Source organism: Pristis pectinata, chromosome 11 (genome assembly GCF_009764475.1).
Source record: "Pristis pectinata isolate sPriPec2 chromosome 11, sPriPec2.1.pri, whole genome shotgun sequence".
NCBI classification, from domain to species: domain Eukaryota; kingdom Metazoa; phylum Chordata; class Chondrichthyes; order Rhinopristiformes; family Pristidae; genus Pristis; species Pristis pectinata.
The window spans coordinates 83,575-371,932 of record NC_067415.1 but is presented as its reverse complement, the minus strand read 5'-3'; the positions used below and the strand labels follow the sequence as shown (position 1 = coordinate 371,932).

General features: G+C 47.5%; 1 protein-coding gene across 1 annotated transcript; it reads right to left on the bottom strand.

Annotated features, from left to right (window-relative positions):
• Positions 1 to 45,610: 45,610 nt before the first annotated feature.
• On the bottom strand, positions 45,611 to 287,019 carry dchs1a (dachsous cadherin-related 1a). The gene is made up of 21 exons (XM_052026374.1): positions 286,968 to 287,019; positions 278,703 to 280,519; positions 138,919 to 139,107; positions 136,794 to 137,025; positions 130,778 to 131,014; positions 127,865 to 128,872; positions 126,677 to 126,864; positions 118,056 to 118,152; positions 108,106 to 108,263; positions 105,507 to 106,350; positions 105,099 to 105,338; positions 104,680 to 104,805; positions 104,097 to 104,306; positions 93,535 to 94,395; positions 74,620 to 74,733; positions 65,343 to 65,554; positions 61,812 to 61,963; positions 61,143 to 61,273; positions 54,635 to 54,912; positions 53,691 to 53,832; positions 45,611 to 51,717 (listed from the first exon to the last, which is right to left on the bottom strand). Exons 2-21 carry the CDS (start codon positions 280,464 to 280,466, stop codon positions 49,136 to 49,138), a joined length of 9,765 nt encoding a protein of 3,254 aa, XP_051882334.1. The 5' UTR covers positions 280,467 to 280,519; positions 286,968 to 287,019; the 3' UTR covers positions 45,611 to 49,135.
• Positions 287,020 to 288,358: the final 1,339 nt, after the last annotated feature.

Below are 288,358 nucleotides of genomic sequence, written 5' to 3'. Positions count from 1 at the left end.
CACCTGCGCTCTGTCAGTAACTGCGACCTGCATCTCTCCGTTGCCAGTCACTTCAACTTCCCCTCCCACACTATCACTGATATGTCAGTCCTCTGCTGGGAGAAGTCCAAGTGCAAACTGGAGGAACAGCACCTCACTTTCTGTCTTGGAACCTTGCAGCCTAAGGGCAGGAACATTGAATTCTCCCACATTAAGTAACCACCGCACTCCCCCCCCCCCACCCCACCCACACACACCTCTTCTTCCCTTTCCCAGCCTCTCTCTCTTTTTTCTATCCCCCTTTTTTCCTCTCCTTACCTTTGACCCATCTCCCAGTGGATCTGCTCGCCCCTCGTCCCCCGCACCTACCTATCACTATCTCTGACTTGCATCTCCCTTTCACCACCCTGTGCCCACCCCGCCTCCCCTCTCCTGTCCACCTATCACTGCTCTGCTTTTCCCTCCTATATATTGGGCTTCCCCTTTTCCTATCTTCAGTCCTGAAGAAGGGTCCTGACCCGAAACGTTGACCGCCTGCTTTTCTCCATGGATGCAGTCTGGCCTGCTGAGTTCCTCCAGCATCATTGTGTTTTTTTATCTAGATTCCAGCATCTGCAGTCCTTTGTTTCTCTAGTACATAGGAGGTACGAGTGGTAAGTTTGCAGATGACATGGAAGGTGGAAATGTTGGTGGTGATGAGGGTGGTCAGTCTGCTGAGCTGGCCTGGGCCGTGCAGATGAAGTTTCATTCTGTTAAGTGTCAGGTGATGCATTTTGGGAAGTCTAATAATAGCGTCATGCAGCACGGAAACAGGCCCTTCAGCCCAACTCATCTGCGCCGACCAAGATTCCCACCTAAGCCAGACCCATTTGCCCATGTTTGGCCCATGTCCCTCTAACCTTTGCCATCCATGGACCTGTCCGAGTGCCTTTTAAATGTGGTTACTGTACCTGCCTCACCCACTTCCTCTGGCAGCTCATTCCATGTACTGACCACTCTCTGGGAAAAAGTTGCCCCTCAGGTTCCTATTATATCTTTTCCCTCTCACCTTAAACCTATGCCCTCTAGTTCTTGATTCCCCAAGCCTGGGAAACAGGCTGTGTGCATTCACCCTGTCAACGCCTCTGATGATTTAATACCTCTATTGGATCACCTCTCAGTCTCCTACACTCCAAGGAAAAAAGTCCTAAACTGTCCACCCTCTCCCTCTAACTCACTCCATCAAGTCCTAGCAACCTACTTGTAAATTTTTTTCTGCACTCTTTCCGGTTTAATAATGTCTTTCCCATAGCTGGGTGACAAAACCTGAACACATTCAATACCATGACTGGCAGGATGTACTGAGGAACTGAGAGACCTTGGTGTACAAGTACAGAGATCCCTGGAAGCGGCAGCACAGGTACAAAGGCACTTGGGATTCTTTGGACACTGTTGGCTGAAGTGGCATCTCAGAGGAAAGTAGCAGTCAGATCAGTGGCACCACGATTAGCTTTGTTGCAACATTTGGGGGCCTCCTGGATAGGTGCATGGATGGGAGATGCTGAGAGGTCTATGGGCCAAACGTGGACTAGCTTGTTGGCAATGCAGACAGCATGGACGAGTTGGGCTGAAGGGCCTGCTGTCATGCTGTATGAGTCTACGACAAGCGGTAGCGATGGAGGACTCATAGTTAGGGGCTCTCATAGTTTCTGTGGCCATGAGTGAGACTCCGGTTGGTGTGTTGCCTCCCTGTTGTCAGGGTTGAGGATGTCTCTGACCAGGCATAGGGCATTCTGAAAGGGGAAGGTGAGTAGCTGGAGGTTGTGGTCCATATTAGTAGCAACAACTTAGAGAGATGAGGTCCTGTAGAGAGAATTTAGGGACAGGTAGAAAATTAAACATCAGGATTATTCCCTGTGCCATGTGTGAGTGGGCCAAGAAACAGGAAGCTGGTCCAATTAAATATGTGGCTGAGGAGCTGGTGCAGGAGGGAGGGCTTCAGGTATGTTGCCTCTCTTCCAGGGCAGGTGGGAGCTGTACAAGAAGGACAGGTTGCACCTAAACTGGAGAGGCACCAATATCCTCGCAGGGAGGTTCACCAGTGCTACTTGGCAGGGTTTAAAGAATCGAGGGAGGGGGTGGGAAGTGGAGCAGCAGGTGGAGGGATTGAGGGGAAGGTTGAAGTTTAGGTCAATTGTCTGACAGGAAGAACAGGCAGGGGTAGGAAACTGAGCGCAGTGGGACTGATGGTCTGCAGTGTGTTTAGTTCAATGTAGGGAGCATTACAGGTAAAGTGGATGAGCTTAGATGTGGATCAGTATAGAGACTTGGCTGAGAGAAGGGCAGGACTGGCAGCTCAATGTTCCAGGTTTCAGGTATTTCAGATGTGATAGAGAGGGATGTGAAAGTAGGGGAGTTGCACTCCTGATCAGGGAGAATGTCCCAGCGGCCTTAGAGAGGACATCCTGGAGGGCTCATCCGGTGAGGCGGTGTGGGTAGAAGTGCGGTCACAATGTTGGGTTGTAGCCAGCAGGGGAGAGAGGAACAGATGTGTGGGCAGATTATGGAAAGAGGTAGAAGCAATAAGGTGGTTGTACTGGCTGATTTTAAATTCCCCAAGTTCCCTACTCTTCATCTTCATCCTCACGGTATAAACAGCTACAGATGCATCTAACAAATTCTGCCCCATCTCAGCCCTTGGTACTAAGGAGTCCTAGTCAATACTGGGGATAGTCCACATTACAGCAGAGGTGCTGGACATCTTAAAACATATGAAGGTAGATAAATCTCCAGGACCTAATCAGGTATGTCCAAGAACATTGCAGGAGCCCTGGCTGAGATATTTGTATCATTGTTAGTGTAAGTGAAGTGCCAGGAGACTGGAGGGTGGTGAATGTCGTGCCTTTATTTAAGAAGGGCTGCAAGAAAAACCTAGGAACTATAGACTAGTAAGTCTAACATCTGTGGTAGGTAAGTTGCTGGGGAGGATTCTGAGGGATAAGGTATAAGTACATCTGGAAAGACGGGTTGATTAGAGGTGGTCAGCATGGCTTTGTGCGTGGAGGGTCATGTCTTATGAATTTGAGAGTTTTTTGAAAAAATAACCAAGAAGGCTAAAGACGTGTGGGTAGGTTAATTTGGGGTTTAAAATGGGTGGCACGGACTTGTTGGGCCGGAAGAGCCTGTTACCGTGCTGCAAATCAAATTTTAAAAATTTAATATTTAAAGGTCGATGAGGGCAGGGCGGTAGACGTAGTCTATACGGACTTCAGTAAGGCCTTTGATAAGGTTCCACATGGTGGGCTGCTATGGAAGGTTAGATTGCCTGGGATCCAGGGAGAGCTGGCTAATTGGATCCACAACTGACTTGATGGTAGGAAGCAGAGGGTGATGTTGTTTCTCGGACTGGAGGCCCGTGACGAGTGGCGTTCCCCGGGCTCGGTGCTGAGCCCGTTGTTTGATTTTCATCAATGATTTGGATGAGAACGTACAAGGCGTGGTTAGTAAGTTTGTAGATGACACTAAAATAGTTGGAATCGTTGACAGTGAAGCTGGTTCTCAGGGTTTATGGAGGGATCTCAATCAGCTGGGTCAGTGGGCTGAGGAATGGCAAATGGAGTTTAATTCGGATAAGTGCGAGGTGTTACATTTTGGAAAGTCAAATCCAGGCAGGACTTTCACAGTGAACGGTTGGGCCCTGGGGAGTGTTGTAGAACAGAGGGACTGAGAAGTATGGGTACATGGTTCCCTGAAAGTGGGAACAAAGGTAGACAGGGTGGTGAAGAAGGCACTTGGCATGTCAGCCTTCATCAGTCAAGGCACTGAGTACAGGATTTGGGATGTTATGTTGTAGTTGTACAGGACGTTTCTGAGGCCGCACTTGGAATATTGTGTTCAGTTTTAGTTACCCTGCTATAGGAAAGATATCATTAAACTGGAAAGAGTGCAGAAAAGATTCTCGAGGATGTTGCCGGGACTTGAGGGAGTGAGTTGGAGGGAGAGGTTGGGCAGGATGGGACATTATTCCTTGTTGCGCAAGAGACTATGGGTGACCTTATAGAGGTGTATAAGATCATGAGGGACTTCGATAGGCTGAATGCACACAATCTTTTTTCCAGAGATTGGGGAATCGAGAACTAGAGGGCACAGGTTTAAGGTGAGAAGGGAGAGATTTAATAGGAACCTGAGGGGCAACATTTTCACCCAGAGAGTAGTCAGTATATGGAACAAGCTGCCAGAGGAAGTGGTTGAGGCAGGTACATTAACAACACTTAAAGGTGCTTGGACAGGTACATGGATAAATAAAAGTGGAAAGATCATGACGAGGTAAATTGAGAAATCAAGAGTTCATCTTTATCGTACAAGAGGTCCATTCAAAAGTCTTATAACAGCGGGATAGAAGCTGTCCTTGAGCCTGGTGACAGTTTCTTGCCGTCTCGGGCAGAGCAGTTGCCGTACTGAACCGTGATACATCTGGATAGGATGCTTTCTATGGTGCATCTATGAAAATTGGTGAAGGCCAATGTGCACAACAACACCTGGCTGTTCACCCTCCCCCTTGAGAAGCAGCTGTTCAGAGACATCCTTGACCCTATAGTCACCACACTATCTACATGTGCCGCCAAGCTTGGACACACACCAAAGTCCCTGTTCCTCAACATTCCCCAGGGCCCTTCCATTCATTGTGTCCTACACATCAGTCCTCCCAAACTGTTTCACCTCGCCCTTATCAGGATTAAATTCCATCTGCCATAGCTTTGCCCATTTTACCAGCTGATCGGCATTGTTCTGTAGACCTGATGGAAGGTCTCTTAGACCTGACAAGTTTATCAGATTATGAGAAGCATAGATAGGACATACACAGTGAATGGTGCTGAGGAGTGTTGATGAACGGAAGTCTATCATTCCCTGAAAGTGACAACACAGGCGGAGAGGAAGTGAAGGAGGTGTCTGGCATACTTGCAGTCAGAGGTTGGGACACAGACTATAAAGGTTGATATTTTGCAACTTGACAAAACACTGGTTAGACCACATTGGAGTTTGTGAGCAGTTCTGGTCACCAGACTATGGGAAGGATGTGGTTGTGATGGAGGGAGTGCAGAGGGGATTCATCAGGATGTTTCTGGAATTGGAGGACCATAGTTACGGGGAGAGATTGGACAGGCTGGGCTTGTTTTCCCTGGAGTGAAGGAGGAGTAGAGGTAAATATAAGAGTCGTAGATACAGTAGAAGGTCAGAATATTTTCCCCAGGGTGGGTGTGTCTAAAACACAAGGGCATAGGTTTAAGGTGAGAGGAAGGAAGGGGGTCTGAGGGATAAATTTTTTTACACAGTGAGTGAGTGGTTGATATTTGGAACGCGCTGCCAGAGAGGGGGTGGAATTGGATACGGTCACTAAAAAGGCATTTAGACAGGGATGAACAATAACGTACAGAGGGATTCAGATGTAATGCAGGCAAATGAGATTAGTGTAAATAGGCAGAAAAGTGGGCATGGACATGGTGGGCCGAAAGGCCTGTTTCTGTGCTGTAGGACTCTGACTCTACAATATTCTCTTTTAAATGGCAAAATGTTCTTGAATGTCACTCCCTCCTCACTGAATACCCCAAGTACAATGAAGGAAACATTGTAACAGTGGATGGGCAGTGGGATACAGTGGGCAGTGGGATACAGTGGGCAGTGGGATACATTGTAACAGTGGGCAGTGGGCTACATTGTAACAGTGGGCAGTGGGATACATTGTCATGCAGGGATTTGACCCAGAGGTTGATTTCCTGCAGCTGGAGACTGTCAGTCTACACTACCTCGATGACCCACATGAGGGCAGCAGGCTCCCATGGATTGTGGTGCTGGGATCTTGCCCTGGTGGATGCAGTGTGAGACATCCCACATCCTTGCAGCTAATCCAGCATTTGGAAGCAGCTGAAATCTGCTTGTGCCTGCAGACAGCTGTAGTTTTTGGGATGTGGGCAGCTGGCTGATTCTGGGGTTGATGAAGGAGACCCTCTATCATTGCTGGGAGTCCCTCATCCATTGCTTCACCTTCCACCACTCCCTTTCATTGCCTTTTAAACCTTCTCTTTGTTCTCCGTGGGTTCTGTCAAAAGCTGCCCCATTGAATTCCTGAGTTCACACCCTCCCCCGAGGCAGCACAGTGGTGCAGCGAGTGGTGCTACAGCCTCACGACTCCAGAGACCTGGGTTCGATCCCGAACTCTGGTGCTGTTTGTGTGGAGTTTGCACGTTCTCCTCGTGACTGCGTGGGTTTCCCCCGGGTGCTCCAGTTTCCTCCCACATCCTGACGATGCATAGGGTTGGTGGGTTAATTGATCCTGTATTTTATCCTGTACTTTTTCCATGCCAACCAGGATGTACATTCAAGCTGATCCCATTTCCCAGCACTTGGCCCATCTCCCTCTGAACTCCTGTCACCTACGGACCTGTCCACAGACTTCTTCAATGTGCCTGATGTACCTGCCTCACCCACTCCCTCTGGCAGCTGGGTCCAGACATCTACCACCTGCTGGGTAAAAAATTTCCCTTCAGGCTGTTATTGAACCTCTCACCTCTCCCCTTAAAACTATATCCTTGAGTTTTCAATTCCCCACCCCTGGGAAAAAGACCACTTACCCGATCTCTGCCCCTCATGATTTTATACACCTCCATGAGATCACCCCTCAGTCTCCTATGCTCCAAGGAATAAAGGTCCTTCCTATCTAACCTCCCCCTGTAACTCAGTCCCTCGTCCTTGCAACATCCTCCTGAACCTTCTCTGCACTCCTTCCAGTTTAATCACATCCTTCCTATGACAGGGCGACCAAAACTGGACACAACGCTCCCAGTGCGGCCACACCACCTGTACAACCGCACCAGGACCCAGCTTCTATACTCACTGCCCTGACCGATGAAGGCCAGCGCGCCAAAAGCCTTCTTCACCACCCTGCCTACCTGTGACTCCACTTTAAGGGAACTATGCACCTGTACTCCAAAGTCCCCTGTTCTACAACAGTACCCAGGGCCCTTCTGTTCAATGTAAAAGTCCTACCTTGATTTGGTTTTCCAAAATGTAACATTTCACACTTACCTGAATTAAGTTCCATCTGCCATTCCTTGGCTCACCTCCCCAGCCGATCAGGGTGCTGCAGCTCTCTCCACACTTCACTGCCTGCGACACTGCCTATTTTAGTGTCATTGGCCCAGTGAAGTGGGGAAGGACTCGGGGAGACGTGGGCGTGAGAAAGAATGTTGCAGGTTAGAGGTAAATATGGAGAGGGCCTGATGGGATTGCCCTGAGTGCTGGCATGGACTCAATGGGCAGATTGACCTCCTGCTCTGCAGTGTGATTAATTGTTCTCCTTGGCTTGGTGAGCAAGAAACTCTGATCCTTCACCCCAGTGACAGTCCGAGTGAATTTTCCCCGAACTCAGCCGGGGAATGTTCCAGGGAAACGACTGTTCAGCTGATTCTGTGGAATCTTCATTGAGGAGCAGAGGTGTCTGCAGGAGGAAGTCTGTGAGAGGCTGGACACAGGCTCAGCAACTGGGTAGGCAGCCCAACTGGAGCAGGAAACACAAATCCTCAGCACCTGAGTGAAGAATTCACCAGTGAGGAAGAATTCATTTACCATAGTCCAGCTCGTCACACACTCCCGGGGTCAGTCACAGGGTGAAGCTCCCTCCGCACCGTCCCACCACACACTCCCGGGGTCAGACACAGGGTGAAGCTCCCTCCGCACCGTCCCGTCACACACTCCCGGGGTCAGACACAGGGTGAAGCTCCCTCCGCACCGTCCCGTCACACACTCCCGGGGTCAGACACAGGGTGAAGCTCCCTCCGCACCGTCCCACCACACACTCCCGGGGTCAGTCACAGAGTGAAGCTCCCTCCGCACCGTCCCGTCACACACTCCCGGGGTCAGTCACAGAGTGAAGCTCCCTCCGCACTGTCCCGTCACACACTCCCGGGGTCAGTCACAGAGTGAAGCTCCCTCCACACCGTCCCGTCACACACTTGGCGCACTGATTGACTGGGGGATTGACAACACCTGTGTTCAATCAGTGAATTGGCTGCAGTGTCACTTAGTTACAGACAAGAACTGAGAGAGGCAGAGGAGGTTGTTTTTCAGCAACTTTTGTTGGTGGGAGGGGGGAGAGGAAGGGAGAACATCTTGCTCACATTAACGGTTGGTGGCTGTGAAGAGGCTGGAAGATCACTGGGGTGGGTCTGCGACTTCTGTAGTTTCACAAGTAAACTCCCTCCTCACCCCAGCTCAGCAGGAGTGCCTGTGTGACATTCATTCTGTTAAACCTTGCACTTTGCTAAGCTTGGGGCAGCTTTCAGCTGATCTGTGTGAAGATGGCTCGCGAGACAAAGCACTGTGACGAACGGTGGATTTACATCGGTATCTGGGCCACCAGGTTGTCCATTCTCCCTTCCCCACAGCCTGACTCCATGCCACCATTTTGTCTCTGCGTAGGTCTGTTGACAAACGCACAGTCAGTCCATCGTTGACAGAGGTGTGACCCTCCCGCAGCTGTGCTCAGGGAAACATGGGGTCAGGGCTGACGTTTGTCCCAGGGTGACCATTCAGGTCTGTGAAAGGGCAAAGGATGAGGTTGTCACAGTCTCAGAGATGCTCAGTGTGGCCGTGTCCTTCAAGTGGTCTCCTGAGCCCTGGGTCAGGGGGTCGCTGTGGGTGGGTCCCGGGGGTACCTGGCCATCTCCATGGTCCTGCCCTTCATTCCTGCCGAGCTCCTTCTCTTCCACAGGCACCTTTGGTGAGTTTGGTGACACCACCCCCACCCCAGTGCTGCTCGATGGGGAGAGCAGACCCTTCCCCTGACACCAGCTGGGAGACATTCGGATGACACACAAGCCAAAGCTCTCCACTGTCTCGGTACCCGTGACAATAATTAACCAGTAACCTGTTCCAGGAACCGCTCGTCCTCAGACAGAGCACGGTGCCACACCTAGACACAGCTGGGGTGAGGAAAGAACTCCCCACCCCCAGGGTTCAGGGTGGTCCTGCCACCTCTCCCCCTGCCCTGTGCCCAGTGGGTGCTGGGGTCCAGTCAGAGGGTGGGTGGGAGGCTCTCTGGACAGTCGACGTTTCGGGTTGGACAGAGTAGAGGGGAGCTCTCCACAGATGCTGCTGACCCGCGGGGGTCCTCCCTCCCTCCCACGCTGAGTTGCCCCCAGTTCCAGCAGCCGCAGTCTCCTGCGTCTCCCAACAAGAATCAGTGTTGCAGAGTTGGGAGTGAGCCGGAGTCTGTGTTACTGGACAGGCCTCTTGTGGGGGAGACCAGAACTGAGTGACAGCTGCAGGAGTGGAGGGTGTCTGAGGCCGGTGTTGGGAAGCTCCTGACTGGAAGAGCAGGGCTGGGGGAGAGCCTGTGCATGAGGACCCTCCCTCCCTCCTCCCCATCTCAGCCTGGGGCAAATCCCATCAACCAACTTTGTATGGGGTTATTCTAGACGTGTGGAGCTTGGGCAGGGTGAAGACATCTCCCCCCACAGAAGGAGACAGATGCTTGAGGATATAGCAGCTGTTTTAAGGCACCTGGAGAATACAAACGACCTTGTGTGAACAGAGCACCAGAGGTCTGTGTAAGAGGGCCAGAGGGAAGTGAGGTCAAGGGTCACCTCAATGGGGTGACCTGCTGCCCTGGTCACACCACTGGGTTGGTGCAGGAGGATGCTGGTCACATGTTCTGGCCCTTGGACCAGGCACGGTGCCACACTTACAGGTGACCCAGGGAGGAACTGTCCCTCCCTCTGGCCCCGTTCTGGAACCAGTGGGATGGGGGGAGGTGTCAGAGGTTGACTAGGGGGGTGGGACAGTCCAGGGATCAGGGTGAGCAGGAGAGAGCCAGGTGTGGGGGGCAGAGATCTGGTTCTGAGGGAGGGACCAGATCTCCATGGGCCCCTGGGGTGCAGGTTCCTGAATGGGGGCCTTGGGCTGGGGAGAAGCTGACTCCTGGCACAAGACCACAGCCCCCAACATCACAACTAACGGGTCAGGAGCTGAGGGATGGGCCATTCCCTCCCCACCCCCACACCCCCTCCCAAGGGAGGGCAGACAACATTTAGTGACGTGTGTGGATTGGGGAGTGAAAGATCAGGGAGGGGACGTGAATGCTCCACGGGCAAAATCCCCATTCACCCATCCACCAGTGAGGGTCAGTGTGTGTGTGTGTGTGTGGGACCCGCCCCCCGGTGAGGGTCCGTGTGTGTGTGGGACCCGCCTCCCGGTGAGGGTCCGTGTGTGTGTGGGACCCGTCCCCCGGTGAGGGTCCGTGTGTGTGTGGGACCCGTCCCCCGGTGAGGGTCAGTGTGTGTGTGGGACCTGTCCCCCGGTGAGGGTGCGTGTGTGTGGGACCCGGTGAATTGATTCATGTTGAACCTTTATGATGTCTGTCAGCTTTGAATAAAATGCTGAATGTTTCATCTCCTGGTGACGGGGTCCTGAGCTGTGGACCCGTTCACTCCAGGAGTTGAGAGATTGATGATGACTCTGCCTCTGTTCTGGAACGTTCTCAGGGTTGGATGTGTGAGGTTTTTAAGTTGGAGGTACTCCGATCCTCAGTGAGGCAGAGAACTTTGTGAATGTCACAAATCTCTGTGAGTGTGTTCCTTGTTCGTCTCTCCGGGCTGCTTGTTGTCAGTGTGAGGGTGTGACACCAACCCAGAGCCCTCCTCTCTGCATTCCCAACAGTGCTTTCTAATCAACCGCAGCCCCATTACTGGCGTCAACTCTATTTTGGTGACAGCTCTGATCTGGCTCAAATGTTTTCCATCATGTTTTGGGGATTCTGGAACATTTCAATGATGGGCTCCTGTAATGAGCGGGAAATGAAACCACAGCAAACAGGGGGCTGTAATGGAAGCCAGTTGCTTTGTGGCCTCCGCCGTCCTCTGCAAAGCCTGTCACTGTACCCCAGTTCCCAGACTGCTCTGTCACCACCCACCTCTGGTCTCACTGCCCAGGGGCGACCTATTCCTGTGTCATTTGTGACTCTATCGCTTTGGAAAAGTGCCTATGGTGATTTAAAGTTTGTATCCAAATATGGCATCAGAAGAAGACCAGGACTTATTGTCCACCCCTAATTGCCCCTCGTGAGAGTGTGGTGAGGGGCTCTCTTAGGCTGCAAGTCTGTGTGGTGAAGGTGCTCCTATAGTGCTGTGTGTGGGCAGTCATAGTTATACAGCACGGAAACAGGCCCTTTGGCCCAACTCATCCGTGCCGACCAAGTTGTCTACCTGAGCCAGTCCCATTTGCCTGTGTTTGGCTTGATGCTGGGTTTCAACCTGAAACATCAACAATTCCTTCCCACAGACTCTGCTCGACTTACTGATTTCCTCCAGCAGATTGTTGCTCCACCTTATCTGTGTCCCTCTTGGTTTTATAAACCTCTATAAAGTCATCCCTCCAACTCCTTCGCTCCAGACAAACAGTCCCAGCCCATCCAGTCTCTCCTTGTAACTCACACCCTCCAGTCCTGGTAACATCCTTGTAAATCTTTTCTGCAGCCTTTCCAGCTTAAAGCATAGAACACAGAACAGTACAGCACAGGAACAGGCCCTTTGGCCCACCATGTCTGTGCTGAACACGATGCCAAATTAAACTAAATCTCTTCAGCCTGCACATTATCCACGTCCCTCCATTCCTGCCTATATAAACGCCTCTATCATGTCTGCCTCCACCAGCAGCCCATTCCAGGCCCCCACCACTCTGTGTGTAAAAAAAAACCTACCCCACACATCTCCTTTAAACTTCCCCCTCGCACCTTAAATTCATGTCCTCTAGGATTTGACATTTCTACCCTGGGGAGAAGGCTCTGACTGTCTACTCCATCTGTGCCTCTCATAATCTTATAAACTTCTATCAGGTCTCCCCCCAGCCTCTGCTGCTCCAGAGAAAACAACTCAAGTTTGTCCAACCTCTCCTTATAGCTCATGTCATCTAATCCAGGCAGCATCCTGGTGAACCTCTTCTGCACCTTCCCCAAAGCCTCCACATCCTTCCTGTAACGGGGGCGACCAGAACTGCTCACAATACTCCAGATGTGGCCTAACCAACGATTTGTACAATTGTAATATCACGTCCCAACTCCTATGCTCAATGCCTCGGCCGATGAACGCAATTGTACCAAACACCTCCTTCACCACCTTGTCCACCTGTGTGGCCACTTTCAGGGAACCATGTACCAGGAACCCTGGGTCTCTCTGTTCAACAACACTCCCCAGGGCCCTGCCATTCACTGGGTAATTCCTGCCCTGGTTTAACTTCCCAAAATGAATCACTTCGCACTTGTCAGAGTTAAATTCCATCTGCCGTTCCCTTGCCCACTTCCCCAGGTGATCCAGATCCTGTTGTAGCCTTAGACACTGCTCTTCACTGTCCCCCACACCACCTGGTGTCTTCTGTAAACTTACTGACCATGCCACCTACATTCTCAACCAAATCATTAATACAAGTATAATGAACAATAAAGGAGCCAGTACCAATCCCTGTGGCACACCACTGGCTGCCAGTGATGGCAGATTCTGATGGCAGATCCAGTGCCTGAGGATCCAGTGATGGCAAATCCATGATGGCAGATCCAGTGACGGCAGATCCAGTGACGGCAGATCCTGTGACTGAGGATCTTGTTGGGGTGGATGAAGAATAAGAGCTCATTGTAAGTTTTCTTGACGCCTGAAGGGAAGGAGTTACCAATCTCTACATTAAGATGACTAACATCAGGTGGTAAGTGAGTGTTATCCAGGGTCTGTGACTGAGCCTGGATTCTGTGCCACTTTAGGGAGAGTTTGGGGGCAGTTGGCACAGTCTCTCCTGGTCTCCTGCAATTTCCAGCTCTCTGGCTGAGAGAAAGCAGAGCTCACCACATCCAACATTTGCCAGGATTCACCCCATCCCATCTCCAGCCCAATCCCACAGCCCACACTCCCAGATTTCCTTCCCAAATCTTGAAACAGGTCACTGATGGAATCAGTCAGGTGCTGAAGGAGCTACAGCATGAGCCAATGATGGTCACCCTGTACGCTCTGCACAGGTCTCTGCCTGACACGAGGGCTGACGATGCCTGGATAGTGCCTGGTGGCTACATTTTCACAGAGTCATATGGCACAGAAACAGGCCCTTTGGCCCATCACGTCCTTGCTGACCATTGGGCACCCATGTATCCATACAGATAACTCAATCCATTCCGTGGGACAGGGGATTTGAAGGGAAGGTATGACCGATGGGAAGTTAAGGCACATCGCTCCCACCATTGGTAGTATCTACAGGAGGCGCTGCCTCGAGAAGGCAACATCAAAGATCCCCACCATCCGGGCTGTGCCACCTTCTCCCATCTCCCATCAGGCAGGAGGTACAGAAGCCTGAAGTCCCACACCACCAGGTTCAGGAACAGCTACTTCCCTTCAACCGTTCGGTTCTTGAACCAACCGGCACAACCCTAATCACTACCTCAGTATAGGAATACTATGACCATGTTGATCACTTTGCACTACAATGGACTTTTTTTGTTCTACTTGTGTTCTTTCTTGTAAAAATTGTGTATAATTTATGTTTAATTTATGTTTTTCTTGTGAATGCTGCTTATCTGATGCTGTGTGCCTGTGATGCTGCTGCAGGGAAGTTTTTCATTGCACCTGTACACACATGGACTTGAGTTTAATGTCATATGCACAACTTTGACTTTAGAAGGGGGCCTTGATTATTGCATTTCCCGAGCCCTCTCTGTAATGCTGGCAACTTGCACTGAAGGTTCTGAATGTGATGCTTTCCCCCACAAGGTGCGTTGGCCTGGAACGCATCTTGAAGCATTTATCCTGATGCGTGTTGATGTGACGAGGCCACATGTGGGCTCATCCTGCTCCATCCTCGGTTGGGATGTGGCTCTCTGCTTCCTCCCCGGAAATCTCTCCCTCTTGAGTCACAACTTTGTGTGTGGCCCATTCCACCATAGTTATAGATGTCCCTAAGGAAGCTCCCCTTACTCTGAAGTCAGGAATCCTGGAGCAGCCAGGGAGAAGGGACAGAGAAGGGACAAGAAGGAATGCACCAGCAAGGATACTGCGGGCGGCCTTCACGGAGAAGGGGGTCAGGTTGTGGGTGGGATGATGGAGGAACTCTCACATCTGGAGGGATTTGGGACGGTTGCCGTAGCAAAGATGTCGGGAGATCTCCAGCATCAGCCCGTCCCCGAGAAATCCAACGGGAGAAGCAGCAGAATGGTGAGAATGAGGGATTCACTCCCACAGGGGGAGGAGGAGACTAAGGAGGGGGAGGAGACTGGGGAGGGGGAGGGGGTGGGGGTTCCTTGGACGTACACCAGGGTCCCGCTGCTCTTCAGTCCTTCCCAGGACCCCACCATCACTGCATTTGCCCTCATCTTATTAGTTCTCCCTGTGCATCACCTCACACTTATCACAGTTAATTTTCCATTTGCCGTTGCTGTGGCCATTTAACCAATTGATCACTATCTTCTTGTGAGATGACTTCTCTCCACACCCAACAGCACCAATCGTGGGGTCATCTGTAAACTTCCTCATTCTATCCTCCTCATCGAATGCCACTTTCTCCTCTCTCTTCCCTCCACTCACTCCCTGTAATATCCCACCCAGTCTGATCCCCCCTCCCCTTGATTACTGCATACTCAATGCCCCACTAGTTTAATACTACTCTTCCTTCAGTCCTGCCAATATTCCACCCAGCCAGACCCCATTCTCCCCTCACTCCCTGCCCCCACCTGGTCTCATCCCACATCACCACATGAAAGGAAGTGGGGAGTGAGGGGAGAGTGAGATTGGTCCGGCTGGGATATAACAGGGGTCAGTAATTGATGGGAAAGTGGGATTGGTTGAGGTGGATAATACGTGGGGAGATGGAGCCTGGGATTAGACAGGGTGGGATATTAATGAGAGACCAAGATTAGACCAGGTAGAATATTATTGTGAGCTGGTCCAAGGGGATTTCAGGATTACATGGGGTGGATTGTTCCACTGGGGATGATTAGCTACCCTGGGCTGGTGTTCAAAATCAACCTGGCTGCACTTTGTCCCCACTCTGACCCCGTGGCTACTCTTATTTTGAATTGAAACTTCCTGTCCTTGAGTGACCATTAGGTCAGGCATGTTCTCTCTGGAGCTGGGACTGACAGAAGCCTGGGCAGGGCTGGAACAATGGAAGTGTGGATGGAGGGCAGTGTGTTGCCTGGTGAGACACAAGGACTGGGCACCAGGCCAAAGCTGACATCCAACTGAGGAACACAGCAGAGGTCCAAGTGTACAGATTTATTTCTTCATCGGGTCTCCAGAGGATGTTTTATGGGAAATTCACAGTTCATGAGCTAATAGTTCCTGCCAAAGGTTTATTGGAGGAGAGAGATCTGGCAGGAACTCAGTAAAAACTCCATCAAATTGGAAACAAATCCTTTGTGACAGCCAATCAGAACTACTCACTCCATCCAGTCTAATCCACTCTGGTGTGGACTTACCCAGCCCATTCAGGCCTACCCAGTCTAGTCCAGGCTGCATCAGGCTGATCTAGCCCAGTGTGTCCAAATATGGTGCATGTCTCCATCTCCACTTCAAACAAAAAATTCTGGACCCACCTCAGGGCCAGGAGTCCGCCAGTCAAACTTTGAACCTGCTTCATCTCACAATAAGATCACTACTGATCCAATCTTGATCTCAACACCACCCTCCCACTCTCTCCCCATCCCCTCGACTCCCTTCTCAGTCTTGGCCTTGTAGATAGAACAGGCCCTTTGGCCCACTGTCTCTCCAAATGCCTCTTAAACACTGCTCTCATATCTGCTCCCACCCCCTCCCCTGGCAGCCCGTTCCAGGCACCCACCACTCTCTGTGTAAAAACAATAGCCTTGTAAATCTCCTTTAATCTTACCCCCTCACCTCAGACCTCTGGCCTCTAATATTTGACATTTCAACACTGACAAAGAGACTGATTGTCGACTCTACCTACACCTCTCATAGTTTGATAAACTTCTATCAGGTCGCCCCTCAGCCTCTGATACCCCAGAGAAAACAATCCAAGTATCTCCCTATAGCTGATCCAGGCAACATCCCGGTGAACCTCTTCTGCACCCTCTCCAAAGCCTCCACATTCTTCCTGTAACGGGGCGACCAGAACTGCACACAGTTCTCCAAGTGTCTAACCAAAGTTTTATACAACTGCAACAACACGCCTTCCCGACTCTTGTACTCAACACCCTGATGGAGAGAAGTATGAGGTGAAAAGGAAAATTATTGTTCAATGGAGTGCAGCTGCAAAATGTTGCGTTAGGACGGGATCTGGGAGTTAGTGCATGAAAACCCAAGGGCCAGTCACTGGGATGGGATCTGGGAGTTAGTGCATGAAATCCCAAGGGCCAGTCACTGGGACGGGATCTGGGAGTTAGTGCATGAAATCCCAAGGGCGGGCCTGCGGCTGCAGCCGGTCACTGGGATGGACGATTAGCCGTGATTACAGGGCTGTAAAAATAGGGAGCAGCAACTTGCTGGAGGAACTCAGTGGGTCAAGCAGTGTCTGGGGGGAGAGGAACTGTTGCTGTTTTGGGTCGAGACCCTGCATCAGAAGTTGGGAAGCATTGATGCAGATTTATAGAGCGCTGGGGAGACTTGTTCAGGGCTGAAGTTTCTCACCCTCAGACTGAATGGTGATGACTCTTTCCCAGAAGGTCACTTCTTCATCTCACTCATTCCATGGATCAGCCTCATCTGGTCAGTACAAGGAGACCACCTCTGTCCCCCACCCACCCACTCCTGCCTCCCATCCCCCACCCCTGCCCCCGTGTCCACAACCCCACCCCTGCCCCTGCCCACACACCCCACCCCCCACCCCTGCCCTGTCCCCACATCCCCACCACTGCCCCGTCCCCCATCCTCACCCCTGCGCCCACACCCCCACCCCTGCTCCCTGCCCCCACATCAACACCCCTACCCCAACACTCCCTATCCTCCTGCCCCACATCACCAACTCCACCCCTCTACCCCTGCCATGCCCCCACACTCCCTATCCCCATCCCCCGCCCCCACATCAACCCCCTCCCACTCCCCCTGACCCCACATCCCCACCCTCCTGCCCCCCCCTGCTCCCCCGCCCCCACACCTCCTCCACTGCCTCACACTTCCCTGGAATAAATTCTACTTCTCTGCCAACTAGCTGGACCGTTTATATCCCAGTTGGACTGGCCTGAACAAGGCCGTAGTGACTGAAGTGTCAGAAATAGCCCAGGTTCGTTTTCTTTCGATTCCTCCCACTTTCTGTAGGGAGGACGTCATTGAGCTGGAGAGGCGGCAGAAAAGGTTCATGAGGATGTTGCCGGGACTGGAGGGCTTGAGTTATAAGGAGAGGCCGGTCAGGCTGGGACTGTTTTCCCTGGAGCGAAGGAGGCTGAGGGGAGGTTTATAGAATCATGAGGAGCACAGATGTGGATGGCTCTTTCCCCATGATAGGGGAGTCTAAAACTAGAGGGCAGAGGTTTAGGGTGAGAGGGGAAAAGTTTAGAGGGGACCTGAGGGGCAGGTTTTTCACAGAGAGTGGTGGGTACATGGAACGAGCTGCCAGAGGAAGATAGGGAAGGAATTGCTGGGTTCCTGGCAGCCACAGATGAGGTCCTGGAAGACTGGAGGGTGGCTAAGGTTGTGCCTTTATTTAAGAAGGGCTGCAAGGACAAGCCAGGGAACTACAGGCCGGTGAACCTAACATCAGTGGTGGGAACGTTACTGGAGGGGATTCTGAGGGACAGGATCCATCTGCATTTGGAAAGGCGAGGACTGATTAGGGATATTCAGCATGGCTTTGTGTGTGGGAAATAATATCTCATGAATTTGATTGAGGTGACCAAGAGCAATGATGAGGGCAGGGCTGTGGACGTTGTCTACACGGACTTTAGCAAGACCTTTGACAAAGTCCCACATGGTAGGCTGGTCCAGAAGGTTAGGTCACAGGGGATCCAGATGAGCTAGCCAATTGGATACAAAATTGGCTTGACGGTAGGAGACAGAGGGTGGTGGTAGAGGGTTGTTTCTCAGACTGGAAGCCTGTGACCAGTGGTGTGCCGCAGGGATCGGTGCTGCGTCCACTGTTGTTTGTCATTTATACCAACAGTTTGGATGAGAATGTAGGTGGCGTGGTTAGCAAGATTGTGGATGACACAAAAAAGTGGTGATAAAGTGGACACTGAAGAAGATTGTCTAAGGTTACAACGGGATCTCGATCACTAGGCCGAGGAATGGCAGATGAAGTGTAATTCAGGTAAATGCGAGCTGTTGCATTGTGGAAAGACAAACCAGAGCAGGAGTTACACAGTGAATGGCAGGGCCCTGGGGACAATGCTAGAACAGAGACCCAGGGGTACAGGTACATGGTTCCTTGAAAGTGGTGACATAGGTCGACAGAGTGGTGAAGAATGTGTTTGGCACACTGGCCTTCATCGGTCAGCGTAGGGAGTAGAGGAGTTGTGATGTCGTGTTACAGCTGTAAAGGATGTTGGTGGGGCCACATTTGGAGGACTGTACGGTTCTGGTCATCCAGCTATGGGAAGGATGTCATTAAACTGGGGGGTGCAATAAAGATTTACAAGGATGTTGCTGGGACCAGAGGGCTTGAGCTACAAGGAGGGACCGGACAGGCTGGGACTGTTTTCCCTGGAGTGAAGGAGGCCGAGGGGTGACCTGATAGAGGTTTATAGAATCATGAGGGGCACAGATAAGGTGGATGGTCACAGTGTTTCCCCAGGGGAGGGGAGTCTAAACTAGAGGGCACAGGTTTAAGGTGATAGGGGAAAGATTTAAAGAGGACCTGAGGGGCAAGTTTTTCACCCAGAGGGTGGAGGGTGTGTGGAACGAGCCACCAGCGGAGGTGGGAGAGGTGGGAACAGTAACAACGTTTAAAAGACACCTGGACAGGTAGGTATGGGCTCAGGTCAGCACCTTGGTCGGCAGAGACCAGTTGGGCCGAAGGGCCTGTTTACTGCACTGTGACTCAATGAGTGCAAGGGGAGTAGTGCGAGGGGGAGAAAGAGGGGAGTGTGAGGGGGGAATGTGAGGGTGAAAGGGAAGATTGAGGGGGAGGGGAGGAAGGGAGGGGAAGGGGGATGAGGACGGTGATGGTGAGTGATTGAGGAGGGTGGGGGGAGGAGAGTTGGAGGGAGTGAGGGTGGGGAGGAGGGTAAGGGTGAGGTGTAGGGGAGGGGAGAAGGGTGGGGGGAAAGGTGAGGGAGGAGGGTGAGGCTGAGGGGGTAGGGGCAGGTCAGCGGAAGGATGGGCAGGGGTGAGGAGGGGGGGATGGTGAGAGGGAGGGGCAGGAGTGAAGGGGACCGAGAGGAGGAGGGGGGAGGAGGAGGATGAGGGGGTGAGGAGGAGGAGGGGGTGAGGGGAAGGGGAGGTGGAGGGGGGAGGAAGGGGAGGGGGAGGAGGGCCTCACCGAAGGGTCAGGCTGGACCCTGCCCAGGAGCCGTTTGCAGCCCCACAGCACCCCACACAGCCCCTCCCCACAGCCCCCCAACAGCCCCAGACCCCTCCCCACAGCCCCCAACACAGCCCCCAGACCCCCCCACAGCCCCCCCACACAGCCCCCAGACCCCTCCCCACAGCCCCCCCACAGCCCCCACACAGTCCCCAGACCCCTCCCCACAGCCCCCAACACAGTCCCCAGACCCTCCCCACAGCCCCCCAACACTCCCCCCAGACCCGTCCCCACAGACCCCTCCCCACAGCCCCCCAACACAGTCCCCAGACGCCTCCCCACAGCACCCCCCAACAGAACCCCAAACACAGCCCCCCACACACAGCCCCCAGACCCCTCCCCACAGCCCCCCCACAGAACCCCTCCCCACAGAACCCCCCCACAGAACCCTCCACAGACCCCTCCCCACAGACCCCTCCCTACAGCACCCCCCACAGCACCCCCCCCACAGCACCCCCCCCACAGCACCCCCCCACAGCACCCCCCCACAGACCCCTCCACAGACCCCTCCACAGACCCCTCCACAGACCCCTCCACAGACCCCTCCCCACAGACCACCCACAGCACCCCCACACAGCCCCTCCCCACAGCCCCCCAACACAGCCCCCAGACACTCCCCACAGCCCCCCCACACAGCCCCCAGACCCCTCTCCACAGCCCCCCCACACAGTCCCCAGACCCTCCCCACAGCCCCCCCCACACAGCTCCCCACACAGCCCCCCAACACAGCCCCCAGACCCCTCCCCATAGCCCCCCCAACACAGCCACCCCCCACACAGCCTCCCCCCACACAGCACCCAGACCCCTCCCCACACAGCCCCCCCACCACAGCCCCGACACCCCCAGACTCCCTCCACAGAGCCCCCCACATTCTGGGCAATAACTCTGCTGTCAGCCGGCTCGGCAAATTGGAACCAGATCCCATTCCCTGGGAACTGCAGCAGGATCTGCAGCCGGAATCTGCAGTCACGCAACTCTCAGCCTGGGAGGGGCCCCCAGCCCCACCATCGACCAGCACTGCTCTGTCGGGCCACACAGGACATGCACTGACCCCCACAGCACCGCAGTGACCACCGCCACACCCTCAAGACCCCTGGAACCACCCACTTCACTTCCATCCAAAGCTTACTCCAGTTCCACACTAAACCTGGGCCCCACAAGTCCAACTTCCACCCTGCTGGAGGGTCCCAGAGCACCTACTGCGTCAGTAACAGGCCAGGTCAAATTGTAGCCAGGGTCAGACACAGGGTGAAGCTCCCTCCACACCGTCCCGTCACACACTCCCGGGGTCAGACACAGAGTGAAGCTCCCTCTACACTGTCCCGTCACACACTCCCGGGGTCAGACACAGGGTGAAGCTTCCTCTACACTGTCCCATCACACACTCCTGGGGTCAGACACAGGGTGAAGCTCCCTCCACACTCTCCCATCACACACTCCCGGGGTCAGACACGGTGAAGCTCCCTCCGCACTGTCCTGTCACACACCCCTGGTTGGAACAGCACTTATTGACTGGGGAATGGGAAGATAGGAAACCTGTGCTCAGTCAGTGGTTTGGCAACTCAGTCTGCTGGAGGCTGGGTCGAAATACGAGAAAGGAAAAGTTGTGTTTCCTCTGCTGGAGGAGAGGAGAGGAACTTCTGTTTCCCAGGGTTGGCAGACCACCCTGTCCAGTGGAAGGACCATCCTGTGGTTATGTGTCAGCTACAGTTGCAGCCAATCCTTGGCCCCATCACCTGGTGTCAGGGGTTACCTAGCTCCAGTGTGACCATCGAGGTCTGTGTATCATCAGAGACCGAGGATATGAGCCCTTCAAACGTCACAACACTCCCTCAGCACTGCACCTCCAGGGTACAGAGCTACCTCCAGGGTACAGAGCTACCTCAGCACCTCTGACCCTCGTGGAACAGATCTCCCTCAGTGCCTCCCTCCCTTCGAGGGGCAGCTCCCTCAGTACCTCCCTCCCTTCGAGGGGCAGGTCCCTCTGAACATGGCCAGCTGTTGTGGTCAGTCTGCCTGGCTGTCTCCAGTGTCATGGATTCCAGGCCTGAGCTGTAACATTCACACAGGATCCAACTCCAGCAGGGGTGACACTTCAGGGACTGTATCAGGAATCCCCTGCCAGCTCTGCATAGTCACCCCACCTTCCTGCACAGTGATGCCTCTGCCACACAGAATGAGCTGCAACATCACCCTGGCCCTTTCACTCCAGCTCTTTGTTGGGACATGGGGATAACGATCAGTGGAATGGCTGCCCACAGGAGATGGCAGTCAACACAGCTGGGGATTCAGCCCAGGCCTTGTCTGCTCTGATTGGTCACAGGCTGGGGATGTTTCTGGGAGTTACCTGCTCTGATTGGTCACAGGCTGGGGATGTATCTGTGTTTTACCTACTCTGATTGGTCACAAGCTGGGTCCTACCTGCTCTGATTGGTCACAAATTGGGGATGGGATGTGGCCTGAGCCATTCCTTCTGTGTGAGATGGGCTGACTCAGCAGTGGGCACCTTAGTTTAAAGCTGCTAATGTCTGAGGCCAGAACTCAAGCTCCTTCTAAAATGGTTAAAAACAATGAAATATGCAAACATTTGCCAAGAGTGCAGGGTTTCTGAGGTGCTGCCAAGCTCTTGATGAAATGGGATGGAGGTGCTGCTGTTAGAAGGCGGATCACTGGCTACGTTGCTTGCAATGTTGTTTAATCCTAACCTACCCAGATCAAGAAAAGCAACAATTACTTTAGCCTGGAAACAGGGCGATGGTAGACATGCCTTTGAAACTTGCAGCAGATTAAAGAGGAAGGAAAACAGACTGCCCCATTGTTTCACTCTCCTGTAGGCAGCTGTTCAGAGACCAGGATAAGAATCAGCTCAGGCTCAGTTTACACTGGGACACCATGAAAATCATTCCACATCTGCAGCTCACCAGTGTGAATGTTGATGGAGCCTGACCCTTCGCTTCTACCAGCAGGAATCAGCCTCTGGGTTTATTCTGACCTGCCCTCTGGAATAGTCCAACAGCTCCGAGCTTAAACCCAAACAGAACAGCCCCAGATTTGGCAGCCCAAAGGCTCACGCAGACTTCTAAAGTCCTCCACAAGGACAGCTGGGACTGTGGCTAATTGGGAAGAGAGTAGTCAAAGCAATTGAAGAGGACGGATGGGAGTCTCAGTGACAGAGGTTGTGTGCACTGGGCTGTGATAAATATCTGCCGGGGTGTGAACTCAGAACATTCTGAACTTGCTGCAAAGTTTATTGCAAGGAATACAGACAGGTATATGTGGACCAGGCGCAGCTTGAACGTGCTGTGTGTAGTAACTTCCACACTGTCTCTGCAACTGGCTACACACCTGCTCACAGCCCAGAGGACAGGTAATCACAGGATTCAATCCTTCAAGGTGTTGCAGCTTCCAGGGACCAATCAATATTCCAGATTCCGCACTGCTTCTCTCTCCTAAAATACAAATGGATCTGACATACTTAAAAATTTGCAGCGTCAACTGATCTTCACAGCTGTGTGTGTTACTTTGGGTGAACTTTCAGATTCACCAGATGTTGGAAGATTGTCCACCTCTGGACCCAGTGATGTCTCCTCAGGATGCACTTCAGAGACAGCATGTGTCTCCTGATCATTTGTACCATTCACTACTGTGATCTCTTCCTCACCCCGCACTCCACGTCACACACTAGGACTTTCTTCACCAATCTTCACGAGATAATTCCCAGACCCTCCATCGTTTTCCCAGTGTTAACTGTCTCCTGATCTACCAGTACACGAGTTCTGTCACAGCCTGAACCTCACCTTGCACCTTGTACTGTGATGTTTGCTCTGTCCTCCCCTCCCTTCACTGTGTCTGCTATCGACCGTGCATCCGCCTTTCCACAGCAGTGTGCCCTGATGTGGCAGGCGGTGACCTACAGCTCAGGGGAAGTGCTGTGTTGATGTTTCATGGGGATGTTCATTTGGCTGCCTGTAACCTGTTTCTTCAATGCTTTTGTGTTTCAAACTGGAAGGAAGTGAAATGATGCTTCTCCCCTTGTCAAACGGACACGACCAGAACCAGTGTCTGTGGTAGAATAGATCGATCTTCAGTTCTCTGATGTGCCCTCTGGGATGGTGCATGTCCCACATGTTGACTTCAGCCTTTGAGTGGTCGTTGATTGATACTCAGTTCTCCACTCCTTTGCTGCAGTCAATGTGGACCTGCTGCAACAATTTTGTTGGCACTTCTGCACTTGTGATGGTGCTGTGGGAGGTTTGTACGATTCAACACTGTCCTGTATGGCCACAGGCGGGGACGTCTTGGGCCATTGGACATTCTCTAGTAGTTTCACATGGAGTTCTGGGAAAATGGGATTCATACAGATGGTTAGCATGGAGATGTGGGCCGAAGGGCCTGTTTCTATGCTGTTTGACTCTATGACTCTCTAACATTGTTTTGTAATTCCTTCAGTATTGCCTGCTCTGAGCTCACTTTGTACAGTCTGACACTCCATGTTGCTTTAATGAAATGGCTTCAGTCTTTATGAGACCCAAGTCTGAATCAGTCTGTCCACTTTCTGTCTGCTGGAGAGCCATCTGTCTGTAGCTCTGTCTGCCCAGAAATCTTTTTGTATAGGGTTGATGTAGTTGTCTCAACACTGCAAGCTTCTGAGGTTCCTTTCCTCAGCGGCTGTTGCCTTTGGAATGACACCTGACAGACGGATAATCCTGGACCCCGCACAGCATCGTGCCCATTGTTCCCTGCAATACTCTAGCTGAAGAGTTCTCCCTGTCTGGTAGTTAGGTGGACGATACATGTTCCTGTGGCTGGGCAGGGTACTTACCATTGTCTCTGTGTTAACATTAAGCAGAGCAGAGTGTGGGATAGATCCAGTTTGTGAAGATTTCTGTCTTGCCAGTTTGGTGCACAGACCTTTATGTGTGGGTAGGGCTTTAGTTGTCATCATCTGGTCTGCAAGGGTTACTTTACAATCTGTGCAGAGCTGCTCTGTCTCTTTACTTGGGATCCATCAGGGTGTGTGTTGCCCAGTCAGTCTCTGCTATAGAACTCTAGGTTCCACTGGGACTTTTGATAAGGTATCTTTATTAGTCACATGGACATTGAAACACACAGTGAAATACATCTTTTGTTTGTGTTCTGGGAGCAGCCCACAAGTGTCGCCACGCTTCCGGCGCCAAAATAGCATGCCCACAACTTCCTAATCCGTACATCTTTGGAATGTGGGAGGAAACCAGAGCACCCGGAGGAAACCCACGCAGACATGGGGAGCACGTACAAACTCCTTGCAGACAGCAGCTGGAATTGAACCCAGGTTGCTGGCGCTGTAATAGTGTTATGCTAACCACTACTCTACTGTGGTGCTGTTGTCTGGACTTGCAACACCAACTGCTGAACCCTTGGTTTTGCGCCTTCTGGTTCTGCGGGTAAGTGTGGTTGGGCAGGGTTTACACTCTGCTCTGGACAACGTGGGTAAACTCCCCAAATGTCCAGCGAGGAAATGCCCCAGTAGCTGTGGCAATTACTGGGCTCTGCCTTCACACCAGAAGCACAAGCCCTCCCTCACACTGAGACAGGATCGTTCCTTCGGGAGGGTCAACCAGCTCCTGAGCTTGATGAGTCAGTGGTTGAACGGTGCCTTGCTTGGGTCCATGCACAGGTCAGAGTGGTGGCTTTCATGGAGCTGGTTTACTGTGGGATTGGAATTGAGCTCCTCCCCTACCAGCAGCTCTCTCTGAGGCCCAGAACATCCTTGGTGATGGTGCTGTTTTTGGGGTAGTTTTCCCCACCTCTCTGCCCCTCATACGATCGGCGATGTCCTCTCCTGCCTTTGCTTTCAGTGGTGATCTTTCTCCAGAACTAACAGAGTGTGGCTGGCCTGACACGGTAACTCTGTTTCTCTCCCCACAGATGCCGCCTGACCTGCTGAGTGTTTCTGGCATTTTTTTCTGCACTGGTGGTTTGCTGGATTTTACTCCGAACATACTTAATGCCTTCACTCTTCTCCTTTGGGTCTCCCCTTTGATTGATCACTAATGTATGTTACACACAGCAAGGGACTGAGTCCTGAGCCTAGGAACCCACTATAACACCCCTCCAGCTGCAGAAACATAATTTATATTACCCTTTGCTGCCTGCCACACAACAGTGTTGGATCCAATTGACCCTTCCACCTGAGATCCAGAGGCTTTTACTGTACTGGTAGTCTGCCATGTGGGACCTTGTCAAAAGCCTTGCTGAAACCCTTGTAGACAATATCAAACACACTCCCCTCATCAATCCTCCTTTCCACCAAAAGAAGATCCACCGTCAGCAAGAAATGAGCTTCTATTAATAAATCCATGCTGACTGTTCCTGAATAATCTGTTGGTTTCTAAATGGAGCTCATCTCTGTCCTGTACAACTGGTTCCATTAGAGTTAAACTTACTGGCCTGTATGTACTGAGTTTATTGCCTTCTGCCTTTCTAAACAAGGGTAGAAGGGTAACAGTTTTCCAGGGCCACTTCTGTAGGAAGAATCTCTGCAGCTCCCTGCCTTGCTTCTTTCGACAGCTGGGATCCACTTCACCTGCACCTGGCAATTTATCTATTTTCAAAGATGATGAACCTCCCAAACAGTTCTTGTCCACTCCAAAACTCCACAACAGTGACACCTTCCCCCATTTCTATGAATGCATCCATAACGTAATCATGAGGAACCCTGTTCACATCCTCTGCCTCCACACACAGTGTTTACATCTCTGATTGGCCAAACTCTGTTTTAGTTTCCCTTTTCTCTTTATGTACTTTACTTCATGGGCTGAACGCAGGAAATTGGGACCAACAGGGTGCAACGTGGTTGGCATGGACTGGTTGGGCTGAAGGGTCTGTTCAGGAGTTCTGCTCTGTTACGTCTTGGTGTCTTGCTCATTCTTTTGCTCCCCCTCTTTCTCTCACTCACTGTCTCCGTCTCTCCCACTGGCTATTTTGCTCTCTTTCTCTCTCTTTTGTTCTCTCTGGTTCTCTCTCTCTCTCTCTCTCTCTCTCTCCCCCCTTTTCTCTCTCTCTCCCTCTCTCTCACTTTGTCTCTCTCTCTTCCCCCTCTCTCTCTCTCTCCCACTCTCTCCCTCCCTCTCCCCTCCCTCTCTCTCCCCCTCTCCTCCCCCTCTCTCTCTCCCTCTCTCTCCCCCTCTCCTCCCCCTCTCTCACTCTCCCTCCCTCTCTCTCCCCCTCTCCTCTCCCTCTCCCTCTCTCCCTCCCTCTCCCCTCCCTCTCTCTCCCTCTCTCTCCCCTCTCTCTCTCTCCCTCTCTCTCCCCCTCTCCTCTCCCTCTCCCTCTCTCCCTCTCTCTCCCCCTCCTCCCCCCTCTTTCTCCCTCTCTCTCCCCCCTCTCCTACCCCCCTCTCTCTCTCCCTCTCCTCCCCCCTCTCTCTCTCCCTCTCTCTCCCCCTTTCCTCCCCCCCTCTCTCTCTCTCCCTCTCTCTCACTGTCTCTCTCTCTCCTCCCCCTCTTGCTCCCTGCTCCTGCTCTCGAGAGAGTCACTGGAGCCAAGGCTGGGGTTTGGCCTGCAGCCTTGAGCTGAACATCCTGTTAGGCAGTGTGCAGGGTTCTGTGATGTGCAGCTTTCCGTGAGACTGCAATGTGGTCTCCTCTGTGGGATCAGCGAATCTCAGCCGAGACATGTGTTTCCATTTACTGCAGCCTCAACCTTCCCGAAGCAACAGCCTCAGACTGCAGAGCAACAATACTGAGCAGCAGGAACCATGGGAGTAACAGGAGCCATGGGAGCAGAATCCCAGTGGAACAGAGGGAATGTGGGAGCAGAGGGGAATCACACTGCAGTCAGACCATAATTCACGAAACAGAATCTGTGATACAAAGGGAGTGGGGTACTGAGGGAGGGTCACACTGTGGGAGGGGCAGTACTGATGCCGGCAGGCGGCGGGTGGGGTGGTCCCCGGTGGTGGTGTCTCTACGCGGGAGTCCTCCTGCTGTACATCGGGGACCTGGGGTGGAGGGTGTTGCACCGGGCGGTGCCGTACAACCGTTTTCTGAGTCGGTTCACCGACACCCCGGCCACCTGTCACTTCTGCGGCTGGGAGGAGACGGTGTACCACGCTTACTCGGAGTGCGAGAGGTTGCAGCCCCTCTTCGAGTATCTGCGGGGGCTGCTGCTTAAGTTCTGGTTACACTTCAGCCCGGCACTGTTGGTTTACGGGCACCCGGTGCGGCGTGGGGAGGGGCGCGCGGCGGATCTCCTGGTGGGTCTCCTGCTGGGCCTGGCCAAGCTGGCCATCCACGGGACGCGTCGGCCGGCGGCTGAGGGTTCCGGCAGGTCGGCCTGCCTGCCCGTCTTCCGCGCTTACGTGTGCACGCGGGTGTCATTGGAACGGGATCACGCGGTCTCCTCGGGCGCCCTGGCCGAGTTCTGCGCTTGGTGGGCCCCTCAGGGGATCGCGTGTGTGGTGGACGAGACGGACGCGATTCTGGTGTGAAGTGTCGTGCGTTTTGCGGTTGCGGGCGTAGCGTTGCGCGGGTATTGGTTTCGGCCGGGTTGTTTCTTTCTGTACTCGACGCAGCGTTTGCTGTTGGTTGTTTTGTAGTGTTTTTTAACGAATAAACGTTTTATAATAAAAAAAAGGGGCGGTACTGATGCCGGCAGGCGGCGGGTGGGGTGGTCCCCGGTGGTGGTCTCTCTACGCGGGAGTCCTCCCACTGTTCATCAGGGACCTGGGGTGGAAGGTGTTGCACCGGGCGGTGCCGTACAACCATTTTCTGAGTCGGTTCACCGACACCCCGGCCGCCTGTCACTTCTGCGGCCAGGAGGAGATGGTGTACCACGCTTACTCGGAGTGTGAGAGGTTGCAGCCCCTCTTCGAGTATCTGCGGGGGCTGCTGCTTAAATTCTGGTTGCACTTCAGCCCGGCGCTGTTGGTTTATGGGCACCTGGTGCGGCGTGGGGAGGGGCGCGAGGTGGATCTCCTGGTGGGTCTCCTGCTGGGCCTGGCCAAGCTGGCCATCCATGGAATGCGGCGACGGGCGGCCGAGAGTTCCGGCAGGTCGGCCTGCCTGCCCGTCTTCCGCGCTTACATGCGCGCGCGGGTGTCATTGGAACGGGAGCACGCGGTTTCCGTGGGCGCCCTGGTCGAGTTCCGCGCTTGGTGGGCCCCTCAGGGGATCGTGCGTGTCGTGGACGAGACGGATGCGATTTTGGTATGAAGTGTGTGTTGCAGTAGCGGGCGTAGTGTTGCGCGGGTATTGGTTTTGCCTAGTAGTGCCTTTCTGTACTAGCTGTAGTGTATTTGCTGTTGGTTGTTTTTTGTAGTGTTTTTAACCGAATAAACGTTTGTACAAAAAAAAGGGGTGGTGAGGGAGGGTCACACTGTGGGAGGGGTGGTGAGGGAGTGTTGCACTGCGGGAGGGGTGGTGAGGGAGGGTCACACTGTTGTTGATGTTGTTATCCAGTTGAGATGTTAAACCAATCTCTGCCGATTGCCTGTGCTGGATATAAGAGAGGTGTGTGTTGTGTTGAGTGAGTGACCCGGCTTAGAAATACAACAGTACAGCACAGGAACAGGCCCTTTGGCCCACCGTGTTGTGCTGAACATGGTGTCAAATTAAACTAATCGCATCTGTCTGCACACAGTCCGTATCCCTCCATTCCCGGCCTGTTCATGTTCCTGTCTGAATGCCTCTCAAACATTGCTATTGTATCTGCCTCCACCACCTCCCCTGGCAGCACGTTCCAGGCACTCACACCTGTGTAAAAATCTTGCCCCACACATCTACTTTAAACTATCCCCCTCTCACTTTAAACCTATGTCCTTTCGTATTTGACATTTCCTCCCTGGGAGCTTCAAGTTTACACAGGTGTGGGTGCCTGGAATGAGCTGCCAGGGGAGGTGCTGAAGGCAGATACAATAGCAATGTTTAAGAGGCATTTAGACATGAACAGGCACATACCCTCCATAACAAGCATACCGCTTTGGATACTGTTGGGCAGGATGACCTAAGGGTGGAAAGCCACAGTGGACAGGTCTCTGGCACTGAGTCTGACTCTGTGGCTCAGAAGGGAAGGGGGAGAAGAGAACGTTTTACAAGAGGGACGGGTTGCATCTAAACTGGAGGGGAACCCACATCCTGGCAGGGAGGTTTGCTAATGCTACTGGGGAAGGTTTAAACTAGCTTCGCAAGGGGATAGGAACCAGAAAAACAGGTCAGTAAGTGAGGGAACGGGCAGGATATCAGGGAATGTATATCAGGCAGATTCCTGATAATAGATGTGATGGGACGAATGGGTTGAAGCGTTTGTACTTTAATGCTCAGAGTATTATGGGCAAGAGTGATGGACTTTTAGAGCATGGATCAGTACAGAAGTCTCCATTACAGAGACTTGGTTGAGGAAAGGACAGGAATGGGTGATCGATGTACCAGGGTTTCAAAGTTTTAGGAAGAATAGAGAGGAATTTCTGTGATGTGCTGAGCTGTGTTCACAACTCTGCAGTTTCTTGTGGTCCTGGGGAGAGCAGATGCCGTACCAAACCGTGATGCATCCAGATAGGATGCTTTCTACGGTGCATCGATAAAAGTTGGTGAGTGTCAAGGGGGACATGCCAAATTTCTTTAGCTTCCTGAGGAAGTAGAGGCACTGGTGAGAAACCTTTGACTGCAGATGCTGGAATCTAGATGAAAAACACAATGATGCTGGAGGAACTCAGCAGGCCAGGCAGCATCTGTGGAGAAAAACTGGGGGTGCTGGTGAGCTTTCTTGGCTCCATGGAACTTGAAGCTCTCAACCTTCTCGACCTCAGCACCATTGATGTAGACAGGTGCAGGTACACCGCCCCCTTCCTGAAGACAATGACCAGCTCTTTTGTTTTGCTGACATTGAGGGAAAGGTTGTTGTCATGACACCATGTCACTAGGCTCTTGGACTATGGATTTGCACCCCAAGATCCCTCTGTACATCAATGCTCCTGCGGGCCCTGCCATTTACTGTGTACCTTCCTCTAGCATTTGACCTCCCAACGTGCAACACCTCACAGATTAAACTCTATCTGTCACTTCTCTGCCCATATCTGCAACTGATCTATATCCTGCTGTGTCCCTTGACAACCTTCTTCACTATCCACAACCCCACCAATTTTAGTGTCGTCTGAAAACTTGTTATTCAGACCACCTACACTTTCGTTTATATATACACCACTGACAACAGAGGTCCCAGCACTGAACCCCATGGCACACCACTGGGCCAGTCAGAGAAACACCCTCCACCACCACCACCCTCTGCCTTCCATAGCCGTCAATTCTGAATACAATCTAACAAGTCACTCATGTGTCCTAATCTTCTGGATCAGCCTACTATGAGGGACCTTGTCAAATGCCTTACTAAAATCCAGATAAACAACGTGCAGTGCCCTAACCTCATCTTCATCACCTCAAAAAACTCAGTCAAGTTTGTAAGACATGGCTACCCCGCACAAAGCTGTGCTGACTGTCCCGAACAACACCATGCTTCTCCAAATCCCTTAAGACCATCAGACATAGGAGCAGAATTAGGCCATTCAGCCCATCAACTCTGCTTCACCATTTGATCATGACTGATTTATTTTTCCCTCTCAACCCCATTCTCCTGCCTTCTCCCTGTAACCTTTGACACTCTTACTAATTAAGAATCTATCAACCTCAGCTTTACAGACCAGTGAGCCTTACGTCTGTAGTGGGCAAGCTGTTGGAAAGGATTCTTAGGGATAGGATCTATGAGCATTTAGAGAATCATGGACTGATTAGGGACAGCCAGCATGGATTTGTGAAGGGAAGATCTTGCCTCACTAGCCTGATAGGGTTCTTTGAGAAGGTGACCAGGACGATTGATGAGGGTAGTGCAGCAGATGTGGTCTACATGGATTTTAGTAAGGCGTTTGACAAGGTTCCGCATGGTAGGCTTCTTCAGAAGGTCAGAGGCCAAGGGATCCAGGGAGGCTTGGCCGTGTGGATTCAGAATTGGCTTGCCTGTAGAAAGCAGAGGGTTGTGGTGGAGGGAGTGCATTCGGATTGGAGGGCTGTGACTAGTGGTGTCCCACAGGGATCGGTTCTGGGACCTCTACTTTTTGTGATATTCATTAATGACTTGGATGAGGGGGTGGAAGGGTGCGTTAGCAAGTTTTCAGATGACACAAAGATTGGTGGTGCCGTGGATAGTGTGGAGGGCTGTCGAAGCTTACAGAGGGATATTGATAGGATGCAGAGCTGGACTGACAATTGGCAGATGGAGTTCAATCCAGAGAAGTGTGAGGTGGTACACTTCGGAAGGACGAACTCCAAGGCGGAATACAAGGTAAATGGCAGGATTCTGGGCAGTGTAGAGGAACAAAGAGATCTGGGGGTTCATATCCACAGATCACTGAAAGTTGCCTCACAGGTAGATAGGGTAGTTAAGAAAGCTTATGGGATGTTAGCTTTCATAAGTCGTAGGATTGAGTTTAACAGCTGCGAGGTAATGATGCAGCTTTACAAAACTCTAGTTAGACCACACTTAGAGTACTGTGTCCAGTTCTGGTCGCCTCATTATAGGAAGGATGTGGAGGCGTTGGAAAGGGTGCAGAGGAGATTTACCAGGATGCTGTCTGGATTAGAGAGTATGGAATATGACGAGAGACTAAGGGATGTAGGGCTTTACTCTTTGGAGAGGAGGAGGATGAGAGGAGACATGATGGAGGTGTACAAAATATTAAGAGGAATAGATAGAGTGGACAGCCAGCGCCTCTTTCCCAGGGCACCAATGTTCAATACAAGAGGACATGGCTTTAAGGTAATGGGTGGGAAGTTCAAGGGAGATGTCAGAGGGAGGTTTTTCACCCAGAGAGTGGTTGGTGCATGGAATGCGCTGCCAGGGGTGGTGGTGGAGGCTGATACGTTGGTCAAGTTCAAGAGATTGTTAGATAAGGATATGGAGGAATTTAAAATAGAGGGATATGTGGGAGGAAGGGGTTAGATAGTCTTAGGAGTGATTTGAAGGTCAGCACAACATGGTGGGCCAAAAGGCCTGTATTGTGCTGTATTGTTCTATGGTTCTATGGTTCTAAATATATCCAACGTCTGGGCCTCCACAGCCATCTGTGGTAATGAATTCCACAGATTCACCACCCTCTGGCTAAAGAAATTCCTCCTCATCTCTGTTCTAAAGGGATGTCCTTCTATTCTGAGGCTGTGCCCTCTGGTCCTAGACTCTCCCATCAATGGAAGCATCCTCTCCATGTCCACTCTATCCAGGCCTTTCAATATTCAGTAGGTTTCAATGAGATCCCCCCCCCCACCACCCACCCCCACCCATCCTTCTGAACGCCAGAGTGTACAGGTCCAGAGACATGAAACACTCCTCATATGTTAACCCTTTCATTCTTGGTATCATTCTTGTAAACCTCCTCTGGACCCTCTCCAATGCCAGCACATCCTTCCTTAGATATGGGTCCCAAAACTGCTCACAAAACTCCAAATGTGATCTGACCAATGCCTTATAAAGCCTCAGCATTACATGCTTGCTTTTATATTCTAGTCCTCTTGAAATGAATGCTGACATTGCATTTGCCTTCCTTACTACCAACTCAACCTGCAAGTTAACCTTTGGGGAGTCCTGCATTAGGACTCCCAAGTCCCTTTGCACCTCTGATTTCTGAATTCTCTCCCCATTTAGAAACTAGTCTATGCCTTTATTCTTTCTATTCCTTCTACCAAAGTGCACTTCCCTACGCTGTATTCCATCTGCCGCTTCTTTGCCCATTCTCCCATCCTGTCCAAGTCCTCCTGCAGACTCACTGCTTTCTCAGCACTACCTGCGTCTCCACCTATCTTTGTATCATCCACAAACTTGGCCACAAAGCCATCAATTCTGTCATCCAGATCATTAACATATAACATGAAAAGTAGCAGACCCAACATTGACCCCTGCGGAACACCACTAGCCACCGGCAGCCAACCAGAAAAGGCCCCTTTTATTCCCAGTCTGCCTTCTGCCAGTCACCCAATCTTCTGTCCATGTTAGTACCTTTCCTGTAATACCATGGACTCCCATCTTGTTTCGCAGCCTCATGTGCAGCACCTTCTGAAAATCCAAGTAAACAACATACCCTGACTCTCCTTTGTCTATCCTGCCTTTTACTTCCTCAAGGAATTCTAACAGCTTTGTTAGGCAAGATCTCCCCTTCAGGAAACCATGCTGACCTCAGCATATTTTATCACGAGCTTCTAAGTACCCCAAAACCTTGTCCTAAATAGTGGACTTTAACATCTTACCAACCACTGAAGTCAGGCTAACTGGCCTATAATTTCCTCTTTTGCCTCCCTCCCTTCTTAAAGAGTGGAGTGACATTTGCAGTTTTCCAGTCCTCCGGAACCATTCCTGACTCTTGTGATTCTTGAAAGATCACTACTAATACCTCCATAATCTCTTCAGCTGCCTCTTTCAGAACACTGAGGTGTAGTCCATCCAGTCCAGATGACTTATCCACCTTCAGACCTTTCAGCTTCCCAAGTACCTTCTCCTCAGTAATAGTGACAACACACACTTCTGCCCCCTGACTCTCTCGAATTTCTGGCATGTTACTGGTGTCTTCCACAATGAAGACTGTTGCAAAAAACTTATTCAGTCTTTCTGCCATTTCTTTGTTCCCCATTACTACGTCTCCAGCGTCATTTTCCAGCAGTACAATGTCCACTCTTGCCTCTCTTTTATTCTTCATATATCTGAAAAAAACTTCTGGTATCCTCTTTTATATTATTGGCTTGCTTACCTTCATATTTCATCTTTTCTCCCCTTATTGCTTTTTTAGTTGCTTTCTGTTGGTTTTTAAAAGCTTCCCAATCGTCTAGTTTCCCACTAATTTTTGCAATATTGTATGCCTTTCTTTTGCTTTTGTGCTGTCTTTGACTTCCCTTGTCAGCCATGGTTGCTTCATCCTCCCTTTAGAATGCTTCTTTTTCTTTGGGATGAACTGATCCTGTGTCTTCTGAATTACTCCCAGAAAGTCCTGCCATTGCTGCTCTACCACCATCCCTGCTAGGGTCCCCTTCCAATCAACTTAGGCCAGCTCCTCTCTCATGCCTCTATCATTACCCTTACTCAACTGTAATACCGATACATCTGATTTTAGCTTCTCCTTCTCAAACTGCAGGGCAAATTCTATCATATTATGATCACTGCCTCTTGAAAGTTCCTTTACCTTAAGCTCCCAAATCAAATCTGGTTCATTGCTCAAGACCAAATCTCCTCCCAACCCTCCAAGGCAGGGACAATTTTCCCATGATGCTCAGACTGGCAGCCTCTGACCAGTGCTTTCTGAAGACCCAACATCTCTTCCCCGGTTCTGAGCTCTGTGCTTCAAACCCCAGAGAGGTGGAAAATTACCAGACAGGGATGAGAGAACGTTGAATGTGCTGGAGCAGAACGTCACATTACTGTCAGGGTCTAGGAATTTGCTGCTTGTAAACTTGGTTATAAATCAGCATTTCCAAAAAAACAGCTTGAGGCAGCACTCAGTGGCCAACAATGACAGAGACCATCATCCAAGTAAACACTGTGACAGGGACGTAAACATCGAAGTCAGAGTGGCCCAAACTGTTGGCCTGGTGCTGGTGCTGTGTAAACTATCTCCTCACAGACTTGGCAGGGGAGACAAGGAGCTGCTGCTGAGGACAGAAGGTTGTGGTCTATTTACTGCGACACAGAAGAGACTGTTCTGCCCACTGTGTCCATGCTGGCTTCAGAGAGCAGTCCCATGCCCCTCTCCTTATTTCTCTTGTAGTCCTGCACCTCACTGTCTCATCACAAGCCCACCAATGCCCCAGTTCTCACTACTGAGTCCACCACAGACCTGATCCCTGTGCAAACTGGGTTCAAGTAAGGCTATATCACTGCTACACCGTCTTCTCACTCCTCCTCGCTCCAACACTGCACTTCCAACAAGTTTCTACTGGAGTCAGTGTGCAGAATGTCTGGAGTCAGTCTGCCCTGGGGAGTGTTGTAGAACAGAGGGACTGAGGGGAACTAGTACATGGTTCCCTGAAAGTGGTGACACAGGGTGGTGAAGAAGGCTTTTGGCTCGCTGGCCTTCATCAGTCAGGGCACTGAGTACAGGACTTGGGATGTTACGTTACAGTTGTTCAAGATATTGGTGAGGCCACATTTGGAATATTGTGTTCAGTTTTGGTCACTCTGCTACAGGAAAGATGCCATTAAGCTCATGATCATTCAGGATGCTGAGCGGTTGATAGATAGGAGTTACAGGGAAGCAGTCACAACCAAGTTGCAGGAGGCAGGTAGCTGGGTGACCGGTGCAGGGTACCCCTGTGGTCATTCCCCTCAACAACAAGTATATTGTTTTAGATACTGCTGGGGGGGATGACCTACCAGGGGAAAGCTATAGTGGTCAGGTCTCAGGCACTGAGTCTGGTCCTTGCGCTCAGAAGGGAAAGGGGGAGAAGAGGCAAACGGTAGTGATAGGGGAGTCATTAGTCAGGGGAGCAGACAGGAGGTTCTGTGGACAAGAACGAGACTCTCAGATAGTATATTGCCTCCCAGGTGCCAGGGTCAGAGATGTCTGTACAAATGGGATGGTTTGCACCTGAACTGGAGGGGGACCAATATCCTTGCGGGAAGGTTTGCTTAAGCTGCTCGAGGGGGTTTAAAGTAGAGTTGCAGGGGGGTGGGAACCAGAGTGGCAGGGCAGCAAGTGGACAGGCTGTGGGGAAAGTAGCTGCTAAGACTACAAGCAAAGATGGAAACCGAAAGGCTGAGTGTGGTGGGACTAATGTCCTGAGTTGTGTCTATTTCAATGCAAGGAGCATTGTAGGTAAGGCAGATGAACTTAGAGCGTGGATCCATACGTGGAATTATGATGTTGTAGCCATCAGTGAGACTTGGTTGCAGGAGGGGCAGGACTGGCAGCTCAATGTTCCGGGTTCCGTTGCTTTAGACATGATAGAGGGGGAGGTATTAAAGGGGGAGGGGTGGCATTACTCATCAGGGAAAATGTCACAGCAGTGCTCACAGAGGACATACTGGAGGGCTCCACTACCGAGGAAATTTGGGTGGAACTGAGGAATAATAAAGGGACAACCACGTTAATGGGACAATATTATAGACCTCCCAATAGTCAGTGGGATTTAGAGGAGCAAATTTGTAGACAGATAGCAGACAGTTGCAGGAAATATAAAGTTGTGATAGTCAGTGATTTTAACTTTCCACATATTGACTGGGACTCCCAGACTGTAAAAGGACTGGATGGGATTGAGTTTGTCAAATGTGTTCAGGAAAGTTTCCTTAATCAATATGTACAGTTCCCAACAAGAGAGAATGCAATATTGGATCTCCTCTTAGGGACTGAGACAGGGCAGGTGACAGGAGTGTGTGCAGGGGAACGCTTTGGATCTGGTGATCATAATTCCATTAGTTTCAAGAAAATTATGAAGAAGGATAGGACTGGTCCCAGGGTTAAGACTCTAAACTGGAGGAAGGCCAATTTTGATAGCATCAAAAGGGATCTGGTAGGTGTGGATTGGGATAGGTTGTTTTCTGGCAAAGAGATGCTTGGTAAATGAGAGGCCTTCAAAAGTGAAATATTGAGGACAGAGTCTATATGTTCCTGTTAGAATAAAGGCAAGGCTAACAGGTTTAGGGAACCTTGGTTATCGAGGGATATTGGGGCCCAGATAAAGAAAAAGGAGGCGCATATCAGGTATAAGCAGTTAGGATCAAATGAGGCGCTTGAGGAGTACAAGAAATGCAAGAGAACACTTAAGAGAGAAATCAGGAGGGCAAAAAGAGGACACGAGTTGCTCTGGCAGACAGGGTGAAAGAGAATCCCAAAGGTTTCTATAGCTATATTAAGAGCAAAAGGATAGCAAAGGACAAAATTGGTCCTCTTGAAGATCAGCGTGGTCATCTATGCATGGAGCTGAAAGAAAAGGGGGATATTTTAAATGGACTTTTTGCATCTGTATTTACTCTGGAGACAGACACAGAGACTATAGAACTGAGGAAAAAGAGCAGGGAGGTCATGGACTGCATCGGAAGAGGAAGTGCTTACTGCCTCGAGGCGAGTTGGGGAGGATAAATCCCTAGGGCCTGACAAGGTGTCCCCTTGGACCTTGTGGGAGGCTGGTGCAGAAATTGCAGGGGTCCTGGCAGATATTTAAAATGTCCTTAGCCACTGATGAGGTGACAGAGGACTGGAGGATAGTTAATGTTCTGTTGTTTAAGAAAGGCTCTAAGAATAAGCTGGGAAATTATAGGCCGGTGAGCCTAATGATGTTTGCTGTGGTTAAGTTATTGGAAGGTATTCTGGGGGACAGGATATATAAGTATTTGGATAGACAGGGCCTGATTAGGGATAATCAACATGGCTTTGTGTGTGGGGCAGGTCATGTCTAACCAATATTATAGAGATCTTCGAGGAGGTTACCAAGAAGGTCGATGAAGTAAAGGCCGTGGACATTGTCTATATGGACATTAGCAAGGTCCTGCATGGGAGGCTGGTCCAGAAGGTTAAGTCACTTGGCATTCAGGATGAAGTAGTCAATTGGATTCAGTGTTGCCTTAGCGGGAGAAGCCAGAGAGTGGTAGTAGATGGTTGTTTCTCTGACTGGAGGCCTGTGACTAGTGGTGTGCCGCAGGGATCGGTGCTGGGTCCGTTGTTGTTTATCATCTATATTAATGATTTAGCTGATAATGTGGTCAACTGGATCAGCAAATTTGTGGATGACACTCAAGATTGGGGGCGTAGTGGACAGCGAGGAAGGTTATCAAAGCCTGCAGCGTGATCTGGACCAGCTGGGAAAATGGGCTGAAAAATGGCAGATGGAATTTAATGCAGACAAGTGTGAGGTGTTGCACTTCGGGAGGACAAACCAGGTTAAGACTTACACAGTGAATGGTAGGGCACTGAGGTGCGCAGTAGAACAAAGGGACCTGGGAATACAGATCCGTAGTTCCTTGAAAGTGGCATCACAGGTAGATGGGGTGGTAAAGAGAGCTTTTGGCACATTGGCCTTCATAAATCAGGGCACTGAGTACAGGAGTTGGGATGTTATGTTGAAGTTGTACAAGACGTTGGTGAGGCCAAATTTGGAGTATTGTGTGCAGTTCTGGTCACCTAATTATAGGAAGGATATCAGTAAGATTGAAAGAGTGCAGAGGAGATTTACTAGAATGTTGCCGGGTCTTCAGGAGTTGAGTTACAGGGAAAGATTGAACAGGTTAGGACTTTATTCCTTGGAGCGCAGAAGAATGAGGGGAGATTTGATAGAGGTTTACAAAATTATGAGGGGTATAGACAGAGTAAATGCGAGTAGGCTCTTTCCACCTAGATTAGGAGAGATAAGTACGAGAGGACATGGCTTTAGGGTGAAAGGGGAAAGGTTTAGGGGGAACATTAGGGGGAACTTCTTCACTCAAAGAGTGGTGACAGTGTGGAACGGGCTGCCATCTGATGTAGTAAATGCAGGCTCAGTCTTAAGATTTAAGAATAAATTGGATAGATACATGGACGGGAGAGGTATGAAGGATTATGGACTGGATGCAGGTAAATGGGGCTAGCGGAATAACGTTTTGGCAGAGACTAGAAGGGCCGAATGGCCTGTTTTCTGCGCTGTAGTGTTCTATGGTTCTATGGTTCTATCAATAAGCTTGAAAGAGTGCAGAGAAAATTTACACGGATATTGCCGGGACTTGAGGACCTGAGTTACAGGGAAAGGTTGAATAGGTTAGGAATTTAGTCCCTGGAGCACAGGAGAATGAGGGGAAATCTTATAGAGGTATACAAAATTATGAGGGATATAGATAGGGAGAATGCACGCAGGCTTTTTCCCCTCAGGTTGGGTGAGAATAGAACTAGAGGTCATAGGTTTAGGGTGAAAGGTGAAATATTTAAGGGGAATCTGAGGGGGAATTTCTTCCCTCAGAGGGTGGTGCGACTGTGGAACAAGCTGCCAGTGGAAGTGGTGGATGTAGGTTCAATTGTAACATTTAAGAGAAGTTTGGATGGGAGGGGTTGGGAAGGATATGGTCCAGGTGCAAGTATGTGGGACCAGGCAAAAAACCAGGCTAGCATGGACCAGATGTGCCGAAGGGCCTGTTTCTGTGCTGTAGTACTCTGTGGCTCTTTGACTGTAAACTGGAAAGCATGAAGAGGAGATTTTTGAGGATGTTTCTGGGACTTGGAGGATTGAGTTATGGAGAGAGGTTGAGCAGGCTAGGACTTTATTCCTTGGAGTGTAGGAGAATGAGGGGTGATCTTATAGAGGTGTATAAAATCATGAGGGGCATAGATAGGGTGAATGTGCTCAGTTTTTAATAGGGTTGTAATTTAAAAGGGTTAGTGTTTTTATAAGGTACTTTTATAAGGGTTGTAAAAGTTTTAAGTGGTAGATTTGGGGCTGGACTGCGCAGGCGCGGCACGAGCAGTGGGTCTCTAGCAGGTAGGGGCTGATTATTTAAAATTAAGTGTTGGTTGGTTAATTAGAGGGAGTGAGTACTTGGGATAATCAACAGGGACAAATATAAGGAGGGGTATCTGAAGAGGAGCAGCCAGTGAGGAGTGGTCAGTGTGTGAGTGGCTCAGGTTAGGAGTGGAGCTCTTGAGGCTTTGGCTCGAGAGGCTTCGGAAGAGCTTGCACCCAGAGAGGTAAGGCCGGGTAAGTTCCTTTATTTTAAATACTTAGAACTAGGTAGTGATGGCAGCAGTTAGGGCAGTCCTGTGCTCTGTATGTGGGAAGTCAGGGACAGCACACTTGTCCCTGATGACTACACCTGTAAAAGGTGCATCCAGCTGCAGCTCCTGACAAACCGAGTTAGGGAGCTGGAGCTGGAGCTGGAGCTGGATGAACTTCGGATCATTCGTGATGCAGAGGCAGACATAGACAGGAGTTTCAGGGAGATAGTCACCCCTAAAAGTCAAGTGGCAGGTAGCTGGGTGACTGTCAGGAAAGGGAAGGGGTATAGACAGAAAGAGCAGAACACCCCCGTGGCCGTTCCTATCAAACAGTAAGTATACCTTTTTGGATACTGCTGGTGGGGACGACCTACCAGGGACAAGTTGTAGTGGTCACGTCTCTGGCACCGAGGTGGTACCCTCAGCTCAGAAAGAGGGAAAAAAGGAGAGCAGTAGTGATAGGGGATTCGATAGTCAGGGGGACAGATAGGAGGTTCTGTGGGAGAGATTGAGAATCCTGGATGGTCTGTTGCCTCCCTGGGAAACAAGCAGTAGTGTCATGGAACATATAGAGATTAAAGAGGAGGAGGTGCTTGCTGCCTTACAGTGAATAAAGGTAGATAAATCCCCCGGGCCTGACAAGATATTTCCTCGGACCTTGAAAGAGACTAGTGTAGAAATTGCAGGGGCCCTGGAAGATGTATTTAAAATGTCCTTAGCCATGGGTGCGGTGCCAGAGGACTGGAGGATAGCTCATGTCGTTCCATTGTTTAAGAAAGGCTCGAAGAGTAAACCGGGTAAATACAGGCCAGTGAGCCTGACATCAGTAGTGGGTAAATTATTGGAAGGTGTTGTGAGAGATAGGACATATAAGTATTTGGACAGCCAAGGGCTGATTAAGGATAGTCAGCACGGCTTTGTGCGTGGTAGATCGTGTTTAACGAATCTTGTGGAGCTTTTTGAGGAGGTCACTAAGAAAGTAGATGAAGGAAAGGCTGTGGATGTTGTCTATATGGACTTTAGTAAGGCTTTTGACAAGGTCCCACATGGGAGATTAGTTCAGAAGGTTCAGTCAATGGGTATCCATGGAAAGGTTGTAAACTGGATTCGAAATTGGCTGAGTGGGAGAAGACAGAGAGTGGTTGTGGATGGTTGTTTCTCAGATTGGAGGCCTGTGACTAGTGGTGTGCCTCAGGGATCTGTGTTGGGGCCATTGTTGTTTGTTGTATATATCAATAATCTAGACGATAATGTGGTAAATTGGATTAGTAAATTTGCGGATGACACTAAGATTGGAGGTGTAGTGGACAGTGAGGAAGGCTTTCAAAGCTTGCAGAAGGATCTGGACCAAATGGAAGCAGAGGGTTGTGGTGGAAGGAGTGCCCTCGGATTGGAGGGCAGTGATTAGTGGTGACCCGCAGGGATTGGTTCTGGGACCTCTACTTTTTGTAATATTTATAGATGACTTAGATGAGGGGGTGGAAGGCTGGGTTCATACGTTTGCGGATGACACTAAGATCGGCGGTGTTGTGGATAGTGTGGAGGGCTGTCGGAACTTACAGAGGGATATTGATAGGATGCAGAGCTGGGCTGACAAGTGGCAGATGGAGTTCAATCCAGAGAAGTGTGAGGTGGTACACTTTGGAAGGACAAACTCCAGGGCGGAGTACAGGGTAAATGGCAAGGTACTTGGCAGTGTAGAGGAGCAGAGGGATCGGGGGGTTCATATTCACAGTTCACTGAAAGTTGCCTCACAGGTGGATAGAGCAGTTAAGAAGGCCTATGGGATGTTAGCTTTCATAAATCGTGGGATTGAGTTTAAGAGCAGCGAAGTGATGATGCAGCTTTACAAAACTCTAGTTAGACCACACTTAGAGTACTGTGTTCAGTTTTGGTCGCCTCATTATAGGAAGGATGTGGAGGCATTGGAGAGGGTGCAGAGGAGATTTACCAGGATGCTGCCTGGATTAGAGCGTATGGAATATGAGGAGAGGCTTAAGGTGCTAGGGCTTTATTCACTGGAAAGGAGGAGGATGAGAGGAGACATGATGGAGGTATATAAAATATTGAGAGGAATAGATAGAGTAGACAGCCAGCGCCTCCTTCCCAGGGCACCAATGCTCAAGACGAGGGGGCATGGCTTTAAGGTTATGGGTGGGAGGTTCAGGGGAGATGTCAGGGGGAGGTTTTTCACCCAGAGCGTGGTTGGTGCATGGAATGCACTGCCTGGGGTGGTGGTGGAGGCAGATACATTGGACAGGTTCAAGAGTTTGTTGGATAGGCACATGGAGGAATGTGAGGTAGAGGGATATGCGGGAGGAAAGAGTTAGATAGTGTGAGGGTGGTTTGATGGACGGCACAACTTGGTGGGCCGAAGGGCCTGTTTTGTGCTGTATGGTTCTATGGTTCTATGGAAAAATGGTCCAGAAAATGGCAGATGGAATTTAATAGACAAGTGTGAGGTGTTGCATTTTGGAAGGCCAAATCAAGAGAGGACATACACAGTAAATGGTAGGGCACTGAGGAGTGCGGAGGAAGAAAGGGATCTGGGAGTTCAGATACATAATTCCTTGAAAGTGACATCACAGGTAGACAGGGTTGTAAAAAAGGCTTTTGGCATCCTGGCATTTATAAATCAAAGTATTGAGTATAGGAGTTGGAATGTTTTGGTGAGGTTGTATAAGTCATTGGTGAGACCAAATTTAGAATATTGTGTGCAGTTCTGGTCGCCGAACTACAGGAAGGATGTCAGTAAGATTGAAAGAGTGCAGAGGAGATTTACAAGAATGTTGCCGGGTCTTCAGGAGTTGAGTTATAAGGAAAGATTGAGCATGTTAGGACTTTATTCCTTGGAGCGGAGAAGAATGAGGGGAGATATGATAGAGGTTTATAAAATGATGAGGGGCATAGACAGGGTTAATGCAAGTAGGCTCTTTCCACCTAGATTAGGAGAGATAAGTACGAGAGGTCATGGCTTTAGGGTGAAAGGTGAAAGGTTTAGGGGGAACATTAGAGGGAACTTCTTCACTCAAAGAGTGGTGGGAGTGTGGAATGGGCTGCCATCTGATCTGGTAAATGCAGGCTCGCTCTTAACTTTTAAGAATAAATTGGATAGATACATGGACGAGAGAGGTCTGGAGGGGTATGGGCTGGGGGGCAGGTAAATGGGACCAGCTGAATAATGTTTCGGCACAGACTAGAAGGGCCGAATGGCCTGTTTTCCGTGCTGTAGTTTTTCTATGGTTTCTATGGTTTCTAGGTGGTAAAGAAGGAATATGGCATGCTTGCCTTTATTCGTCGAGGCATTGAGTTCAAGAGTCAGGAAGTTGTGCTGCAGCTTTATAAAACTTTAGTTAGGCCGCATCTGGAGTATTGCATTCAGTTCTGGCTGCCCCATTACAGAAATGATGTGGAGGCTCTGGTGAGGGTGCAGAAGAGGTTTACCAGGATGCTGCCTGGATTAGAGGGCATGTGCTATGAGGAGAGGTTGGACAAACCAACTGGAAGAATGGGCTAGAAAATGGCAGATGGAATTTAATGCAGACAAGTGTGAGGCGTTGCATTTTGGAAGGACAAGTCAAGGTAGGACACACACAGTAAATGGTAGGGCACTGAGGAGTGTGGAGGAACAAAGGGATCTGGGAGTTCAGATACATAATTCCCTGAAAGTGACGTCACAGGTAGACAGGGTTGTAAAGAAGGCTTTTGGCATCCTGGCATTCATAAACCAAAGTATTGAGTATAGGAGCTGGGATGTTATGGTAAGGTTGTATAAGTCACTGGTGAGGCCAAATTTGGAGTATTGTGTGCAGTTCTGGTCACCTAACTACAGGAAGGATATCAGTAAGATTGAAAGAGTGCAGAGGAGATTTACTAGAATGTTGCCGGGTCTTCAGGAGTTGAGTTACAGGGAAAGATTGAACAGGTTAGGACTTTATTCCTTGGAGCGTAGAAGAATGAGGGGAGATTTGATAGAGGTTTACATAATTATGAGGGGCATAAACAGAGTTAATGCGACTAGGCTCTTTCCACCTAGATTAGGAGAGATAAGTACGAGAGGACATGGCTTTAGGGTGAAAGGGGAAAGGTTTAGGGGGAACATTAGGGGGAACTTCTTCACTCAGAGTGGTGGGAGTGTGGAATGGGCTGCCATCTGATGTAGTAAATGTGGACTCGCTCTTAAGCTTCAAGAATAAATTGGCTAGATATATGGATGGGAGAGGTCTGGAGGGTTATGGACTGGGTGCTGGGAAGTGGGACTAGCGGAATAATGTTTCAGCACAGACTAGAAGGGTTGAATGCCCTGTTTTCTGTGCTGTATTGTTCTATGGTTCTATGGTTCATTTTCCCAGGGTTGGGGAATCAAGAACTAGAGGGCACAGGTTTAAGGTGAGAGGGGAGAGATTTAATAGGAACCTGAGGGGCAACTTTTTTACCTCGAAAGTGGTCAGTATATGGAACGAGCTGCCAGAGGAAGTGGGTGAGGCAGGTACATTAACAACATTTCAAAGGCACTTGGACAGGTACATGGATAGGAAAGGTTTAGAGGGACATGGGCCAAATGTGGGCAAATGGGACTGGCTCAGATGGGAATCTTGGTCCGCATGAGCCGCTTGGGCCAAAGGGCCAGTTTCTGTGCTGTGTGACTCTGATGAGCAGAACATGGTTTGATCTTCTTCATCTCCGCTCCAGAACCCCAATCTCAATGAAGCTACAGCACATGGACCCCGAAGCCTAGGTCTAACTTATCATAGGTTCCTTCACACACACCTATGTGAGGATGGACCTCATTCTTTATTCAGTTAAGTTGTGGCAGAGCTGGTAGAACCATTCACAGCACCAGAGAACTGGGTTCAATCCTGACCTCCGGCGCTGTCTGTGTGGAGTTTGTATGTTCTCACTGTGACCGCATGAATTCTCCCGGGTGCTCTGGTTTCCTCCCACATCCCAAAGTAAATCGACTCCCAGTGTGTAGGTGAGGGGTAGAATCTGCACGGAGTTGGTGGGAAGGTGGGGAGAATCACCACAGAGAAACAAGTGTGGAAGTGGGATAGCTCTGAGAGGCAGCATAGACTTGATTGGCTGAATGGCCTCCCGTCTCATGTGAAATGTTGGAAACTGAAAGGGAAATTAGGAAAGCAAAGGATGGTATGAAAAATGCAAATCAAAGAACGTAAACTGTATAAGTTCGTAAAGAGTGAAATAATAAGGAAGGAAAGTGTTAGGAGTTGTGGAGAGGGTGGGAAGGGACAGATTGGGAGACAATTGCTGAACACTCAGCCCTGGGTTGTCTGCATCTGCCCACTGTAAACCAGCCTGCAGCTCCACACCTCCCCAGCAGTTACTGTGGGAACGCCCCATCCAATCCAGGACAGAGTTGTAACAGATGTGCCGAAGGAGGTGGTCGTGTTGCCCAAAACTGAAGCACACAGGAAAAGGTTTTGTACAAACGTGGATTTAATGAAAGTTCCGCGTATAATAGCTGGTCCGAGCCGCTCCGGAGACAGACCAAAGCCTGTGTCCCTGCAGGTGCCCGTGAACAGCTGCTCCCTCCAGTATAGAGTCATGCACTTCTATTACATCAGAATACAAAACACAGCTCTTATATTACAAAGTGTAAAAATAAATATTGCCGTTGAATCTTCTGCTCACTGCTGAAACATTCGCCAGGTAAAAACTGTCCACTACATCAACCTTCCACTGGAATCCATTCCCTGCTTCCTCCCACTGGGTTTACCCCCCGACTCCACTGGGGTTAGTCCCACCTGCCCTGGAGTTAGCCTCTCCTCCACTGGGGTCAGGCAGGAACTCTGGGGAAATCTCTCATTACCACTGGTTCAGTTTCCTCAGGCTCTGCCAGTGGTGCGGGCTGCCAGTGATGTAGTCTGCCAGTGGTGCGCTATGCCAGAACTGTTGTCTGCCAATGATGTGGTCTGCTCAGTGGTGTGATCCACCAGTGGTGTGATCTGACCAGTGGTATGGTCTGCCAGTGGTGTGATCTGCCCAGCGGTGTGGTCTGCCAGTGCTGTGCTCATACAGTGGTGTGGTCTGCCAGTGCAGTGATCTTCCCAGTGATGTGGTCTGCCAGTGCAGTGATCTGCCCAGTGCTGTGGTATGCCAGTGCTGTGGTATGCCAGTGGGGTGGCCACAGACAGCCATCCTCAGCTGCCCTCACCACCCACTCATACACTGCATTGTGTTATCACAGAGACAGAGCAACAAAGCAGGGCATTCAGCCCGCCAGTTCACGACTTTAGAACAGAATGCACAGGACAATGTCGTGCTCCAAAGGATCCCAGTGTTCAGTACACTACCCACAGGGAATCAACTCCTGGATACGGATCGCCTGCCCAGCAGAAATTGGATGGGAGAGACAGTGGGGGATATCAGCCAGGGTTCCTGCTCCCCATCACTGACCAGTGACCTCTGGGTTGGGGGGGGGGAGGTTTCAGCCCAGGTTCCTGCTTCCAATTACTGTACATTGACTCATGTGTTACTAGTGAGAAAAATATCCGGGGTTCCTGTCCCTGATTACAGTACAGTCTTCCCTGGATTATATAAAGGGGGTTTGACCTGGGTTCCTGCCCCTGATCATTGCCCCGTAAATCCCGGTGATGAGCTCTAATGCTCGGTTAAGGATTACACAAGAAGATTTATCAACTTGCATGAATTCACTGATGCCAACGGAAATCTAAAAACATCGGGGGAAATATCTATGGCACTGAGTGTGGTATCATCCCCCAGTGAGGGTCAGTGTGTGAGGGACCCGTCCCCCAGTGAGGGTCAGTGTGTGAGGGACCCGTCCCTCAGTGAGGGTCAGTGTGTGAGGGACCCGTCCCCCAGTGAGGGTCAGTGTGTGAGGGACCCGTCCCCCAGTGAGGGTCAGTGTGTGTGTGTGGGACCCGTCCCCCAGTGAGGGCCAGTGTGTGTATGGGACCTGATCCCCAGTGAGGGTCAGTTTTAGGGGGCAATGCCGGGTCTGCTCTGGTACACTGTGCACTGTGTCCTGTTGTCCAGTGAATATCCCTGCTGACCCTGCACTGGTGCATGTCTCTGACCATCTTCCCACTTCCCCTGTACCTGAGCCTCGGGAACAGTTGGATGGGGAGTGTGGAAGCTCTGGGAAAAGCATTGACTCTGGCTTCGCTGCAGGAGCTGCTTGTCTCCGGGGTGGTTGCTGTGGAATTGCAGTTGTCTGACCAATCATCATCCAGCATTTAGAAACAATAAAAAATTAAACAAACACGTAATTGGCGGTAGTGACATCAACCGCTGCTGAAATTTGCCTCCTTCCTGGGGTGTTTGTCCTTCGTCAGTTATCAGCTAATTTGCAAGCACTATTTACACAAAACTTGTGCAAATTAACCATAACAATAGGAAAATGAGAGTTTACATCCTTAAAGATAGAAACCTAATCTGCATTGACCTCAGGTTGTCCTGAAGTGACCTTGAGGCTTGTTTGTACCCAGGGCAGTGCCACATTGTCTGCAGTGGATGCCACAGTCACTCTGCTGCTTCTCCCGGTTCCTGGAGAGGTGTCTGCCACATAAACACCCTGTCACTGATTGACCCAAACATCGTCACTGTCACGGATTGTCTGTGAGCACAATCACACTGTCAGGTAACGATGCCCCACTGATACTGAATGTTACATAACATGGGAGCTCTCACACACAACCAACATGTGTGCAAAGTTCCCAACCCCGCCAGTGTCCGCGGCTCAAGCCCAGATGGAACGCCAGACATATTTACACATTCATGATTTCACCAAATGTAAAACTGTTTTTCTTTAGCAAAGTAATTCCATTCAGTCTGGGGTGTGTTAGAGCTGAGGCAGAGCTCACAAGGTGAGAGTTCAAAGAGGATAGGACAAGAAGGTACTCTAATCGTCTCATTCTCCAGAAACAGGGAAGAGATGTCCAATTGCAAATTAATTATATTTCCCCTCATAGTTAAATTGGAGCCAATTCAAGGCGACAGATCACTCTAATCCAAACTAAAGGAGATGCTCACCCCAACCAACATGTATTTCACCATTGGGGGCATTGTGACAGTATCCTCAGACTTGACCTTGGAGACCTCCAGATCCCAAAACTTTGCCAAGGTCCACTTTGACTTCCTCAGACTGTTTTACTTAAACCCAGCTCACATCAAAAGCTTTGTGCTGCCCCATCACTAACAGGCCCATCAAATCCTCCCACCACACACTCACTCCACACCGTCCCATCACATGCACCCGGGGTCAGACACAGGGTGAAGCTCCCTCCGCACTGTCCCGTCACACACTCCTGGGGTCAGACACAGAGTGAAGCTCCCTCTACACCGTCCCATCACACACTCCTGGGGTCAGACACTGAATGAAATTCCCTCCGCACCGTCCCATCACACACTCCTGGGGTCAGACACAGAGTGAAGCTCCCTCTACACCGTCCCATCACACACTCCTGGGGTCAGACACAGAGTGAAGCTCCCTCTACACCGTCCCATCACACACTCCCGGGGTCAGACACAGAGTGAAGCTCCCTCTACACCGTCCCATCACACACTCCCGGGGTCAGACACAGAGTGAAGCTCCCTCTACACTGTCCCATCACACACTCCTGGGGTCAGACACAGAGTGAAGCTCCCTCTACACCGTCCCATCACACACTCCTGGGGTCAGACACAGAGTGAAGCTCCCTCTACACTGTCAATAATCTATTTTTGCCCCATTCTTTGATTCAAGGGCACTATTCACATTGCCTGACTACATCTTCCTCTCTCTTGGTCTCCGAGTTCCAGGATTTGCTTGTGTCTGATCTTCACATGCTGGTGAACTATTAAGAAATTTTATTCGATGGATCTTAACCCATGGAGATTTGTTCTGGATTTGTTTCTTGGAATGACACGTACTGCTATTTCTTTCCCCAGTTCCCAGTTTTGAGGTCTGCTCCTCAGATCTCAGCTCAAGCTCCACACCTGGTGAATGTGAGTCGGTTTGTGACAGTGGGCCATGTCGAATCAAATGCGCAGTTCTGGTTCCTCAGGGTTGTCCAGGGAGTGTTCAGTGCTAATGACAGAGGCTGATGGTGCTTGGGAGACGTCAAAGGGAGAAACGGCTGGAGAACGTGCAGCCAGGGGAGAGAGGGATGGCGAGAAGCTGGGCGACATGGCTGCTGAGGCGATAGAGGCATCGCTGGTGATGGGTGAACGAGGCATCGCTGGCACGTGACTGTGGTTACGTCCCACTGCTAGTCGAGGCGGCACAGACATGGCGTTAGGGTGAGCCACGGAGGTGATGAGTGGTGGAGGATCGATGCATGGCTTGGGGTCCACGTTCGGTTTGGCCTGCAGGTGTTTGCGAGGAGCACTCTCATCCTTGAGGCGGGCGATCTCAGTGAAGACATTGGCCAATGGCTGGAACTGTGGGCACCAGTTGAGGAGGTAGTCCCAGTTGTAGCTGCCTCTCAGCTCCTCGTCACTGGCCACAATGGCCGTTAGTGATCCCTGTGCTGATGGGCGCCCATCTTCTGCAAAGACATAGTCCTTGGCGTGACAGACCCCCAGCCCCACTCCTGCCATGGTGTACCCTCCTCCATTGTCCCGAAACACTTGCTGCTGCCCTGGCATCAGTACATTGGTCCCTTTCTTCTGCTTCAGCCAGTCCATGCCTGGGTCAGTGGAGATGTCCGACATCTGGTCAGCATCTTGCTGGATGCCAGAGTCGGGGCCACGTGTGGACACGTGTTCCTGCATGGAGGAGGTGATGCTGCCAACCCGCGGGTACTCGTTGATCATCCGAATTTCATCATCCTCGGCTGCCTCAGCCTCTGCCGAGCCACGGCCGCTGGAGTGTGAGGGGTCGATGGAATCGCCACGGCTGTAGGGGGCCCCCACCATGGTGGGCCCAGAGGAGTAGCCCGGCAGGGCCTGGTGGTAGATGCGGTCACTGGCGGGCAGCGTGTCGTCTGCTGCCAGCTTCTGCAGCGTCTTGTCCTGCAGGCTGCTGATGTGGGAGCTGCTCTCCTCCAGGCTCCTCTTCCTCTTGGCTCGCAGGATGACCAGCGCCAGGCCGATGACCGCCAGCATCCCCCCGATGCCCAGCGAAGCTGCCAGGGCACCAATCAGCAGCGGGTTCACCACCGGAGCCAGTCCGAACGAGGTGTAGGTGACATCGATGCTGGCCTGGGTGTGTGCTGAGCGGGACTCAGCCAGGGGACCCCTGGCCTGGATGTTCAGGGTCATCGTACGTGTTTCCCTCTTGGCCCGCTTCCCCGGGTGCCTCTGGCTGTCCACCTTCAGCACAATGTCACCGGTGCTCCTGTTCACAGCAAAGTACTGGGACGGTGTCAGCAGGGAGTAGAGCACCACCCCATCCAGCCCATGGTCCTCGTCTGTGGCCACCACCCGCCCGATGCTCCAGCCCCTCTGGGCGTTCTCTGGCACGACGAAGCTGTAGCCCAGCTCGGTAAAGACCGGGTCGTACTCGTCCTCGCCGGTGACCAGCACTTGCACCGTGACGGTGGCTGAGGCGTTGCCCGAGTCCACGGCCTTGGCCACCACCTGCAGGGCGTTGAGTCTCTCGAAGTCGAAGGGCAGGTTGGTGCGCAGCTCCCCGGAGCTGGGGTGGATGGTGAAGGGTTCGGTGCCCTGGCCTGATCCCAGTCGGCTGACCAGCGAGTACCGCAGCTGACCGAAGGAGCCGCAGTCCAGGTCTATGGCACGGAGTGTGGTGACCAGTGAACGGGGCGGCAGGTTCTCACGGATGCTGGCGCTCAGGCTGCTCAGCGGGAAGACGGGCCAGTTATCATTGACGTCGGTGACGCGGACGGACAGCAGGACCAGGGCGAAGTGGGAGTCGGCAGCCCGACTGTCGCTGGCCTGGATGATCAGCTCGTGGCGCTGCTGCACCTCCCTGTCCAGGGCTTTAGCCAGCCTGATTATTCCGGTCAGCTCACTAACCACAAAGTGCCCCCCGGCGTCTCCAGAGCTGATGGAGTACCGCAGCATGCTGTCGGAGTCTGTGTCGCTTGCAGACACCCGGGCAATCTCGCTGCCCACCGCTGCAGCCTCGCTCACTGTCACCTCGTAGCGAGCACGGCTGAACACTGGCGCGTTATCGTTCACGTCACGGACACTGATGACCGCCGAGGCTGTGGAACTACGGCGAGGGATCCCGCGGTCCGATGCCGCGATGGTTAAATTGTAGATGGACACCGCCTCAAAGTCCAGGGTCTCCGCCAGCACGATGCTGCCCAGCGTCCACCACCTGGTGCCCTGGCGCCGTAACCAGCTCTCCATCTGGAAGACGTTGGCTGTGTTGCCGCTGATGATGGTGTAGTCCAGACCACTGTTGTCCAGCGAGCTGTCCAGGTCAGTGGCCTCGAAGGTCAGGATGGTGCTTCCTGGCTGCAGGTCTTCTGAGACCTGGGCCCGGTACTCAGGTTGGCTGAAGGACGGCCAGTGGTCATTGATGTCCAGGATCTGGATCCGCACCGTGCTGTGGGAGGAAAGTTCCGGAGACCCCTGGTCTCGGGCCTCAACCACCAGGTCCATGGACTCCGACACTCCGAGGTTCAGCTCCTGCACCGTGAACAGTGTCCCTGAAACACAACATGGGCACGTGAGCAGCACATATGTGTTCCCCCCACACCACCCCCTGTCATCATCAACACCCACCATCTCACACCCACCACCCCCCTCCCGCGGGTCAGCTACAGGGACAGAACCCCCCATCTCTCACCCCCACTCTCCCCTGAGGTCATCTACAGCAACACCCCCCATCTCACACCCACCACTCCCATCCCAGTGTGTCAGCTATAGGGGCCAAACCCCCCATCTCTCACCACACCCACCCCCCCACGTGTCAATGCCAGCCCCTGCACCAGGGTCGAGGGGCTGGAACCCCACCCTGGTTCAACAGGAAGTCAGGACCAGAACCTGACTTAAAAGGCCCTTGGAGCACTGCATGGACAGGAAAGGGTTAGACGGATATCAGCCAATGGGACTGACTTGGGTGGGAATTTTGGTCAGCATGGACCAGTTGGGCCGAAGGGCCTGTTTCATGCTGTGTGACTCTATGACCCTTCAACAGGTCAACTGCAGGGCAAAGAGGGGCATGAAATACCACTGCTGTCAAGGATCCTGGGGAGTCTGAAAGTATCGGATGGTTACTGAGGACAGTGGCTGGTTACAGAACAACGCCGATCAGATGGGCGCAGCAATGGCAGGTGGCATTTAATCCTGACAACTGAGAGGTGATGCACTCTGGGACATAGGTAATGATTGGTTGGGCCTGAAGATCCTCAGACGTGACAGGACAGGTCATAGACTCGTAGAGTCATACAGCATGAAACAGGCCCTTTGGCCCAACAGGTCCATGCTGACCAAGATTCCCATCCAAGCCAGTCCCATTTGCCCACATTTGGCCCATATCCCTCTAAACCTTTCCTATCCATGTACCTTTTAAATGTTGTTAACGCACCTGCCGTAACCACTTCCTCTGGCAGCTCGCTCCATACACCCACCACTTTCTGGGTGAAAAAGTTGCCGCTCAGGTTCCTATTAAATCTTTCCCCTCTCACCTTAAACCTATGCCCTCTAGTTCTTGATTCCCAACCCTGGGAAAAAGACTGTGTGTATTCACCCTGTCTATGCCCCTCATGATTTTATACACCTCCATAAGGTCACTCATTCTCCTATGTTCCAATGAAAAAAGTTTCAACCTGCTCAACCTCTCTTCATAACTCTGTCCCTCAAGTCCCGGCAACATCCTCGTAAATCTCCTCTGCACCCTTTCCAGCTTAATGGCACCTTCCCTATAGCAGGGCGACCAAAACCCAACACAATATTCCAAGTGCGGCCTCACCAATGTCTTGTACAACTTCTAGTAGGTAGGGTGGTGAAGAAGGCAAATGGGATACTTCCCTTCTTTAGGCGGGGCAAAGAATATGAGCAGAGAGATCCTACAACTTTCTAAACCACTGGATAGACCACAGTTGGAGTACTGTGTGTAGTTGTAGTTATCACACTATCGGAAGGATATGAGGGCACTGGAGAGGGTGCAGAGGAGATTCACCAGGAGAGGTTCAGGAATGAGAAGAGACCAGAAAAGTTGGGATTGCTTTCCTTGGGGCTGAGACTGAGGGGATCCTGTTTGAGGAATACAAAGTTATGTGGGGCATCAATGTAGTTAGTAAGAAACTTTTCTCCATTGCAGAGGTGTTTAAAATAAGAGGGCATGGATTTTGGCTGGGGGTAAGAGGACTAGAGGGGATCTGAGGTAGAATGTTTTCCCCGGGGGGGAGGGGGGTTGGAGTCTGAAACACGCTGAGAGGGGGCGGTGCAGGCAGAGGCTCACACAGGGATTAGTGTAGATGGGTACTGGATGGTGGGTATCAACACGGTGGGCCAAAGGGCCTAATTCCATGCTAGATCACTCTATGGTTTTGTGACTCTGTGACTCCCCTCAAGACCCCAACCTCTATTCACCATCCCCTTCCCGAGTACCACGTGGCCAGCCCCACCCTCCCCGACTCACGGACACCCCTCTCTGTTCCTGCACTAGATCACTCACCGTTGTGAGGGTCAATGTTAAACAGCCCCCTCTCTGAGGTCATCAGATGGTAGAGGATCTGTCCATTTGCTCCGGAGTCCCTGTCTGTAGCTGTGACAGTTAGAATGCTGGTCCCAGGGGGGGTGAACTCTGATATTGACACCTGGCAAAAGAATCAAGTGTTTGACTTTTAGGTAAAGTAGCAGAAGCTGGTCACCAGCAACAAGGAACAAAGGAACACACTGATGGTCCAGTACACTAGGGCTGCCTCTCATTATCATCTACTGTACAAACCTGCATGTCCCAGTATCAGCTCCACTACACCCCGAGAGCGTGTTCAGAGCTGACACTGACAAACCCCTGTGTGTCAGTGTCAGGCCCTGTACACCGTGTGTGTGTGTGTGTGTGTGTGTGTGTGTGTGTGTGTGTGTGTGTGTGTGTGTGTGTGTGTGGCCCTGTACCCTGTCTGTGTGTCAGTGTCAGGCCCTGTACACCCCCTGTGTGTGTGTCAGTGTCAGTCCCCGTACCCTCTGTGTGTGTGTTAATGTCAGTGTGTGTGTGTGTGTGTGTGTGTGTGTGTGTGTGTGTGTGAGAGAGAGAGAGGGAGAGAGAGAGAGAGGGGGAGAGAGAGAGCGAGCGTGTGCGTCAGTGTCGGGTCCTGTGTGTGTGTGTGTGTGTGTGTGTGTGTGTATGTGTGTGTGTGTGTGTGTGTGTATGTGTGTGTGTGTGGCCCTGTACCCTGTCTGTGTGTCAGTGTCAGGCCCTGTACACCCCCTGTGTGTGTGTCAGTGTCAGTCCCCGTACCCTGTGTGTGTGTGTTAATGTCAGTGTGTGTGTGTGTGTGTGTGTGTGTGTGTGTGTGTGTGTGTGTGTGTGTGTGTGTGTGTGTGTGTGAGAGAGAGAGAGAGAGAGAGAGAGAGAGAGAGAGAGAGAGAGTGCATCAGTGTCAGGGTCTGTGCACTCACCTGGTACAGATCTTGCACAAAGACCGGAGTGTTGTCATTGACATCTTCCACGCGGACGGTGATGTTTGCCTCAGTGCTGTGCTTGGAATCAGAGGAGCGAACAGTCAACAGGTACCAGGTGCGCTGCTCAAAGTCCAAGCCAGCTGCCAGTGAGATGATTCCATGGTAACGGTTGATGCTGAACACGGTGCTTTCAGTTGCCAGAGTGTAGGTGAGCACTGGGCCAGAATCCACATCGTTGCCTGTCACTTTGGTGATCTCTGAGCCGATCACAGCGTCTGTGGCCAAAGCAGGGACATGTCAGTCACAATCAGCACAGAAGCAGCTCCAGCACTAAGGTCAGCTCCCACTGCAGGGCAACAACGGGTCAGGCCCCAGCAGAGGTGTTGGATCTTCCTGTGCCAACCGGGTCACTGACCCCTAGAGTTTGGGGCTACAGCTCTGACAGTACTTTAAACTCACATCACCCTCCTCAACCATCCCTTGCGGTGGTACCGGATGTGAGGCTCATCCCAAGCCGGGGGACGGGGCTTGGTCACAATTCACAGGATCAAGGTTAACCTCGGTGGGCAATTAATGGGAAGGAATGTTACATTGTGGGAGGGTCACACTGTGGGATGGGTGGTACTGAGGGAGGGTCACACTGTGGGACGGGCGGTATTGAGTGTGCTCTCCGTTGGACTGTTGATTTCTTGGTGAAGGATCTGCAAGTGTGAATTCGGAGTGCATTGGAAGTTGTGGGAGTGTGTCCTTCGTCTGGAGCGGGGGCTGAGGCAGCTTCTCTTCGAGAGAGGTGCTTTTTTCCTGCTTATGGAGCTGACCTCCAGGTGCTGTGGGAGCGGCAGTCGCTGGCGAGTTGCCAGGGTTCATTTCGAACTTTGAGGGAGCCGGACCTGGAGTTCATCTGGTCTGTGTTATCGGCCGGCTTCCTCCCACTGGAGAACTCGGCCCAGGGTGCCTGGGTGAAGAGTTTCTCGGCGACTCCTGGACTTTCGTGCGGCCGGGGAAACGTCGGGCCGGGCTGCCGGCAGACGCTTCGCTGCTTGCGGGAGGGACGGCGCTGGAGTTCGGCTCACAGACTGCTTATCTGGAGACGTCTCCCACCTTTTTGTGCTCTGAACTGCTCCTGTGGACCTAATTACTGTGCTGCTGCTTATCGGGCAGGCAGTGTGTGTGTTGTTTTGTTTTGGATTTCTGACTGCGTAGGGACTTATCATGGCTGCCTGTGCCTCGGGCGTGACGCAACCTCGGTCCTACGCGGCCGTCGCTGCTCCTGGAGGCGTGGCTACTGGGAAGCCGTCACCCTTCAGACTGTTGACTTTGAACAATGCTGTGTGCTGCTCTGTGCCTCCGTCGATCGGACTGGGGGGTGGCCTGCGGGCCATGTCTGAGGCGGTGGGGGGCAGGGGTGGGCGTCATCGCGGTCACAAGGATGTACAGGGGTCTGGTGTTTGTATTGCACTCGGAGAAGGAGGTGTCCTTGGCCTTGGGCAGGGGGCTGACGTCGGGGGATGTCTTTATGCCGGTGGAGCCGGTGGGGGCCCCCGTGCAGTGGGTCGTCCTGTCCGACGTTTTTCCCCATATCCCTGATGAGGTCCTCCTCCCTCACTTACGGTCTCTGGGTGAGGTGCGGTCGAGCATCACCCCGATGCTACTCAAGCCGGCCGTACCTGGCTTTGAGGACGTGTACTCCTTCAAGCGCTTGCTGTTCATGCAGCTGGCGCGGGGAGGGGATGCGGAGGGGCGTTTCCGGATCACGTACGAGGGGCAGCATTACCAGGTTTTCTGGGCCACCGGCTGTCCGTGGTGCCACGTGTGCAAGGTGTTCGGGCATGTCCGTCGGCATTGTTCCGGCCGCCAGGTTGCTGGCTCCGCCTCGGTGGCACGGGCGGATGCCGTTGCCGCTCCGGCCGTGGCCCCTGCCCCCGCTGCCCCTCCTGTGCCGGTGGGGGAGGGGGGTGGGGGTGAGCGTGGCGCGGGCAGTGGGGAAGGGTGGGCGACTGTTCGGAGTTGGAAAGTGCTGCGGAAGCAGAAGCACCTCCAGGCCTCACCCCTGGAGGGGCAGGTGCCGGAGGCCTCCTCCGGTCCGGACATGGGGGTCCCTGTGGTCCCTGAGGGCTCACGGGTGCCGGGGGAGGTCGAGGGGGAGGTGCCAGAGGCCTCTGGTCCAGACATGGGGGTCCCTGTGGTCTCTGGGGGCCCACGGGTGCCGGGGGAGGTTGAAGGGGAGGGTGAGGTGCCGGAGGCCGAGGTACCCTCCGAGATGGAGGTCACCGTGCCTCCGCACCCCAGCGGGATGAAGCGGCGCCGGCACGTGTCTGAGGGGTCGGAGGGAGCGAAGTCGCCTGAGGGGGGGGATCTGCTCCTGGTGAAGGCCGTGTGTGCGGCCGGTGACCCCCCGGAGCCGGTGGGCGTCGCTGAGGGGGCCGACTTGGTTTCTGTCGGGGTCGCGCCCCCCGTGTCGGTGGGCAGTCCTGCGGTGCAGGGGGGACCGGCGGAGGGTGAGGGCCCACCCTTGGTCGAGGCTGCGTGCCTGGAGTGCGCACCTGCCGGGGAGGGGGTCGGCCCCGATGAGGGCCCCACAGATCCGGGGTTTCCTGAGGGGCGGGCAGTGGGCGGGGTCGTGGTCTCTCAGCTCGTGGCTGCCATCGAGGCCAGGAGTCCCGAGAGGGTGCGTTCTGCCCCCGTGTCTAAGGGGAGGCGGAGTGCCCCTGGGTCGCCTGCCCGCTCAGTTCCGCCGTGCGGAGGTGCCCCTGTGAGTGGGGAGGGTGGGGACCCTCCCGGTGCTGCTGGAGGGGGGGAAGAGCGGGGTGCGTCTGCGGACGTGGCCCCGTCGACTCGCGTCCTCCGGTTTGAGCTCCGCGAGGGCCTGTGAGCCGCCCGCCCTGGGGGCGGCTCGTGCGGGGGAGGGCGGTGTTGGTGTGTGAGGGTCCGGCCCTGCCCCGCCTCGGGACCAGGGTCCAGGTGGGCCCCTGGACCCGAGGGTGGTGGGGTCTCCTCCCGTCACTGATCCTGGGAGGGGGGTCGTCCCTGGGGCGGGATCGTCCGAGGGGGCTGTTCCCCGTCTTCGGGCGGGCGCGTCGACTGATGGCGGCACCTGCCCAGAGGTCGATGAGAGCCTGGGGACCGGTGATGAGGGAGAGGGTGCCTCCGATGACAAGCTGGAGGACTACCTCGTCCCCGGCGCCCTGTCGCAGCCCGTCACCATGGAGGGGATCCGGGAGTTCCTGGAGGACAGCTGGAGGAAGCAGAACAAGGCCAAACTGGCCGCCACCCGATGGGGGAATCTGCCGGCCGTCGTGCAGTTCCTCCGGGGCATCCTCAACCAGGGGAAGGGATTGGGCCTGGATCGGCCGGAGAAGCGCCAGTTCAGAGATCTGAAGCTGCTCCTGGAGGCGGAGTGCAGGGTGCAGGGGTGCTCGGTGGGGAGCCCTGCTCCTTCCGCCTGTAGCACCGGGGAGGGGAATGCACTGTAGCTGTCATGACGGTCACCGTCGCCAACCTGAACATCAATGGCGGCAGGGGGTCTCTCCGCAGGTTCCACCACCTCTCGGTCCTGCGGGACGGGAGGTACACGGTGAGCTTCCTGCAGGAGACCCTCACTGTTCCGGGAAACGAGTCCGCCTGGCTCCTGGAATGGCGCGGGGGGGTCTACATGAGTCACCTCAGCTCCATTTCGAGCGGGGTGGCGATCTTGTTGGCCCCAACCTTTCAGCCGGAGATATTGCGGTTTCGGGAGCTGGTGCCGGGCCGTCTGCTTCATCTGGCCGTGCGCGTGTACGGTGTGCCGTTGCACTTGGTCAATGTGTACACCCCCGAGCTCGGCCCGACGCAAGCACGCTTCTTTCGGGAGGTGTCTGCTTTGGCAGGCTCCTTCGAAAGGGGCGAATGCGTCATCCTTGGGGGCGATTTCAATTGCACCCTCGAGGAGAGGGATCGCTCCGGGCCCCAAAGTAGCCGTGCGTCCGTGCGGCTGCTGCGGGACCTGGTCGAGTCTTTTGCCCTAGTCGACGTCTGGCGGAACCTTCACCCGGACTCCCGCGCCTTCTTGCAGAGGTGCGGGAGGGGTGGGGGTTCGCGGATCGATCGGCTATATATGTCCGAGACGCATGTCTCCTGCGTGTCGGCAGCCTCCATGTGGCTGGTGGCGTGCTCGGACCACCGCCCGGTGTGGGTGGCGCTCAGTCCGCGGGCCGCGAGGGCGGGGTCCGCACACTGGCACTTCAACAACCGGCTGCTGGACGACCGGCGATTCCGGGACTTGTTCCGCCTATTTTGGACAGCTTGGCGTGAGGAGTCGCGGGGCTTCCCCTCCCTCCGGCTCTGGTGGGACGTGGGCAAGGCCCACGTCCGGGCTTTCTGCAAAAAGTACACGAGGGGGGCGACCAGGGGGCGGGTGTCCGAGATCGAGTGGCTCGAGAGGGAGCTGCTCGACTTGGAGTCTCGGCTGGAGCCATCTGCCGAGGACTCGCCCCTTTGACACAGGTACCAGGGGGTGAAGGAGAAGCTGTGAGGCCTGCAGTTCGAAGGGTCCCGTGGCACGTACGTGCGATCGCGGGTCCAGATGCTGATGATCTGGACCACGCCTCGCCTTTCTTCTACTCTCTGGAGCGCTGGTGGGGTGTCCGCAGGCGGCTCGTGGAGCTGCTGGTGGCGGACGGATCCTCGGTCACGGATCAGGCGGGTACCGTCTGGGAGGTCTGCGCGTTTTACGCGGCCCTATTCTCGCCCGATCCGTCCAGTGAGGAGGCGTGCGCGATTCTGTGGGAGGGTCTGCCGCGAGTCGGCCCCAAGGCTGTTGAGCGGCTGGAGGCTCCCTTGAGTCTGGAGGAGCTGACCGGCGCCCTGGACCAGCTGCAGCGGGGCAAGGCCCCGGGGCTGGATGGGCTGACGGTCGAGTTCCTCCGTGCCTTCTGGGACATCCTGGGGGAGGACTACGCGAGGGTGCTGGGGGAGAGCCTGGCGACGGGCGAGATGCCCCTCTCTTGGCGCAGGGCAGTCATGGTCCTGCTGTCCAAGAAGGGGGATCTCCGCAGTCTGCGGAACTGGCGCCCGGTGTCCCTCCTCTGCGCCGAGTATAAGGTGTTCGCCCGGGCAATGGCCAATCGTCTGGGCTCCGTGCTGGCCCAGGTGATCCACCCCGACCAGTCGTACACGGTCCCGGGCCGGTCCATCCAGGACAATGTCCACCTCGTCCGGGACCTGCTGTACCTGTGTCGGGAGGCCGGGGTGTTGGCCGCCTTCCTCTCCCTCGATCAGGAGAAGGCGTTCGACAGGGTGGATCATGGGTACCTGTTCGGGACCCTGCGCGCGTTAGGGCTCGGGCCGCACTTCGCGCTGGCCACCTACTTCCTCCGCCGGGGATGCTGCCTCCGGGAGGGGGCGCGTCTCCCGGCAGCGAGTGTCGGCCGTGCCGCCGTGCGGGGGCTGCCCGGGTTCTACTGGGATCTGATGTGGGTGTGGGGTGCGGTGTCGTGCGGCAAGCGCGCGGCTGCTCCCCCTCTGGTCGCGGTGGGCGCCGGGGGGGTACGCCGGGCGGGTCCCGGCCGCGCCGGCCCCTGCCCCGCCAGAGTTGCTGGTGGGGCCCAGGGCCCAGCGTCTCTTGCGGGAGGCGGCCCGGCACAACATGAGCCGCCTGGAGGCCACGCCGACGGTGCCGACTTGTACGGGCTGCTCCTGCACACCTTTCACTTCCTTGCCCTGGTCTGCCGGCCAGACACGCCGTGGCGGGCCGTCTTGCCGGCGGGCGGCGGGGGAGGGGGGGTCCCCGGTGGAGGTCTCTCTACGCGGGAGTCCTCCCGCTGTACATCAGGGACCTGGGGTGGAGGGTATTGCACTGGGCTGTGCCGTGCAACCGATTCTTGAGCCGGTTCACCAACACCCCGGCCACCTGTCACTTCTGCGGCCGGGAGGAGACGGTGTACCACGCGTACGCGGAGTGCGAGAGGTTGCAGCCCCTCTTCGAGTATCTGCGGGGCCTGCTGCTGAAGTTCTGGTTACACTTCAGCCCAGCGCTGTTGGTTTACGGGCACCCGGTGCGGCGCGGGGAGGGGCGCGTGACGGATCTCCTGGTGGGTCTCCTGCTGGGCCTGGCCAAGCTGGCCATCCACGGGACGTGGCGGCGGGCGGCCGAGGGTTCCGGCAGGTCGGCCTGCCTGCCCATCTTCTGCGCTTACGTGCGCGCACGGGTGTCGTTGGAACGGGAGCACGCAGTCTCCTCGGGCGCCCTGGCCGAGTTCCGCGCTCGCTGGGCCCCTCAGGGGATCGCGTGTGTGGTGGACGAGACGGGTGTGACTCTGGTGTGAAGTGTTGTGCGTTTTGCAGTTGCGGGCGTAGTGTTGCGCGGGTATTGGTTTCGGCCGGGTTGTTTCTTTCTGTACTAGATGTAGCGTGTTTGCTGTTGGTTGTTTTTGTAGTGTTTTTTTTCATGAATAAACGTTTTGTACCAAAAAAAAGGGGCAGTACTGAGGGAGGGTCGCACTGTGAGGTAGGTGCTATGGTCACTTACTCTCTGATACCCGGACCTCATGAGGTAAGGGGATGGTGGGGCTGTTGTCGTTCAGGTCCAGAATGATGATGGTGAGAGTGGCTGTGCCCACAAGCCTCGGTGTACCCCGGTCAGTGGCTGTTAGACGCAACCTGGAACCACAGGAGCAGACTCAGTGAGACAATCCACCATTGACCTGTCTTTGTGTTCTTCTTGGTCTGGTTAGTGTCTGGTCAGAGTCTGGTCTGGTCAGTGTCTGGTCTGGTCAGAGTTTGGTCTGTGCATGTGTCTAGTGTGGTCAGTGTGTGGTGTGCTAAGTGCCCAGTGTGGTCAGTGTGTGTGTGGTCAGTGTGTGGTCAGCTACCGGTATGGACAGTGTGTGGTGTGGTCACTGTTTGGTGTGGTCTATGCCCAGTGTGGTCAGTGTGTGGTGTGGACAGTGTGTGGTGTGGACAGTGTGTGGTGTGGTCAGTGCCCAGTGTGGTCAGTGTGTGGTATGGACAGGCCTGGTATGGACAGTGCCTGGTGTGGTCAGTGCCCAGTGTGGTCAGTGTCCGGTGTGGTCAGCACCCAGTGTGGACAGTGTGTGGTGTGGTGTGGTGAATGGGTGGTGGCAGATGCTAGGAGTATGGGCAGCATGCATTGTGTTCAATGCTCAGGGTGGGTACAGCCTGGATGTTCGATACTCACCGGGTCTGAGGCCAGATCTCTCTGTCCATGATGGCAGCGGTGCTGATGTCTCCAGTCAGTGGATTGATGTGGAAGAGTTCACTTTGAGGTGAAGCTGCGATGGAATAGGTCACCTGGCCATTCTGGCCCTGGTCCAAGTCATTTGCCATAACCTAAGGCACATAAAGCATGGATACAGGTACAGCAACATGACAGATACAGCCGCCCAGATAGACAGGATTGTCAACCATACACAGCCACAGGCAAATGCAGACACAATCACACTGGGAGACACAACCAGAGACAGGGACACAAACACAGTGACAGGGACAGACAGGCAGTGATATGACATGGGTATATTCACACAGACAGAGACACTGGGACAAAGGGACATGTATACACAGGTAGACAGGCACAGGGGCACAAGAACAGTTGCAAAAGCAGGCAAATTGGCACAAAGAAAGAATCACAGCTACAGTCAGCAGACATCCTGATTCAGAGACAGACACAGGCACAGACACTCAGAACAGTGTCACACACCGACACAGGCGGTACCTCGCACTGACACAGGCGGTACCACACGCCAACACAGGCGGTACCACACGCCAACACAGCCGGTACCACACACCGACACAGGTGATGTCACACACCGACACAGGTGATGTCACACACCGACACAGGTGGTACCACACATAATCAAAGCATAATCATAATCAAATCAGCAGAATCAAAGACCCCACCCACCCGGGACATTCTCTCTTCTCTCCTCTTCCATCGGGTAGAAGATACAGGAGCCTGAGGGCACGTACCACCAGACTTAAGGACAGCTTCTACCCCACTGTGATAAGACTATTGAACGGTTCCCTTATGTGATGAGATGGACTCTTGACCTCACGATCTACCTTGTTGTGACCTTGCACCTTATTGCACTGCACTTTCTCTGTAGCTGTGACACTTTACTCTGTACCGTTATTGTTTTTACCTGTACTACATCAATGCACTCTGTACTGATTCAATGTAACTGCACTGTGTAATGAATTGACCTGTATGATTGGTTTATAAGACAAGTTTTTCACTGTACCTCGGTACAAGTGACAATAATAAACCAATACCAATACACACTGACACAGGGGGTGCCACACCGACGCAGGCAATTAGAATCTGGAACGCACTGTCTGAGGGGATGTTGGAGGCAGAGACTCTCCACGTTTAAGGTGCATTCGATGCGCGTGTGAATTGCCAAGGTGTAGAAGGTCATGGAAAACGTAGACTTGTCTACCACTCTGCAGAGCACCTGCATCTGTCCGCAATGGCCGTCTTGAGCTTATTTTAACTCCCTTTCCCACTCCCACACTGGCCTGTCCAGCCTTGGCCTTCTTCATTGCTACGGAGAGGCCAAACACAAATTGGAAGAACAACATTTCGCATTCCACTTGGGAGCTTATGAACATTGATCCCACACCCCCCTGTTCTCCTCCCACACAAACTTTTGCCCACCTAATTTTCTTCTCTTTTTGTTCGTCCCCATCGGCTCCCCCACCTGGTTCCATCTGTCCATCATCCCCTCCCCATCTGGTCCTGCCTATCACCTCCGGCCTCTGTCCCGCTCCTTTGTACTGCTATACACTGGCAACCTCCCCTGTTCCCTCTCAGTCTTGACGCAGGGTCTTGACCTGAAATGTCGGCTCACACATTGTGCCTCCACAGATGACCCACTGAATTCTTCCAGTGTTATGTCTTGTTCAGTGCACAGATATCCCCCCACCGAGAGAGAGGGACTGAGAGACACCGGTCAGTGTATGGATATCCCCCCTAGAGAGGGACTGAGAGACACTGGTCAGTGTACAGATGTCCCCCTTAGAAAGGGGAACTGAGAGACACCGGTCAGGGCACAGATCTCCCTCTGAGAGAGAGAGAGAGAGAGGGACTGAGAGACAGCAGTCAGTGTATGGATATCCCCCTGAGAGAGAGGGACCGAGAGACAGCAGTCAGTGTACAGATACAATGTACACTGCTTCAAGAGGCTGGTCATGGCACGCATTAACTCCAGCCTCCCAGACAACCTCGACCCACTGCAATTCGCCTACCGCCGAAACAGGTCTACAGTGGACGACATCTCCCCGGCTTTACACTCATCTCTAGAGCATCTGGACAGTAAAGGCACCTACGTTAGACTATTGTTTAATGACCACAGCTCCACCTTCAATACCATAATTTCAAGCAAACTCATCACCAAACTCCGACACCTGGGACTCAACACCTCCCTCTGCAACTGGATTATTCTCAACACTGGTGCTTCACAAGGCTGCGTCCTCAGCCCCCTACTCCCTATATACTCATGACTGCATGGCCAGATTCTGCTCTAACTTCATCTACAAGTTTGCAGATGATACCACCGTAGTAGGCTGTATCTCAAACAATAATGAGTCCAAGTACAGGAAGGAGATGGAGAGCTTAGTGACATGGTGTCATGACAACCTTTCCCTCAATGTCAGCAAAACAAAAGAGCTGGTCATTGACTTCAGAAAGGGGGCAGTGTACATGCATCTGCCTACATCAATGGTACTGAGGTCGAGAGAGTTGAGAGCTTCAAGTTCCTAGGATTGAACATCACCAATAGCCTGTCCTGATCCAACCACGAAGACGCCACAGCCAAGAAAGCTGACCAGCGCCTCTACTTCCTCAGGAGGCTAAAGAAATTTGGCATGTCCCCTTTGACACTCACCAACTTTTATTGATGCACCATAAAAGCATCCTATCTGGATGGATCACAGCTTGGTATGGCAACTGCTCTGCCCGGGACTGCAAGAAACTGCAGAGACTTGTGGACACAGCTCAGCACATCACGGAAATCAGCCTCCCCTCCATGGACTCTGTCTATACCTCTTGCTGCCTTGGTGAAGCAGCCAGCATAATCAAAGACCCCACCCACCCAGGTCATTCTCTCTTCTCCCCTCTTCCATCAGGCAGAAGATACAGGAACCTGAGGGCACGTACCACCAGGCTCAAGGACAGCTTCTATCCCACTGTGATAAGACTATTGAACGGTTCCCTTATATGATGAGATGGTGTCTTGACCTCACAATCTACCTTGCTGTGATCTTGCACCTTATTGTCTACCTGCACTGCACTTCCTCTGTAGCTGTGACACTTTACTCTGTACTCAGTTATTGTTTTTACCCTGTACTAGCTCAATGCACTCTGTACTAACTCAATGTATCTGTACTGTGTAATGAATTGACCTGTACAAATGGTATGCAAGCCAAGTTTTTCACTGTACCTCGGTACAAGTGACAATAATAAATCAATACCAATACCAATCCCCCTGAGAGAGAGGGGAACTGAGAGACACTGGTCAGTGTACAGATATCCCCCCCCACCCCGGAGAGACATGGGTCAGTGTGAGAGAGGAGGGGGGGCACTCCTGCAGCCGACATTGTGATTAGAAGGTCCTGTCAAGGTTTTCCAGATACCCCTGTGTTGGGCAGTACTCCCTTGCCTGGTGGGAGGTGTTTATTTCCTGTTGTGGAAGTACGATCACCAGTTGCCTACCTGCATTATAGGTGTGCTGTAGCCCTGAGCCTCCCAGATAAAGGCCACGTAATTCTGCTGCTGGAAGTGGGGCAGGTTATCATTGACATCCTGGAGAACCAGCGTGACGGAGGTGAAGACGGCTGAAGATGATGATTCGGCCTTAATAACAAGGCGTAAGCGGGGTGCTTCCTCAAAGTCCAGTCCAGCCGAACTCTTAATGGAGATGTCACCTGGGATAAAAACAGAAGCGGGTAAGAAATGGGAGAAAGAACAGGCCATTCTGTTCCACCATTCACCAGGACCATCTCTACCTCCACACATTCTCGTCACTTCACCCAATTCCTGCGAAATAGAAAAATCTTCTGATCTCACTGTTGAATACGATCAGTCACTGCAGAGAAGTCCAAAGGTTCAGCAGCCTCCGAGTGAAGAAATGTTTCTCATCTCAGTCCTAAACAGTCAGTCTCTTCAATCTGAAACTGTGATCCCTAGTTCCAGACTCACCCAGGGAAACACCCCCCGCACCTATGCCATTCCACCTTCCCTCCCATACCGATGTGCCCATCCTCAGCATTCTCCACTGCCGAGGGAGGCCAGGCATGGACTAGAACAACACCTGGTATTCCACCTGGCTAGTCTGTAACCAATGGATGAACACTGAACTTTCCAGTTCCAGGTAACCCACTCACCCTGTGTTCCTTTCCCACTCCCACCTGTCCACCCAGGGTCTCTCTCCCTTTGTTCACCTTTTCCATCCCTCCCACCCCCCCACCATTACCCAGACATCATCCTGCCCCACCTCGTTCCATCTGCTCATCACCCACATACCTATCTACCTGGGATTCCCCCCTTGGTTCACCTTTCCTATCCCCTTCCCCACCTCGTTTCATCTGCTCATCACCCACCCTTATCTGGTTCCACCTATCACCTCCCAGCCCTGTCTCACCCCTTCCCCCCTCCTCTTTATACTGGCTATCTTCTCTCTACACTCTCAGTGTAGATGCAGGGTCTCAACCCAAAACATCAACCATCCCTTTGCCTCCACAGATGCTGCTTGACCGGCTGAGTTCTGCCAGCAGTTTGTTTTTTGCTCCCACATCCACCCCACTGAGTCCTGTCAGAATTTTGTGCATTTGAATATAGTCACCATGCATTCTTCTAAACTTGAAAGAACAGAGTTCTGGTCTCCTCCTTGTATGATAGACCTGCCATCCCGGAAATGAAAGTGACAAAACTGCAGATGCTGGAAATCTGAAATGTTGGAGTCATTGGAGAAACCAAGTGCAGACTGGGCGATTGTTAGCGCTAGAAGCGTGGTGACATCGCCACACAACGATCCAAGTGGGGTCTCACCAAGGGTCTATGAAATTCCAGTAAGACCTTCTCACCTACTCAAATCCTGGTGTGATTGGGGCCAACGTACCATTTACCCCGCCAATTGTATGTTGCTGCATCTACATGGTAGGCTTTGTGCCTGTGTAAAGGACACTGAGGTCCTTTTGAACAGCAGCACTACCCAACCTCTGACCATATAAAAATATTCAGCATTTCTCAACATCGTTCTTCTGTGGTTGACAAAGCAGGTCAAAGGTACCAGTAATGTACACATAGTGACACAGGCTAGTGGAAGGTCACAGGAATGGGAAATTTTCAGGATCCAGAAGACTAAAAAGCTCATTAGAAGGAAGAGAATTATTTTTGAACTAGGTTGACGAATTAATAACAGCAAAGAAAGAAATGGCAGATATGTTGAATACATGTTTTGCATCAGTCTTCACCATGGAGGACATTGCTAATATCCTTCAGATATCAAATGGAATAATTTCAAATAACATGCTGAAACTAACAAAAATCCCAATTACAGGGGGTAAAATATTGCAGAAGTTCAGGGGGCTAAAGTCAGACAAGTCACCAGGACCCAATGCACTGTGCAAGGGGATTTAAAGGAAGTGATCGTCAAGTAACCCATTGGTTGAAATTTTTCATAACTCTCTAAACACCAGGAGGTACCAGAAGATCAGAAAACAACCAAGGTGACTCCCTTCCAATGCGAAAAGAGAGAAAACTACAGGCCAAGTTAGTTTAACAGCCGTTATTGGCAGATTCTAGAGTCAATAGTTAAAGATGAAATAACTAATCATTTAGGAGAGTTGAATGTAATCAAACTTGGTCAACATTGATTTAGGAAAATCTCGGGTTCTTGGGTTGAGATTCTAAACTGGAGGAAGGCCAATTTTGATGACATCAGAAGGGATCTGGCAGGTGTGGATTGGGATCGGCTGTTTTCCGGCAAAGAGATGCTTGGTAAGTGGGAGGCTTTCAAAAGTGAAATATTGAGAGTACAGAATCTATCGAGGGATGTTGGGGCCCTGGTAAAGAAAGAGAAGGAGGCGCATATCAGGTATAGGCAGTTAGGATCAAATGAGGTGCTTGAGAAGTATAAGAAATGCAAGAGAACACTTGAGAAAGAAATCAGGAGGGCAAAAAGAGGACATGAGCTTGCTCTGGCAGACAAGGTGAAAGAGAATCCCAAGGGGTTCTATAGCTATATTAAGAGCAAAAGGATAGCAAGGGACAAAACTGGGGAGATCTAAAGTGAATTTTTTGCATCTATATTTACTCTGGAGACAGACGCAGAGTCTACAGAACTGAGGAAAAGGAGTAGTGAGGTCATGGACCGTATCTGGATTACGGAAGAGGAGGTGCTGGCTGTCTTGAGGCAAATGAAGGTGGATAAGTCCCCAGGACCTGACGAGGTGTCCCCTCGGACCTTGTGGGAGGTTAGTGCAGAAGTTTCAGGGGCCCTGGCAGAGATATTTAGAATGTCGCTAGCCACTGGTGAGGTGCCGGAGGACTGGAGAATACTGGAGGCACGGTGGTGAGGCAGGCACGGTATTGTAGCAGTTAGTGTAACACTATCACAGCGCCATCGACCCGGGTTTAATTCCAGCCACTGTCTGTAAGGAGTTTGTACGTTCTCCCTGTGTCTATGTGGGTTTCCTCCGGGTGCTCTGGTTTCCTCCCACATTCCAAAGGGTTAGGAAGTTGTGGGCATGCTATATTGGCACTGGAAGCATGGTGACACTTGCAGGCTGCCCCCAGAACACTCTACACAAAACATGCATTTCACTGTGTGTTTCAATGTACATGTGATGAATAAAGTTACTGTATCTTACCTGGGTGGCACAACATGGTGGGCCGAAGGGCCTGTATTGTGCTGTATTGTTCTATTGTTCTATGGTTATCGTCTCTTATCTTAATGTTGTTCTGTTGTTCAAGAAAGGCTCTAAGAATGAGCCGGGAAATTATAGGCCGGTGAGCCTGACATCAGTCATGGGTAATTGATTGGAAAGTATTCTAAGGGACAGGAGATATAATTATTTGGATAGACAGGGCTTGATTAGAGATAGTCAACATTGCTCTGTGCATGGTAGGTCATGTCTAACTAATCTTATAGAGTTCTTCGAGGAGGTTACCAAGAAGGTCGATGATGGAAAGGTGGTGGATGTTGTCTACCTGCACTTTAGCAAGGCCTTTAACCAAGTCTCACATGGGAGGCTGGTCCAGAAGGTTAAGTCACTTGGCATTAAGGATGAAGTAGTCAACTGGATTCAACATTGGCTTAGCGGGAGAAGCCAGAGAGTGGTAGTAGATGGTCTCTCTGACTGGAGGCCTGTGACTAGTGGTGTGTCGCAGGGAGTGGTGTTGGGACCATTGTTGTTTATCATCTATATTAATGATTTAGATGATAAAGTGGTAAACTGGATCAGCAAATTTGCGGATGACACCAAAATGGGGGGGTGGGGGGGAGCGTAGTGGACAGTGAGGAAGGCTGTCAAAATTTGCAGCGTGATCTTGACCAGCTGGGAAAATGGGCTGAAAAATGGCAGATGGAATTTAATGCAGACAAGTGTGAGGTGATGCACTTTGGGAGGACAAACCGGGGTAAGACTTACACAGTGAATGGTAGGGCACTGAGGTGTGTGGTAGAACTAAGGGACCTGACAATACAGGTCTGTAGTTCCTTGAAAGTGGTGTCACAGGTAGATAGGTCGTGAAAAGAGCTTTTGGCACATTGCTTTCATAAATCAGGGCACTGAGTACAGGAGTTGGAATGTTATGTTGAAGTTGTACAATATGTTGTTGAGGCTGAATTTAGAATACTGTGTGCAGTTCTGGTCACCTACCTACAGGAAAGATATCAATAAGCTTGAAAGAGTGGAGAGAAAATTTACACAGATGTTGCCGGGACTTGAAGACCTGAGTTACAGGGAAAGGTTGAAGAGGTTAGGGCTTTATTCCCTGGAGTACAGGAGAATGAGGGGAGATCTTATAGAGGTATACAAAATTATGAGGGGTATATATTAGGGTGAATGAATGCAGGCTTTTTCCCCAAGGGTTGGGTGAAACTAGAGTCATAGAACGTAGAACATAGAACACTACAGCACAGTACAGGCCCTTTGGCCCACAATGTTGTGCCGACATTTTATCCTGCTCTAAGATCTATCTAACCCTTCCCTCCCACATAGCCCCCTATCTTTCTATCATTCATGTGCCTATCTAACAATCTCTTAAATATCCCTAATGTGTCTGCCCCCACAACCTCTGCCAGTTCCACACACCAACCACTCTCTGTGTAAAAAACTTACCCCGACGTCTCCCTTACACCTTTCTCCAATCACATTAAAATTATGTCCCGTCCTGTTAGCCATTGTCGCCCTGGGAAAAGGTCTCTGACTGTCCACTTGATCCATGCCTCTTATCATTTTGTACACCTCTAGCAAGTCACCTCTCATCTTCCTTCTCTCCAAAGAGGAAAGTCCTTGCTCACTCAACCTATCCTCATAAGACATGTTCTCCAATCCAGGCAACATCCTGGTAAATCTGCTCTGCACCCTCTCTAAAGTTTCCACATCCTTCCTATAAAGTAACACAGCATGGAACCAGACCCTTCGGCCAAACCGGTCCATGCCGATCAAGATGCCCACCCAAGCTCATCCCATTTGCCTGTGTTTGGCCCATATCCCTCTCAACTTTTCCTATCCACGTACTGTCCAAATGTCTTTTAAACATTGTTATTGCATCTACTTCAATCACTTTCTCTGGCAGAAGTGGTAAATGTGGGATCAAATGTAACACTTTAGAGAGGTTTGGATAGGTACGCGGATGGGAGGGATTTGGAGGGCTATGGTCCGGGTGCAGGTTAATGGGACTAGGCAGAGGATCAGGTTAGCATGGACTAGATGGGCCAAAGGGCCTTTTTCTGTGCTGTAGTGCTCTATGAAAGGTAACTCGTGTTTGACAAATTTGCTGAATTTCTTAGAGGATGTGACAGGGAGAGTTGATACAGCAGAACCTGTAGAGATTGTGTATTTAGATTTCCAAAAGGCATTTGACAAGGTGTCACATAAGAGGCTGATGTATAAACTAAGAGCTCATGGTATCAGAGGAAATGTGTTGGAATGGATTGAAAACTGACTGTCTGATAGAAATCAGGGGAGTTGGGATAAATTGGTCCTTTTCAGGCTGGAAGGAGGTAATTCGTGGGATACCCCAGGGATCAGTTCTTGGTCCACTATTTACATTAATTACCTGGAGGAAGGAACAGTGTGTAAGGTTTTTATGTTTGCTGATGATTCAAAAATAGGTGGAAGGGTAAGTTGTGATAAGGATACTGTGATTCTGCAGAGGAATATGGACAGATTGAGTGAGTGGGCAAAAGACTGGCAAATGGAGTTCAATGTGGGGAAGTGTGAGGCCATACACTGCGGTAAGGGAAATCAAAGGGCAGACTATTGTCTAAATGGACAGAAAGACTACAGACGAATGAAGTACAGAGGGATTAGGTGTTCTAGTGCATGAATCACAAAAAGCTAGCAGGCATGTCCAACAAGTAGATAAAGCAAATGACATGTTGGACTTTATTGCAAAGAGGTTGGAGTTGAAAAATAGGGAGGCTTTGCTCCTGTTGTACAGGGTGTTGGTGAGAACTCACCTGGAATATTGCAAACTGTTTTGGTCCCATTATTGCATACTGTTTTGGAATACTGCGTAGTGTTTCTAGGTCTCACCTGGAATACTGTGTACTGTTTTGGTCCCCTTACCTAAAGATCGATACAGTAACACTGGAGGCACCGGAAGGAGATTCACAGGGTAGTTCTGGGGTTGGGGGGGGGGGGTTATCCTGTCGAGAGAGGCTGGACAATTTGGGTATGTTCCTTGGAGTTTAGAGGAACGAGAGGTGACCTTATTCACCCATATAAGATCCTAAGGGAGCTCGACAGGGGAGATGTTGGGATGTTTTCACCACTAGGGCAGTCTCAAACAAGGGAACATAACTAAAGATAAGGGGCTGGTCATTTAAAACTGAGGTGTATAGAAATGTCTTCTCACAGAGGGTAGTGAATCTCTGGAACTTTCTGCCCTGGTGGGTGGTGGAAGCTGGATCATCAGACATACTTAAAGTGGAGGTGGATAATGATTTGATAGGAATGGAGGGATATGGGGAAATGGCACAGAAGAGGCCAGCATTGATCAGACATGCACATTGAATGGTGGGGTAGGTTTGAGGGGCCGAGTGGCCTATTCCTGCTCCTATTTTCTTGTGTTCCACTGTCTACATTGTGGCTGTCCACTCCGTGGTGCTTCTCTGACAGACAGGGGATCATTGTATCTCATGGATAGCACGGGTCTGCAGGACCTCATTGTTGGCCTTTTGTAAAACTTCACCACCCAGCTGCCTGACAACTGCGCCTTCCCCTTCCCGAACCGTGACCTCCTCTGGTCTGATAAAGGGTAAAAAGGGAAGGGGGCATGAACATTGAATTCTCCCACTTTAAGTAATCCTCACCCCCCCCACAACCCTCCCCTCCACCACCCCCCCACCATGCTTCTCTTCTTCCCTCTCCATCTCTCTCTCTTTTTTCTACCCTTTTTTCCTCTTTCTCTCCACACCCTTGACCCATCCCCCGGTGGATCTGCTCTCCCCTCCTCCCCTGCACCTGCCCATCACTATCTCTTACCTGCATCTACCTATCACCACCCTGGGCCCACCCCACCTCCCCACTGTCCACCTATCACTGTTTTGCTTTTCCTTCCTATATATTCATCCTGACCCGAAACATTGACCACCTGCTTTTCTCCACGGATGCTGCCTGGCCTGCTGAGTTCTTCCAGCATCATCGTGTTTTTCATCCAGATTCCAGCATCTGCCGTCCTTTGTTTCCCCTGTTTCACTACGTTTAAGAGACATTTAGATAGACACTTGACTAGGCAAAGCATCAAAGGCAAATGGGATTGGTGTAGTTGGGCAAAAGAGGTGGTCATGGATATGATGGGCCGAAGGGCCCATTCCTCTTTGCCACCTTGACAGTGCAGCACTCCCTCAGTACCACCCCTCCCACAGTGTGACCCTCCCTCAGTACCACCCCTCCCACAGTGTGACCCTCCCTCATTACTGCCCCTCCCACAGGGTGACCCTCCCTCAGTACCCCCCTCCCATAGTACCGCCCCTTCTTTTTACAAACAGTACGTGTTTATTACATATTACACACGCACTACAAATCAACTACCATCACAGACAACAAAATTAATACAATTCTACTGAACATCCAGGCAACGCAACAACACTTGCCTGGCTCCCCTCCCCCCCCCCCCCCCCCCCCCCCCAGTCTCAGACATGGCCTGGAAATGGAGGCACAGAACTGTGCACAGCAATTCACAAAGACAACAGACTGAAAGGTGACGATTTTGCTGCAACTGCTGCGTAGGACCGAGGCCCCGCCATCTTAGAGCCTTTACAGCCGCCATGACAAGGCACAACACAGTCAGTAATCACAAAACACCGCTGGTGCGATAAACAGTGACACAACCAGCAGGGCACACCAGCAATTAGTCCTGTAAAGGAGCAGTGCGGAGAAAGGAGAGGTCAGAGCCCCCCGCAGACAAGCAGACAGTCCGCAAGACGAAATTCCAGCACCGTCCCTCCACAGTGCGAGGAACACAAACTCAACACCCAGCAACACAGAGTCCCCCCAAGAAGAAAACCACTCCAGCCCACCGCCCGAGACGAAAACCACGCTCCTCCACTGCCCAACACTCCCTACAACTGCACCCCCGGACCCACGCAATCACATCCTCAGTTCCACGGGAGAGCGCACTCAGTACCACCCCTCCCACAGTGTGACCCTCCCTCAGTACTGCCCCTCCCACAGTGTGACCCTCCCTCAGTACTGCCCCTCTCACAGTGTGATTCTCCCTCAGTACCACCCCCCCCACAGTATGGTGCTCCCTCAGTACCGCACCCCCCCCCCCCCCCCCCCCACAGTACGGTGCTCCCTCAGTATCCTGCTGGTGTGTAGATGCAATATTCCCTTATTTTTATATTACAATCAGTCACAGTTTGAGCATTGTGGTTAGTTATAACAAACTCTTTGCATGCTATTGACGGCAGAATGTGGTGATGGAGGAGACACAGCAGCTCGTGACGTGCTGTTTACCATTCCAAATCCTGGAGCCTACTGTGAGCCACAGACTGGGAGCCAAACCTCAGAACCCGGGCTGTGCTCCATACAGTGTCTCGGGAGTTGTGACTCACTGCTGCCTGACCCTCGTTGGGGGAAGACAGTCACGGAATGCGTGAAGCAGCCCTTGACTTTAAAAGAGGTGTTAGAGGAACCTGCTGTGGCGAGGGATGGGACTGATTAGAAATGACCGTCACACCATGTAGCACAGCACTTCCACACGCAAACACTTGTCACACACACATCGCAAATGGAGTGCAGCAGAGCAGCTTGGATTCCCACAGTTGTTTGGCTCAGTCCCTGCTCAGCTTGTAATAGCCCAAAGAAGTGAGTCAAATATAAAAACAACCATGTCAGAACCAAAGGGGATTAACAGCTTCACACAAAGTTCTGGGCTGCACACTTCACACAGCAGTCTCAACTGTTGGGTCCGTAGATGTGACCCCAGGCCAGAACTCAAAACCTCCACTAACTGGCTAACCTAATCCCTTCTCTCCCTCTGCTACTCCTCACAATTCCCTATCTCTATCGTCACCCCCCACTCTAAATCCTCCCCTGCCCCTCTCCCCCACTCCCAGCCCTCTCTCAGCTTGTCAACCCCCATCCTGTCTATCCACCCAGCCCTCCCTACACTCCCCACCCTCTCCCTCTGCCCTACCATCAGCTCCTCCCATCCTCCCTCACAAACCCACTCTGCCACACATCCCATCTCCATCTCCCTCCTCTACCCTGGCCCCTTGTCCTCCTCTCTTCCTCCCCTTCCCTCCACTTACCAGTGTGAGAGCGGATGGTGAAGGCATCTCTCTCATTCCCACTGAAGATGCTGTAGAGGATTCCTCTGTTGGAGCCATTCTGATGCTGGGCTTGAACCTTGACCACAGATGTGCCTGTGGAAAGAGTAACACTGCATTCACACAGCTGTGGCTCAGTGCCCGAGGCAGCTCGCGAGAACCCTGATTACATCCAGTCTGCAGACAAGCTGGAGGGATCTCTGCCCCTGTTCCAAAGGGGGATGTAAGGACAAAGATATTTACCAGGGAGAATGTGAACACAGAGTCATAGAATCATAGAGTACTACAGCACAGAGGGTGAGAGAGGGAGAGGGGGAGAGGGGGGGGGGGGGAGAGAGAGAGAGAGAGAGAGAGAGAGAGAGAGAGAGAGAGAGAGAGAGAGAGAGGGAGAGGGAGAGGGAGAGAGAGAGAGAGAGAGAGAGAGAGAGAGAGACAGACTGACTACACTTAAATAATAATTTGCCTTTTCATTCTTCCTTCCAAAGTGGAGAATTTTCCCACATTATACGCCATTTGTACCTTGTGTACGGTTTTGCTCACCCTGTTGTGGAAAGATATAACTAACTGGAAAGAGTGCAGAGAAGATTTACGAGGATCTTGCCAGGACTTGAGTAACTGAGTTATAGGGGAGGTTGGGCAGGCTGGGACTTTATTCCTTGGAACGTAGGAGATTGAGGGGTGACCTTGTAGAGGTGTATAAAATCATGAGGGGTGCAGATAGGGTGAATGCACACAGTCTCTTTCCCAGGGAAGGGGAACTAAAAACTAGAGGGCACAGGTTTAAGGTGAGAGGTGAAAGATTGAAAAGGTACTTGAAGGACAACTTCTTTACACAGAGGGTGGTCCGTATATGGAACAAGCCGCCAGAGAAAGTGGTTGAAGCAGGTACATTAACATCATTTAAAAGACATTCAGACAAGTACATGGATAGGAGGGGTTAGAACATAGAACAGTACAGCACAGGAACAGGCCCTTCAGCCCACCATGTTGTGCCAAACTAATTAAACTAGTAATTAAATGCCTAATTTAACTAATCCCTTCTACCTACACAATGTCCATATCCCTCCATTCTCTGCATATTCATGTGCCTATCTAAGAGCCTCTTAAACCCCTCTATCATACCTGCCTCCGCCATCACCCCAGGCAGCACATTCCAGGCACCCACCACTCTCTGTGTAAAAAACTTGCCCTGCATATCTCCTTTGAACTTTGCCCCTTTCACCTTAAATGTATGCCCTCTAGTATTAGACACTTCGTTCCTGGGAAAAAGATACCAACTGTCTGTTCTATCTATGCCTCTCCCTTTTGAGGGATATGGGCCAAATGCAGGCAAATGGGACAAGCTTGCTGGGCACCATGGCTGCCATGGACGAGCTGGGCCATGGCCCTGTTTCCATGCTGAACTACATTATGACTGTCTGCTAATTTACTGCCCACTCACTTAACCTGTCTACATCCTTTGGAGGCTCATTTTATTCTTGTCACAACTTGCTAACCCACCCAACTTTGTATGATTGGTAAATTTGACTATGGTACACTCAGACCTTACATTGTCATGTATATCGATTAGAAATAATTCAGGCCCCATCAGTGATCCCTGTGGTCCCCCACTAGTTACTGAGTACAAATCCAAAACTGTGCCTCCAGATGGGATTGGCATCATGGTTGGCACAACGCCATGGGCAGAAGGGCCTGTTCCTGAGCTGTACTGTTATATGTTCTAGCTGTATGGTCTTTAAGTGACTCCCACATGTCAGATGTGGACTTGCCCAATAATATCTGCTCCTAATCTGCTCTCCCCAGCTCCTGACTAATCATGTTGTAAATTGCCTTCCCTCAATTTAGCACTTTCCCCTGAGTTCCAGACCTATCCTTATCCATAACTGTCTATAAACTTAAAGAGGAACAAACAATCTGCTGGAGGAACTCAGTGGATCGAGCAGCAATTGTTGACAATTCATTTCCCCCACAGATGCTGCTCGACCCGCTGAGCTCCTCCAGCAGATTGTTTGTTGTTCCAGATTCCAGCATCCATAGTCTCATAGAAACATAGAAAACCTACAGCACAATACAGGCCCTTCGGCCCACAAAGTTGTGCCGAACATGTCCCTACCCTAGAAATTACTAGGCTTACCCATAGCCCTCTATTTTACTCAGCTCCATGTACCTATCCGAAAGTCTCTTAAAAGACCCTATTGTATCAGCCTCCACCACTGTTGCCTGCAGCCCATTCCACACACTCACCACTCTCTGAGTAAAAAACTTACCCCTGACATCTCTTCTGTACTTACTCCCTAGCACCTTAAACCTATGGAAAAAGCCTCTGACTATCCACACGATCAATGCCTCTTATCATCTTGTACACCTCTGTCAGGTCCCCCCTCATCCTCCATCGCTCCAAGGAGAAAGGGCCAGGTTCACTCAACCTGTTTTCATAAGGCATGCTCCCCAATCCAGGCAACATCCTTGTCTGAAGACTTAAGGATTTGTTCCCGAAATGTTCTCCCACTGAAACTGCAATCACCTGGCCAGGATAATTTCCCAGTACAGGATCTAGTATGGCCTCTTCCCTGGTTGGACTATCTACATACTGTTTCAAGAAACCCTCTTGGATGCACCGAGCAAATTCTGCCCTGGCTCAGCCTCTTGCACTAAGGAAGTCCCAGTCAATATTGGGAAATTAAGGTCACCACTGCAAAAACCATGTTGCTTAGGAAAGGAATAGGGGGAGATGGGCCAAATGCAGGAAAATGGGATTAGTGCAGATGGGTAACTCGATCGGCATGGATGTCGGGGCGAAGGATCTGTTTCCGTGCTCTATGACTCTGATTCTAAAATCCCACAGGCCTTCTTCACCACCTTAGCTACCTGTGCTGCTACCTTGAGGGTCCTAGCACCTGTACACCGAGCTCCCTCTGTTCTTCAGTGCTCCCCGGGGACCAACATTCATTGTGTATGTCCTACCCTTATGAGTCCTCCCAAAGTGCATCACCTCAGGATCATTCATCTGTCATTGCTCTGCCCAAGGACAACCTCCCTCACTGTCCATCACACCAGCAACCTTCCTGACATCTGCAACCTTAGTAATCATACCTCCTACATCATTCATATCCGTACTGTTAGTGCAGACAGCAGACTGGAAGAATCCCAGCAATGATCCCTGTGGTACACCACTGGTCACAGGCTTCCAATCCAACTCTCCACCATCACCCTCTGCCTCCCATCAGCAAGCCAACTTCGGGCAGGTGGGACCATGTCAAAGGCCTTACTAAAGTCCATGTAGGTTATCTGAAGTTTGTATCGGCAGCACGATGCTCTGTTGGGTTTCCCAGGACCACTCAGCAGCAGATTTCATCACAGCCTTCAAGGCATCAAGGCTGAATGTGAATCAGGGTGCCCTGGTAAATCTGATGTCAAAGACCATCAAAGTGATAATACACAGTGGTTGGAGCCAGACCTCACACAAGGCTGTTTGGAGGTCACATAGCCATGACTCAGGATATTACACAGAGCAGTGCCCTGGGCCCAACCACCTCCAGCTGTTACATCATGACCCTCCTTCCATCAGAAGGTAACTAGGGAAACGGTAGGCCCCCTTAAGGACTAGTGTGGTTGTCTACATTTGGAGTCACAGGAGATGGATGAATATTTCTCATCTGTATTTACTGTGGAGAAGAACGTGGAAGCTGAGGAGTTCAGGGGAGGGAAGGGTGATATCCTGAAGCATGTCAACATTATGAAAAAGGGGTTGGTGGTCTTGAAGCACATAAAGGTGGATAAATCCCGAGTCTGACCAGGTGTCACAGAATCATAGAGCACTACAGCACAGAAACAGGCCCTTCGGCCCATCTAGTCCATGCCACCTGACGTTCTGTCTAGTCCCATCCACTTGCACCCGGACCATATCCCTCCAAACCTCTCCCATCCACGTACCTATCCAAACTTCTCTTAAATGTTACAATGAAACCACATCCACCACTTCCGCTGGCAGCTCGTTCCACACTCGCACCACCCTCTGAGTGAAGAAGTTTCCCCTCAGATTCCCCTTAAATATTTCACATTTCACCCTAAACCTATGACCTCCAGTTCTAGTCTCACCCAACTTGAGGGGAAAAAGCCTGCATGCATTCACCCTATCTGTACCCCTCATAATTTTGTATTCCTCTATAGTTTTCCCCATCATTCTCCTGCGCTCCAGGGAATAAAGTCCTAACCTATTCAACTTTTCCCTATAACTCAGGTCCTCAAGTCCTGGCAACATCTGTGTAAATTTTCTCTCCACTCTTTCAAGCTTATTGATATCTTTCCTGTAGGTAGGTGACCAGAACTGCACACAGTACTCTAAATTCAGCCTCACCAACGTCTTGCACAACTTCAACATAACATCCCAACTCCTGTACTCAATGCCCTGATTTATGAAGGCAAAAGTGCAAAAAGTTCTCTTTATGACCCTATCTACCTGTGATGCACCTTTCAAAGAATTATGGAACTGTATTCCCAGGTCATAGAATCATAGAAAGTACAGACCTAGGACTCAACACCTCCCCCTGTAACTGGATCCTTGACTTTCTAACAAACAGACCGCAATCAGTGAGGACAGGCAGCAATACCTCCGGCACGATTATTCTCAACACTGGTGCTCCACATGGCTGCGTCCTCAGCCCTCTACTCTACTCCCTATACACTCATGGCTGTGTGGCCAGATTCTGCTCTAACTCCATCTACAAGTTTGCAGATGATACCACCGTTGTAGGCCATATCTCAAACAGTGATGAGTTGGAGTACAGGAAGGAGATAGAGAGCTTAGTGGAATGGTGTCATGACAACAACCTTTCCTTCAATGTCAACAAAAGAGCTGGTCATTGACTTCAGGAAAGGGGGTGGTGTACATGCACCTGTCTACATCAATGGTGCTGAGGTCGAGAGGGCTGAGAGCTTCAAGCTCCTGGGAATGAACATCACCAACAGCCTGTCCTGGTCAAATCATGTAGAAGCCACGGCCAAGAAAGCTCACCAGCGCCTCTACTTCCTCAGGAGGCTAAAGAAATTTGGTTTGTCCCCTTTGACTCTCACCAACTTTTACAGATGCACCATAGAACGCATCCTATCTGGATGTATCACGGCTTGGTACGGCAACTGCTCTGCCCAGGACTGCAAGAAACTGCAGAAAGTTGTGGACACAGCCCAGCGCATTACGGACGCCAGCCTCCCCTCCTTGGGACTCTGTCTTTACCTCTCGTTGTCTTGGTGAAGCAGCCAGCATAATCAAAGACCCCACCCACCCGGGACATTCTCTCTTCTCTCCTCTTCCATTGAGTAGAAGATACAGGAGCCTGAAGGCACGTAACACCAGACTTAAGGACAGCTTCTACCCCACTGTGATAAGACTATTGAACAGTTCCTTTATACAATGAGATGGACTATGACCCCATGATCTACCTTGTTGTGACCTCGCACCTTATTGCACTGCACTTTCTCTGTAGCTGTGACACTTTGTACCGTTATTGTTTTTACCTGTACTACATTAATGCACTCTGTACTAACTCAATGTAACTGCACTGTGTAATGAATTAACCTGTACGATCGGTTTGTAAGACAAGTTTTTCGCTGTACCTTGGTACAAGTGACAATAATAAACCAATACCAATACCAGTACCTTTCGGCCCACAATGTTGTGCCGACCTTTAAACCTCACCTAAGAACTATCTAACCGTTTCCACCCACATGTCCCTCTATATTAAATTCCTCCACATGCTTATCTAACAATCTCTTGAATTTGAATGTACCTGCCTCCACCACCGCCCCAGGCAGTGCATTCCATGCCCCAAACACTCTCTGGATAAAAAACCTCCCTCTGATATCTCCCTTGAACTTCCCACCCATTACTTTAAAGCCATGTCCTCTTGTATTGAGCATTGGTGCCCTGGGAAAGAGGTGCTGGCTGTCCACTCTGTCTATTCCTCTTAATATTTTATACACCTCTATCATGTCTCCCCTCATCCTCCTTCTCTCCAAACAGTAAAACCCTAGCTCCTGTAGTCTTCTCCTCATAATCCATACTCTGCAAACCTGGCAGCATCCTGGCAAACCTCCTCTGTACCCTTTCCAACGCTTCCACATCCTACCTATAATGAGGTGACCAGAACTGGACAAAGTACTCTAAGTGGGGTCCAACCAGAGTTTTGTAGAGCTGCATCATTACCTCGCGGCTCTTAAATTCAATCCCACGACTTATGCATGCTAACAGCCCATAAGCTTTCTTAACTACCCTATCCACCTGTGATGCAACTTTCAAGGATCTGTGGATATGAACCCCCAGATCCCTCTGCTCCTCCACACTATCAAGAATCCTGCCATTAACTTTGTACTTCGCCTTGGAGTTTGTCCTTCCATAGTGTACCACCTGACACTTCTTCATATTGAACTCCATCTGCCACTTGTCAACCCAGCTCTGCATCCTATCAATATCCCTCAGTAAGCTTCGACAGCCCTCCACACTATCCACAACACCACCTGCACCACCAACATCGTCTGCAAACTTGCCAACCCACCCTTCTGCACCCTCATCCAGGTCATTAATAAAAATCAAGAAAAGTAGAGGTCACAGAACCGATCCTTGTGGGACTCCACTAGTCACAGCCCTCCAATCTGAATGCACTCCCTCCACCACAACCCTCTGCTTTCTGCAGGCAAGCCAAGCCTGAATCCACACGGCCAAGCCTCCCTGGATCCCTTGCCCTCTGACCTTCTGAAGAAGCCTACCATGTGGAACCTTGTCAAATTCCTTACTAAAATCCACGTAGACCACATCTGCTGCACTACCTTCATCAATCTTCCTGGTCACCTCATCAGGCTTGTGAGACATGATCTTCCCTTCACAAAGCCATGCTGGTTGTCCCTGATCAGACCATGATTCTCTAAATGCTCATAGATCCTACCTCTAAGGATCTTTTCCAACAGCTTGCCCACCACAGACGTAAGGCTCACTGGTCTATAATTCCCTGGACTATCCCTACTACCTTTTTTGAATAAGGGGACAACACTTGCTACCCTCCAATCCTCCGGTACCATTTCCGTGGACAAGAGGACTCAAAGATCCTAGCCAATGGTTCAGCAATCTCCTCCCTCGCCTCTTGAAGCAGCCTGGGGAATATTCCGTCAGGCCCTGGGGACTTATCTGTCCCAATATTTTCTAACAGCTCCAACACATCCTCTCTCTTGATATCTACATGCTCCAGAACATTACCCTTACCAATACTGTCCTGAGAGTCATCAAGGGCCCTCTGCTGAAGAGAAGTATTCATTAAGGACCTCACCCACTTCCACAACTTCCAGGCACATCTTCCCACCTTTGTCTCTAATCGGACCTACCTTTACTCCCGTCATCCTTCTGTTCTTCACATAAGTGAAAAAAGCCTTGGGAATTTCCTTAACCCTACTCACCAAGGCCTTTTCATGTCCCCTTCTTGCTCTCCTCAGCCCCTTCTTAAGTTCCTTCCTCGCTACTCTATATTCCTCATGAGCCCTTTCTGACCCTTGCTGCCTACACCTTACGTATGCTGCCTTCTTCCTCCTAACTCGATGTTCCACCTCTTTTGTCACCCATGGTTCCTTCACCCAGCCATTCCTTCTCTGCCTCACCAGGACAAATTTATCCCTAACCTCCTGCAAGAGATCCCCGAACAACGACCGCATCTCCATGGTACATTTCCCTTCAAAAATATAATCCCAATTTACACGTGCAAGTTCTAGCCTTATAGCCTTATAATTTGCCCTTCCCCAATTAAATATCTTCCCGTCCTCTTTGCTCCTATCCTTGTCCATGACAATGCTAAAGGTTAGGGAACGGTGGTCACTGTCCCCCAAATGCTCACCCACTGAGAGATCTGTCACCTGACCTGGTTCAGTACCTAATACTAGATCTAATATGGCATTCCCTCTAGTTGGCCAGTCAACATACTGTGACAGGAATCCGTCCTGAACACACTTTACAAACTCTGCCCCATCTAAACCTTTGGTACTAAGCAAGTGCCAATCAATATCTGGGAAGTTGAAGTCTCCCATGATAACAACCCTGTTATTTTTGCACCTTTCCAAAATCTGCCCCCCAATCTGCTCTTCAGTATCTTTGCTGCTACCTGGGGGCCTATAGAATACTCCCAGTAGAGTAACTGCTCCTTTCTTGTTCCAAACTTCCACCCATACTGACTCTAGAGAGGATCCCGCTACATTATCCACCTTTTCTACTGCACACCTCAGTGCCCTACCATTCACTGTAGAAGTCTTACCCTGGTTTGTCCTCCCAAAGTGCATCACGTCACACTTATCTGCATTAAATTCCATCTGCCATTTTTCAGCCCATTTTCCTAGCTGGTCCAGACCAGCTGCAAGCTTTGATAGCCTTCCTCGCTGTCCACTATGCCCCTAATCTTGGTGTCATCCACAAATTTGCTGATCCAGTTTACCACATTATCATCTAAATCATTAATATAGATGATAAACAACAACGGATCCAGCACTGATCCCTGCGGCACACCACTAGTCACAGGCCTCCAGTCAGAGAAACAACCATCTACTACCACTTTCTGGCTTCTCTTGCTAAGCTAATGTTGAATCCAATTGGCTAGTTCATCCTGAATGCCAAGCAACTTAACCTTCTGGATCATCCTCCCATGTGGGACTTTGTTAACGGCTTTGCTAAAGTCAACGTAGACAACGTCCACTGCCCTTCCCTCATCGACCTACTTGGTAACCCCCTCGAAGAACTCTATAAGATTGGTTAGACATGACCTACCATGCCCAAAGCTACTACTCAGGCCCTGTCTATCCAAATATATATCCTGTCCCTTAGAATACCTTCCAATAATTTACTAAGGATGTTATAAATATCTCTGCCAGGGCCCCTGCAATTTCTGCACTAGCTTCCCCCAAGGGCCTGGGGATTTATCCACCTTAATTTGCCTCGAGACAGCCAACAACTCTTCTTCCTTAATCCGGATATGGTCCATGACCTCACTAGTCTTTTGCGTCAGTTCTATAGTCTCTGCGTCTGTCTTCAGAGTAAATACGAAGCACAAAATTCATTTAAGATCTCCTCGATCTCTTTTGGCTCCATGCATAGATAACCACGCTGATTTTCAAGAGGACCAATTTTGTCCCTTGCTATCCATTTGCTCTTAATATTGCTATAGAAACCCTTGGGATTCTCTTTCACCCTGTCTGCCAGAGCAACCTCATGTCCTCTTTTAGCCCTCCTGATTTCTCTCTTCTCTTGCATTTCTTATACTCCTCAAGTGCCTCACTTGATCCTAACTGCCTATACCTGATAGGCACCTCCTTCTTTTTCTTTACCAGGGTTCCAATGTCCCTCAATAACCAAGGTTCCCTAAACTTGTTAGCCTTGCCTTTTATTCTAACAGAAACATATGGATTCTGTACTCTCAATATCTCACTTTTGAAAGCCTCCCACTTACCAAGCATCCCTTTGCCAGAAAACAACCTATCCCAATCCACGCCTGCCAGATCCCTTCTGATGCCATCAAAATTGGCCTTCTTCCAATTTAGAATCTCAAGCCGACGACCAGTCCTATGCTTCTCCATAATTGTCTTGAAACTAATGGAATTATGAGCACTAGATCCAAAGTGTTCCCTTGCACACACTTCCGTCACCTGCCCTGTCTTGTTCCCCAAGAGTATCCTTGGAGAGTCCAAGTGTGTACTTGGACATTGTGGGAAGCAAGGAAAGAAATTGCTAGTGCTCTTGCAGAGATTTTTGTATCTTCTTTAGCCATGGGTTAGGTACCAGAGGAGTGGAAGATGGCTAACGTTGTGTGTTTATTTACGAAAGGCAGCAGGGATAAGCCAGTGAACGACAGGCCAGTGAGCCTTACATCAGCGGTGGGAAAGCTACTGGAAGGGATTCTGAGGGAGAGAATTTACTTGTATTTGGAAAGGCAAGGGCTGATTAGGGACAGTCAGCATGGCTTTGTGTGTGGGAGATCACGTCTCATGAATTTGATTCATTTTTTGAGGAGGTGACCGAAAGGATTGACAAGGGCAGGGCGGTAGATGCTGTCTACATTAGCAAGGCTTTTGGCAAGGTCCTGTAGGGCTGGCTGGTCTAGGGGGTTAGAACACATGGGATCCAGGGTGAGACAGAAAACTGGATACAGAATTGCCTCACTGGTAGGAGAGAAGGTGGTAGTGGAGGGTTGTTTTTCAGACGGGAGGCCTGTGAGCAGTGGTGTGTTGCAGGGATCAGTGCTGGTCCTTTATTGTTCATCATGTATATCAATGATTTAGAAAGAATGCAGGTGGTGTGATCGGTAAGTTTGTGGAAGTCACCAAAATTGGTGGTGTGGTGGACAGTGAAGAAGGTTGTCTGCGGTTACAACAGGATCTGGATCACCTGGGGAGGGGGGTAAGGGAACGGCAGATGGAAGTTAACTCAGATGTGCAAAGTGACGCATTTTGGGAAGATAAACCAGGCCAGGACACACAGCGAATGGCAAGGCCTGGGGGTGTTATTGAACAGCGAGAGGTTGGGGTAAAGGTACATAGTCCCCTGAAAGAGGCGACACAGGTAGACAGGGTGGTGAAAAAGGTGGATGTATGCCTTCATCGACTGAGACACTGAGTGCAAGAGTTGGGACCTCATGTTACAATTGTACAGATGTTGGTTTGGCTGCACCAAGAACTGTGTGCTGTTCTGGTCACCATGCTATAGGAAGGATGTGATTAAGCTGGTGAGGGTGCAGAAACGATTCACAAGGAAGTTGCCTGGACTGGAGGGCTGGAGTTAAGGTGACATTGAATAGGCCGATTTGTTTTCCCTGGAGTGAAGGAGGCTGAGAGGTGATGAGAAAGATTATGAGAGGCACAGACAGGATAGACAGTCAAAGTGTTATTTCTGTGGTGGGGGTATCAAAAAGAAGAGGGCAGAGGTGAGAGGAAAGAGATTTAAAGGGGGTCTGAGGGGTAAATGTTTTACACAGAGAGGGGTTGATATCTGGAACTCTCTGCCAGAGGAGGTGGTGGAGTCAGGTACAATCACTACATTTAGGAGGCATTTAGACAGGCTCTTAGATAGGCAAGGCATAGATGCATATGGTCCTAATGTGGGCAAATAGGATTAGAGTACATAGACAAAAAAAGCTGGCATGGATATGGTAGGCTGAAGGGACTATTTCTGTGCTGTATAATTCTGTGGGTCTAAATCACAGAATTCCCTCCCCAGCAGCACTGTGGGAACATCTTTTCCAGAACGACCACAGTGGTTCAAGAAGGCACACAAACCAGGGTAGGACTTGCACGGTGAGTGGTAGGGCACTGAGCTGTGTGGTAGAACAGAGGGACCTGGGAATATAGATCCATAGTTCCTTGAAAGTGGCATCACAGGTAGATAGAGTTGTAAAGAGAGCTTTTGTCACATTGGCCTTCATAAATCAGGGCACTCAGTACAGGAGTTGGGATGTTATGTTGAAGTTGTGTAAGATGTTGGTGAGGCTGAATTTAGGGTACCGTGTGCAATTCTGGTCACCTACCTACAGGAAAGATATCAATAAGCTTGAAAGAGTGCAGAGAAAATTTACACGGATGTTGCCAGGACTTGAGGACCTGAGTTATAGAGAAAGGTTGAATAGGTTAGGACTTTATTCCCTGGAGTGCAGGAGAATGAGGGAAGATCTTATAGAGATATACAAAATTATGAGGGGTACAGATAGGGTGAATGGCTGCAGGCTTTAAACCCCTAGGTTGGGTGTGACTAGAACTGGAGGACATAGGTTTAGGGTGAAAAGTGAAATATTTAAGGGGAATCTGAGGGGGAACTACTTCACTCAGAGGGTGGTGCGAGTGTGGAACGAGCCGCCAACGGAAGTGGGAGATGCAATTGTAACACTTACATAGAACACTACAGCACAGAACAGGCCCTTCGGCCCACAATGTTGTGCCAACAAAGCTATTCTCTCCTACCTACAGAATGCCCATATCCCTCTACTTTCCTCTCATTCATGTGCTCATCCAAGCCCCTCTTAAAAGCCCACACTGAATTTGCTTCCACAACCCCATCAGGCAATGCATTCCAGGCATCCACCACTCTCTCAGCAAAAAATCTACCCCTCACGTCTGTTCTGAGAGAGGTTTGGATAGGTACATGGATGGGAGGTGTTTGGAGGGATATTGTCTGGCTGCAGGTAGATGGGAATAGGCAGAAGATCAGGTTGGCATGGACTAGATGGGCCAAAAGGCCTGTTTCTGTACTGTAGTTCTCTATGACTCTTAAGGCAGCTCACCTCCACCTTCTCAAGGGCAAGTGGGGATAGGCAATAAATGTTGGCCCCGTAGTGATCCCCAGATCCCATGAATGAACTAACAGGAATATATGTCTATTCCTTATGCTGGTCACTCACTACCCAGTCTGGCAACTCTGTCCTGAAGGACTCAGCCAGCTCAGTCATTGGTGGTGTTATTGACCACTCAGTGATGGACATTGAAGTCCCCACCACAGGACATCCTGTGCTCTTGTGCTGTTCAACCCTGAGGACTGATTCATCATCTGAGGGAGGACAGTTGGTGGCAATCACGAGGCTTCCTCATTTGTGTCTGACCTGATGCCCTGAGCCCTCACTGTTACACCACCTGTACACCATCTGCCCTGAGCCCTCACTGTTACACCACCTGTACACCACTGTACACCTGTACACCACATGCCCTGAGCCCTCACTGTTACACCACCTGTACACCATCTGCCCTGAGCCCTCACTGTTACACCACCTGTACACCATCTGCCCTGAGCCCTCACTGTTACACCACCTGTACACCACTGTACACCCGTACACCACCTGTACACCCGTACATCAGTGCACTCACCAGCGTCTCTACTTCCTCAGGAGGCTAAAGAAATTTGGTTTGTCCCCTTTGACTCTCACCAACTTTTACCGATGCACCATAGAAAGCATCGTACCTGGATGTATCACGGCTTGGTACGGCAACTGCTCTGCCCAAGACCGCAAGAAGCTGCAGAGGGTTGTGGACACAGCCCAGCGCATCATGGACACCAGCCTCCCCTCCTTGGACTCTGTCTTTACCTCTCGTTGTCTTGGTGTAGCAGCCAGCATAATCAAAGACCCCACCCACCTGGGACATTCTCTCTTCTCTCCTCTCCTATTGGGTAGAAGATACAGGAGCCTGAGGGCATGTACCACCAGACTTAAGGACAGCTTCTACCCCACTGTGATAAGACTATTGAACAGTTCCCTTATAGAACCATAGGACCATAGAACAATACAGCACAATACAGGCTCTTCGGCCCACCATGTTGTGCCGCCCTTCAAACCACACCTAAGACTATCCCAAGACACTCCTAAGACTAATCTTCCTCCCACATATCCCTCTATCTTAAATTCCTCCATATGCTTATCTAACAATCTCTTGAACTTGACCAACATATCAGCCTCCACCACCACCCCAGGCAGCGCATTCCATGCACCAACCACTCTCTGGGTGAAAAACCTCCCTCTGACATCTCCCCTGAACTTACCACCCATTACCTTAAAGCCATGTCCTCTTGTTTTGAGCACTGGTGCCCTGGGGAAGAGGCACTGGCTGTCCGCTCTATCTATTCCTCTTAATATCTTGTATACCTCTATCATGTCTCCCCTCATCCTCCTTCTCTCTAATGAGTAAAGCCCTAGCTCCTTTAGTCTCTCCTCATAATCCATACTCTCTAATCCAGGCAGCAGCCTGGTAAATCTCCTCTGCACCCTTTCCAATGGCTCCACGTCCTTCCTATAATGAGGCGACCAGAACTGGACACAGTACTCCAAGTGTGGCCTAACCAGAGTTTTGTAAAGCTGCATCATTACTTTGCGGCTCTTAAACTCGATCCCACGACTTATGAAAGCGAACATCCCATAAGCTTTCTTAACTACCCTATCTACCTGTGAGGCGACTTTGAGTGATCTGTGGATATGAAGCCCCAGATTCCTCTGCTCCTCTACACTGCCCAGAATCATGCCATTTACCTTGTACTCTGCTTTGGAGTTTGTCCTTCCAAAGTGTACCACCCCACACTTCTCCAGATTGAACTCCATCTGCCACTTGTCAGCCCAGCTCTGCATCCTATCAATATCCCTCTGTAAGCTTCAACAGCCCTCCACACTATCCACAACACCACCGATCTTTGTGTCATCTGCAAACTTGCTAACCCACCCTTCCACCCCCTCATCTAAGTCATCTATAAATATCACAAAAAGTAAAGGTCCCAGAACCAATCCCTGTGGGACACCACTAGTCACAGCCCTCCAATCCAAATGCACTCCCTCCACCACAACCCTCTGCTTTCTACAGGCAAGCCAATTCTGAATCCACACTGCCAAGCCTCCCTGAATCCCTTGGCCTCTGACCTTCTGAAGAAGCCTACCATGCGGAACCTTATCAAACACCTTACTAAGATCCATGTAGACCACATCCACTGCACTACCCTCATCAATCTTCCTTGTCACGTCCTCAAAGAACCCTATCAGGCTTGTGAGGCAAGATCTTCCCTTCACAAAGGCTGGCTGTCCCTGATCAGTCCATGATTCTCTAAATGCTCATAGATCCTATCAGTAAGAATCCTTTCTAACAGCTTACCCACCACAGACATAAGGCTCACTGGTATGTAATTCCCTGGACTATCCCTACTACCTTTTTTGAATAAGGGGACAATATTTGCCACCGTCCAATCCTCCAGTACCATTCCCGTTGACAATGAGGACTCAAAGATCCTAACCAACGGTTCAGCAATCTCGTCCCCTGCCTCATGAAGCAGCCTGGGGAATATTCCGTCAGGCCCCAGGTACTTATCTGCCCTAATATTTTCTAACAGCTCCAACACATCCTCTCTCTTGATATCGACATACTCTAGAATATTACCATTACCAACACTATCCTCAGCATCATCAAGACCCCTCTCCTTGGTGAATACTGAAGAGAAGTATTCATTGACAACCTCACCCACTTCCACAGCTTCCAGGCACATCCTCCTACCTTTGTCTTTAATCGGACCTAACCTTTACTCTAGCCATCCTTCTGCTCTTCACATACGAGAAAAAAGCCTTGGGATTCTCCTTAACCCTACTCGCCAAAGCCTTTTCATGTCCCCTTCTCGCTCTCCTCAGCCCTTTCTTAAGTTTCTTCCTTGCTACTCTATATTCCTCACGAACCCCGTCCGATCCTTGCTGCTTACACCTTATGTATGCTGCCCTCTTCTTCCTAACTAGTTGTTCCACCTCTCTTGTCACCCATGGTTCCTTCACCCTACCATTCCTTCTCTGCCTCACCGGGAGAAATTTATCCCTAACATCCTGCAAAAGACCCCTGAACATCGACCACATCTCCATAGTACATTTCCCTTCAAAAATGTCACACCAATTCACACTCCCAAGTTCTCGCCTTATAGCCTCATAATTCGCCTTTCCCCAATTAAATATCTTCCCGTCCTCTTTGCTCCTATCCCTGTCCATGACAATGCTAAAGGTTATGGAACAATGGTCACTGTCCCCCAAATGCTGACCCACCGATAGATCTGTCACCTGACCTGGTTCATTATCTAAAACTAGATCTAATATGGCATTCCCTCTAGTCGGCCTGTCAACATACTGCGTCAGGAATCCGTCCTGGACACACTTAACAAACTCCGCCTCGTCTAAACCTTTGGCACTAAGTAGGTGCCAATCAATATTTGGAAAGTTGAAGTCTCCCATTATAATAACCCTGTTATTTTCGCATCTTTCCAAAAACTGCCTCCTAATCTGCTCCTCAGTATCCCTACTGCTACCAGGGGGCCTATAGAACACTCCCAGGAGGGTAACTGCTCCTTTCTTGTTCCTAACTTCCACCCATATTGACTCTAGAGAGGATCCTTCTACATTATCTACCATTTTGGCAGCTGTAACAGTGTCCCTGACCCGCATCGCCCCCCCTCCCCCACCCCATCCCTTTTAAAACACTGAAAACCAGGAATATTCAATATCCATTCCTGCCCTGATGTCAGCCATGTCTCCGTAATAGCCACAGTATCATAGTCCCATGTACTTATTCAAGCTCTCAGTTCATCTCCCTTATTCCTGGTGCTTCTTGCATTAAGTGAATGCACTTTAGCCCATCCACCTTACTACTTTTGTAGCCTGTACTCTGCTTCTCCTTCCTCAAAGCCTCTCTACCTGTCAGATCTGACTTTCCCCATCCCCTTCTTCCTCTGACCTACTCCTCTGGTTCCCTTCCCCCTGGCAATCTAGTTTAAACCCTCCTGAACCACCCCAGCAAACCTGGCTGCAAGGATATTGGCCCCCCCTCAGGTTCGGGTAACCCGTCCTCTCTGTACAGGTCCCACCTTCCCCAGAAGAGATCCCAATGATCCAAAAATCTAAAACCCTCCCTCCTGCACCAACTTCTCAGCCACGCATTTATCTGCCATCTCCTCCTATTCCTACCTTCACTATCGCGTGGCACTGGCAGCAATCCCGAGATCGCTACCCTTGAGGTCCTGTTCTTCAGCCTTCTGCCTAGCTCCCTAAACTCACTTTTCAGGACCTCATCCCTCTTCCCACCTATGTCATTGGTACCAACATGAACCACGACTTCTGGCTGTTCTCCCTCCCGCTCTAGAACCCTGTGGACCCGTTCAGTGACATCCCAGACCCTGGCACCTGGGAGGCAACATACCATCTGGGATTCATGCTCACTGCTACAGAACCTCCTATCTATTTCCCTGACTATCGAGTCCCCTATCACTACTGCCTTCCTCTTCTCCCTTCCCTTCTGAGCAGCAGGACCAGTCCCAGTGCCACAGACCTGGCTACTGCTGCTAGGCCCCAGCAGGTCATCTCCCTCAACAGCCTCCAAAGTGGAAAACCTGTTACTGAGGGGAACAGCCTCCGGGGTCCTCTGCTCTATCTGCCTGTTCGTTTTCTTTTTCCTTTTCCCTCCCCTGACAGTCACCCTTCTATCTACTTCCTGGACTCCAGTAGTACCGGCTCTAAGGGGGGGTGACCGTCTCCTGATGTACAGTATCTACATAACTCTCTCCCTCCCTGATGCTGCGCAGTGTTTGAAGCTGCAACTGCAGCACATCAATTCTGAGCTGAAGTTCCTCCAGCCTCAAGCACTTACTGCAGATGTGGCCATCGTTGACCACAGCAAGGTCCACGAGTTCCGACATCAAGCAGCTGCAGCACATCACCATGTCCTCCATCTGAACTAATTCTTTTGTTTTCCCCCTAGTTTTTCCTACTTAAAAATTTACACAATTTTTATACTTATACAATGAGATGGACTGTGACCTCACGATCTACCTTGTTGTGACCTTGCACCTTATCGCACTGCACTTTCTCTGTAGCTATGACACTTTACTCTGTACTGTTATTGTTTTTACCTGTACTACTTCAATGCACTTTGTACTAACTCAATGTAACTGCACTGTGTAATGAATTGACCTGTACGATCGGTTTGTAAGACAAGCTTTTCACTGTTCCTCGGTACAAGTGACAATAATAAACCAATACCAATACACCTGTACACCACTGTGCTGCCCTTCAGGTGGGTCTGCCCTGCTGGCAGAACCAGATGTAGCCAGGGATTGTCAATGAGGAGTGATTATGGGGTCAGACTCTGTAGTTATGAATCTCTCAGGCTCCCATTTGACTTTTCCTCAAGACATCTGTGAGCTTCACTGGGCTGGAACGAGTTTGCCATGTCTGAACTTGCCAGTGATCAGCTGGTTTTATTCTCCCTCGGTTTGAACACAGCAGCAAGGGCACAACTGAGTCGGTTTTGGGCCATTTTGTGGGGATTTTAGAGCTAAAATCAGCACAACATTGTGGGCTGAATGGCCTGTCCAGGTCTGTACTGTTCTGTGTTCTATGTAACCTTATGGGTGGGACTGGGGTCACACACAGACCAGACCAAGTGAGGACATCAGTGAAACTGATGGGTGTTCACAACAATCTGGAGTTTTGCTACCACCGTTTACCACAACCCTTTCCTTGTTCTTCATGTCAAAGTGGATCACAACACTCAGAGATCCACAGCACGGAAACAGGCCCTTTGACCCAACTAGTCCATGCACGTCCACTTCTCTGCACTAACTGTGGCCTTCCCTGTTGACCATTCACCACCCCACCACACCACCTCTAGCTCTCAAACTCTGTCAGGTTTCATTTGCTGCCAAGGCTGTTTTGTGATCCAGAGACCAAGACGGACAGTGAGGGCTCAGGGCATGTGGTGTACAGGTGTACAGGTGGTGTAAGAGTAAAGGCTCAAAGCATCAGGTCAAACATGAAACAGACAGACCAAGCAGCTCCTTGGACAGCTCCAGTTTTCAATGAAAAGGCTGAATCTGTCTTATCCCATTCCTCCTGATCCCCCAATTCCCTGTGTCCCTGACCTATCATCCGCAGCCTTGGATATGCTCATTGACTGAGCAGCCACTGCCCCTGAATAAATCTTCACTGTCTGCCTAAAGAACAACAACTCCTTGCTTTAGTCCAAAGTGTCTGGCTCCTTATCCAGAACCTGCCCCTTACTTCCCAACCCTCCACCGAGCAAAGAGCCTTTCAGTACCTCTGCTGTCTATCGCCCCCAAAAATACAGCATCGGCCAAGTTCACTCCCATGTGCATGTGAGATGTGAGTGTGTGTGTGTGTGCATGTGTGTGCATGCATGCGTGATGTGTGTCATGTGAATGTGTGTGGGATGGGAGTGTGTGTGTGTGTGTGATGTGTGAGTGTGTGTGTGAGATGTGAGTGTGTGATGTAAGTGAGTGTGTGTGTGATGTGTGTGCGATGTGTGTGTGTGATGTGAGAGATGTGGGTGTGCACATTTGTGACGGTGCGCGGGCAGAGCCTGCTCTGTTACCTGGAGCGGAATTCTCAGCCAGAGCCACATCGCTGATGCTGCGCCTGAAACGGATGCCATGGTAACGCTCCTCCTTGAGGTAAACCATCACAACACCAGTGGAGGAGCGAGCTGGTGAACCTTGGTCTGTGGCCACCACAAACAACGTGCGCTCACTCAGACTCATTGAGCTCACCGAGTTCATCAGGCGAATCTCTCCAGTGAAGGAATTGATGCTGAACCCTGCAACCACACTGGAGAAACGATAGAATATGGAGGCATTGGCACCAAAATCCTTGTCCTCTGCCTTCATGGTGGCCACCACCTGGTTGACTGGAGTGTGTTTGGAGATGTTTACGATGAGTGGGTCAATGAGGAAGTGCGGAGAATTGTCATTAACGTCCTTCACAACAACTTCTACCCGAGTGGTGGAACTCCTAGGATGAGAGGGTGCAGAGTCCACAGCTTGGACCAGGAATGTATAAGATGTTTGCTTCTCCCGATCCAGGGGCATGGCCGTGCTGACCTTTCCCATCTTGTCGATGCCAAACATACCTAGTGACTCGCTGCTCAGGTAGTAGAACACCTCTCCATTGGAACCTGCATCGGCGTCAGTTGCAAGGACTTGGACAACCACAGTGCCAACCGCACTGTCCTCTTGGACCTCGGCCATGTAGGTCGACTCCTTGAAGGTGGGAGAATTGTCATTGATGTCCAACACGTGTACAAAGACAGAGACTGAGCTGCTGCGTTGGGGCTTTCCCTGATCCCATGCCACAATGGTCAAAGTATAGAGTGACATTGATTCCCTGTCCAGACCTGTGTTTGTGGACAAGACTCCACTGCTCCTGTCGATGCTAAAGTGCCCACTTGGATCACCCTCTGTGGAAGGAGACAAAGTAAACATCAAAGTAAAGTCTTTCATCATAAGGGAACTGCATAATTTAAAATTCTCATTTCTCTTTCAATCCCTCTGACTTGTTCCCCACCCCACCTTCCCAATCCAATTGCCATGATCTCCTACAAACTCATATGAAATTCAACGACCGGCTTCATACCTAATTTCCATCACTCCACCATTATTCTGAAAATCTGCTCTCTAGGTTCCCACACAAAGGGAAAGTCTCCTCAGTATCCATCCTTCCAATCCTCCTCGGAATCTTATAAGTTTCAAAGCATATAAAGGTCTACTTTATCTGGGATAAAGCAGACAAAGTGTGAGGACTTTGTACGTTCCCCCCCGTGTCTGCGTGGGTTTCCTCCGGGTGCTCCAGTTTCCCCCCACATTCTAAAGATGTACAGGTTAGGAAGTTGTGGGCATGCTATGTTGGCGCCGGAAGCGTGGCAACACTTGCGGGCTGCCCCCAGAACACTCTACACAAAACATGCATTTCACTGTGTGTTTTGATGTACATGTGACTAATAAAGATATCTTATCTTCAGTGCAAGCACATCCTTCCTTACCAATGGGGAGAGAACTCTATACATTCAGTACTCCAGGTGTGGTCTCACCTGCGGCCCTGCACTTAATGAAGTACTGCAGGTGTGGTCTCACCCGTGGCCCTGCACTTAATGCAGTACTCCAGGTGTGGTCTCACCTGTGCTCTGCACTTCCCTACTTTTATACTTCACTTTTTGCAGTCATGGCCACATTATATTTGCCTTCCTAATTACTGGCAGTGCCTGTGTGCTGACTCTGTGCTCAAGCCCATGAACTCCCAGTACAGCAGTCTGCCCGTGCTCTCCATTCAAACATACAGCACGGGAACAGGCCATTCTGCCCACGATGTCGTGCTGAACTAATTAAACTTGTAGCTATATAGGTCCCTGGTCAAACCCCACTTGGAGTATTGTGCTCAGTTCTGGTCACCTCACTACAGGAAAGATGTGGAAGCCATAGAGAGGGTACAGAGGAGATTTACAAGGATGCTGCCTGGAATGCGGAGCATGCCTTATGAAAGCAGGTTGAGGGAACTCGTCCTTTTCTCCTTGGAGAGACGGAGGATGAGGGGGGACGTGATAGAGGTGTATAAGATGATGAGAGGTATTGATCGGGTAGATAGTCAGAGGCTTTTCCCCAGGGCTGAAATGGTGGCCACAAGAGGACATAGGTTTAAGGTGCTGGGGAGTAGATATAGAGGAGATATCAGGGGTAAGTTTTTTACTCAGAGAGTGGTGGGTGCATGGAATGGGCTGCCGGCAACGGTGGTGGAGGCGGATACAATAGGGTCTTTCAAGATACTGTTAGATAGGTACATGGAGCTGAGAAAAATAGAGGGCTATGGGTAAGCCTAGTAATTTCTAGTCTAGGGACATGTTTGGCACAGCTTTGTGGGCCGAAGGCCCTGAATTGTGCTGTAGTTTTTCTATGTTTTCTATGTTTGTAATTAGAAGTCTACTAAACTAATCCCTTCTGCCTACTCAAGGTCCATATTCCTGTATTCTCTGCACATTCATGTATCTATCTAAGAGCCCCTTAAACCCCTCTATCATACCTGCCTCCACCACCACCCCTGGCAGCACATTCCAGGCACCCGCCACTCTCTGTGTAAAAAACCTGCCCCACACATCTCCTTTGAACTTTCCCCTCTCACCTTAAATGCATACCTACTGGTACTAGACATTTCGACCCTGAGAAAAAGATATCAACTTTCTAAAATTTTATAATAATTTATAACTATAATTTTATAAATCTCTACCAGGTCTCCCCTCAGCCTCTGCTGCTCCAGAGAAAACAACCCAAGTTTGTCCAACCTCTCCTTTTAGCTCATATCCTCTAATCCAAGCAGCATCCTGGTGAACCTCTTCTGCATCCTCTCCAAAGCCTCCACATCCTTCCTGCAATGTGGCGACCAGAACTGAATGCAATACTCCAGATGTGGCTTAACCAGAGTTTTATAAAGCTGCAATATAACTTCCCGACTCTTGAACACAGAGCCTCTTATAGGAGGTTTCCAGCCGTGGATAAACTCATGTTGGCTCACACTTTAGACCACTGTGAAATATTGCTTTTACTCAACTCATCTACATTTCTTTGCAGACAGTGTCCTCTTCCCACTTATCCTTGCATTAATGTGGACACAACATATCTGCGTCCTTCCTCCGAGTCAGGATAATGAATGTAAACAGATGAGTCCTCGGCACTGATCCTTGAGGCACTGATTACAGTTTCACAACCTGAAAATGACGGTTTATCCCCACCCACCGTTTTCTGTTAGTTAACCAATCCCCTATCCCTGCTAGTACATTACTTCCAAAACCAGAGCTCTTGTTTATTTTCCTTTTCTCCCTTTTCTGCCTAGTTTGTATGAGACATTAGTTGGGTCACAACTGGAGTACTGCGTCCAATTCTGGTCACTTCTCATTGGAAAGATTGTGAAGGTGCCAGAGGGTGCAGACAGATTTACTGGAATGGTTCCAGGGATGAGGGATTTCAGCCCCGACATTCAGTTACAAGTGGTCTGTCAGGATTTTAGAAGATTCTTGACAAGATCCCACAGAGTAAGCTGATCAAAAATGTAAAAGCCCATGAGATCGAAGTGAAAGAGGAAAATTAAAACCGGGTCAGTGGGAGGAAGCAAAGTGGAAGTGTTGATGGGGTTTTGTGACTGGGGTTCCACAGGGCTCCAGACAGTCTCTTGCTTTGTGTAATACAATATTTATTAATGATTTAGACCTACATGTTGGTGGCATGATAAAGAAGTCTGCAGATGATTGCGTGCTTCGTGGTGAAGAGAAATGCCTTAGACTACAGGAAGATGTAGATGACCAAGTACAATTTGGGAAGGAAAGTGGCAAATGGGATAGTCCTGAGAAGTGGAGCAAGATAGGAATGTGCAATAACTGGGAGAGTGCTGAGTGGGGTGGAGAAAGGACAGAGGCACCGTGAAGACTAGATCCACAGATCCTTAAAGACAACAGGGTAGGTCAATAAATGGTGAAGATGATTGTGGGATGCTTTCCTTTATGAGAGAACAGTGAAATATAAGACCAGGGAGGTTTTTCAAGAAATGTACAGAACACAACTTGGCCACAACTGGAGAACTGCATGTGGTTCTGGTCACCACATTACAGGAGAGATGTGAGCGCACTGGAGAGGGGCAGAGATTATTTATGAAGAGGTTGCCAGGACTGGAATATTTTAGTTGTGAGGAAAGTTTGGACAGTTGGGGTTGTTTACTATTGAATAAGGGAGGCTGAGGAGAGTCCATATTTTCTCCTGACATAGAAGCAGACCACTTGGCTCAGGGACAACCTGATAGAAGTTAGTAAAATTATGAGAAGAATAGATAAAGTGGACAGCCGGTATCTTTTTCTGAGGGTTGAAATGTTCAGAGGCCATGCACTGAAGGTGAGGGAGTAAGTTTAACGGAGATGTGTGGGGCAAATGTTTTACACAGAGAGTGGTGGGTGCCTGGAACAGGCTGCTAGGGGAGATGGTGGAGGCAGATATGATAGAAGTGTTTAAGAGGATGTTGGACAGACATGTGGACATTCAGGGAATGGAGGGATATGAAACATGTGCAGGCAGATGTGCAGTTTAAATTGACATCATGATCGGCACAGACATTGTGGGCTGAAGGGCCTTTTCATTTCCCTTCTCATCCTTCTCCTAATTACTTCAAATCTCTGTACAAGGCAGATCAGAAAAACATAGCCCATACTCTGTGATTTCAACCCTCACTTCCCTCAGCAGGCTGGGACACATCCCAATTGGACTGGGTGATGTCCTCCTGAAGTACAGCCAACCTTTCCACTCACTTCCTTTATCAACTTTTATCTCAGCGGTTTCTCAACCACCTCCTGTCTACCCCGACCATGGCAGCTTCTCCCTTGGTCAACAGCTGTAAGGAGCTCAGTTAGTACCTCGGTCATGCCTCTGGATCCATGAGCAGTTCTAATCCCCAACATGAACCGGCTTCCTCATTCTAATCATTCAGTATTTATAAACATTCATTATTTATATGCTTGTGGAAGATGTGTTGATTCCCATTAGCATTCAGTTTACATGAACAGTCTCTCTGGCTCTTGTTTCTCTTTCTACAAGTTCTTTCTTTGGTCTGATTTTTACTTTTGCTTCCAGTGCATCAAGCACCCCTCATTCTGCATTACCTTCCCATCTCTTTAGGCTTCAAAAGGATATAAAACAAAACTTTGTCAGTGTCTCACTAAAGGAGAGAGAAAAAATCTCCCAGAAACACTGAAGAACCACAGGTCCAGAGCAAGTGAGGAAACACAATCGATATTTGTGAAAAATACCTCTTCCCCCAAACTCACTAGCTTCCATGTCCTTCTCCTCGAGAGGTCTCGTTGGGCTGAAGGACCTGTATTGCTCTGTGACTCCAAGTATTTGTTTATGATCTTTTCTATTTCCCATGGCTCCACACATAGATTACCACGTTGATCCTTAAGGGGACCTAGCATCTCCCTAGTTACCCCTTTATTCTTCATGTATTTACAGAATCAATATCCATGCTGATCTTTTGCATTTTTTTGATCATCTGTATTAATCCAGTTTGCCCATGTTAGGAACGTATTTATCTAGGCATTAACTAGTTAGGTACTTGTCTAAATGTCTCTTAAGTGTTCCAGATATCAACCACTCCCTGTGTAAAAAACGTTCCCTGTAAAACTCTTTCCCCTCACCTGAAACCTAAGCCCCTTGTATTGGGAAAAAAGATTCTATCTACCATATTGATGCAGCTTATAATTTTATACATCTTCTATCATAGAACCATAGAACACTACAGCACAGAAAACAGGCCATTCGGCCCTTCTAGTCTGTGCTGAAACTTCATTCCGCAAGTCCCATTGACCTGCATCCAGTCCATAACCCTCCAGACCTCTCCCATCCATGTAGCTATCTAATTTATTCTTAAAACTTAAGAGTGAGCCCGCATTTACCACGTCAGATGGCAGCTCGTTCCACACTCCCACCACTCTCTGAGTGAAGAAGTTCCCCCTAATGTTTCCCCTAAATCTTTCCCCTTTCACCCTAAAGCCATGTCCTCTCATATTTATCTCTCCTAATCTAGGTAGAAAGAGCCTACTCACATTTACTCTGTCTATACCCCTCATAATTTTGTAAACCTCTATCAAATCTCCCCTCATTCTTCTGCGCTGCAAGGAATAAAGTCCTAACCTGTTCAATCTTTCCCTGTAACTCAACTCCTGAAGACACGGGAACATTCTAGTAAATCTTCCCTGCACTCTTTCAATCTTACACATAGCCTTCCTATAGTTAGGTGACCAGAACTGCACACAATACTCCAAATTTGGCCTCACCAATGTCTTACACAACCTCACCATAACATCCCAACTCCTGTACTCAATACTTTGATTTATGAATGCCAGGATGCCAAAAGCCTTCTTTACAACCCTGTCTACCTGTGACACCACTTTCAGGGAATTATGTATCTGAACTCCCAGATCCCTTTGTTCCTCTGTACTCCCCAGTGCCCTACCATTTACTGTGTATGTCCTACCTTGATGTGTCCTTCCAAAATTCAACACCTCACACTTGTCTGCATTAAATTCCATCTGCCATTTTCTGGCCCATTTTTCCAGTTGGTTCAGATCCCTCTGCAAGCTTTGAAAGCCTTCCTCGCTGTCCACAATGCCTCCAATCTTAGAGTCATCAGCAAACTTACTGATCCAATTTACCACATTATCATCTAGATCATTGATATAGACAACAAACAATCTTCTCCCACACAGCCAATTTCGAATCTGGTTTACAACCTCTTCATGGATACCTCATGTCTGAACCTTCTGAACTAACCTCCCATGTGGGACCTTGTCAAAGGCCTTACTGAAGTCCATGTAGACATCGTCCACAGCCTTTCCTTCATCTACTTTCTTGGTAACCTCCTTGAAAAACTCTACAGATTTGTTAAACACTATCTACCATGCACAAGGCCATGCTGACTATCCTTAATCAGCCCTTGGCTGTCCAAATACTTGTATACCCGATCTCTCAGAACACCTTCCAATAATTTACCTACCACGGATGTCAAGCTCACCTGGTTTACTTTTAGAGCCTTTTTTAAACAACGGAACAACATGAGCTACCCTCCAGTCCTCCGGCACCACACCCGTGGCTAAGGACATTTTAAATATATCTGTCAGGGCCCCTGCAATTTCTACACCAGTCTCTCTCAAGGTCCAAGGAAATAGCATGTCAGGCCGAGGGGATTTATCGACCTTTATTCGCTGTAAGGCAGCAAGCACCACCTCCTCTTTAATCTCTATATTTTCCATGACACTACTGCTTGTTTCCCTTCCTTCCATATACCCTGTGCCAGTTTCCTGAGTAAATACTGATGCAAAAAAACTGTTTAAGATCTCCCCCATCTCCAAGGTTGCAATCTCAGGACTGCTACCCATGCCACGTGCTAGTGAGGCTAGAAATCGGAAGATCATGCAGCTAAATACGTGGCTAAGGAGGTGGTGCAGGAGGGAGGGCTTCATGTTTCTGGACAATTGAGCTTTGTTCCAGGGAAGGTGGGACCTGTTGCAACAGGACAGTTTGCACCTGAACTGGAGGGGAACTAACATACTTGCGGGTAGGTTTACTAGTGCTGCTCCGGGGGCTTTAAACTAGATTTGCAGGGGGAGGGGAACCGGAGTGTTAGAGCAGATAGTGAGGTGGAGGAGATTAAAGGTCATGCGAGGACTGCAGGTATCGACAGAAATCAAAGGTTTGTACGTGATAGAAATGTTCTCAGGTGCATCTATTTCAATGCAAGGAGTATTGTAGGTAAGGCAGATAAGTTTAGGGCACAGATTGACACGTGGGATTACGACATTATTGCTATTAGTGAGACCTGGTTGCAGGAGGGGCAGGACTGGCAGCTTAATGTTCCGGGCTTCCGTTGTTTCAGACGTGATAGAGGGGGAGGGATGAAAGGGGGAGGAGCGGCATTACTGGTCAGGGAAAATATCACAGCTGTGCATAGACAGGACAGCCCAGAGGGCTCGTCTACAGAGGCCACATGGGTGGAGCTGAGGAACAGGAAAGGTGTGGCTACACTAATAGGGTTGTATTATAGACCGCCCAATAGTCAGAGAGAATTGGAGGAACAAATCTGTAGAGAGATAGCAGACTGATGTAAGAAACAGGAAGTTGTAATAGTTGCGGATTTTAACTTTCCACATATTGACTGGGACTCCCACACTGTGAAAGGCTGGATGGCTTGGAATTTGTCAAATGCGTTCAGGAAAGTTTTCTAAATCAATATATAGAGGTACCAATGAGAGAGAATGCAATACTTGATCTCCTATTAGGGAACCAAACAGGTCAGGTGACAGAAGTATGTGTAGGTGAATATTTTGGGTCCAGTGACCACAATGTCATTAGTTTCAAGTTAATTATGGATAAGGATAGGTCTGGTCCTCGAGTGGAGGTTCTAAATTGGAGAAAGGCCAATTTTATGGAAATGAGAAAGGATCTAGGTAGGGTGGATTGGGATAAGTTGTTCTCTGGCAAGGATGTGTTCAGTAAGTGGAAGGCCTTCAAAGGCGAAATTTTGAGAGTGCAGAGTTTGCATGTTCCTGCCAGGATTAAAGGCAAAGTTAACAAGCATAGGCAACCTTGGTTTTCAAGGGATATTAGTGATCTTGTTAAGAAAAAGAGAGAGGTGTATAGCAGGTATAGGCAACTAGGAACAAATGAGGTTCTTGAAGAGTATAGAAAATGTAAGAAAATACTAAAGAAGGAAATCAGGAAGGCAAAAAGAAGACATGAGGTTGCTCTGGCAGATAATGTGAAGGTAAACCCGAAGGGTTTCTACAAGTATATTAAGAGTAAAAGGATAGTAAGGGACAAAATTGGTCCCCTAGAAGATCAGAGTGGTCGTCTATGTGTGGAGCCTCAGGAGATGGGGGGGATCTCTGTCTTCTCCCACACAGCCGATTTCAACTTTGCACCTAACTCTCCATACTCTCTTTGCATGACCTCCTCCTCCTTCCTATCCACGTCATTGGTCCCTACATGTCACTCCTCAGCTTCCTTCGCTCCAGGGAAAACAAGCCCAGCCTGTCCAATCTACCCCCTTAACTAGAGCCCTCCAATCCAGGCAACATCCTGGTGAATCTCCTCTGCACTCTCTCCAGCACAACCACATCCTTCCTATAGTGTGGTGACCAGAACTGCTCACACTTCTCCAAGTGCGGTCTAACCAGTGATTTGTAAAGTTGCAACATAATGTCCCGACTTTTATGTTCTATACTCAAATCTATGAAGGCAAGCATGCCATATGCCTTTTTCACCATCCTATTGACCTGTGCTGCCAATTTCAGGGAACTATGGACCTAGTCCCCAAACTCCCCAACATTCCATTGTGCCCTACCATTCACTGTATATGTCTGACCAGTATTTGACTTCCCAAAATGCATCATCTCACATTAGTCAGGATAAAATTCCATCTGGTGACGCTCCACCCACTTTCCATCTGATCTGTATCCAGCTGTAGCCCTAGACACCCTTCCTCGCTATCCACAACACCACCAACCTTTGTGTCATCCGCAGACTTACTAATTATACCTCCTACATTCACATCAAGTCGCTGATGTATATCACAAACAATCTGTGCATACACCACTGGTCACAGACTTGAATTGAAAAGCATATTTCCACCATCACCCTCTGTCTCCTATCACAAAGTCAGTTTTGGATCCAGTTGCCTTGGATCCCCTGTGCTTTAACCTTCTGGACCAGTCTACTATGCAGGACCATGTCCATTGCCTTACTGAAGTCCATGAAGACTGTGTCTTCATCATTAATCTTCTTAATTACCTCCTCAAAAACTCAATGAATGAAACAGGATATCCCCCACACAAAGCCATGCCGACTGTTGCTGATCAGCTCCTGGCTTTCCAAGTGTACACAAACCCTATCCCTCAGAGTTTTCTCCAATAATTTCCCCGCCTGTGGTTCCCTGGCTTATCCTTGCTGCCCTTTATTTAAGGAACAGCATTAGCTATCCTTCAGTCTGATGCTACCTGATCTGTGGCCAACTTGGTATTGGAATTAGTTTATTATTGTCACTTGTACCGAGGTACAGTGAAAAACTTGTCTTGCACACCGATCGTACAGATCAATCCTTCATTGCTGCTCTCTAATCCTCACACACCCTTGCACTATTTGCTACTCTAGCACCCAAGCCATTGCACACATTCTCTCTCTTTCCCAGTCCTCTGCCTTGACTGTGTAGGGGTAACACCTCCCGAAATGTGGTGTTGACACAATAACCGGAGTAGCAGTGTAACTGACACCAGCTGGTGACCAGGTGCCATCACTTAGTGCTCGAGCTCCTCCGACTGACCACACTTCCTACACCTGTGGTGTCCAGGACGTGAGGGCAGTGAGATCTCACATGCCACTGGATGCACTGGTGTCCTCTGCAGGGTTTTCTTCACTGCAATTAGGACTAAAATTCCACCAACTGTCTCCAAGGAAACTTCAAATCTTCATTACATTGATCATGAACTTCTGATAGCCATTCACCAAGTAAATACCCATTCACCACACATTCCCTTGCACACCCAAACACACTTGGCCACTGGTAGTCACACTTGCTCACCAACGATCCCATATTCCACACGACCATTTTCACCAGAATCTTTGTCCGTGGCCTTAATTGTGAACAGCATCACACGGTGCTGGTTCTCTGGCACCTGCAGCTGATATACGTCCTTGTCAAACTGTGGGATGTTGTCATTTTCATCCTCAACCCTGATGCAAACTGTCACCGTGGCAAAGTTTGGAGGAATTCCACCGTCTTTGGCATACACTGGAATGTAAATGTATGGAATCAGTGGGGTGGAGAGCAGCAGGTGAGCGAGATCACAGCGGAGACAGGGAGAGTGCTCAGAGAAGGCAGAGTGGAGAAAAGGAGACAGATAGACAAGAGGCTGGGGAGAAAGAGATGGAGATGACTGGGGAGGGGGTGGAGGAGAAAGAGAGAGAGAGAGAGAGATTGAGGGTGGGGGAAGGAGAGAAATAGGGAGCAAGAAGGGGGAGAGGGAGTGAAACGGAGAGATAGAGGGGAAGGAAGAGGGGGGAGAAAGAAAAAAAGAGATGTAGTAAGAGGGAGGGAGAGAGAGGGAGGGAGGGACGATGAGAAGATGCCCAACCTCTCTCCCCATTCAGTAGAAAGTCCTTACCTGTGACTAGGTGGAGATCCTGCTCCTCGCTGTCCAATGTCCGGCTGGTGCTGATAACTCCTGAGACTGGGTCAATGGAGAAGCTCCCATCCACCACCCCACCATACCTCAGGAGCCCGTTGGAACCTGCAGCAGTTGAAAACACATTACCCTGCTGCTGCCATCAGTACAGCTGAGGATTCACCCAAGGCCCTGGACACTGTTCCCCGTCACTGAGTGCATTAAATAGTATGAAGGTGCAAAGCTGCATCACACAGGCCACACCAGTTATTTTATCCAATCACAGTTAGAGCTTGGGCTGCTCCTCCTGTGCACACCGTTGTTACGGACTGTGCTTGGAGTGAGCGTCGCTGCCTTCCCTCACACACGTTACCCGCAGTCCCTGCACCAGCTTGTTAGGTTGTTGAGTGGATACTTACCTTGGTCTCTGTCAGTAGCCTGTAGTTGGATAACCAGGGTGCCTGGAGGTTGGTTCTCAGTGACTCGAGCCTCATATGCTGTCTGGTCAAACTTCGGCACCTCGTCGTTGATGTCAATCACCTGGATGTGGAGAGGCTGACTGGCAGTGCGGCTCACGGGGCCGTGATCAGATGCCTCCACTGTTAGGTTGAACCAACACTGTTCTTCACAATCCAGAGCCTTGACAATGGACAGCGCTCCTGCAATCAAACACACGGAGCTGTTACTCTTCAACCTGCCAACATCCCTACATTACTGACAAGGGGGGAGGAAAAGGGACGAGACCAAGCAGCCAGGTGTTGGGGGGGAATCAGACCAATGGGAAGACTGGGCGATCGGGGGGGACCTGGTTACTCCCGGCTCCTCACCTGTGTCTGGGCTGAGGTGGAAGTGTGTGTGTCCGTGCCCTGACTTGATGCGATAGGTAACCCGGCCATTCTCTCCCAGGTCGACATCCTGAGCAATGACGTGACAGAGCACTGATCCGACTGGCCGGTTTTCCAGCACGCTGACCATCGTGGGTGACAGGAACTGCGGGCTGTTGTCATTCTTGTCGGCTACGAGGACCCGGACGGTGGCCGCCGAGGACTTGCGTTGGCTGCTGTTGACGGCCTGGTCTGTGGCCTGGACTACAAGGAGGAAGGAGGCAGTGAGCTCCCGGTCAATGGGCACTGCAGCCGTCAGCACCCCTGAGACCGGATCCAGCCGCAGCTGGGGTTCTGGGGGTGTCTGGTGGAGCAGTGAGTATTGCACCTCACTGTTGGGACCGCTCCCGTCCTTATCGATAGCGTGGAAGCTGTAAATGGAGGCGCCGATGTCGACATTCTCACTGATGACGATGGTGATGGGATCCTCGGCAAAATGGGGAGGGTATTCATTCAAGTCCTGGATGTCGATGTCCACTAGGACGATGGTGCGGTGAGGGAAGCCACTTCTCAGATCATCAATGGCGACCTCCAGCTGGTAGTGGGAGCCCGACTCATAGTCCAGTTGTTGGGCCACATAGATCTCCCCTCCCAGCCTGTCGACCAGGAAATGGCCATCCCGATCTGTGCCCCCGACCACCGTGTAGGTCACCTCGCCGGCACCACGCACCGGTTGTTCACTGGAGGCCACCGACCCAATGATGGAGCCCGGTGCTGTTCCCTCAATGGACTGCAAGGTGATGGCACTGCTGTCAACCTGTGGTAAATTACTGGGGGAAGACAGCACCTGAAGGGTTAAACAAAGGCAGGTTAACAGTGGAGTGAGTGCGGGTAACTGGATCTACAGCAGGGGCAGCAGAGACTGAGGGGCAGGTGGGCGACAGTTGTCCCTACTCTGCAGAGAACATTGCAGAAAACATCCTCCACTCCCCCGTGCAACAACAACCTACAGTTACACAGCCCCTTCCACAGAGACAAAAGGATGATTGCAGCATGTTTACTATTGTCATGCAAGGTTATTTACACACAGCAAGATCCCACAAACAGCAATGGGGCAATGATCAGAAAGCCTGCAGAGCACCCAGGAGGCAGAGAGTGTCATGGATGAGAGCTTGAGGAAGGTGTCCACACCATAGGTTCAGCCAGGCAGTAGATGGGAGACCACCAGGAGGGGCAGAGAGTGCAGGAGTCCCCTGTCTCTAACAGGTATACCGCTTTGGATACTTTTGGGGAGGACAGTCTTTGAAGGGAAAGCAGCAGGGCAGCCAGATTAGTGGCACCATGACTAGCTCTGTTGTACACCAGGGAAGGTCACAGGCCAGTGATAGTGATGGGGACTCTTTAGTCAGGGGCGCAGACAGGGGTTTCTGTGGCCATGAGTGAGACTCCAGGATGGTCCCAGCAACATCCCTGTAGATGTTTTCTGCACCCTCTCTAGCACATGAGGGTAGAAAATCTCCAGGGCCTGATGACATCTATCCCGGGGTGTTCTGGGAAGGGAGGAGATTGCTGGGGCTCTGATAGAGATTTTTAGACAAGGGTGAGGTACCAGAAGACTGGAGAGCAGCTAATTTAGTTCCCATATTCAAGGTTGTCAGGAAACTACAGGCCAGTGAGCTTTACATCAGCAGTAGGGAAACAAATGGAAAACATTGTTAGGGATTGGGTTTGTGATCACTTGGAAAGGTAGGGACTGAGTGGGGGAGCCAGCAAGGTTTTGTGCAGGGGAAATCCTGCCACAAATCTGATTGAGTTTTTGAGGAGGTAACTAAGAAAATTGATGAAGATAGAGCAGTAGAGGTTGTTTACAGGGAATAGCAAGGCTCTTGACTAAGTCTTTTCTCTGTTCATATTGTGGCTAGGGGCTGGAATTCTTGTGGACTCCACGGTTAGTCCATCCTCTCTGTGGCCGCTCTCCAGCCATGTGGCAGCTGCAGCCACTCCTTGAGGGTCAAGGGCTGCATCTACTCCAGTCTGACGAGAGAGCAGGGTTGAAGGCAAAGGGCGGTTGTCAGACATTGGAACAGCCCTTGGAATGTGTGGAAAGACTGTCTTCTCCCTGAGGATTGAACAAGGGGCTCACTGTGGGCAGGGCCTTCCTCAGGTAGCACCCCCCCACCCCCCGGAGCCACTAGGTCGAGGGGTCCCTGGAGAGGGAGCAGACAACATCTGTGCTCACTGGAAGTTTCAAGTACATCCTGGACAGTGAGAGAAACGTTTTTATTTAAAATATTGTAAATAAAATGATTTTAAAAACAAAACAACAAACAAAAATACACAAAATGGGGGTCAGGGCTAAAAACCATAAAAATCATGGTTAGATATAGAACGATGCGGCCTCCACACTGCCCTGTCCATTACCCTAAATGATTCATTGTATTAATGAGCAAAGATAAACCAGTCCCATTTCATAGACCAACTCCTGGGTGAATAACCCTCTTTGTCTGGAGAAGGTGCATGTCTGTATCGGTTTGGGAGTGCTGGCTGACGACACACAGCCTGTTTTTGGGAACTGGTCACAAAACCCAGTGGGAACACGTACCTGGACACGGACAGTGAGAGGGGTGGTCTGAGGAGGATGACCACGGTCCTGTGCCAATACCATCAACTCGTACTCTGGCCTGTCACGCTGACGGAGTGTAGTGGCTGTTCGAAGCTCACCAGTTGTAGGGTGGAGAGAGAATCGCTGGGCCCAGGATCCTGCAGTGAGAGAGAAAGAGGTACGTAGGTCAGATACCCAATAACCCACAATCAGACCCAAATAACCCATCATCAGACCCAGATAACTCACCATCAGGACCAGGTAACCCAACATCAGGACCAGGTAATCCACCATCAGACCCAAATAACTCACCATCAGACCTAGATAATCCACCATCAGACCCAAATAACCCACCATCCGACCCAGGTAACCCACATCAGGACCAGGTAACCCACCACCACACCCAGATAACCCACTATCAGACCGAGGTAATCCACCAACAGACCCAAATAATCCACCATCAGACCCAGGTAACCCACCATCAGACCCAGGTAACACATCACCAGCCCAGTGAATTCACCACTTACACTTGGGAACTGTTCTACAAACACAAGGACGGAGAAGGCCACTCAGCGCCTCAAGTCCATTGCATAGGGACAGGAGGAGGAAGTATGTCCTACTGGATAATCCATTTCTTAATTTGATCTATTTGCATTGATTCTTTAACCTTTAAAATGCTTACCAAAAAATTCCAATCTCACTTTTGGAATTTTAAATGGATCCCCCATATCCTCACCCAGAGGGAGGTATACCTTTGGAATTCTCTACCCACGTACCAGTGCTAGAGATGCCAGAGCGATAGTTTAAGTTGAATGCTTGGCTAAAGAACCAGTGTGGTGGGGGAAGGGGGAGGGAGGGGAGTTGCTGGAGGCTTCAGACACCTGGATTTCAGGGCAGGTGGGACATGTACAAGAAGGAGGGGCACCAATATCCTTGCAGGGAGGGTTGTTAATGCTAGTCATCAGGGTCTAAACTAGTGTGGGAGGGGTGGGAACCAGAGCAATAGGTCAACAGGTGGAGTGATTGAGAAGTAGAGGTTGAGTCAAGGACAGGCAGGGCCAGGATAATGAACACGGCAGGACTGATGGTCTGAAGTGTGTACATTTTAATGCAAAGGATATAATGGGTAAGGCAGATGAGTTTATAGCCTGGAACTATGATGTTGTAGCCATTACAGAGACTTGGTTGAGAGAAGGGCAGGACTGGTATCTCAACATTCCAGGAATCAGATGTTTCAGACACGATAGCGAGGGATGTGAAAGAGGTGGGGGAGAATGTCACAGCTGCATTTAAAGAGGACATCTTGAAGGACTCATCCGGTGAGGCCATATGGGTAGAATGCAGGATTAAGAAAGGTGCAGTCTCTGTAATGAGGTTGTACAATTGGCCTCCCAGTAGCCAACGGGAGATAGAGGAACAGATGTGTGAGCAGATTGTGGAAAGATGTAAAAACAACAGAGTTGTTGTATAGGGTGATTTTAACTTCCCCAAATGTTGACTGGAACTCCCAAGGGACTAGATTGAGCAGAATCTGTTAGGTGCATCCTGGAGGGTTTCTTGTAACAATATTTACATCGTGCGTGGAATGGGCTGCCGGCAACGGTGGTGGAGGCAGATACGATAGGGTCTTTTAAGGGACTGTTGAATAGGTACATGGAGCTGAGAAAAATAGAGGGCTATGGGTAAGCCTAGTAATTTCTAGGGTAGGGACATGTTCGGCACAGCTTTGTGGGCTGAAGGGCCTGAATTGTGCTGTAGTCTTTCTATGTTCTATGTTCTAACTAAGGAAGGGGCTGTACTAGACCTTGTATTGGGGAATAAGCCTGGCCAGGTGATCGCAGTTTCAGTAGGGAACCATTTTTGGAACTGTTCTGTAAGTTTTAAGATAGTTATGGAACGAGGATAAGACTCAAGTCAAAGTTGCTAAACTTGGGGAAGGCTAATTACAACAGTACTAGGTTGGAACTGGAGAGTGTAGATTGAAGGTGGCTGTTTGAAGGTAAATCCACACCTGACTGATGGGAGCTGTTTAAACTCTGGTTGAGTTCAGGACCAGAATGTTCCTGCGAGGGGGGGAAAGGACAAGAACAGCAAGGTCTAGGAACCTTGGATGACAAGAGAAATTGTAAGTTTAGTTAAAAAGAAAAAGGAAGCACATGTAATGTTCAGAAAACTGAAATCAGACAAGGCCCTCGAGAAATATAAAGGAAGCTGGAAAGAACTTGAACAAGGAATCAGGAGGACTGTAGGGGCCACGAAAAGTCCTTGGCAAATAGGATTAAGGATAATCCCAAGGCAATGTAAACATATAGAGTCATAGAGCACTGCAGCACAGAATCAGGCTATTTGGCCCATCTAGTCAACGCCGGCCTGGTTTTCTGTCCAATCACATCTAACTGAACCCGGACCATAGTCCTCCAAACCTCTCTCATCCATGCACCTATCCAAACTACTCTTAAATGTTACAATTGAACCCACATCCACCACTTCCACTGGCAGCTTGTTCCACACTCGCACCACCCTCTGAGTGAAGTAGTTGCCCTCGGATTCCCCTTAAATATTTCACCTTTCACCCTGAGGAATTGGAATGAGATTTGGAGTGGAGGCTTTGAAAAAAGGTGAGTCTCTGTGCTTGTGCTTGTGAGTTTCACCTTGCAGGAGTCTAAAAGAGGCATATTTGCAAATTGTTAATATTTGCAAAAATAACAGGGTTGTTGTCATGGGTGATTTCAACTTCCTGAATATTGATTGGCACCTCCTCAGTGTAAAGGGGATATATGGGGCAGAGTTTGTTAGGAGTGTCCAGGAAGGATTCCTGACACAGTATGTGGACAGACCGACTAGAGGAGAGGCCATTCTGGACCTGTTACTAGGCAATGAGCCTGATCAGGTTTCAGATCTCTCGGTGGGAGAGCATTTTGGAGACAGTGACCATAACTCCTTGACCTTTACCATAGCCTTGGAGAGGGATGGGACCAGACAACATGGGAAAGTATTTAATTTGGGGAGGGAGAATTATCATAGAATCATAGAAAGTACAGCACAAAACAGATCCTTCGGACCACAATGTTGTGCCGACTTTTAAACCTCGCCTAAGACTATCTAACCCCTTCCTCCCACATATCCCTCTATTTTAAATTCCTCTATATTGTGATTCCATTAGGCAGGAACTTGGGAGCATAAATTTGGAACAGATGTTCTTGGGGAAGTGCACAATGGAAATGTGGAGGCTGTTTAGGGAGTACTTTCATGGGGTTCTGGATAGGATTGTCCCTTTGAGGCAGGGTAAGGATGGCAGAGTGAAGGAACCATGGTTGACGAGAGACGTAGAATATCTTGTCAAGAGGAAGAAAGAAGCTTACCTAAGGTTTACAAAGCACGGATCAGACAGGGCTCTGAGAATTACAAGGTAGCCAGGAGGGAGCTTAAGAATGGACTTAGGAGAGCTAGAAAGGGGCATGAGAAGGCCTTGGCAAGTAGGATTAAGGAAAACCCCAAGGTGATCTACATGGGTGTGAAAAATAGGAGGATGACTAGAGTGAGGGTAGGACAGATCAGGGATAAAAGGGGAAACTTGTGCCTGGCAGCGGAAGAGGTAGGAGAGGTCCTTAATGAATACTTTGCTTCAGTATTCACCAATGAGAGAGACCTAGATGTTTGTGAGGATGACTTACCACAGGCTGATATGCTAGGACATATCGAGGTGAAGAAAATGGATGTGCTGGAACTTTTGAAAAACATTAGGATAGATAAGTCATCGGGGCCGGACGGGATATATCCAAGGTTATTATGGGAAGCTAGGGAAGAGATTACTGCACCTTGGCGATGATCTTTGCGTCCTCACTGGCCACAGGAGTAGTACCAGATGATTGGAGGGTGGCAAATCTTGTTCCTTTGTTTAAGAAAGGGAGTAGGGATAACCCTGGGAATTACAGACAAGTGAGTCTTACTTCAGTGGTGCGCAGATTACTGGAGAAGAATCTTAGAGGTGGGATTTATGAGCATTTGGAGAAGCATAGGCTGATTAGGGACAGTCAGCATGGCTTTGTGAGGGGCAGGTCGTGCCTCACGAGCCAGAATAAATTTTTTGAGGATGTGACAAAGCACATGGATGAAGGTCGAGCAGTGGATGTGGCGTACATGAATTTTAGTAAGGCGTTTGATAAGGTTCCTCATGGAAGGCTTATTCAGAAAGTCAGGAGGAATGGGATCCAGGGAAACTTGGCTGTGTGGATTCAGAATTGGCTCACCCATAGAAGACAGAGGGTGGTGGTAGATGGAACACATTCTGCCTGGAGGTCGGTGACCAGTGATGTTGTGCAGGGATCTGTTCTGGGACCCCTACTCTTTGTGATTTTTATAAATGACTTGGATGAGGATGTGGAAGGGTGGGTTGGTAAGTTTGCAGGTGACACAAAGGTTGGTGATGTTGTGGATAGTGTAGAAGGTTGCTGTAGATTACAACAGGATATCGATAGAATGCAGAGCTGGGCTGAGCAGTGGCAGATGGAGTTCAAGCCGGACAATTGTGAAGTGATACACTTCAGGAGATCGAGTTTGAAGGCAGAATACAAGGTTAATGGCAGGACCCTTAGCAGTATGGAGGAAGAGAGGGATCTTGGCCGTGCATGTTGATAGGGTTGTTAAGAAGGCGTATGGTGTGTTGGCCTTCATTAGTCGGGGTATTGAGTTCAAGAGTGCAAGGTACTGTTGCAGCTCTATAGAACTCTGGTTAGACCACACTTGGAGTATTGTGTTCAGTTCTGGTTGCCTCATTGTCAGAAGGACGTGGAAGCTTCAGAAAGCGTGCAGAGGAGATTTACCAGGATGCTGCCTGGATTGGAGAGCATGTCTTATGAGGATAGGTTGAGTGAGCTGGGGCTTTTCTCTTTGGAGCGAAGGAGGATGAGGTGACCTAATAGAGGTGTACAAGATGATAAGAGGCATAGATCGAGTGAACAGTTGGAGATTTTTTCCCAGGGCAACAATGGCTAACATGAGGGGGCATAATTTTAAGGTGATTGGAGGAAGGTATGGGGGGATGTCAGAGGTAAATTTTTTACACAGAGGGTGGTGGGTGCGTGGAACGCACTGTCTGCAGAGGTTGCGGGAGCAGATACATTAGGGACAATTAAGATCTCTTAGAACAAGATAAAATGCCAGCACAACATCATGGGCCAAAGGGCCTGTACTGCACTGTAGTGTTCTATGTTCTATATTCTAAACCGATGACCTCTAGTTGTAGTCTCACCCGACCTGAGGGGAAAAAGCCCGCACGCATTCACCCTATCTGTGTCTGCCTGGGTTCCAGGTGCTCTGGTTTCCTCCCACATTCCAAAGACGTACAGGTTAGGAAGTTGTGGGCATGCTATGTTGGCGCCGGAAGCGTGGCGACACTTGCGGGCTGCCTCCAGAACACTCTACGCAAAAGATTTATTTCACTGTGTGTTTTGATGTACGTGTAACTAATAAAGATATCTTATCTATACCCCTCAACATTTTGTATACCTCTCTAAGATCTCCCCTTATTCTCCTGTGCTCCACGAATAAAATCCTAACCTATTCAACCTTTCCCTATTACTCAGGTCCTCAAGTCCCAGCAACATCCATGTAAATTTTCTCTGCATTCATTCAAGCTTATTGATAGCTTTCCTGTGGGTAGGTGACCAGAACTGCAATACTCACAATACTCTAAATTCAGCCTCACCAATGTCTTGCACAACTTCAACATAACATCCCAACTCCTGTACTCAATACAGTACAATACAGGCCCTTTGGCCCACCATGTTGTGCTGCCCTTCAAACCACACCTAAGACTATCTAACCCCTTCCTCCCACATATCCCTCTATCTTAAATTCCTCCATATGTTTATCTAACAACCTCTTGAACTTGTCCAACGTATCAGCCTTCACCACCACCCCAGTCAGCGCATTCCATGCACCAACCACTCTCTGGTTGTTTCCCTTCCTTCCATATCCACGATGCCAGTTTCCTGAGTAAATACTGATGCAAAATAACTGTTTAAGACCTCCCCTATCTCCTGAGGCTCCATGCATATACGACCACTCTGATCTTCTAGGGGACCAATTCTGTCTCTTACTATCCTTTTGCTCTTAATATACCTGTAGAAACCCTTTGGGTTTACCTTCACATTATCTGCCAAAGCAGCCTCATGTCTTCTTTTTGCCTTCCTGATTTCCTTTTTTAGTATTTTCTTACATTTCCTATACTCTTCAAGTACCTCATTCATTCCTAGTTGCCTATACCTGCTATACACCTCTTTCTTTTTCTTAACCAGCTCACCAATATCCCTTGAAAACCAAGGTTCCCTATGCTTGCTACCCTTGCCTTTAATCCTGACAGGAACATACAAGCTCTGCACTCTCAAAATTTTGTCTTTGAAGGTTTTCCATTTACTGAGCACATCCTTGCCAGAAAATAACTTATCCCAATCCACCCTACCTAGATCCTTTCTCATTTCCACAAAATTGGCCTTTTTCCAATTTAGAACCTCAACTCAAGGACCAGACCTATCCTCATCCATAATTATCTTGAAACTAATTGCATTGTGGTCACTGGACCCAAAATGCTCACCTACACATACTTCTGTCACCTGACCTGCCTGGTTCCCTAATAGGAGATCAAGTATTGCATTCTCTTTCGTTGGTACCTCTATATATTGATTTAGAAAACTTTCCTGAACACATTTGACAAATTCCAAGCCATCCAACCCTTTCACAGTGTGGGAGTCCCAGTCAATATGTGGAAAGTTAAAATCCTCAACTATTACAACTTTCTGTTTCTTACATCGGTCTGCTATCTCCCTACAGATTTGTTCCTCCAATTCTCTCTGACTATTGGGCGGTCTATAATGCAACCCTATTAGTGTAGCCACACCCTTCCTGTTCCTCAGCTCCACCCATATGGCCTCTGTAGACGAGCCCTCTGGGCTGTCCTGTCTACGCACAGCCGTGATCTGTTCCCTGACCAGTAATGCCACTCCTCCCCCTTTCATCCCTCCCCCTCTATCACGTCTGAAACAACGGAAGCCTGGAACATTAAGCTGCCAGTCCTGCCCCTCCTGCAACCATGTCTCACTAATAGCAATAAGATCGTAATCCCATGTGCCAATCCATGCCCTAAACTCATCCGCCTTACCTACAATACTCCTTACATTGAAATAGATGCACCTGAGAAAATTTCTATCATGTACAAACCTTTGATTTCTGTCCATACCTGCAGACCTCACACGATCATTTTCCTCCTCACTTTCTTCTCCAACACTCTGGTTCCCCTCCCCCTGCAAAGCTGGTTTAAACCCACCGGAGCAGCACTAGCAAACCTACCCGCAAGTATATTAGTCCCCTTCCAGTTCAGGTGTAAACCGTCCCTTAGGAACAAAGCCCAATTATCCAGAAACCTGAAGCCCTCCCTCCTGCAGAATGGTCCAGAAAATGGCAGATGGAATTTAATAGACAAATGTGAGGTGTTGCATTTTGGAAGGCCAAATCAAGGAAGGACATACACAGTAAATGGTAGGGCACTGAGAAGTGCGGAGCAAGAAAGGGATCTGGGAGTTCAGATACATAATTCCCTGAAAGTGACATCACAGGTAGACAGGGTTGTAAAAAAGGCTTTTGGCATCCTGGCATTTATAAATCAAAGTACTGAGTATAGGAGTTGGAATGTTTTGGTGAGGTTGTATAAGTCATTGGTGAGACCAAATTTAGAATATTGTGTGCAGTTCTGGTCGCCGAACTACAGGAAGGATGTCAGTAAGATTGAAAGAGTGCAGAGGAGATTTAGAAGAACGTTGCCGGGTCTTCAGGAGTTGAGTTATAAGGAAAGATTGAGCATGTTAGGACTTTATTCCTTGGAGCGGAGAAGAATGAGGGGAGATATGATAGAGGTTTATAAAATGATGAGGGGCATAGACAGAGTTAATGCAAGTAGGCTCTTTCCACCTAGATTAGGAGAGATAAGTACGAGAGGTCATGGCTTTAGAGTGAAAGGGGAAAGGTTTAGGGGGAACATTAGAGGGAACTTCTTCACTCAAAGAGTGGTGGGAGTGTGGAATGGGCTGCCATCTGATATGGTAAATGCAGGCTCGCTCTTAACTTTTAAGAGTAAATTGGATAGATACATGGATGAGAGAGGTCTGGAGGGGTATGGGCTGGGGGCAGGTAAATGGGACTAGCCGAATAATGTTTTGGCACAGACTAGAAGGGCTGAATGGCCTGTTTTCTGTGCTGTAGTTTTTCTATGGTTTCTAGGTGGTAAAGAAGGAATATGGCATGCTTGCCTTTATTCATCGAGGCATTGAGTTCAAGAGTCAGGAAGTTATGCTGCAGCTTTATAAAACTTTAGTTAGGCTGCATCTGGGGTATTGCATTCAGTTCTGGTTGCCCCATTACAGAAATGATGTGGAGGCTCTGGACAGGGTGCAGAAGAGGTTTACCAGGATGCTGCCTGGATTAGAGGGCATGAGCTATGAGGAGAGGTTGGACAAACTTGGGTTGTTTTCTCTGGAGCGGCGGAGGGTGAGGGTTGAAATGTCTAATACCAGAGGGCATGCATTTAAGGTGAGAGGGGATAAGGTCAAAGGAGATGTGTGGTGCAAGTTTTTTTTACATGGTAATTGGTGGGTGCCTGGAATGCACTGGTGGTGGTGGAGGCAAATGTGATAGGGGTTCAAGAGCTCTTAGATAGGCACATGTATGTGAGGGAAATGGTAGGATATGGACATTGTGTAGGCGGAATGGATTAGCTTAGTTGGGCATTTTTTTACTGATGTAATAGGTTCAGTAAAACTTGGTGGGCCGAAGGGCCTGTTCTTGTGCTGTACTGTTCTATGTAAGATAGTAAACAGTAAATGGAATGGCTCTTAGGAGCACTGATGTACAGAGGAATCTTGAGGTGCAAGTCAACAGCTCCCTGAAAGTGGCAACATGATAGGTTGGTAAGGAAGGCCCACAGCATACTTGACTTCATCGGTCAAAGCATTGAGTATAAAAGTTGGGAAGTCATGCTTCTGCTGTATAAAACTTTGGTGAGGCCACATTGCAGTATTGTGTGCAGTTCTGGTCACCACACCATTGGAAGGATGTGGAGGCATTAGAGAGGATGCAGAAGTGGTTCACCAGGATGTTTCCTGGATTAGAGGGCATGAGCTATAAGGGGAGGTTGGACAAACATGGATTGTTTTCTCTGGAGCGGCAGAGGCTGAGGGACAACCTGACAGAAGTTTATAAAATTTTGAAAAGCATAGTTCGTCAGAGTCTTCATCTCAGATTGGAAATGTCAAATTTTAGAGGGTGTGGGTTTGAGGTGAGAGGGGGAAAATTTAAAGGAGATTTGCGGGGTAAATTTTTTACACAGAGAGTGATGGGTGTCTGGAACACCGCCAGGGCAGGTGGTGGAAGCAGATATGATAGCAAGGTAGACTAAGGTATGAACAGACAGGGAATAGAGGGATATGAACCATGTGCAGGCAGTTGGGATTCAGTTAGGTTGTCATCATGGTTGGTGCAGACATGGTGGGTTGAAGGGCCTGTTCCTGTGCTGGACTGTTCTGTGTCTTGAAGAACTAGAGCTGATCTTATTAACAGAAACAAGATTCTGAGGGGGACTGAGAGGGCGGATGCTCAGAGAATGATTCCTTTAGTCAGTGTACCTGCAACTAGGAGCATAGTTTCAGGATTAGGGGAGTCCATTTCAGACAGATGAGGAGAAATTTCTTCCCTTAAAGGGTCGTGAATCTTTAGAATTCTCTACAACAAACAAGTGGAGTAAATGAAGATAAACAAGGCAGAGATTGCCAGGGAAGTCGAGAGGTGTAGGGGACAGATGGGAAAGTGCAGGCCAACCACTCTCCGCTCACTGATAATCTTATTGAATGGTGGAGAGGGCTGTTCCCGATTCTTGCAATCTCACATTCAGGAAATCTTACCTGAGAGAGAGAACACCACAGTCCCATTCTCTCCTTCATCTGGATCCTTGGCCTGGAGGGTAGTCACTAGATTTCCAGATAAGTTTCCTTCAAAAATCTGCAAGAAGATGAGGTGAGGATGAGGTCAGCCAGCACTGGAGATTCTGTAAACAACTTGAGGGTGTCTGTGTCAATGTGCCTTGGATTCTGACAAAGCACGAATTAAAACAAAGACTCCAACCTCAATATTTACCAGGGACAGCAGGCATAGAGATCAAAGTAAATCCTGGCTTGGAATGCGTCCACAGATGTTGGAACAAGTTGGGGAAAAGATAGCAGAGGAACTAATGGCACAGACCCAGACCAAAAATCCAGGGCTCTGGATTAATGAACTAGATGCAAGAGTTCAAATCGCTCCTCAGCACCTGGGGAATTTAAAATCAATTAATTAATTAAATCTGGAATAAAAAGTGAGTGTTGGCAAAAATGATCATGAAACAGCTCGACTGCTGCAAAAAAATCTATCTGGTTCAGTTCAGAGAAAGAAATCTGCTGTTGTTAAGTTTGGTGAAACCACAGGAAGGTGTACTGTAAAAATACTCAAAGGGCTCATGAAGCTAAATCTCTGGCAATTTTTCCATCTGCAAACTGTAATGGTGCAGCCTATTGCAGCAATGATATTATCAACATCATCAAACACTTTAGGACCACAGAATGGTTACAGCACAGTTTAAGACCATTCAGCCCATCAGGTCTATACTGGCACTAAAACCAATCCAGTTAGTTCCTCTTTCAACACGATCTCTCCCCATAACCCTGCAAATTCTTCCAGATTCCTTCCTGGAGGAGAGGCAGAATGCAAGGTTTCCAAGTTTGTGGTTGACATGTGGTAGAAAGGCATGTTTCCATGAGGACATTCAGACTCTGCAACCGAATAGGTTGAAGGAGTGGGAGAAAACTTGGCAAATGGAGATTAATGTGGAAAAGTGTCAGGTCATGCCTTTGGTATGAGGAATCAAAATTCAGGCATCTAAATGGAGAAAGATTGCTGATGAGCGAACGACAGAGGATCTGAGTGTTCCAGTGCACAAATCACGAGAAGTTGGCAGGAAGGTGCAGCAACTGGTTAGGAAGGTGAATGACGCATTGGCCTTTATTTCAAGGGGATTGGAGTTTAGAAATAGGGAAGTATCATTAAATTGTACCAGGTGCTGGTGAGGCCACACCTAGAAGACTGTAAACAGGTTTGGTCACCTCATCTAACAAAGGATACACTTGTGTTGGAGGCAGTCCAGAAGAGATTCACCGAGCTAATTCCTGGGATCAGATGACTGTTGAATTACGAGTTGCTGAAGGAGCTTGGTCTGTATAGTGGAGTTTAGAGGAGTGAAGGGTGATCTTATTGAAACATAAAAAATCCTGAGAGGACAAGACAGGATGGATGTTCAGATGTTTCCACTAGTGGGAGAGTCTCAAATGAGGGGATGTATTTACAAGATAAGGGGGCGGTCACTTACATCTGAGGTACATAGGAACTTCTCACAGAGGATGGTGAATCTCTGGACGTTGGATCATTGGGAGTATTTAAAGAAAAGTTATTGAAAGATCAGGGCATTGAGGGCTCTGGACCACTGGCACACAAGAGGAATTGAAGCTTGGGGCAGATTAAGCATGATCATATTGAACAGTGAATCAGGTGAGAGGGGCTGAGGGGCCGACTGTTGCTCCGACGTTGCAATACCTACTCAGCTGCCTTCTGAACACTGTAATTGAATCTGCCCCCACTACAGCCTCCAGCAATGCATTCCAGACACAACCACTCATTGTGTTCAGAAGAATAATCCTCACACCATTTTTGACTCTTTTCTCAATCACCAACACCAAATGTCCTTGGGTTCTTGACCCCTTCAACAATGGTCACAGTCTCCCTCTATCAACTCTGTATCTACCCATTATGGTTTTAAACACCCAGAGTCAGAGAACATAGAACATAAAACAGTAGAACACAGTACGGGGCCTTCGGCCCACAATGTTGTGCTGACCTATATAAACCTACTCCATGATCAATCGAACTCTTCCCTCCTACACGGCCCATAACCCTCCATTTTTCTTACATCCATCTGCCTAAGAGTCTCTTAAATGTCCCTATTGTGGTCTACCACCACTCCCGGCAGTGCGTTCCAGGCACCCACCACTCTCTGTGTAAAGAGCCTCCCTCTGACATCTCCCCTAAACTTTCCTCCACTCACATTAAACTGATGTCCTCTGGTATTGGCCATCGCCACCCTGGGGAAAAGGTGCTGGCTGTCCACTCTATCTATGCCCCTCATATTCTTGTACACCTCTATCAAGTCACCTCTCATCCTCCTCCTCTCCGAAGAGAAAAGCCCTAGCTCACTCAACCTTTCCTCATAAAGCATGTTCTCTAATCCAGGCAGATGCTTGGTAAATGCTGCCTGGATTAGAGAACATGTCCTATGAGGAAAGTCAGAGAGTTATACAGCACAAAAACAAGCCCTTGGCCCAACTCATCCGTGCTGACCATGATGCCTATCCAAGCTAATCCTATTTGCCTGAAAGTGGTCCATATCCCTCTGAACATTTCTCATCTATGAACTTGCCCAGATGTCCTTAAAATGTTGTAATTATACCCACCTCTACCACTTCTTCTGGCAGCTCGTTCCATATACCCACCACCCTCTGTGTGAAAAACTTGCCCCTTGAGTCCCCTTTAAATATTTTCCCTCTCACTTTAAACTTGTGCCCTCTAGTTTTAGACTCCCTGCTCTGGGGAGTAGACTGCGACCATCCACCTTATCTGTGCCCCTCATGATTTTATAAACCTCTATAAGGTCACCCCTCAGCCTCCTTCACTCCAGGGAAAACTGTCCTAGCCTGTCCAGTCTCTCCTTAGAACTCAAGCCCTCCGGTCCCAGCAACATTGTTGTGAATCTATTCTGCAACCTTCCTATAGCGTGGCGACCAGAACTGTACACAATATTCCAGGTGTGGCCTCACCAACATCTTGTACAGCTGTAACTTGACATCCCAACTCTTGTAGTCAGCGCCTAGTCCAGCAAAGGTGCACCTTCTTCACCACTTTATCCACCTCTTTTGCCACTTTCAGAAAAATTATGTACCTGCACTGCTTGGTCTCTCTGTTCTACAACACTTTCCAGGGCCCTGCCATTCACTGTGCAAGTCCTGCCCTAGTTTAAATACCCAAATTGCAACTTGTCTGAGTTAAATTCCATCTGCCATACCTTTGCCCCCTTTCCCAGCTGATCAAGATCCTGTTGTAACCATTCACAACTTTCTTCACTGCCAACCAGAAACTTACTAACCATGCCACCTGCACTCTCATCCAAATCATTAACATATATAACAAACAGTGGAGCTAGCACTGATCCCTGCGGCACACCACTGGTCACAGGCCTCCAATCTTATCCTCCACTACCACCCTCTGACTCCTACCACCAAGCCAATTTTGTATCCAATTGGCTAGCTCATCCTACATCCCCTGAGATCTTACTTTCCGGATGAGCCTACTATGTTGGACCTTGCCAAAGTCCACTCGACAATGTCTACTGCCCCACCCTTGTCAATGATTTCCCCACACAAAGCTGGTAGTTTCGTGATTGCTACTTGGGAGGGTTTAAACTAGTTTGGCAGGGGATGGGAACCACAGCACCAGGTCAGAAAGTGGAGGGATTGAGAGGAAGGTAGATGTCAGGACCAGTAAAAACATGCAGGAGCAAAGTAATAGACACGATGGGATGGATGGGTTGAAGTATGTGTATTTGAATGCCAGGAGTATTATGGCTAAGGGTGATGAACTTAGAGCATGGATCAGTGCTTGGAACTCTGATGTTGTGGCCATAACAGAGAACTTGGTTGAGAGAGGGACAGGAACGGATGCTTATGTTCCATGGTTTTGATGTTTTAGAAAAGATAGAGAGGGAAATAAAAGTGTGTGTGGGGGGGGGAGTTGCTCCACTAATCAGGGAAATAACACAGCTGCACTCAGAGGGCTCGTTCACTGAGTCTATATGGGTAGAACTCAAAAATAAGACAGGTGTAATCACTCTGATGGGATTATACTACAGATCTCCCAAAAGCCATGGGGACATTGAGGAACAGATATGCAGGCAGATTAGGGGGAGGTGCAAAAACAACAGGGTTATTGTAGTGGGCGACTTCAACTTCTCGAAAAAGGATTGGAACCTCCTTAGTGTAAGAGGTTTAGGTGGGACAGAATTTGTTAGGTGCATCCAGGAGGGTTTCTTAAACCAATATGTCAATAGTCCAACAAGAGGAGGGGCTGTACTGGACCTGGTGATTGTTAATGAGCCTGGCTAGGTGACTGACCTTTCAGTGGGAGAACGGTTAGGGAGCAGTGACCACAACTCCTTCAGTTTTAAGATCGCTATAGATAAGGATAAGTATGGACCTTGTGGGAGAGTATTAAATTGGAGCAGGGAAAATTATTAGAGCATTAGGCAGGAACTTGGGAGAGTTAATTGGGAACAGCTGTTTTTGGGCAAGTCCCCATCTGACATGTGGAGGGTGTTTAAAGACCAACTGCACAGAGCACAGGACAGGGATGTTCCAGTAAGGAGGAAGGACAAGGATGGTAGGGGAAGGGAACCTTGGATGTTGAGAGACATGGTGAATTTAGTCAAGAAGTAAAAGGAAATGTATGTAAAGCTCAGGAAGCTAAAATCAAACCGAGCCCTTAGGGATTATAAAGAAGCCAGAAAAGAATTTAAGAAAGGGATTAGGAGAGCCAGGAAGGGCCATGAAAAGTCCTTGGCAAGTAGGATTAAAGAGAATCCCATTCTCTACATACATCAGGAGCAAGAGGATAACTCGAGAGAGGGTAGGACCACTCATGGATAAAGGAGGGAACATGTGCTTGGAGGCAGAAGATGTGGGAGAGGATCTAAATGAGTACATCAGTATTTACCAAGGAGCAGGATATAGAGGATAGGGAGATCAGTGTGAAGCATACTAATATGCTCCGGCATTTAGAGATAAAGAAGGAGGCCATGTTGGGTCTCTTAAAGAGCATTAAGGTGGATAAGTCCCCAGGGCCTGATAGGATATACCCCAGGTTATTGTGAGAGGCAAGAGATAAGATTGCTGGGGCCTTGACCAATATCTTCATGTCCTCTCTAGCCATAGACAAGGTCCCAGAGGACTGGCAAGTAGCTATTTTGCTCCATTATTCAAGAAGGGAAACAGGGATAATCCTGGTAACCATAGACCGGTGAGTCTCACGTCAGTGGTAGGGAAGTTACTGGAGAGGATACTTAGGGATAGGATTTATGAGCATTTGGAAAACCATAACCTAATTAGAGTCAGTCGGCATGGCTTTATGCAGGGCAAGATGTGTCTTACTAACTTGATTGAGCTTTTTTTTAAGGAGCTGACGAAGGTGATTGATGAAGGTAGATCTGTGGATGTTGTCTACATGGATTTCAGTGGCGTTTGACAAGGTGTCTCATGGGAGGCTCATCCAGAAGATTAAGATGCATGGGATCCATGGTGAATTGGCCGTTTGGATTCAGAATTGGCTTGCCCTGAGAGGACAAAGGGTAGTGGTCAATGGGACTTATTCTAGCTGGAGATCTATGACTAGTGGTGTTCCACAGGGATCCACACTGGGACATTTGCTGTTTGTGATATAGATAAATGACGTGGACAATAATGTAGATTGATGGGTTAGTAAGTTAGCAGATGATACGAAGATTGGTGGTGTTGTGGATAGTGTAGAAGGCTGGCAAAGGATACAGCGTGATAGATCAGTTGCAGACATGGATGGAGAAATGGCAGATGGAGTTCAACCTGGCCAAATGTGAAGTGTTGCACCTTGGGAGATCAAATGTAAAGAGACAGTACAATGTTAATGGCAAGACCTTTGATAGTGATGATGAACAGAGGGATCTTTGGGTCTAAGTCCATAGCTATAGTGGCTATACAGGTTGTTATATTGGGAAAGAAGGCATGTGGCATGCTTGTCTTCATTAGTCGAGGCACTGAGTTCAAGAGTTGGGAAGTTATGTTGCAGTTTTATAAAACGTTAGTTAGGCCGCATCTGGAATATTGCATTCAATTATGGTCGCCTATTACAGGAAGGCTATGGAGGCTCTGGAGAAGGTGCAGAAGAGGTTCACCAGGATGCTGCCTGGATTAGAGGGCATGTGCTATCAGGAGAGGTTCTATAAACTTGGGTTGTTTTCTCTGGAGCAGCGGAGGCTAAGGGGAGATCTGATAGAGGTTTATAAGATTATGAGAGGCATAGATATAGTAGACAGCCGGTATCTTTTTCTCAGGTTTGACATGTATAATACTAGAGGGCATGCATTTAAGGTGAGAGGGGGCAAGTCCAAAGGAGATATGCAAGACAGGTTTTTTTACACAGAGAGTAGTGGGTGCCTGGAATGTGGTGGTGGAGGCAGATACAACAGGTGTTCAAGAGGCTCTTAGATAGTCACATGGATGTGCAGAGAATAGAAGGATATGGACATTTTGTAGGTAGAAGGGATTAGTTTAGTTGGGCATTTGATTACTAATTTAATTAGTTTGGCACAACATTGTGGGCTGAAGGGCCTGATCCTGTTCTATGTTCGACAAAGCCACACTGACTCTCCCTAATCAGTCTTTACCTCCCCCAATGATAGTACATCCTGTCTCTCAGAATCCCCTCCAGTAATCTTCCCAACACTGATGTTAGGCTCACTGCCCTGTCATTCCCTGGCTTGTCCCAGCTGTCCTTCTTAAATAAATGCACAACATTAGCCACCCTCCTCTTCCAGTGCCTTGTCTGTGGCTAAGGAAAATACAAGTATCTCTGCCAGGGCCCTAGCAATTTCTTCCCCTGATTCCCACAACATCCTAGGGTACATGGTCAGGCACTGGCAATTTATCCACCTTTATGTGCCTCAAGACCATCAACACCGATCTTGTAAAGTTGATATGTTTCAGGGCATCTCTTCCCTGAAATCCCTAGCTTCCATGACCATTTCCATGTAAATACAGATGAGAAATATTCATTTAAGACCTCACCCATCTCCTGCGGCTTCACACACTGACGACCACACTGGTCCTTAAGGGGACCTCTTCTCTCCCTAGTTAACCTTTCGCTCTTAATACACTTAAAGAATCTCTGTTAGATCCCATCACAACTCCTCTGTTCCAAGGAAAACAACTCCAGCTTCTCTAGTTTGTCCAAAAAATTAAAGTCCCTCATCCCTGGAATCACATTGGGAAATCATACCGAACCCTCTCCGAAGCATCACATCTTTCCCACAGAGCTCCACCTAGAACTGGACACATTCTCCAGTGGTGGGCAGACCAGTGATTGTAAAGGTCCATTGTGACTTCTTTGCTCTTGTACTCTGTGTGTCTATTTGTAAAGCCCAAAGTCCACTTCTCAACCTCTCCTTTTCCTTTCAACAAACCCTGCACAGGTACGCCTATCTCTTTGTTTTAAAACTGTGCCCTCTAATTTATGTTGTCTTCTTATTCTTGCTATCAAAATGTAACACTCCACATTTCTTTGTGTTAAGTTTCATTAGCCATGTATTATCTACACTACAGACTCTTCAGCCAGTTTGGCTTTTATGCAATATAATTGAATTTTAACCTTTAATGTCACACTCATTTATACTCTCAGTTTTAGTGACAGTTCACACTGTGTCACGCTCACAGTGTTACAGTTAACTGTCACAAATGGTGCCACACCAGCATCACAGTCAGACTGTCCCGTGCCTTGCTCAGTGTCACACCCATTCTCACTCACTGTGTCCTGTTCAGACCCACATTCACTGTGTCCTGTTCACACCCATGCTCACTGTATCACACTGACACCTGAGAAAGAAAAAAGCCAGCAGACTTTGAGACCAAGTCTTCGAAAAACCTAATTAAAATCCTGGAGAACAAAATTATTCTGGTGAAGTGAGAGAGTTAACCTCAAGGAAGCAAATGAGGATTGACATGACCAATCTTGCACAGTTTATTTCTGCAAAAGTTCCCAGGTCAAGGATCAGATGACCAAATAAATATGTGCCAAGCTGGCTGGTTTTACTGCAGTTTTTACTTTTAAGTCCCAGAGATGGAATCTTGGCAACTGCCATGTTTATCAGGACCCAGCTGTGTTGATTGCAGAGGATCCCGAGATTTTGTGTGCTGAAATATGTTTGTCTCCCAATGATGTAGCGACTTTAGAAAGCATCGAATGAAACTTCCCTCTCTTCTTTGGTCAGCTCAAAATCCTCCACAGTGTAAAATAGGAACTGCTTATGGGGTCTTCGTCCAAAATTACACATCTGGACCCCCACAAATGTTGGGTCCCCTCACCCCCAAATCCAGAATTCCCTCAACCATAAACAGTGGAATCATTTTACCCCCAAACCCTGGGAAGCCTCATCCCCAAATGGCGGGACTGTGTAACCCAAAAACAGTCTGAGCTCACACCTCAATCTGTAGGATTCAGCTCTCTCCTGGTTGTGAAGCCTTAACATCTGGCCCAGGGTCAACATTTCTGATTTTGCCTGGGACATTTACCAACCAAGGTGCTCAGAACCTCATGAACTGGGCAGAGTGCCTGACGTTCTGAAGGTTGGAGTGACTGGCTTTACCTGAAGAACAAGCTCCTCTCCCACTGGCATGTTGGTGAAGATGGGGGCATTGTCATTCTCATCCAAGACCATCACATAGACAGATCCGGTGACGCTGCGTGGGGGTGAACCGCCATCCTGAACTACCACCGTCAGCTGGTAGCTGGCCTGAACCTCCCGGTCAAAGGTCACCACAGAACTCATCTCACCTGGAAGAAGAGTGAAAGGAGAAGACATCTACTTCAAAAATGACCTGAATCTGACAGAATTCCATCACTGGGTCGAGGGCTCACAACACCTGGGGCCAAGCACCAACCCCAGTCCCACTCCAGTCCCATCTTCAGCTTTACCATTCCAGGATTCACCACTCTCAGTGAGAAGAAATTCCTATCTGACTCAGTTTTACAAGATCACACCTGATCTTATAATTATATCCCTGACTCTCCCACACTGGAAACATCTCAACATCTCCCCTGTTGCCACCGCAGGATCTTAGAAGTTTCGATATATCACCCCTCATTCTTCTAATGTAGATGTAACTTTTTTAGTCATTCATGATAGGACATCCCTTTCATCCCAAGAATCAGCCTTGTGAATCTGCTTCCAACACTAGAATATTGTTTCTAAAAAGACCGAAGCTGGTCTCACCAGCACCCTGTACTTTGTAACAATACTTCTCTATTTCTAAACTCCAACACTCCTTAATTCCCACCTGCTAACCTTTTGTGTTTCATGCACAAGAACCTTGATTCCTCTGTACTCATAGAAGCATGGAGTCACACAGCACAGAAGTAGGCCCTTCGGTCCACCCTGTCCATGTGAACCATCAGGTACCCATCTACACCAATCCCATTTACCAGCAGTTGGTCTGTAGCCTTCTCTGCCTTGACGATTCAGGTGTTCAACTAGATATTTCTTCAATGTTGTGAGAGTCTCTGCCTCCACCACGCCCTCTGACAGTGCATTCCAGATTCCAACCCCTCCCTCTCTGGCTGAAAAAAACTCTTCCTCAAATCCCTCTAAAGCTCTTCCACCTTACTCTAAATGTCTGCCCTCTATGACCTCTGTATGGGGAAACGCCTCCCACTATCTATGCTGTCTATGCCCCACTCATTTGCTTGCTGTGCTGTTGGGCTCAGTATCAGCACAGGTAGTAAATGATGTAATGGCTGAGGGGTGAGCCCGTGAGTGTGTGGGTGCGATGATTACCAGTCTGTGAATTGATGCGGAAGCTTGTGTGTGCTGGCTGCAGTCTGTAGGTCAGCTTGCTGTTGAGTCCATGATCACGATCTGTGGCCAAGATGCGTCCAATGGTTGATGCTGGTGCCATGTTCTCCTGCACAGTGAAGAAGTACCTGTCCTCACTGAGTTTCGGTGCATTGTCATTCTCGTCGGTGATGCAGATTCTGACCATCGTGGTCCCTGTTTTTGTCTGTTCACCCTCACTGCTGGAAGCCACGACAGTGAGGCTGAAGAGGTCCTTGTTCTCCCGGTCTAGAGCGCTCTTCACAAACAACCATCCACTTTCAGAGACTATTCCAAAATTGGCAGAGTCTTCATCAGGGTGCAAGTGGTAAGTGATATGGCCACCTCTGGTGTCCTGACTTAATGCACGCACCTGGAGAAACCGGCGATTGATAGGAGTCCCTTCCTTGACCTCAACCCGATAGGTCAAAGTGTCAAAGATCGGGGCAGTATCGCTCTCATCCTGCACGTGAAGGACAAGAGTGAATGTTGAGCTGAGCTGTGGAGCACCACTGTCCTTGGCCACAATCTTCAAGTCATAGCGAGGTACCATCTCGTAGCTCAAGGATCCAATCAGACGGAGCTTTCCAGAAGTTCGATCGATGCTGAAGGTTCTCTCTGAGCCTGAGATGAGATCAAACTGTACTTGGCCATTGGCTCCACTGTCCTGGTCCTCTGCACTGGCCGTGTAGATGACAGAACCAATCTCCGTGTTTTCTGGCACAAGAATAGACTCGGAGGAGGTTGGAAATGTTGGCGTGTTGTCATTGACGTCAGAGACAGTGATCTTGACCTTGGTGCCACTGTAGGCAGGCGGAGAGCCACTGTGAGCCTGGACATCCAATATTACAACTGGATGAGACTCATGATCCAGTGGGGTGTTGGCCCTAATCACTCCTGAGCTGAGATCGATCGCAAAGTAGCCATTGGGGTCTCCAGATGAAATCGTGTAAAAGACGGAGTCAGAATGACCTGCACTCACAGAGAGAAATGGCAGTCAGTTTAAAACAGGCTAAGGAGGCTGAAAGTCTTCACCTCTGTACCACTGTCTCCTTACACTGTACTCAATGTCACCAGCTCCTCTGGAACCCCAGCCTCTCCACATTCCAGTAAATTTGTCCACACCCATGCCCAGGGCTTCACATCCTTCTTAAGGACAGGGGCAAAGTTGGACACAATCCCTCACTAGGGCCCAACTCATAGTTTATTGAGAGATAGGGATCACTTCACAGATTTTGTGGGGTCTTTTGTTACATACCACAGAACATAGAACCATAGAACACTACAGCACAGAAAACAGGCCATTCAGCCCTTCTAGTCTGTGCCAAAACATTATTCCACTAGTCCCATTTACCTGCACCCAGTCCATAACCCTCCAGACCTCTCCCGTCCATGTATCTATCCAATTTATTCTAAAAACTTAAGAGTGAGCCCGCATTTACTACATCAGATGGCAGCTCATTCCACACTCCCACCACTCTCTGAGTGAAGAAGTTCCCCCTAATGTTCCCCCTAAACCTTTCCCCTTTCACCCTAAAGCCATGTCCTCTCGTACTTATCTCTCCTAATCTAGGTGGAAAGAGCCTACTCACATTTACTCTGTCTATACCCCTCATAACTTTGTAAACCTCTATCAAATCTCCCCTCATTCTTCTACGCTCCAAGGAATAAAGTCCTAACCTGTTCAATTTTTCCCTGTAACTCAACTCCTAAGACCTGGCAACATTCCAGTAAATCTTCTCTGCACTCTTTCAATCTTACACATATCCTTCCTATAGTTAGGTGACCAGAACTGCACACAATACTCCAAATTTGGCCTCACCAATGTCTTATACAACCTCACCATAACATCCCAACTCCTATACTCAATACTTTGATTTATGAATGCCAGGATGCCAAAAGCTTTCTTTACAACCCTGTCTACCTGTGACGCCACTTTCAGGGAATTATGTATCTGAACTCCCAGATCCCTTTGTTCCTCTGCACTCCTCAGTACCCTACCATTTACTGTGTATGTCCTACCTTGATTTGACCTTCCAAAATGCAACACCTCACACTTGTCTGCATTAAATTCCATCTGCCATTTTCTGGCCCATTTTTCCAGTTGGTTCAGATCCCTCTGCAAGCTTTGAAAGCCTTCCTCGCTGTCCACTATGTCTCCAATCTTAGTGTCATCAGCAAACTTGCTGATCCAATTTACCACATTATCATCTAGATCATTGATATAGACAACAAACAACAATGGTCCCAGCACAGATCCCTGAGGCACACTACTAGTCACAGGCCTCCAGTCTGAGAAACAATCATCCACTACCACTCTGTCTTCTCCCACACAGCCAATTTCGAATCCGGTTTACAACCTCTTCATGGATACCTCATGTCTGAACCTTCTGAACTAACCTCGTCAAAGGCCTTACTAAAGTCCATGCAGACAACATCCACTGCCTTTCCTTCATCTACTTTCTTAGTAACCTCCTCAAAAAACTCTACAAGATTCATTAAACATGATCTACCACGCACAAAGCTAAGCTGACTATCCTTAATCAGCCCTTGGCTGTCCAAATACTTGTATATCTGATCTCTCAGACCACCTTCCAATAATGTACCTGCTACTGATACCTCTCTGCCTTTCCCTTATTACACATTCCCATTCCTTTTTGTTACTTTTCCTTGGTTGCAGGTTTATCTGCTTAAGATGTAATATTATTAAGTCTCTGAGAAGCCAACCCTTTCAACCTTCTGAACATTTCTAGTAGAACTAATTTTACTTCAGATTTCCAGAATCCACTATTGTTTCTATCAGGGTTTCGGTCTGTGTATGAACCCAGCTCCCAGTAACGGTTCACCCCAGGGTCCGGTTTCAAAGCTGTGGCTCACCTGGAGAGTTTAAAGCCCGAACACGGCCAATTGGGGAGCCACTCCTCGTGTCCTCCAGCACTGTAAAGAAGTACTGAGCTTGCTCAAAGAGCGGTGGTGAGATCGAACCTGATACGATGCTGATGTTCACAACAGCGTTGACCAGAGACGAGAGACCACCTGCATCCTGGGCGGAGATGACCAAATGCTGCACTGAGTCCCCTCCAGAGCGCAGTGAAGATGCAAGTGAAACAACTCCTGTGAGAGAAATTCACGGCACAGAGCAGATAGTGAGCAGTGCATGAGCAACTCATCATCCTTGACCAGGTGAGCAGCTTTGAGACGAGCCCAAACCCCTCACCTCACCCGAGACCAGTGGTGACCAGGGCCCAAGTCAGTGGCAACTAGAGGTTGCAGAAGAGGTTTACCAGGATGCTGCCTGGAACAGAGGGTATGAACTATAAGGAGAGGTTGGACAAACTTGGGTTGTTTTCTCTGAAGCGTTGGAGACTGAGGGGAGACCTGACAGAAGTTTATAAAATTATAAGAGGTGTTGATAGGGTAGATAGAATCTTTTTCCCAGGGTAAAAATGTCTACTACTAGAGGAGATGCATTTAAGGTGAGAGAGGGAAAGTTTAAAGGAGATGTGCGGGGCAGGTTTTTTTTTTACACAGAGTGCTGGGTGCCTGGAATGTGCTGCTGTGGGAAGTGGTAGAAGCAGATGATACTGGCATTTAAAAAACTTTTAGATTCATGAACAAGCAGGGAATGGATATGGATCATGTGCAGGCAGAAGAGATTTAGTTTAATTTGGCATTGTGTTTGGCACAGACATTGTGGGCTGAAGGGCCTGTTCCTGTGCTGTAACATTTTATACGATTGTCTTTTAAATGTTGTTATTGTATCTGCCTCAACCACTTTTTCTGGCAGCTTGTTCCATGTACACATCACCTTCTGCATGAAGAAGTTGCCCCTCGGGTCCCTTTTAAATCTTTCCCCTCTCACCTTAAACCGATGCCTTTTAGTTTTTGGTTCTCTTTCCCTGGGAAAGAGACTGCGGGCATTCACCCTGTCTATGGTCCTCATGATTTTATACATCTCAATAAGGTCACCCCTCAGTCTCCTACATTCCAAGGAATAAAGTCCCAGCCTGCCCAACCTCTCCCTATTACTCAGGTCCTCAAGTCCTGGCAACATTCTCGTAAATTCCTTTGTACTCCTTCCAGCTTTAACTCCTTCCAGTTGGTAAGGTTAATGTTCTAGACCATGTTGATATCAAGAGGGAGGATGTGTCGGAGCTGTTAGAGAATATTAGGGCAGATAAGTCCCCAGGGCCTGAGGGAATATTCCCCAGGCTGCTCCGCGAGGAAAGGGAGGAGATTGCTGAACCTTTGGTTAGGATCTTTGAGTCCTCGTTGTCCACAGGAATGGTACCGGAGGATTGGAGGGTGGCAAATGTTGTCCCCTTATTCAAAAAACGTAGTAGGGATAGTCCAGGAAATTATAGACCATTGAGCCTAATGTCTGTGGTGGGCAAGCTGTTAGAAAGGATTCTTAGGGATAGGATCTATGGGCATTGGGAGAATCAAGGTCTGATCAGGGACAGCCAGCATGGCTTTGTGAAGGGCAGATCATGTCTCACAAGCCTGATAGTGTTCTTTGAGGAGGTGACCAGGAAGATTGATGAGGGTAGTGCAGTAGATGTGGTCTACATGGATTTTAGTAAGGCATTTGACAAGGTTCAACAGGTGGGAGCTGGTCCCATAGAATATCAATATCCCAGTGAAGAGATTAAGATGACAATGAGGAAATCCATTCGCCCAGTAATGGTAGTGGTCCAGAGCTCAGGATCTCAACAGACGTAGAGACACAATTGCTCACAGCTTTAAAAAAATACTTCCAGAGTCTCTGCTGGCTGTTGATGGAGTAACAGCTATTTGCTGCTGCTCTCACTGTATCTAACCTTTTCAACCTGACTTGAAATTCTTCCTTTTCACCTTTGGTAGTAAATTTAAATGTGATTTTATTTTACTATGAATACAAGGGGTGCTAAGGCCATGAAAACCACTAAGGAAGATGTTCCTCCTGTAACTTTAGAAGCTATTTTCGAGCAGCTTCAACATGGTAGGCTTCTTCAGAAGGTCAGTGACACGACCATTCTATGTTTCTGTGAGTCTCAGCCTCTGCACTGCCTCCAATGAGGCTGTGCAGAGAAACTTTACTGAATTGATTCCTGAGATTAGAGGATTGTCACGAGGAACAATTGGGTAGTTTTGACCTGTATCATCTGGAGCTTAGAAAAATGACGGGACATCTTATTGGAAGGTATATACTCTGAGGATGATTGACAGGATGTTTCCATTGCGACAATTCAGGAATGGGAGCAGTATCTTAGGAAAAAGTATTTTCTAAAGTATTATACAAATTTTAGCATCGGGACATCACTGGCATGACCAGCATTTATTGCCCATCTCTAATTTCCCTTAAGGAAATGATGGTGAGCCACTTTCTTGAACTGCTGCAGTCCTTCTGGTGAAAGTGCTCCCACAGTGCTGTTGGGGAGGGATTTTCAGGGTTTAGACCTAGTGACGATGAAGAACCACTGATATATTTCCAAGTTAAGGGACAAGGAATTACAGGCATGTTTAGCAAATTGAATCCAAAACCATCTTGGTTATAGGAGGCAGAGGGTAATAGCGGATGGGTACTTTCCTGACTGGAGGGCTATAACCAGTGGTGTACCATAGGGATTGGTGCTGAGACCTTTGTTTACAATACATATAAATTACTTGCTTGAAAATGTAGGTGGACAGATTAGTAAGTTTGCAGATGCCACAAAAATTGGTAGAGTCATAGATAGCAAAGAAGGTTGTCCAAGGATACCAAGGGACATAGATCAGCTGCAAAGTTGGGTGGAGCAGTGGCATTGGAATTTAATCCGGATGTGTGAGTTAATGCGTTTTGAGTTAAATTCTTATAGGACATGGAGAGTGAACGGCAGGGACTTTGGGGTGCAAGTTAATAGCTCCCTGGAAGTGATGACACAGGTGGATAGGGTAGTGAAAAAGGCATCTGGTATGCTTGCTTTATAGGCTGAGGCATTGAGTATGAAAGATGGAACATTATGTTGTAGTTGTACAAAACATTGGTTAGACCATGCTTAAGAGTACTGTGGACAGTTCTGGTCACCACACGAGAGGATGTGGTAGCAATAGAGACAGTGCAGAAGATATTCACCAGAATGTTGCCTAGAATGGAGGGTTGGAGTTATAAAGGATAGATGAGGTTTATTCTCAGTGGAATGTAGGAGACTGAGGGATCACCACCTCTCATTCTTCTAAATTTCGTCAGATAAAAACTGCTGGAAGAACTCAGCAGGCTGAGCAGCATCAGTGGAGGCAAAGTGAGAGTCGATGTTTCGGGTCTGCACTTTGCTCCAGATTCCAGCATCTGCAGTCTTTTGTGTCTTCCTTCTAAAGTCCATATACTGGCCCACCTTACTCAACCTTTCTTCATACTTCAACCTTTCACCCCAGGAATCACCAGAGCACTTTCTTTCCACAGCCTCCTGTGCAAGCTCATCCTCCCCCAAATATACATCATCAGCATACTTGGTGACAGGACACTTGGTCTCTTCATCAAGTCATGAACATAGATTATAAATAGCTGAGTCCCCAGCACTGATCTGTGGTTCCTCACTAGATACTGACTACCTCTCTGAAAATGACCTGTTTACCACAACTGGCAGGACTCTTGGCAGTGTGGAGGATCAGAGGGATCTTGGGGTCCAAGTCCATAGGACACTCAAAGCGGCTGCGCAGGTTGACTCTGTGGTTAAGAAGGCATATGGTGTATTGTCCTTCATCAATCGGGGAATTGAATTTAAGAGCCGTGAGGTATTGTTGCAGCTATATAGGTCCCTGGTCAGACCCCACTTGGAGTATTGTGCTCAGTTCTGGTCGCCTCACTACAGGAAAGATATGGAAGCCATAGAGAGGGTACAGAGGAGATTTACAAAGATGCTACCTGGAATGCGGAGCATGCCTTATGAAAGCAGGTTGAGGGAACTCAGCCTTTTCTCCTTGGAGAGACAGAGGATGAGGGGGGACCTGATAGAGGTGTATAAGATGATGAGAGGTATTGATCGTGTAGATAGTCAGAGGCTTTTCCCCAGGGCTGAATTGGTGGCCACAAGAGGACATAGGTTTAAGGTGCTGGGGAGTAGATATAGAGGAGATGTCAAGGGTAAGTTTTTTACTCAGAGAGTGGTGAGTGCGTGGAATGGGCTGCCGGCAATGGTGGTGGAGGCAGATACGATAGGGTCTTTCAAGAGACTGTTAGATAGGTAAATGGAGCTGAGTAAAATAGAGGGCTATGGGTAAGCCTAGTAATTTCTAGTGTAGGGACATGTTCGGCACAGCTTTGTGGGCCAAAGGGTCTGAATTGTGCTGTAATATGTTCTAACTTTCTGCTTTTGGTTAATAAGCCAACCCCCAATTCCATGTCAAAATATTACCCCAACCTTGTGGTATTATCCTGGATGGTATTACAGCTTTGTGGGAGCCTCACCTACCAAGGCAGGTGGAGAGCATTGCATCATGTAGTCCTGACTGGCCCTTTTAAGAAGACAATGAGGAGAAATGTCTTCTCTCGGGGGTTATGAACCTTTGGAATTGTCTACCTCACAGAGCTGCAGGTGGTGAATCATTGAATCTAATCAAGGCTGAGTTAGACTTTGAGCAGAATCAAAGATTATGGGGATCAGCCAGGACGGTGGAACTGTAGCCAATGATCGGAAGAACTGTGATCTAATGGAACAGTAGATGATGTTGGAGGGGCTGAATGACTGACTCTTGCTCCTCCTACATTCTAACATATCCTGGTCCATTCAGGCAGATTGGTGGAGTTTGTGACCAGGGATCTCAACTAATAGTGGTTACAAGCTCATACTTCCTGATATATTTTTAAAAGCTTTAATCTGCTACAGGAAGAGGAAGAGGAAGAGGGAGATGTGACCAACAATTAACTGTATGTACAGCATGCACTCTCAGTTGTGTGTGTCTGACCCACAACTCAGCTCCTCTGCCCTAGACCACAGCCAAGACATTGCGGAACTTCACTCAACTGCTTTGTAACCGAGTTAAATGCCTTTTATGGACAGAGTCGCAGCAGCAAGAGACAAAGTGCTGCTGTCCACTACTACTGCCTCTGGGTAGGGTAGGATGCACTGAGTTACCCAGCTACCTGATGTCCCTGGCTGGGAGGAGCAGTGGGTGCAAGGGTTACCTTTACCTGCTTTCCTTTGGTCTCTGGGAAAAGTGGCCATCCATAATCCTGAATGATCCAAAGTTAAACTTTCCTGACGCACCCTAACAGTTCATTGGAGATCCAGGAGTTCTGGCTCTCTGGGAAGCAGAGGCCTGGATAAATTTTCTAAGACACAGTCTTCAGCTGTGTGAGGCAATGATTCCACCTGGTATCTCTGCACTCTCTACTGATGTCAGGAAGTGAACTGCAATAGCACTGCATCAGATTCCCAGGCTGGAGACTATCGTCAACATCTTGTTCACAATAGACTGGGAACTTTCCTGAATTCTGAGCAAAACAATGAGCTGGTCGCAGCTGCCCTAAGGAGGCCGGGATTTTAGGCAGGAAATTCTCACAGTGCAGGAAACTACTCGATGAACACAATGAAATTTGTCAAGGGAACTCCTGAGAAAGAATCACTCTGAGCTCACACCAATGGAGCATGCCAAGTGAGCTGCAATTTATAGACCAGGCAGCAAATGGCACAACTCCCAATTCCAGTCTGTGATCCTTGTGTTAGGTACCCCAGGGATCAGCTGTGGACCGGATCATGGGGGATATCCCTGGATTTACCAATTAGCTGAAGGAAGGGGGACTGCAGGCAGGGGGCAGCACACTGTCGTTGTCAGAACGCCAGGCTGACTAGGCCAAATGACCCAGTCTTGCAACAAACCTATTGACCAGCAGATCCGATCCTGGTTCAGGGACACACATCGCACAAACACTTACCCGTGTCTCTGTTGAGGGTGAACAGGGGAGGCAAGTTGCCTGCGATGATGCGATAGGTCAGCTTCCCATTTCTCCCTCCATCCTTGTCGTAAGCAAAGACCCTGAGCACCACTGTTCCAGGTAGACTCTGCGTGCTCAGACTGGCTGCATATTGCACAGGGTAGAACACTGGCCTGTTGTCATTGATATCATCCAGATAAACTTTCACATAGGCCATGGAGTTCAGTCCACCCTAGAGAGAGTGAGAAGCACAGTGAACATCCAATGTGATGAACTCAACAATCCCCGAGAAACCTCTCCTTCCTCTGACCACTCAGCATCGCCAGGGACTGGACAGACTGGAGGAACGTAGGAGGCTGATAACATTCCCTCCTGGATGTTGCCAAGGCAAAACCCCAGCATTTCTGTGGAGAGCAGAGCAGTCTGCATGGATTCAGGGGCACCGTGTGGAAAGGTCTGACCTGGTGAGTGGAGCATCCCGAGGTAACGAGTTAAGCCCCTCTTCACACCTCACCGGACCTGTCTAGCAGGCCTTTTCCTTTGAGTTAGCAGAGGGCCAATCCCGAGGTCCCAGCAACTTGAAACTGCTGGATCTGGTTGTCAGTCAGGATTTAAGGGTACTGAGCACTTGGAGGCATATCTGGAACTTGCTGCCAGAGAGGGTGTAGAATCAAACACAATCACTGTGTTTCAGGGACATTTTGATTGACACCTAAATAGGCAGGGCATAGAAGGAGACAGACCAAATGCTGGCAGATGGGATTAGTGTGGATGGGCAAAGAGGACGGCATGGAGACAGTGGGCTGAAGGGCCTGTTTCTGTGCTGTACCATTCTGTCACTCCAGGCCTCAGATACCTGACTGGATCGGTTGCCCTGGATTATTGGAGATTAATTCCTACCAGCTGCAGTTTTAAAAATGAAAAAATGGAATGGAATAAAGAGCTGGTATAAAAGCCTCCTGGTGACCATAATCATGGAGTAGGTTTATATAGGTCAGCACAACATCAAGGGCTGAAGGGCCTGTGCTGTGCTGTACTGTTCTATGTTCTATTGGATTGGGGTTAAATGCCATCTAGTTCAATACTGTCACTGAGGGAAGGAAACCAGTTCCTACCTGCTCTGGCTTTGCACAGTTTCAGACCATCAACATGGTCAGATAGAACATAGAACATAGAAAAACTACAGCACAATTCAGGCCCTTTGGCCCACAAAGCTGTGCCAAACATGTCCCTACACTAGAAATTACTAGGCTTACCCATAACCCTCCATTTTACTCAGCTCCATATACCGATCCTTGTAATCAGCATCCTCGTAAATCTCCCCTGCACCCTCTCTATAGTTTCCACATCTTTCCTGTAAATACCTTCCAAATTGTCCCCTGCACCCTCTCTATAGTTTCCACATCTTTCCTCTTAAATACCTTCCAAATTGTCGCTCCCTATTGGTCACAGCTCAAGGGCAGTGTGGGACGGCAGCAGTATCCACATCCAATCAATGCATGAAAAAAAATTTCAGTTACAGCTCCCTCTGCACTGTCCTATTTACAAGGTAGGAACAGCACAGAATCATAGACCTGCTACAGCACAGAAGAAGGTGATTTAGTCTGTCACGTCCATATCAGCTCCATGTAAGGGTAATCCCAGTCCCACTCCCGCACCCTCTCCCCTCAGTCCTGCAAGTTCTCTCCTTTCTGATTCTTATCCAGTGCACATGCATGGGTGTTAGGAAACATGGCTGAGAATTAGAGCAGAAAAGGTTCAGATAAAGAGCAAGGTCTTGTCACCAGTAATCTGTTTGGTACAGGTTAAAGTATCATCCAACATAGGGAGAGAAAGTACCATTGCATCCTTTACATCTATAGAAGAGAACAGATAGATCTTTTGTCTGGAATCCCCTTAAAAGTTGTACCAACCAACAATGTAATGCACCCTTGGTACTGCCTTTCTCTCTGTGTTGTCCATCCCACAGCGCAGTATTCCCTCAGCACTTTGGGAATATATATCACAAATTTTGAACCCATGACCTTCTGATTCAGGAGTGAGTGGGTGCTGTCCACAGCCAGATCTGCGATCACTATATCTACATCATTGTATGGTCTGAGGCTCAGAGGTTGAAGTTTCTTACCCCATCGACTGCAGTCACCGTAAATTCATAGTGGTCGGGCTCCTCGTCCCTGTCCAAGGTTCCTGAGGTGCAAATTTGACCTGTGTGTTGGTCAATGGTGAACTGAGTGGGTGGTAAGCTGCCAATCCCAGATCCAATGGAATAAGTAATGCTTCCAAAACTTCCACTGTCAGCATCTGTGGCAGAGATCTGTGGAGAGGAAATGATTGAGAATGTGAGGGTCTCAAATGTACAATAGGAAATTGATTGGACCTCAACCCTTGGGCTCTTGCTTCGTAAGCAGAAGTATGTCCACCATCTGGTGGTACTGTAGGATTTAGCCCAACAGTTGCTGTGCACCATCTTACATAATCTTACACCAGTTTTTGAAAAGATGACACTTTATGGTAAGCTAACCCTAACTCTAAGGCCTAAAGAACAAGATCAGAGGATGCATAGTCAGGGTTTGTTCTTTGGCTTCAGGGTAGAAAACAGAGTAGGTGTAAAGGGCAGTTGTTGTCAGTGTGGGAATGATTCCCCAAGGATCAGCGCTGGGACCACTGCTCCCACTGGGAATGGTTTCCCAAGGATCAGCACTGGGACCACTGCTCCCACTGGGAGTGGTTCCCCGAGGATCAGCCCTGGGACCATTGCTCCCACTGGGAATGGTTCCCCAAAGATCAACACTGGGACCACTGTTCCCACTGTGAATGGTTCCCCAAGGATCAGCGCTGGGACCACTGTTCACACCGTGTGGTGTCACCAAAGCCCTTGTATACTGATGTGCTGGATGTAGAGCCCTTTCACCCCACCAGCCTCCACATCCAGCACATCATTCAGCAGTCACATCTTCCCCTCTCCACCTCTTTCTACTTTCTGCAGGGATCCCTGTTCTGCTGATCTCTCCCCACCCACCCCTCCCTGATCCCCGGCACTTTCCCTTGCAACTATAGGAGGCTTAACATCTGTCCCTACACCTCCTCCCTCACCACCATCAAGGGACCTGAACAGCCCTTCCAGGTGAGGAAGAGATTCACATTCACCTCCTCCAACCTTGTCTACTTCATTCAATGCTTCCAATGTGGCCTCCTCTATATCGGCGAGACCATGTGGACTAGGCGACCATTTTGCCGAGCACCCACGCTTTGTCCGCAATGGCTACCCTGAGCTCTCTGTTGCCAGCCATTTCAACTCTCCTTCCTCGTCCCACACCGACCTGTCCGTCCTCAGCCTTTCCCACTGCCAGGGTGAGGCCAAACCCAAACTAGAAGAACAGCACCTCATATTCCACCTGGGGAGTCTACAACCCAATGGTATGAACATTGAATTTTCCAATTTCAGGTAACCCACTCCCGCTGTGTTCTTTTCCCACTCCAACTGGTCCACCCACTTCCAGCTGCCCACCATCCTCCCTTATCTGGTCACATTTTATCACCTTCCTTACTTATCAGATTCCGGTATCTGCAGCCCCTTGTGTCTCCAGTCATCACCTTCCAGCCTCCATCTCCACCTCCATCCATCATCCCTCCTTCACCTGGCCTCATCTATCACCTGCCAGCCCTTGCTTCACCCCTCCCTCTCACCTCTCTATACTGGCCATCTCCCATCTACACTCTCGGTCCTGACGCAGGGTCTCAACCCGAAACATCAGCTATCCCACTGCCTCCACAGATGCTTCTTGACCCACTAAGTTCCTCCAGCAGTTTCTTGTTTGGTCCTGTATAACTGTAGTAAGAAACCCTTGCTCCTGTACTCAAAACCTCTTGCTCTGAAGGTCAACATACGATCTGCTTGCTGCACCTACAGGTTAGCTTTCAGTGACTGGTATACAAGATCGTCCAATCCCTTGATAGGGTGGTAAAGAAGGCATATGGCTTGCTTGCCTTTATTAGTTGAGGCACTGAGTTCAAGAGTCAAGAAGTTATGTTGCAGCTTTATAAAACTCTGGTTAGGCCGCATCTGGAGTATTGCATTCAATTCTGGTCGCCCCGTTATGGGAAGGTTGTGGAGGCTTTGGAGAGGGTGCAGAAGAGGTTTACCAGGATGTTGCCTGGATTAGAGGAGAGGTTGGGCAACCTTGGGTGTTTTCTCTGGAGTGGCAGAGGCTGAGGGGAGACTTGATAGAAGTTTATAAGATTACAAGAGGCATAGATAGAGTTGACAGCCAGTATCTTTTTCCCAGGGTCAAAATGTCTAATACCAGAGAGCATGCATTTAAGGTGAGAGGGGGTAAGTTCAAAGGAGGTGTGCAGACCAAGTTTTTTTTACACAGAGCAGTGGGTGCCTGGAATGTGTTGCCAGGGGCGGTGATGAAGGCAGATACGATAGACGGGTTTAAGAGGTTCTCAGATAGTCACATGGATATGCAGGGAATGGAGGGATACGGACATGGTGTAGGCAGAAGGAACTAGTTTAGTTAGGGATTTAGTTACTAGTTTAATTTGGCACAACATGGTGGGCCAAAGGGCCTGTTCCTGCGCTGCACTGTTCTGTTCTATCCCAGTTATACTGCATTTGCCATGCATTTGCCTGATCACTTACTGTAACTTGTCTAAATTGCCTTGAATGACCCTCTCTCAGAACTCACAATTCCACCCTGTTTTGTGCTTTGGCAAACTCAGTTCTCTCATCCAAATCATTGATGTATATTGTAAACAGCTGGGGACAAGTATTGGTCCATGTGGTACAACACCCCACAGAAGACCCACATCCTTGTTTCCTGTCTCTTAATTCTGTTTCAATCCATGCCAGTATATTATCCCCAACCCCATGTGCTTTAAGTTTGCACACTAACCTCCTGTGTGGGACTTGTCCACCTAAACACGCTGACCTCCTGTGTGGGACTTTTTCTCAAAGGCTTTCTGAAAATCTAACTACACCACATCAACTGGTTCACCCTTAGCTTTTCTACCAGTTGCATCCTCAAAAAAAAGCCAGTTGGTTTGTCAGACACAATTCCCTTTCATAACTCCACGTTGACTTTGTCTAATCCTGTTGATATTTTCTAACTGCCCTGTTGTCTCATCTTTTATCACAGGCTTGGGTGTGTTTCCCACAACTGAAGTTGGGCTAACTGTCTGTACTTCCCTCCCTCCCTTTCCAACAGTGTAACATTTTCCAGCATCCAATCTACAGGAACTATTCCATAACCTGTTTGTGCAGATGGAGCCAGGTAGGGAAAGGGGAAATGGGGAAGGTCAAGGCAGAGGCTGGAAGGTGATGTGGAATCAGATAATCAAAGGGAGGGGTGACGGGCAGGTGGAACCAGATGGGGGAGGGGAATTAATCTAGGTAACGGAGGTGGGGGTTGGAAAAGGTGAACAAAACGAGAGAGATGCTGGGTGGATCAGAAAAAGATGTAAAGGAGCACAGGGGCTGTGGGTTACGTGAAATTGGAAAATTCAGTGTTCATACCACTGGGGTCAGTGTGGGAATGGGAAGGGGAGTTAAACTGACACGTAACGGAAGCTCAAGATGGTCATTGCGTACAGAGCACAGACTGTCCTCAAAATGGTGGCTTAGTCTATGACTGGTCTCACTGATGTAGCAGAGGCCACATCAAGACTACCAAAGGCAAAAGACAAGGCTGGAGAAGGTGAGGTGAATCGCTGCCTCACCTGGAAGGGCTGTTTAGGCCACTGGATGGTGGTGAGGGAGAAGGAGCCGTGACAGGTTACACCTCTAACTACTTAATTATAGTAAGCCATCTTTACTCTTGGACTCAAATCCTGCAACAATATATCATTTGCTTTCGTCACTACCTGCTGCATCTGGCTGTTGGTCTTCAGTGACCAATGTACAAGGACACCTAGGTCCCTTTGAACATCAACATTTCCCAATCTCTCATTTAACAAAGACTGCTTTACTGTAAATAAGCGCCCATTTTCCCACATTGAACTGCATCTACCACATTGCTGGCCCTTCCCTCAGCTTTTCTACCTCCTCTTGAAACATCCTTCCATCCTCATCACTACCCATGTTCCCATTTAATTTCTTGTTAGATGAGGAATGACAGAAGGAGGCTGGTAAACATAAACACCAGCAGGGACTGGTTAGGCTGAGTGACCCATTTCGATTCAACTTGTCTCAGATTCAATGTTACAGAGATGGGGAGGGTTGGAAGGCTGGAGGAGATTACAGTGGGTATGAGGGGAATACAGAGGGAGGGCTGGAGGAAGATATAGAGATTAGAGGAAGGTTTAGAGATATAAGACAAATTTGCTTCACTACATTTAATGGCATTAAAATAACATGTATTTAACATGTATGTAACCCTGACACTACTTTTAAAAATGCCATAGAGCTTGCAAACTGCAATTGCCAGGTTTCTCCACGTAATAACTGAACTGGGTTAGGTTTAGGGAGCACTCTGCAGCTGACCTACTGTCTGATCTCACAACTGCCAGCAGTTTACCAAGCAGGTACGACCTTTGACACGATCCTTAAAAAAACATATACACCATATATTCAGCACTCTGCCAGTTACTATGGAGTGATGTTGCTTCAAGAATGGCTGCTGCAAAGATGGGAAAAGGAAGGAAATGGTTTTGAAGGGAGTCAAAGGGTCAGGTTGGTATCGAACCGTGTACACTGAAAGCAAGATTGCATGGAGACTCTGCAGGGTTACGGACGGGCACTCTTGGCAGGAGGTTGCTGGGGGTTTCTGTACGAAGTAGTACTTCATTAGTGTATTCTGAGGACATCTGCAAGACAAACCCTCTTGCCGGCTCTGCCTGCTCCTGTGGGCTGAAGAAAAGGTCGATGAGGTGTCCTGTACTGGAGCAGGGTGTTTCAGTGACCTCCCTAATGCACCAGATTGCCAGACCCTGAGATATGGCAGATCAGCAGCAGCAACCTGAGAGTTCTTGAGGGAAACTAAGAGTGACTGTGCCCTGACCCTGAAACTGACCCTGACCCTGACCCTGAAACTGACCCACTTGCTCAAAATAGGATATGAGGAAGAGGGGAAAAGGAGTTTGATTTTGGGGAGATGTGGCAGGGGTGACAGGTATTGGGATTGGTTTATTATTGTCACTTGTACCAAGGTGCAGTGAAAAACTTGTCTTACAAACCGATCGTACAGGTCAATTCATTACACAGTGCAGTTACATTGAGTTAGTACAGAGTGCATTGATGTAGTACAGGTAAAAACAATAACAGTACAGAGTAAAGTGTCACAGCTACAGAGAAAGTGCAGTGCAATAAGATGCAAGGTCACAACAAGGTAGATCGTGAGGTCATAGTCCATCTCATTGTTTAAGGGAACCGTTCAATAGTCTTATCACAGTGGGGTAGAAGCTGTCCTTAAGTCTGGTGTTATGTGCCTTCAGGCTCCTGTATCTTCCACCCAATGGAAGAGGAGAGAAGAGAGAATGTCCTGGGTGGGTGGGGTCTTTGATTATGCTGGCTGCTTCACCAAGACAGCGAGAGGTCCAAGGAGGGGAGGCTGGTGTCCGTAATGCGCTGGGCCGTGTCCACAACTCTCTGCAGTTTCTTGTGGTCCTGGGCAGAGCAGTTGCTGTACCAAGCCGTGATACATCCAGATAGGATGCTTCCTATGGTGCATCTGTAAAAGCTGGTGAGAGTCAAAGGGGACAAACCAAATTTCTTTAGCCTCCTGAGGAAGTAGAGGCGCTGGTGAGCTTTCTTGGCCATGGCTTCTCCGTGATTTGACCAGGACAGGCTGTTGGTGATGTTCATTCCCAGGAACTTGAAGCTCTCAACTCACTTGACCTCAGCACCATTGATGTAGACAGGTGCATGTACACCACCCCCTTTCCTGAAGTCAATGACCAGCTCTTTTGTTTTGTTGACATTGAGGGAAAGGTTGTTGTCATGACACCATTCCACTAAGCTCTCTATCTCCTTCCTGTATTCCAACTCATCGCTGTTTGAGATACGGCCTACAACGGTGGTATCATCTGCAAACTTGTAGATGGAGTTAGAGCAGAATCTGGCCACACAGTCATAAGTGTGTAGGGAGTAGAGTAGAGGGCTGAGGACTCAGCCCTGTGCGGCACCAGTGTTGAGAATAATCGTGCCGGAGGTATTGCTGCCTCTCCTCACTGATTGCGGTCTGTTTGTTAGAAAGTCAAGGATCCAGTTACAGAGGGAGGTGTTGAGACAGGTATGTGGTGTGGGGTGGGGCAGGGGTGACAGGTAGGTGGTGTGGGGTGGGGCAGGGGTGACAGGTAGGTGGTGTGGGGTGGGGCAGGGGTGACAGGTAGGTCGTGTGGGGTGGGGCAGGGGTGACAGGTAGGTGGTGTGGGGTGGGGCAGGGGTGACAGGTAGGTCGTGTGGGGTGGGGCAGGGGTGACAGGTAGGTGGTGTGGGTTAGTGGGAGTGGGATTGAGGGGACTGTGGGACTGAGGGATGCATTGCCATCTGCTTGGGCTGCAATACTGCCTCAGACTCTTGGTCTGCTCCAGCTGATTGGATTTGAAACAGATTGTGTCATGGTACAGTGCAGCCTTGATGTGGGGTCGCAGCACAAGAGATGCAGGTATTGCGCCCACTCACTGAATCTGCACTGGTGCGAAAAGATGAGAAACATAGAGGCAAGTGGAGGTCTTTCCCAATCCTGCCACTTGCAGCCGTATGTGGACTCAGAAACTGCCAGATCATCACAAGAGCTTCAGCAAAAGTCCAAATGCTGCCAACTCAGTTTAAGAAGCATGTAATGTTTGTTTAATCAAATTACAACTGAGCTATTTCCCAGAAAAATACACAAACACAGCCTTAAATTCTTGATTTTTTGGACACACAAAAGAATTCAGCTGCCCTCTCAACTCAAAGAGTGTTAAAGACAATATTTGCCTTGAGTTTCATGTGCGGTAACTCTCCATGTGAGATTCTCGCATTCAGTGCACACCGCAACTAAGGGGTAAAGCAACATTTTTCTTTTTTTTAGAATCATATTTCAGGACCTGGTCATCACTGGTAAGTGCAGCATTTATTGCCCATCCCTCATTGCCTTTGAGAAGATGGGGGTTATCCACCACCTTGAACCAATGAAGCCCTTCTGGTGAACATATGGCCACTGTGTTGAGGATTTCCAGGACTTACACCCAGTGATGATGAATTATTGGTGATATTTTTCCATGTCAAACTACACAACTTGGAAGGGACCTGCATATGGTGATGTTACCATGACCTGCTGCCTTGTCCTTCTTGCTCACAGAGGTTGCAGGTGTGGGAGGGGCTGTCAGAGTAACCTGGCCGTGTATTTTGTAGATGGCACACACTGCAGTGCTATGTGCTGGTGGTGGAGAAAGCAGATGAGAGAATCATAAACATTTATGGCACAAAAGGAGACCATTCTGTCTATCACTTCCATGCTAGCCCAACTGGACTGTAGGTTAATCACACTCTCCAGATGTAGGCCATAGGTGGTGAACTAGGTATCAAAGTGACAACGTTCCTGATGTTCCTTGATGATTGTGGAATCCGAGTTAATCGTTAAGCCATTTGGTGAGTAACTGACTACCAGACATCCAGCCTCTGAAGGTGTTTATGTAGCTGGTCCAGTTAAGTTTCTGGTCAATGGTGACCCTCAGGTGGAAAACTAAGTGATAGTAGTTCCATTGAACATGAAAAATAGGTGGTTAGAATTTCTCTTGCTGCAGATGGACATGTATGGCTCTGTTGAGGGACAAATGTTACTTGCCACTTCTCAGCATAGGCCTGGATGTTGACCAGCTCTTGCTGTATGCAGGTATGGGCTGCTTCATTTGCAAATGGAAGTGAACATTGAGTATCCTTCAGCAGTCACACTTCCTACCTCATGGATGGAAAGTTATTTCATGAAGCAGCTGAAGATGGTTGGGCCTGGGAGAATGCTCTGAGAATCTCTTGTAATAATGTCCTAGGGCTGGGTTGAATGACCTCCAACAACTGCATGTAAAATTGGTAAACTGGTAAATTGGTTTATTATTGTCACATGTACTGAGGTACAGTGAAAAACTTGTCTGGCATACCGTTCATACAGATCAATTCATTACACAGTGCACTGAGGTAGGTACAGGGTAAAACAATCAAACAATAATCAAAACAATATTAATAATTCATATGATAATGTGGTAAACTAGAGCAGCAAATTTGCAGATGACACCAAGATTGGGAACATAGTGGACAGTGAGGAAGGCTATCAAAGCTTGCAAAGTGATCTTGACCAGCTGGGAGTATGGGCTGAAAAATGGCAGATGGAATTTAATGCAGACAAGTGTGAGGTGATGCACTTTGAGAGGATAAACCAGGGTAAGACTTGCACAGTGACTTGCACAATTACAGATCCATAATTCCTTGAAAGTGGCATCACAGGTAGATAGGGTCGTAAAGAGCTTTTGGCACATTGGCCTTCATAAATCAGGGCACTGAGTACAGGAGTTGGGATGTTACGTTGAAGTTGTACAAGACAATGGTGAGGCCGGATTTAGAATATTGTGTGCAGTTCTGGTCACCTACCTACAGAAAAGATGTCAATAAGCTTGAACAAGTGCAGAGAAAATTTACAAGGCTGTTTCCAGGACTAGAGGACCTGAGTTATAGGGAAAAGTTGAACAGGTTAGGACTTTATTCCCTGGAGCGCAGGAGAATGAGGGAGATCTTATAGAGATATACAAAATTATGAGGCGGAAAGATAGGGTGAATGGTTTCAGTCCTTTTTCCCTCAGATTTGGTGAGACTAGAACTAGAGGACATAGCTTTAGTGTGAAAGGTGAAATATATAAAAGGGAATCAGAGGGAAACTACTTCACTCAGAGGGTGGTGCAAGTGTGGAACGAGCTGCCAGCGAAAGTGGTAGATGCGGGTTCAATTGTAACATTTAAGAGAAGATTGGATAGGAGTGGTTTGGAGGGATATGGTCCAGGTGCAGGTAGATGGGACTAAGAAGAATATCAGGTCGGCATGGACTAGATGGACCCAAGGGCCTGTTTCTGTGCTGTAGTACTCTCTGACTCAATAACTCTATAACAGAATGCAGAATAAAGTGTTACAGTTACAGAGAAAGTGCAGTGCAGGTAGACAATAAGGTGCAATGTCATAACGAGGTAGATTGTGAGGTCAAGATTCCATCTATTCGAAAAAAGTTAAATCTATCTGTTCCCCTTATTCAAAAAAGGTAGTAGGGATAGTCCAAGGAATTATAGACCAGTGAGCCTTACATCTGTGGCGGGCAAGCTGTTGGAAAGGATTCTTAGAGATAGGATCTATGGGTATTTAGAGAATCAGGGTCTGATCAGGGACAGCCAGCATGGCTTTGTGCCTGATAGTGTTCTTTGAGGAGGTGACCAGACAGATTGATGAGGGTTGTGCAGTAGATGTGGTCTACATGGACTTTAGTAAGGCATTTGACAAGGTTCCACATGGTAGGCTTCTTTAGAAGGTCAGAGGGCATGGGATCCAGGGAAGCTTGGCCATGTGGATCCAGAATTGGCTTGCCTGTAGAAAGCAGAGGATTGTGGTGGAAGGAGTGCATTCAGATTGGAGGGCTGTGACTAATGGTGTCCCACAAGGATCGGTTCTGGGACCTGTGATGGTTATTAATGACTTGGATGAGGGGGTAGAGGGGTGGGTTGGCAAGTTTGCAGATGACACAAAGGTTGGTGGTGTTGTGGATAGTGTGGAGGATGGTTGAAAATTGCAGAGAGACATTGATAGGATGCAGAGCTGGGCTGACAAGTGGCAGATGGAGTTCAATCCGGAGAAGTGTGAGGTGGTACACTTTGGAAGGACAAACTCCAAGGCAGAGTACAAAGTCAATGGCAGGATTCTTGGTAGTGTGGAGGAGCAGAGAGATCTGGGGGTTCATATCCACAGATCCCTGAAATTAGTCTCACAATTGGATAGGGTAGTTAAGAAAGCTTACGGGGTATTAGCTTTCATAAGTCAAGGGATTGAGTTTAAGAGCCGCGAGGTAATGATGCAGCTCTACAAAACTCTGGTTAGATCACACTTGGAGTACTGTGTCCAGTTCTGGTTGCCTCATTATAGGAAGGATGTGGAGGCGTTGGAAAGGATGCAGAGGAGATTTACCAGGATGCTGCCTGGTTTAGAGAGTATGCATTATGAGGAGAGACTAAGGGAGCTCGGGCTTTACTCTTTGGAGAGAAGGAGGATGAGAGGAGACATGATAGAGGTATACAAAATATTAAGAGGAATAGATAGAGTGGACAGCCAGCGCCTCTTTCCCAGGGCACCAATGCTCAATACAAGAAGGCATGGCTTTAAAGTAATGGGTGGGAAGTTCAAGGGAGGTATCAGAGGAAGGTTTTTTACCCAGAAAGTGGTTGGGGCATGGAATGCGTTGCCTGGGGAGGTGGTGGAGCAGGCACATTGGTCCAATTCAAGAGATTACTAGATAAGCATATGGAGGAATTTAAAATAGAGGGATATGTGGGAGGAAAGGGTTAGATAGTTTTAGGCGAGGTTTAAAGGTCGGCACAACATTGTGGGCCGAAGGGCCTGTATTGTGCTGTACTGTTGTATGTACTATGTTTTATCTATTGTACTAGGGGACCGTTCAATAATCTTATAACAGTGGGATAGAAGCTGTCCTTGAGCCTGGTGGTACCACTTTCAGGCTTTTGTATCGTCTGCCCAATGTGAGGGGGAGAAGAGAGAATGTCCAGGGTGGGTGGGATCCTTGATTATGCTGGCTGCTTTACCAAGGCATCAGGAGGTATAGACAGAACCCATGGAGAGGAGGCTGGTTTCTGTGGTCCTGAGCAGTGTCCACAACCCTCTGCAGTTTCTAGCAGTCATGGGCAGAGCAGTTGCCATACCAAGCCGTGATGCACCCAGATAGGATGCTTTCTATGGTGTGTCTATAAAAATTGGGTCAAAGGGAACATGCCAAATTTCTTTGGCCTCCTGAGGAAGTAGAGGCACTGTTGAGCTTTCTTGGCTGTGGCGTCTACGTGGTTGGACCAGGACAGGCTAGGTAGTCAGGAAGAAAGATAAGGTTGATCTTCGAGTTAAGATCTCACATTGGGAGAGGAATGACTTCAACAGTAGGGGAAACTCTTTCACAAAGAGGGTGGTAGGTATGTGGAACGACCTGCCAGAGGAAGCTGTGGAGTTGGCTATTATCACAATGTTTAAAAGGCATTTAGACAGGGACGTGGATGCCCGGACGGAAAATGCCACCAGCTCTGTTATAAGGAGGTCCAATGTTAACCTGAGGATCATTACCTTATCTTCTGTCTGGGGACATTGCAGCCTTCAGGACTCTATGAAATTCAATAACTTCAAGTAATATATTCTCTCTGTCTCAGCGTTTGCCAGTTCTGTTGTAGGGCATCCATCTATGAGGTTGGCTCAGTTTTGCTCTCTCCACTTACACAGCAGGATTGCTGGGCATTTTGCACAGCTCAGCATTCTGCAGCTTTTACATTCTGTTGTTTGTGTTCCCTCTTTCTCTCAAACGTTCCTCATTAACCTCTCAACCAGATGTTATCTACAACATCACCACAGCAATTCTGGCCTCTCACTATTAGAGATACTCCCTGTATCCAACCCCCCCACCTCCACCCTTTCTACAACTTAAAACTAAGTTGTTATCTTTCTTTTTCAGTTCAGTGAAGGGTCCTCGACCTGAAAAGTTACCTCTGTTTCTCTTTGCACAGATGTTGCCCGACCTGCTGAGGACAAGACAGGTTTTGAAGGACATGGGCCAAACGCAGGCAAATGGAACTAGCTCAGAAAGGCACCTTGGTCGGCATGGACCAGTTGGTCCGAAGGACTGTTTCCGTGCTGTGTGACTCTGTGACTTTATAGTGTTTCCAGCATTTATTTTCTGGTTTTATTTTAGAAAATCTGCCATTGTTACCCAGTGTGGACTTTGAATGGCTTCAGATCCACCCCCTGTAGCTGACTTTTAAATTCCCGCTGAAGCGGCCAAGACATGCAGTTGTTTCATTACCATTATGTTTAAACAGAGAAAGAATAAAAGCAGACAGACCACCCACCATTGATCTAGGCTCTGAATGCAAACTCGGCAAAGTCGCTCCCAGCCCAGTCAAGTTTGCAGAGTCCTCCTCATGGGGACTGGTGTCTAATCCGGGAGAGTTTAAACACTACAGAATAATCAAACAACAGCCTGACATAGTCATACTTACAGAATCTAACTCATAGACAATCCATCGCAATCCTGTCTTACTGACTGGCCAGTCTCACCAGAGGGGTTGGCACTGTGCTACAGAGGCAGGAGGGAGTAGGAAATGGGTAAGGAAACCTCCTCCTGATTACCACCTACCATCTTCCCTCAACTGATGAATCAGCATTCTTCCATGGAGTCATAGAGCACGACAGCACAGAAACAGGCCCTTCGGCCCATCTAGTCTGTGCCACCTGACCTTCTGCCTAGTCCCATCTACCTGCTCCCGGACCATAGCCCTCCATACCTCTCTCATTCATGTACCCATCCAAACTTCTCTTAAATGTTACATCTACCACCTCCGCTGGCAGCTCGTTCCACACTCACACCAACCTCTGAGTGAAGATGTTCTCCCTCAGATTCCCCTTAAGTATTTCATCTTTTACCCTAAACCTATGACCTCTAGTTCTAGTCTCACCCAGCCTGAGGGGAAAAAGCCTGCACACATTCACCCCATCTGTACCCCTCATTATTTTGTATATCTCTATACGATCTCCCCTCATTCTCCTGCGTTCCAGGGAATAATGTTCTAACTTATTCAACCTTTCCCTGTGACTCAGGTCCTCAAGTCCCAGCAACATCCGTATAAATTTTCTCTGCACTTGTTGAATCTTATTGATATCTTTCCTGTAGGTAGGTGACCAGAACTGCACACAATCCTCTAAATTCAGCCTCACCGACATCTTGTACAACTTCAACAGAACATTCCAACTCCTGTACTCAGTGCCCTGATTTATGAAGGCCAATGTGCCAAAAGATCTCTTTACGACCCTATCTACCTGTGATGCCACTTTCAAGGAATTATGGACCTGTATTCCCAGGTCCCTTTGTTCTACCGCACACCTCAGTGCCCTACCATTCACTGTGCAAGTCTTACCCTGGTTTGTCCTCCCAAAGTGCATCATCTCACACTTGTCTGCATTAAATTCCATCTGCCATTTTCAGCCCATTTTCCCAGCTGGTCCAGAGCACTTTACAAGCTTTCATAGCCTTCCTCGCTGTCCACTACGCCCCCAATCTTTGTGTCATCTGCAAATTTGTCGATCCAGTTTACCACATTATCATCTAAATCATTAATATAGGGGCCCAGCACTGATCCCTGTGGCACACCACTAGTCACAGGCCTCCAATTAGTGAGATGACCATTTACTACCAGTCTCTGGCTTCTCCCGCCAAGCCAACATTGAATCCAATTGACTACTTCATCCTGAATGCCAAGTGACTTAACCTTCTGGACCAGCCTCCCTAGCGGGACTTTGTCAAAGGCCTTGCTAAAGTCCATGTAGACAACGTCCATGGCCTTCCCTTCATCAACCTTTCTGGTAACCTCCTCGAAAAACTCTCTAAGACTGGTTAGACGTGACCTGCTACACACAAAGCTATGTTGACTATCTCTAATCAGGCCCTGTCTATCCAAATACTTATACATCCTGTCCCTCAAGATATCTTCCAATAATTTACCCACGACTGATGTCAGACTCACCAGCCTATGATTTCCCGGCTTATTCTTAGAGCCTTTCTTAAACAACGGAACAACATCAGCTATCCTCCAGTCCTCCGGCACCTCACCCGTGACTAAGGATGTTTTAAGTATCTCTGCCAGGGCCCCTGCAATTTCTGCACTAGCCTCCCACAAGGTTTGAAGGGACACCTCATCAGGCCCTGGGGATTTATCCACTTTAATTTGCCTCAAGACAGCCAGCACCTCCTCTTCCATAATCTGGATATAGTCCATGACCTCACTACTCTTTTTCCTCAGTTCTATAGACACTGTGTCTGTCTCCCGAGTAAGCACAGGTGCAAAAAATCCATTTAAAATCTCCCCATCTCTTTTGACTCCATGCATAGATGACCACGCTGATCTTCAAGAGGACCAATTTTGTCCCTTGCTATCCTTTTGCTCTTAATATAGTTATAGAAACCCTTTGGATTCTCTTTCACCCTGTCTGCCAGAGCAACCTCATGTCCTCTTCTGGCCCTCCTGTTTTCTCTCTTAAGTGTTCTCTTCCATTTCTTATACTCCTCAAGCACCTTATTTGATCCTAACTGCCTATAGAAGATAAGGTAAGATATCTTTATTAGTCACATGTACATTGATACACACAGTGAAATACATCTTTGCGTGGAGTGTTCTGGGGGCCGCCCACAAGTGTCGCCACGCTTCCGGCGCCAACATAGCATGCCCACAACTTCCTAACCCGTACATCTTTGGAATGTGGGAGGAAACTGGAGCACCTGGAGGAACCCACACAGACACGGGCAGAACGACCAAACTCCTTACAGACAGCAGCAGGAATTGAACCCAGGTTGCTGGCACTGTAATAACATTACGCTAACCGCTACACTACCATGCCTGCCCTACTTTTTTTTTACTAGGTCCTCAACATTCCTCGATAACCAAGGTTCCCTAAACCTGTTAGCCCTGCCTTGTATCTTAACAGGAACATATAAATTCTGTACTATCAACATTTCGCTCTCGAAGGCCTCCCACTCACCAAGCATCTCTTTGCCGGAAAACAACCTATCCCAAAGACATTTGAACAACATCTGGAAGAAACACTGGGAGTAGAAAGGACACAGAATATTCTCTGGGTGGGGGCTTCAGCAGATCACAGAGTGTGCAGGAGAGAACTTAAGAAATTTGGAGGGCAAAAAGGGATCACGAAATAAACTTGCCAGGGAAGATCAGGTAGATTCCCAAGATATTCTATAAGTATATCAGGAACAAGAGGGTTGCCAGGGAAAGAGTGGGTCCTGTTAGAAACCAAGGGGGTAATCTATGTGTGGTGACAGACAATGTGGGCCTAAACAAATACTTCCCATCTGCATTCAACAAGGTGAAGGATGTAGAAGATAGTGAGTTTGGGGAGGTGTATGTGGAAAATCTGGAGCAGGTCAGTATTAAGGAGGAGGAGGTGTTAGATATCAAGGAACACATCAGGGCTGAGATATCACCAGGGCCAGATGATATCTATTCCAGAATGCTGCAAAAGAGATTGCTGGGGCCCTGATGAGATTTTGCATCTTCATTAGCAACAGGGAAGGCACCAGAAAACTGGAGGAGAGCTAATGTTGTTACTTAAGGAAGGATAGTCAGGATATGCCAGGTAACCATAGGCCAGTGAGCCTTTGTCAGTGATAGGGAAATTACTGGAAAAAAGTCAAATGGATAGAATTTATGTACTTTTGGAAAGGCAGGGGCAGATCAGCATGGCTTTGTGCAGGGGAAGTACTGTCTCATTAATTTGACTGAGTTTTTGAGGAGGTAACTTAGAAGACTGATGATGGTTGTTGAACTTTGGTGAGGCATTTGACAAGGTCCTGCATGGTAGGCTGGTCCAGAAGGTAAAAGAACATGGGTTCCTAGGCAAGCTGACTAATTGGATCCAAAACTGGCTTGGTGTCAGGAAGCAGAGGGTGGTGTGGAAGGCTGCCTTTCTGATTGGAGGTCTGTGACCAGTGGTGTACCGTGGGATCGGCGCTGGGACCCCTGTTGCTTGTGATATATATGAACAACTTGGACATAAACTGAGGAGATGTGATTCATAAAATAGTGGATGATGCCAAAGTTGGTGGAGTTGTGGATAGTGAGAAAGGTTGTCTAAGGCTACAGCAGGACAGAGATCAGATGGAAAGTTGGGAACAGAATTGGCAGATGGAACTTAATCTCAACATTTGTGAGGTGGTACATTTTGGGAAGTCAAATAAGGGTAGAACACTTATATCAGGAGACCACAGTCAGTGTGGATCAGTAACAACATCTCCTTCTTGCTGATAAATAACACAGGCGCACCTCAAGGATGCGTGCTTAGCCCACTGCTCTATTCTCTCTACACTCATGACTGTGTGGCTAAGCACAGCTTTAATGTCAACTATAAATTTGCCAATGACACCACTGTTGTTGGTAGAATCTCAGATGGCGAAGAGGAGGTGTACAGGAGTGAGATGGTTGAGTGGTGTCACAACAACCTTGCACTCAATGTCAGCAAAACCAAGGAAATGATTGTGGACTTCAGGAAGGGGAAATCGGGAGAACACACACCAGTCCTCATTGTGGGGTCAGCGGTGGAAAGGGTGTTGACACCCAGGAACTTGATCGCAGAGGATCTATCCTGGGCCAAACACATTGATGCAATCATGAAGGCGGCACACCAGCAGCTCTATTTCATTAGGGGTTTGAGGAGATTCGGTATGTCACCAAAGGCTCTTGCAAATTTCTACAGATATATGGTGGAGAGCATTCTGAATGGTTGCATCATAGCCTGGTATGGAGGCTTCAGAGGGTTATAGACTCAGCCAGCTCCATCATGGGCACAACCCTCCCCACCAGTGAGGACATCTTCAAGAGGCGGTGTCTCAACAAGGTGGCATCCATCACTAAGGACCCTCACCATCCAGGACACAACCTCTTCTCTTATTACCATCGGGGAGGAGGTACAGGAACCTGAAGACCCACACTCAACAATTTAGGAACATCTTCTTCCCCTCCGCCATCAGATTTCCGAATGGTCCATGAACACTGCTTCTTATTCCTTCTTTAGCTCTATTTATTGATTTTGTAATTTATTGTAATTTTATGTCTTTGCACTGTACAGCTGCCGCAAAACAACAACTTTCACATAATAAATCTGATTCTGATTCTCATAGTTCCCTGTAAATGGCAACACAGGTAGAGGGGTGGTGAAGAAGGTGTATGGCACGCTTGCCTTCATAGGTCGGGGCATGGAATATAAAAGTTGGGACATGATGTTACAACTTTACAAATCACAGGTTAGATTGCACTTTTAGCACTGTGTGCAGTTCTGGGTGCCACACTACAGTAAGGGTGGGATTGTGCTGGAGAGGAGATTCACGAAGATGTTGCCTGGATTGGAGGACTTTAGTTAGTTACTTTAGAGACTGGATAGGCTGGGCTTATTTTCCCTGGAGCAAAGGAAGCTGAAGGGTGACCTGTTAGCAGCATAAGACAGGGTACAAAGAATCTTTTTCCCATGGTACGGGTAAAACAAGAGGACACAGGTTTACATTGAGAGGAAGGAGCTCTAAAGAGGGTTTGAGGGAAAGTTTTTTTACACTGAGTGTTTGATATCTGGAACTTGCTGCCAGAGGAGGTGCTGGAATTGGATACAATCACTATGTTTAAGAGACATTTAGGCAGACACTTGAATTGGTAAGTCATAGAAAGATATAGTTCCAATGCAGGCAAATGGGATCAGTGTAGATGAGCAAAAAGGTCAGCGTAGACATGGTCAATTGGTTTATTATTGTCACATGTACCGAAGTACAGTGAAAAACTTGTCTTCCATACTATTCGTACAGATCAATTCATTACACAGTGCATTGAGGGAGTACAGGGTAAAACAATAACAGGATGCAGAGAAAGTACAGGGCAGGCAGACAATAAGGTGCAAGGCCATAACAAAGTAGATTGTGAGATCAAGAGTCCATTTTATTGTACTAGGGAACTGTTCAATATTCTCATAACAGTGGGAGAGAAGCTGTCCTTGAGCCTGGTGGTACATGCTTTCAAGCTTTTGTATCTTCTGCCTGACGGGAGTGGGGAGAAGAGAGAATGTCCAGGGTGGGTGGGGTCTTTGATTATGCTGGCTGCTGTACTGAGGCAGCATGGTGGGCTGAAGGGTCCATTTCTATGCTGTACAACTCTATAACTCTATGTTTCTACCCTCTCAAACTCTTCAGGTCTCCTGGCTCCCAACACCCACTCCTCATGATCAGCAGTTGGCGTCTGTGCACGCCTTAGAAGATCAAGTCTGAAGCAGGATAGAAATAAGCTGAAGTTGGCAAAATCAGGACACCACAAATTAACCAGAGAGCTCAGCAAATGCCATCAGATTCACTCTGACTGATGTCCAATCTTCACGGTGCATCACATTTCCTACAATCCACTCACACTGACTCATCAGAACTTAGAGAGAGAGCGAGAGAGAGAGAGAGAGAGAATGAGAGAGAGAACACAGAAAGGCATTTAGTAAGAAGAACGATAATAGAGAGAGAATATGTAGCGAGAAGGTGATTGGAATCGATAGACACAGTGGTAACGAAAACAGGAAATAATAGCCATTTTTGAAAGGGGAAGCGTGATTTCTGTGTGTAACGGCAGAATAAATACGAGGACTCGGGGGTATTTGGACTTTCAAAAGGTGTTGGCTAACATACCACATGATGGGTGATGAAGCAAGAGCAGAGTAATTGTAGGCAGGGATAAATGGGTCATCTTCGGATTGAGAGGCTGTAATGTCAGGTGTAACAGGCATCGATGTTGGGGCCCCAGCTCTCCACAATATCAATGACTGGGTGAGGAGATAAAGCATCAAATATCGAACTTCACTGAGAAAACACCAGGAGGCTGTGTGGACTGTAAGGAGGATGGAGGAGCAGCACAGAATGGCAAGAAGATTCCCTTCCCACTTTGCATCCTAACCACGTCCCCTTGCAGGCCATCTATCTTCTTCAGGATTTACCACCTTCCCAAGCTTGGTGTCATCTGGCCATGTACAAGTTAATTATACACTTTTACCTTTTAACTTTTACTGATGCACCATAGAAAGCATCCTATCTGGATGTATCACGGCTTGGTACTGCAACTGCTCTGCCCTGGACCGCAAGAAGCTGCAGAGAGTTGTGGACACAGTCCAGTGCATCACAGACACCAGCCTCCCCTCCTTGGACTCTGTCTTTACCTCTCGTTGTCTTGGTGAAGGACCCAGCATAATCAAAGACCCCACCCACCCAGGACATTCTCTCTTCTCTCCTCTTCCATCAAGTAGAAGATACAGGAGCCTGAGGGCACGTACCACCAGACTTAAGGGCAGCTTCTACCCCACTGTGATAAGACTATTGAATGGCTCCCTTATACAATGAGATGGACTATGACCCCACGATCTACCTTGTTGTGACCTTGCAACTTATTGCACTGCACTTTCTCTGTAGCTGTGACACTTTGTACTGTTATTGTTTTTACCTGTACTACCTCAATGCACTCTGTAGTAACTCAATGTAACTGCACTGTGTAATGAATTGACCTGTACGATCAGTTTGCAAGACAAGTTTTTCACTGTACCTCAGTACAAGTGACAATAATAAACCAATACCAATACCATTTCAGAAACAGCAGCTGTCACACACAGGGCCTCGGGAACACATAAGACACAAGAGCAGAAGTAGGCCATTCAGCCCCTCCTGCCAGCTGACTCCCTCTTACCTCTGTGCCATATTCCTGCATTGTACCTACACCCTTATGATTCAATAATCTATCTGCCCTGAATATCCTGAGCTTTTGTGGCATCATGGGTGGAGAATTTGAAAGTTTTACCACCCGCTGAGTTAACAAATTTCTTCTCATCTCTGCCCTGAATGGCCAGCAATTTAAAATTGTGAACCCCAGTTCTACACATACAGCCAGACCAAACATAGAACCATAGAACACTACAGCATGGAATACAGGCCATTTGGCCCTTCTAGTCTGTGCCGAATCATCTCTGCTTCTCCCCCGTCGAGCAATGTCAGAATTTTATAGTTTTCAATGAGATCAGCTCTCATTCTTCTGAACTGCAGAGAGTACAGAGCCAGTCTGTTTAATGTCTTGGGCATTATGTACAATCCTAGGATTCAGTCTGGTGAACCCTCCATTGCAAAAACAGTAAACCTTTGAAAATCTGGCATCTGAATGTTTGGAAATCCTGACTGTCCAGCACCTGGCTCACGCCTGAGTCTGGAATGTGAGCTGGGGATCAGAGGCCAGGGCCAGGGTCTGGACTGTAGGTCCGGTGGTGACTGGAGTTCGGGTCAGGGTTTGAAACCCCGGGGGGTCAGGAATGTCGATAGGTTTGAGGCTGGAGCTGGGGTCCAGAGAACTTGGATATTTCCCACAGCCTATAAACTCACCAGGTTCATTGGAAGATTTATTATGTATTTGGCTATTAATAGAAATAACATCTAATAATCCAGAGATGTGTGGGGCATGTTATTTTACACACAGGGTGGTGGGTGCCTGGAACGGGCTGCCAGGGGAAGTGGTGGAAGTAGGTGCGATCATGACATTTAAGAGGCATTTAGACAGACACATGAACAGGCAGAGAATAGAGGGATATAGATCATGTGCAGGCAGATGGGATTAGGTCAGATTGGCATCATGGTCAGCACAGAAATGGTGGGCTGAAGGGCCTACCTAAAGAAGGTTGTTTGTACATCCTTCTTTAGGTAGGGAGACAAAACATGCACAATAATAAACCAATACCAATATTCCAGATGCAGTCTCTCCTGGGCCATATACTGCATAATTGCAGTGAGATTTACATTTGGACTTCAATCCTCTTGCAGTGAAGGCCAACATGTCATTTGCCTTCCTAATTATGCAGGATCTACAAAGAAACTTCCCGATCCTTGTACAGTCACCCACAGGTCCATCTGAGCACCAACACTTCTCAAACTTTGACCAGTTAAATAATACTCTGCCTTCCTTATTTCACCAAAATGACCGCACATTTTTCCACCTCTTATTCCATCTGCAATGCCAAGTGCTTCAGTCTGGACATGGAGGTTGCTTACACACCTCAGAAGCCTCCTTGCATCCTCCTCACAGCCCATACTGCCACACAAATTTGTATCATCAGCAAACTTGGACTTATTACACTTGATTTCCTCATCCAAATCACTGATGTGATTGTGAACAGTTGGGGCCCCCTCTGGTCACAGCCTCACAGTGTTATACAGTCATGTAGCGTTATAGAGAGTCCCAGCAACTATCCATCCTCTATCACGACTCTCTGCTTCTGTTCTTGAGTAAACTTATGCCGATGTACTTCTCTAGCTCCATGGGTTACCAATCATCCGAAGTATTTACAGACAACAGTGTTTGTATTTCCTTCATTACCTTTCTCTGTTATAAAGAAATCCAAAAAATCCAAATAACCAAACACAATTAGTCTTCAATAAATCTATACCTGCTCTCCTTGGTCAACTCAAGCTTCTTTGAGTGCTTATTAGTTTTTATCAAATTATTGTTTCTAAAAGGTTCCCCACAACTGAGATTAACCTCATTGGCCTGTAGTTGTTGGGCTTTTCCTGACACCCGATCTTGAACAAGTTTATGACATTTGCCATTTCTCACCAGCTCCCTGTACTTGAGGAGCATCGGAAGATTGTGGTAGTTTCCACACTAAATCCAGGATGCTTCATATTCAGCCTTGGAGACTTGATACTTTAAACATTGTTAGTCTTTCTAGAACCTGCTTATCAATTTTTACCCCACCCATTATCTCTACTACCTCCAATTTTTTTGCAGTATTCTTTTCCTAAGTGTTTATTTCGATATGTTGCCGTAAAGTATACCCTCTTGGTTCCTAACTGGTCTCACACCTCTCCTTACTTGATGCTTCACTATATTGGCATGTACAGGGGAGTGGTTAACAAAGAGAGTTGGGATAAATGAGTCATTTTCAGACTGGCAATTAGCAAACAGTGGTGTGCCACAAGGATCAGTGCCGGGGCCTCAACTACTTATAATCTTTATTACTGCCTTGAGTGAAGAGACAGATTGAATTGCAACCAAACTTATCCCTATCCCTCTGTGGGCTAAGTCCTCCTCTCAACTTGTAACCCACAAAGATAGTGGGTCAGCAAATTGAGGTAGGACTTAAAAAACCCACAGAGAGATACAGATAAATGAGTGGACATGAAGTTGGCAGATCTAGTATGGGAAAATGGAGACACAAGAGACAGCAGATGCTGGAATCTGGAGCAAAAAAAAAACTGCTGGAGGAACTCAGCAGGTCGAAAAGCATCTGTGGAAGGGAATGGACAGTCGTCATTTTAGGTCGAGACCCCTCATCTGGACCCAAAGATAGAAGGTCGATAGCCAGTATAAAGAGGCGGGGGGGAAGGGGTGGAGCAAGAGCTGGCAAGCAGTATGTGGATCCAGGTGAGGAGGGGTGATTGGCAGATGGAGGACGGGAGAGTGGAAATAGCGACAGAGGCTGAGAGGTGATAGGTGGAGGTGACAAAGGGCTGAAAGTGATGGAATCTGATAGGAGAGGAAGTTGGAGCATGGAATGAAGTGTGGGAGGTGGGGAAGGCAGATGGGAACAGTGGGGGAGGGGACGTGTGGGAGGAGTGTGTGGGTGATGGGAGCTGGGGTGGGTGTGGGAGGAACTGGGTAGATCATGATCATAAGATATAGGAGCAGAATTAGGCCATTCAGCCCATCGAGTCCGCTCCACCATTCAATCATGACTGATTTTTTTCAACCCCATTCTCCTATCTTCTCCCTGTAACCATTAATCCCCCTACCAATCAAGAACCTGTCAATCTTTGCCTTAAATACACCCAATGACTTGGCCTCCATACCTATCTGTGGCAATGAATTCCACAGATTTACCACTGTCTGCACTCATGACTGTGTGGCAAGGTACAACTCAAATGCCATCTATAAATTCGCCAATGACACCACTGTTGTTGGCAGAATCTCAGATGACGATGAGGAGGAGTACTGGAGTGAGATAGATCGGCTGGTTGAGTAATGTTCTAACAACGACCTTGCACTCAACGTCAGCAAAACCAAGGAACTGATTGTGGACTTCAGGAAGATGAAGTCAGGAGAACACACACCAGTCTTCATTAAGGAATCAGCAGTGGAAGGGGTGAGCAGCTTCAAGTTCCTGAGCATCAGCACCTCAGAGGATCTATCTTGGGCCAAACACATTGCGGCTCTACTTCATCAGGAGTTTGAGGAGATTTGGTATGTCACCAAAGACTCTTGCAAGTTTCTACGGATGTCCGGTGGAGAGCATTCTGACTGGTTGCATTGCAGCCTGGTATGGAGGCTCCAGTGCACAGGATTGAAAGAGACTGCAGAGGGTTGTAGACTCAGCCAGCTCCATCACAGGCACAGCCCTCCCCACCATTGAGGACATCTTCAAGAGCTGGTGCCCCAAGAAGGTGGCATCCATCATTAAGGACCCTTACCACCCGAGACATGTCCTCTTTATGTTACTACCATCGAGGAGGGGGTACAAGAGCCAGAAGACCCACACTCAACGTTTCAAGAACAGCTTCTTCCCCTCTGCTCAGATTTCTAAACAGTCCATGAACCCATGAACATTACGTCGTCATTCCTCTTTTACACAATTTATTTATTTTTGCTATAGTAATTTTTCTGTCTTTATGTCTTGTACCTTAAGGATGGATGCCACCTTGAGGCACTGCCTCTTGAAGATGTCCTTGATGGCTGGGAGGGTTGTGTCCGTGATGGAGCTGGCTGAGTCTACAACCCTCTGCAGCCTCTTTCCATCCTGCGTATTGGAGCCTCCATACCAGGTGGTGATGTAACTGGATCCTTGACTTTCTGATCAACAGACTGCAATCAGTGAGGATAGGCAGCAACACCTCCAGCACGATTATTCTCAACACTGGTGCCCCACAAGGCTGCATCCTCAGCCCTCTACTCTACTCCCTATATACTCATGACTGCTTGGCAAGATTCTGCTCTGACTCCATCTACAAGTTTGCAGATGATACAACCGTAGTAAGCTGTATCTGAAATAACGATGAGTCGGAGTACAGGAAGGAGATAGAGAGCTTAGTGACATGGTGTCATGACTACAACCTTTCCCTCAATGTCAGCAAAACAAAAGAGCTGGTCATTGACTTCAGGAAAAGGGGGGGGGTGCACATGCACCTGCCTACATCAATGGTTCTGAGGTCGAGAGGGTTGAGAACTTCAAGTTCCTGGGAGTGAACATCACCAATAGCATGTCCTGGTCCAACCATGTAGACGCCACAGCCAAGAAAGCTCAACAGCACCTCTACTTCCTCAGGAGGCTAAAGAAATTTGGCATGTGCCCATTGACTCTCGCCAACTTTTACCGATGTACCACAGAAAGCATCCTATCTGGATGCATCACGGCTTGGTATGGCAACTGATCTGCCCAGAACCACAAGAAACTGCAGAGAGTTGTGGACACAGCCCAGCACATCACAGAAACCAGCCTTCCCTTCATGGAGTCTGTCTATACTTTTCACTGCCTTGGTGAAGTAGCCAGCGTAATCAAAGACCCCACCCACCTGGGTCATTCTCTCTTTTCTCCTCTCCCATCAGGCAGAAGATACAGGAACCTGAGGGCACGTACCACCAGGCTCAAGGACAGCTTCTATCCCATGGTGATAAGACAATTGAACGGTTCCTTTATATGATGAGATGGACTCTTGACCTCACAATCTACCTTGGTTGACCTTGTAGCTTATTGTCCACCTGGTATGCACTTCCCTGTGGCTGTGACAGTTTACTCTGTATTCTGTTATTGTTTTTACCCTGTACTACCTCAATGTACTGTGTAATGAATTGATCTGTATGAATAATATGCAAGACAAGTTTTTCACTGTACCTTGATACAAGTGACAATAATAAACCAATACCAATACTGTACTGCTGCCACAAAATATCAAATTTCATGACATATGTCAGTGATAATAAAGCTGATTCTGATTCTGTTTCTGAAATTCTTCCTCATCTCAGTTCTTAAGGGATGTCCCTTTATTCTGAGGCTGTGTCCTCAGATCCTAGACTCTCCCACTGATGGAAATATCTTCTCCACGTCCACTCTATCCAGGCCTTTCAGTATCCGGTAGGTTTCAATGAGATCCCCCACCTTCTGAACGCCATTGAGTACAGAGCCAGAGACCTCAAATGATCAAGATCAAGAGGAGAGAGAAAAGGGGGCAGAGGAAGAGCAGGTTACCTGAAACTGGAGACTTCAATGTTCATGCTGTTGGGTTGTAGTCTACCCAGGTGTAATATGAGGTGCTGTTCCTCTAGTTTGTGTTAGACTTGCCTGGGCCATGGAGGAGGCTGAGGACAGACAGGTTGGAGTGGGAATGGGAAGGGGAGTTGAAATGGCTGGCAACTGGAAGCTCCAGATAGTCATGGCAGAGTGTAGGTGCTCGTTAAAGCAGTTGCATAGTCTATGCCTGGTCTCAACAATGTGTGAGACAAGATTCTCTTCGGAAGGAAGAATTAAAAACTTATTTAAGAGACTGTAAGATGTCTCAGAACACAGGAACCCAGGGCTGCTGGTGCAGGAAACAATGAAGGTGAACATGCAGGTATAGCAAGGCCAATGCAACGCTGAACTTCAATACAGAATAGAAGTAGGGCAAAGAACTTTGAGTTTCACCTTGTAGAGTCGGGAGTTAGAGCGAGATTTGGAGCAGGAGCTTTGAAAAGAGGTGAGTCACTGTGCGTGTACTTGTGAGTTTCACCTTGCAAGAGTCCTAAAGAGGCACATTTGCAAATTGTTACTAGCTGATTGGCTAATTAACAGCAGTGAATAAAAGGAAGGTAGGAAGGAATAAGGGGAGTAGCCATTGTGGGAGTGGGCCAGGCTTAGAGTGAAGCACTTGAGGCTTTGGCTCAAGAGGCTTCAGTGAGAGGAACTGGAGGCTGAGGAAAGTCTCTGGTAAGTTTCTTTCTCTCTTTCTTTGATTTTTCCTTTAGCGGCGGGCTAGAGTAGTTGGAATGGCTCTGGGGTCAGTGGGATGTTCATCTTCAGAGATGTTGAAGTTCTGGGAGACCTCCAGTCTCCCTGATAACTACATCTGCACAAGGTGCATCCCGCTGCAGCTCTTTACAAACTGTGTTAGGGAACCGGAGCTGCAGCTGGATGACATTCAGCTCCTGTGGGATAACGAGGAGTATATAGATAAGAGTTAGAGGGAGCCAGTCACTCCTCAGCTGCAGGAGGTGGGTAGTTGGGTGACTGTCAGGAGAAGGACCGAGAATAGGTAGATAGTGCAGAGTACCCCTGTGGCTGTTCCCCTCAATAACAGGTATACCACTTTGGATACTGCTGGGGGGGGGGGGGAAATGACCCACCAGGGGAAAGCTGCAATGACCAGATCTCTGGCACCGAGCCTGGTTGTGTGGTGCAGAACGGAAGGGGGGAGAAGAGGAGAGCAATAGTGATAGGGGACTCTATAGTTAGGGGAGCAGACAGGAGATTCTGTGGACGTGAAAGAGACTCCCAGATGGTATTTTGCCTCCCAGATGCCAGGGTCAGGAATGTCTTGGATCAGGTCCATAGCATTCAGAAGGGGGAGGGTGAACAGCCAGAGGCCATGGTACATATTGGTACGATGACATAGATAGGGAAAGAGATGAGGTCCTGAAGAGGGAATATAGGGAGCTAGGTAGGAAGCTGAAAAGCAGGACCTCAAGGGCAGTAATCTCTGGATTGCTGCCTGTGCCACGTGCCAGTGAGGGTAAGAATAGGTTGATTTGGCAGATGAATGTGTGGCTGAGGAGTTGGTGCAAGGGGCAGGATTTCAGATTTGTGGATCATTGGGACCTCTTCTGGGGAAGTTACGACCTATATAAAAGGTATTGGTTTATTATTTTCACTTGTACTTAGGTGCAATGAAAAACTTGTCTTGCATACTGATCGTACAGGTCAATTCATTAGACAGTACAGAGTGCATTGAGGTAGTACAGGTAAAAACAATAACAGTACTAAGTGTCACAGCTACAGAGAAAGTGCAGTGCAGGTAGACAATAAGGTGCAAGGTCACAAGGTAGATTGAGGTCAGAGTCCATCTCATCGTATAAGGGAAGCGATCAATAGTCTCATAACAGTGGAATAGAAGCTGTCCTTAAGCCTGTTGGTATGTGCCCTCAGGCTCCTGCATCTACCTGATGGAAGAAGAGATAAGAGAATTACCTGGGTGGGTGGGGTCTTTGATTATGCTGACTGCTTCACCAAGGCAGTGAGAGGTAAAGATAGTCCATGGAGGGGAGGCTGGTTTCCGTGATGTGCTGGGCTGTGTCCACAACTCTCTGCAGTTTCTTGCGGTCCTGGGCAGAGCAGTTCCCATACCAAGCCGTGATGCATCCAGATAGGATGCTTTCTATGGTGCATCGATAAAAGTTGGTGAGTGTCAAAGGGGACATACTGAATTTCTTTAGCTTCCTGAGAAAGTAGAGACGCTGGTGAGCTTTTTTGGCCGTGGCATCTATGTGATTTAACTGGGACAGGCTATTGGTGATGTTCACTCCCAGGAACTTGAAGCTCTCAACCCTCTCGACCTCAGCACCGTTGATGTAGACAGGAGCATGTGCACCACCCCCTTTCCTGAAGTCAATGACCAGCTCTTTTGTTTTGCTGACATTAAGGGAAAGGTTGTTGTCATGATATCATGCCATCAATATCAGGGATGGGTTACACTTGAACTGGAGGGGGACCAATATTCTTGCGGGCAGGTTTGCTAGAGCTGTTGGGGAGGGTTTAAACTAGATTGGTAGTGGGAAGGAAACCAGAGTGGTAGGTCAGATGTTGGTGTACTTAGTGTACAAGTAGATGCAGTGTGTAGAAACACTGAGGAAGGACAGGCAGTTGAAAGGGCAAAACTGCAGTCAGTTGGGTGGGCTGAAGTGTGTACTTTAATGCGAGAAGTCTCAGGAACAGGGGTGACGAACTGAGAGCATGGTAAGTACATGGAACTATGATGTTGTGGCCGTTACAGAGACTTGGTTGTCAGAAGGGCAGGGGTGGCTGCTGGTTGTTCAGGGGTTTAGATGTTTCAAAAGGGACAGGGACGGAGGTAAAAGAGGTGGGGGAGTGGCTTTGATGATCAGGGACAGTATCACAGATGTTGAAAGGGAGGACATCCTGGTGGGATCGTCAACTGAGTCAGTGTGGGTGGAGGTCAGAAATGGGAACGGAGCGATCACTTTATTGGGAGTATGCTACAGATCCCCCCCCCCCCCCCCCCCCCACAAAAGCAGCAGAGACACCGAGGAGCAGATCGGGAGGCAGATTTTGGAGAGGTACAAAAATAACAGGGTCGTTGTCATGGGTGATTTCAACTTCCCTAATTGATTAGCACCTCCTTAGGGTAAAGGGGATAGATGGGGCGGAGTTTGTTAGGTGTGTCCAGGAAGGATTCCTGACACAGTATGCGGACAGAGCGACTAGAGGAGAAGCCATAATACTGGACCTGGTACTAGGCAATGAGCCTGATGAGGTTTCAGATCTCTTGGTGGGAGAGCATTTCGGGGACGGTGACCACAACTCCCTGACCTTTACCATAGCCTTGGAGAGGGATAGGAGCGGACAATATGGGAAAGTATTCAATAGGAGGAGGGGGAATTATGATGCTACTAGGCAGAAACTTGGAAGCGTAAAATAGGAACAGATGTTCTTGGGGAAGTGCACTATGGAAATGTGGAGGTTGTTTAGGGAGTACTTGCATGGGGTTCTGGATAGGTTTGTCGCATTGAGGCAGGGTAAGGATAGCAGAGTGAAGGAACCATGGTTGACAAGAGACGTAGAATATCCTGTCAAGAGGAAGAAAGAAGCTTACCTAAGGTTTAGAAAGCATGGATCAGACAGGGCTCTGGTGAGTTACAAGGTAGCCAGGAGGGAGCTTAAGAATGGACTTAGGAGAGCTGGAAGGGGGCATGACAAGGCTTTGGTGAGTAGGATTAAGGAAAACCCCAAGGTGTTCTACATGTATGTAAAGAATGGGAGGATGACCAGAGTGAGGGTAGGACTGATCAGGGATAAAAGAGGAAACATGTGCCTGGAGTCGGAAGAGGTAGGGGAGGTCCTTAGTAGATACTTTGCTTCAGTATTCATCAGTGAGAGAGACCTTGACATTTGTGAGGATGGCGTACGACAGGCTGATACGCTAGAGCATGTCGACGTGAGGAAAGAGGATGTGCTGGAACTTTTGAAAAGCACTAGGTAGGGTAAGATAAGTCACCAGGGCCGGATGGGATACATCCAAGGTTATTATGGGAAGGATGGAAGAGATTGCTGATGATCTTTGCATCCTCACTGGCCACAGGAGTAATGTTGCACCTCTATAAAACTCTGGTTTGACCATACTTGGAGTTCAGTTCTGGTCACCTCATTCTAGGGTAGAAGCTTGAGAGATGGTGTAGAGGAGAATTACCAGGATGCTGCTTGGATTGGAGAGCATGTCTTAGGAGGATAGGTTGAGCAAGCTAGGGCTTTTCTCTTTGGAGCAAAGGAGGATGAATGGTGACTTGATAGAGGTGTATAAGATAAGAGGCATAGATTGAGTGGACAGTCAGACTTTTTTCCCCAGGGTAAAAATGGCTAACACGAGGGGACATAATTTTAAGCTGATTGGAGGAAGGTATGGGGGGGATGTCAGAGGTAGGTTTTTTACACAGATTGGTGGGTGTGTGAAACACTCTGCCAGCAGAGGTGGTAGAAGTAGATGCATTGGGGACATATAAGAGACTATTAGATGGGCAAATGAATGATAGAAAAATGGTGGGGCATGTGGGAGGGAAGGGTTAGATTGATCTTAGAGCATCACCTGTCTTTTTTTGTCTCATTATATTCTGTCATCCCGGGAGCTCTGGCTTTGGTTCCCCTATCTTTCCACCTGGTGCAAATGTACCTTGCCTGCACCTAAAATATCTCCTCTTTAACGACCACAGTATTATTTCCTAATTTTTGGGTTCACTTTACCCTCACCAGATGTCAGGTCCTTTCTCATCCTATGAAGTTAGCTGTTTCCTGATTAAGTTCTACTACAGACTTTGTACTTCATGATCTAATGATCACTTGGATTGCTTGGAACAGAGAACATTACAGCACAGTACAGGTCCTTTGGCCCACAATGTTGTGCTGACATTTTATCCTGCTCTAAGATCTATCTAACCCTTCCCTCACACATAGGCCCCCCATTTCTTTATCATTCATATGTCTATCTAAGAGTCTCTTAAATGCCCATAATGTATCTGCCTCCAGATGTTTCTTGTATCTTGCTGCTTAACTCCAACTAAGAACATGGACATTACAGCACCGGCCCTTTGGCCCATAATGTTTTGCTGACCTTTTAACCTCTAAGTTCAATCTAACCTTTCCCTCCCACATACCCCTCCGTTTTTCTATCATCCATGTGCCTATCTAAAAGTCTCGTGGACCAAAGGGTCTGTACTGTGCTGTAATGTTCTATGAGTGTATTCTGAGCACACCTGCAATACAAACCCTCTCGTCTGCTCTGCCTGCTCCTGTGAGCTGAAGGAAAGGTCGATGAAGTCCCCTGTACTGGAGCAGGGAGTTTCAGTGACCTCCCTAAAGCACCAGATTGCCAGACCCTGAGATACATGGCCAGAGGAAGTGGCCAAGGCAGGTGCAATAACAATAACAAAGGGCAAAGACAGTTGGACAGATACATGGATAGTAAAGGTTTAGAAGGTTATGGGCCAAATGCTGAAAAATGGGACTGGCTTGGATGGGCATCTTGGTTGGCATGGAGCAGTTGGGCCGAAGGGCCTGTTTCTGTGTATAACTCTGACTCAGTGTGGCAAACCATCAGCAGCAACTTGAATGATCCTGAGGGAAACTGAGAGTGACCGTGACCCTGAACTTGACCCTGTGGCTGACCCTCACCGTGACCCTGACCCTGACCCAGACCCACATGCCCAATACAGTCAAGGTACATGTGAGGTTAACATCTGAGATCATTGGTCACACATTTCAGTGAGGGCAAAGAATAGACTTTGAATGTTGAGCCTTTAAATAGCATAGCTTCAGGAGAAAGAGTTTGTAAATGTTGCTTTTTCAGTGAGTAAACAAGAACTGTAATTTTTCTAACCAGTGAGGTTAGAAATCATGCCAGAGACAAATGTTAGGCATTGCATTACTGTTAACGTCATTTGGGGGAGATTTTCACCAGAGAGAAAGTTTCTAGTTCTAAAGAGAAAGTTTCTAGTTCTAAAGAAAATCCCGGAGGGTCAGGCTGGAATTTCCCGCAAGGCCCTGAGGCCCAACAATGGGACAGTTTTGCTTCTCTCTGGCTTAAGCCATGTTTAACTGCCCAGCATTGTTTGCTCAAGGTATTTCTTGGCCCTTTTAACCAGAAATATTGCATGCCTAATCCTGTCTTTATTGAGCCATGTTTGAGTTATCACCACTCCAGTTTATCCCATGTGGCTACTTTGCTTGCTAATTCACAGAATCATAGGACTGTACAGCACAGAAATGGGCCCTTCAGCCCTCTACATCCCTGCTGACCATGTTCTCCATCTGCATCAATCCCATTTGCCTGCATTAGGACCATATCCTTTAGTGTTTTGTCTATTTAAGTGTCTGTTTAAATGTCTCTTAAACACAGTAATTGCACCTAATTCCTCCACCACCTCTGGCAGTCAGTTACAGATAGCAGCAATAATAATCTTTCCTCCACAAATCTGCTTTAAAGCTCCTGCCTCTCACCATAAACCTACGCCCACTTTCTTTGATACCCTCACCAGAGAATAAAGATTTTGACTTTCTACCCCATTCACTGCACCCTATGCACTCACACACAAGCACTTTGTCCTTCTCGTAGAATCACTTAGTCTGCTCTCCCCAAGACTGCATTGCTTCCTCTTGCTGTGCTGTCTGCTCTGCATCTCCTCTGTGCACCTTTATCCTGCTGCTGGATGCTGGTGCCCACTCACCCCAATCACTGGCCTCCCAGATTTAGTTTAAACCTTCCTGAATGTAAACCGTGAGACAAGATGAGCGATCTCTGCCATTCTGAGAACTGGGCCTGGCACTTCCCTGACGACTGTGGTTGTGGCATTCCAACACGAGATCTGGGCCCATTCAGACTGTGAACAATGAGGTCCAGATGGGAATTTCAAGCGGGTTTTAGCAGGCTGCATATCTGAGTGTTGGAGTCACTTTCAAACGGTGGGCCATCTGTTTCTAGTTAGGAGAGAGTAATTCTTGCCAGAGAGGAAATTTTATACAGTCCTATAATCAGACAGAGCAATTAGGTGTTTCTATGGAATGGTTGATGTGTTTGCATTTACCAATATTGCACACGGTCACCCCCTCCCTACCTCCCCGCCCCCAGCCCCTCCGAGACCTAAAAGGCCTCATGTTGAGCAGGAGAGTTGGAGCAGTGGTTTGGGGGATGGGTAATTCTATCAATTATCTCATACTGTGAAATTATGGGCTGTCTGCAACATGCTGACACAACAGTGAGGACACCGTCATAGATTTCCATGTTCCAGGTTTAAAGTCAACCTGCAAAGACGATTTCAAGATGTTCTTTAATATAAATGTAGGCAGACACAAAACATTCACTAAAATAGTATTCTGAAACAATCAACCCCATTGCCAGTGCCTGAACTCTGAACTCTGACATCATCCCATCACAAATACCTGAACTCTGAACTTTCACATTAATCACAACTCAAACTCTTGCCACTGATACCACTTCATTATCTCTCCCAACATTCCTGTCTCCTCTCCCATTAATCCCACCTGCCAATGCCCTGAGATTCCTATCATAAACTCTTCTTCAAAGAACACTCCCATTAATCCATTCATGTGGACTCCATCACCAAACCTTCCATTCATCTTTTTAACTCAGTGTAGATAGACCAACTAGCAAAGGAGTATTACAGAATCATACAGCATAGCACCAGGGCCTTCGGCCCAACTCGTCCATGCTGACCAAGGTGCCCACCTAAGTTAGTCCCATTTGCCTGCGTTCAGCCCATATCACTCTAAACCTTTCCCTTCCATATCCAAATGTCTTAAATGTCACTACTGAACCTGCTTCAACTATTTCTCTGGCAGCTCGTTCCATATATGCACCACCCTCTGCATGAAGACATTTCCCTTCAGGTTCCCATTAAATCTCTCTCCCCTTAAACCTCTGGTGCAGCCTCACTAATGTCTTGCACATCTGCAACATAACGTCCCAACTCTGTTACTGATGAAGGCCAGAGTGCCAAACGCCTTCTTCACCACCCCTGTCCACCTGTGATGCCACTTTCAAGGAACCATGTACCTGTACTCCTAAGTCCCTCTGTCCCACAACACTCCCCAGGGCCCAACCACTCACTGTATGAGTTGTACCCTGGTTTGCTTTTCCAAAGTGCAACACCTCACACCTATTTGGATCGAAAGCCATTTGTCAGTCCTCAGCCCTGGCTGATCAAGATCCCCTTGTTATTTTTTTCACTGTCTACAATACCACCTATTTTAGTATCATCCACAAACTTACTAACCATGCCCTGTACATTCTCATCCGATGATTTATATCAATAATGGACAAAAAGGATCCCAGCACCAATCCCTGTGGCACACCACTAGTCATGTCTCCAGTCTGAGAATCAACCTTCCAACATCACCCTCCGCTTCCTAGCCCTGAGCCAATTAAGAATCCAATCAGCTACCACCCCCAGATCCCACCTTCTGCGTTCTTACCTTCCAGACTAGCCTACCATACGGGGCCTTGTCAAATGCCTTGCTAAAGTCCATAAGACAACATCCACTGCTCTACCTTCATCTATCCTCTTGGTTAACCCTTTGGAAAAACTCAGATTTGTCAAACACCATTTCTCACGCACAAATCCCTGCTGATTATCTCTAATCAGACATTGTCCATCCAAATGCTGGTAGACCCTGTCCCTCAGAATCCCCTCCAGCCAGTAACTCACCAACCACCCTTCAGTCTTCCGGAACTTCACCTGTGGCTAAAGATGAAGCAAATACCTCTGCAATTCCCCCCCTAGCCTCCCACAAGGTCTGAGGATATACTTGGTCAGGCCCTGGGGTTTTATCCACCTTAATGTGCTTTAAGGCAGCCTGTACCTCCTTGGTAATTCATATGTGGTCCAAGTCATCACAACTCATTTGCCTCAATTCCTTAGCATCCATCATCTTCACCACAGCAAAAAGTCATGAAGTCATAGAGCACTACAGCACAGGTACAGGCCCTTCGGACCAACCAGCCCATGTCGACCACCCAGCTCGTCCCAATTTCCCGTGTTCTGCCCATATACCTCTAAGCCCCACCCCTCCATATACCTATCCAAGTGCTTCTTAAATGATACTATTGTAGCTGCCTCACCCACTTCCTCTGGCAGCTCGTTCCATAGAACAATACAGGACCTTCGGCCCACCATGTTGTGCTGCCCTTCAAACCACACCTAAGACTATCTAACCCCTTCCTCCCACATATCCCTCTATCATTATTTCCTCCATATGCTTATCTAACAATCTCTTGAACTCAACCAACATATCAGCCTCCACCACCACCCCAGGCAGTGCATTCCATGCACCGCATTCCATGCACCAACCACTCTCTGGGTGAAAAACCTCCCTCTGACATCTCCCTTGAACGTTCCACCCATTACTTTAAAGACATGTCCTTTTGTTTTGAGCATTGGTGCCCTGGGAAAGAGGCGCTGGCTGTCCACTCAATCTATTCCTCTTAATATCTTGTATACCTCTATCATGTCTCCCCTCATCCTCCTGCTCTCCAATGAGAACAGCCCTAGCTCCTTTAGTCTCTCGTCATAATTCATACTCTCTAATCCAGGCAGCATCCTGGTAAATCTCCTCTGCACCCTCTCCAATGCCTCCACATCCTTCCTATAATGAGGCGACCAGAACTGGACACAGTACTCTAAAGTGTGGTCTAACCAGAGTTTTGTAAAGCTGCATCATTACTTAGTGGCTCTTAAATTCGATCCCACGACTTATGAAAGCTAACATCCCATAAGCTTTCTTAACTATCCTATCTACCTGTGAGGTGACTTTGAGTGATCTGTGGATATGAAGCCCCAGATCCCTCTGCTCCTCTACACTGCCCAGAATCATGCCATTTACCTTGTACTCTGCCTTGGAGTTTGTCCTTCCAAAGTGTACCACCTCACACCTCTCTGGATTGAACTCCATCTGCCACTTGTCAGCCCAGCTCTGCATCCTATCAATATCCCTCTGTAAGCTTCAACAGCCCTCCACACTATCCACAACACCACCGATCTTTGTGTCATCTGCAAACTTGCTAACCCACCCTTCCACCCCCTCATCCAAGTCATTAATAAATATCACAAAAAGTAGAGGTCCCAGAACCGATCCCTGTAGGACACCGCTAGTCATGGACCTCCAATCCGAATGCACTCCCTCCACCACAACCCTCTGCTTTCTACAGGCAAGCCAATTCTGAATCCACACTGCCAAGCCTCCCTGGATCCCTTGGCCTCTGACCTTCTGAAGAAGCCTACCATGCAGAACCTTGTCAAACGCCTTACTAAAATCCATGTAGACCACATCTACTGCACTACCCTCATCAATCTTCCTGGTCACCTCCTCAAAGAACACTATCAGGCTTGTGAGGCAAAATCTTCCCTTCACAAAGCCATGCTGGCTGGCCCTAATCAGTCCATGATTCTCCAAATGCTCATAGATCTTATCTCTTAGAATCCTTTCCAACAGCTTACCCACCACAGACATAAGGCCCACTGGTCTGTAATTCCCTGGATGATCCCTACTACCTTTTTTGAATAAGGGGACAACATTCACCACCCTCCAATCCTCTGGTACCATCCCTGTAGCCAATGAGGACTCAAAGATCCTAACCAATGGTTCAGCAATCTCCTCCCTTGTCTCATGAAGCAGACTGGGGAATATTCTGTCAGGCCCCAGGGACTTATCTGTCCTAATATTTTCCAACAACTCCAACACATCCTCTCTCTTGACATCTACATACTGCAGAACATTACCCTCACCTACACTGTCCTCAGCATCAAGACCCCTCTCCTTGGTGAATACTGAAGAGAAGTATCCATTGAGAACCTCACCCACTTCCACAGCTTCCAGGCACATCCTCCTACCTTTGTCTTTAATCGGTCCTACCTTTACCCTAGCCATCCTTCTGCTCTTCACGTACGAGAAAAAAGCCTTGGGATTCTCCTTAACCCGACTCGCCAAAGCCTTTTCATGTCCCCTTCTTGCTCTCCTCAGCCCTTCCTTAAGTTCCATCCTTGCTACTCCATATTCCTTACAAGCCCTGTCTGATCCTTGCTGCTTACATCTTATATATGCTGCCTTCTTCTTCCTAACTAGTTGTTCCACCTCTTGTCACCCACGGTTCCTTCACCCTACCATTCCTTCTCTGCCTCACCGGGACAAATTTATCCCTAACATCCTGCAAAAGATCCCTGAACATCGACCACATCTCCATAGTACATTTCCCTTCAAAAATGTCATCCCAATTTATACTCCCAATTTATAGCCTCATAATTTGCCTTCCCCCAATTAAATATCTTAGAAACGTAGAAAAACTACAGCACAATTCAGGCCCTTCAGCCCACAAAGCTGTGCTGAACATGTCCCTACCCTAGAAATTACTAGGGTTATCCATAGCCCTCTATTTTTCTCAGCACCATGTACCTAACCAACAGCCTCTTAAAAGTCCCTATCGTATCCTCTTCCACCACCGTTGCCGGCAGCCCATTCCATGCACTCACCACTCTCTGAATAAAAAAACTTACCCCGACATCTCCTCTATATCTACTCCCCAGCACCTTAAACCTATGTTCTCTTGTGGCCACCATTTCAGCCCTGGGGAAAGCCTCTGACTATCCACCCGATCAATACCTCTCATCATCTTATACACCTCTATCAGGTCCCCCCTCATCCTCCGTCGCTTCAAGGAGAAAAGGTCAAGTTCCCTCAACCTGCTTTCATAAGGCATGCTCCGCATTCCAGGCAGCATCCTTGTAAATCTCCTCTGCACCCTTTCTACGGCTTCCACATCCTTCCTGTAGTGAGGTGACCAGAACTGAGCACAGTACTCCAAGTGGGGTCTGACCAGGGACCTAAAAGCTGCAACAATACCTCACAGCTCCTAAATTCAATTCCCCGATTAATGAAGGACAATACACCATATGCCTTCTTAACCACAGAGTCAACCTGCGCAGCTGCTTTGAGCGTCCTCTGGACTCGGACCCCAAGATCCCTCTGATCTTCCACACTGCCAAGAGTCCTACCATTAGTACTATATTCTGCCATCATATTTGACCTACCAAAATGAACCACTTCATACTTATCTGGGTCGAACTGCATCTGCCACTTCTCAGTCCAACTTTGCATCCTACGTATGTCCCACTGTAACCTCTGACAGCCCTCCAAACTATCCACCACACCCCCAACCTTTGTGTCATCCGCAAACTTACTAACCCACCCCTCCACTTCCTCATCCAGGTCGTTTATAAAAATCACAAAGAGCAAGGGTCCCAGTACAGATCCCTGAGGTACACTACTGGTCACAGACCTCCATGCAGAATACAACCCTTCAACAACCACTCTGCCTTCGGTGGGCCAGCCAGTTATGGATCCACACTGCATTGTCCCCTTTGATCCCAAGCCTCCTTACTTTCTCAATAAGGCTTGCATGGGGTACCTTATCAAACAGCTTGCTGAAATCCATATACACTACATCTACTGCTCTCCCTTCATCGATGAGTTTAGTCACATCCTCAAAAAAAATTCAATCAGGCTCGTAAGGCAGGACCTGCCCTTGACAAAGCCATGCTGACTATTCCTAATCATATTATACCTCTCCAAATGTTCATAAATCCTGCCTCTCAGGATCTTTTCCATTAGCTTACCAACCACTGAGGTAAGACTCACTGGTCTATAATTTCCTGGGCTATCCCTACTCCCCCTCTTGAATAAGGGAACAACATCTGCAACCCTCCAATCTTCCGGAACCTCTCCTATCTCCATCGACGATGCAAAGATCATCGTCAGAGGCTCTGCAATCGCTTCCTCGCCTCCCACAGCAGCCTGGGGTACATCTCATCTGGTCCCAGTGACTTATCCAGCTTGATACTTTCCAAAAGTTTCAGCACCTCCTCTTTCCTAATATCTACATGCTCAAGCTTTTTGGCCTGCTGCAAGTCCCCACTACAATCCCCCAGATCTTTTTCCGTAGTGAATACTGACATAAAGTATTCATTAAGTACCTCCGCTATTTCTTCTGAATCCATACACACTTTCCTACTGCTGCACTTGATAGGCCCTATTCTTTCTCATCTTATCCTCTTGTTCTTCACATACTAGTAGAATGCCTTGGGGTTTTCCTTAATCCTGCCCGCCAAGGCCTTCTCATGCCCCCTTCTGGCTCTCCTAATCTCCTTCTTAAGCTCTTTCCTATTAGCCTTATACTCTTCCAGATCTCTAACATCACCTAGCTCTCTGTACCTTTTGTAAGCTTTTCTTTACCTTTTGACGAGATTTATTATAGCCTTTGTACACCACGGTTCCTGTATCCTCTCGTGACTCCCGTCTCATTGGAACATGCCTATGCAGAACTCCACACAAATATCCCCTGAATATTTGCCACATTTCTTCCGTACTTTTCCCTGAGAACATCTGTTCCCGATTTAATCTTCCAATTTCCTGCCTGAGAGCCTCATAATTCCCTTTACTCCAAGTAAACACCTTTCTAGTCTGTCTGTTCCTATCCGTCTCCAGTGCTAACGTAAAGGAGATAGAATTATGATCACTATCACCAAAATGTTCACCCACTGAGAGATCTGACACCTGACTGGGTTCATTTCCCAATACCAAATCAAGCACAGCCTCTCCTCTTGTAGGTCTATCTACATACTGTGTCAAGAATCCTTCCTGAACACACTTAACAAACTCCACCCCATCTAAACTCCTCACTGTCTGGAGATGCCAATCGATGTTTGGGAAATTAAAATCCCCCATCACAACAACTCTTATTCTCACACCTTTCTAGGATCTGTTTCCCTATCTGCTCCTCAATATCCCTGTTACTATTGGGTGGCCTATAAAAACACCCAGTAAAGTTATTAACCCCTTCCTGTTCCTAACCTCCACTCAGTTCCTCCACGACGTCCACCTTTTCTGCAGCCGTGACACTATCTCTGGTCAACAGTGCCACTCCCCCACCTCTTTTGCCTCTCTCCCTGTCCTTTCTGAAACATCTAAAACCCGGCACTTGAAGCAACAATTCCAGTCCCTGAGCCATCCAAGTCTCCGTAATGGCTACCACATCATAGTTCCAAGTATTTATCCAAGCTCTAAGCTCATCCGCCTTGTTCACAACACTCCTTGTGTTAAAATAGACACATCTCAAACCTGTCTGAGCACGTCCCTTCTCTATCACCTGCCTATCGTACCTACTACTAGCTTTCTCTATTTGAAAGCCAAACACCTCTTCCCCAGTCTCTCCAGTTCGGATCCTACCCCCCAACAATTCTAGTTTAAACTCTCCCCAGTTAACCTTAGCAAACCTCCCCGCCAGGATATTGGTGGGTCACAGTCAGGAGGGGGAAGGGGAAGAGTCAGGTACCAGAGAGTACCCCTGTGGCTGTACCCCTTGACAATAAGTACTCCTGTTTGAGTACTGTTGGGGGAGACAGCCTACCTGGGGGAAGCAACAGTGGCAGTGTCTCTGGCACAGAGTCCGGCCCTGTGGCTCAGAAGGGTAGGGAAGGAGAAAGGAGGGCACTAGTGATAGGGGACTCTATAGTTAGGTGGGCAGACAAGCGATTCTGTGGACGCAGGAAAGAAACTCAGAAGGTAGTTTGCCTCCCAGGTACCAGGGTCCAGGATGTTTAGGATCGCGTCCAAGATATCCTGAAGGGGGAGGGAGAACAGCCAGAGGTCATGGTGCATATTGGTACCAACGTCATAGGTAGGGAAAGGAATGAGGTCCTGAAAAATGACTATAGAGAATTAGGAAGGAAGTTGAGAAGCAGGACCTCAAAGGTAGTAATTTCCGGATTACTGCCTGTGCTAAGTGACAGTGGGTATAGGAACAGAATGAGGAGGAGGTTAAATGCGTGGCTGAGGGATTGGAGTAAGGAGCAGGGATTCAGATTTCTGGATCATTGGGGCCTCTTTTGGGGCAAGTATGACCTGTTCAAAGAAGACAGGTTGCACCTGCCTATAACTCCTTTCTATCACCTCCTCATTCTCCCTGACCAGACGAAGGTCATCTAGCTGCTTCTCCAGTTCCCTGACACGGTCCCTCAGGAGCTGCAGCTCAACACATCTGGTGCAGATGTAGCCTTCCTGGAGGCAGGGAGACTCTGGGAATTCCTACATCTGACACAGAGTACAGGAAACTGCACTCATACCCCTTCCTTAACTCAAGTCACCTACCTTTCCTTGCCCCTTTACGCTGAAGCAGTCCTCTTTGCTCCTATCCCCGTCCATGACAATTCTAAAGGTTATGGAGCAATGGTCACTGTCCCCCAAATGCTCACCCACCGATAGATCTGTCACCTGTCCCAGTTCATTACCTAAAACTAGATCTAATATGGCATTCCCTCTAGTTGGCCTGTCAACATACTGTGTCAGGAATCTGTCCTGGACACTCTTAAACTCTGCCCCATCTAAACCTTTGGCACTAAGCAGGTGCCAATCAATATTTGGAAAGTTGAAGTCTCCCATTATAATAACCCTGTTATTTTTGCATCTTTCCAAAAACTGCCTCCCAATCTGCTCCTCAGTATCCCTACAGCTACCGGGGGGCCTATAGAATACTCCCAGGAGGGTAACTGCTCCTTTCTTGTTCCTAACTTCCACCCATATTGACTCTAGAGAGGATCCTTCTACATTATCTACCCTTTCTGCAGCTGTAACAGTGTCCCTAAGCAGTATCACCACCCCTCCTCCTCTTCTCCCCACCTCCCTATCCCTTTTAAAACACTGAAAACCAGGAATATTCAATATCCATTCCTGCCCCGATGTCAGCCATGTCTCTGTAATAGCCACAATATCGTAGTCCCATGTACTTATCCAAGCTCTCAGTTCATCTCCCTTATTCCTGATGCTTCTTGCATTTAAGTAAATGTACTTTAGCCCATCCACCTTACTACTTTTATAGCCTGTACTCTGCTTCTGCTTCCTCAAAGCCTCTCTACCTGTCAGATCTGACTTTTCCTCATCCTCTGACCTACTCCTCTGGTTCCCTTCCCCCTCACAATCTAGTTTAAACCCTCCTGAACCACCATAGCAAACCTGGCTGCAAGGGTATTGGACCCCCCCTCTGGTTCAGGTATAACCCATCCTCTCTGTACAGGTCCCACCTTCCCTAGAAGATATCCCAATGATCCAAAAATCTAAAACCCTCCCTCCTGCACCAACTTCTCAGCCATGCATTTATTTGCCATCTCCTCCTATTCCTACCTTCACTATCACGTGGCACTGGCAGCAATCCTGAGATCGTGACCCTTGAGGTCCTGTTCTTCAGCCTTCTGCCTAGCTCGCTGAACTCACTTTTCAGGACCTCATTCCTCTTCCTACCTATGTCGTTGGTACCAACATGAACCACGACTTCTGGCTGTTCTCCCTCCTGCTCTAGAATCCTGTGGACCCGATCAGTGACATCCCGGACCCTGGCACCTGGGAGGCAACATACCATCCGGGATTCATGCTCACTGCCACAGAACCTCCTATCTGTTTCCCTGACTATCGAGTCCCCTATCACTACTGCCTTCCTCTTCTCCTCCCTTCCCTTCTGAGCAGCAGGACCGGTCCCAGTGCCATAGACCTGGCTACTGCTGCTAGGCCCCGGCAGGTCATCTCCCTCAACAGCTTCCAAAGCTCACCATATACTCACCATGCTCTGCATGAAAATGTTTCCCCTCAGGTCTCTTTTAAATCTTTCCCCTCTCACCTAAACCTCTGCCCCCCCCCAGTTTTGGACTCTCCTACCCTGTGGAAAAGACTGCTATCATCCACCTTATCTATGCCCTTATGATTTTATAAACCTCCATAAGGTCACCCCTCATTCTCCTTCATTCCAAGGAATAAAGACCTAGCCTGTCCAACCTCTCCCTTTAACTCAGACCCTCTAGTCCTGGCAACATCCTCATAAATCTTTTCTGCACTCCTTCCAGTTTAACTATGCCTTTCCTATAACAGGCTGACCAAAACTATACACAGTACTCCAAGTGTGGCCTCACCAATGACTTATACAACTGCAACAAAATGTCCCAACTCCTACAGTATACTCAATGTCCTGACTGATGAAGGCCAGCGTGCTAAATGCCTTTTTCACCACCCTGTCTATCTGTGATGCTGCTTTCAACGAACTACACACTTGTACTCCTAGGTCCTCTGTTCCATTGCATGCCCTACCATTCATAGTACAAGTCCTACGCTGGTTTGACTTTCCAAAATGCATCACCTCACATTTATCTGTATTGAAATCCATTTGCCACTCCTCGGCCCACTTCCCTAATTGATCAAGATCCCCCTGAAATCTACCATAACCTTCTTCACTACTGATCAAGCCTTGTGCATTCACATCCAAATCATCTATATAAATAACGAATAACAAGGGTCCCAACACCGACACCTGCGGCACACCACTAGTCACCGGCCTCCAAGAAATGACCTTCAACCACCACCCTCTGCTTCCTAACTCCAAGAAAATTTTGAATCTTCCTAACTAGCTCTCCCTGGATTCCATGGGATCTAACCTTCCAGACCAGCCTACCACGTGGGACCTTGTCAAAGGCCTTGCTAAAGTCTAAATACACAACATCCACTGCCCTACCCTCATCTACTTTTTTTGTTACCTCTTCAAAAAAACTATAAAAGGTTTGTCAAGGACAACTTTCCACATACACAGCCATGCTGACTCATCTAATCAGACTCTGTTTATCAAAATGCTGGTAGATCCTGTTCTTCAGAATTTCCTCCAGTAACTTCCCCACCACTAACATCAGGCTGACTGGCCTGTAGTTCTCTGGCTTTTCCTTGCTACCTTTCTTAAACAATGGAATAAAATTAGCCACTTTCCAGTCTTTGGGAACTTCACCAGTGTCTAATGATGAAGCAAATATCTCCATAAGGTCCTCTGCAATTTCTTCTCTAATCTCCCATCAAGTCCTAGGATGGACTCGGTCAGGCCCCAAGGATTTATCTTCTTTCATGCGCTGTAAGGCTGCAAATACCTCCTCTCTGGTAATATGAATGTTCTCCAAAACATCCCTACTTATCTCCCTTATCTCTTGAGCAACCATGATTTTCTCCTCAATAAACACAGAGGAGAAATATTCGTTAAAAATCCCACCCATCTCCTGCAGCTTGAGATATAAGCAGCCCTGCTCTCTCCCTGGCCACCCTTTAACTCTTAATATAGCTGTAAAACCTCTTGGGATTTTCCTTAACCTTACGTGTCAGATCCATCTCATGCACTCTATTTTCCTTCCTAATTTCCCTCAAGAGTAGTCATAATCTTTTTATAGTTATCAAAGGATTCTCTCATCCCTGACCTCCTAAACCCAATAAATGCTTCCTCCTTTTTCTTGACCAGAGCCTCAATATCTCATCAGCCAAGGTTCCCTAAACTTGCCAGGTTTACCCTTCACCTGAACAGGAACATGCTGCCCCTGGACTCCTGATTTCACACTCTTAAAAGCCTCCTACTTGCCATTCATCCCTTTCCCTTCAAACAGGTCCAACCAATCAACCTCTGGTAAACCAGTTTGGCAGGGGGATGGGAACCCAAGTGATGGTCAGAGGTTGGTGCATTTAGTGTACAAGTAGATGCAGCATGTAGAAACACTGTGAGGAAGGATGGGCAGTTGAAGGGGCAAAATTGTAGTCAGTTGGATAGGCTGAAGTGTGTCTATTCTAATGTGAGAATTATCAAGAAGATGAGTGAACTGAGAGCATAGGTAAGTACATGGAACTACGACGCTGTGGCCATTGCAGAGACTTGGCAGTCAAAAGGGCAGGAATTGCTGCTGGATATTCCAGGGTTTATATGTTTTAAAAAGGGACAGGGACTGAAGTAAAATAGGTAGGTGGCTTTGCTGATCAGGAACAGTATCACAGCTGTAGAAAGGGAGGATATCCTGCAGGGATCATCTACGGAGTCAGTGTGGGTGGAAGTCAGAAACAGGAAGGGAGTGATCACTCTATTGGGAGTATTCTATAGACCCTCCAATAGCAGCAGAGACACTCAGGAGCAGATCGGGAGGCAGACTTTGGAAAGGTGCAAAAGTAACAGGGTTGTTGTCATGGGTGCTTTCAACTTCATAGAACAGTACAGCACAATACAGGTCCTTTGGCCCACAATGTTGTGCCAACCTTTAAACCTCGCCTAAGACTATCTAACCCCTTCCTCCCACATATCCCTCTATTTTAAATTCCTCCATATGCTTATCCAGTAATCTCTTGAATTTGACCAATGTATCTGCCTCCACCACTGCCCCAGGCAGCACATTCCATGCTCCAACCACTCTCTGGGTAACAAACCTTCCTCTGATATCTCCCTTGAATTTCCCACCCATTACTTTAAAGCCATGCCCTCTTGTATTGAGCATTGGTGCCCTGGGAAAGAGGTGCTGGCTGTCCACTCTATCTATTCCTCTTAATATTTTGTACACCTCTATCATGTCTCCTCTCATCCTCCTTCTCTCCAAAGAGTAAAGCCCTACCTAATATTGATTGGCACCTCCTTAGGGTAAAGGGGATAGATGGGACGGAGTTTGTTAGGTGTCCAGGAAGGATTCCTGACACAGTATATGGAGAGGCCGACTCGAGGAGAGGCCATACTAGACCCGGTACTAGGCAATGAGCCTGATCAGGTTTCAGATCTCTTGGTGGGAGAGCATTTTGGAGACAGTGACCATAACTCCTTGACCTTTACCGCATCCTTGGAAAGGGATGGGAGCAGACGATATGAGAAAGTATTTATTCGGGAGGAGGAATTATGATGCTACTAGGCAGAAACTTGGGAGCGTAAAATGGGAACAGATGTTCTTGGAAGTGCACAACAGAAATGTGGAGGTTGTTTAGGGAGTACTTGCATGGGGTTCTGGATAGGTTTGTCGCATTGAGGCAGGGTGAGGATGGTAGAGTGAAGGAACCGTGGTTGACAAGAGATGTAAAATATCTTGTCAAGAGGAAGAAAGAAGCTCACCTAAGGTTTAGAAAGCATGGATCAGACAGGGCTCTTGTGAGTTACAAGGTAGCCAGGAAGGAGCTTAAGAATGTACTTGGAGAGCTAGAAGGGGACATGAGAAGTCCTTGGTGAGTAGGATCAAGGAAAACCCCAAGGCATTCTACTTGTATGCAAAGAACAGGAGGATGACTAGAGTGAGGTTAGGACTGATCAGGGATAAAAGAGGAAACATGTGCCTGGAGTTGCAAGAGGTAGGGGAGGTCTTTAATGAATACTTTGCTTCGGTATTCACCAGATATACACCTTGACATTTGTGAGGATGGCGTACAACAGGCTGATATGCTAGGGCATGTCGACGTGAGGAAAGAGGATATGCTGGAACTATTGAAAAATATTAGGATAGATAAGTCACCGGTACCAGACAGGATATATCCAAGGTTATTATGGGAAGCGAGGGAAGAGATTGCTGCGACTTTGGTGATGATATTTGCATCCTCACTGGCCACAGGAGTAGTGCCAGATGATTGGAGGGTGGCAAATGTTGTTCCTTTGTTCAGGAAAGGGAGTAGGGATAGCCCTGGGAATTACAGACCAGTGAGTCATACTTCAGTGGTGGGCAAATTACTGGAGAAGATTCTTGGAGACAGGATTTATGGGCATTTAGAGAAGCATAGGCTGATTAGCGATAGCATGGCTTTGTGAGGGGCAGGTCGTGCCTCTACAAGCCTGATTAAATTCTTTGAGGGTGTGACAAAGCACATTGATGAAGGTTGAGCAGTGGATGTGGTGTACATGGATTTTAGTAAGACGTTTGATAAGTTTCCTCATGGAAGGCTTATTCAGAAGGCGTGGAATCCAGGGAAACTTTGTTGGCTGTGTGGATTCAGAATTAGCTCACTCGTCAAAGACAGAGGGTAGTTGTGGATGGAGCATATTCTGACTGGAGGTTGGTGACCAGTGGTGTTCCGCAGGGATCTGTTCTGGGACCCCTGCTCTTGGTGATTTTTATAAATGACTTGGATGAGGATGTGGAAGGGTGAGTTAGTAAGTTTGCAGATGACACGAAGCTTGGTGGTGTTGTGGATAGTGTAGAAGGTTGCTGTATGTTACAACAGGACATTGATAGGATGCAGAGCTGGGCCGAGAAGTGGCAGATGGAGTTCAACCCAGAAAAGTGTGAAGTGATGCACTTTGAACATAGAACACAACAGCACAGTACAGGACCTTCGGCCCACAATGTTGTGCCGACATTTCTTCCTGCTCTGAGATCTATCTAATCCTGCTCTTACACATAGCTCCCTATTTCTCTATCATTCATGTGGCTATCTAAGAGTTTCTTAAATGTCCCTAATGTATCTGCCCCCACAACCTCTGCAGGCAATGCGTTTCATGCACCCACCACTCTGTGTCAAAAAAATTGCCCCTGACATCCCCCTTATACTGTCCTCTAATCACCTTAAAATTATGTCCCCTTGTGTTTGCCATTATCACCTGGGAAAAAGTGTCTGGCTGTCCACTCGATTCATGCCTTTTATCATCCTGTACACCTCTATCAAGTCACCTCTCATCCTCCTCCTCTCTGAAGAGAAAAGCCCTCGCTCACTCAATCTATCCTCATTTATTCTGCCTTTGAATTCAATCTCCCGAAGTGTATCAGTTCACACTTATCCAGGTTGAACTCCATCTGCCACTTCTCAGCCCAGGTCACTTGCCACCCTCCAATCATCTGGCACTTCTGTTGCATCCAGTGAGGATGCAATGATCGTTGCCAAAGGTGCAACAATCTCTTCCCTCACTTCCCGTAATAACCTTGGATATATCCCATCCGGCCCCGGTGATTTATCTATCCTAATGTTTTCCAAAAGTTCCAGCACATCCTCTTCCCTCATGTCAACATGCCCTAGCATATCAGCCTGTTGTACACCATCCTCACAAACGTCAAGGTCTCCCTCTCTCTCTCTCTCTCTCTCTGGTGAATGCTGAAGCGAAGTATTCATTAAGGACCTCCCCTACCATTTCCGACTCCAGGCACGTTTCCTCTTTTATCCCTGATCAGTCCTACCCTCACTCTAGTCATCCTCTTATTCTTCACATACGTGTAGAACGCCTTTGGGTTTTCCTTAATCCTATCCGGCAAGGTCTTCCCATGACCCCTTCCAGCTCTAAGTTCATTCTTAAGCTCCCTCCTGGCTACCTTGTAACTCAACAGAGCCCTGTCTGATTCATTCTTTCCAAACCTCAGGTAAGCTTCTTTCTTCCTCTTGACAAGATATTCTCGATCTCTTTGGAAGATCGACTTTGAAGGCAGAGTACAAGGTTAATGGCAGGACTCTGAACTGTGTGGCGGAACAGAGGGATCTTGGGGTCCACATAATTCCCTCAGGGTTGCCATGAAGATTGATAGGGTTGTTAAGAAGGCGTATGATGTGCTGGCCTTCATTAGTCGGGGTACTGAGTTCAAGAGCAGTGAGGTGATGTTGCAGTTCTATAGAACTCTGGTTAGACCACACTTGGAGTATTGTGTTCAGTTCTGGTCACCTCATTATAGGAAGGATGTGGAAGCTTTAGAGAGGGTACAGAGGAGATCTACCAGGATACTGCCTGGATCAGAGAGCATGTTTTATGAGGATAGGTTGAGTGAGCTACGGCTTTTCTCCTTGGAGTGATGGAGCATGAGAGGTGACTTGATAGAGGTGTACAAGATGATAAGAGGCACAGATGAGTGAACAGTCAGACTTTTTCCTAGGGCGAGAATGGCTAACATGAGGGGACATAATTTTAAGGTGATTGGAGAAACATAGGGAGGATGTCAGAGGTAAGTTTTTTTTTACACAGAGTGGTGGGTGCATGGAACGCACTGCCAGCAGAGGTTGTGGAGGCAGATACATTAGGGACATTTAAGAGACTCTTAGATAGACACACGATAGATAGAGAATTGGAGGGCTATTTGGGAGGGAAGTGTTAGATAGATCTCAGAGCAGGATAAAATGTTGGCATAACATTGTAGGCCAAAGGGCCCATACTGTTCTGTAATGTTCTATGTTCTAGATCCTGCCTAATTCCCCCAAAATTAGCTCTGCTCCAGTTTAGAACCCAAACCTGTGGGCCTGTCCTATCCTCTTCAATTCACTATTTTAAAACTAATAAATAAAAAGTGATGAGAAATACACATTAAAAATCTCACCCATCTCCTTTAGCTGCACACAAGATGACCATGCTGATAATTAAGGGGACATATTCTACCTCTAGCCACATTTTAACTCTTAATATACATTGAAATTTACAGCACAGGAACAGGACCTTCAGCCCACGATGTCTGCACTGAACATGATGTCGAATTAACTAATTCTCTTCTGCCTGTACATGATCCATATCCCTCCATTCCCTACATATTCATGTTTCTAACAGCCTCTTATGTTAAAGGTTGGTGGTGTTGTGGATGGTGTCAAAGATTGCAGAGGATATTGATAGGATGCAGAGCTGGGCTGAGAAGTGGCAGATGGAGTTCAATCCAGAGAAGTGTGAGGTGGTACACTTTGGAAGGACAAACTCCAAGGCAGAGTACAAAGTTAATGGCAGGATTCTTGGTAGTGTGGAGGAGCAGAGGGATCTGGACCCCCAGATCCCTGAAAGTTGCATCACAGATGGATAGGGTAGTTAAGAAAGCTTATGGGTCGTTAGCTTTCATTAAGTCAAGGGATCGAGTTTAACAGCTGCGAGGTAATGATGCAGCTCTATAAAACTCTGGTTAGACCACACTTAGATTACTGTGTCCAGTTCTGGTTGCCTCCACATAGAAAGGATGTGGAGGCATTGGAGAGGGTGCAGAGGAGATTTGCCAGGATGCTGCCTGGTTTAGAGAGTATGCATTATGAGGAGAGACTAAAGGAGCTAGGGCTTTACTCTTTGGAGAGAAGGAGGATGAGGGGAGACATGATAGAGGTATACAAAATATTAAGAGGAATAGATAGAGTGGACAGCCAGCGCCTCTTTCCCAGGGCACCAATGCTCAATACAAGTAATGGGTGGGAAGTTCAAGGGAAATATCAGAGGAAGGTTTTTTTTACCCAGAGAGTGGTTGGGGCATGGAATGCACTGCCAGGGGTGGTAGTGGAGGCAGGTACATTGGTCAAATTCAAGAGATTACTAGAGGGATATATGGGAGGAAGAGGTTAGATAGTCTTAGGTGAGGTTTAAAGGTTGGCACAACATTGTGGGCCGAAGGGTCTGTATTCTGCTGTACTGTTCTATGTTCTAAATGGGACTCTTGTATCTGCTTCCACCACTCTGTGTGAAAAATCTTGCCGCACACATTTCCTTTGAACTTTCCCTCTCTCCCTTTAAATAGATGTCCATTAGTACTTGACCCTTCTACCCTGGGAAAAACATTCTGACTGCCTACTCTATCAATGCCTCTCATAATTTTATAAACTTCTGTCAGGTTGTCCCTCAGCCTCTGATGCTCCAGAGAAAACAATCCAAGTTTGTCCAATCTCTCCTTATTGCTCATGACCTCTAACCAGGCAACATCCTGGTAAACCTCCTCTGCAACAATTTCCCAAGCCTCCACATCCTTCCTGCAATGGGGTGACCAGTATTGCACCTAATACCTGTAAAATCTCTCAGGATTTTCCTTAACCTTGCCTGCTAGATCCATCTCATGCCCTCTTTTGCCTTCCTCATTTCCTTCTTAAGGATATTGCTACACTGGGTCATCTAACACCGGCAGGACACACAGTAAACGACAGGGACCTTAGAAGCATAGATTTACAGGGGGACCATGGGGTGAAAGTTCTTAGCTCCCTGAAAATGGTGACATGGGTGGATAGGGGTGTGAAATAGGAGTGCCTACTTGCCTTGATAGGCAGGGGTATTGAGTTTAAAAGTTGGGACATCATGTGGCAGCTATACAAGACATTGGTTAGGTCATACTTAGGAATATTGTGTGCAGTTCTGATCCAAACACTGCAGGAAGGATGTACCATAGAACCATAGAACAATACAGCACAATACAGGCCCTTCAGCCCACCATGTTGTGCCACCCTTCAAACCACACCTAAGACTATCTAACCCCTTCCTCCCACATATCCCTCTATCTTAAATTCCTCCATATGCTTGTCTAACAATCTCTTGAACTTGTCCAATGTATCAGCCTCCACCACCACCACCACAGGCAGAGCATTCCATGCACCAACCACTCTCTGGGTGAAAAACCTCCCTCTGATGTCTCCCTTGAACTTCCCACCCATTACTTTAAAGCCATGCCCTCTTGTTTTCAGCATTGGTGCCCTGGGAAAGAGGCGCTGGCTGTCCACTCTATCTATTCCTCTCAATATCTTCTATACCCCTATCATGTCTCCCCTCATCCTCCTCCTCTCCAATGAGAACTGCCCTAGCTCCTTTAGTCTCTCCTCATAATCCATACTCTCCAATCCAGGCAGCATCCTGGTAAATCTCCTCTGCACCCTTTCCAATGCCTCCACATCCTTCCTATAATGAGGTGACCAGAACTGGACACAGTACTCTAGGTGTGGTCTAACCAGAGTTTTGTAAAGCTGCAACATCACTTCGCGGCTCTTAAACTCTATAAGACAAGATCTTTATTAGTCATATGTACATCGAAACACAGTGAAATACATCTTTTGCATAGAGTGTTCTGGAGGCAGCCCGCAAGTGTCGCCATGCTTCCGGCACCAACATAGCATGCCCACAACTTCCTAACCTGTATGTCTTTGGAATGTGGGAGGAAACCGGAGCACCCGGAGGAAACCCACACAGACACGGGGAGAACTTACAAACTCCTTACAGACAATGGCTGGAATTGAACTTGGGTCACTGACGCTGTAAAGCGTTACGCTAACTGCTACACTACCGTGCCTACCCCGACTTATGATCCCCTGACTTATGAAAGCTAACATCCCTTAAGCTTTCTTAACTACCCTATCCACCTGCGATGCAACTTTCAGTGATCTGTGGATATGAACCCCTAGATCCCTCTGCTCCTCTACACTGCCCAGAATCATGCCGTTTACCTTGTACTCCGCCTTGGAGTTTGTCCTTCCAAAGTGTACCACCTCACACTTCTCTGGATTGAACTCCACCTGCCACTTGTCAGCCCAGCTGTGCATCCTATCAATATCCTTCTGCAAGCTTCGACAGCCCTCCACACTATCCACAACACCACCAATTTTTGTGTCGTCTGCAAACTCGCTAACCCAGCCTTCCACCCCCTCATCTAAGTCATTAATAAATATCACCAAAAAGTAGAGGTCCCAGAACCGATCCCTGCGGGACACCACTAGTCACAGCCCTCCAATCCAAATGCACTCCCTCCACCACAATCCTCTGCTTCCTACAGGCAAGCCAATTTTGAATCCACACAGCCAAGCTTCCCTGGATCCCTTGGCATCTGACCTTCTGAAGAAGCCTACCATGTGGAACCTTGTCAAACGCCTTACTAAAATCCATGTAGACCACATCCACTGCACTACCCTCATCAATCTTCCTGGTCACCTCAAAGAACCCTATCAGGCTTGTGAGGCAAGATCTTCCCTTCTCAAAGCTTTGCTGGCTGTCCCTAATTAGTCCACGTTTCTCCAAATGCTCATAGATCCTATCTCTTAGAATCCTTTCCAACAGCTTACCCACCACAGACGTAAGGCTCACTGGTCTGTAATTCCCTGGACTATCCCTACTACCTTTTTTTGAATAAGGGGACAACATTCGCCACCCTCCAATCCTCCGGTACCATCCCCGTTGACAATGAGGACTCAAAGATCCTAACCAACGGTTCAGCAATCTCCTCCCCCGCCTCACGAAGCAGCCTGGGGAATATTGCGCCAGGCCCAGGGACTTATCTGTCCTAATATTTTCTAACAACTCCAACACATCCTCTCTCTTCATATCTACGTACTCCAGAACATTACCCTCACTTACACTGTTCTCATCATCATCAAGACCCCTGTCCTTGGTGAATACTGAAGAAAAGTATCCACTGAGAACCTCACCCACTTCCACAGCTTCCAGGCACATCCTCCCACCTTTGATTTTAATCGGTCCTACCTCTATCCTAGCCATCCTTCTGCTCTTTACGTATGAGAAAAAAGCCTTGGGATTCTCCTTAACCCTACTTGCCAAAGCCTTTTCATGTCCCCTTCTCGCTCTCCTCAGCCCTTTCTTAAGCAATTTCCTTGCTACTCTATATTCCTCACGAACCCTGTCCAATCCTTGCTGCTTACACCTTATGTATGCTGCCCTCTTCTTCCTAACTAGTTGTTCCACCTCTCTCGTCACCCACAGTTCCTTCACCCTGCCATTCCTCACTGGCACCTTCTCTGCCTCACTGGGACAAATTTATCCCTAACATCCTGCAAGAGATCCCTGAACATCGACCACATCTCCATAGTACATTTCCCTTCAAAAATGTCACCCCAATTTACACTCCCAAGTTCTCACCTTATAGCCTCATAATTTGCCTTTCCCCAATTAAATATCTTCCTGTCCTCTTTGCTCCTATCCCTGTCCATGACAATTCTAAAGGTTATGGAGCAATGGTCACTGTCCCCCAAATGCTCACCCACCGATAGATCTGTCACCTGACCTGGTTCATTACCTAAAACTAGATCTAATATGGCATTCCCTCTAGTTGGCCTGTCAACATACTGTGTCAGGAATCCGTCCTGGATACACTTAACAAACTGTGCCCCGTCTAAGCCTTTGGCACTAAGTAGGTGCCAATCAATATTAGGATAGTTGAAGTCTCCCATTATAATAACCCTGTTATTTTCGCATCTTTCCAAAAACTGCCTCCCAATCTGCTCCTCAGTATCCCTACTGCCTCCGGGGGGCCTATAGAATACTACCAGGAGGGTAACTGCCCCTTTCTTGTTCTTAACTTCTACCCATATTGACTCTAGAGAGGATCCTTCTACATTATCTACCCTTTCTGCAGCTGTAACAGTGTCCCTGAGCAGTATTGCCACCCGTCCTCCTCTTCTCCCCCCCCCCCTCCCTATCCCTTTTAAAACACTGAAAACCAGGAATATTCAATATCCATTCCTGCCCCGATGTCAGCCATGTCTCTGTAATAGCCACAATATCATAGTTGCATGTACTTATCCAAGCTCTTAGTTCATCTCCCTTATTCCTGATGCTTCTTGTATTCAAGCAAATGCACTTTAGCCCATCCATCTTGCTACTTTTGTAGCCTGGGGACATTGCTGCATAGAGATTGGCAAGGAAATGCTTGTCCCGGTGGATTAGGGAGGCGAGGAGGCTGTATGGACAGAAACTTAACAGCCACTTCATGAACAACAAAGGTACATGTCGTTTGTGGCAGGGATTTCAAACAATCACCGGCTACAAGACCCCCCCACCCCTGCGGATATGTCATAATGATCCCTCTTTACCAGATAAACTTAATGTCTTTAATGCACGTTTTGAGGCAAACAACACCGTTCAGGCACAGATGCTTCCACCATCATCAAGAGACCAGGTACTTCAGCTGTCTACAGCTAGAGTAGAAAAAGGCCTTCGCCAGTGTCAATCCATGGAAAGCTGTGGGCTGGACAACATTCCTGGTCGTGTTTTAAAGGATTGTGCAGAGCAGCTGAAGGATGTCTTTAATATCTCGCTCAGCCAGGCAGCGGTGCCCACCTGCCTCAAAAGTGCCCTCATTATTCCTGTCCCTAAAGTCAAACCCAGCCTCCTGAATGACTTCCGCCCTGTGGCCCTGACACCAATAATAATGAAATGCTTTGAGCGATTGGTCATGCAGCATATTAAGACCTGTTTTCCTGCAAACTTAGATCCCCTACAGTTTGCATATAGAGTCAATTGATCCACAGAGGATGCAATCTCCACTTTGCTCCACCTCACACTGTCACATCTGGAGGGGAAGAATACATACACCAGGATCCTCTTCTTCAACTTCAGCTCAGCATTTAACACGATCATTCCACAACAGCTGGTGGAAAAGCTGAGGCTGTTAGAGGTGGATACCGGCATTTGTAATTGGGTCCTCAATTTCCTGACACAGCGGCAGCAGATAGTTAGAGTTGGCAGTCATACATCAGGAACCATCTCAGTGAGCACAGGCTCACCTCAAGGCTGCGTCCTGAGCCCTTTACTGTTTAGCCTGCTCACACATGACTGCATTGCTAGATTCAGCACCAACTACATCATTAAGTTCGTTGATGACACGACAGTGGTGGGTCTCATCAGTGACAATGATGAGTCTGCATATAGGATGGAGGTGGAGCAGCTAACAGCGTGGTGTAGATTCCGCAATCTCGCCCTCAATGTGGACAAAACAAAGGAGATGGTGATTGATTTTAGGAGGGCTGGCAAGCATGATCATACACCGCCAACTATTGATGGTGCTGCTTGTGGAGAGGGTCAGCAACATTAAGTTCCTGGGGGTTCACTTAGCAGATGATCTGACCTCCACTATTAACACTGCAGCCATCATTAAAAAAGCCCAGCAGTGGCTTTACCCCCTCCGGAGACTCAAAAGCAGGCCTCCCTATTCCATACCTCATCACTTTTTACAGGGGCACCATTGAAAGCATCCTGACCTATGCCTCACCTCCTGGTTTGGTAGCTGCAAGGCCTACGAACAACAGCAGCTCAATAGGATGGTGAAGACAGCTGGCAGGATCATTGGTGCCCCTCTCCCCTTTTTGATGGAGATCTATCAGCAACGCTGCGTTCGCAGAGCTACGGCCATCATTAAGGACTTTCATCACCCTTCTCACAACCTGTTTTCCCTCCTGCCGTTGGGGAAGAGATATAGGAGCATCTGCTCTAGATCTAGTAGGATGCTGAACAGCTTTTTCCCACAAGCAGTCAGGATCATAAATGGACTGTGTCCCCTTCCCCTTCCACCGACAAGCTCTCCCTCCACACACACGGACACACCCACATCAATACAGAAAGTTTGATAGTTAGTTACCTGATACGTTGAACTTCATCTCGAACTGAATAAGCACTTATTGATACATCAACACACTTTAACAGATATCAACACCACGTATTCATATGTTTTTAGTTTAGTTTTAGAGATGTTTTTATAGACTATTTTAGATATTTATCACTGTTCTTTTTGTTGCACTGATATGAGCTGGTGAGAAACAGTATTTTGTTTTTTTTTGTGTATGTAAATACTCAGAGAAATGACAATAAAGCAAATCTTGAAATCTGTACTCTGCTTCTCCTTCCTCAAAGCCTCTCTACCTGTCAGATCTGACTTTTTCCCATCCCCTTCTTCCTCTGACCTACTCCTCCGGTTCCCTTCCCCCTTTGCAATCTAGTTTAAACCCTCCTGAACCACACCAGCAAACCTGGCCGCAAGGATATTGGCCCCCCTCAGGTTCAGGTGTAACCCGTCCTCTCTGTACAGGTCCCACCTTCCCCAGAAGAGATCCCAATGATCCAAAAATCTAAAACCCTCCCTCCTGCACCAACTTCTCAGCCAGTGGTAGTGCAAAAGAGAGTGCAGAAGAGATTCACCAGGATGTCGCCTGGTATGGAGGGCTTTAATTATAAGGAAAGATTGGATAGGCTGGCATTGTTCTCACCGGAGTGTAGGAGGCTGAGGGGTGACCTTATGGAGGTTTATAAAATTATGAGGGGCATAGATGGAGTAGATAGTCTTTTTCCAAACTAGAGGAGACAGGTTTAAGCTGCGAGAGGAAATATTTAAAGGCGATCTAAGCGGCAAGTTTTCCATAGAGAGGGTGGTGGGGATAGGGAACGAGATGCCAGAGGAGATGGTATGGGCAGGTGCAATCACAGTGTTTACAAAGCATTTGGACAGGTATATGCACAGGAAATGAATAAAGGGATATGGGCCAAATACAGGAAAATGGGACTTTCAGCATGGAGGAGTGGGGCAGAAGGGCCTGTTTCCATGCTGTATGGTTCTACGATTCCATGATAAGTGCTGGAAGATGGGATTAGTATGGATAGCCTGTTTATATCCTGCCTTTGACTCTATGACTAGAATTCCCATAGGTAGTCCTATTAAGGAGAGAGAGAGCACAGGGAAGTACAGAGCAATTATTTTGGTATGAGTTGGGGGAAATGAAGGAATTTATTACTAAAGAGGTGGCAACAGGGTACTTGGAAATACTAATAGGATTGAGCAGAGTGGACAGAAAATGCTGGGAATACTCAGCAGTTCAGGGTACATCTGTGGGAAGAGAAACAAAGTTAGTTTCAGGTCAAAGACCCTTCATCAGAACTGGGAAGGAGACAAAAGAAGCTTGTTAAGCTGCAGGGAGGGTGGGGTAGGAGGGATGCCTCTGGTTGGTAAAACCATGGTGGTAAACTGTAAATAAGGTTATCTGCTCAGTGAGTGAATGGGAGCAGTTAGAGGGTGAGAACATAGACAAAGGAATGTAGGAGTTGCAAAATGCAGAGCAGGAAGAGATGTCCAGCAGGTCAGGCTGGACATGTCCTCCACTCCCATCGAACCATAGAATACTACAGCACATAAAACAGGCCATTTGGCCCTTCTAGTCTGTACCAAAACTTTATTCCGCTGGTCCCATTGACCTGCACCCAGCCCATAACCCTCCAGACCACTCCCATCCATGTATCTCTCCAATTTATTCTTAAAACTTCAGAGCGAGCCCACATTTACCACATCAGGTGGCAGCTCGTTCCACACTCCCACCAATCTGAGCGAAGAAGTTCTCCCTAATGTTCCCCCTAAACCTTTCCCCTTTCACCCTAAAGCCATGTCCTCTTGTACTTATCTCTCCTGATCTAAGTGAAAAGAGCCACCTTGCATTTACTCTGTCTATACCCTCATAATTTTGTAAACCTCTATCAAATCTCCCCTCATTCTTCTACGCTCCACGGAATAAAATCCTAACCTATTCAATCTTTCCCTGTGTTCAACTTCTGAAGACTCAGCAAAGTTCTAGTAAATCTTCTCTGTACTCTTTCAATCTTACTGATATCCTTCCTATAGTTAGGTGACCAGAACTGCACACAATACTCCAAATTTGGCCTCACTAATGTCTTACACAACCTCACTATAACATCCCAACTCCTATACTCAATACTTTGATTTATGAATGCCAGGATGCCAAAAGCCTTCTTTACAAACCTGTCTACCTGTGACACCACTTTCAGGGAATTAAGTATCTGAACTCCCAGATCCCTTTGTTCCTCCACACTCCTCAGTGCCCTACCTTGATTCGTCCTTCCAAAATGCAACACCCTACACTTGTCTGCATTAAATGCCATCTGCCATTTTCTGGCCCATTTTTCCAGTTGGTTCAGACCCCTCTGCAAGCTTTGAAAGCCTTCCTCACTGTCCATTACACCTCCAATCTTAGTGTCATCCACAAACTTGCTGATCCAATTTACCACATTATCATCTAGGTCATTGATATAGACAACAAACAACAATGGTCCCAGCACAGATCCCTGAGGCACACCACTAGTCACAGGCCTCCAGTCTGAGAAACAATCATCCACTACCACTCTCTGTCTTCTCCCACACAGCCAATTGTGAATCCAGTTTACAACCTCTCCATGGATACCTAGTATCTGAACCTTCTGAACTAACCTCCCATGTGGGACCTTGTCAAAAGCCTTACTAAAGTCCATGTAGACAACATCCACTGCCTTTCCTTCATCTACTTTCTTGGTAACCTCCTCAAAAAACTCTACAAGATTCGTTAAACATGATCTACCACGCACAAAGCCATGTTGACTATCCTTAATCAGCCCTTGGATGTCCAAATACTTGTATACCCGATCTCCTAGAACACCTTCCAATAACTTACCTACTACTGATGTCAGGCTCACCGGCCTGTAATTACCTGGTTTACTTTTAGAGCCTTTTTTAAACAACAGAACAACATGAGCCACCCACTAGTCCTCCGGCACCACACCTGTGGCTAAGGACATTTTAAATATATATCCGCCAGGGCCCCTGAAATTTCTACACTAGTCTCTCTCAAGGTCCGAGGAAATATCATGTCAGGCCCGGGGGATTTATCTACCTTTATTCGCTGTAAGGCAGCAAGCAGCTCCTCCTCTTTAATCTCTATATGTTCCATGACACTACTGCTTGTTTCCCTTCCTTCCATATCCACTATGCCAGTTTCCTGAGTAAATACTGATGCAAAAAAACTGTTTAAGATCTCCCCCATCTCCTGAGGCTCCACACATAGCCAACCACTCTGATCTTCTAGGGGACCAATTTTGTCCCTCACTATCCTTTTACTCTTAATATATTTGTAGAAACCCTTCGGGTTTACCTTCACATTATCTGCCAGACAACCTCATGTCTTCTTTTTGCCTCCCTGATTTCCTTCTTTAGTATTTTTTTACATTTTTTATACTCTTCAAGTACCTCATCCATTCCTAGTTTCCTATACCTGCTATACACCTCTCTCTTTTTCTTAACCAGCTCACCAATATCCCTTGAAAACCAAGGTTCCCTATGCTTGTTACCCTTGCCTTTAATCCTGACAGGAACATACAAGCTCTGCACTCTCAAAATTTCATCTTTGAAGGCGCTCCATTTACTGAGCACATCCTTGCCAGAAAATAACTTATCCCAATCCACCCTACCTAGATCCTTTCTCATTTCCATAAAATTGGCCTTTCTCCAATTTAGAAGCTCAACTCGAGGACCAGACCTATCATTATCCATAATTATCTTGAAACTAATTGCATTGTGGTCACTGGACCCAAAATGCTCACCTACACATACTTCATTGTGGTCACTGGACCCAAAATGCTCACCTACACATACTTCTGTCACCTGACCTGCCTGGTTCCCTAATAGGAGATCAAGTATTGCATTCTCTCTTGTTGGTACCTATATATATTAAGAAAACTTTCCTGAACACATTTGACAAACTCCAAGCCATCCAGCCCTTTCACAGTGTGGGAGTCCCAGTCAATATGCGGAAAGTTAAAATCCCCAACTATTACAACTTCCTGTTTCTTACATCAGTCTGCTATCTCTCTACAGATTTGCTCCTCCAATTCTCTCTGACTATTGGGCGGTCTATAATACAACCCTATTAGTGTGGTCACACCTTTCCTGTTCCTCAGCTCCACCCATATGGCCTCTGTAGATGAGTCCTTCGGGCTGTCCTGTCTCTGCACAGCTGTGATACTTTCCCTGACCAGTAATGCCACTCCTCCCCCTTTCATCCCTCCCCCTCTATCACGTCTGAAACAACGGAAGCCCAGAACATTAAGCTGCCAGTCCTGCCCCTCCTGCAACCAGGTCTCACTAAAAGCAATAATGTCGTAATCCCACGTGCCAATCCACACCCTAAACTCATCTGCGTTACCTACAATACCCCTTGCATTGAAATAGATGCACCTGAGAACATTTCTATCACGTACAAACCTTTGATTTCTGTCGATACCTGCAGTCCTCGCATGACCTTTAATCTCCTCCACCTCACTATCTGCTCTAACACTCCGGTTCCCCTCCCCCTGCAAATCTAGTTTAAACCCCCCGGAGCAGCACTAGTAAACCTACCCGCAAGTATGTTAGTCCCCCTCCAGTTCAGGTGCAAACCGTCCCGTCGGAACAGGTCCCACCTTCCCTGGAACAAAGCTCAATTGTCCAGAAACATGAAGCCCTCCCTCGTGCACCATCTCCTTAGCCATGTATTTAGCTGCATTATCTTCCAATTTCTAGCCTCACTAGCACATGGCACGGGTAGCAATCCTGAGATTGCAACCTTGGAGGTCCTGTCCTTCAACTTTGCAACTAACTTGCTAAACTCTCTTTGCAGGACCTCCTCCTCCTTCCTATCCAAGTCATTGGTCCCTACATGGACCACGACATCTGGCTGCTCACCCTCCCTCCTGAGAATACCGAGAATTTGATTCGAGATATCATGGACCCTGGCACCAGGGAGGCAACAGACCATCCGGGATTTTTGATCTCTTCCACAGAACCTCTTATCTGTCCCACAAACTATCAAATCCCCTCTTTTCCCTCCTTCCTCTCTGAGCTGAGGGTCCAGTCTCTGTGCCAGAGATGCAACCACTACAACTTGTCCCTGGTAGGTTGCTCCACCAACAGTATTCAAAGCCCAGAGGAAAGAGAAGAAAAAATGGGGGGGGGGGAGTAAGGTTGGTGGGGGAGAAACAAGCTGAGCAGATATCACAGATGGATGGCTGATACGGACAGAAATCAAGTTACCCAAAGTTGTAGGTGTTTGTAGTTCTATGTACCTGTATCTGCTATATACATCACCATGGTGACTTGTATCTGCTACATACTTCACCGTGGTGACCTGTATCTGCTACATGCTTCACCATGGTGACCCATATCCGTGACAGATTTCTCCTCTAACCCTTGTAATTTGCTGCTGAGTCTGTCATAGTCTCTCAATTCACCACATATCTTGCTGGTCCATCACACACTGAAGGAGGGTGAAAGCGAGCGAGAAAAAATGAAAAATGATCAAAGCTCAATTCTGGCTTGTTTTAGTTAGAAGCAGCTGTACAATTAAAGCCCCTTATTAGTGGAAAAATCTCATAAATTATTGACTAAAAAAATCCTCTCTCAAAGTTCAGCTACCTATCAGCACCTGTCCAAGATAAACACAATGCGTACTTTCAGATCAGATTGGTGGACTGTGGTAGGGTCAGGGAGGGGGTTGTTAGAAAGGCATAGGAAGGAAAGAAGGAGCAAAGAGAGGGGTACAGAAAGAGGCAGAGGAATATAACAGGTGGAAAAAAAGAGGGATTGATGCAAAGGCTGAAAATCACAAGGAAAGGCAGAACGAGAGGGGGAGTGAGAGGGAAAAACAGACAGACTTATTTGTGTTCTACAGAACCATGCCAGACAGATTGTAAAAATAGAAATTAATCACCTGGGAGTAATAATATGATCATTTCTGGAGAGGCCTTGCAGGGTCAAGAGTGAGCAAGAAGAATGAGTAGAAAAGGGAGCTAGGAGAGGGAATGGAGGGGGTACAGGGAAGGGGGAAAGGAGGTAGAAAGGGGGAGGGGAGGGGGAGGGGGAATGGAAGTGGGAGTCGTGGCTGGAGGGGAGGGGATTTGGAGAGCAAGGTATAAAGAGACAGACAAAGGCAAATGTACCATTGGCCCTACGGACCCCAGCTGATATGGTCTCAAGGCTTTCTAGAGGAAGTTTAGTTACCTCATTTCCTGCTGAAGTTTTAATCAAAACCAGATTTATTTTTAATGTATTGAACCTTTTGTCATCATTTTGTGCTCATGTGTCAGTGAATGAAGGTTGAGTAAAACTGAGGGGGAAATAAAATGACAGGAATATGATCTTGCCTGATGGTCTGGCACTGCCTCAGAGAATGGAGACTCGATGTGGGAGAATGATGTCAAGGGGGCCTCAGTGCCTGTCTCTCACTCTCTCTGTATCCCTCCCTCCCCCCCTTGCTCTCTCTCTTTCTCTCTCTCACACACACACACACACACACACACAGAAATGGCTTTCAACTTGTCCAACTCCAGACTTGAGTCCAAAAAGTCCTGGAACTGTTGTTGTAGTAGAGATGGAGATATAGAGCTGTTGTTTGGGGTTGTAGTTGTCCAGCTGTTGGTGCAGATTTGTTTGTGTTGAGTTGTTGAGAATCAAAAATACAGGCCGTTCAGCCTACCATGCCCACACTGACAATCAAGCATCATTTACACTAATCCTATTTACCAGCTCTTGATCCATAACCTTCTGTGCCTGGGCGATTCAAGTGCTTATCTAGATACTTAAATGTTGTGAGAGTTTCTCCCTCCACCACCTCCTCAGATTCCAACACCGTCTGGGTGAAAAAAATTCTTCCTCAATTCCCCCCTAAACCGTATATCATTTACATTAAACCCATGCTCTCCAGCTTTGAAAACCTCTGCCATGGGCAAAAGTTTCCTTCCATCTACTCCTCATAATCTTGTACAGTCTACAGAGAAAACAAGCCCAACCTCTCCAGTCTCTTCTCATAGCTGAAACACTCCATCCCAGGCAATATCCTGGTGAATTTTCTCTGCACCCTCTCCAGTGCAGTCGTGTCCTTCCTATATTGTGGTGATCAGAAATGCATGCAGTTCTCCAACTGTGGCCTAACCAGTGTTTCATAAAGTTGTACAAAGACCTCCCCGTTCTTATATTCTATGAAGGAGGCAAATAGAGAAATGACCTGTATCTTATCTATTTGTGTTGTCATTTTCAGAGATCCTTGAACTTGTACATCAAGGTCCTTCTGTTCCTCAATACTCCCGAGGTGCTACATTCATTGTGTTGAGCTGTGGGAGTGTAATTGTTGGTGCAGAGCTTTTCTGAAGAACTGTTACATAGAAACATAAAAGTTAGGAGTAGGCCATTCGGACTTTCAAGAGTGCTCTTCCACTCAGTGTCATCATGGCTGCTCAGTAAAAATCAAATTGCTCTTCCAGCTTTCTCTCCATTTCTCTTAAACTCTCTGGCCCCAAGAACAACCAGCTCCTTGAATATAGAATATGGAACACAGAACAGTTCAGCACAGAACCAGGCCCTTCAGCCCATGATGTCTGTGCTGACCATGATGATATTTCTATCTAATCTGGTGTGCATGCATATGGTCTGTATGACTCCATTCCCTGCCTGTTGCCTGTCTAAATGCCTCTTAAATGTCACCTTTGCAATCTGCTTCCACCACTTCCTCTGCCAGCAGGTTCCAGACACCCTGTGTAAAAAAACTTGCCTCACACATCTCTTTTAAACATTCCCCCTCTCACCTTAAGACGATGCTCTCTCGTATCTGACATCTCCACCCTGGGAATAAGACTGTCACTATCTACCCTGTCTATGCCTCTCATAATTTTATAAACTTCTATCAGGTCTCCCCTCAACCTCCACCTCTCCACAGAAAACAACCCAAGTTTGTTCAACTAATGTCAACAGGCAGTACACTCTTAAAGGGCAAGAACCTTAACAGTGTTGAAGAGCAGAGAGACCTTGGGGTGTAAGCCCATGACTCATTGAAAGTGGCTACGCAGGTAGACAGGGAGTTAAGGTGGCTTATGGAATGCTTGCATTTATTAATTGAGGTATTGAGTATAGGAGTCAAGAAGTTATGATGCATCTCTATAGAATTCTGGTTAGGCTGCATTTAGAGTATTGCGTGCAATTATGGTCACCTCACTATAGGAAGGAAGTGAAGGCTTTAGAGAGGGTGCAAAGGAAGTTTACCAGGACGCTGCCCACATTAGAGGGCATAGATAGCAATATCTTTTTCCCATTATCGAGTGATCCAATACCAGAGGGCATGCATTTAAGGTGAGAGGGGGTAGGTTCAGAACAGACATGAGGGGTACGTTTTTTTACTCAGAGTGGTGGATGTCTGGAATGTGTTGCCTGATAGGGTGGTGGAGGCAAGTTCATTGGGGACTTTTAAGAGGGGCTTGGATGGGCAGATGAATGAGAGGCAAAAAGAGGGATGTGGGCATTCTGTAGGTAGGAGGGAATAGCTATGTTGGCACAACATTGTGTGTGGAAGGGCCTGTTCTGTGCTGTATTGTTCTATGTTCTAACTTATAGCACATGGCCTCTAATCCAGGCAGCATCCTGGTAAACCTCTTCTGCACCCTCTCCAGAGCCTCCACATCCTTCCTGTAATGGGGCAACCGGAACTGCATACAATACTCCAAGTGTGGCCTAACCAGAGTTTTATACAGCTGTATCGTGACTTCCTGACTCTTCTATTTAATGCTCTGACCGATGAAAGCAAGCGTGCCATATGCCCTCTTTACTTGCGTGGCCACTTTTAGAGAGCTATGGACTTGTACCCCAAGATCCCTCTGTACGTCAATGCTCCTCAGGGTCCTGCATTTAATGTATATTTTCCCCTCACATTTGATCTCCTGAAGAGCAATACTTTGTAATCGCCTGAATTAAACTCCATCTGCCATTTCTCCATCCATAACTGTAAATAATCCAATATTGCGCTGTATCCTTTGACGACCTTCTTCACTGTCCGCATCTCCACTAATCTTTGCATTGTCTGCAAACTTACTAACCCAGCCACCTATATTTTCATTTTTACACACACATATATACACCATAGAACCATAGAATCACAAACAGCAGAGGTCCCAGCACTGATCCCTGCAGGTCATGGACCTCCAGTCAGAATAACATCCTTCCACCACTATCCTCTGTCCTCAATGGATTCAAAATTGGTTTGCCCAATCTGCCAAGTCACCATGGATCCCGTGCATCTTAATCTTCTCTTTCAGCCTACCCTGAGGGGCAGTACTGAGGGAGTATTGCACTGTCAGAGAGACAGCACTGAGGGAACATCAGACTATCAGAATTGCAATCTTGAGGAAAGGCAGCACAGTGGGGAGAGAGCACTACCCAGTCATCGAGGCAGTGCTAAGGAGTGTCGTACTGTTGGAGGGCAGTGCTGAGGGAGCAGCTGTACTGAAGGAACAAGCACTGTATGAATGGCAGCACTGAGGGAGATCACCACTATCAAAGGAACGTAACCCAGCAGGAATCCATGTCACAAGACAGTTGGATGGGAACTAATTCCCAGATCAGGCAGCAAATAGTTAAATCTGAGGGATTTGGGAGTGAAATGATTCCTCCAAGAAAGGAAATAAATCCAAGATGGGTGTGCATGATCAGCCATGTGACCCTTGAAACCACTCAGCTTTCAATAATTCTTCAGCTGAAGTGACTTGTTCCAGATCTGCTGGCATATGATCCAGCAGATTCTTCAAACACACTGCTCAGGGTCTTCAAAGCTCAGCCCACCACCCTTCCTGACTCTGGGGAACAGCACCTACCGATAACCAGGAAACCACCAATAACCAGGAAAGCCCCTCCCCCGATAAACAGGAAACCCCCTGATAAACAGGAAACTACCAATAATGGGGAAAGCCCCAATAACTGGGAAACTACTAATAACCAGAAAATTACCAATAACCATTCCCCTCAGTACAGGTATACAGCTTTGGATACTCTGGGGGGACGACCCACCAGGGGAAAGCCGCAGCAGTCAGATCACTGGCACTGAGTCTGGCTCTGTGGCTCAGAAGGGAAGGGGGAAGATGAGGAGAGCAATAGTGATAGGGGACTCTACAGTCAGGGGAGCAGACAGGAGATTCTGTGGACATGAAAGAGACTCCCAGATGGTACGTTGCCTCCCAGGTGCCAGGGTCAGGACATCTCAGATCGGGTCCACAGCATTCTAAACGGGGAGGGTGAGCAGCCAGAAGTCATGGTACACATTGGTACCAATGACACAGGTAGGAAAAAGGATGAGGTCCTGAAAAGTGAATATAGGGAACTTGGGAGGAAGCTGAAAAGCAGGACCTCAAGGGTAGTAATCTCTGGATTGCTGCCTGTGCCACACGCCAATGAGGGTAAGAATAGGTTGATTTGGCAGATGAATGTGTGGCTGAGAAATTGGTGCAGGGGGCAGGGTTTCAGATTTGTGTATCATTTCGATCCATTTTGGGGAAGGTACGACCTGTACAAAAGGGACGGATTACACCTGAACTGGAGGGGGACCAATGTCCTGGTGGGCAGGTTTGCTAGAGCTGTTGCAGAGGGTTTAAACTAGTTTGGCAGGAGGGTGGGAACCCAAGTGATAAGTCAGAGGATGGAGCAGTTGGTGTACAAGTTGATGCAGAGTGGAGAGAGACTGTGAGGAAGGATAGGCATTTGATGGGGCAAAATTACAGTCAGTTAGATGGGTTGAAGTGTGTCTATTTTAATGCAAGAAGTATCAGGAACAAGGGTGATGAACTTAGAGCATGGATAAGTATGTGAAACTGTGATGTGGTGGTCATTACAGAGACATGGCTGTCACAAGGGCAGGAATGGTTGCTGGATGTTCCGGGATTTAGATGTTTCAAAAGGGACAGGGAGGATGGTAAAAGAGGTGGGAGAGTGGTATTGCTAATCAGAGATAGTATCACAGATGCAAAAAGGGAAGACAACCTGGTGGGATCCTCCACTGAGTCAGTGTGGGTGGAAGTCAGAAACAGGAAGGGAACAATCACTCCACTGGGAGTATTCTATAGACCCCCAACAGCAACAGAGACACTGAGGTACAGACTGGGAGGCAGATTTTGGAAAGGTGCAAAAATTTTGACAAGGTCCCACATAATCGATTAATCAAGAAAGTTTGGATGCATGGGGTCAGTGGAGAATTGGCTGTGTGGATCCAGAATTGGCTTGCCTGTAGAAGACAAAAGGGTGGTGGTTGAAGGGACTTATTTGGGCTGGAGGCCTGTGAGTAGTGGTGTTCCACAGGGATCTGTGCTGGGACCTCTGCTGTTTGTGATGTACAAAAATGACCTGGATGAGTATGTTGATGGGTGGGTTAGTAAGTTTGCTGACGATACCAAGATTGGTGGAGTTGTGAATAGTGTAGAAGACTGGTGATGGATACAGCGTGATATAGATCAGCTGTAGATTTGGGCAGAGAAATGGCAGATGGAATTTAACCCAGATAAATGTGAGGTGTTGCACATTGGTAGGACTAATGTCAAGAGGCAGTACACTCTTAAGGGCAAGAACCTTAACAGTGTTGAAGAGCAGAAAGACCTTGGGGTGCAAGTCCATGACTCAATGAAAGTGGCTACACAGGTAGACCGGGCGGTTAAGAAGGCTTATGGAATGCATGTATTTATTAATCGGGGTATTGAGTATAGGAGTCAAAAAGTTATGATGCATCTTTATAGAACTCTGGTTAGGCTGCATTTGGAGTATTGCGTGCAGTTATGGTCACCTCACTATAGGAAGGATATGGAGGCTTTAGAGAGGGTGCACAGTAGGCTTACTAGGAAGCTGCCTGGATTAGAGGGCATGTGCTATCAGGAGAGGCTTGACAAACTTGGGCTCTTTTCTCTGGAGCGGCAGAGGCTGAGGGGTGATCTATTGGAGGTGTATAAAATTATGAGGGGCATAGATAAGGCGGACAAGCAAAATCTTTTCCCCATTATTGAGCGATCCAATACCAGAGGGCATGCATTTAAGGTGAGAGGGGGTAGGTTTAGAACAGGCGTGAGGGGTAGGTTTTTTTTTACGGAGAGAGTGGTGGGTGCCTGGAATGTGTTGCCTGATAGGGCGGTGGAGGCAAATTCATTGGGGGCTTTTAAGAGGGGCTTGGATGGGCACATGAAGCCTGAAGTTCCACACTACCAGGTTCAGGAACAGCTACTTCCCTTCAACCATACAGTTCTTGAACCAATCGGCACCTCAGTATGGCAGCTCTATGACCACTTTGCACCATAATGGACTCTTTTTTGGTTCTTTCTTGTACAATTTTGCATAATTTATGTTTATGTTTTTCTTGTGAATGTTGCGTCTGTGATGCTCTGCAAGCTTTTCATTGTACCTGTGTTTACATGTACTTGTGCAAGTGACAATAAATTCAACTTTGACTTTGACATTGGATTAAAAATTGGCAGAGTGGGAGAAAGTGAAGGGCAAAGGAGAAGGGAGAGTTATTGACCAAGGCTCACATGCAATAGGGTTCCACAGGGCTGCATTTTATTCCCTGTGACATACGTGCAGATGATTTGGACAAATATAACAACCACAATTATGATGTTTGCCAATAATACATACTGTATATTGGCAGTATGGCTGATGGAGTTTTAGGCTACTGGAAGATACCAATGGGGAGAAATGGAACCATAGAACCATAGAACCATACAGCACAAAACAGGCCCTTCGGCCCACCGTGTCGTGCCGTCCATCAGACCACCCTCACACTACCTAACCCCTTCCTCCCGCATATCCCTCTATCTCACGTTCCTCCATATGCCTATCCAACAAGCTCTTGAACCTGTTCAATGTATCTGCCTCCACCACCACCCCAGGCAGTGCATTCCATGCACCAACCACTCTTTGGGTGAAAAACCTCCCTCTGACATCTCCCCTGAACCTCCCACCCATAACCTTAAAGCCATGACCCCTCGTCTTGAACATTGGTGCCCTGGGAAGGAGGCGCTGACTGTCTACTCTATCTATTCTTCTCAATATTTTATATACCTCTATCATGTCTCCTCTCATCCTCCTCCTTTCCAGTGAATAAAGCCCTAGCACCTTAAGCCTCTCCTCATATTCAATACTCTCCAATCCAGGCAGCATCCTGGTAAATCTCCTCTGCACCCTCTCCAACGCCTCCACATCCTTCCTATAATGAGGCGACCAGAACTGAACACAGTACTCTAAGTGTGGCCTAACTAGAGTTTTGTAAAGCTGCATCATAACCTCGCGGCTCTTAAACTCAATCCCGCGACTTATGAAAGCCAACATCCCATTGGCCTTCTTAACTGCTCTTACCACCTGTGAGGCAACTTTCAACGAACTGTGAATATGAACCCCCAGATCCCTCTGCTCCTTCACACTGCCAAGTACCTTGCCATTTACCCTGTACTCTGCCCTGGAGTTTGTCCTTCCAAAGTGTACCACCTCACACTTCTCCGGATTGAACTCCATCTGCCACTTGTCAGCCCAGCTCTGCATCCTATCAATATCCCTCTGTAAGCTCCGACAGCCCTCCACACTATCCACAACACCGCCTATCTTAGTGTCGTCTGCAAACTTACTAACCCAGCCCTCCACCCCCTCATCTAAGTCATCTATAAATATCACAAAAAGTAGAGGTCCCAGAACCGATCCCTGCGGGACACCACTAGTCACTGCCTTCCAATCCGAGGGCACTCCCTCCACCACAATCCTCTGCTTTCTACATGCAAGCCAATTCCTAATCCACACAGCCAAGCTTCCTTGGATCCCTCGGCCTCTGACCTTCTGAAGAAGCCTACCATGAGGAACCTTATCAAACGCCTTACTAAAATCCATGTAAACCACATCCACCACACTGCCCTCATCAATCTTCCTGGTCACCTCCTCAAAGAACTCTATCAGGCTTGTGAGGCAAGATCTTCCCTTCACAAAGCCATGCTGGCTGTCCCTAATCAGTCCATGATTCTCAAGGTGTTCATAAATCCTATCCCTTAGAATCCTTTCTAACAGCTTACCCACCACAGACGTGAGACTCACCGGTCTATAATTCCCTGGCCTATCCCTATTACCTTTTTTGAACAAGGGGACCACATTCGCAACCCTCCAATCCTCCGGCACCACCCCCGTAGACAACGAGGACTCAAAGATCCTTACCAGCGGTTCAGCAATCTCCTCCCTAGCCTCTCGAAGCAGCCTGGGGAAAATCCCGTCAGGCCCCGGAGATTTATCTGTCTTAATATTATTTAACAACTTCAACACATCCTCTCTCTTGATATCAACAACCTCGAGAACATTACCCCTACCAGCACTGCCTTCCACATCATCAAGACCCCTCTCCCTAGTGAATACCGAAGAGAAGTATTCATTGAGAACTTCTCCCACTTCTGCCGCCTCCAGGCAAATTCTCCCACCTTTGTCCTTAATCGGACCTACCTTCACCCTAGCCATCCTCCTACCCTTCACGTACTTGAAAAAGGCCTTGGGATTTTCCTTAACCCTACTAGCCAAAGCCTTTTCATGTCCCCTTCTAGCTCTCCTCAGCCCTTTCTTAAGTTCCTTCCTTGCTACCCTATGTTCCTCACGGGCCCTGTCTGAACCTTGCTGCTTATACCTCAAGTATGTTACCTTTTTCTCCCTAACAAGTCGTTCCACCTCTCTCGTCACCCACGGTTCCTTCAGCCTGCCATTCCTTCTCTGCCTCACCGGGACATATTTATCTCTAACATCCTGCATAAGATCCCTGAATATCGACCACATCCCCATGGTACATTTTCCTTCAAAAAGGACATCCCAATTTACACTCCCAAGTTCTCTCCTTATAGCGTCGTAGTTAGCCCTTCCCCAATTGAAAAACCTCTTGTCCTCTCTGCACCTGTCCCTGTCCATGACAATTTTAAAGGTTATGGAGCAATGGTCACTGTCTCCCAAATGCTCACCCACCAATAGATCCTTCACCTGTCCCGGTTCATTTCCTAAAACTAGATCTAACATGGCATTCCCTCTAGTCGGCCTGTCGACATACTGCGTCAGGAATCCCTCCTGGACACACTTAACAAATTCTGTCCCATCTAAACCTTTGGCACTAAGCAGGTTCCAGTCTATATTTGGGAAGTTGAAGTCTCCCATTATAATAACCCTGTTATTTCTGCTTCTCTCCAAACACTGCCTGCCAATCTGCTCCTCTATATCTCTACTGCTACCGGGGGGCCTATAGAATACTCCTAGTAGAGTAACTGCTCCTTTCTTGTTCCTTAACTCCACCCATACGGACTCTAGAGATGATCCTTCTACAACATCCATCCTTTCCACAGCCGTAACAGTGTCCCTGACCAGTATCGCCACCCCTCCCCCTCTTCTCCCCCCTTCCCTATCCCTCTTAAAACACCAAAAACCAGGAATATTCAATATCCACCCCTCTCCTGACGTCAGCCACATCTCAGTAATAGCCACGATATCATAGTCCCCCATACTTATCCAAGCCCTCAGTTCATCCCCCTTATTCCTGATACTTCTTGCATTTAAGTAAACACACTTCAGTCCATCTACCTTACTACTTTTACAGCCTGTATTCTGCTTCTCCTTCCCCAAAGCCTCTCTACCTGTTTGATCTAACTTTTCCCCATTCCCTTCTTCCTCTGACCTACTCCTCCGGTTCCCTTCCCCCCACAAACTAGTTTAAACCCTCCTGTACCACCCTAGCAAATCTCGCCGCAAGGATATTGGCCCCCTTCTGGTTCGGGTGTAACCCGTGCTCTCTGTACAGGTCCCACCTTCCCGAGAACAGATCCCAATGATCCAGAAATCTAAAACCCTCCCTCCTGCACCAACTTCTCAGCCACACATTTATCTGCCACCTCCTCCTATTCCTACCTTCACTATCACGTGGCACTGGCAGCAATCCCGAGATTGCTACCCTTGAGGTCCTGTTCCTCAATTTTCTGCCTAGCTCCCTGAACTCACTCTTCAGGACCTCATCCCCCTTCCTACCTATGTCATTGGTGCCAATATGGACCACAACCTCTGGCTGCTCTCCCTCCCACTCAAGAATTCTGTGGACCCGATCAGTGAATCGATGTAGATTCCTGATGAAGAGTTTCGCCCTGAAATGTTAACTGTCCATTTCCCTCCATGGATGCTGCCTGACCTGCTGAGTTCTTCCAGCACTTTGTGTATTGCTCCAGACTTCCAGTATCTGCAGTCTCTCTTGTCTCTCAATGTAGGAAGGCCATGTTTTGAAGGAGGGCAAACAAAGGAAGGGAACACATAGTTAGATACCAAGTGTAGAGGGGTAGCAGGATCTTGGAATGCATGTCCACAGTTTCATTACGGTGGCAGGCTGGGAAGATTAGCGGATGCCATCTCCCTGGCCCTACACTCATCTCTGGAGCATCTGGACAGGAAAGACGCCGTTAGACTATTGTTTATTGACTACAGCGCTGCCTCAAATACAATAATTCCGAGCAAACTCACCACCACACTCTGAGACCTGACACTCAAGACCTCCCTTTGCAACGGGTTCCTTGACTTCATAATCAAAAGACCACAATCAGTAAGGATAGGCAGCAACACCTCCAGCACAGCATCTTATTCTACTCCCTATACACTCATGACTGCGTGGCTAGATTCTGCTCTAACTCCATCTACAAGTTTGCAGATGATACCACCGTAGTGGGCCGTATCTCAAATAACAATGAGTCGGATTGCAGCAAGGAGATAGAGAGATTAGCGACATTGGTATCAAGACAACAACCTTTCTCTCAATGTCAGCAAAACAAAAGAGCTGGTCATTGACTTCAGGAAGGGGGGCAGTGTACACGTTCCTGTTTATATCAACAGTATTGAGATCGAGAGGGTCGAGAGCTTCAAGTTCCATGGAGTGAACATCACCAATAGCCTGTCCTGGTCCAACCACGTAGATGCCACAGCCAAGAAAGCTCACCAGCATTTCTATTTCCTCAGGAGACTAAAGGAATTTGGCATGTCCCCTTTGACACTCACCAACTTTTATCGATGCACCATGTCTTGGTACGGCAACTGCTCTGCCCAGGACTGCAAGAAACTGCAGAGAGTTGTGGACACAGCTCAGCATGTCACGGAAACCAGCCTTCCCTCCGTGGACTGTTTATACTTCTTGCACCTTGCAATAGCAGCCAGCATAATCAAAGACCCCACCCACCCTGAACATGCTCTCTTCTCCCCCCCTCCCATTGGGCAGAAGATACAAAAGCTTGAAAGCACGTAACACCAGGCTCAAGGACAGCTTCTATCCTGCTGTTATAAGACTATTGAACAGTTCCGTTATATGATGAGATGGACTCTTGACCTCACAATCTACCTTGTTATGACCTTGCACCTTATTGTCTGCCTGCACTGCACTTTCTCTGTAATTGTGACACTTTATTCTGTATTGTTTTTACCTCGTACTATCTCAATGCACTGTTTAATGAACTGATCTGTATGATCAGTATGCAAGACAAGTTTTTCACTGTACCTCAGTATATGTGACAATAATAAACCAATTCCAATTCTTGCCTTTCTGGGTTGAGGCATGAATTGAACGGGAAAGGGTGCAGAGGAGAATTACCAGGATGTGGCCTGGGATGGAGCCAGATGAGGGACCGGATAAGTTGGCTTTGTTTTCCTTAGAATTGAGGAGGCTTGGGGGGGGGGGGCGCCTGATTGAGGGGCATAGGAGGTGAAGATAGTGAGAAACTTTTCCCCTTCGCAGAATGTCTGTAACCAGATGGCATAGGTTTAGAGTAAGGGCTAGGAGGTTTAGAGGGTATTTGAAAAAGATGTTTTTCACCCAGAGGGTGGTTGCAACCTGGAACGCACTGTCTGAGGGGATGGTGGAGGCAGAGACTTTTTCAACATTTAAGAAGCATGGGCTACAGGCCAAGTGCTGGTAATGGGATTAGGAAACTCCCTGTCTGAAAGGGTGGAAGAGGCAGAAACCCTCAACACATGTCAACACTAAGGGTACTGGTTCTTGAAGAGCTGGGACTGCAGGGCTACAGTCTGAGAGCTGGGAAGTCCATTTTTGGCTGGTATGCACATGATGGGCCAAGTGGTTTCCATCTGGGTCATGAAACTCTATGTTTCTATTATTAATATGGCAGTCTTTCCATCTAGATGCTTTAAGAAGAGAGGGGTTCTATGGGTTTCTCAGGAAAAATCACAATCTTCCACCCAAATCAGTGCTAACTCCACCTCAACTCAGAAAAAGATCAGTTTCTTCACCACCTTTGGGTCTAAGAACTACCCAACAGCACCGAGAATTCACAAGGACACGGGTTTTCATTCAGGCTGCTCACTACCATCTTCACAAGGACAGTTAAGATCAGGCAGTAAATGCTACCTTGCCTGTAACATTATATCCTGGTTCTTTACTGAATGGAGAGTTTCCCATCAACAGCAGCCCCTTTAAATAATTTTTAAAAAACTGCCTGCAGTCTGTAGCTTCACCAAGGTATTATTCCAAATGGAAAATAGTTTGTTAAAACTATAGGTTTTAGGAAGTGCCATTAAGGGGGAGAAAAGGTAAGAGGTTTGAGAGGGAATTCCAGAGCTTGGGTTCAGGTAGCAGAAGGCATGGTTACCAAGGCTGGAAAGATTAAGCTTAGATGATCAGAAATCAAGAAATGGAGGGGGACTGAGATATCAGGGGTCCACAGTGTTACTCCTTTAAAAGTGGCTGCTTCTACCAAGGCACTTATGATCAGCTTCCCTCTGGAGAATCTGGATAATTCCAGGACCATGTGTTTCTGATTGCAGTGTGGACCGCATCAGAAGCCTAAAATGTCAGACAAGAGCTAAGTTAAGCAGCTCATACCACCCTGTAGGACCCTCTCAATCTATATATAGCACCATGGTGCTGAAGTGGTTAACAGTGATGGTTTCAATCATTGAAAGATGTGTGTGTGCACTGAAGCCAAGCTCAGTGAGGGAGAAATTGTTTCTACCCAGACAGTCAACAGCTTTCCCTGACTAGTTAATTAGGTACCAGCAAACACAACCTGGGCAGGGTACAAGACATCCCCAGATAATGACCGGGTTCCATTTTTACAGACGTACTTAAGTCTATTTGGTCCATAAGTCAGAAAATACACAAAAGTCATTCAGTATGGCAACCATACCTCCACAGCATTTGAACAATTACTAAAGGTGGAGAGAAAGGGGGAACTAGTTCTGCTGTTCATGGAACAAATGTATGTATGTATGTCCAACTTTTGAATTTAATAGTATTAGAGGATAATATTGTTTGTATGTAGGGGTGGCGAAAAGCCAGGCAATGTTTAATGTGACTGTGCATGCAGTCACATTCTATTTGCTAAGGAAAACCAACATTTATTGCCTGTCCATAACTGCCCTTGAGAAGGTGAGGTGAGCCACCTCCTTGAACTGCTGCAGTTCCTATGGTGAAAGTGCTCCCACAGCACTGCTAGGGAGGGAGTTCCACGATTAAACCCAGGGATGTCAAAGGAACATTGATATATTTATGAATCAGGATAGTTTGTGACTTGGAGGGGAACCTGTAGGTGGTGGTGCTCCCTGTAGCAGCTGCCCTCATATTTCAAGTGGTACAGGTGGTGGGTTTGGGAGGTGCCATTGGAGTACCTGGCGAGTAACTACAGTGCATTTTGCAGATGCTACTCACTGCAGCCACTGTGCGCCGGTGGTGGAGGGAGGGAGTGTTTAGGGGGCGGATGGGGTTCCAATTGAGTGCTTGATGGCATCAAACTTGAGAGTTGGAGCCTGTGGAGAGTATTCTGCTGCAAGGATGTACTACTGACTCTTTATAAGGCATTTGTCAGACTGCATTTGGAATATTGTGAGCAATTTTGGGCTACGTATCTAAAAAAAGATGTGCTGGCCCTGGAGAGGGTCCAGAGGAGGTTCACAAGAATGATCCCAGGAATGAAAGGCTTGACATATGAGGAGTGTTTGAAATCTCTGGGCCTGTACTTGATTGAGTTCAGAAGAATGAGGGAGTATCTAATTGAAACCTACCAGATACTGAAAGGCCTGGATAGAGTGGATGTGGAGAGGATGCTTTCATCAGTAGGAGAGTCGAGGATCCAAGGGCACAGTCTTAGAATATAGGGATGTCTCTTTAGAACTGAGACGAGGAGGAATTTCTTCAGCCAGAGGGTGATGAATTTGTGGAATTAGTTGCCATAGAGGGCTGTGGAGGCCAAGTCATTGGGCGCATTTAAAGCAGAGATTGATAGGTTCTTGATTGTTATGGGGGTTAAGGATTACAGGGAGAAGGGGGGAGAATAGGATTGAAAAAAAAAATCAACTGTTATTAAATGGCAGAACAGACTCGACGGGCTGAATGGCCTAATTCTGCTCCTACACCTTATGGCTTTATGGTCCAAGCTACAGCAACACCAACCCTTCTTCCCCCCCCAACCCTAAACACATCCCCCTCCCCCCGCCCCCTGTGTCTTCCCCTGCTGTCACACACCATTCTGATTTGGAAATATATCACTGTTCCTTCAAAGTCACTGGGTCTAAATCCTGCCCTTCTGAACAGTATCATGGTATGCTCTGACTACAGCATTGTAATTGTTCAAGAAAGTAGACCACCACCTTCTCAAGGGAAATTAATCCCAGCCTTGCTAGTGATGCCCCTGTCCTGTCATGAATAGAAGACTTTGAGCATCCTTGAAAGTGGCACCTACTAGTTTCGACCTGAAAAGTTGACTGTCCATTTCCCTCCATAGATGCTGCCTGACTCGCTGAGGTCCTCCAGCATTTTGGATGTTGCTCCAGATTTCTAGCATCTGCAGTTTCTCTTGTATCTACGAGGAAATTCCTGGAGAGCCTGGTGCAGGTCACAGAGGCGTTTGAATTCAACTATCCTCAGGCTTCAGTCAGCTTGGAACCGTTCTCTTGTGATCAGCAGCTCCAAGGTACAGCTCAATGTCTGTACAGATTCATTCTGTTATTTATAAGATGCAAATCAGGAGAGTAGTGGAATACTCTCCCATATGAATGCAGCTCCAACATCCTGCATGAGCAGCATCACGTTTGTCTTCATGTACCTTCACCAGGAGGACTGCAATGGTTCAAAGTGGCAGCTCAGTACCACTGCTCATGGGTGAGCTGAGAAGGGCAATACAACTGCCTTGCCAACAAAACACATATTCCATGAATTAACTTTTTAAAATATGCATGTTGATACGTATTCTATAGGTCATATATTGACTCATCCAGATACACATCCGTTCCCTGTTCAAGCACACAGAACAGTACAGCAAAATACAGGCCCTTCAGCCCACAATGTTGTGCCAACCTTTAAACCTCACCTAAGACTATCTAACCCCTTCCTCCCATATATCCCCCTATTTTAAATTCCTCCATATGCTTATCTAGCAATCTCTTGAACTTGACCAATGTACCTCCCTCCACCACCTCCCCAGGCAATGCATTCCATGCCCCAACCACTCTCTGGGTAAAAAACCCTTCCTCTGATATCTCCCTTGAACTTCCCACCCATTACTTTAAAGCCATGCCCTCTTGTATTGAGCATTGGTGCCCTGGGAAAGAGGCGCTGGCTGTCCACTCTATCTATTCCTCTCAATATTTTGTGCACCTCTATCATGTCTCCCCTCATCCTCCTTCTCTCCAAAGAATAAAGCCCTAGCTCCCTTAGTCTCTCCTTATAATCCATACTCTCTAAACCAGGCAGCATCCTGGTAAATCTCCTCTGCACCCTTTCCAACGCTTCCACATCCTTCCTATAATGAGGCAACCAGAACTGGACACAGTACTCTAAGTTTTGTAGAGCTGCATTGCCACCTCATGGCTCTTAAACTCGATCCCCCGACTTATGAATGCTAACATCCCATAAGCCTTCTTAACTACCCTATCCACCTGTGAGGCAACATTCAGGGATCTGTGGATATGAACCCCCAGATCCCTCTGCTACTCCACACTACCCAGAATCCTACCATTAACTTTGTACTCTGCCTTGGAGTTTGTCCTTCCAAAGTGTACCACCTCACACTTCTCCGGATTGAACTCCATCTGCCACTTGTCAGCCCAGCTCTGCATCCTATCAATGTCCCTCTGCAAGCTTCAACAACCCTCCACACTATTCACAGCACCACCGACCTTTGTGTTGTCTGCAAACTTGCTAACCCACCCTTCTACCCCTTCATCCAAGTCATTAATAAAAAAATCACAAAAAGTAGAGGTCCCAGAACCGATCCTTGTGGGACACTGCTAGTCACAGCCCTCCAATCTGAATGCACTCCCTCCACCACAACCCTCTGCCTTCTACAGGCAAGCCAATTCTGAATCCACACGACCTATCTTCCCTGGATCCCGTGCCCTCTGACCTTCTGAAGAAGCCTACCATGTGGAATCTTGTCAAATGCCTTACTAAAATCCATGTAGACCACATTTACTGCATGACCCTCATCAATCTGTCCGATCATCTCCTCAAAGAACAATATCAGGCTTGTGAGACATGATCTGCCCTTTTCAAAGCCATGCTGGCTGTCCCTGATCAGACCCTGATTCTCTAAATGCCCATAGATCCTATCTCTAAGAATCCTTTCCAACAGCTTGCCCACCACAGACATAAGGCTCACTGGTCTATAATTCCCTGGACTACCCCTACTACCTTTTTTGAATAAAGGGACAACATTTGCCACCCTCCAATCCGCTGGTACCATTCCTGTGGTCAACAAGGACTCAAAGATCCTAGCCAACGGTTCAGCAATCTCCTCCCTCGCCTCGCAGGGCAGCTTGGGGAATATTCTGTCAGGCCCCGGGGACTTATCTGTCCTAATATTTTCTAACAGCTCCAACACATCCTCTCTCTTGCTATCAATATGCTCTAGAACATTAACCTTTCCACTATCCTCAGCGTCATCAGGGCCCCGCTCCTTGGTGAATACTGAAGAGGAGTATTCATTGAGGACCTCACCCATTTCCACAGCTTCCAGGCACATCCTCCCACCTTTGTCTCTAATCGGTTCTACCTTTACTCCCGTCATCCTTCTGCTCTTCACATGTGAAATATGCCTTGGAGTTTTCGTTAAATATGCCTTGGAGTGAAATATGCCTTGGAGTTTTCGTTAACCCTACTCACCAAGGCCTTTTCATGTCCCCTTCTTGCTCTCCTCAGCCCCTTCTTAAGTTCCTTCCTTGCTACCCTATATTCCTCAAGAGCCCTATCTGATCCTTGCTTCCTAAACCTTACGTATGCTGCCTTCTTCCTCCTAACTAGTTGTTCCACCTCTCTTGTCACCCATGGTTCCTTCACCCTGCCATTCCTTCTCTGCCTCACTGGGACAAATTTATCCCTAACATCCTGCAAGAGATCCCTGAACAATGACCACATCTCCAAAGTACATTTCCCTTCAAAAATATCATCCCAATTTACACTCGCAAGTTCTAGCTTTATAGCCTCATAATTTTCCCTTCCCCAATTAAATATTTTCCTGTCCTTTTTGCTCCTATCCTTGTCCATGACAATGCTAAAGGTTAGGGAGTGGTGGTCACTGTCCCCTAAATCTCACCCACTGAGAGATCTGTCACCTGACCTGGTTCATTACCTAATACTAGATCTAATATGGCATTCCCTCTAGTTGGCCTGTCAACATACTGTGACAGGAATCCGTCCTGGACAAACTTAACAAACTCTGCCCCGTCTAAACCTTTGGTATTAAGCAGGTGCCAATCAATATTTGTGAAGTTGAAGTCTCCCATGATAACAACCCTGTTATTTTTGCACCTTTCCAAAATCTGCCTCCCAATCTGCTCCTCAGTATCCTTGCTGCTACCAGGGGGCCTATAGAATACTCCCAGTAGAGTAACTGTTACTTTCTTTTTCCTAACTTCTACCCACACTGACTCTAGAGAGGATCCTGCTGCATAATCCTCCCTTTCTGCAGCTGTAATAGTATCCCTGACAAGTAATGCCACCCCTCCTCCAAATCACACTCCCCCCCCCCCCCCACCCACTATCCTTTTAAAACTGAAATCCGGGAATATTCAGTATTCATTCCTGCCCTGGTGACAGCCAAGTCTCTGCAAGAGCCACAATATCATAGTTCCATGTATTTATCCAAGCTCTCAGTTCATCACCTGATGCTTCTTGCATTTAAGTGAATGCACTTTAGCCCATCCACCTTACTACTTTTATACCCTTTACTCTGCTTCTCCTTCCTCAAAGCCTCTCTATATGTTAGATCTGGCTTTACTCCATGCACTTCTTCTACTGACCTATCCCTCTAGTTCCCATCCCCCTTGCAAACTAGTTTAAACCCTCCCAACCACACTAGCAAACCTACCTGCAAGGGTATTGGTCCCCCTCGAGTTCAGGTGTAACCCGTCCAATCTGTACAGGTCCCACCTTCCCCAGAAGAGATCCCAATGATCCAAAAATCTAAAACCTTGCCCCCTGCACCAACTCCTCAGCCACACATTCATCTGCCGTCTCCTCCTGTTCTTACCTTCACTATCACGTGGCACTGGCAGCAATCCTGAGATTGCTACCATAGAATGAAGGACATAGAACAGTAACAGCACTGGACAGGCCATTCAGCCCATGATGTTGTGCTGATCTTGCTTATACCTAGTTCCCTCTTCCTGGGTATCAGCCTTATCCTTCCATTCCCTTCATATTCATGTATCTATCTAAAAGCCCCTTAAACTCCACCAAACTGCCTGCTTCCACTACCACCACTCCTGGTAACCCTTTCCAGGAACCCACCACTCTCTGCATAAGAAACTTGCCCCTCACATTGCCTTTAAAATTTCCCCCCTAACCTTATATCCACATATACGTAAGGCAACAAAAAATAACAAATAAAGGGGCACTTTGCTCTACACAGACGTGATCACCTAACACAAGTACATACTGACTATGCAAACAAAAACATAAACACATACTACAGAACTCATTTTCAAGAGCAACGTCTTGCCCATCAGACTTCCCCCTCCGCAGGCAGTGGCACTGAAGAAGTTCCTTGCTCACTCCTAGGCACCCTTGTGTGATGAGCTGACTCCCTCACTGACCTTTCATCAGGGGCATTGAACAGAAAAGGGAACCGATTTCATGAGCATTCTAACAACTGGATCTGATAAGTGTCAGCGCAGTGTTTCATTGCCTGCCAAGCCTAGTTCATACTTGGCAGCACCCGTGTTTGGGATCTATGTGTTTAAAATAGTTTGCCTGCCTTTTCCAACCAACTGCGTGCAAAGTAAGCAGGAACAAAAGAAGCATGCGGGATTGCACATGTGGCACTAATCCAGTCACAGGATGGAAACAAAGCATCGGTCGCTCTGTGATGAGGCAACTGCTCCTTCTGTATCAATAATGTAAAACTCTTCCCTCTGACAGCTACATGACAAATCACACACATTGGGCTCAGCTGCCAGTTAGGGTCATAGGTCAGCTCGACAAGGCAGGGTCAGAAGTATGGTGAGGAAAAAATGCAAATCAGAGACGTGGCCTCCAAAACTGTTCCAAGCATAAAAGTCAACACGCTGCTTTTGCTGCAGTTAAACTGCACTCATTGCATTTGCACTGTGAGACTGCATTCACTGCATTTCCTGCCAACAGTTTTTCCTCTGTTTCACTCCCTGCTCCACCGTCTGAAGTTAATTGTATTTTTAATCTTGCCTCCCATTTCGCCCTGCATTTTAGTACGACCTTCACTGATGCCTGTTTAGTCATCATCTCGACACCGGAGCACGTTGATCTCTCGTGTTCATTTTACAGGCTTAAGTTTCTGCTGCTCTGTCAGCGACCATTGACTGCACTGATTTCTTGGACCCCACAAAACTTTGCTCAAATGTCACACATTCCCAGACAATATCAACAGATGGCCAGTGCAGGTTTAACAGTGTGGGCAGGGACAATCTACCCCAGTTACCATGTCTTTCCTTCACAAAGAACTGCTCAGCCAGTGGTGCTCCATGTTGGAAGCTGGATATTGCTAGTACTGAGCTGCTGTCTTGAATGGCTCAATTTGAGTGTTGAGGATGCCCCCACAGTGCAACTGGGGAGCTCCAGGATTTTGGCCCAACAGTGAAGAACTAACAGAGATACAGTATACTCTCAACTTCGAAGCAACACACAATCTGCTGGAGGAACTCTGCGGGCCAAGCAGCATCTATGAGGGTAAAGGAGTTGTCAATATTTTGGGACAAAACCTGATGCAGGGTTTTGACCTGAAATGTTGACAATTCCTTTCCTCCACAGATGTTGCTCAACCCGCTGAGTTCCTCCAGCAGATTGTGTGTTGCTCCAGATTCCAGCGTCTGCAGTCTCTTGTGTCTCCAATTGGATGATTTGTGACATGGAAGGGAAATTGCAGGGTGTGTGTTTCTGTCCGCCTGCTGCCCTTTTCTTCTTGGTGTTTACATGGGCTATAGCAAGGCCTTTAACAAGTTCCCACATGGTTGGCTGATCCAGAGTAAGAGAGCAAATTGGATACAAAATTAACTTGGTTAGAGGCAACAGGTTTGTAGTGAAGGATTGCTTTTCAGATGGGACACCTGTGGGCAGTGGTGTGCCATAGGGATAGGTGCCGGGTCCTTTATTGTTCATCATACATATCAATGATTTGGAAGAGAATGTAGGTGGCATGGTTAGTAAGTTTGTGGAAGACACCAAAATTGGTGGCTAGTGGACAGTGAAGAAGGTTGTCAAAGGTTACAACAGAATCTAGATCAACTGGGAAAGTGGGTAGGGGAATGGCACTTGGAATTTAACTCAGACAAGTGTGAAGTGATATATTTTGGGAAGTGAAACCAGGCCAGGATATACACAGTGAATGGCAGAGCCCTGGAGAATGTTATTGAACAGGAAGATCTTGGGGTACAAATACATGGTTCATTGAAAGTGGCAACAAGGTAGACAGAGTGGTGAAGAAGGCATATGGTATGCTTCCCTTCATCAGCTGAGGCATTGAGTATAGGAGTTGGGATGTCATGTTACAGTTGTACAAATCATTGGTGAAGTTGCACTTGGAGCAACTTGGAGCACTGTGTGTAGTTCTGGTCACCATGCTATAGGAAGGATGGGATAAAGCTAGCGAGGGTTCAGAAAAGATTTAAAAGGATGTTGCCTGGACTAGAGGGCTCGAGCTATAAGGAGAGATTGGATAGGCTGGGACTGTTTTCCCTAGAGCAAAGGAAGCTGAGGTGTCATAGAGTCACAGCACAGAAACAGGCCCTTCAGCCCAACTCCTTGCCAACCAAGATTCCTACCTGACCTGGTCCCATTTGCTGTGTTTGGCCCATATCCCTCTAAACCTTTTTCATCCATGTACCTGTCTAAATGTTTTTTAAACATTGTAATTGTACCCACTTCCCCTGGCAGCTTGTTCCATTTCCCCACCACCCTCTTGTGTGGAAAAACTTGCCCCTCAGGTCCCTTTTAAATCTTTCCCCTCTCACCTTAATCCTATGCCCTCTAGTTTTAGACTCCTCTACCCTGGGGAAAAGACTGTGACCACCCACCCTATCTATGCCCCTCATGATTTTAGAAAACTTTTGTAAGGCCACCCCTCAGACTCCTGCAAACCAGGAAAAACAGTCTCATCCTAACTCAAGCCCTCCAGTCCCAGCAACATACCGGTGAATCTTTTCTGCACCGTTTCCAACTTCATGACATTCTTCCTATAGCTGGGTGACCAGAACTGCACACAATACTCCAAGTGTGGTCTCACTAACAACTTGTACAGTTGTAACATGACATCCCAAGACCTGTACTCAATGCCCTGACTGATGGAATCAAGTGTTCTTCACTACCCTGTCTACCCCTAGGGGTCTCTCTGTTCTACAAGACTCTCCAGGGCTCTACGGTTTAACTTACCAAAGTGCAACACTTTGCACTTGTCTGAGTTAAATTGCATCTGCCTTTCTTTGGCCTATTTCCCCAGTTGATCCAGATGCTGTTCTAATCTTAGATAACCCTCTTCACTGTCCACTGTACAATCTGGTATCATCCACAAACTTACTAATCATGCCAACTACATTCTCATCCAAATTCATCACATTCTTTCTGTAATGTGGTGACAGAAATGAACAGAGTACTCTAACTGCAGACAGAAGAGACTGCAGCTGCTGGAATCTGGAGCAAAAAACAAGATGCTGGAGGAACTCAGCAGGTCATTGAGTGGAGTAAAATGGACAGTCGACGTTTCAGGTCGAGACCCTTCATCTGGATCCAAAATGTCGACTGTCCATTTCCCTCCACAGCTACTGCCTGACCCACTGAGTTCCTCCAGCATTTTGTTTTTTTGCTCTAGAGTACTCTAACTGTTGCCTAATTATCTAATTATAACATAGCTCCCTGATCTTGTATTCAATGCCTTGTACATTAAAGGCTAGTATCCCAGATGTGTTTTTTTAAATCAGCAAATCTATCTGTTAGGGTTTTGGGATTTGTGGAATTTACTCTGAGATCTGTCCATCCCTCTATCCTTCCCAGTAATTTTGTATTTATAGTGTACTTCATCATCATGTTTGCCAGACACAACTGCTCTCATAATGCATTAATTCACACTTTGGACCAAATTTCATTTGCTACTGTTCTGTCCACCTTACCTCTTCCTGTAGTCTAGGACTTCCTTCCACATGCCCAGTTTGATATTATTAACAAACACCTTAATTAAGGCCCATACATTGAATGATTTATGCGTACTACGGATAACAAGGGGATGGTTTGACCCTGCAGACCTCCTTCACTACAAGCTCAACATGACCATTATCCTTTTACCTCCCACTGAACCAACTGTTAATCCAACCAGCCATTTTCCTTTGGATCCCGTAGGATCAAACTGGTTAACCTTGGTCGTGGGGAAAAAACAGTAATCAAGGAAAAAATTAATAGGCACTTGAAGAAGTTTGAGTTGATGAAACAAAGCCCACATGGATTTGGAAAGGGCAAACTTTGTCAACATCCTGGAAGACTACTTTAAATGTACTTTCTTGACCTTCCTTGTTACCTCTCAAATTAAATCCATTGCTTAACATGCACAAACAGGAGGAATATAGGGTAGCAAGGAAGGAAATTAAGAAGGGGCTGAGGAGAGCAAGAAGGGGACATGAAAAGGCCTTGGCGAGTAGGGTTAAGGAAAATCCCAAGGCTTTTTTCACGTACGTGAAGAGCAGAAGGATGACGAGTGTAAAGGTAGGACCGATTAGAGACAAAGGTGGGAGGATGTGCCTGGAGGCTGTGGAAGTGGGTGAGGTTCTCAATGAATACTTCTCTTCAGTATTCACCAAGGAGAAGGGCCTTGATGACGCAGAGGACAGTGTTGATAAGCTGAACGTTCGAGAGCATGTAGATATCAAGAGAGAGGATGTGTTGGAGCTGTTAGAAAATATTAGGACAGTTAAGTCCCCAGGGCCTGGCGGGATATTCCCCAGGCTGCTCCGCAAGGTGAGGGAGGAGATTGCTGAACCATTGGCTAGGATCTTTGAGTCCTCGTTGTCCACGGGAATGGTACCAGACGATTGGAGGGTGGCAAATGTTGTCCCCTTATTCAAAGAAGGTAGTAGGGACAGTCCAGGGAATTACAGACCAGTGAGCCTTACGTCTGTGGTGGGCAAGCTGTTGGAAAGGATTCTTAGAGATAGGATCTATGAGCATTTAGAGAATCATGGACCGATTAGGGACAGCCAGCATGGATTTGTGAAGGAAAGATCATGTCTCACAAGCCTGATAGGATTCTTTGAGGAGGTGACCAGGAAGATTGATGAGGGTAGTGCAGTAGATGTGGTCTACATGGATTTTAGTAAGGCATTTTACAAGGTTCCACATGGTAGGCTTCTTCAGAAGGTCAGAGGCCATGGGATCCAGGGACGCTTGGGCGAATGGATTCAGAATTGGCTTGCCTGTAGAAAGCAGAGGGTTATGGTGGAGGGGGTGCTTTCAGATTGGAGGACTGTGACGAGTGGAGTCCCACAAGGGTCGGTTCTGGGACCTCTACTTTTCGTGATACTTATTAATGATTTGGATGAGGGGGTAGAAGGGTGGGTTGGCAAGTTTGCAGACGACACAAAGGTCAGACGTGTTGTGGATAGTGTGGAGAACTGTAGGAAATTGCAGAGAGATATTGATAGGATGCAGAGCTGGGCTGAGAAGTGGCAGATAGAGTTCAATCTGGAGAAGTGTGAGGTTTGTACACTTTAGAAGGACAAACTCCAAGGCAGAGTACAAGGTTAATGGCAGGATTCTGGGTAGTGTGGAGGAGCAGAGGGATCTAGGGGTTCATATCCACAGATCACTGAAAGTTGCCTCGCAGGTGGATAGGGTAGTTCTGAAAGCTGAGGGATGTTAGCATTCATAAGTCAGGGGATCGAGTTTAAGAGCTGCGAGGTAATGAGGCAGCTCTACAAAACTCTGGTTAGACCACACAGAGTACTATGTCCAGTTCTGGTCGCCTCATTATAGGAAGGATGTGGAAGCGTTGGAAAGGGTGCAGAGGAGATTTACCAGTATGCTGCCTGGTTTGCAGATTATGCATTATGAGGAGAGACTAAGGGAGCCAAGGCTTTAGTCTTTGGAGAGGAGGAGGATGAGGGGAGACATGATAGAGGTATACAAGATATTAAGAGGAATAGATAGTGGATAGGCAGCGCCTCTTTCCCAGGGCACCAATGCTCAATACAAGAGGACATAGCTTTAAAGTAATGGGTGGGAGGTTCAAGGGAGATATCAGAGGGAGGTTTTTCACCCAGACAGTGGTTGGTGCATGGAATGCACTGCCTGGGGTAGTGGTGGAGGCAGGTACACTGGTCAAGTTCAAGAGATTGTTAGATAAGCATATGGAGGAATTTAAAATAGGGGGTTATGTGGGAGGAAGGGGTTAGATAGTCTTAAGCGAGGTTTAAAGGTTGGCACAACATGGTGGGCCGAAGGGCCTGCATTGTGCTGTATTGTTCTGTGGTTCTATGGTAACTTCCCTTCAGAAATTCACACAGATTACCCTTAAATGATTAACCTAAGTCTCCCCTAATTGTGGTTGCTACTTTGACCCATTTTTTTTCAGTAATTTTCCCACTAACAATGTTACCTGATTTGGCTATAATTACCCTTCATCCTTGTTCAAATAATGACACAATAATCATCTTCTAGTCAATTTTACAAGTCAAGCTTTTGTTCAGAGATTCAAATCCATGTAGTCTCTCCTTTTTCAACTCAAACTTCCCGAAGTGTCTTTTTCTCTTCCCGATCATCTCTTCTAAACTGACTGGTCTGTAGTTGCCTGCCATGTCCTTACAAGCTTTGAAGAATTTTTTTGTTACATTTGCCATTTTCCAGTCCTCTAGGACCTCCCCAGTATCTCAGGAGGATTGGAAGATTGCATCTCCCTCATCAACCCAAGATGCACCTAATCCAGATCAAGTGACGTTTTAAGCACAGCCAGCTTTCTGCTACATACCAGTACCCATTAATTTACATCATCATCTCAAAAAATAGTTAAGGAACAGGAAGAAGCCATTTGGCCACATGACTCAGTGACTGTCCTTTTTGTATCTTAAAAAAACTTGGATAAAATACATTTGATCCACTTCTCTATAAAAATCTCAAGAACACAAGAAAATAGGAGCAGGAATAGGCCACTCAGCCCATCAAGCTTGAACTACCATTCTGTATGATCATGGCTGATCTGCCGTAGGCCTCAAATTTATTGACTTCCTCTTTAAATGCCCCTTGTTAACCAGCCTCTTGAGGCAGAGAATTCCAGAGATTCACCACCCTCTGCAAGAATAAATTCCAATACATTCCAGTTTTAAATAATTGTAAAAATCTGAAGGCCCAGCACATCCCTGGGAGAGTCTGCCAGTGACGGCTGAAAATAAACAGTTTTCCCAGCTGTCAGTTATCTGCCAGTTAACTGCTCCTTTACTCATGTCAATACTTTACCTGCTTATCACACAATGAATTTGAATGTATCACCTTACTGAATGCCTTTTTGGTGTATTTGAAGATCCAAATCTGCTGCTTCCGTCTTCTTTGCTGATTATATCATCAATTTCCTGATCATAAACCATGTCCACTCTTACTAAGTGTATCGTAATGTTGTACGTCAATTTCACAACATATGTCAGCGATAATGAACCTGATTCTGAACCTGATTCATTAGCTGGGGTACAGTATATATGAGCAAGGATGTTATAACACAACTATATTTGGAGATGTCAGGCATAAGTTTTTTACTCAGAGAGTGGTGGGTGCATGGAATGGGCTGCCGGAAACGGTGGTGGAGGCTGATACGATAGGGTCTTTCAAGAGACTGTTAGATAGGTACATGGAGCTGAGTAAAGTAGAGGGCTGTGGGTAAGCCTAGTAATTTCTAGGGTAGGGACATGTTTGGCACAGCTTTGTGGGCCGAAGGGCCTGAATTGTGCTGTAATTGTTCTATGTTCTACACACTGGCTAGGCCATAGCTGGAGTACTGTGTACAGTTCTGGTCACCACACAAAGGAAGGATATGAAACGGTGCAAAGGAGATTCACCAAGATGTTACCTGGGAAGGAATCAGTCATAAGGAGGGAATGGATTTCCTTTCCTTAGAACAGAGAAGGCTGAGAGGGGACCTGACTGAGTTCTCCAGAATTATGACTGATGTAGATAGGGTAAATGGTAAGAAACTTTTCTCTCAGCAGTGATATCTATAAACAGATGGCTTAGTTTAGGGTCAGGGTAAGAGCTTTAGTGAGGATTTGGGAAATAAGTTTTTCACCCAGAAGGTGGTTAAGATCTGGAATGAACTTGCATGCGTGGTCATAGAGGCAGGTCCTCCCACAACAGATAAGAAATATTCAGATGAGACTTGCAATGCCAAGACATTGAAGGCTATTGGCTTCGTGTGGAAAATGGGATTAGGATAGATAGGCATTTGATTGTTGACACGTGCAAATAAATCTTTGACTCAATAAAGCTCAAGTTACGTTGACACTGACTCAGAATGGAGGACAGAAATGGTCTCACAACACGTGGGCTGTTAAAATAACACTAGAGACGAATGTTATTCTCAGGCACTAGAGAACCAGCAAGGAGAGACATTGTGACAAGAATACACTTCCAAATTCTGCTGGGTCTAGCCACGTAAAGAGTTTCTGCTGCATTCTCATCCATCTGCTGAATACTCTGAGTTTTCAGGGAGTCATTCTTAGATATTGCTACCGTTTCTCAGCTGCAGATGTTGAGATTTTTTCTGGGCTGTAGTCTGTGAGGAGTTCAGGATTCTGTAAGCGGCTCAGTTAATGCTTGATAGCCATGGACCCCTCCTGTTCACAGTCACCCCCAGAGGCCCCTCCTTTGAGCTACTCTCATCTGCTGCCCAAATGAAGGAATGTAAGAAATGTGATTGTAAATCTCACTGCTCAGTGGAAAGATTTGAAACTCTGCAAAGGACTGCAACAGCCAGAGACATCCTCTCTTGTTTCTTCAGCCACATTTCAAAGAAGAATTTGCCAAATCTTGTCATTGATGAACAAAGCCAGCTGCAATTATAGCAATAATCAGAAAAGCTTACAGAACAAAAGGAGACCGTTCATCATGCTCACATGAGACAACAATAATTCAAGTTCAGCCCAATTTTCCAATATCAGCTGGGATTACCTTAGTACAAGCAGTTTAGATGGGGTGGAGTTCATGAAATGCATCCGGGAGTGTTTTGTAGGGAGTTCTACAAGGGAAGGGGCTATATTTGACCTTGTATTAGGGAATGAGGGTGGAAGAGTCTGTGGAGGAACCCTTTGGGAACAGTGACCATAGTTCAGTAAGATTCAAGATAGTCATGGAAAAAGATAAGGTTGGTCCTAGAGTTGGGTCTTAAATTGGGGGAAGGGCTGATTTCAGTAGTATAAAACAGACCGGGTGAAAGTGGATTGGGAGCAGCTGTTAGAGGGAAAAACGACATCCACTAAGTGGGCAGCATTTAAAGGTGAGATAGTAAGAGTTCAGAATCAGCAGGTCCCTGCAAGGGTAAGAAGCAAAGATGGTAAGATTAGGGAATCTTGGTTAACAAATAAAATTGAAAGTTTGACCACGTAAAAGAAGGAAGTGTATGTCAGGTTTAGGCAATTGGTCTCAAATGAGTCCTTTCAAGTTTATGGGTGATAAGGCAGGGGCAGAACAAATAATAATAATAATGGAGCAGAAAATTGGGTCAAAGTGAGAAAAATGGTAAAACAACATCAAAAGTTCTTCATCTGAGTGCTCTATGTAGTTGCATTGCATTTATAGAGCAATACAGCATGGATACAGGCCCTTCGGCCCAACAAGTCTATGCCGACTAATTGAATTTTAACTTTTAATTTCTTTTCCAATATTAGTCCATCATAAACAAGCTGCCTACTCGTTAACAGTCAACATTTAACAGTTAATTAGACGGTCAGCTATAATTCATTACTTCAATTGGTGGTAACTGTTGTCAGCAGAGGCAGAGTTAGTACTTGAGGAATTCAAGTGGACTTCAAAGTCTGTGTTTTCTATAGTTGCATACGGATGGATGAATTATTGACACTTGGAAAGGCAAGGATTGACGAGGGATAGTCAGCATGGATTTGTTGGTGGGAGATCCTGTCTGACTAATTCTGTTTTTGGAAGAGGTAACTAAATACATCAATGAGGACAGTGTGTTTGATGTGGTTTACCTGGACTACAGGGTCCCATATAGAAGACTGGTCCAAAAGGTGAGAGCCCTGGCAAATTGGATCCAAAATTGGCTTGGTAATAGGAGACAGAGGGAGGTGGTGGAGGATTGCTTTTGTGATTGGAACTCTATGACCAGCGATGTACCACAGCGATTGGTGTTGGGAACCTTTGCTGTTTGCTATCTACGTTAATGATTCATATGTGAATGTAGGAAGTATGATTAGTAAGCTTGCAGATGATATGAAAATTGGTATTGCTATTGACAGTGAAGAAGGTGGTTTAGGCTACAGAATGATATTAATTCACTTGTAAGTTAGGCAGAGCACTGGCAGATAGAATTTAATCCTGAAGTGTGATGTGATGCATTTCAGCATATGAAGTAAAGCTTGGACATACACAGTGAAGGGTAGGAAAAACTGCAGAACAAAAAGACCTTGCTGTATAAGAAGTATCACTAAAGTGGCATCACAGGTGGATAAAGGCATACATGAAGCTTGCCTTCATTAGCTGGGGCAGAAAATATAAGAGCAGAGAGGTCTTTGTACAACCTTGGACAGGGATAGGAGCAGATAATATGGGAAAGTTTTTAATTGAGGGAGGGCTAATTATGACAGTATTAGGCAGGATCTTGGGAGCATAAATTGGGAACAGATGTTCTCAAGGAAATGCACAGAAGTAGTATGGAGGCTGTTTAGGGAACACTTGCATGGGCTTCTGGATGAGTTTGTCCCATTGAGACAGGGAAAGGATGGTAAGGTGAAGGAACCATGGTTGACAAGAGAGATGAAATATCTAGTCAAGAGGAAGAAGGAAGCATACTTAAGCTTTAGGAAGCAAAAATCAGGCAAGGCTCTTGAGAATTATAAGGCAGCCAGGAAGGAGCTTAAGAAGGGACTTAGGAGAGCTAGAAGGGGACATGAGAAGGCCTTGGCAAGTAGGATTAAGGAAAACCCCAAGGCATTATACACGTACGTGAGGAACAGCAGGATGACTAGGGTGAGGGTAGGACTGCTCAGGGTTAGAGCGGAAAACATGTGTCTGGAGGTGGAGGAGGTAGGGGAGGTCCTTAATAAATACTTTGCTCAGTGTTCACTAGGGATAGTGACGTTAACAAATGTGAGGCTAGCATAGGACAGGCTAATGTGCTGGAGCATGTTGAGGTTAACAAAGAGGTAGTGTTGGAGCTTCTGAAAAACATTAGGGTAGATAAATCCCGGGAAGCGGACGGAATATACCCCAGGTTACTCTGGGAGTCGAGGGAAGAGATTGTTGGGGCATTGATGATGATATTTGCATCCTCCCTGGACACAGGAGTTTTACCAGAGGATTGGAAGGTGGCAAATGTTGTTCCCTTGTTCAAGAAAGGTTAATAGGATAATCCTGGGAATTATAGAGCAGTGAGTCTTACATCAGTGGTGGGCAAGCTATTGGAGAGGATTCTTAGGGTCAAGTTTTTTTTAAGATAAGGTATATCTTTATTAGTCACATGTACATCGAAACACACAGTGAAATGCATCTTTTGCATAGACTGTTCTGGGGGCAGCCTGCAAGTGTCGCCACGGTTCCGGCACCAACATAGCATGCCCACAACTTCCTAAACAGTATGTCTTTGGAATGTGGGAGGAAACTGGAGCACCCAGAGGAAACCCATGCAGAAACGGGGAGAACGTACAAACTCCTTACAGACAGTGGACGGATGAACCTGGGTTTCTGGCGTTGTAATAGCGTTATGCTAACAGCTACACTACCATGCCTGCCGATTTACAAGCATTTGGAGAAGCATAGTCTTATTAGGGATAGTCAGCATGGCTTTGTGAGGGGCAGGTCATGCCTCACAAGCCTAACTGAGTTTTTCCAGGAGGTGACAAAACAAATAGATGAAGGTAGAGCAGTGGATGTGGTGTAGATGGACTTTAATAAGGTGTTTGACAAGGTTCCCCTTGGTAGGCTCATCCATGAGGCATGGGATCCATGGAGACTTGGCCGCATGGATTCAGAATTGGTTTGCCCACAAAAGGCAGAAGGTGGTAGTAGATGGAAATTATTCCGCCTGGAGGTTAATGACTAGTGGTGTTCTGCAGGGACTGTTCTGGGACCCCTGTTCTTTGTGATTTTTATAAATGACTCGGATGGGGAAGTGGGTGGATGGGTTAGTAAGTTTGCGGATGACACGAGGGTTAGAAGGGTTGTGGATAAGGCAGAAGGTTGTCATAGGTTACAATGGGATATCGACAGGATGCAGAGCTGGGTGGAAAAGTGACAGATGGAGTTCAATCCAGACAAGTGTGAAGTGATACACTTTGGAAGAAAGAATTTGAAGGTGGAGTACAAGGTTAATGGCAGGATTCTGAGCAGTGTGCAGGAACAGAGGGATCTTGGGGTCCAAATCCACAGATCCCTCAAAGTTGCCACACAAGTTGATTGGGTGGTTAAGAAGGCATATGGTGTGCTTGCCTTCATTAGTCGGGGGATTGAGGTAATGTTGCAGCTCTCTAAAACTCTGGTTAGACCACACTTGGAGTATTGTGTTCAGTTCTGGTCACCTCATTATAGGAAGGATGTGGAAGCTTTAGACAGGGTGCAGAGGAGATTTGCCAAGATGCTGCCTAGATTAGAGAAAATGTCTTATGAGGAAAGGTTGTTCGAGCTCGGGCTTTTCTCTTTGGACTGACACAGGGTGAGAGATGACTTGATAGAGGTGTAGAAGATTATGAGAGGCATAGATAGAGTGGACAGCCAGCACCTTTTCCCCAGGCCAGCAATAGCCAATACCAGAGGACATCCATTTGTCAGATGAGGAATGTTCAGGGGAGATATCAGAGGCAGGCACAGTAATGTAACGGTTAGTGTAACACTATTACAGCACTAGCGACCCAGGTTCCATTCCGGCCACTGTCTGTAAGGAGTCTGTACGTTCTCCCCATGTCTGCATGGGTTTCCTCTGGGTACTCCGGTTTCCTCCCACATTCCAAAGACGTACGGGTTAGGAAGTTGTGGGCATGCTATGTTGGCGACAGAAGCATGGTGACACTCACGGGCTGCCCCCAGAACAGTCTATGCAAAAGATGCATTTCACTGTGTGTTTTGACGTACATGTGACTTATAAAGATTTCTTATCTTACCTAAATAAATAAGTAGTGCAAAAAAAAAGGAATAATGAGGTGGTGTTCATGGGTTGTTCAGAAATCTGATGACGGAGGGGAAGAAGCTATTTCTGAATCGTTAAGTGTGGGTCTTCAGGTTCCTGTATCTCTTCCCTGATGGTAGTAATGAGAAGCGGGCATATCCTGGATGGTGAGAGTCCTTACTGATGGATGCTACCTTCTTGTGGCCTTGAAGATGTCCTCGATGTTGGGGGGGGTTGTGTCTGTGATGGAGCTGGCTGAGTCTATAACCCTTTGTAGTTTCTTTCTATCCTGTGCATTGGAGCCTCCATACCAGGCTATGATGCAACCAGTCAGAATGCTCTCTGCCACACATCTGTAGAAATTTGCAAGAGTCTTTGGTGACGTTCCAAATATCCTCAAACTCCTAATGAAGTAGAGCCACTGGTGTGCCTTCTTTGTGATTGCATCAATGTGTTGGGCCTGGGATAGATCCTTTGAGATGTTGACGCCCAGGAACCAGAAGCTGCTCACTTTTTCCACCGCTGACCTCTCAATAAGGACTGGTGTGTGTTCTCCCGACCTCCCCTTCCTGAAGTCCACAATCAGTTCCTTGGTCTTGCTGACGTTGAGTGCAAGGTTAAATGGTGACCAACTGATCTGTCTCAATGAAGGCACCAATCTGCACTTCATCAACACTTCTTTTGAGTCCATCACTGTCTCCAAATTGTCAGACTATTTGACCAAAATCCAGTAACAGATGAGCAGAAATTTCCTTCAACTAAGCACTGAGAAGACCAAAGCCACTGCTTTTACCATCGCAACTCCATTCCCCAGCCCCAAGTTCTGTCAGTCTCCTGAACAAGAGTTTGAAGCAGAACAAGAGCTGTTCATATATTTGACCCAGATATCATATCCGTGTCACCACTGATCTTGCCTGTTACCATTCCTTCCTCTTCAGAACCTTGCAGTCATTCAAAACTCTCCTGGGTCTAACATACAAAATCCCACTCACCCATCATCCTGTGTCTAGATCTACACAGATTACTATTCTGACAACCTCTGAATTTTATATTCAAATTCCTCCATGGTCTCCCTTCATCCAATTACAGTACTCACTTGCAGCTCCACAACCCTCCAAGAGAGTGGAATGGTGGCATACCTGTTTGTGCCACTGCCTTACAGCTCCAGGGATCCAAGTTCAATCCTGACCTTGGGTCTTGTGTATCGAGTTTGCAAGCCCTCTCTGTGTCCTGGGGGGGGGGGGGGCAGGTGGAGGGGTGCTCCAATATCCTTCCACATCCCAAAGACACACTGGTAAATTATTTGCCCACTCTATATCATCCTTTATGCAGATTGATGACAAAAACAACTATGGTGTTGATGGGTGTGTGTGAAATAATGAGTTGCAAGGGTACAGGGAAATAAGGAGAAGGGGAAGGGGAAAGGGTTTGATAAGATTGCTCTCCAGGGAGCCAGCATGAACCCAATGGGTGAAATGGCCTCTTTCTGTGCCATTATAAGACCTCAGTGCTTCTCGTATTCCTGCATCAAGCATGAATTTAATGGCTCCACCCATCCTGTGTCTCAGCTGCCAGGGCCCTAAGCTCTGGAAGTCCCCAGTTTCCTCCATGATGCCTTCTTAATTTGCTTTTCTCTAAGGTGCTCCTTCAAGCCTACAGCCTTTCTGATTAAAGTTTTATTCAACTGTACAAATATCTCTTTGGGATTGGTGTTCAGTTTTGCTTGTATATCATTCTTGCTGAGGTTGTCTTATGACTGGTCAGCAGTATTTATATCTGCAGCAGTTAACTATTGTTTACTAGGAATCGAGAGCTGCTTTCGAGACTTTGATTCAATGCATTATAGAACAGACATATTTCAAACATGACTTATTTTGCTAAACAGTTTACCCCTTTAAAGAAATGGCAACAGAACACTTTGAAAATAATGATAGGATTGAGCAGAGTTGGCATGGATTTTGAAAGGGACATCATGTATGTTACATACTTATTATAACACGGGAGGAGGATATTTGGCTCATCAGGTGCATGCTAGTTCCTAAAAAAGTAATCTCATCTATTTCCACTCCTTTTTTCCCTGTAGCTTCGTAAATGCTTTCTCTCACATGCGCATTTGATTCTTCTGTCACTTATCGAAATTAAGAGTTTAAGGTACTTAATTACCTTAATCACCTACCAACACATCTTTGGGTTCTGAGAGAATTCTGGAACACCCAGTAAATGGTCACAGGGAGAACATTCTGTCATTTATATTAATGATTTGGAAGAGTATGTAGGTGGCAGGGTTAGTGAGTTTGGGGATGACACTAAATTTGATGGTGTAGTGATCAGTGAAGAAGAGGAGTGACAGATGGAGTTTAACTCAGAGAAATGCAAGGTGTTGTATTTAGGCAAGACAAACCAGGCCGGGACTTGGACAGTAAATGGTAGGGCCCCAGGGAGCGTTGTAGAACAGAGACACACAAGGGTGAAGTTACAGATTTCCTTGAAAGGGCTGACTAAGGTAGACAGAGTGGGGAAGGCGGCGTTTGGTACACTTGCCTTCATCAGTCAGGATATTGAATACAAGAGTTGGGATGCCATGTACAGCTGTATAAGTTGTTGGTAAGGCCATATTTGGAGTACTGCATATAGTTCTGGTTGTTCTGCTGTAGGAAAGATATTATTAAACTGGAAAGGGAGCAAAAAAAGATTTATGAGAATGTTACCAGGACTGTAAGTTTTGAACTATAAGGAAAGGTTGGGTAAGGCTGGGACTTTTTACCTTGGAGCAAAGGAGGCTGAGGGGTGACTGTACAGAGGTTTATAAAATCATGAGTGGCATTGATAAGATGAATAGCCACAGTCTTTTCCCCAGGATAGGAGAGAGTCCAAAACTAGGGGGCAGAGGTTTAAAGTGAGAAGGGAAAGACTTAGAAGGGATCTGAGGAGCAACTTTTTCACACAGAGGGTGGTGCGTATATGGAACGAGCTACAAGAGGAATTGGTAGAGGCAGTTACAATTACAACATTTAAAAGATATTCGGACATCGTCCTGGATAGGAAAGGTTTGGAGGGATATGGGCAAATGGGACTAGCTCAGGTTGGCATCTTGGTTGGCATGGATGAGTTGGGCCAAAGGGCCCATTTCCATGCTGTACGACTATGAATCTAATAAACAAGGAAACTCCACACAGTACCCAAGATCAGGACTGAATCCAGGTCCCTGGAGCTGTGAAGCAATAACTAACTGCTGCATCGCTGTGCTACTTGGGCTTTGAGGTTGTAACTGGCAAAATAGAAAATGATGATCCAGTACACATGGACTTTCTGAAAGCCTTCAATAAGATGCTACATTGTTAGGACCATAGAACAATACGGCACAATACAGGCCCTTCGGCCCACCATGTTGTGCCGCCCTTCAAACCACACCTATGACTATCTAACCCCTTCCTCCCACATATCCCTCTAACTTAAATTCCTCCATATGCTTATCTAACAATCTCTTGAACTTGAACAAAATTAGAATTCAGGGTACAGGGGGTTAACATATAAATCAAAATTTATTGGGTAATGGACAGAAAACAGAAAGAAGGAATATATAAGGTATTTTGGGCCTGGGAGGTTCTGGTGACTCTCGACATATCCATGCTGACTTTTGTCCATCGACTCGAATCCCATTTGCCTGCATCAGGACCATATTATGCCTTGCCTATGCCATATCCTTCTATGCCAAGTGTCTGTGTAAATGTCTCTTAAATGTTGTTGGGTTCATTTCTGGTTTCTGCACTCTGGAATGGATGTCAAGTCCTTGACAGAGTGTGGGAGAGGTTTACTAAAATGATCCCAGGGTGAATAACTCTAAATATTTGGAGAGAATAAAGAAACTGGGAATATTCTTGGTGCAGAGAAAGTAGAGAGGTGATATGACAGTGGAGTTGCAAATCGTGAAGGTCAATAAGGAGAAACTGCTTCCAATGGCAGGTGGGCTGGCAGTCAGATTGAAAGGGATCTGTAAAAGAGCCGTATAGGCAGGAAGGGAAGCAATCTTCTTCACAGAGAATTTTGGTCTGAAAGATGGTGGAAGCAGAAAGGAAATCAGAAGAAATGAAGAGGGAAAATATTGCTTGACATAGGATGAGAGTAAAGTAATGTTCTGATTGAAGGACTCTATCAATGAGCCAACAGAAGCACGACAGGTCAGGCGTCCCCTCGTACCACTGTTCTTATGGAACTCAGAGTGTACTATTCAAGAGCCTGCCTAAGAAATAGCAAGAAAGGGAGAGAGTGGGATACAGAGTTAAAGAAACATGTGATACAACAGTGTACATGTGAAAGAGAGGCACAGACAGGTTGAAATATGAAGAAAGATTGAGTATGGGCCAATACTCAATGGAGTTCAGAAGAACATTTTTCACGAAACATAGGATTCTAAGGCTGGTTGACAGGGTGAATGCTAAGAGAATGATTCCTCTGATATATCCTGAATTAGGGGGTCATGTTTTAGAATAAAGGGATGACCATTTAAGATGGAGGTGAGGGGAAATTTCTTGTGTATAAGAACATCAGAAATGGGAGTAGGTATTTGGCCCTATAACTGCTTTGCCATTCATGAAGACCATAGATGACGGTCTATCTTAATACCTTCTTGCATTGAAATCCCATATCCCTAGATTCCTTTAATGTCCAAAGTCTATCAGCCAACTATGCAGGACCTTGTCAAAAGTCTTGCTGAAATTCATCCATGCAGACAACATCAAAAGCACTGCCCTCATCAACCTTTTTTTGCCATCTCCTCAAAAAATTCAGTCGTCAGTCAGGTAACTAATCCATGCTGACTGTCCTTGATGAATCTGTGTCTTTTCAAAGGAAAGAATATACTGTCGGTCAAAATTTATTCCAATAATTGGCCCACTATTGAAGTTAAGATAACTGGCCCAATATTATATCAGTTACTCCTTCCTCTGACTTTAAACAACGCTACAACAAAGCAATTCTTCAATGTTGTGGCACCACTCCTTTAGGCAGGAGTGACCGAGAAAATGCACAGAGCATCATTGGTTTTAGGAATGGACAATAAATGTAGACATTGTCAATGACATCCATATCCCGTGAAATAAATGAATTAAAAAAGAGAACAGAGAGCAGACAATGACCATCCAAAACAAGAGATATCCAAGCGCTCACCCTTGGCATTTAATGGAATTGCTGAGTTCCCTCATCTTCAGCATTCTGAGGGTCACTGGTGACAAGTCACTCAGTGGGTCCAGCCATAAAAATACTGTGGCTCCAAGACCTGGATATCCTGTGTGGAGAGACTCAACTCCTTACATCCCAAAGTCTGTTCAGCACGTCTCTGGGACAAGCCTGGAGCACATTGTAATAGTTTCCCCATGGCTGGCATGCAGCTGTGACAACACTGAATAGCTCAACACCATCCAAGACAAAGCAGCTTGACAAATGAGCACCTCATCAAACATCCCAAACATTCATCCCTTCCACACTGGAGCATCTTGGTTGCAGTGTCTCCCAACTACAAAACACCATTACTTGCCCAGGCTGCTCTTCCCAAATCTAAGACCTCTACCACTAAGAAGGACGAGACCAGCAGGTACCTGGGATCACCACCCCCTTCAGGTTCCCCTCCAAGGCACAGACCATCCTGACCTGTAAATATATTCCTGGTCCTTTTTTGTCACTGGGTCTAATTCCTGGAACTCCCTCTCCAACAGCACTGTGGCAGCCACTTCACCAGAAGGACTGCAGCAGTTCAAGGAGGTGGCTCACCCCCACCTTTGGAAGAGCAGTAAGGGATGAGTGATAAATGCTGGCATTGATACCAATATCCCATTAACAAATAAAAATTAAATAATGTAGCTTGGCCATGCCCTTCTCTTTGACACTACCTTTATCCCAAAGTACTGTCAATCCTTCTCCACTGACCAGGCACTGCTGTGACAGGATGGATGTTTAACACTTTGGCTGTGGCTAGTCAAACTATACAACAGACTAGGGTTAGAGGGCACAGCCAACAAATAAATTAAATCTCACAACTACCTCTGAAAGGAATGGGAACCAGCTGTTGCTCACTGCAGCTCTACCCAGACAGCTCCTCAGCTCAAGGAGAAAACTTCAAGCTGTTAGCAAAATATTTTTGGTTCCAGCATGCTCCAGATGATTGGTGTACTTCGCTGTCTCAGGTTCTCCTCAGCCTGGTTGCCAAGGTGATGACATGGAGATTTACAGACAATGAACTTTTTTCAAGCTTCCCGAGAAGACCCACTGACTTCTTACAGAGAGGCCGAGTATAGTCGAAAGCCTCTGAGTCACAACCTGACAAAACACAGGGAGATGGCCTGTGGAGCTTTAATTACAGCAAACTCACCTTGGGCATCAAGAGAATAGGAGGTGAGACACAGGTCAATTCCAACACCAATTCCCAATGGCCTATTGTCTACATCTGGTGTGTAACCAACTGACTCTTCACAAGCCCAAATAAAGAGCCTCTCCAGTCCCAATAGTTTTCATCAATAACAATGTAATGAGGTGACTAGAAGTGTGCACAGTACTTAAGCTGTGTCTAACTAAAATCATATACAGCTTTAGCATAGCCTCCCTGCCCTTATAGTCTGAGCTTCGGCCAATAAAGGAAAACATTCCATATGTCTTTTTAATTATTTCCCTGTTCTGCTACCTTTGATCTGTGCTGCACAGAAACAGGCCCTTCGGACCACTGAGACTGCACCATCAAACATTAATTTATACCAATCCTACACAAACCCAGTTTTATTCTCCCCACATTCCTACAAACTCCCCCCACGTTCTACCACCTACACACTCCGAGTAACTTACAATGGCCAATTAACCTAACAGCTCACTTGGATGTAGAAGGAAACCAGAGCACCCAGAAGAAACCCACACAGTTACAGGAAGAGCTTGTAAACTCCACAGAGACAGCACTGGAGGACAGGATCTAACCCGGATCACTGGAGCGAGAGACAGCAACACCACTAGCTGTGCCACTATCCTGTCCTTGACCATCTGTTCCTCCACACCATGGTCATAGAGTTACACAGCACAGAAACAGGCCCTTCGGCCCAACTGGTCCATGCTGACCAAGATTCCCATCTAAGCTAGTTCCTTTTGCCCGCGTTTGGCCCATATCCCTCTAAGCCTTTCCTATCCATCTACCTGTCCAAATAACTTTCCAATGTTGTTAATGTACCTGCCTCTACAACTTCCTCTGGCAGCTCATTCCATATACTGACCACTCTCTGGATGAAAAAGTTGCCCCTCAGGTTCCTATTAAATCTTTCCCCTCTCGCCTTAAACCTGTGCCCTCTAGTTCTCGATTCCCCAACCCTGGGAAAAAGACTGTGCGCATTGAGCCTATCTATGCCCCTCATAATTTTCTATACCTCTATAACATCACCCCTCATTCTCCTACACTCCAATGAAAAAAGCCCCAACCTGTTCAATTTCTCTGCACAATTCAGTCCCTCAAGTCCTGGCAACATCCTTGTAAATCTCCTCTGCACTCTTTCCAGCTTAATGGCATTTTTCCTATAGCAGGGTGACCAGAGCTAGAACATAGAATGGTACAGCACAGGAACAGTCCCTTCAGCCCACGATGTTGTACCAAGCTAATTAAGCTGGTAATTAAATGCTTAACTAAATTAATCACTTCTGCCTACCCAATGTCCATATCCCTCCATTCTCTGCACATTCATGTGCCTATCTAAGAGCCTCTTGAACGCTTCTAACGTATTTGCCTCCACCACCACCCCTGGCAGTGCATTCCAGGCACCCACCACTCTCTGTGTAAAAAAAAACTTGCCCCGCACATCTCCTTTGAACTTACCCCCCTCACCTTAAAATGCATGCCCTCTCATATTAGATATTTTGACCCTGGGAAAAAGATACCAGCTGTCTATTTATGCCTCTCATAATCTTATAAACCTCTATCAGATTTCCCCTCAGCCTCTGCTGCTCCAGAGAAACAACCCAAGTTTGTCCAACATCTCCTTATAGCACATGCCCTCTAATCCAGGCAGAATCCTGGTAAACCTCTTCTGCAAAGTGTCCACATCCAGAATTGAATGAAATACTCCAGGTGCAGATCAAGCAGAGTTTTAAACTTCCCGACTCTTGAACTCATTGCCTCAACTAATAAAGGCAAGCATACCATGCACCTTCTTTACCACCCTATCAACCCGTGCAGCCACTTTCAGGGATCTATGGATTTCAACTATAGCATACTCTAAGGCTCATAGTGCCTATAGTGGAATACTGAACACAATATTCCAAATGCAGCCTCACCAATGTCCTGTACAACAGCAACATAACATCCCAACTTCTGTATTCAGTGCCTTGACTGATGAAGCCTTCTTCACCAAGCTGTCTATTGCAAAGCCACTTTCAGGGAACCATATACTTAAACTCCTAGCTCCCTCTGTTCTACAACACTGCCCAAGGCTCTACCGTTCACCGTGAAGGTCCCACCCTGGTTTGACTTCCCAAAATGCAACACCTCACACATATCTGAATTAAACTCCATTTGCCATTCCTTGGCCCACTGACCCAGCTGATCAAGATCGCCCTGTAAATCCTGAGAACCAGCTTCACTGTCAACAACACCATCTATTTCAGTGTCACCTGCAAACTTACTGACCATACCTTGAACATTCTCTTCCAGATTATTGATATAGATGATAAATTGCAATGGGTCTAGCACTGACCCCCGGGGAATATGACAAGTCACGGACTTCTAGTTGAAAAACAACCTTCCACCATCACCCTTTGCTTCCTACCATCAAGCCAATTATGTATCCAATTACCCAGCTCTCCCTGGTCCCCATGCGATCTAACCTTCCACATCACACAATATCTTCCCCTTCACTCAATATTCCCTTGCCTGAAGTTCTAAACTTGCAAGGGAGAACATCAGACACAAATTCATAGTCTTGTCTTCCACATCTGGGGAGAGGAGGACATGCTTCTGACAGCTCGTTCCATCTACTGACCACCCTCTGTGTGAAAAAGTTGCCTCTCAGGTTCCTATTAACTCTCTCCCCTCTCACCTTAAACCTGTGCCCTCTAGTTCTTGATTCCCCAACCCCAGGGAAAAGACTGTGCACATTCACCTTATCTATTTCTCTCATGATTATACACCTCTATAAGATCACCCTCATTCTCCTGCACTCCAGTGAAAACAGTCCCAACCTGCTCAACCTCCCTCCGTAATTCAGTCCCTCAAGTCCAGGCAACATCCTTGTAAATCTCCACTGCACTGTTTAAGGTTTAAGGTGAGAGGGGAGAAATTTAATGGGAACCTGAGGGGAAACCTTTTCACCCAGAGGGTGGTCCATATATGGAATGAGCTGCCAGAGGAAGTGATAGAGGCAGTTACATTAACAACATTGAAAATAAACTTGGACAGGTACATGGATAGGACAGGTCTAGAGTGATATGGGCCAAACGCAGCAAGTGGGAGTAGTTTAGGTGCGCATCTTGGCTGCATGGACAAGTTGGGCTGAAGGGCCTGTTTCCGTGTTGTATGACTCCGTGACTCTATATCAGAGGTAGACAAAAGAAGACACATAGATTTAGGATAAGGGGAAGGAAATCCAGTGGGGATATGATGGTCACCTTTTTCACCCAGAGAATGGTGAGTACCTGGAATGCACTGTCAAAGAGACTGGTTAAACAGCATTTCAGGAGTCTCTGGAAAAGCACTTGAACCACTTAGGCATAGAAGACTATGGGCTAGATGCTGGGAGATGGGTGCCTGCTAGTCAAGATGGATGTGGTGGTCCAAATGGACTGTTTCCGTGCTGTACACCTCTATGATACTAAATCCTGTCTCGCTAATTTGATTGGATTTTTTGAGAAGTTACAGGACTTTAGTTAAGCATTTGACAAGATCCTACATGGTAGGCTGATCCAGAAGGTTAAGTTGAGGTAGTGGATTCGATCCAAAAGTGGCTTGGTGATAGGAGAAAGAAAGTAGTGGTGGAGGGTGGAGGGCGTTCCTTTAGAAGTCTGTGACCAGTGGTGGACCGCAGGGATTGGTGTTGGGACCCTTGTTGTTTGTAGTATCGCAGCTCTTGACCTCAGTCCCCCGACTTTTCACTGTGTGTTTCTATGTACATGTGACTAATAAATAAATATTATTATTATATTGTTTTATAAATATTGTAATATTATTATTATAATGAAGGACAGCTAACCATAAGCCTTCTTAACTACCCTATCAACTTGCACAGCAAACTTTGAGGGATCTATGGACTTGGACCCCAAGATCCCTCTGTTCCTCCACACTGCTAAGAATCCTGCCATTAATCTTGTACTCTACCTTCAAGTTCAATCTTCCAAAGTGTATCACTTCACACTTTTCTGGATTGAACTCCATCTGCCACTTCTCTGTCCAGCTCTGCATCCTGTCGATATCCTGTCGTAACCTACGATAACGTTCTACACTATCCACAACCCCTCCAACTTTCGTGTCATCTGCAAACTTACTAACCCATCACTTCACTTCCTCATCCAAGTAATTTATAAAAATCACAAAGAGCAGGGGTCCCAGAACAGACCCCTGCAGAACACCACTCGTCACTGACCTCCAGGCAGAGTATGCTCCATCTACCCCCACCCTCTGCCTTTTGAGCAAGCCATTTCTGAATCCACACAGCCAAGTTTCCACAGATCCCATGCCTCATGACTTTTTGGATGAGCCAATCATGGTCTATCTGACTGCACATGCTCCATATTCCTCTATCCCCTTCACCTGTCTGTCTAAATGCCTCAGACATTGCTATCATATCTGCTTCTACCAGCTACTCTGGCAACATGTTCCAGGCACGGTAGTGTAGCAGTTTGCATAACGCTATTACAGTGCCAGCGACCTGGGTACAATTCCGGCCACTGTCTGTATGTTCTCCCCGCGTCTGCGTAGCTTTCCTCTGGGTGCTCCGGTTTCCTCCCACATTCCAAAGAAATACGGATTAGGAAGTTGTGGGCATGCTATGTTGGCACCGGAAGCGTGGTGACACTTGCGGGCTGCCCCCAGAACACTACGCAAAAGGTGCATTTCACTGTGTGTCTCAATGTACACATGTGACGAGTAAAGATATCTTATCTCATCTTATTTTATCTTACCTTCTGTGGAAAAATACTTGTCTCGCACACGTCCTCTTTTCCAGGTAGTGAGGGCTGTGACTTGCAGCGAGAAGCGGGACTCTCGGTGCAAGAAGTGGGAGCCATATAAAGAGGTGAGTGTCAGGACCCAGGTATTTCCAGACAATATAAGAGGCACAGCTACGAATTGTTAGGTGATGATTGAATGGGAAATTAGCCAATCGGCAACAACAAATAAAAAGAAGGTACCATGGTTGGATTGTACCAGTGTTAGAGTGGGGGAGCTGAGGCTTCAGTGAGAAGAGGCTAGGTAAGTTTCTTTCTTTGTCTATTAGTGCCTAGTTAAAGCAGTGACAATGGATCCAGGGTCATTGGTGTGTCCTTCCTGCCAGATGTGGGAGATCTCAAGTCTCCCTGATAGCTACATCCTGTGGGAGGTGCATCCAGCTGCAGCTCCTGACAGACCGTGTTAGGGAACTGCAGCTGTAGCTGGATGACCTTTGGCTCATAAAGGAGAATGAGGAGGTGATAGATAAAAGCTACAAGGACGGAGCCACACCTTGGTAACAGGAGGCAGGTAGCTGGGTGACTGTCAGGAGAGGGGAAGGGAATAGGCAGGTTGTGCAGAGTATGCCTGTGGCCGTTCCCCTCAAATAACAGGTATAGCGTTTTGGATACTGTTGTGGGGGATGACCTGCCAGGGGAAAGCTGCAGTCAACAGGTTGCCGGCACTGAGTCTGGCTCTGTGGCTCAGAAGGGAAGGGGAAGAAGAGGAGAGCAATGATGATAAGGGACTCTGGAGTTAGGGGAACAGAAAGGAGATTCTGTGGACGTGAAAGAGACTCCTGGATGGTATGTTGCCTCCCAGGTGCCAGGGTCAGGGACATCTCAGATCAGGTCCACAGGATTCTAAAGGTGGAGGGTGAGCAGCCAGAAGTTGTGGTACACATTGGTACCAACGACACAGGTAGGAAGAAGGATGAGGTCCTGAAAAGTGAATATTGGGAATTAGGTAGGAAGCTGAAAAACAGGACCTCAAGGGTAGTAATCTCTGGATTGCTGTCTGTGCCACGCACCAGTCAGGGTAAAGATGTCAAGGCTTTAGAGAGGGTGCAGAGGAGGTTTACTAGGATACTGCCTGGATTAGAGGGCACATGCTATCAGGAGAGGCTGGACAAACTTGTGCTCTTTTCTCTGGAGCGGCGGGGGCTGAGGGGTGTTCCGTTGGAAGTGTATAAAATTATGAGGGGCATAGATAGGGTGGACAAGCAATATCTTTTTCCCCATTATTGAGCGATCCAATACCAGAGGGCATGCATTTAAGGTGAGGGGGGTAGGTTCAGAACAGACGTGAGGGGTACGTCTTTACTGAGAGAGTGGTGGATGCCTGGAATGCGTTGCCTGATAAGGTGGTGGAGGAATTGGAGGCTTGGATGGGCACATGAATGTGAGGAAAATAGAGGGAAACGGGCATTGTGTATGCAGAATAGTGATGTTGGCATAGCATTGTGGGCCGAAGGACCTGTTCTGTGCTGAACTGTTCTATGTTCTAATAAGTTGATTTGGCAGATGAATATGTGGCTGAGAAATTGGTGTGGGGGCAGGGTTTCAGATTTGTGGGTCATATGGATCTCTTCTGTGGAAGGTATGACCTATACAAAAGGGATGGGTTACACCTGAACTGGAGGGGGAGCAACATCCTTGTGGGCAGGTTTGCTAGAGCTGTTGCGGAGGGTTTAAACTAGTTTGGCAGGGGGATGGGAACTCGAGTGATAGGTCAGAGGATGGGGCAGTTGGTGTACAGATTGATGCAACGTGTAGGGAGACTGTGAGGAAGGATAGGAAGTTGATGGGGCAAAATTACAGTCAGTTGGATGGGTTGAAGTGTGTCTATTTTAATGCAAGAGTTATCAGGAACAACGGCGATGAACTTGGAGCATGGGTCAGTAACATGGAACATGACACTTTTCAGGACCTCCTCCTTTTTCCTACTTACAATGTTGTGGCCATTAGAGACGTGGCTGTCACAAGAACAGGAATGGCTGCTGGATGTTCCAGGGTTTAGATGTTTCAAAAGGGACAGAGAGGGAGGTAAAAGAGGTGGGGGGTGGCTTTGCTGATCAGGGACAGTGTCACAGATGCAGAAAGGGAAGATGTCCTGGAGGGATCATCAACTGAGTCAGTGTGGGTGAAGGTCAGAAACAGGAAGGGAGCAATCACTCTATTGGAAGTATTCTATAGATCCCCCAATAGCAACAGAGACACCGAGGAATGGATCGGGAAGCAGATTTTGGAAAGGTGCAAAAATAACAGGGTTGTTGGCATGGGTGATTTCAACTTACCTAATATTGATTGGCACCTCCTTAGTGCAAAGGTTTTGGATGGGGCGGAATTTTTTTTAGGTATGTCCAGGAAGGATTCCTGACACAATACGTAGACAGGCTGACTTAAGGAGAGGCCATTCTGGATCTGGTACTAGGCAATGAAGCTAGTCAGGTGTCAGATCTCTTGTTTGGTGAGCATTTTGGAAACAGTGACAGCAACTCCCCGACCTTTACCCTTGCTTTGGAGAGGAATAGGAACAGACAGTATGGGAAAGTATTTAATTGGGGGAGGGGGAATTGTGATGCTATTAGGCAGGAACTTGGGAGTGTAAATTGGGAGCAGATATACTCAGGGAAATGCACAATGAAAATGTGGAGGTTGTTGAGAGATCACTTGCATGGATAGGTTTGTCCCATTGAAGCAGGAAAAGGATGGCAGGGTGAAGGAACCATAGTTGACAAGAGATGTGGAATATCTAGTGAAGAGGAAGAAAGAAGCTTAAGGTTTAGGAAGCAAGGATCAGACAGGGCTCTGGAGAGTTACGAGGTAGCCAGGAAGGAGGATGAGAATGGACCTAGGAGAGCTAGAAGGGGGCATGAGAAGACCTTGGCAAGTAGGATTAAGGAAAAACCTAAGGCGTTCTACTTGTATGTGAAGAACAGGACATGACTAGAGTGAAGGTAGAACCGATTAGTGATAGAGGAGAAAACGTGTGACAGGAGTCGGAGGAGGTAGGAGAGGTCCTTAGTGAATACTTTGCTTCAGTGCTCACCTGTGAGAGAGACCTTGATGCTTGTGAGGACAGTGTAAAACAGGCCGATAAGCTAGAACTTGTCGATGTTAAGGAGGAGGATGTGCTGGAACTTTTGAAAAACGTTCAGATAGATAAGTCCCCGGGGCCAGACAGGATATATCCCAGGATACTATGGGAAGCGAGGGAAGAGATTTGAGCCCTTGGTAATGATCTTTGCATCCTCACTGGCCACAGTAGTAGTACCAGATGATTGGAGGGTGGCAAATGTTATTGCTTTGTTCAAGAAAGGGAGTAGGGATAACCCTGGGAATTACAGCCCAGTGAGTCTTACATCAGTGGTGGGCAAATTATTGGAAAAGATTGTTAGGGACAGGATTTATGAGCATTTGGAGAAGCATAGTGTGATAGTCTGCATGGCTTTGTGATGGGCAGGTCATGCCTCGCGAGCATGATTGAATTCCCTGAGGATGTAAAACATTGAAAGTAGAGCAGAATATGTGGTGTTTTTGGACTTTAGTAAGGCCTTTGGTAAGGTTACCCATGATGGGCTCATTCAGAAGATCTGAAGGCATGGGGATCCATGGAAACTTGGCTGTGTGGATTTGGAATTGGCTCGTCCATAGAAGACAGGGGGTGGTTGTAGATGGGGCATATTCTGCCTGGAGGCAGGTGACCAGTGGTGTTCCACAGGGATCTGTACTGGGACCCCTGCTCTTTGTGATTTTTATAAATGACTTGGATGAGGAAGTGGAAGGGTGGATAGTGTAGAAGGTTGTTGAGGGTTACAACAGGACATTGACAGGATGCAAAGCTGGGCTGAGAAGTGGCAGATGGTGTTCAATCTGGAAGTGCGAAGTGATTCACTTTGGTAGGTTGAATGCAGGTTTAATGGCAGGATTCTTAAGCAGCGTGGAGGAAAGGAAGGATCTTGGGGTCCACGTCCATAGATCTCTCAAGGTTGCTGCGCAGGTTGATAGGGTTGTTAAGAAGGTGTATGGCGTATGTTTGAGGATTGAGTTCAAGAGTTGTGAGGTGATGTTAGACCACACTTGGAGTAATGTGTTCAGTTCTGGTCGCCTCATTATAGGAAGGATGTGAAAGCTTTAGAAAGTCTGAGGAGGAAATTTACCAGGATGCTGCCTGGATTGGAGAGCATGTCTTATGAGGATAGGTTGAGCGAGCTAGGGCTTTTCTCTTTGGAGAGAAGGAGGATGAGAGGTGACTTGATAGAGGCATACAAGATAAGAGGCATACATCGAGTGGACAGTCAGACTTTTTCCCAGGACGGAAATGGCTAACATGAGCAATCATAATTTTAAGGTGATTGGAGGAGAGTACCGTGGGGGGGGGAGGGGTTATCAGAAGCAAGTTTTTTTTTTACGCAGAGAGTGGTGGGAGTGGTGGGTGTGTGGAACGCACTGCCAGGGGTGCTGGTAGAGGCAGATACATTAGGGACATTTAAAAGACTCTTCGATAGGCACATGGATGATAGAAAAATGGAGGGCTCCGTGGGAGGGAAGGGTTAGATAGATCTTGGAGTAGGCTAAAAGGTAGGCACAACATCATGGGCCAAAGGGCCTGTACTGTGCTGTATGTTCACCCTCTCAGCAGTATTTTACATTTCCACCCTGGAAAAAAGACACTGACTGTCTACCCTATCTATACCTCTCATAATTTTATGAACTTCTATCAGGTCACCCCTCAGCCTCTGACATGCCAGAGAAAAATGAGCCAAGTTGTCCAATTTCTCCTTATAGCTACAACTATCTGATCCAGGCAGCATCCTGATAAGTGACAACACAGGGTGGTGAAGAAAGCATGTGGCATACTTGTCTTTGTAGGTTATGGCATACAATATAAAAGTTCGGATGTTATGATACGTCTGTACAAAACACTGGTTAGGCTGCCACATTATAGGAAGGATGTACTTGCACTAGAGAGAGTGCAGAGGAGATTCATTGGGATGTTGCTTGGATTGGAGGACTTCAGTTATGGGGAGAGATTGGACAGGTTAGGTTTGTTTTCCATGGAGCAAAGACATTTAGACAGGCAAGGTATTGAAGGATACGGATCTAATGCAACAAATAGGATGAGTGTGGAGGAGCAAAAAGATCAGCATGGACATGGTGGGCCCAAGGGCCTGTATCTGTGCTGAACAACTTTGTGATTTTCAGAATCATTTTTGCTTTTCAATATATTGTCAGGGTACCTGGTAGACTGTTGGCCTGGGGACCCCTTACACCAATCCTCATTAGCACTTCCTGACAATCTTAAAGCAGTCAGGGAGACTGTGACTCAGGATCTGATCCATCTCTGTTCAGAATTCCTGTCATCAAGCCCAATGTCCCAAATGATCAAATGCACTCATGTGGCGATGTCACATTAGAGCAGAAGAAACATCGGCTGCACATCTACATTCAAACAGTAAACTGTACTTTTTGTTCATGAGCTGGGTCAGAGTGGTACCTCGCATTTATTTAAATAAACCTCTTGCTTCCTGGGCCTCAGGCTGGGTCTCCATAGCAACGGAAATCCTAGCAGTTCTTTCCGTGAAGGCCTAACAGAGCTTTCTTTCAAAGTGACGGGTAAAAGGGAGTTCTCCTGAGTAACCCTCTCCCCATCAATCTCCCACTAACTCCACATTAAACACTTTGGCTCCTTCTAACTTCACCAGAAATTAAACAGCTCAAGAGCCTGTTTAAGACTGGCTTGATTTAAGATGAAAAAAAAACAAATAAAACTTGAGTGGGATTCCAAACGTCCCCACTTCATGTTAGTAATCTTTAATTTCATACATCGAACTGCATAAAACACAGCGAACAAAGGAATTTGCCTGTGAGACAACCCGGAGAAGATTACTTTGTATAAACTGTAGCAAATGAATCAGAATCGGACATGTGTCCTGATTTTCTGATCTCAGATCCATTCCGCCACCATAAATGCCAATTACAAACCCAATTCTGCACCATCTCGGCTCTTCTGCTGTTGAAACCCCTGTCAATTTACTTGGTATCTCTAGACATGACCATTCCAAAATATTCTTGGTTGTCATCCCATTTTTCCATCGCAAACCAGTTCATTCCGAATCCTGATGCCCTTACCATGGCAGGCTGGTATGCATCCAGAAGGCATATGACATCCATGGTAAGTTGGATACAAAATAGGCTTGGTCATATTAGACAGTAGCAGTGGGGTGTTCCATGGGAATCAGTGCTGGAACCTCTGTTTGTGATATCGATAAATGGTCTGGATGAAAATGTAGGTGGACTGATTAGTAAGTTTGTAGATGATACGAAAATTGGTCGAGTTGTGGAGAGTGGGGAAGGTTGTTGAAGGGTATAGCAGGATATTTGGGCAGAGAAATGGCAGATGGAGTTTAATCCAGACAAGTGTGAAATGTTGCATTTTGGGAGGTCAAATGTAAGATGAAATTATACAGTAAACGGCAGGACCCTTAAGAACATTGATGTACACAGGGATCTTGTGGTGCAAGTCCATAGCTCCCTGAAAGTGGCAACATGTGGATAGGGTGGTAGAGATGGCATAGGGCATTCTTGCCTTTATTGGTTTGGGATGTTGAGTATAAAACTTGGCAAGTCATGTTGCAGCTGTATAAAACTTTACTTCAGCCACAGGTGTATTTCTGGTTACTACACTATAGGAATGATATATTGCTACACTATAGAACCTTTACCAATAACTTAGATGGGCAACTTGGTTGGCATGGACCAGTTGGGCCAAAGGGCCTGTTTCCATGAAGTATTACTCTGTCTCTATGTTTAAGAGACATTTAGACAGACATATGAACAGGCAGGAAATAGGGAGGCAGAACACATGCAGGCAGATGGGGTTAGTTGAATTTGACATCATGGTCAGCACAGATTTGGTGCACCAAAGGGCCTTTCTTGTGCTGTACTGTTCTGTGTTTTATGAACTGAGGCCATTGAAAGTCAACCACATTGATGGGACTGGAGGCAGATGTAAGCCAGGTCAGGTAAGGGTGGCAGATAATCCAATAGTTTCTGGTTACTCTAACTGAAACTAGCCTTTTTCAAATTTTAATTCCAGATTTTTTTAATGTAATTCGTTGAGTTACTGAGGTGATATTTAAACTCTTATCTCTGAATCAATAGTCCAGACATCACTATTCTGGACCCATAACTTAACCAGTCTGATCTTTTACACCTTCATTAAATCTCCTCTCAACCTTCTCTGGTCCAAGGAGAACCCTTAGCAGATGTGCTCCCTCATCCCTGGAACCATTCAAGTAAATCTTCTCTACATCCTCTGGGACCTTCACATGATTCCAAAAGTGTGCTGATCAGAACTGGATGCGGTCCTCCAGCTGTGGTGTTATACCTCTATTTTTGAATCCCAAGATCCTCTATGCTTTCCTAACAGTCCCTCAATATGTCCTGCCACTTTGAAAGATTTATGCATATGTTTAAACAGGTCTCACTGATACTGCACACTTTGTAGAATTGTGACATTTAGTCTATAGTGTGTCTCCTCTTTCTGCCAAAGTATAAACTTCACACTCCTGTGTATTAAATTTCATCTGTTACATGTCTGCCCAATCATCCAGCCCATCCGTCTTTTTGCATTGATTACTATTGTCCATTTTATTCACCACACTTGAGCTTTGTGTTGTACACAAATCTGGAAATGTCTAAATCATTAAATGTATTAAAAAATAGCAGTAACTCCAGTGCTGACCCAAGGGAACACCATTGTCTGACATCTTGCAGCCTGAAAAATAACCTCTGCTTTCTGCCTTTATTAGCTAATTTCTGATCCAGGTTGCTCCAAACCCTCTACTTCTATGGACCTCAGTTATGCTCACCAGCCATTTTAGTAGGACTTCTGATAATCCAGACAGATGACATACATTGTATTCCTTCATCAACTTTCTCTCTAATCTCATGAAAATATTCAATCAGGTTGGTCAAACACAATTTGCCTTTAAAAATCCATACTGGCTGACCTTTATTCCCTTATTGTTGTTTCTAAACGCTTCCCTGGAAAACATAGAACAGTACAGCACAATACGGGCCCTTCAGCCCATGATGTTGTGCCAACCTATATAAACCTACTCCCTAATCAATTGAACCCTTCCCTCCAACACAGCCCATAACCCTCCATTTTACTTACATCCATGTGCCTAATATCCCTATTGTATCAGCCTCTACCATCACCCCCGGCAGTGCATTCCAGGCACCCCCTACTCTGCATGCGTGTGCATGTGTTATGTATAATATAAACTTGTTTCTGACATCTTCCCTAAACTTTCCTCCTCTGACCTTAAACTAATGTCCTCTGATATTGGCCATTGCCGCCCTGGGAAAAAGGTGCTGGCTGTCCACTCTATCTATGCTTCTCATAATCTTGTACACCTCTATCAATTTGCCTTCCGTCTTGCATCTTTCCAAAGAGAAAAGCCCTAGTTTGCTCAGCCTATCCTCATAAAACATGTTCTCTAATCTAAGTAGCATCCTGGTAAATCTCCTCTGCACCCTCTCTAAAGCTTCCACATCCTTCCTATAATGAGGTGACCAGAATTGAACACAATACTCTAAATGTGGTCTAACCAGTTTTTTAGAGCTGCAACATTACCTCGTGGCTCTTGAATTCAATCCCCTGACTTATGAAGGCCAGTACACCATACACGATCTTCACCACCCTATCAACTTACGGGGCAACTCTGAGGGACCTAGGGACTTGGACCCCAAGATCCCTCTGTTCCTCCATTCTGCCAAGAATCCTGCCATTAACCTTGTAGTTTGCCTTCAAGTTCGATCTTCCAAAGTGTATCACTTCACACTTTTCCAGATTGAACTCCATCTGCCACTTCTCTGCCCAACTTTGCATTCTGTCTATATCCTGTTGTAACCTACGATAACCTTCTGCACTATCCACAACACCTCCAACCTTCGTGTCATCCACAAATTTACTAACCCATCCCTCCACTTCCTCATCTAAGTCATTTATAACAAAACAAAGAGCAGGATCCCAGAACAGATCCCTGCAGAACATCACTAGTCACTGACCTCCAGGCAGGATACTCTCCATCTACAACCACCCTCTGCCTTCTGTGGGCAAGCCAATTCTGAATCCATGTAAACAAATCTCCATGGATCCCGTGCCTCATGACTTTCTGGATGATCCTACCATGGGGAACCTTGTCAGATGCCTTACTAATGTCCATATACACCACATCCACCGTTCTACCTTCAACAATTTGTTTTGTCACCTCCTCAAAAAACTCAACTCATTCAACTGGCATGCATAATGCAATGCCTTTTTTCTTTCATCATTCCCTTTGACTGACAAAGATTAGAGATAGGGAGGAGTGTAGGAGCTGGAGGGGTTACAAAGAAAGGGAGGTGTCCAGGGGCTGGTAGGGCTTACAGAGATAGTAAGGGGTATAGAGGCTGGAGCAGGTTATAGACACAGGGAGGGGTGTGGAGCTGGAGGGGTTACAAAGATAGGGAAGTGCATAGAGGCTGGATGGGGTTACAAAGAAAGGGAGGCATCTAGGGTCTGGAAGAGGTTACAGAGATAGGAAGGGATCTAGCAGCTGGAGGGGGTTTCAGAGATGGGTAAGGGTCATAGTCACAGTTGTACAGCACAGAAACAGTGAGGCCCCACCATGTGTTTGCCAATCTGTTTACCACCTACACTAATGTCACTTGTCAACAGTAGACCCATATCCTTCTATGCCTTACCAAAGTGTGCCAACCTAAATGTGTCTTAAAATGTAGTACTTGTATCTGATTCCACCACCTCCTCTGGCAGAGTTCCAGATGTCAACCCTTTTGTGTCTTTTAAAAAAAAGACTGCTGCTGACCATCTACTCTGTGTCTCATGGGTGTAGGGGTTGGAAGGATTTACAGGGATAGGTAAAGTATCACAGGTAGGGCAGGGTGTTGGGGATGGAAGAGGATACCAATCAAGGCATGTGGTATTTGAGCAGGAAAAAGGTATTGGTGCAGATTTGTTGAATGGCAGAGCAATGGTCTGAATAACTTACTGCTACTTACCACAAGATGTACATCAATTGGACATTTGGGTGGAGAAATGACAAATGGAGATTAACCCAGACAAGTGTGAGCTGATGCATTTTGGGAGGTCAAATGTAAGAAGAAAGTGTACAGTAAATGGCAGGATCCTTGGAAGCAATGGAAGGATCTTGGGGTGCAGGTCCATAGCTTCCTGAAAGTGGCAATACAAGTGGAAAGGGTGATAAAGAAGGCATATTTGCCTTCATCAGTCAGGGTGTTGAGTATAAGAGGTGGCCATGTTGCAGATGTATAAAACTTTGGTTAGGCCACACTGTGTGCAGCTCTGGTCACCCCATTACAGGAAGAATGCAGAGGCTTTGGAGATGGTGCAGAAGAGGTTCAGCAGGATGTTGCCTGGATTAGAGATCATTAACTTTAAGGAGAGTTCGACAAACTAGGGTTGTTTTCTCTGGAGTGGCAAAGGCTGAGGTAACCTGATAGAAGTATATAAGAGACATTGATAGGGTAGATAGTCAGTCTTTTTCCCAGGTTGGAAATGTCAAATACTAGAGGGCATACATTTAATGTGAGAGGGGAAGTTTAAAGGAGATGTGCAGGGCAAGTTTACTTACACAGAAGTAGGTGCCTTGAATGCACTGCCAGGGGTGGTGGTGAAGCCAGATAAATAGAGGCCTTTAAGAGGCTCTTAGAGAGGCACAAGAATATGCAGAGAATGGAGGGATATGGGCCATGTGCAGACTGAAGGGATTAATTCTCATTAGTTTAATTAGTTTGGCACAACATCATGGGCTGAAGGGCCTGTTCCTTGCTGTACTGTTCTATGTTTTATTACCAAGCCAGTTTTGAATCCAATTTTCCAGTTTGTCCTCAATCCCATGGGCCTAACCAATCATCCATGTGAGACCTTGTCAAAGGCCTAAGTGATGTCCACGTGAACCACATCAAATGCACTGCCATCAGCAGTACACTTTGTCACCTCTTCAAAATATTCATTCAGATTGGTCAAACAAGATCTGTCCTTGACAAAGCCATTCTGGCTATCTCTAATTTAGTCCCTGCTTTCCAAGTGATCATTAATCCTGTCCCTCAGAATTTTTTCCAAAAACTTCCCTATTACTGGTGTTATGCTCAGAGGTCTATAATTGCCAGCCTATTCCCTGCTGCCCTTCTTGAAAAAGGGGAACCACATTTGTTGTCTTCCAGTCATCTAGTACCTCATTCGTGTCCAGCAAAGATTTAAAAATCTCAGCCAGATCCCCAACATTAAGCCCACTAAGGCATCAAGTACATCTTCTTTATACCTGGAGACTTGCATTAGAATTTATCCTTCCCCTTCACTGTATCTTCCAACTACAAAGTCTATTTCCTTTGTGAATATCAACAAAAAGTAGGACATCACCTATAATGTCTGTTGTCCTTAATGAAGCTATTATTTCCCTGATTATTCTTTTCCCCTTAATATACTTACAAAACGTCTTTGGATTTACCTTAATCCTGTCTGCTATGATATTTTGTGGCCTCTTTTTGCCTTCCTAATTTCCTTTTTAAGATTCTCCCTAAACTTTTTATGCTCTTGATGGGCCTCCCTCATCTTTAATCTTCTATACTCTTTATTCAGCCTTCAATATCCCTTAACATCCAGGGTTCCCTGAATGTTTACACTTGGCTTTTAACCTTACAGGAACATGATGACCCTGAACTCTGATTTCTCCTTTGAATGTTTCCCACTGTGCAGGTGTAGATTTACCTGCAAGTAGATGGTCCCAGTCTAACTTTGCCAAATCCTGTCCTATTTTAATGAAACTGGCCTTCCCCCAATTTCAGACCTTAATTCCTGGTCCATCCCAACCTATTTCTAGAACCACTTTGAAATATACAGTTATAGAACATAGAACAGTACAGCACAATACAGGCCCTTCGGCCCACAATATTGTGCCAACCTTTAAACCTCACCTAAGACTATCTAACACCTTCCTCCCACATATCCCTCTATTTTAAATTCCTCCATATGCTTATCTAGTAATCTCTTGAATTTGACCAATGTATCTGCCTCCACCACTGCCCCAGGCAGCGCATTCCATGCCCCAAACACTCTCTGGGTAAAAAAAAACCTTCCTCTAATATCTCCCTTGAACTTTCCACCCATTAATTTAAAGCCATGCCCTCTCGTATTGAGCATTGGTGCCTTGGGAAAGAGGCGCTGGCTGTCCATTCTATCTATTCCTCTTAATATTTTGTATACCTCTATCATGTCTCCTCTCATCCTCCTCCTCTCCAAAGAGTAAAGCCCTAGCTCCCTTAGTCTCTCCTCATAATGCATACACTCTAAACCAGGCAGCATCCTGGTAAATCTCCCCTGCACCCTTTCCAACACTTCCACAATCTTCCTGTAATGAGGCGACCAGAACTGGACGCAGTACTCTAAGTGGGGTCTAACCAGAGTTTTGTAGAGCTGCATCATTACCTTGCTGCTCTTAAACTCGATCCCTTGACTTATGAAAGCTAACACCCCATAAGCTTTCTTAACTACCCTATCCACCTGTGAGGCAACTTTCAGTGATCTGTGGATATGGACCCCCAGATCCCTCTGCTCCTCCACACTAGCAAGAATCCGGCCATTAACTTTGTACTCTGCCTTGGAGTTTGTCCTTCCAAAGTTTACCACCTCACACTTCTCCAGATTGAACTCCATCTGCCACTTGTCAGCCCATCCTATCAATGTCCCTCTGCAATCTTTGACAATCCTCCACATTATCCACAATACCACCAACCTTTGTGTCGTCTGCAAACTTGCCAACCCACCCTTCTACCCCCTCATCCAAGTCATTAATAAAAATCACAAAAAGTAGACATCCCAGAACCGATCCTTGTGGGACACCGCTAGTCACAGCCCTCCAATCTGAATGCACCCCCTCCACCACCACCCTCTGCTTTCTACAGGCAAGCCAATTCTGAATCCACATGGCCAAGCTTCCCTGGATCCCTTGGCCTCTGACCTTCTGATTAAGCATACCATGTGGAACCTTGTCAAATGCCTTACTAAAATCCATCTAGATCACATCTACTGCGCTACCCTCATCAATCTGCCTAGTCACCTCCTCAAAGAACACTATCAGGCTTGTGAGACATGATCTGCCCTTCACAAAGCCATGCTGGCTGGCCCTGATCAGACCCTGATTCTCTAAATGCCCATAGATCCTATCTCTAAGAATCCTTTCCAACAGCTTGCCCACCACAGACTTAAGACTCACTGGTCTATAATTCCCTGTACTATCCCTACTACCTTTTTTGAATAAGGGGACAACATTTGCCACCCTCCAATCCTCCGGTACCATTTCCATGGACAACGAGGACTCAAAGATCCTGTTATGGTCTCTATCCCCAAAATGCTCCCCCACTGACACTTCCCCCCACCCCACCCCCCCCCCCCCCGCACCCCCCTCCCCCCCACTTGACTGGCTACATTGTCCAAGATGAGGTCCAGGAATGCTCCCTACCCTATTTGTCGATGTGTCAAAAAGGTCTCCTGAACAGACCTCAAAATTTCTACCCTCTCTGCGCATGCTAAGGCAATGCCAGTTAATATTTAAGAAATTGAAATCCCCCAATACTATTACCTTATTTTTATTGCATCTCTCTGCTATTTGCCTACATATCTGCTCCTCTATCTTGGGTTAACTGTTAAGATGTCTGCAATAATCCTCCAGTGAAGTGACAACACCCTTTTTGTTCCTAATCTCTACCCACATGGCCTCATTTGAGGAGCTTCTAGGATATCCTCCCTTAATACTGAAGTAATCCATTCCTTAACTAACGTGGCATCTGCTCATCTTTTACATCCCCTCTGTCTTGCCTCAAAATTCTACACCCTGGGATAATGAGTTGCCAGTCCTGCCCATCTTTCAACCACGTCTTGGTGGTGGTAACAGTATCATTGTCCCGTGTTAACCTTGCAAGTTAGACGTGTTACATTAAAACAGATGCAATTTAGCTTTCTATTTCTCCCATGCATTTACTCACCTGCTCTGCCTACATGACTTACTGACCTTTTCTCCTTGAGGCTTGTACGTTTCCTTCTGAACATCTCCTCAGAGCTCCATTCCTCTGCCAACTTAGATTAAACCTTCCGCAACAACTCTGGCAATCTTCCCTGCAAGGATGTTGGTCCTATTCTGGTTTAGGTGCAACCTGTCCAGATGAAGCATGACGTGCTGAGTTTTTCCAGCATTTTGTACTTTTCTATCAGTAACTTCCTTGAACTTACTTTCCTCCCTATCTCTACAACTTCCTCCAGCTCTCGTTCTCCTCTCTAACTTCTCATGCTGCTACAACATTCACTATCTCTGTATCCTCCACCAACCTCTGAATCCCTTGCTGTCACTGTATCACCTCAACTTATCTCACTAAACTCATTTAGTAACAATAGCTTCTCCCTATGCCTTTTGCAGGATCAACCCCCTCGCTGTCTCTGTAACCTGCTTCAGAACCTGGAAACCTTCCCATCTTTGTAAATTCCTCTAGTCCCTACATTCCAACTTTCTCCAAAACTACACACCTCCCTTTCATTGTAATCTCCTCCAATTCCAGCTACCTCTAATAATTCTGTAACTTCTTCCAGCCCTAGGGATCCCCCATCTTCATTGCCTCACTATTGCTGTTACCACTCCAACCCTGGTCCACTGGTCCACTCCCTATACCTTTAATCTCTTCCAGTCTTCACACCCATTCCTACCTCTCTAACCTCCTCTAGCTCCAGGTTCCTTCTCATTTCTGGAAACTCATTTAACCTTATAATCTTCCCTACCTCTGATACCTACTGTAGGACCTGCACCTTCACTACCCCAGTTATCTTCAACTTTCTTCCTATTGTTGTAACCCCTTCCAACCTCTTGATCCTCACTCTCATTTAAAATCCTCTAGTTCCTATGCTCTCCCTGCCTCTATAGCCTCCACATATGAACTTAAGAAACAAGTACAGAGAACAGTACAGCAGAGGAACCCGTCCTTTGGTCCACTATGTCTGCACTAATCATGATGCTAATCTAAACTAATCCCATCTGCCTGCATGTTCTCCATGTCCCTCCATCCCCTGCTTGTTCATGTGTCTGTCTAAATGTCTCTTAAAAGTTGCTACCATATCTGATTCCCCTGACCTCACAAAGCTGCTTGCAGAATTTCAGAATTAGCAAGTCAATTCTGAATCCAAATGGCCAAGTCACCATGGATCCCATGCATCTTAATCTTCTGGATGAGCCCACCACAAGGGACCTTGTTGAATGCCTTCCTAAAATCCATGTAGACAACATCCTCAGCTCTACTTTCATCAATCACCTTTGTCACCACCTCAAAAAACTCAATTGAGTTAGTGAGACACAACCTGCCCCTCACAAAGCCATGCTGAGTGTCCCTAATTGGGCCATGCTCTTCCAGATGCTCATAAATCCTATCCCTAAGAATCCTATCCAACAGCTTCCCTTGGAAGCTATTGGAGAGAGAGGGTGATTGTAGAAGTTGTTTTTGTCTTTGAAAGGTTAATAACACAAGTGAATACCAGGCTGAATATCAGTCATTAGAAGGGAAGCAAAGAAGGCAATAAGGAAAAGACTGCAGATGCTAGAACCTGGAATAAAAAACAAACTGCTGGAGGAAGTCAGTGGGTCAGGCAGCATCTGTGGAGGGAGATGGTCAACATTTTGGGTGGATTCCCTTCATCTGGGCTGCAACATGGAGGGAAGATTGCCAGTATAAAGAGGGGAGGGGAAGTGATGGAGCAAGAGTTGCCATGCAATAGGTGGATCCAGGTGAGGAGGGGTGATAGGCAGATGGCAGAGAGAAGAGTAGGAATAGTGACAGAGGCTGGGAGGTGATGGGTGGAGGCAACAAAGGGCTGCAGATGATGGAATATGATAGGAAAAGGAGGTGGAGCATGAACCAAATAATATGGGCCCATTGTGGGTATGGAGTTGTACAACATAGAAAAAGGCCCTTCAGCCCACAGTGCCTATGCTGACCATCATGCCTATCTATATCCCTCTAATCCTTTCCTATCCATATACTTGTCCAAGTATCCTTTAAATGTGTTAATGTACCTGCCGCAAACATTTTCTCTGGCAGCTGCTTCCATATACTGACCATCCTCTGGGTGAAAAAGTTGCCTCTCAAGTTTCTATTAAATTTCTCCCCTCTCACAAACCTATGCCATCTAGTTCTTGATTCCCCAATGCTAGGAAAAAGACTGTGCGTATTCATCCTATCTATGCCCCTCATGATTTTATACACCTCCATAAGATCACCCTCATTCTCCAATGCTCCAATTAATATAAAAAAAGTCCCAACCTGCTCAACTTCTCTACGTAACTCAGTCCTTCAAGTCCCAGCAACATCCTCATAAATCTCCTTTGCACTCTTTCCAGCTTAATGGCATCCTTCCTATAGCAGGGTGACCAAAACTGAACATAATTTTTGAAATGCGACCTCACTAACATCTTGTACAACTGCAACATAACATCCCAACTTTTATATTCAATGCCCAGACTGATGAAAACCAGCATGCCAAAAGGCTTCTTCATCACCTGCAATGCCACTTTCAGAGAACCATGTACTCTTAGGACCGTCTGTTCTACAACACTCACCAAGGCCCTACCGTTCACTATGAACGTCCTACCCAGATTTGTCTTCCCAAAATGCAACACCTTGCAATTATCCAAAATAAACTCCATTTGCCATTCCTTAGCCCACTTACCCAGCTGATCAAGATCCCTCTGTATACCCTGATAACCAGCTTCACAGTCACTGACACCACCTATTTTAGTATCATCTGCAAACTTACTAACCATGCCTGTACATTCTCATCATTGATATAGAAGACCAACAGCAATGGGCCTAGCACTGATCCCTGGGGAACACCATTAGTCATGGGCCTCCAGTTAAAAAGCAACCTTCCACCATTACTCTACTTCCTACCATCAAGCCAATTGTGAATCCAATTAAATAGCTCTCCCTAGATCCCATGTGATCTAACTTTCCATGGCAGCCTACCATGTGGAAACTTATCAAAGGCCTTCCTGAAGTCCATATAGACCACATCTACACTTTATTCTGCATTTTGTTATTGTTTTCCCTTGTACTACCTCAATGCACTGAAGTAATGAAATCATCTGTATAGAAGGTGTGCAAAACAAAGTTTCTTTTTACTGTATCTCAGCACATGTGACAATAATAAACCAATTTACCAATTTCAATGAGAATACGGTTCTGATCTACTCAATCTCTCTTCATAGGGCAAACCTGTCATCCATGGAACCTGTTTAATGAGTTTTTTGTTGCACTCGCTCCATTGCATGTACGTACTTTCTTCTGGGTTAAGGAGACCATAATTGTACACAATACTCAGATACAGACTTACAGCCATATCCAATTGCAATCCAGTAATCAAACCCTCTCCCAACGAAGGGTCACACATCAGTTGCCCTTCCGATTGCTTGGCCTTCAGTGACTTGTATACAAGCACACCTAGCTCCTGCTGAATATCAACATTGCCCACTCAACATTTAACAACAACTCTACTCTCCGGTTATGTGCACTAAAATGGATGCCCTCATTTCTCTACAATGTTGTTTTCTCACCTGCCAATGACACAACTTACATTGTAAAAAGGACTTAAGTCTGTCAGCACCATTTTTATCCATATACTAAAATGATCATCTTCAAGTGGCTGTTAAATGTACAAAGTGTGAAAAAACTAATCAAACAATCTTCTTGAATAGGAACTCAAAGTATTAACAAGCTTCAGTGAATGAGACTGTGCACTTACAACCTAGTATACTTTCTGCAGAATGCTTCACTTTGGCTAAAACAATAATTCATCTCATATTGGCAGCAAAATCAGTAAAAGCTCCAGCTCCCAGAGAATGGTATAAAAGTTCCATCTCTCCACTTCATAATGCAGATCTCACTGCTCACCTCCCCCACCATCAAACTCCCATCTCTTACACCCCTCCCCCATCCCAAAATAAAAACCACATCTTAAGCATCTCACCCCTAACCCCAAGTAAACTGAGCAAAAGTCATGAGGATAGGTCAATGAATGTTTCTTTGATTTATTTCCCAGGGATTCCAGGTATACAACACCCTACCCGGGACACATTTTGACAGAGATGAAATGTAGAGAGTTAATGAATCAGCTGAGTGGCTGAGCTGGCCCCGAGTTCTGCTCGGATTGACTCTCCGGAACTGCCGAGAGTTATTAGTTTAGGGTGAGAACAAACACCTGGGGGTCTTGGCAACAGCTATAACACTGTTCTCTCATTTTATGTAAATCACATGAGCTGGGCCCCTCATCCCATTCATTGGCCTTGTGCCAAAGAGCTTAAAGTGCAGGCTCTGCATGCCTGCAAAACCCTTCAAGCTCCTGAAGAATCTTTTAAATTCTGCTCTCTAAAAGCTTATGTGGGATAAGAACAGACGAAATAGATGCAGGAGGAGGCCATTTGGTCCATCATGCCTGCTGTGAGTTAATAAGATCATAGCCAATCTTTTACCTCTGCACCTTTTTTCCACTAAACTTTTGCTCTTGATTACCTTAATATCCAAACATCTATCAATCTCAGTCTTGAGAATTCTCAGTGACTGAGCCTCCCCCGCCACCTTGAGTAGTGGATTCCAAAGATGCACCATCCTCTGGATGAAGAAATCTATTTTTATCTCTGTCTTGAATAGCTAACATCTTATTTTGAGATTGTGATTCCTGCTTCTAGACACTCCAGTCAGGGAACGCATCAGCCCTGTATCAAACTCCATAAGAATTTGGTAGGTTGAGGATATGTTGCTTCTTTGCATTCTCATGTTCAAGCAGAAATAAGAACAGCACTTTTTCTGCCACCTACATCTTCTACTTGCCTTAGTAATATTCAAAGACTTGTGTAGGAAAATGTAATTGTTTTGCCAGGAGCCCCATTACTTAAGCAGTACTTAAGCCTCCATGATTCAGTCAGCTCATATCATCAACTTAAAAGTAGCTCATCCAAACAATGAAAAAGCAGGTCAAATATTAAAAATTTTTAAAAATGCAGATGTAGGAAATCTGAAGTAATAAGTGAAAACACTTAGCAGGTCAGGCAGCATCTGTAGGGAGGGAAACAAAGGTAATGTTTCAGGTCAAAGCATTTTCTGTTTTTAGGTCAAATATCAATCTTGGGGTTAAATAAATGTAAAGGTCAACCATGTACAGCCCATGCACGTAGTCCCTTCAAACACTTCCAGAACAGGGGGAGCACGTGTTTGACACAGAGTAAAGTTCCCTCCACACTGTCAGGAATCGCGTTCAATTGACAGCCTGGAGGTTGGGACACTGATGTTGTAAGTTACTTTAAAACAAAGAGGGAAACAGACAAGGAGTAAAGCTTCCTCTACATTGTCCCATTATATACTCCCAGTATGGGTTAGCCATAGACTGAATAAGGAAAAAAAGGAAAACACGTTAAATGCAGAGCAAGGCTCATTCTATGTTGTCATGTTAAACTGGGTGTGGTGATTGGAGCACCTGAATCCAATCAGGGTAGAGTGGCTGCAGTGCAGTGTGTTTGAGGAGCAGTTTGTTTGCTTCCACCTACTTTTGTTGGTGGGAAAGAGGAAGGAAAATTTCTTGCAAGACTAAACAACACTTTTATAAATTATAAAAACAGAAAAAATGAAACTATTCAGCAGGTCAAGAAATTATGATGAAAAGTCAACAACCTGAAATATTAACTCAAGTTTCTATCTTCACGGATTCTACTGTTGAGTATTTCCAGCATTTTCTGTTTCCATCTTGGATTTCCAGTATCTGCAGTTTTGCTCTTTGACCTTTGTATAAAGGTTAGAGTCTGTGGTTAGGAAGGTTTTTTGGGGAAGAAAAATAATGCTTCACAACAGGAGTTGGGCAGTCAGATTCTACAGGGAAGCTTGGACTATTTTCCATTTTAAACACAACTAACTCCTTTCCCATCGCAACTGCCTGTCAACTGAAGCTGTCTGCCTAAAGGGAATGTTTTATTCCATTGGATAGGCCTAGGTCATTTTCAGTTGGGTGATTGTACCTACCCTCACTGAAGATCCACAACAAATCTAAGTACACTTATCTAAGTCATCGTCCTTGGCAATGCTCTTTCCCACCCCTTTCATCTCTCCTTTCCCCAACATTTTAGTAATATTATCAGAGCTGGGTATGGCTCTTGGACTTCTTGGCCTTTCTATTGTCTCTGGTGGCTAGTCCCTCTCATTCCATGCAGTGAGTGCACCATCCTCAGGGGTGGAGGTGGAAAATTTTCCTGTACCCCAGAGGCAAGGCATTGCTCCAAGCTCCAGCATGGCCAAACATCACTAATTGCTCCATTGCCTGGAAAACTTTATTCCGATTCTAGCATTTTCACCTCGAATTAAAGAAGGAGGGTCCTGAATCACCCACCACTTTATTTTGCTGATGTACATCTCCTGTTTCTCAGCATCCTCTATGCAGCAGTGTCATTCTTGGACCAGCACCTGTTTTGGGCTGAGATCACTCCACTGTGCATGCTGGTGGGGTCTTGCACAATGGCACTTTCACTAGCTGCTGGGGGATGAGTGATTGTAGATTTAGTTCTGGGCCAACGAGTGAATGGGTTCTTATACTCCTGGTGGCTATGATGAGATGTGGGTAAGAAAGGAGCTTGGCTTTGGAGGGTACACAATCTTCAGACATGGCAGGGGTGGGGAGGGTTGTAAAAGAGAGGAATGGCGTAATATTAAGGAGTCCATTAACTGCAATAATAAGAGGGAACTATCGACCATATCTACGTCTCTTATAATTTTATATACCTCTATCAAGTCGCCCCTCAGCCTCTGCTGCTTCAGGGAAAACAAGCCAAGCCAATCTAATCTCTCCCCATAACTAAAGTCCTCCATCGTTGCTTGGGATGGAGCAATTCAGTTATGAAGAGACATAACTGAATTGCTCCATCCCAAGCAACAATGGGTAGATAGGAAACTTTTCCCCATAGCAGAGGTACCGAAAACGAGAGCACATAGATTTAGGGTTGGGAGTGAAAGGTTTAGAGGGGATCTGAGGAAGAACTTTTATTACTCAGGGTGGATGGAATCTGGAACACACTGCCTGAACGTGTGGTGGAGACGGAGACTCTCACAACAGTTAAGTATCCAGACAAGCACTTGAATTGCTAGGCATAGAAGGCTAGTAAATAGAATTAGTGCAGAAGAGTACTTGAGTGTGGCCAAAGGTTTCTGTCTTGTATGACTCCATAACACCAAATATTGTAGAAAAAAATAATCTTAGTCATGGCAACTTCAAAACTTCCAGTGTCATTAAAACCTCCCAGGTTCACTTATGTCCTGATGGAAATATCCTGTCCCAGGCTGGCCAATGTGTAAACTATTGGGTCTTAACTGCCCTGCAAAATGTATCAACAAGCCATTCAATTGTATCAAAAGCAGTATGTTAAAACAGAAAAACGATAAAATTGGATCAACCACCCAACATCAAATTCAAATACAGCAAAATTGCTCCAGTTGAGTCAATCTTGCAAAGTCCTCACTAAATCTGGGCATCAGTGTTTAAATTTGCTTCACAGTTGCTTCAAAGGAAAGTCAAACATGATCACAACATGATCCTCCATTACAGTCCCTTGTGTCATGTCCCACCAGCAAGCCAGACCCACCTGAGGTGGCAGCAAAGTGACATCCAGGTGGTCGGGAGTAGCTCTTGAGAGTTGATGAGTCTGGATATAACGTCTCAGTTGAAACAAATGCATGAAACCTTCACCTGAGTACCACTTATAGTCTCTTAATCGATCAATTGATGCTCTTCCATGTACAGCAATTCTTAGAAGAATCACAAAGTAGTTCCCCTCCAATTCTTTTTTTAAAAATTGTATCTATGCTTCCCAGTCATTCCCAACTCTGCTAAGAGATAGTCAGAGTTATACAGCACAGAAACAGCCCAACTTATCCATGCCAATCCAGCTAGCCCATTTGCCTGCATTTGGCTTGTATGCCTCTAAACCTTTCCCATCCGTGTACATGTCCAAATGTCTTTTAAATGTTGTAAATGTATCCACATCTACACTTCCTCTGGCAAATCTTTCTCCACTATATCAACGACTATATTGGTGCCACCTCTTGTACCTGTGCGGAACTCGACGGTTTCATAGATTTCGCCACTAATTTTCACCCTGCTCTCCAATTCACTTGGACTATCTCTGACACCTCTCTCTCCTTCCTCAATCTTTCTACTTCCATCCCAGGAGATTCCTTATCCACCAACATCTTCTACAAACCCACTGATGCCCACAGCTACCTCAATTATAGCTCCTCCCACCCTCTCTTGAAGGGACGCTATCCCTTTTTCTCAATTTCTCTATATCCACCGCATCTGTTCGCATTACGAGGCTTTTCACTCCAGGACATCCAAGATGTCTAACTTCTTTTCTAACTGGGGCTTCCCCCCAACTGTGGTCGAGAGAGCTCGCACCCATATCTCTTCCATTTCCCACACCTCTGCTCTCACTCCTGCCCCTACCAGACCCAACAGGGATAGGGTCCCCCTTGTCCTTACATTTCATCCCACCAGCCTATGTATCCAACGCATCATTCTCCACCACTACCGCCATCTCCAACAGGACCCCACCATCAAGCATATCTTCCCTTCCCCACCCCTTTCTGCCTTTCACAGGGATCCTCTCTCTGCGACTGCCTAGTTCACTCTTCGCCACACTGCCACCCCCCACCCAACCCATCCCGCTCCCACCCCAGAAACTTTCCACTGCCTCCACCATAGATGCAACACCTGCCTCTACACCACTCCTATCCAGGAACCCAAACAGTCCTTTTAGGTGAGACAGAAATTCACCTGCACCCCCCTTAATATCATTTATTGCATTTGGTGCTCCAAGTGTGGCCTCCTTTACATTGGTGAGACCAAACTCAGACTAGGTGACCGTTTTGCAGAACACCCACGCTCTGTCTGTAACTGCGATCTGCATCTCCCCGTTGCCAGTCACTTCATCTCCCCCTCCCACACTATCACTGATATGTCAGTCCTCGGCCTCCTCCACTGCCAGGAGAATTCCAAGTGCAAACTGGAGGAACAGCACTTCATTTTCCATCTTGGAACCTTGCAGCCTAACGGCATGAACATTGAATTCATAGAACATAACATAGAACAGTACAGCATAATACAGGCCCTTGGGCCCACAATGTTGTGCTGACCTTTAAACCTTACTGAAGACTATCTAACCCTTTCCTCCCACATATCCCTCTATTATAAATTCCTCCATATGCTTATCTAGTAATCTCTTGAATTTGACCAATGTACCTGCCTTCACCACCGCCCCAGGCAGCGCATTCCATGCACCAGCCACTCTCTGGGTAAAAAACCTTCTTCTGATATCTCCCTTGAACTTCCCACCCATTACTTTAAAGCCATGCCCTCTTGTATTGAGCATTGGTGCCCTGGGAAAGAGGCAATGGCTGTTCACTCTATCTATTCCTCTTAATATTTTGTACACCTCTATCATGTCTCCTCTCATCCTCCTTCTCTCCAAAGAGTAAAGCCCGAGCTCCCTTAGTCTTTCCTGATAATGCATACTCTCTAAACCAGGCAGCATCCTGGTAAATCTCCCCTGCACCCTTTCCAACGCTTCTACATCCTTCCTATAATGAGGCAACCAGAACTGGACACAGTACTCTAAGTGGGGTCTAACCAGAGTTTTGTAGAGCTGCATCATTACCTCGCGGCTCTTAAACTCAATCCCTCGATTTATGAAAGCTAACACCCCATAAGCTTTCTTAACTACCCTATCCACCTGTGAGGCAACTTTCAGGGATCTGTGGATATGGACCCCCAGATCCCACTGCTCCTCCACACTACCAAGAATCCTGCCATTGACTTTGTACTCTGCCTTGGAGTTTGTCCTTCCAAAGTTTACCACCTCACAATTCTCCGGATTGAATTCCATCTGCCACTTCTCAGCCCAGCTCTGTATCTGATCAATGTCCCTATGCAATCTTCGACAATATTCTGCACTATCCACAACAACACCAACACTTTTGTTGTCTGCTAACTTGCCAACCCACCCTTCTACCCCCTCATCCAAGTCATTAATAAAAATCATGAAAAGCAGAGGTCCCAGAACCGATCCTTGCGAGACACAGCTAGTCACAGCCCTCCAATCTGAAATGCACTCCCTCCACCACAACCCTTTGATTTCTACAGGCAAGCCAATTCTGAATCCACATGGCCAAGCTTCCCTGGATCCCATGACCTCTGACCTCCTGAAGAAGCCTACCATGTTGAACCTTGTCAAATGCCTTACTAAAATCCACGTAGACCACATCTATTGCACTACCCTCATCAATCTGTCTGGTCACCTCCTGAAAGAACACGATCAGGCTTGTGAGACATGATCTGCCCTTCACAAAGCCATGCTGGCTGTCCCTGATCAGACCGTGATTCTCTAAATGCTAAATGATTCTCTAAGAATCCTTTCCAAAAGCTTGCCCACCACAGAAGTAAGGCTCACTGATCTATAATTCCCTGGACTATCCCTATTACCTTTTTTGAATAAGGGGACAACATTTGCCACCCTCCAGTCCTCTGGTACCATTCCAGTGCACAACGAGGACTCAAAGATCCTAGCCAAAGGCTTAGCAATCTCCTCCCTTGCCTTGCAGAGCAGCCTGGGGAATATTCCATCAGGCCATGGGGACTTCTCTGTCCTAATATTTTCTAACAGCACCAACACAGGCTCTCTCTTGATATCATTATGCTCTAGAACATTAACCTTACCAAGACTGTCCTCAACGTCATCAGGGCCCCTCTCCTTGGTGAATACTGAAGAGAAGTATTCATTGAGGACCTCACCCACTTCTACAGCTTCCAGGCACATCCTCCCACCTTTGTCTCTAATCGGTCCTACTTTTACTCCCATCATCCTTCTGCTCTTCACATAAGTGAAAATTGGGGTTTTCCTTAACCCTACTCGCCAAGGCCTTTTCATGTCACCTTCTTGCTCTCCTCAGCCCCTTTTTAAGTTCCTTCCTTGCTACCCTATATTCCTCAAGAGACCTTTCTGATCCTTGCTGCCTAAACCTTATGTATGCTGCCTTCTTTCTCCTAACTAGATGTTCCACCTCTCTTGTCAACCATGGTTCCTTCACCCAGCCATTCCTTCTCTGCTTCGCCAGGACAAATTTATCCCTAACATCCTGCAAGAGATCCCTGAACAATGGCCACATTTCCATAGTACATTTCCCTTCAAAAATATCATCCCAATTTACACTTGCAAGTTCTAGCCTCATAATTTGCCCTTCCCCAATTAAATATTTTCCTGTCCTCTTTGCTCCTATCCCTGTCCATGACAATGCCAAAGGTTATGGAGCAGTGGTCACTGTCCCCCAAATGCTCACCCACTGAGAGATCTGTCACCTGACCCGGTTCATTACTGAATACCAGATCTAATATGGCATTCCCTCTGGTCGGCCTGTCAACATACTGTGACAGGAATCTGTCCTGGACACACTTAACAAACTCTGCCCCATCTAAACCTTTGGTACTAAGCAAGTGACAATCAATATTTGGGAAGCTGAACTCTCCCATGATAACACCCTGTTATTTTTGCACCTTTCCAGAATCTGCCGCCCGATCTGCTCCTCAGTATCCTTGCTGCTATTTCATAGAATCATGCAGCACAGTAATGGGCACTTTTGACCCACCTTGTTCTTACCAACAATGATGCCAATCTACACTAATCTCACTTGTCCCTGTCCCTACTTTCCAACCCAAGTACCTGTACAACTGCATTTTAAATGTTGTAATAGAACATAGAACATTACAGCACAGTACAGGTTCTTCAGCCCGTGATGTTGTGCCGACATTTTAACCTGCTCTAAGATCTATCTAACCCTTCCCTCCCACGTAGCCTTCCATTTCTCTATCATTCATGTGGCTATCTAAGAGTCTCTTAAATGTCCCTAATGTATCTGCCCCCACAACCTCTGCCGGCAGTGCGTTCCACGCACCCTCCACCCTCTGTGTGGGGGAAAAAAAAAGTTACTTCTGACATCCCCCTTATACCTTCCTCCAATCACCTTAGAATTATGTCCCCTCATACTGGCCATGTCCCCTCACCCTGAAAAAGTCTCCGACTGTTCACTTGATCTATGCTTCTTATCTTCTTGTACATCTCTATCAAGTCACCTCTCATCCTCCTCCTCTCCAAAGAGAAAAGCCCTAGCTCACTCAACCTATCCTCCTAAGACATGTTCTCCAATCCAGGCAGTATCCTGGTAAATCTCCTCTGCACCCTCTCTAAAGCTTCCACATCCTTCCTATAATGAGGCGACCAGACTGAACACAATACTCCCAAGTGTGGTCTAACCAGAGTTCTATAGAGCTGCAACATTACCTCGTGGCTCTTGAACTCAATACCCTGATTAATGAAGGCCAAAACTCCATACGCCTTCTTAACAACCCTGTCGACCTGCGTGTCAACCTTGAGGGATCTATGGATGTAGACCCCAAGATCCTGCTCTTCCTCCATAGTGCTAAGTGTCCTGCTATTAACCTTGTATTCTGCCTTCAAATTTGATCTTCCAAAGTGTATCACTTCACACTTAACTGGGTTGAACTCCATCTACCACTCCTCAGCCCAGCCCTGCATCCTATCAATATCCTGTTATAATCTATAGCAACCTTCAACACTATCCACAACACTAACAACCTTCATGTCATCTGCAAACTTACTAACCTACCCTTCCAAATCCTCATCCAAGTCATTTATAAAAATCACAAAGAGCAGAGGTCCCAGAACAGATCCCTGTGGAACACCACTTGTCACCGACGTCCAGGCGGAATATGGTCCATCTACAAGCTCCCTATGTCTTCTATGGGTGAGCCAATTCTGAATCCACACAGCCAACCAAGTTTCCCTGGATCCCATACCTCCTGACTCTCTGAATGAGCCTTCCATGAGGAACCTTATCAAATGCCTTACTAAAATCCATGTACACCACATCCACTGCTCTACCTTCATCAATGTGGTTTGTCACATCCTCAAAGAATTCAATCAGGCTCATAAGGCATGACCTGCCCCTCACAAAGCCATGCTGACTGTCTCTAATCAGCCTATGCTTCTCTAAATGCCCATAAATCCTGTATCTAAGAATCGTCTCCAGTAATTTGCCCACCACTGAAGTAAGACTTCCTGGTCTGTAATTCCCAGGGTTATCCCTACTCCCTTTTCTTAAAGAAAGGAACAACATTTGCCACCCTCCAATCATCTGGCACTACTCCTGTGGCCAGTGAGGATGCAAGGGTCATTACTAAATGTGCAGGAATCTCTTCCCTCCCTTCCTGTAGTATCCTGGGATATATCTCATCCAGCCCCAGTGACTTATCTATCCTGAATAGTACATGGCCTATCCTAATGGTATGTGCCTCCCCCACCTCTCTTAGCAGCTCATTACAAATATTCACCAGCCTGTGGGAAAAACTTACTATCAGATCTCCTTTAAATTTCTCCCCTCTTATTTAAACTTGTGCTCTTTAGTTCTTGACTTCCCTGCCTATTCTCTGGGTGCTCTGGTTTCCTCTTAAAAATGTGCAAGTTGGTAGATTAATGGGCCACTGTAAAATTGCCCCTACTGTGAGCAGTAGAAACTAAGGGGAGCTGATAGGGATGCAAGGAAGCATAAAAAAATTGGGAACCATGTAGAAAGGTGCTTGGCAGTTCGCACAGACTCAGTGGACTGATGGGCCTGTTTCCGTGCTGTACGTCTATGACCCTTCAAGTAGTTCACAGATGATACAAAAATTGGCCATGTGGTTGACACTGAGGTGGAAAGCTTTAGACTGGAGGAAGATATAGTGGCAAAAAAGTGGCAGATGGAATTCAGTCCAGAGCAATATGAGGCAATGAATTTGGGGAGGTGTAACTAGGCAAGGAAATATGCAACAGGCTGGAATGTGCTTGACCCACAATCCCAGCATCACACTAACCTTTTGTAGCTCTGTGGGATAATGGAGCTCAACATCTCGCTGCCAGTGCTGTCAAAGCCATTTTCAACTATGTCTAAATATCTATGCTCAGTTAAAGATGGTGGAAATTGATCTAAATATGTTTTAAGTGTCATTAAAGTTAAATTAATAACATAGATTCATTCAACTGATGTAAATATATTAAAAACATTGGTGTTAAATAGAAGTGAAAATAGACAACTTCACTAACCATTTCCATCCATGCTGGCCGCCCATTTGACTAAACAGGGTTATTGCGAGATGTGTCAGTCATGGCTGGTGTAAGCCACAAACCAAATGCAATGTGTAACCCAGCTCGTCAGCTCAGCATGATTGAGGGTCACCTCGACTTAGGGCCACATCGACTTAGGGCCACATCCAGTGGCTGAGTGGGCAGTCAGTTGTGCATATGCCTTAGGTCCCGTGCATTCCTGACTTCCACACTGCAATACACAGGTGCAGCTGTCAGCAACACACAGTCCCCTGAATATCATCTTGTTGGTGGTTTGAAAAAGGAAGCAAGAACATTTTGACACAATAGATGGGAGGATACTGAAGGTGTGAGGGCAAAGAAGAACCTCAAAGGCAGCAAGTCAGGCCAATAAGAGGATTAAAAGGAGCAGATGGGATGCTTTTATTAGCCAGTGCATGGAGTACATGAACAGGGGGGTTATGCTACATTTGGGTAGGACAGTAGTTAGGCTACAGCTTGAGTACTTCATACCACATTACCGAAATGATGTGAGTACAATGATGCAATGAAGCTGCATAAAAATTTGGTTAGGCCACATTTGGAGTATTGTGCACAGTTCTGGTTGCTGCATTGTAGGAAGGATGTGGAGGCTTTGGAGAGGGTGCAGAAGAGTTTCACCAGGATATTGCCTGGATTGGTCTGTATTAACTATAAGGAGAGGTTGGGCAAACTTGGATTGTTTTCTCTGGAGCATCAGAGGCTGAGGGGTGACCTGATAGAAGTGTATAAATCATAGAGGTGTATAAAATCATAGGGGTACAGATAGGGTGAATGCACAGTCTTTTTCCCAGGAAAGGGGAATGAAAAACTGGAGAGCATAGATTTAAGGTGAGTGTTGAAAGATTAATAAGGGACTTGAGGGGCAACAGCTTCACAAAGATGGTGTGTATATGGAATGAGCTGGCAGAGAAAGCGGTTGAAGCAGGAACAGTGACAACATTTCAAAGATATTTGGATAAGATCATAGATAGGAGGAGTTTAGAGGGATATGGGCCAAATGTGGGCAGATAGGACTAGCTTGGTGGGCACCATGGTCAGCATAGAGTCATACAGCATAGAAACAGGCCCTTCAGCCCAACTCATCCATGCTGACTGTGTTGTCCAGCGAGCTAGTTCCATCTGCCTGCATTTGGCCCACAGCCCTCTAAACCTCTCCTATCCACTTACTTGGCTAGATGGCTTTTAAACGTTGCTAATGCGCCTACCTCAACCACTATTTCTGGCAGCTCATTACAAATACGCACCACCCTTTGTGTGAAGCTGTCCCTGATGTCTCTTTCAAATCTCTCACCTCTGAGCTTAAACCGGGTATGCCCTCTTGATTTTAGCAATCCCTCCCTAAGAAAAAGACTCTGTGCTTTCACCCTGTCTATACCCCTCATGATCTTATACACCTCTGTCAGGTCACCCCTCAATCTCCTACGTTCCAGGGAATAAAGTACTAGTCTACGCAACATCTCCTTGTAACCGAGGCCCCCAAGTCCAGGCAACATTCGCAACATCCTGGTAAATCTTTTCTGCACCCTTTCGAGTTTAATAACATCTTTCCCATAACAGGGCGACTAAAACTGTGCACAATACTCCAAGTGTGGTCTCACCATCATCTTGTATAACTGCAACATAATTTCTCAGCTCCTTTACTCAATGCTGACTGATGAAGGCCACTGCACCAAACACCTTCTTCATCACCCTATCTACCTGTGATGCCACTTTCAGCGAACTACGCATTTGCACTCCTAAGTCTCTCTGTTCCATAACATTCCCCAGGGTCCTACCACTCACTGTATAAGTGCCACTCTGGTTTGATCTCCCAAAATGCAATACCTCATATGGATTGAAAGCCATTTGCCAATCCTCAGCCAGCATACCTAGCCGATCAAGATCCCCCTGTTATTTTTAATAACCTTCTACACCATCTACAACACCAACTGCCCCTACACCTCCTCCCTCACCACCATTCAGGGCCCTAAACAGTCCTTCTAGGTGAGGCAGCACTTCACATGTGAATCCATCGGGATCATTTATTGCATCCTGTGCAGCCTCCTCTACATCAGTGAGACCCGATGCAGATTGGGTGATGTCTTCGTCAAGCACCTTTCCTCTCCCCACTTGAACAGCCAGAATCTCCCAGTGGCCAGCCATTTTAATTCCACTTCCCATTCCCACACTGACATATCTGCCCACAGCCTTCTCTACTGCCAAGTTGAGGCTAAGTGCAGATTAGAGGAACAACATTTCATATTCCATCTTGGTAGTCTTCAACCTGATGGCATCAACATCGATTGCTCTAACTTCCAGTTACCATTCCCCCCATATTTCCTTATCCCTCTGGCCCCCTCACCCCTTCTCTTTCCCCTCCCCCACCCTCACAGCCTGCCCATCACCCATACCTTCCTCCCTCTGGTTCCCCACCTCCTTCCCTTTATTCCATGGTCTACTGTCCTCTCCTATCAGATTCCATCATCTTCAGCTCTTTGCCTCTTCACCTATCACCTCCCAGCTTTTCACATCATTTCTCACCTTCCCCCCTCCCCCTCACCTGGATTCGACTATCACCTGCCAACTCGTGCTCCTCCCCTTCTTCCCACCCATTTATTCTGGCTTCTGCCCTCTTCTTTTCCAGTCCAGATGAATGGTCTCGGCCCAAACATCAGCTGTTCATTTCCCTCCATAGATGCTGCTGACCTGCTCTGTTCCTCCAGCACTTTGCATACTTACAAACCATGCCTTGTACATTCATATCTAAATCGTTTATATAAATTACAAACAACAAAGGTCCCAGCACTGACCCCTGTAGCACACCACTAGACACAGGCCTCCAGTCTGGGACCAACCCTCGAACATCACCCTCTGCTTCCTACCACTGTGCCAATTATGAATCCAATCCGCTCTCTCTCCCTGGACCCCATGCGATCTAACCTTCCAGAGTAGCCTGCCATAACTGCTTGTCAAAGGCCTTGCTAAAGTCCATACAGACAACATCCACTACTCTACCCTCATCTACCCTCTTGCTTACCTCCTCAAAGAACTGCAAGAGATTTGTCAGACACGACTTCCCATGTACAAAGCCATGCTCACTGTCCCAAATCAGACCCTGTCTCTCCAAATGGAGGTAGATCTTGTCCGTCAGTATCTCCTCCAGCAATTTACCCACCATTGATGTCGGATCCACCAGCCTATCATTGGCATGGATGAGTTGGGTCGAAGGGCCTGTTCCTATGCTGTACTTTCCAATGTTTCTAGAAGGCTATTGCTAGAAGTGGAAAATTGTAGCTATGAAGAAACATTGGATAGGCTAGGGTGGTTTTCTATGGAACAGAGGAGGCTGATGAAAGAATTAATTAAGGTGCATCGAATTGATGAGCCTATGCAGTGTAAATAAAAATGTTATGAATTTTGTCTTGAGCTTTTAGAGTGATAGAGTCATATAGCATTGGAAACAGACCACTCAGCCAACCACCTCCATGTTGACCAGTGGGCACCCATCAGCATTAATCTCATCTTCTATCACCTGGACCGTAGCCCTCTTTGCCTTGCTGATTCAAGTGCTCATCTAGACATTTCTTAACTGCTGTCAGTGACCCAGCTTCTACTACATGCTCAGGCAGTGCATTCCAGGTACTCACCACTGTCTGGGTGAAAATGGACCCCTCACATCCCCTCCAAACCTTTTACTCCTTACTCTAAATCTATGTCCTCTAGCTTTATCTACCTTTATAAATTAATAAATCTATCAATTATTGTTAGCAGAATGTCAGATGGCGACGAGGAGGCATACAGGAGTGAAATAGATCAGCTGGTTTAGTGGTGTCGCAACAACCTCGCACACAGCATCAGCAAGACCAAGGAATTGATTGTGGACTTCAGGAAAGGGAAGTCGGGATAACACACAACAGTCCTCATTGAGGGGTCAGTGGTGGAAAGGGTGAACAGCTTCAAGTTCCTGGGTGTCAACATCTCAGAGGATCTACCTTGGGCCCAACACTGATGCAATCATGAGAGGCATGTCAGCGGCTTTACTTCATTAGGAGTTTGATGACATTTGGTATGTCACCAAAGACTTCTTCAAATTTCTACAGATGTACAGTGGAGATCATTCTGACTGGTTGCATCACCACCTAGTATGGAGGCTCCAATGCACAGGGTTCAAAGAGGCTGCAGAGGCTTGTAGACTCAGCCAGCTCCATCACGGGAACAACCCTCCCCACCATTGAGGACATCTTCAAGAGGCAGTGTCTCAAGAAGGTGACATCCATCACTAAGGACCCTCACCACTTGGGACATGCTCTCTTTGTGTTACTACCATTGGGGAGGAGGTACAGGAGCCTGAAGACCCACACTCAATGATTCAGGAACAGCTTCTTCCCCTCCGCCATCAGATTTCTGAATGGTCTATGAACCCATGAACACCACCTCATTATTCCTCTTTGCACTATTTATTTATTTTGGTAATTTATACTAATGCCTTGCACTATACTGCTGCCGCAAGACAACACATTTCAGGACATACGTTAGTGATAATAAACCTGATTCTGTTCTCTGTTCTGTTTTGATTCTGTTCTTTTCTCTGATATGGGGAAACATTTCCTGCAGTCTACCCTATCTATACCCCTGATAATTTTATATACCTCAATCATGTCCCCTCTTAACCTCCTCTACTCAGGGAAAGCAGTCCTAGCTTCTCCTCTTCAAACACTCAGTTATGAACTGCAAGGACCTATTTTCCTCAGTGGCGTGATCAAAAATCAGCGGTAGCCGAGATTTAATACAATTGATAGAGGGATTAGAGGGTAGATGGTGAAATCATTTCAGAGAGTCTAGAACTCACTGCCTGAAGGGGCAGGAGAGGCAGGACCTCTGATCACATTAAAGTGGGATTGGATGAGTTCTTCAAGAGCTGTGACTTGCAGGATTATGGACCTAGTGCTGGAAGATGGGATTAGCCTGAAGAAGTCTTTAATAACTGACTTAGGACCTGTTTTTCTGTCATAAATTCTCTACAATTTTCTATTTTGTCATCTATATCAATGATTTGGATGAGAATGTTCAAGGCATGGTTAGTAAGTTTACAGATGACACTAAAATAGGTGGTGTCATCAACAAAGAAGATGGTTATCAGGATTTACAGAGGGATCTTGATCAGCCGGGCAAGTGGGCTGAGGAATGGCAAATGGAGTTTAATTTGGATAAGTGGCGAGATAAATTGGGAAGACAAGCGACGGCAAGACTTTACAGTGAATGGTAGGGCTCTGGGGAGTGTTGTAGAACAGAGGGACTTAGGAGTACAAGTACAGGGTTCCCTGAAAGTGATGTCACAGGTAGATGACAGTGAAGGTAGCTTTTGGCACACTGGCCTTCATCAGTCAGGGCATTGAGTACAGAAGTTGGGATGTTATGTTGCAGTTGTACAAGATATTGGTGAGGCTGCATTTGAAATATTGTGTTCATCTTTCGTCACCCTGCTATGGAAAGATGCCATTAAGCTGGAAAGAGTGCAGAGTAGATTTACAAGGATGTTGCCGGAACTCAAGGGACTGAGTTATGGTGAGAAGTTGAGCAGTTGAGACATTTTTTATTGGAGTGCAGAAGAGGGGCGATCTTATAAAGGTGTATAGAATTATGAGTGACATAGGTAGGTGAATGCACACAGTCTTTTTCCCAGGGTTTTTCCACATGGATAGGAAAATTTTATCCCCACCCACCTCCCCCACTACGCTTCTTCTCTTCTTCCCTTTCCCAGCCTTTTTCCTTTCTCTCCTTCCCTTTGACCCAACCCCCCGTGGATCTGCTCTCCCCTCCTCCCCCGCACCTGCCTATCATTATCTCTTACCTGCATCTACCTATCACCACCCTGTGCCCACCCCACCTCCCCTCTTTTGTCCACCTATCACTGCTCTGCTTTTCCCTCCTATATATTGGGCTTCCCCTTTTCCAATTTTCAGCTCTGAAGAAGGGTCCTGACCCGAAACGTTGACCGCCTGCTTTTCTCCATGGATGCTGCCTGGCCTGCTGAGTTCCTCCAGCATCATAGTGTTTTTCATCTAGATTCCAGCATCTGCAGTCCTTTGTTTCTCAAGGTTTAGAGGGATATGGACCAAACATGGGCAAATGAGACTAGCTTAGATGGGAATCTTGGTGGGCATGGAGCAGCTGGGCTGAAGGGCCTGTTTCTGGGCTGTATGACTCTATGATTCATTCAGAAATAAGATAAGATCTTTACTAGTCACATGTACATCGGAATACACAGTGAAATACATCTTTTGCGTAGTGTTCTGGGGGCAGCCCGCAAGTGTCGCCACGCTTCCAGCACCAACATAGAATGCCCACAACCTCCTAACCTGTACGCCTTTGGAATGTGGGAGGAAACCAGAGCACCCGGAGGAAACCCACGCAGACACAGGGAGAATGTACAAACTACTTACAGACAGTAGCCGGATTTGAACCCGGGTCACTGGCACTGTAAAGCGTTATGCTAACTGCTACAGTCAGGTCTATTTCTGTCATAGTTCTATTGGTGAAAGTACATCTTCAGATCCATAAATACAAATAAAGAATCAATGAATCCCACCCAGGATCTGTGGAACTAAAATGTGCCAAACAGTGTGGGAATGACAAGCATCGTGTATTCACCAGAGATGTTTCAGATAAAATTCTGATAAAGTTCCATTGCCCTTTTGGAACAAGCACAATTACTGTTCCTACTGCAAAATTTGGTTCAACGATAAACTTGCACCTTTATACAACCCCACATTCCATTTGAACCAATTAGATATTTTTTCCATTTATCCTTCATCTATTTCTGGATGTTTTCTTTATATTCTTCATACTTAGTGTCACTTCAGCCCTGATCTTAAAAGTACTTTGTCTTGCAATGGTGCCTTCACATACTGTGAGGATGGCAGTACCTGCATCTTGGATCTTAAGAAACATTTCACTTACCTTAGTTATGAATACACATCTCAAGATCATTCAGCCTTTTGCATCATTCAATTACATCATATCTGTTCTATACCATAACCCAATATACCATCTTGGTTCTAGAGCCCTGAAGTGAAGTGGGGCATTGAAAGCTCAGTTCAGTGCTGCAGTGGGGTTGGACCAGAGTTTCTACAACTTTTAACATTTCTTACAACACAATGTGCTCCATTCCTTGATAGAAAGGCTAACATTCCATCAGCCGATTTGAATACTTTTTGTGTCCATCATGAAGCAAGGTTTAAAATTGATAGGATGATTTATAAATGAGGCTTTATGGTGCAAGATTTTACCTCACAAAGGATTAGCTTTGTCTATTTCCCACTGCAGTCTCCCACTTGAATATTCTGTTGGACAGGGAAGCTTACCAAACATAGACAGAGAGTATGACATTGGAAAGTCTTCCAATTCCTTCCTCTGAGGAACATTTGATGATTAATAATGTATTCATTCCCAACACTTAAATATAACCCCATCACTCCCATTATCTCAATTAATTATTCAAACCCAAACGACTGATATAGACTTTACTCAAAGTTACACCTCACTTTAAATCACCACCTCACTGCCAATCCTTGACTCCTCCTTGAATTCAAGTTCAAAACCATCAAGATTTATAATCAGAACTCCATCAATGTGGAGTGGCCTACCTGGAGGAAGCAGGTCCCAGGTGGTTCATTTTCTTTGATTGATGTATTATAGAAGTTTCTGCTGAACACAGGCTCATTATCATTAACATCCTGGATCGCTATGGTGACAGTAACAGAGGAAGACAGGGGCACATTTCCTCGATCAGTGGCCACCACCGTCAACGTGGGAGCTGGATCTGTTTCATAATCCAGAGTTGATGCTGTGGTAATAACTCCAGTAACCCGATCAATGGTGAACCAATCAGAATGAGACTCTGGACTATTGACAATGCTGTATACAATATCACCATTAATGCCTTCATCTTTATCTCTTGCTGTTACTTGTAGCACAAAACTCCCAGGGTATAGAACCTCTGGAATGGACTGTCTATACCCTGAATGGTCAAACACCGGTGGGTTGTCATTAATATCAGTTACATGAATGGTAAATGTGGATTCTGCCCTCAGAGGTGGTGTTCCAGAATCAGTTGCTGTAACACTGAGCCGGTAACTATCTTTCTCCTCTCTGTCTAACATCTGGTCCACACAGATCAAATAAATAATATTGTCCTTGGTAGTCAGTCCAAATTTACCATCACCACCATCCAAGGATACATTGACTTTGGCATATTCTCCATAATCAGGATCAGATACAGAGATCCTGGCCACAAATTGGCCAGGTTGAGCTCCCTCAGAGATGTGAGGTGAACCATCTTCACTGAGAAAGATGATAGTAAGAGTGGGCTGGTTATCATTGTAATCCTTGACCTGAACAGTAACAAATGCTGTTGTTACTTCAGGGTGTGTAGCATTGTCTCGAGCTTGGACCACTAGCTCATGAACTTTCTTCATTTCATAATCCAATCCTTTGTTTAATTTGATTACACCGGTCGTTGAATCTATGGCAAAGTACTGGCTGGGATCACTCTGCCTCCTGTTGATCTCATAAATAACCACTCCATTATTTCCTTCGTCTATGTCCGTGGCAAAGACCTGGAGAAAACTGCTGCCAGGCTGTAAACTTTCTGAGATTATGGCATGGTATCGAGTCTGATTAAATACTGGAGCATTGTCATTAACATCCAAAATGGACACATACAAAGTCATCTGACTTGTTTTGCGGGGAGTTCCACCATCAAAGGCTTCAATCACCAATGTGTAAGTGGACCTCTCTTCCCTGTCCAGGGGATTATTGACCACAAGTTCCAGGTCTAATGTCTCTGTTAGTCTTTTAGTTTCCAGCCTAAAGGATTGCCCCACATTTCCATCTTGTATAAGATATCCCTGTGTGCTAAATTGGCCTCCATCTGCATCAATAGCTGAATCTAAGCGAAATCGTGTTCCCACAGGCGTTTGCTCAGGTATCTTCAGTCGCATCTGACTGCTGGGAAAGACTGGAGCATTGTCATTTATATCATTGACTAATATCACCACCTCAACTGTATCACCTCCCAAATTCACTGCAACAAACTTGTACTTATCCCTGGACTCGCGATCCAACACCCTGGCAGTCTTAATAATCCCTGTTGTTTCGTCAATGATTAAGTCAGAAGACATACCGGTGCCATCTGTCTCGTGTGTAAAGAAACTGCTGGTTATGTGACCAGGTGGTAGACCTGCATTTATATCACCAATGATACTGTAAGCTGGCTGTTCTTCATCAATATGAAGAATCAGAGGTTCACTTGACCCTGCCACGGACCATCCAACCAGGAATCCCAACATCACATGAAGCCACTGAGAAACAGCTCGGTACTTAGCTGGTGGCCTCCTCACTGAATCCATAATCCCATTCGATGTTAATTCCAGCTTCCTTTCTTCAGGGAATCTCTTTAAATCTGAAATATTTCAACATTAGTCACAATTATTAGATTTCTCAAAATTTGAGTGTTACACAGCAGAATTCCCAATCAAGAAGGTCAAAACCATTGTTTCACTTAACAAAAGTTAAACTGCTGGACAAACTCAGCAAGTCAAGCGGCATCTGTGAAGGCAAAGAGAAGGTCAAAGTTTCCAGTCAAGATCTTGCATCAGGTTTGAGAGTGTAGGGAGTCAGCCAGTATAAAGAGGTGAGAGGGAAGGGGAGACAGGGGCTGGTGGGTGACAGGTGGAAACAGAAAAGGAAGAGAAGTGAGCAGATGGAACAAGATTGGGGGTGGCAAGGGGAAGGTAGAGGTGGAGGCTGGAAGGTAATAAGTGGAACCTGATAAGGGAGGATGATGGGTAAATGCAACCAGATGGGGGAGGGTAACGAATCTCAGTAATGGTGGGGAGGAAACGATGGGAATATAGGAAAGGTGGACAGAGATCCTAGGTGGACTGGTAGCAGTGGGAAAGGAACACAAGAGGAATGGGTTACCTGAAATTTTAAAATTCAATGTTCGTATCATTGGGTTGTAGAGGACACAGGTAGAATATGAGGTGATGTTCTTCTAGTTTGCATCGGGCCTCATCCTGGCAGTGGAGAAGGCTAAGAATGGACAAGTCAGTTTGGGAATGGAAAGGGGAGTTGAAATGGCATGCAACCAGAAGCTCAAGATGGCCATTGCAGACAGAGCGCTGGTGCTCTGCAAAATGGTCACCTAGTCTACCCTTGGCCTTGCCATTGTAGAGGAAGCCACATCAAAAGCACCAAAGGCAACAGAGTTGCATCCCCTCTTCCTTAATTACCCTCAATTTCAGTTGGATCATTTCTGACACTTCTCTCGCTTTTCTGAATCTCTCGGTCTCTATTTCAGGAGGCACACTATCCACTGATATCTTCCACAAACCCACTGACTCCCACAGCACCTTGGACACCTGCAAGGACAACATCCATTTCTCTTAGTGTCTCCATCTCCACCGCATCTATTCTCAAGATGAGACTTTCCATTCCAGGACTTCTGAAATGTGGTTTGCCCTCTACCATAGTTTATGAAATTCTCACTTGAAATGTTGACCATCCCTGTGCCTCCCCAAATACTGCTTAACCTGCTGTGTTCCTTCAGCAGTTTGTTTTTGCTCCAAATTCCAGCATCTGCAGTTTCTTGTGTCTCCATTGTTTCACTTACACTGCCTGTCAAGGTATTACAGTTGAGTGTCAGAACAATCTTAACAACTGCAAAGGTTACAATCAGGAACTTCTGTAGCTCCCAACTAAAACAAAACATCTTGGATTTATCCTATATCAGAAAAATTATCCAACGATGCATACAGAGCATTGGTAATTCAAACCTAACGTGTATGTGGAGTTCTAGTTCATAGCCAGTGTTACAGTGGAGAGTGAACTTGCTTCAAGACCATTTGATGCCACGAATGTGAGACATTCAGAGTCACACAGCACGGAAACAGGTGCTTCAGACCAACTGGTCCATGCTGACCAAGATTTCCATCTAAGCTAGTCTCATCTGCTCGTGTTCAGCCCATGTCCCTCTAAACCTTTGCTATCCATGTACCTGTCCAAGTGTCTTTTAAATGTTGTTAATGTACCTGCCTCAACCACTTCCTCTGGCAGCTCATTCCATATACTGATCACCCTCTAGGTGAAAAAGTTGCCCCTCAGGTTCCTATTCCTGCCCTCAGGGCTGGCACAGTACTGTAGTGGTTAGTGTAACGCTATTACAGCGCCAGCGACCCGGGTTCAATTCCAGCCGCTGTCTGTAAGGAGTTTGTACGTTCACCCCGTGACTGCGTGGGTTTCTTCTAGGTGTTCGGGTTTCCTCCCACATTCCAAAGACGTATGGGTTAGGAAGTTTGGAAGTTGTGGGCATGCTATGTTGGTGTCGGAAGCGTGGCGACACTTGCGGGCTGCCCCCAGAACACTCTACGCAAAAGCTGCATTTCACTGTGTGTTGTGATGTACATGTGACTAATAAAGATATCTTATTTTATCTTATTAAATCTCTCTCCTCTCACCTTAAACCTGTGCCCAGTTGAGAATCAGTGAGTGTGGGAACTATACCCCAGGTGACTGATCCTTTGCAACAAACAGTCTGCTGGAGGAACTCAGCAGATTAAGCAGCATCTGTGGGAGGAAAGAAATTGTCGACATTTCAAGTCAAAACCCTGCATCAGGTCCTTGAGCCCATATCTCTTGATTCCTTGCTCTCTGTCAATGACTGAGCCTCCATAGCCCTCAAGTAGAGATTTGCTATCCTCTGGCTGAAGAAATATCTTCTCTTCTATATACCACAGACTTTATTGCTGCATCTAACCTGCCAAGTTCAGCAAGAATTTTTGTATGGTCCCACAAGATCACCTCTCATTCTCCTAAACTAGAAAGCATATGCTCAGTCAGTTTACTCTCTCCTTACAAGGCAATCCCCACACTACAAATCTTCATTGCACTTCTCCTATCACAACTATATCTTTCTTTAGCTGAGGCGACCAGACATGTCCACATGTCCACTATTTGTGATTTTTATAAATGACCTGGATGAGGAAGTGGAGGGATGGGTTAGTAAGTTTGCAGATGACACAAAGGTTGGGGGTGTTGTGGATAGTTTAGAGGGCTGTCAGAGGTTACAGAGGGATATAGATAGGATGCAGAGTTGGGCTGAGAAGTGGCAGATGCAGTTCAACCCAGATAAGTGTGAAGTGGTTCATTTTGGTAGGTCAAATATGTTGGCGGAATATAGTATTAATGGTAGGACTCTTGGCAGTGTGGAGGATCAGAGGGATCTTGGGGTCCGAGTCCATAGGACGCTCAAAGCGGCTGCACAGGTTGACTCTGTGGTGAAGGCGGCATATGGTGTATTGTCCTTCATCAATCGGGGAATTGAATTTAGGAGCTGGGAGGTATTGTTGCAGCTATATAGGTCCCTGGTCAGACCCCACTTGGAGTACTGTGCTCAGTTCTGGTCGCCTCACTACAGGAAAGATGTGGAAGCCATAGGGAGGGTGCAGAGGAGATTTACAAGGATGCTGCCTGGGATGTAGAGCATGACTTATGAAAGCAGGTTGAGGGAACTCGGCCTTTTCTCCTTGGAGAGACGGAGGATGAGGGGGGACCTGATAGAGGTGTATAAGATGATGAGAGGTATTGATAGGGTAGATAGTCAGACGCTTTTCCCCAGGGCTGAATTGGTGGCCACAAGAGGACATAGGTTTAAGGTGCTGGGGAGTAGATACAGAGGAGATGTCAGGGGTAAGTTTTTTACTCAGAGAGTGATGAGTGCGTGGCCACTCACAATGAGGGCATCAGTCAGGGCATTGAGTACAGAAGTTGGGATGTTATGTTGCTGTTATACAAGACACTGGTGAGGCCCATTTGGAATATTGTGTTCAATTCTGGTCATCCTGATATAGGAAAGATTCCATTAAGCTGGAAAGAGTGCAGAAAAGATCCACGAGGATGTTGCCAGGAATAATCAAAGACCCCACCCACCCAGAACATTCTCTCTTCTCTCCTCTTCCATCGGGCAGAAGATACAGGAGCCTGAGGGCACATACCACCAGACTTAAGGACAGCTTCTACCCCACTGTGATAAGACGACTGAACGGTTCCCTTATACAATGAGATGGACCATGACCTCACGATCTACCTTGTTGTGACCTTGTACCTTATTGCACTGCACTTTCTCTGTAGCTGTGACACTTTACTCTGTACTGTGATTGTTTTTACCTGTACTACATCAATGTAACTGCACTGTGTAATGAATTGACCTGTACGATCAGTTTATAAGACAAGCTTTTCACTGTACCTCGGTACAAGTGACAATAATAAACCAATACCAATACCAATCAAGGGACTTAATTATAGAGAAAGGTTGAGCAGGCTAGGACTTTATTCATTGCATTGTAGGAGAATGAGGGATGATCTTATTAGAAAATCACAAGGGACACAGATAGGGTGAACGTGCACAGAGTTGGGAAATCAAGAACTAGAGGGTATAGGTTTAAGGCGAGAGGGGAGAGATTTAATAGAAGCCCAAGGGGCAAATTTTTCACCCAGAGAGTGGTCCATATTTGGAATGAGCTGCCAGAGAAGTGGTTGAGGCATATACATTAACAACATTTAAAAGGCACTTGGACAAGTACAGGCCAGTCAGTCTGACATCAGTGGTAGGAAGTTACTGGAGGGTATTCTGAGGGACAGGACCTACCAACATTTGGATAGACAGAGTCTGATTAGGAGGGGTCAGCATGGCTTTGTGCATGGGAAGTTGTGTTTGACAAATCTTTTAGAGTTTTTTTTGAAGAGGTAACCAAAAGGGTAGATGAGGATAGGCCAGTGGATGTTGTCTGTTTGGATTTTTGCAAGGCCTTCGACAAGGCCTCACATGGTAGGCTGGTCTGGAAGGTTGGGTCCCATGGAATCCAGGAAGAGCTAGTTAGGTGGATTCAAAACTGGCTTGGAGGTAGGAAGCAGAGGGTGGTGGTTGAAGGTTGTTGCTTGGAATGGAAACCGGTGACTAGTGGTGTGCCGCAAGGGTTAGTGTTGGAACCCCTATTAATATTATTTGTATAAATGATTCAGATATGAATACACAAGGTTTGATCAGTAAGTTTGTAGATGACACGAATTTGGGAGGTGTTGTCGGTCGTGAAGGTCATCGTAGATTACAGGGGGATCTTGATCAGTTAGGGAAGGGGGCCGAGGAGTGGCAAATGGATTTCAATACAGATAAGTGTGAGGTGATGCATTTTGGAAAGTCAAACCAGCGTAGGACTTGTACCATGAATGGTAGGGGACTAGGGAGTGTAATGGAACAGAGGGACCTCGGAGTGTGAGTTCATAGTTCATTGAAAGTGGTGTCAAAGATAGACAGAGTGGTGAAAAAGCTGTGTTGCATGCTGGCCTTCATCAGTCAGAGCATTGAGTAGAGGAGCTGGAACATTATGTTGCAGTTGTACAAGTCATTGGTGAGGCCACACTTGGAGTACTGTGTATAGTTTTCATAACCATGTTACAGGAAAGACATAGTTAAACTGGAAAGAGTGCAGAAAAGATTTACAAGGATGTTTTAGAGTCAGAGAGCACTACAGCACAGAAACAAGCTCTTCGGCCCATTTAATCTATGCCTGCACCCGGACCATATCCCTCCAAACCCCTCCCATCCATGTACCAATCCAAACTTGTCCTAAATGTTACAATTGTCTCACCCAACCTGCGGGGAAAAAGCCTGCATGCATTCACCCTATCTCTAACTCTCATAATTTAGTATACCTCTATAAAGTCTCATTCTCCTGCGCTCCAGGGAATGAAGTCCTAACCTATTTAACCTTTCCCCATAAGTCAGGTCCTCAAGTCCCGACAACATCTGTGTAAATTTTCTCTGCACTCTTTCAAGCTTATAGGTAGGTGACCAGAACTGCACATAATACTCCAAGTTTGGCCTCACCAGTGTCTTGTACAACTTCAACGTAACATCCCAACTCCTGTACTCAATCCCTGATTTATGAAGGCCAACGTGCCAAAAGCTCTCTTTAAGTTTTTCATTGTACCTTGGTAGAAGTGACAATAATAAACCTTTCAAGGAATTATGGATCTGTATTCCCAGGTCCGTTTGTTCTACTGCACACCTCAGTGCCCTGCCATTCACTGTGCCAGTCTTACCCTGGTTTGTCCTCCCAAAGTGCATCACCTCACACTTGTCTGCATGAAATTCCACCTGCCACTTTTCCACCCATTTTCCTAGCTGGTCAAGATGTTGCCAGGACTAGAGGGCCTGCATTATAGGGAGACATTGGTCCGGCTGTGTCTTTATTCCTTGGAATGTAGAAAAATGAGGGGTGACCCGATAGAAGTGTTTAAAATTATGAAAGCCATAGATAAGGTGGATGGTAACACTCATTTCCCCAGGGTAGGGGCAGAGATTTAGGGAGAGAGGGGAAAGATTTAAAAGGGGGCCTGAGAAGGAACTTTTTTCACACAGAGGGTGGTGAATACATGGAATGAGCTGCCAGAGGAAGTGGTTGAGGCAGGTACAACAGTACAATACTTGGATAGGTGTATGGAGGGGAAGGGCTTGGAGGGATGTGGGCAAGTTGGGCCGAAGGGCCTGTTTCTGTGCTCTATGACTCTATGACTCAGTGTAACATTCCTTTCCAACATCCGCAAGGCATTGGTGAGGATGTGACAGGACACTCTGCAAAGTAACTCCAAAATCACTTAACAAGCTCAGCACCACCTAAAACAAAGCAGCTATCCACCATCATAAACAGTCATTTCTTCACCACCAGTGCATGGTGGCTTTAACAAGTATTATCGAAGAAATCCCAGGCTACTCTTGCCAGCATCCCTTAAACTCACAATCTGCACCATGGTGGCGTGCAGGGGAACACCATCCCCACTTGGAAATATACCTTCATTGTTGCTGGGTGTCCCGAACAGCACGGTGGGTCTGTAGCAACTCAAGAAGGCAGCTCCTCACCACCTTCTCAAGAGCAGTAGCAGGCTCGCCAGTGACACCCACAATCTCATTTATGAATACATCATCTCCCCTCATATTTTTCCATCAAAATGTCACCATCTGTGTTAAACGTTCGCAGTCTGTGTGCTGCTGCCGTCTACATTTCACGTTTTACATTTTTGAGTTTGGTGTCTTTCGCTAACTTTGAATTTACGCCCTTTATTGTCCTGCCCGGAGTATTAATGACAAAACAGGGGCAGCAGAGTCCTCACCTCCCACCTCCCCCCTCCCCGCAGATTCCTCCAACTCCCCGCTCCTGTTTTCCACTTCACCCTGTTACCCAGATAACGTCCCTCGGATCCCTCTCTCGGCACCGTGCCCCATCCTTGTGTTTCTCGAACACAAAGGGTGGAAGAGATGTTCGTTCTCCCCTTTTCCCTGTCGCCTCTCGTCCGCCGCACATCTCCGCTCCCCCCCCCCCCTCACCTCTCTCACCTTCCCCCTTTCACTCTTTCCGTCTTCTTGCCCACTCCCCATTTTCCAGCTCACGGACTCCTGCCGACCCTCCACTCCGGATCCCCTCCTCTCCCGACCCTCACTCACCCCGGGTCCAGCGACCGTTCTCCGCGAGATCCCGTTAACTGATGTCGGGGCGCCGCTCGCTGAGAAACGCAGCGGTTCCCGGGACCAGGCGCCGGCGGAGGCGACTCACATCCCGCTGCCGAGCGGAGACACAGCAGCGCCCGAGCCGCAAACACGTCAACTCCGCCCGGCCCACTCCCCGCCCCCGATGGGACTGAGACAGACCCCAGCCCAGAAGACGGGGTGGGGGGGGAGAGACGGAGGGGGGGGAGAGACGGAGGGGGGGGAGAGGGGGGGGGGGAGAGACGGAGAGGGGGGGAGAGGGGGGGGGAGAGACGGGGAGGGGGGGGGGGGGAGAGACGGGGAGGGGGGGGGGGGAGAGACGGGGAGGGGGGGGGGGGGAGAGACGGGGAGGGGGGGGGGGGGGAGAGACGGGGAGGGGGGGGGGGGGAGAGACGGGGTGGGGGGGGGGGGGAGAGACGGGAAGGTGGGGGGGGGGGAGAGACGGGGAGGGGGGGGGGAGAGACGGGGAGGGGGGGGGGGAGAGACGGGGAGGGGGGGGGGGAGAGACGGGGAGGGGGGGGGGGAGAGACGGGGAGGGGGGGGGGGGAGAGACGGGGAGGGGGGGGGGAGAGAGACGGGGAGGGAGACGGAGGGGGGGAGACGGGGAGGGGGGAGGGAGACGGAGGGGGGGGGAGAGACGGGGAGGGGGGGGAGGGGGGGGAGAGGGGGGGGGAGAGACGGGGAGGGGGGGGAGGGAGG

Coding starts and splice junctions, on each gene's coding strand:
- dchs1a (XM_052026374.1), bottom strand. CDS start 280,466: ATGGATTCAGTGAGGAGGCCACCAGCTAAGTACCGAGCTGTTTCTCAG. Junction 137,026..138,918: donor CGGTGACTGCAGTCGATGGG/GTAAGAAACTTC, acceptor CACTCTCTCTAG/GGTGGACTGAACTCCATGGC. Junction 131,015..136,793: donor CACCCTCAACAGAGACACGG/GTAAGTGTTTGT, acceptor TTTCTCTCACAG/GAGTTGTTTCACTTGCATCT.